We start from the raw sequence: 243,793 nt of genomic DNA on the forward strand, positions 1-243,793 counted from the left end.
AATTCTATAGTCTGAGTTTTTTCTGCTGTTTGCTCATTTTACCAGCCAATTACTCGACTTTTTACCTCTTTGTTAAGGTAGGATTCTGCCTGTCGTGAGAAGGGTGTACTGTCCCAAGCTTCAGGGATTTTGTGCAGCTGTTTTCAGAGATACTTCTTGGGACCTGTAAATTTTTAGTTCTTCCAAGGCAGTATGATCATAGGAGATTTTTTTAATGGTTTAAAATCTTTTATCAAATCTAAAATGAATTACAGAATGAAATAGGAAATGGAGCTCATTATTATGTTCCTTACAAGAAACACATTCAGTGCAAATCAAATTAAACTATATGTACATGTCTCTCTATGTCATGTAGCTAAGTTTTCCCCTTCCATATGAATTTTCTGACGTTGAAAAAGACTTGTATCTTGATCTTAATCTTTCTCATGTGAATAAGATATATATGACATTCATTTAGTTCTATTTTTATAGTAATCAACAGACGCTTTTCACACATTCATAACAATTACAAGGCCTACCTCCAGTACTAAACTTCTGATATAAGTTAAATGAGCTATTCCAGAAGTCTTTCCTTTAGTCACTACATTTATCAGGATTTTCACCAGTATGAGTTCTCTGGTGTACAATCAGTTTTGAGTTCTGATTGAATGCTTTCCCACAATCATTATATTTATAACGTTTCTCAACAGTGTGAATATTCTGATGTACACAGAACTCTGAACTCTGACTGAAAGCTTTCCCACCCTTATCATATTTATAAGGTTTCTCTCCAGTATGAATCCTCTGATGAACAGTAAGTTTTGAACTCTGACTGAAGGCTTTTCCACATTCATCACTCTTAAAAAGTTTCTCTCCAGTGTGAATAATCTAATGTGCAGTAAGACTTGAACTCTGAATTCTTTATCACATTTATATGGTTTCTCACCAGTATGAATACTCTGATGCTGGAGAAGATGTGACAACTGAAGGCTCTCTCACATCCATTACATTTATAAAGATTCTCACCAGTATGGATTCTCTGATGTACAATATGTTTTGAATTCTGACTGAAGGCTTTTGTCACAGTCATCACATTTATAAGGTTTCTCTCCAGTGTGGATAACCTGATGTAAAATAAATCTTGAGCTTTTTAAAAATACCTTATTAATTTATTTTTTTCAGTTTTCTACAGTCACTTACATAAGTCTTAGATTTTCTTCCTCTCCCTCTCCCTCTCCCCTCCCTCACTCAGATGGCATGCAATCTTATATGGGTTCTACACATATATTCTTATTAAATACATTTTCCATTAGTCATGTTGCATAAAATAATTAAAATGAATGGGAGAAACCATGAGAAAAACCCATACAAAACAAAATATAACACAAGAGAAAATATTCTGCTTCACTCTACATTCCAATTCCATAGTTCTTTCTCTGGATGTGGATGGCATTCTGCCTCAAGAGTCCTTTGGGAATATTTTAGGTCCTTGCATTTCTGTGAATGGCTAAGTCTACCAGAAAAATTCCTCACACACTGTGGTTGTTAATGCATACAATGATCTCCTGGTTCTGCTCCTTTCACTCAGCATCAGTTCATATAAGTTCTTCCAGGCCTCTCTGAAGTCTTACCGTTCATCATCTTATGGCAAAATAGTATTCCATTATATTCATATATCACAACTTGTTCAGCCATTTACCAATTGATAGACATGCCCTCAATTCCCAGTTCTTGTCCACCACAAAGAAAGTTGCTATAAATATTGTTGTGTATGTGGAACCCTTTCCCATTTCTATGACCTCTTTGGGATACAATCAGTCCTAGAATTGATATTGCTGGGTCAAAGGGTATGCACATTTTTGTAGACCTTTGGGCACAGTTCTAAATTGCTCTCCAGAATGGTTGGATCAGCTCACAGTTCCACCAACAATGAAGTAGTGTTCCTACTCTCTCACATCTTCTCCAACATTTATCATCTTCTTGTTTTGTCATGTTAGCCAATCTGATAGGTGTGATGCGGTACCTCAGAGTTGTTTTGATTTGCATCTCTCTAATTAATAATGATTTAGAGCATTTTTTCATATGACTATAGATAGCTTTAATTTCTTCCTTTGACCATTTATCAACTGGGGAATGACTTGTATTCTTGTAAATTTTACTCAGTTCTCTATATAGTTTAGAAATGAAGCCTTTATCACAGACATTAGTTGCAAAAATTCTTTCCCAGTTTTCTGCTTCCCTCCTAATCTTGGTTGTATTGTGTTTGTTTGTGCAAAAACTTTTCAATTTAATATAATCAGAATTATCCATTTTGCACTTCATAATGTTCTCTATCTCATGTTTGGTCATAAATTTCTCCATTCTCCATAAATCTGACAAGTACACTATTCTTTGCTCCCCTAATTTCTTTATAGTATCAGTCTTTATACATAGATCATGTATCCATTTGGACTTTATTTATGGTATCAGGCATTGGTCTGTGCCCAGTTTCTGCCATGCTGTCATCCAGTTTTCTCAGAAGCCTTTGTCAAACAGTGAGTTCTTGTCCCAGAAGTTGTGGTCCTTGCATTTATGAAATAGTAGGTCACTATATTCATTGACGACTGTGTCTTGAATACCTAACATATTCTACTGGTCTACCCCTCTATTTCTTAGTCAGTACTAAGTGGTTTTGATGACTGCAATTTGAGATCTGGTAGGGCTAGGCCCCCTTTCCTAGCATTTCTTTTCATTAATCCCCTTGATAGTCTGGATCTTTTGTTCTTCCAGATGAATTTTGATATTCTTTTTATAGATCTAGAAAATATTTTTCTGCTAGTTTGATTGGTATGGTACTGAATAAGTAAATTAATTTAGGTAGAATCATCATTTTTATTATATTAGCTCAGCCTACCCATGAGCAACTGATGTTTTTTCACTTACTTAGATCTGACTTAATTTGCATGAAAAGTGTTTTGTAATTGTGTTCATATAGTCCCTGAGTTTGTTTTGCCAGGTAGACTCCCAGATATTTTAGAGTGTCTACCATAGTTTTAAATGGAATTTCTCCTTCTATCTCTTGCTGTTGGGCTTTGTTAGTAATGTATAGAAGTGCAGATGATTTATGTGAGTTTATTTCATAACGTGCAACTTTGTCAAAGTGGTTTATTATTTCAAGTAGTTTTTACTTGATTCTCTAGGATTCTCTAAATATATCATCATATCATCTGCAAAAAGTGATAACTTAGTTTCTTCTTTGCCTATTCTAATTCCTTCAATTTCTTTTTCTTCTCTTATTGCTAAAGCTAACATTTCTAGTATCATATTGAATAACAGTGGTGATAATGCACATCCTTGTTTCATCCCTGATCGTATTGGAAATTCATCTAGCTTGTCCTCATTGCATATAATGCTTGCTGATGGTTTTAGGTAGATACTGCTTATTATTTTATGGAAAGTTCCATTTTCCTATGCTCTCTAGTGTTTTCAATGGGAATGGCTGTTGTATTTTGTCAAAAGCTTTTTCTGCATCTATTGAGATAATCATATGGTTTCTGGTAGTTTTATTGTTGATATGATCTATAATGCTGATAGTTTTCCTAATATTGAACCAGCCCTGCATTCCTGGTATAAATCCTACCTGATCATAATGTATTATTCTTGTGATAAGCTGCTGTATTCTGTTTGCTAATATCTTATTTAAAATTTTTGCATCTACATTCATTAGAGAAATTGGTCTATAATTTTCTTTCTGTTTTGGCTGTTCCCAGTTTAGGTATCAGAACCATATTTGTATCATAAAAATAATCTGGTAAGACTCCTTCACCAATTTCCCCCAATAGTCTATACATAATTGGAATTAACTATTCTTTAAATGTTTGGTAGAATTCATTTTTAAATCCATTTGACCCTGGAGATTTTTTCCTAGGGAGTTCATTGATGGCTTGTTCAATTTCTTTTTTCTGAGATGGGGTTATTTAAGTATTCAACTTCCTCTTCTGTTAATCTGGGCAATTTATATTTTTTTAAAATATCCATCCATCTCACTTATATTGTCAAATTTATGATCATACAGTTGTGCAAAGTAATTTCTAATTATTGTTTTAATTTCTTCCTCGTTAGAGGCAAATTCACCCTTTTCATTTTTGATATTGGTAATTTGGTTTTCTTCTTTCTTTCTTTTTTTAATCAAATTGACCAGAAGTTTATCAATCTTATTGTTTTTTTTATAAAACCAATTCTTATTTTTATTTATTAGTTCAATAGTTTTCTTAATTTCAATTTTATTAGTCTCTTCTTTGGTTTTCCGTATTTCTAATTTAGTATTTACTTGGGGATTTTCAGTTTGTTCTTTTTCTAGCTTTTTCAACTGCATGCCCAATTCATTGACCTCCTCTTTCTCTATTTTATTCATGTAGGTGTTCAGTGATATAAAACTTCCACTAAGAACGGCTTTGGCAGCATCCCATAAGTTTTGGTAGGTTGTCTCATTATTGTCATTCTCTTGAATGAAGTTATTGATTGTTTGTATGATTTGTTGTTTAGCCCACTCATTCTTTAGGATTAGATTATTTAGTTTCCAATTAATTTTTGGTCTATCTTTCCATTGTTTTTTATTTTTATTGCATTAAGATCTGCCTTTCTGCTCTGGATTGTGATCTTTTTATGCCCTAGTATGTGGTCAGTTTTTGTGTATGTGCCATGTACTGCTGAGATAAAGGTATATTCCTTTCTATCCCCATTCAATTTATTCCACAGATCTATCATATCTACCTTATCCAGAGTTCTATTCACTTCCTTTACTTCTTTCTTGTTAATTTTGAGCTTAGATTTATTAAGTTCAGAGAGGGGGAGGTTGAGGTCCCCCACTAGTATAATTTTGCTGTCAATTTTTTCCTATAACTCCCTTAACTTTTCCTTTTAAAAATTTGGATGCTATACCACTTGGTGCATATATGTTTCGCAATGATATTGCTTCATTGTCTATGGTGCCTTTTAGCAAGATATAGTTTCCTTCCTTATCTATTTTGATCAGATCTATTTCTGCTTTTACTTTGTCTGAGATTAGGATTGCTACCCTTGTTTTTTTTACATCAGTTGAAGTATAATATATTCTCTTCCAACCTTTTACCTTTACCCTGTGTGTATCCTCCTGTTTCAAATGTGTTTCTTGTAAACAACATATTGTTGGATTATGATTTTTAATCCATTCTGCAGTCTGCCTCCATTTTATAAGAGAGTTCATCCCAGTCACAGTTGTGATTACTAGTTGTGTTTTTCCCTCCATCCTATTTCCCCCTGTTTATGCTTTTAGCTCTCTCTTCCCCTCCACAATAGAGTTTTAATTTTTGACTACCACCTCCCTCAGTTTTCCCTCCCTTCTATCAGCCCTCCCTTCCTTTATTTCCCCTTTCTCCTTACTACTTCTTCCCTCCCTTTTCCTTCCCCTTTCCCTTCCTACTGCCTGTAGGGCTAGTTAAGAGTTCTAATACTTAACTGAGTTTGTTGTTCCCTCCTTGAACCAAATCAGATGAGAGTAAATCTCAAACAGTGCTCATCTCCTTCCCCTCTGTCCCTCTACTGTAGCATGTTTTTGTGCCTCTTCCTGTGACGTAATTACCTTTTTCTGCCTTCTCCTTTTCACATCTCCCATTACAATCCCTTCACATTCTTAAATCACATTTTTTATCATCACATCATTTAATTTATGCCCACTCACTCTATGTATATCCTTTTAAAATATCATAATAAATATACAATCTCAGGATTAACAAGTATCATCTTCCCTTACAGGGTTGTAAACAGTTTGGCTATATTGAATAACAAGTTGTTTATTTTTCTCCTGTTTAATTCTTTATGCCTCTCTTAAGACTTGTATTTGAAGATCAAATTTTCTGTTGAGCTCTGGAAATCCTTATTTCGTTGAATGTCCATCATGTTGCCTGAAATATTATGCTCAATTTTGCTGGGTAATTGATCCTTGGTTGTAGTTCAAGCTCCTTTGCCTTATGAAATATCATATTCCTATCCCTCCTATCTTTTAATGTAGAAGTTGCAAAGTCTTGTGTGAGCCTGACTGTAGTTCCTCGATATTTGAATTGCTTCTTTCTGGCTGCTTGCAGTATTTTCTCCTTAACTTGATAGTTTTGGAATTTGGCAACAATATTACTTGATGTTTTCAGTTTGGGATATCTTTCAGTGGATTCTTTGGGTGACTATTTTCCCCTTTAGATCTAGCACCTCAGGGCAGTTTTCCTTAATGATTTCTTGGAAGATATAGTCCAGGCTCTTTTTTTTCATCATGGCTTTCTAGTAAACCAATAATTCTTAGATTTTCTCTCCTGAGTCTATTTTCCAGGTCAGTTGTTTTTCCAATGAGATATTTTGCTTTTCCTTCTACTTTTTCATTCTTTACATTCTCTTTGATTCTTGATGTCTCATAGAATCATTAGCTTCTACTTGCCTAATTCTAATTTTTAATAGATTGCTATCTTCAGTTAATTTTTGCATTTCCTTTTACATTTGTCCAGCTGTTCCAGTTAGGTTTTGTATCTCTTTATCCATTTGTCCAATTTTCTTTTCAAATTCTTCATGAATTTTTTTCATATTTTTAAAATCATTGCCCAATTTTTCTTCTACTTCTCTAATTTGGCTTATAAATCCTTCTTGAGCTCTTCCAAGAATGCTCTTTGGTCTTGAGACCAGTTCATATTCCCTTTTCAGGTTTCACATGGGTACACAGTCTCAGTGCTGATCTCTTCAGTATTTGTGTTTTGGTCTTTGTCCCCATAATAAGATTCTATGGTCTTTTCTTTTCTGGTTTTCTTCCTGCTCATAATGATAGCCTTTTTCCTGGCTTTTAGAGTGGATCTCTGCTTCTTGGGCACAGGGGGCTCTTTCCCATGGTTCTTGTGTTTAGAACTTGAGGCTTTGTGTATTGTGGCCTCTGGTTCTTTTAGCTAGAAGCTGGAATGCTGTGGTTTACCTGGTGCTAGGCTGATTGGTGTGCCAAAGCAGAGGCCAGGTGAAATATTTCTGAGCTTCCCTGGAGTTATCCTGCAGCTTGCTTCAGGAGGTGTGGGGGAGGGGTGGTCTGACTGCAGGAGGTCTTCTCTCCTGAGCTAGAGAACAAGCAGGCTCAGTGGCTGGTGAACCCCGATCTGCACTAGTGTCTGCCCAATTCCTCTGGTTCTGCTAAGGTAGCCTGGGGTCCTGGTGTTGGTGTTTCCAACTCCACCCCCCTAACCTAAATCCCCCCCTCCTCCTCCAGGGCTCAAGATCTCCTCCTGGTTCACAGGGGTGTGGCTATCTGAGACAGCTCTGGTCCTGCACTGGTCCCCTTCAGCCACAGCAAAAGGGACCCCCCCCCTTGTGATTTTCCTAGCCTGTCAGGCTAAGAGACTGTTTACCCCTTTGGCTGATCCCACTATGCCAGGATTTTTCCTGGGGAAATATTATCTGGGTTTTTCAAGGTCAACAAGGGAAGGGAGAGAGCATTTACAGAACACTATGCCATCTTGGCTCTCAGAAGTTCAAATAGGTGACTTACAAACATTTAATCTGCTGGCTGATATTCTCAGGAGAGGGTGCTGCTGTTACCTAGAGTTCTGCACTTCTCTCTCACTCAGTTCCACTGGACTCCCATCCTGGGCTGATATGTTTGAGAATCCACACTGCTGCCTCTACTTCAGACTGCCCTTGGTTCCTGCTCAACTTTGCTATGGTGGGGTCCATGCTGGTACAGCCTGTGTATTCTGTGCTCCTCCAGCCCCCTGAAACAGATCCTTCTCATGGACCTTCCAGGCTGTCCTGGGCCGGAAACCTGCCACACTCTGTCTCCTAGTGGATTCTGCCACTCTAAAATTTGTTCTCTTTTTAGAGGTATCTGAAGGAGTTTGTCTTATCTCCACCATCTTGGCTCTGCCCAAGTCTTGAGCTTTTAATGAAGATTTTCTCATGGTCATTGCACTTATAAGGTCTCTCCTGATTATGAATTTTCTCATTCACAAGAAGAGCTGAATTCTGACTGAAGGCTTTCCCACATTCATCACATTTATAAGGTTTCTCCTCAGTATGAGTCCTCTGATGTACAATATGTGTTGACCTATGACTGAAGACTTTCCTACTTCTTTCCTGGCCTGTGTTCTTGTCTGTGAGTGACCACAAGCACTCTTTTCTGCCTTGGAGCTGTGAGAAGGATTCCCTCTCCCTTACTTCCATATGCTCCACCACACCATCACTCCTCCTAGCTCCAGGACCGCCCCCCAGGACTGTGATCTAGATCCAATCACAGGCAAAGCAAGAGAATCCTGCCTCAGTGCCAGCAAATAGATTCCTGCAATTACCCTCTGATCATCCACTCAATCCTCCCACTGTTTGTGGTCTGAGATCTCCAGAAGTAGCCACTGCCACCACTGCTGCTGCCCATAGCTGACGCTGTGTAACAGTAAGCACTCCAACATACATAAGGGGACTTTCTACAACAGGTTCTTAGATCTGCTCACTTTACTCAGCATCAGTTCGTATAAATCTTTCCAGGTTTTTCTGAAGTCCATTTGCTCATCATTTCTTATAGCACAATATTATTCCATTAAATTTATATGCTACAACTTGTTCAGCCATTCCCCAATGAATAGGCATCCCCTCAATTTCCAATTCTTGGCCACCAAAAAGACAGCTACTATAAATATTTTTGTACATGTAGGTCCTTTTCCCATTTTTATGATTTCTTTGGGATACAGACCTAGAAATGCTATTGCTGGGTCAAAGGATATGCACAGGTTTATAGCCCTTTGGGCAAAGTTCCAAACTGCTCTCCAGGATTGTTGGATCAGTTTACAACTCCACCAACTAGGGTATGTTTTAACATAGCTTTTGATAAAGTATCTCAGACTATTCTTTCAGTGAAGACACAAAGATGTAGACTAAAGGAAAATAGATTTGCATGGACTCAGAGCATGGGTGGCTGCACTGAAAGAGATGTTGTTAATGGGTCAATGCTAACAACAATAACAACTAGCTTTTCTCTAGTGTTTTAAGATTTGTAAAACACTTTCTATGTGTTATCCTCCCAACAACCCTCTGAGGTAGGTACTATTATTATCTTTATTTTCCAAATGAGGAAACTGAAACTTTGAGGGGCTAAGTGATTTGCCCAGAGTCACACAGCTAGTAAGGGTATCGAAAGGGAAGGAAGGATTCAAGCATTTATTAATGTGTCAAGCATTAACACTGAGACAGGATTTGAATCCAGATCTTCTGACTCCAAGTCTCCAAGTCTAGTGCTCTATCCACTGAACCACATGGCAAGGTAGGAAGATCTTGATCTGTGACTTGGATAGTTACAGATGATGTGGCCAACAAATGTGCTGATACTATAAATCTAGGAGAGGTTGTTAATACATTGGAAAACAGTCAGGATGAAAAAAAGGTCTTGAAAGGCTACGGAATTCAACCTAGCCTAATAAGATGAAATTCAGTAGAGATGAATGTAAGTCTTAGATGTGGTTTTAAAAAATCAACTTCTAACAAAGAACTATAGTTCTAACAAGAAACTCCCAATGTCGAGAAACTGCCTGAACGCAAGGGATGTTTTTTGTTAAGAATCTAGGGTTTAAGGCTCTGGTCCTTCATTTGGGTCACCATTAATTTTTTTTTAATTAATTAATTTATTTAACTTTTAACATTCATTTTAACAAAATTTTGGGTTCCAAATTTTCTCCCCTTTTGTCCCCTCCCCCCCAAAATACCAAGCATTCTAATTGCCCCTATGGCCAATCTGCTCTCTCTTCTATCATCCCTTTCTGCCCTTGTCTCCAACTTCTCTTTTGTCCTGTAGGGCCAGATAACTTTCTATACCCCTTTACCTGTATTTCTTATTTCCTAGTGGCAAGAACATTACTCGACAGTTGTTCCTAAAACTTTGAGTTCCAACTTCTTTACCTCCCTCCCTCCCCACCCCTTCCCTTTGGAAGGCCAGCAATTCAATATAGGCCAAATCTGTGTAGTTTTGCAAATGACTTCCATAATAGTTGTGTTGTATAAGACTAACTATATTTCCCTCCATCCTATCCTGTCCCCCATTACTTCTATTCTCTTTTGATCCTGTCCCTCCCCATGAGTGTTGACCTCATGTTGCTCCCTCCTCCCCATGCCCTCCCTTCCATCATCCCCCCCACCCTGCTTATCCCTTTATCCCCCACTTTCCTGTATTGTAAGATAGGTTTTCATACCAAAATGAGCGTGCATTTTATTCCTTCCTTTAGTGGAATGTGATGAGAGTAAACTTCATGTTTTTCTCTCACCTCCCCTCTTTATCCCTCCACTAATAAGTCTTTTGCTTGCCTCTTTTATGAGAGATAATTTGCCCCATTCCATTTCTCCCTTTCTCCTCCCAATATATTTCTCTCTCACCCCTTAGTTTAATTTTTTTAAAGATATGATCCCATCCTCTTCAATTCACTCTGTCCATTCTGTCTCTATGTGTGTGTGTGTGTGTGTGTGTGTGTGCGTGTGCATGTGTGTGTGTGTAATCCCACCCAGTACCCAGATACTGAAAAGTTTCAAGAGTTACAAATATTGTCTTTCCATGTAGGAATGTAAACAGTTCAACTTTAGTAAGTCCCTTATGACTTCTCTTTGCTATTTACCTTTTCATGCTTCTCTTCATTCTTGTGTTTGAAAGTCAAATTTTCTTTTCACCTCTGGTCTTTTCATCAATGAAAGTCCTCTATTTCATTGAAAGACCAGTTTTTCCCCTGAAGTATTATACTCAGTTTTGCTGGGTAGGTGATTCTTGGTTTTAGTCCTAGTTCCTTTGACTTCTGGAATATCCTATTCCAGGCCCTTCAATCCCTTAATGTAGAAGCTGCTAGGTCTTGTGTTATCCTGATTGTATTTCCACAATACTTGAATTGTTTCTTTCTAGCTGCTTGCAATATTTTCTCCTTGACCTGGGAATTCTGGAATTTGGCCACAATGTTCCTAGGAGTTTCTCTTTTTGGATCTCTTTCAGGTGGTGTTTGGTGGATTCCTTGAATATTTATTTTGCCCTCTGGTTCTAGAATATCAGGGCAGTTTTCCTTGATAATTTCATGAAAGATGATGTCTAGGCTCTTTTTTTGATCATGGCTTTCAGGTAGTCCCATAATTTTTAAATTGTCTCTCCTGGATCTATTTTCCAGGTCAGTTGTTTTTCCAATGAGATATTTCACATTATCTTCCATTTTTTCATTCTTTTGGTTTTGTTTTGTGATTTCTTGGTTTCTCATAAAGTCATTAGTCTCCATCTGTTCCATTCTAATTTTGAAAGAACTATTTTCTTCAGTGAGCTTTTGAATCTCCTTTTCCAATTGGCTAATTCTGCTTTTGAAAGCATTCTTCTCCTCATTGGCTTCTTGAGCCTCCTTTGCCAATTGAGTTAGCCTATTTTTCAGGGTGTTATTTTCTTCAGCATTTTTGTGGGTCTCCTTTAGCAGGGTGCTGATCTGCTGTTCATACTTTGCTTGCATGTCTTTGGTTACTCTTTCCAGTTTTTCCTCCCATCCTCTAACATAATTTTCAAAATTTTCTGAGCTCTTTTTGAGCTTTTCCATGGTCTGATCCCATTGAGTGGGCTGGGATACAGAAGCACTGACTTCTGTGTCTTTCCCTGATGGTGAGCACCACTCTTCCTCATCAGAAAGGAGGGGAGGAGAAACCTGTTCACCAAGAAAGTAACCCTCTATAGTCTTGGTTTTTTTCCCTTTTCTGGGCATTTTCCCAGTCAGTGACTTGACCTCTGAATATTCTCCTCACACCCACCTCGCCTCCGGATCCTCCCAGCCAGCGCTTGGGGTCTGAGACTCAAATGCTGCTTCCCAGCCTCAGGGCTTTGGGCGGGGGCAGGGCTGCTATTCAGTGTGATATCAAGTTCAGCTGCCTGGGTGGGGGCAGGGCCGCCTCACAGGCTCAGTTCCCTCAGGGGGTTTATGCAGAGACCTTCCACAATGGATCCGGGCTCCTGCTTGTTTGGGGAGCCTTGGTCTGCTCCCGCCTCTGCTGTTGCCTCCCAAGGGGGCCTGAGTTATGGGGGCACCCCACTCCCCTCTCGACCCACCAAAGAGACCTTCTCACCGACCCCCGTCACCTGTGGGTGGAGGGACCCGCATGGCTGCTGGGGATCCTGTCCCTGAGGCCCGCTCAGATCTGCTCCTCTCGGTGCCATGCCCGTGGCAGGGCTGTGCTCGGCTCCACGTCCACAGCGCGACAGACCTTTTGCGAGAGGTTTGCAGGTCCCTCTGGAACAGAAATTTCCTTCACTCCACTGTTCTGTGGCCTCTGCTGCTCCAGAATTCGCCATGAGTTACTTTATACAGATATTCTATGGGTTGTGGGTTCGGAGCTATGTGTATGTGCGTCTTTCTACTCCGCCATCTTGGCTCCACCCCGGTCACCATTAATTTTGACATTTAAGAAGGATTGAGAAACATAATTTTGGGGCAATGTAATAATTTTATTAATAAGGCCAAAATGATTGTTAATGGAAGGGTAGTCGTTTGGCCATCTCTCTCAGACCAAAGATCCCTATTGGCAGTGGGCTCACAGTTTAAAGAGCAGGTGTTACTGAGGGTGGCAATCAAGTCTGGTTAACAATTAATGAGAAAATGAATATTGCAATGAAAGGGTGGGCCGTATTACAATGAGTGTCTTGGAGTATATGACTTGGATCACCCAGATCTTGGGCAAAGAGACTTATCAATTTCCATATCACCTGTCTGACAAAGGGGAGAATCAACACATCCCCAGATCCATCTGAGCAAACACAATGAACTGGAATGAGTCCATGAGCTCAAACTTAAAATTTCTTTAAATGTCTGATTAAATCTTGGGCTGATTACATCTTTGAGAGCGATTTCCCCCACTGGTTGATTTCTGGATGAGGAAATAGAAAAGGAGAAAAACCTTGGTCCTAATACAATAATTAGTTATTAACACCAGAGAGAAATAATAATTTCACACAGAGTTTATTATTCAATATGTAAATAACAACTGTTTGTAGAGCATGTCCTGTGGTGCAAACATGCTTTATTATAAACAACTTGTTTGATAGACGTTGTTTTGAAATTGGTTCCTTAAGTGTCATCCTCAATCCTTTGCTGTGACTGAAGTTAACTCAGTAACTTTTATGTAAATTCATTTGTGTATTATAGGTCATCTTCTTATAAAAGTGTTCTGTAACCCATGCAAGGATTGCATAGGTTTTAATGCAAGGATTATATCCTTTTCTGTCTATCATGTGGAGGGCATTAAATAACTGGACTGAACTGGAATTAATTTAAATTAAGTGATATTAAAATTTGGAATTCTAAAATAATTAATAGTTAAAAACACAATTGTAAAGCAACCAACTGAGTAAAAATTTTGAGAAAACAACAAATTTAAATCAATATATATGTATTTTGGAAGGGTTTAAGGCTTCTTTACCTCTTATGGTATTTTAAAATACTTAGTTTGTATTTGAATGTGTTACATATATCAATGTAAGAGTTACCCTTTAGCTTGCTGTTTACAATGTTCATGTCAGGTACAGAATTTAGATAAGGATGCAAAACAGCAAGGGTTATTTATCAGCTAAATTTCCTGAAATTTCAGGTGAACTGTGGGCCCTTAACTGTATGTCTCCCTTATAGATCTGTTACTAATAGGATTAGAACGATCATGTTTGAGCTGATTTTCCCAACATGAATTCGAGACGTAAGCTTTGTGACCAGTATTGAAATCTATTTTTTAAAAGCTTTTAGCAGGATCATCTGACAAGTCTTTATTAAATTACTTGGAATCAGTGAAGTAAACCTACTTCAGTGATGGCCTTGAGGACAGGATATTTTCCAGACTATCCCAAGAAAAGATGTTTCCAAGGATGAGTGAAGTGCATGGGACACCTGGGACTCAAATGTGCTCATTAATGGAATATTGGCAGTGGGATACTGGGTTACACTGTTATGTGATCATTATTGTATTACTTTGGTCTTTTGTTTCATGATATTTATTATATGTGTATCTTTCCCTTTCTCTTTCTCCTCTTCCTCCTCTTTGACTCTGTTGTCCTCAGGTGCTTCACTGATTTTGAGTCCTGTTCCATTAGAGCCACTGGACTTTTCATTGTGTCCCTTGCCTCTTTAAGATATCAACCACTATTAAGCCTGAAAAAAAACATAGAAAATTCTTCTTGGTCTTAAGGGGGTCTAGTGCCCCCTTTGACTAACAGGAGGGAATGTGAGCATGGGCTCTGTCCTGTCTGTACTTCCACATTAAATCTGCTAGAGCTTCCCTTTTTCACAGGGGAACCAGAAAATGGAGAGGTACAACTAGCTAATCAGTAGGATTTCTTGTGCCCAGGGTTGCTTGAAATACCAGTGATCCTTTGAAATAAACTTTAGCTGAGTTTGGAGATACCTAGAACTATTGAAACCAATCTTGACCATCAGACTTCTCAATATATTGTGTTTCTCTCTTAATCCTCACTTAGTATATATACATATCTCACCTTTACTCCCTCCCCTCTGAGCAGTAGAGAAATTGTATCTCTGCTCCAACTTGTTTGTATTTTAATTTCCAAGTTGTCTCCCTCCCTCTCTCTCCACCCCTCACTAGAAAAGGCCACCATGTGACACCCTTCCACATGTATGTATCTAGATGTGTATATATGTATACATATGTAAAACCATATTATGCATACTTCTGTTTATCAGTTCTTACTCTGGAAGTGGATAACATCTTCCTTCATACATCCTTTGCATTGATTTGAATATGTATAATATTCAGTGTAACTTAGTTGTTCATAGTTCTTCTTTGAACAATATTGCTGTTACAGTATCCAATGTTCTCTTGGTTCAGTCTTTTTCACTCTTCATTATTTCATGCAAGTCTTTCCAAGTTTTTGTAACATCAACCAGGTCATCACTTCTTAAAGTACAGTAAAATTCCATCATGATCATATACCACAACTTGTTCAGCCATTCCCCAAGTGATGGGCATCACCTCACTTTCCAGTTCTTTGTCACACAAAGAGAGCTATAAATATTTTAATACATGTATGTCCTTTTCCTTTTCCACGGATCACATTGGGAGATAGACCTAAAAGTGATACTTCTGGGTCAAAGGGTATACAAAGTTTTGTAACATTTGATCTCCAAAATGGTTGAATCAGTTCACAGTTCCACCAACAGTGTAGTAGTGTCCCAATTTCCGTATCCCTTCCAACATTTGTCATTTTCCCTTTCTATGATTTTAACTCATTTGTTATGTATAAGATGATATCTGAATGCTATTTGAATTTGTATTTCTCTAATCAATAATGGTTTAGAGCATTTTATTCATATGACCATATATAGCTTTAATTTTTGAGAGAACTGATTATTAATAACTAATGATTTGTAGAGATCCAGAGTTCACCACTTTTTCTCAAGTCCTGATTTCAAAAGTTCAGTCTTCTAAAGGACATTGCTGATAATGATATTGCACTAACTTTCTTGTTCAGACCCCACTCAGGTGGGGAAGTCATTGTGCTCTACTTAGGTTTGGGTGGGGATAAATTCTTTGAATAGATTGCCCAAGGCAGAGAGTAACTTAGAAGTAAATTACATAATCAAATTTCATTTGAATAGGTTGAGCCACTCATTGTAATATTCATTCTCTCATTAGTTGTTAGCCAATCACAACTGACTGCCACTTTTAGGAACACTCTTCTTCCAAAGGTCATATAAACCTGTAAGCCCACTGCTCTGACTGTTTTTGGTCTAAGAGAGAAGTGGCCAAATGACCATCCTTTTATTAAAATGCTGGCATTATTAACAAAATGATTAAGTTTTTCAGAAATTATGTCTCTCAGATCTTTTTAAATGCCACAGATTCTTCATTCCAAAGCTTCCTATTCATATCCTTTGACCACTTATCAGTTGGGGAATTACTCATATTCTTAAAAATCTGACAAAGTTCTCTCTATATATTTGAGATATGATATATATCTGAGAAGCTATAAATCCTCCCACCCCTATTTTCTGCTTTCCTTCTAATCTTGGACAATTTGATTTTATTTGTACAAACCCTTTTAAATTTAATATAATCAAAATTATCCATTTTATATCTCACAATGCTTTCTATCTCTTGTTTATTCATAAATTCTTCTCCTATTCATATGTCTCATAAGCAATATGTTCCATGATCTTCTAATTTTCTTATGATATCTCCCTTTATGTCTGGGTCATTTGTGATCTTATTTTGAGAAATGGTGTTGGATATTGACCTATACCTAGTTTCTTTCAGACTGCTTTCCAGTTTTCCCAACAATTTTTTTTTTTTACCAAATAATGAAATCTTGTCCCGAAAGCTTAAATCTTTACATTTGTCAGACACAAGGTGAAATACTCATTTACTATTTGTGTATTGTATGTAATTCACCTTTCTATTTCTTAGCCAGTACCAGACAGTTTTGATAATTACCAGTTTATAGTTTAAGATCTGGAATTGCTAGAAATCCTTACTTTACATTTTTTTCATTAATTCTTTTGGTATTCTTTTTAAAGTTAGTTTCTTTTGAGTTTTCAATATTTGTTTCCATAAGTTTTAATTTTCCCCTTTCCCTTCCCTCCCCAAAATGGCCTGCAATCTGATATAGGCTTTACATACACATTCCTATTAAACATATTTTCACATCAGTTATGTTTTATAGAAGAATTATAATGAATGGAAGAAACCATGATAAAGAAAAGACAAAGCAAATAAAAAAGAAAACAGTCTGCCTTATTTGCATTCAGACTCCATAATTCTTCCTCTGGCTGTGGATGACATTTTCCATCATGAGTCCTTTGGAATTGTTTTAAGTCCTTGCATTGCTGAGAAGGTCTAAGTCTATCAAAATCAGTCATTGCAGACTGTGGCTGTTACTGTATACAATGTTCTCCTGGTTCTGATCACTTAACTCAGCATCAGCTCGTACAAATCTAGGCTTTTCTGAAGTCCTCTCACTCATCATTTTTTTTAATTAAATTAATTTGTTTTTAGTTTTCAACAATCACTCCCATAAGTCTTACATTTTCTCCCCCTCCCTCTCTCCTCCATCCCTGAGATGGCACACAATCTTTTATGGGTTCTACACATACATTCTTATTAAACACATTTTCACATTAATCATGTTGCATAGAAGAATTAAAATGAATGGGAGAAACCATGAGAAACCAAACCAAAACATTACATGAGAGAAAATTGTCTGCCTCATTCTGCATTCTGATTCCATAGTTCTTTCTCTGGTTATGGATGGTATTTTGCCTTGAGTCCTTTGGGAACGTTTTAGTTCCTTGCATTGCTATGAAAGGCTTAGACTATCAGAAACAGTTCTTACACACTGCAGCTATTACTGTGTATAATGTTCTCCTGGTACTACTTCTTTCACTCAGCATCAGTTCATATAAGTCTTTCCAGGTTTTTCTGAAGTTCGACTGTTCATCACTTTTTATAGCACAATAGTATTCCATTACATTCACATAACACAACTTGTTCAACCATTCCTCAATTGATGGGCATCCACTCAATTTCTAGTTCTTGGCCACCACAAAGAGAGCTGCTATAAATATTTTTTGCATGTGGAGCCTTTTCCCATTTTTATGATCTCTTTAGGATACAGTCCTAGAAGTGATATTGCTGGATCAAAGGTTACGTACATTTTTATAGCCCTTTGGGAAGTTTCAAATTGCTCTCCAGAATGGTTGGATCAGCTCACAGCTCCACCAACAATGAATTAGTGTTCCAACTCTCTCACATCTTCTCCAACACTTATCATTTTCCTGTTTTATCATGTTAACTAATCTGATAGATGTGATATGGTGCCTCAGAGTTGTTTTGATTAGCATCTCTCTAATCAATAAGAATTAAGAGTATCTTTTCATATGACTATAGGGAATTTTAATTTCTTCCTCTGAAAACTGCCTGTTCATATCCTTTGATCATTTATGAATTGGGGAATGACTTTTAATCCTGTAAATTTGACTCAGTTCTCTATATATTTTAGAAATGAGGCCTTTACCAGAGACACTAGTTGTAAAAATTCTTTCCCAGTTTTCTGCTTCCCTCCTAATCTTATTTACATTGGTTTTGTTTGTACAAAAACTTTTCAATTTAACATAATCAAAATTGCCCATTTCATAATGTTCTCTTTCTCTTGTTTGGTAATAAATTCCTCCATTCTCCATAAAGCTGACAAATAAACTATTCCTTCCTTCTCTAATCTGTTTATAGTCAGTCTTTATATCCAAATTGTGTACCCATTTGGACTTTATTTTGGTATACAGTGTCAGATGTTGGTCTATGCCCAGCTTCTGCCATACTATTTTCCAGTTTTCCTAGCAGTTTTTGTTAAACAGTGAGTTTTTATCCCAGAAGCGAGGGTCGTTGAGTTCATCAAACAGTAGACCACTATAATCATTTGACCACTGTGTCTTGTGTACCTAACCTATTCCACTGATCAATCCCTCTAATCTTAGTCAGAACCAAGTGGTTTCAATGATTGCTGCTTTGGAATACAATTTAAGAACTGGTATGACTAAGCCACCTTCCATAGCATTTCTTTTCATTAATTTCCTTAACATTCTGGACGTTTTTTACTTCCAGATGAATTTTGATATTATTTTTTTCTAGCTCTATAAAATTTCTTTTGGTAATTTGATTGGTATGGCACTGAATACATAAATTAATTTAGGTAGATTTGTCATTTTTATTATGTTAACTCAGCCTACCCATGAGCAACTGATGCTTTTCCAATTATTTAGATCTGAATTTATTTGTGTTAAAAGTATTTCTTAATTGTGTTCATATAGTTCCTGGGTTTGTTCTGGCAGGTAGACTCCCAAATATTTTATATTGTCTACGGTAACTTTACATGGAATTTCTCTTTCTATATCTTGCTGTTGGCCTTTGTTAGTAATATATAGAAATGCTGAGAATTTATGTGGGTTTATTTTATATCCTGCAACTTTACTAAAGTTGTTTCTTATTTCAAGCAGTTTTTTACTTGATTCTCTAGGATTCTCTAAGTATATCATCATATCAGCTACAAAGAGTGATAACTTTTCTAATTATAGTTATAGTGATATATAGTGATAACTATTCTAATTCCTTCAATTTTTTTCTCCTCTTATTGCTAAAGCTAACATTTTTAGTACTATAGTGTACTATATCAACTATAGTACTATATCAACAACAATATCACCAACAGTTGTGATAATGGACATCCTTGTTTCACTCCCAAGCTTATTGGAAATGCATGTAGCTTATCCCCATTGCATATGATGCTTGCTGATGGTTTTAGGTAGATGCTACTTATCATTTTAAGGAAGGCCCCATTTATTCCTATGCTCTCTAGTGTTTTTAATAGGAATTGTGTTGTATTTTGTCAAAAGCTTTTTCTGCATCTATTGAGATAATAACATGGTTTCTGTTAGTTTTATTGTTGATATGATCAATTATGCTGATAGAGTTCCTAATGTTGAACCAGCCCCTTATTCCTCATGATAATTTGATGTATTCTTTTTGCTAGTATTTTATTTAAGATTTTTGCATCTATATTCATTAAGGAAATTGGTCTATAATTTTCTTCCTCTGTTTTGGCTCTTCCCCTTTTAGGTATCAGTACCATATTTGTATCATAAAAAGAATTTGGCAAGATTCCTTCTTCATCACTTTTCTCAGATAGTCTATATAGTCTTGGAATTAATTGTTTTTAAAATGTTTGATAGAATTCACTTATAAATCCATGTGGCCCTGGAAATTTTTTTCCTAGGAATTTCTTTGATGACTTCTTCAATTTCTTTTTCTGAGATGGGGTTATTTAAATATTTTACTTCCTCTTCTGAGCAATTTATATTTTTGTACATATTCATCTATTTCACTAAGATTGTCAAATTTACAGGCATACAGTTGGGCAAAATAATTCCTAATTATTGTTTTAATTTCCTCTTCATTGGTGGGTTCATCCTTTCATTTTTTGATACTGGTCATTTGGTTTTCTTCTTTTTTAAAATCAAATTAACCAAAAGTTTGTCAATTTTATTCTTTTTTTCATAAACCAGCTCTTAGTTTTATTTATTAGCTCAATAGGTGTCTTAATTTCAATTTCATTAATCTCCCTTTTGATTTTCAGTATTTCTAATTTGGTATTTAATTAGGGATTTTTCATTTGTTCTTTTTCTAGTTTTTTCAGTTGCATGCCTAGTTTATTGATCTTCTCTTTTTCTTTTATTCATGTAAGCATTCAGAGATATAAAACTTCCCCTAAGAACCACTTTTGCTGCATCCCGTAAGTTTAGTATGTTGATACAGTATTGTCATTCTCTTGAATGAAGTTATTGATTGTTTCTATCATTTGTTGTTTAACTCGCTCATTCTTTAGGATTAAATTATTTAGTTTCCAATTAACTTTTAGTCTTTCTATGACGCTGTATTACATATAATTTTTATTGCATCATGATCTGAAAAGGATGCATTTACTATTTCTGCCTTTCTGCCCTGGATTATTAGCTTTTTATGCCCTAGTACATGGTCAGTTTTTTTTGTGTATGTGCTATGTACCACTGAGAAAAAGGCATATTCCTTTTTATCACCATTCAGTTTTCTCTAGAGATCTGCCATATCTAACTTTTCTAAAATTCTATTCACCTCCTTAACTTATTCATTGTTTATTTTGAGGCTAGATTTATAAAGTTCAGAGAAGGGGAGGTTGAGGTCCCACACTAGTGTAGTTTTGCTGTCTATTTCTTCCTGTAACTCTCTTACCTTCTCCTATAAGAATTTGGATGCTATACCACTTGGCACATATATGTTTAGTAATGATATTACTTCATTTTCTATGGTGCCTTTTAGCAGGATATAGTTTCCTTCCTTATCTCTTTTGATTTGATCTATTTTTGCTTTTGCTTTGTGTGAGATCAGGATTTCAATCCCTGCTTTTTTTACCTCAACTGACGCATAATATATTCTATTCCAGTCTTTTACCTGTACCCTGTGTATGCCTCCCTATTTCAAATGTGTTTCTTGTAAACAACATATAGTAGGATTCTGATTTTTAATGCATTCTGCTATCTGCTTCCATTTTAAGGGAAAGTTTATCCCATTCACATTCACAGTTATGATTACTATCTGTGTCTTTCTTTCTATCCTATTTCTCCCCTCATTTATGCTTTTATTCCTCCCTTCCCCCTTTCTCTCCTCAAAAGAGTTTTGCTTTTGACCACTGCCTCCCTCAATATTCCCTCCCTTCTATCAGTCCACTCCCTTTTCTTTCCCTTTTCCCTTACTACTTCTTTCCTCCCTTCTAACCACCCACTCCCTTTTCTTTCCCCTTTCCCCTTCTACTGCCTATAAGGGAAGTTAGATTTCTATACTTAACTGAGTGTGTTATTCCCTCCTTGAACCAAATCTGATGAGATTAGAGTTCAAACAATGCTCATCTCCCTCCATTCTTTCCTTCTACTATAACATATTTTTGTGCTTCTTCCTGTGATGTAATTTACCCTTTTCTGCCTCTTCCTTTCCTCTCCTCCCATTACAATCACTTTTCACCACTTAATTAGGATTTTTTTTATCATGACATCAGTTAATTTATACCCACAACTGCTATCTATGTATATCCTTTTTAAATGTAATAAATAAACAATTTTCAAGATTTCCAAGTATCGTCCTCCCATATAGGGATATAAACATCTTGCTCTTGTTGAATATCATGTTTTTTCCCCTTTTTTCCTGTTTACCTTTTTATGCCTCTCTTGAATCCTGTATTTGAAGATCTAATTTCCCATTGAGTTCTGACCCTTTTATCAGGAAAGTCTGGAACTCCCCTATTTCATTGAATATCCATCTCCTCCCCTGAAAGACCCTGCTCATTTTTTCTGGGTAGTTAATCCTTGGTAATAATCCAAGCTCCTTTACCTCACAGAATATCATATTCCAAGTCCTCTGATATTTTATATAGAAGCTATAAGGTTCTGCATGATCCTAACTGTGGTTCCAAAATATTTGAGTTGTTTCTTTCTGGCTGCTTGCAGTATTTTCTCCTTAATCTGATAATTCTAGAATTTGGTTACAATATTCCTTGGCATTTGCAGTTTGGGATCTCATTCAAGAAGAAATGGGTGCATTCTTTCGATGTCTATTTTACCTTCTGGTTCTAGGACCTCAGGGCAGTTTTCCTTGATGTTTTCTTAAAAGATGCTGTCCAGGTTCTTTTTTTTCAAAATGGTTCTCAGGTAGGTCAATAATTCTTAAATTTTCTCTCCTGGATCTATTTTTCAGGTCAGTTGTTTTTCCAATGTGGTATTTTATGTTTTCTTCTATTTTTTTCATCCTTTTGATTTTGTTTGACTATTTCTTGATATCTTCTAGAATCAATAGCTTCCAGGTGCCCAATTCTAATTTTTAATGAACTATTTTCTTCAGTTAGCTTTTGTACTTCCTTTTCCATTTGGCCAGTTGTACTTTTTAAAGATATGTTTCCTTCAGGGTGCTTTTCTTTCACATTTTGTCAATTGTATTTTTAAAATTTTTCTTCTACTTCTCTTATTTGCTTTTTAAAATCCTTCTTGAACTCTTCCAAGAATACTTTTTGGGCTTGAGACCAGTTTATGCTCCCCTATGAGGTGCCAGATGTGGGTATATTATCCATGTTCTCCTCCCCTGAATTTATGCTTTTATCTTCCCTGTCACCAAGATATTTCTCTGTGATCACTGATTTTTTTTTATTCTCCTTGCTCATGTTGTTTGCCTTTTTTTTGCTCTTAAATTTGATCTCTGCTTCTGGGGCCCAGGGGGCATTGTCCCAGAATTCTTGTGCTGTGGGGTAGGGACCTGATTACTTGTTTTCTGTGTTGAGACCTCAGGTGCTTGCAGTTGAATGTTGTAGTGGGCTGGTATTTTACCTGGTGCTGAACTGGAGGTAGTGTGTGCCTGGTATTGGTACTTGCCTGCTCCTCTGCCCTGGGGCTCAAGGTCTGCTGAGGTGGCCTGCTGAGATACCTCCCATCCTATACTGGTCCTCTTCAGCTACAGCAAGAGGCAGTTATACCACTTCCCCTAGCCTCCTGAGCTAGAGCTACAGCTAAAATACTGACATATCCGTTTTGCTGCTTGCTCCACTGTTCCAGGATTTTTCATGGGGCAATATTCTCTGGCTTTTTCAATGTCAAGAGAGGGTGAGAGCAACTTTCTGTTTGCTCTGCCATTTTGGCTTCCAGAAGTTTAAATAGGTGATTTTCAAACATTGAGTCTGTAGACTAACAGACCCAGGAGTAGCTGCTGCCCCTGCCACTGCAGGGCCCATGCAGGACTGTGCTTCTCTCTCACCCAGCTTCGACAAACCCTGCTCCTGCACCAAGAAGTCTGGGAGTTGCCACTGCTGCTAGCAATTCAGTCTGTTGAGTTCTGCTCAGGTCTTGCTATAATCAGGTTTGCGCTAGTGCAGCCCATGCCCTGCACTCCACTCCCAGCCTGGTGTCATAGATCCCTCTTGTTAACACTCAAGGTTCTTCTGGGCTGGAAATCTGCCACACTCTTTCTCTTTGTGTATTCCACCATGTAGCACCAGTGCAATACTCACAGTGCATATGGAGGTTATGAACGTGCCAGCACAGTTCTGAATCACAAAATATAACAGACTCTCCACGTGAAAGACAGCACCAAAACATTTACTCAAACACAAGAAAGCAAAATCCCAATACCAGAAAATCAATCCATCATAGCAACAAAGAAATCTATACACAATAACAATGCAGGGGGCACTATCATCCCCAAGTCTTCCCACTGTTAGGCTTCCCACAAAGCAGTTCCCTTAAACAAAGTCACAAACAAGCTCTCTCACACATGTTAGTTGCTGCCTGCTCCCTTTCCCAGCTCTAAGTGCTCTGACTCACTTCCTGCTCCACTCCTTTCTGCCCCAGCCATTCAGCAAACTCCTCCCACCACAACCTCCATGTGACTCAAACTTCCAGGCAGGACACATGGGTCTATTAATGGATGGGAAAGATCTTCCCATTTTAACTACCATTACATGTCTGCACTAAAATTTGTTCAGATTCACTTTTTAGAGGTGTCTGAAGGAGACTGTTGGAGAGCTCAGGCAAATCCCTGCTTTCACTTTGCCATCTTGACTCTGCCACAATTCTTTTGATATTCTTTATCATTTGTTCTTCCAAATGAATTTTGTTAGTATTTTTTTTCTAGCTTGATAAAATACTTTTTGGCCATTTAACTGGGATGGCATTGAATAAGTAGATTAGTTTAGGTAGAAATGTCATTTTTATTATATTGGCTCTACCCACCCATGAAGAACTAATAATTCTCCAATTATTTAAATCTGATTTTATTTGCATAAAAAGTGTCTTATAATTATGTTCAAGTCATTCTTGGGTTTGTATTAGCAAGTATTTTCCCAGGTATTTTATACTATCTATGGTTATTTTAAATGGGGTATCATTTATTATCTCTTCTTGCAGGGTTTTGTTAGTGATATATAGAAATACTGATGTTTTATGTGGGTTTATTTTATATCTTGCTACTTTGTTAACATTATTAATTGCTTCAACTAACTTGTTAGTTGAATCTTGAGGATTTTCCAAGTATATCATTCTATCGTCTGCAAAAAGGGATATTTATATTACCTCATTTACCATTCTGATTCTTTCAAATTTATTTTCTTCTCTTATTGCTATAGCTAATTTTTCTAGTACAATATTGACTATTGGTGATAATGGGCATCCTTTGTTTCACTCTTGATCTTACTGGAAAGGCTTCTAGTTTATGCCCATTATAAATAATGGTCACTTCTGGTTTTAGGTAGATGTTTCTTATCATTTTAAAGAAAAATCTATATACTTATGCTATCAAATTTTTAAAATTAAGAATGATTTTTATATTTCGTGAAAAGCTTTTTCTGCATCTACTGATGTAATCATATACTTTTTATTACTTTTGTCACTGATATAATCACTTATGTTAATAATTTTCCTTATATTAAATCATCCCTGCATTCCTGGTATAAATCCTACTTAGTCATGATTATAATCTTTGTGATATATAGTTGTAGTCTCTACCTAGTATTTTATTTAGGATTTTTTGCATCCATATTCATTAGAAAAATTGGTCTATAATTTTCTTTGGTTTTGCTCTTCCTTGTTTAGGTGTCAGCACCATACTTGCTTCATAAAAGAAGTTTGGTAGAACTCCTTTGCCAATTATTCAAAGTAATTAATTTAGTATTGGAATTGATTGATCCTTAAATGTTTGGTAGAATTCACTTGTGAATACATCTGGTCCTGAATGTTTTTTTCTTAGAAAGTTCATCTATGGCCTCTTTACTTTCTTTTTCTAAAATAGGTTTATTTAGAGATTCTATTTCCTCTTCTATTAATCTAATCAGTTTATGGTTTTATAAGTATTCGTCCATTTCACTTAGATTGTCAGTTTTATTGGCATATAATTTGGCAAAATAACTCATAATCATTGCTTTGATTTCATCTTCATTAATGGTATTGTCACTCTTTCCATTTTGTCTACCATGATTTGGTTTTCTTATGTCTTTTTCAAAAAATAACATTAATTAATGGTTTATCTATTTTCTTGTTTTTTTTTTCATAAAGCCAACTCTTAGTTTAATTAATTCAATAGCTTTCTTACATTCATACTTGGTTGCATCTCAGCTTCAGTGGGTGCATTGAGTGCATAATCATCTGCAAACAGAAAGTCATGCACCAACACAACATTCACTTTGGTCTTGGCTTGTAGCCCTTTCAAGTTGAATTTATCATCAGTGTGGTAACTGACTTTGGTACTGTGTTCATCTTCACTGAAAGCATGTGACAGCATGGCTGAAAACATCATTCTAAGAAGCATGGGAGAAAGCACACAGCCCTGTTTCACTCCATTCGTGACTGGGAAAGCAAGAGGGCATTGTCCATTATCTAGAATCCAGACAAGCATGCACTCATTAAATTGATGTACAATGCTGATGAACTTCTCTGGGCAACCAAATTTTGACATAATTTTCCATAAGCACTCACAAATGATAGTATCAAAGGCCTTGGTCAGATCTACAAACATTGTGTATGGACCTCTGTTCTGTTCCTTGCATTTCTGCTGGAGTTGTCGGGCAGCAAACACCATATCGACTTTTCCTCAGCCCTTTCTGAAGCCACACTGGCTCTCAGGTAGATGACCATCTTCCACGTGAAGGATCAGCCTTTTAAGGAGGACTCTGGCAAGAATCTTGCCAACAAAGTGTGGATCAATTCTCTACTGCTTGTGCTAATTTTGGCCTAATGATTAGCACCAAGAAAACACAGGTGCTCCATCAGTCACCACCACACCACCCATACATGGAACCAATTGTTATAGCAAATGGAGAAGTTTTGAATGCTGTGAATGAGTTCACTTACCTTGGTAGTGTACTTTCCAGGGATGTACACATTGATAATGAGGTTAATGCATGCATTGCCAGGAGTAGTTCAATGTTTGGGAGGCTCCAGAGGAATGTTTGGGAGAGGAAGCATTAGACTGACCAGCAAACTGAAGCTCTACAGAGCCATTGTGCTGGCCTCATTATTGTATGCCTGTGAAACTTGGACAGTCTACTAGCTCTGTGACAGGAAACTGAATCGCTTCCATTTGAATTGTCTTAGGAAGATTCTGAAGATCACTTGGCAGAATAAGGTACACTGATGTCATTACTGGAGCTAAATTGACAAACATTCAAACTCTTATGCAGAGATTGCAACTCCGATGTAATGGCCACATCGTTCAAATGCAAAACATATGCTTGCAAAAAAGACAATTTTATGGAGTACTCACACAAGGCAAGTGTTCACATGGTTGTCAGAAGAAATGAGACAAGAACACTCTCTAGGTCTCTCTTAAGAACTTTGCAATTGATTGTGTGACATGGAGACACTGGCGCAGAACAGCCCAGCATGGCATGCCCATGTCAGAGAAGGGGCTGTACTCTATGAGCAAAGCAGAATTGAAACAACTCAAATGAAATGCAGGATGCACAATCTACCCCAAAGGGTGATGTGGATTATTTGTGCTCAACCTGTGGTAGCACAGGCAATTCAAGGTTGTATTGATCTGATCAGCCACAGTAGAACACAATGAAATTTTATTCTAGCAGAGTGATGTCATTTTTGTCCTCTTCAAGAATGAAGTGCAACCACCACATTCAATTTTATTAATCTCATTTTAATTTTTATGATTTACAATTTGGTATTTAATTGGGAATTTTTAATTTATTCTTTTTCTAGTTTTTTTCCCAATTGCATACCCAATTCATTGATGTGTTCTTTCTCTGTGTTATTGATATAACCCTTAAGAGACCTACATTTTCCTCTGGTTACTGCTTTTGCCGCATCTCATACTTTTTGGTATGTCATTTCATTACCATAATCTTTAAAAAAAATTATTTATTGTTTCTATGACTTGTTCTTTAACCCACTCATTCCTTAAGATTTGGTTATTTAGCACTGTATTAGCAAGCACCCTAGCACATCCAGGATGTCCTGCTATCATGGGTTCTTTAATCTCCTTTTTAAAGAAAGACAGCTCCAAAGGGGTTAACAATCCTTCTTTAACTAAACATATATAAGCCATTCATTAGTTCAGGGGAAAGGTTATCACCCTGAACTTGAAGAAAATACAAGCAGAGAAATTAGCACAAAGATCAACAGACAGGGCTCCAACTGTGTGACAAAGTAATACAACCTACATATACCACGAACAGATGGGGAAACACCAACAATATCTGAGTAGTCAGGGGCTCTTGACAAATGGCCACTTAGAATCTCATCCAGGGAATCAAAACATCCTCCTCCTCATTGAAACCCCCAAAGCAAAATACCAGCCTCTCAGTATATATAACAAAGACTCTGCTTCTCATTGGCTCAGAGCCAGTAGGCATGAAACCTACATGACTCAGCACAGCTGTGAACCTTCAGGGTTCTAAGGAGATCAGTCTTTCAGATGTTTTCAATGAGCTTGGGAAACTGAATTCCAAAAAGAAAGCAACAAAAATGCCACTTTGCTTGCTCTTATAAGCCTCCAATTAATGTTTAATCTCTCGTGCTATGCTGTAGAATATAAAATATTTGGCAGAAACTTGCTTGTTCCATTTCCATTCCTTTATTAAGCATGCTGTAACTTCATAGTCACACAAGCTTTTCAAAAAGGTATGGAGAGTATAAGATTCCATTGTAATTATTGTTTGATGGATATTTTAAAAAATTAATTAGAGGGGTAAAAAGCCACTTCAAAGGATATCATTTATCAAAGTATCTGTTGGATATAGTAAAATTATACAAAATGCTTTGAATTGCACTCATTAAAATTTCATCAATATATGGGGAAACAACCACATGAATTGTTGCTTATTAGTAAAATGTTTTATGAATCACCATTTTGGCCAAGGTGTTCAATTCCTCTGAGTCCTGCTGCAATAAATTTTCCTTGATACCTCATTAGTTTCAAGCGTGTCTCTAACAATTTTGGCATCCAACATGGGGCTCCATTTGCAGACCTCAGATGGAATTAGGTAAGATACCACGGGAAGTGCACACACTCATTGAGTTCAATTGTCCCTGTGGGTTGAACCTACTCTACCTAAACTCATGACATCAGACCATGGACAGGGAGTTCAGAGGAACTGGGGGAGCTACCTTCTAGCTGACCATGTGACAAAGGTAAGGACAGACCAGAAACTTGCACTCTGGATTGGTCTTTTACTGGCAGAGTGAAGTTCAGTGCTGCAATCTCTTTGTTGGTCATATCCCAGTCTGGGAGTCCATTTCAGGTTGGCATTAAGCTGATGAATAGACTTCGACTCCCCAGAGTACCAGAAATCTGTGGACTAGAGAAATGGGAGGGAGGGGTTCTAGGCCTGGGGAGGGGAAAAGTTCCCAGGAGAGCTTTGGATATCCAGGACACTCCCTACTCAGAGAGGCTGTCAGGATTGACTGTGGGCTGAAGACAGGCTGTAGTACGGGAGGGAAAAATTCTAAGGTACATACAAAGGGGAGAAATCTTCTGGGAAGACTGGGAGGACACTCCCCTGACAGAGGGGAAGAATAAGTGAGCAATTTTAAGATAATGGTACCAGGAAGGGGATAAAGAATCCTCTGCATATTCCTTTGGAAATGCCAGCAGATTTGGATAGTGCATCTTCCCCAGAATAAGGATTTTAAATGGTCAAAAGAACTGATTCTTGGATCTGTATTGCTCTGTCTATATATGTTGTGTTGATGTTTCTATGTGAGTGAATGTCTGTGTCTGTGTTTTATCTGACACTTTGTAAGGTTGTAAATTTAGCCAGCCAGCAAGAGCAGAAAGGAGGAGCTGGATTGTCCTTGAAATTCCTGTTACCTCCCTTCTTCAACCCTCCCACATCAGTTTCAGAGGAGTAGAGATTCAGGGAGAGAGAGAAGGGAGAGAAAAATTATTTGACTCTTTAGTTTATATGATTGTCAATAGCAAGTAAAAGAGAGCAGGAGAAGTGTCAGGTCAGAAGTAGAAAGAAATACATTACATACAGTTTTAAAGGGGCTTTAATCAAAGCTCACCAGAGGAAAAGGCGAGAAAGTTTAAGCAGGTAGAAACTTGAGGAGCATGGGTACTGTGTGATCAGAAGGCTTGAAAGAAGGGGGACAAAAGTAGGGAGGGATTCTTTCTTTTTCCCTCAGACCAAAGAAAGGCAGGCTAACCAGCATTTAACCATCTCCTGCCTTACCCAAAGGAGAAGCTTTTGTGTAATGGAATACAACTGAAAGTTAACTGAATTCATTCTGATTGTATTTGGAATTGTGAAAAGGTGAACTGTGTCACTCTTAACTTAATGTTTAAAGATAGGTTAGAATTTGTTAAATTGTGCTGGAAGTAAGTGGAAGATAAGTAAGTGAAAAAAAATTTCTCAAGCAGGTAGTCTATTTAGGTTTAATTAGGTCTTGAAGTTAAAGTTGGTATTTTATGTTCAGATTAAACCAATATATCTTTTACCAAACAATGTGTTTAAAGTGGCAAAATGATAATAACAATAATTTTTTCTGACTTCAAAAAGTGATCACCTTAGGATAAGGAAAAAGGTTGTTTTTTAGTTTTTTGGCAGAGGTGGAGGGGAAGAAATGGTAATTTCTTGGTATGTAAATTGTTAGACATTTAACTCCCTCTAGTTTTTAAGGTCCAGAGAAGTAGGACAAAATTGTTAGGCATTTTATTTTAATTTGGAATATAAAGGAGAAAAAGGTAATCTATGTAAAAGTAGAAAAGAAAAAAGGAATGGTATAAAGAAAAATGGGAGATGGGAGAGCAATGGGTCCATGTGCTTTCAGCCATTCCCTTCCCCATATTATTTCAGAACATTTGGATATGTTGAAAGAGTACAGAGGAAGTGAAAATTTGTAACCTGATTGAAAACCCAACAGACTAAGTTTTAGAAAGTTTTATTAAATTTAAAAATGGATACTGAGTGGGGTAAAGATATAGAATATTGTGATTGGTAATTGTTATGATTCAATTAATTATTAAGTTTCCAAGTTCCCTGCTTGGGGGAGAAGACAAGCCCACCTAGTTAACATTGGTTCAAAATTAATAAGATCTCCATTACCTGAGCTAAAGACAGAATATTAACTTATGCACATTTTGAGTGACCACAATTTTAAACTTTTTAAGGAGAAAGATTATTCAGATTGAACATATATATGATACATATATATGATTAAAATGCACACGCACACACACACATATATATAGTCACTTCACATTTATGATTTTAAGGTGCTCAACATAAAGGACTGTAGTGTAAGGTAACTTTGAAATGGGTTCTAAATGCCAAAAGTAATAAGATAATTTCTGAAAATGCATTTGACATGTGTTTCTCAACTGTATTGTATTTCTATAGAAATCTGATCATTTGAAACTGTTCTAATTTGTTATAAATAAGCAGTGATGATGCTGATTTTTACTGTATAGTGGTAGACTTTTCATTTGAAATCTTGGCTAAAAGGATTTAATTCCTGAAGTTTCTCATCCTTCCAAAGTGAGTATAATTAGTGAAGAATAAACAAGCTTGTGAAACAAAGATATAAATCCATCATACTGTAAGGTTATCCATTAACCTCTTTGCTTGTTTAAACTTGAATGAGGTTCCAGTATGAACAATCATGTTAATAAAAAGTAATAACTTATGAGCTATCTTGTCTCATGGTTAAAATGTAAAGAAAAGCTGGGTAATCTAAGTAATGGGATTAGGAGATTTGGAAAGATGAATAAAAGTTTGGTCAAAAATATGGGAGGCAGATAAGAATGTTTAGATACCTTTGTGTCAGTTTCAGATGGTTTAGGTATGTTGTGTGATGGCGTGAGGAAATATTTTAAGAGGACAGAAAAATTGTGTAACTTGATTTCACAATTAATTGCTCAATCAAATCTGAGGTAGCCCTATCTGAGGGATACCAGCCAATATTTATTTGCTACTTAAGACTTTATGGGACTGCAGTTTACTATTGTTTTAAGCTCTGATTACAAGGATAGTTGTCTAAGTTATCATAAAACCAGTTGACATGGACTGCAGGCTGACACAACCCAGCAAATTTCTGTAATAAAGAAATTTTATTTAATGATTATTAGGTGATAATGTATGTCCATGTGTTGGTGAGGAGATGAATTTCTGTGTAGGGTGATGTAGGGATGCATTCACCTGAATGGATAATGGGTTGCTTCAAGTTTTAAATATATAATTGTAATTTACCTAAATGTTGTTATATTAGGAATTGCATTGTTAAATTACTGATGAATGGGTTAAGAAGCTGTTATGTAAGGGAAAGTTCTTATGAATTCTGTGTAAAAGTTGCTTTGCTGTAAATTTTCTATCAAGAAAATGAGAATCCTTGAAAAAAAGAAGTGTGATTTTTAAGCCTGTTTCATCTAAAGATGTATTTTGTGTATGTTAATCTGGATGTTTATGCTCTAATAGAGTAATTCTACAATAATTTAGGAATTAAAAAGAACTTAAAGTGGCTTTAATGAATTCCAAAGTTTAAAGGTTTATTTTTGTTTCAAGAGAGAAGTTTTAGTCAAAATTGGCTTGCTATCATTTATGAAATTTGTGATATTGTTGGCTGTTATTTGGGTTTTTTAAATTTTTAATCTCTTTATTTAATATTTTGTTTTTATTTATTATTATTTATATAATATTTTTATAATGATATATTTTATATAACACATAATTTAATTTATAATTTTGTATAATTATATAATCTTGTAATATGATTTTATAATAATTTTATTATTTTTATTTAATATTTTAATACTAATCCCTAAAAACTGATTGATTACTGTGAATGGAAAGGAGGGGATTGGGTGAAAACTTTATTTGGATTGGTTCTGCCCATTCAGAACAGTCCTCCTACATGGTTCGGGGTTGGCAGGCAGGGACACTAGCATCAGTCCTCTCCCTGGGGTCCATGTCAGTTCCCTTTATTTTGTAACATTGCCATGGCCCCTGGAAACCATTTGGGTGGGCAAGGTCATCAGCCCCGGGAAAAGTACTGGTTTGGGTTATTTAGTTCCTTAAACAATGAAAGGATTTTTTAACAATTGGCTTTTACACGAAGACAAAAGTAAATTTGTGAAGGAAAGATGTTAAATGATAAGTCCTGGTAAATCTTTATTGCTTATTGCAACTCATTGAGAATGAAATTACTGTATTTGACTCTAAGCTGTGATTGGTCAAATTTGTTGTTTGAGTTCTTGGGACCATAATTAATCTTGTTTGGAGTTTGAATTTAAGTATAGTTGTCTGCATTAAATCAGTATCTGGGGGAATACCATTAACTACTCAGAGAGAGAGAATGTGGGTGTGATTCCTGAGTCTGATTATCTAGTCATGTCCTTGCTTTTCTTTTTTATGGCATGTTTTCTGAAATGAGCACAAGGCAAGCATGTGGAATTTTGCTATTTTCAATACAACAACTGTGTGAATTGGTACTCTTGTATAGTCTTGCAAAGGATAAATTCACTGGAATAAGAATATTCTTTCTGAATGATACAGGAACAATAGGATAAAGGAAAGGAAACAGGTACAAACACAATGTTGAATCATTATCCTGTAGACTAAGACCGATTTAAAAATTTAACAGTAATAAAGATAAGTCCATATGGAATAAAGTTTTTATATGTTACAAAATGATGTAGCAATTGGGTATTAATACAATTGACTGAACTAATTATTGAAACTAAATCAGAGACATCCTCAGTATGGGAAAAAGAATTTCAGTGTAACTTTCTTAGAGGCAGGAAACCTCTGATGATATTTTTCATTGATGGAAAAGTTAAATGTTTCTGTTTTAATTTGAATTCATTTCATGAACACAAGTTGAAGCTAGTGTTTGAACTTATCATGTGTGTAAGTCATTCTTTAGACTGAGCATGGTTAGAAAGGGATAGAGAAGCTTGAGAAACAGATGTAAATCTATCAGAGCAATAACTTATTTATTCAGGAACTAGGACAAGTATAGAAAGGCATGCAAGCTACTTAAGACTTGCTTTAAAGATGTGTCTCAGACAATGTGAAATTATAGTTGTATCTGAGACTGATTATTGAAGTGTGCTGTTTTAAGATTTTATGGGATTATTAGCTGACATTTCTTCTGAATCTAATTCCAGGTGTCGATATAAGTAAAGCTGTCTGAACCACTGAGCAATGATGCCAGTAAACCTGTGAGATGCTGGTATGAACTACAAAAAGCTGATTTCCTGGGATGGTTGGGAGAATGGCTGTTGTGCCTGAACTGAAGTAGGATTCTCCTGACTTAATTTTCCCCTTTACATAGACTTAAGCCTGGCTAAATGCCAGTTGACAGTCTATACAACTTCTACCTGGAATTGATGTGAAGTTAAGGAAATGTTCCCTTGCTCCAGCTACGTCCCTACTCTTAATGGCAATTTGTTGGGATTGGAAGCTCAATTCCGTGTGGACGGTCTCGGGCGGGTAAAAGTGGGACTTCTAAATCTTAGAGTCTTACGAGGCCCTCCACGAACAGCGGGGATTCAAGAAGGTCAGACTGAGCTAGCTCGGCTAGCTCGGGTATTTCCGCCTCTCCCCGGGAGATACGTGATGGGTGGAGTCTCCCTGCCCTCGAGATTGTCCCGGATTGGAGCACACCTAGTTACCTAACAGCATGGTATTGAGATGCAAACTGTGCGGCTGAAGGTTAAGTAGGATTGAGGAAGCCTGAAAGCTCTCTCTTAGCACGTAAGGAGCCAAGAGGACAGTAGGCTCCGCTCCTCTTCTTTCCTCTCTCCCCTCCCCTTCTCTCCCCGCTTGTACTTCTATTTCCAAGCCCTTAAGATCCTAGCCTCCTTAGGAAATCTCCCCCTCTTCCTCCTAAGGAAGACCCCCCTGCACTTGTAACTAGACCCTGTAATAAAGCTCAACCCTTGTTCGACTCTGGAACATCCTTTCTCTCATATGTGCATCCGGCGTGGCCAGCCGAAGACCTCGGAGGTGAGGTAAGAAAGACTCGGGTAGCCCACACAGGCCTCTAGGCCTGGCAGCAATTTCCTATAATCAAAAGACTTGCAAGCATAATACCAGATCTATTAAATAATAAGCTGGTAGAAGAACTTCTGAGACTAAGATGTAAGTCTAAGATTAGGCTATTAGGTTTAGGATTTTAGACCAACAATATTAAGTGAAGGTCCTTTAATTCTTAGTAATAGCATGGAAACAGTTAGATTGAGGGGTTATGAAGTTAGCACGCTTAGTTAATATTATTCTTGTCTCATTTAGTTAATGTTAAAAGAAGAATGGTTTGTAGTCTATCTTGTAAATGTTTTAAAGAAGTATAGTATGACCAGAAGCTGGGAATGTTTTATGATGTGATATGTACTGTGTTAAAAATTGATCACTTATTGTATTTATGTAGGTTTTGGAACCTGTTGTTAATTTCTTAGTGAAGTCTCATCCTCTTGATGGGGGAATGAATAATGGACAAATAGCCAAAGTTCCAATTTTATTTTTGTAAGAGTAATAAGGTGTGTAAGACTTAAGAAAGGTAATTCATAAATTATGTCAGGATCAGTTTTGTAGGAAAAAGGAAAAAGGACCTCTACAAAACATGGCAAGATGGCTTGAATGAACATCCAGGCCAGAAAGCTATATGAAATGAAACTTCTAAATGGACAATATATTGATTCACCTTTTTCTTCTGGGTCTCTGTTTCTGTACTTATGAAGAGGATTACCTTCTTGCAATTTGTCAATGTGTAAATCAGTCTCTCCACGTTCCTACTTAAAGGAGAGATAGATGAAGGGAAGAGTTCATATGAGAGAGTAAGGGAGCATTAAAAATGTGGAAATAAAATTTTAAGGAGGGTAATGTTAAGATTGTAGTGGGAAGAACCATAGGAAACTCTCCATCAGATGAGGAATGTGAACTGATGTTTAAAAAATTTGAAGAAACTATTAGGGAAAAAGTGTGGAAACATAACCCATATTGAAAGAAAAGGAAGGATTGTGAGAGACAGCAAAAAGTTAAGCTTCCACAGAAGTAATTAATTGATGAAGTCATCAAGAATTAGATAATAAGAAAAAACTGACTGTAGGTAGACTCAACCAATCAGGAAACAGACAGTGGCCTTCATAAAGTCACAAAGTTCTTGATAAGCAGGATCAAATCTAAAGCTGACCTGAACCAGTCCGGGAATATGACTGGGAGCAAACGGGAGAAGGCTTTTCTTCTTTGTGCTTGCTTAATAAGCTACTTGCATATTAACTTCTCTGCCTAGAGGTGAGAGATAGCACAAAATTAGGCACAATTCGTATGTTGTGGGGTAAACATATTAAAGAGATATATAATAGACATGTAGAGAAGATGGTGACCTAATGGAGAAGGGACCAATCTGTCTCCTGGTGGGAGGATCTCTCTTGAACTAATGATATATAGCTCATCTCGCTTCTATACTCAGTGCTCTTCCTTCCTAAAAGGCAGGGGAAGGGGGTTGAGTACTCTTTGTCCAAGATGTTCAATTCCTCTGAACTCTGCTGCAATAAATTTTCCTTGATACCTCATTAGTGTCAAGCATGTCTCTAACACAGATCTAGCAATGGTATTGCTGGATAAAACAGTATGCAGAGTTTGATTGCCCTTTGGACATAGCTCCAAACTGTTCTTCAGAATCAGCCCTTTATTTTTACTCTTGTGTCTCATTTTTAAATGTTTCTTGTACACAACATATTGTTGGATTCTAGTTTTTATCCATTCTGCTCTCTGTTTCCAGTTTAGGTGTGAGTTTCTCCCATTCACACTCACATTCAGACCAGGGCTTGACTAGTTGTGTATTTCCCTCCATCCTATTTTTCCTCATTGTTTATCCTTGTCTCCCGCTCTTTTTTCCCTATCCCTCCTAACATGTCTATTTGACTTCTGATTACTGCCTCCCAATACACACACATTCTAAAAGTCCATCCCTGATTCTCTCACCTTGTCGTCCTATTTATTAATTGTAACGGCTAGAAAAGTAGGATCTTTTGTTGTCCTTGTTTTAGTATAATCAAGTGCCTCTGATTGAATCTTGCCTTTATTAACCAAGAGTCTTTGCTTGGAGTAAAGTAGGGAAACGAGTTTCTTTAACTAGAAACAGTATATGTTTTTGTATTGTTAATTATTTTAATGTGATTAGAGATCTTCTCCACCCATTAATGAGCCTGGGAAGATTTGTAGGAAGACCCACACCTTTTGTTAATGAGTCACTGGTTCTCAAGGGTTGTTGTGATGCCCTCCATCTCTAAAAAAGGTATGAATACTCTGAGGGTGAGGTTTTACTTTGGGACTTATTGACTGGAAGTGTTTATTTGGTCAAACTCTGGGAAGCTGCCAAGGAGCTACCCCGCCTCCCCACCCCCTTTGCCTTGAAAACCCAGATGTTGGTGCTTCCCTCTCTGATGACTATGGTCAGACATTTGGATCTATCTGTTGATCTATGCTGTATGTATTGCTTATGTCAGATATTTGGAAGCATGTCTGTTGACCTTTGACTTCTCTGTATTTTCTCTGCAGTTCAGGGTGCTGACTTTTCCCCCTGAACTAAGTGAATGATACATGTGCTTGATTAAACTGACTGTTGACCCCTCAAAAGTTGCCTTTCCTTTTAGAGGTACAGACCTAAGAACCTATGATAGCATGCCCCCCTGTGTACATAGGGGTGTTTACTGATAAATTAATCTACTCACCTTTCTAAGAAACCTTCCTTTATTCTCTCCCTTTGCACTCCTATTTATTAATCTGCACAGCTTTCTAAGAGTCCCTTCCTTATCCTGTCTCCTAATCTTCCCATTTCTTTGTTAGTTAGGAAGACTTTTACTCAAAATGTTAATTTTTTTATTAAAATTTTTAACATCTAAAAATTTCAAAAAAAAACAACCCAAATGTTAAAAAAATTGCTTCAACATGTAATTGGAAAAAAAAGTATATTTTTTTAAAAGAAGACTTTTACCATTCTAGATGTATACTTTATTCCCTTTTAAACTCAGTTCTGAAGAGAATAATGTTCTACTATCACCAGCCTTCTAGCCCCCCTCACCATCCACTCCAACAGCTCTCCCAGCTTGTATGAGATAAATGCTCCATTTTACTCTCCCCATCCAATTTTATTTTTTTAGGATCATCCCATCATAATCAGATCAGCTCAAGTTTTCTCTTTATGTATGGTCTTTTAAACTATTCTATAATGATAGCATTTTTAAGAGTTACAGATGACAGTTTCTCATATAAGAAGTAAAAATTTTGATCCAAACATTCTGGAGAGCAATTTGAAACGATGTACCAAGAGCTATAAAACTGTAACTTTAACCCAGCAATACCACTACTTTTTTGTATTTGATCTGGGAGACAATAGGGAGACACTAAAGTTCATTGAGTAAGGGGAGGAGTGACTTGGTTAGACCTGTGCTTTAGGAAAATCATTTTGATGGCTGAACAGAGGATGCATTGGAATGGGGAGAGACTTGAGACACAAAGACACACATGAATCTATTGCAATCCTCCAGGTGTGAGGGGACCAGTGTCTGTACCAGGATGGGAGCAGTGTCACAGGAAAGAGGGGACCACATGAGAGAGATGTTGGAGAGGTGACATGGCAGACCTTGGCAATAGCTTGGTTGTGAGGGAGAGAATTTAGAGATAATGAGGAATTCAGGATGATTCCTGGGTTGTGAGCCTGAGGGACTGAGAGGATGGTGCTGCCCTCAATTAGTAGGGAAAGGGGAAGGGAGGAGGGGGGAGGGTTTGAGGGCAAGATAATGAGTTCTGTTTTGGATATATTAAGTTTAAGATGTCTACTGAACATCCAGTTTGAGATGCCTGAAAGGCAATTGGAAATGGGAGATTAGAAGTCAGCAGAGATACTGGGGAAAGAAGGTGGATTGGAGAATCATCAGCCTAGAGATGACAATTAAATCGGAGGGAACAGATGAGATCACCAAGTGAAGTAGTATGGAGGGAGAAGAGAAGAGGACCCAAGACAGAATCTTAAGGGACACCTACAGTTAGGGAAAGATCCAGCAAAGAGAGAAGAAATAGCCAAATACGTCGAAAAACAACTGTGTGGGATGGCTCAGATCCCTACTTAAATCAATTACTCAAAGGCCTCTCAAAGTGATGACAGAAAGTTTATTTACTAGATTCTGGAGAATCGGGACAATCCTACACCAGTTCACCTGGAGTAGGAAAGCCGAAGACAAAGAAAAGGCAGTGATTTATATAGACCCTAACGCAAGTCCACCACCCCCCCCCCCCCACTGACCATTATTCTCATTAGCTGAGAATATGATCTTACATTCTAGACACGAAATCTAACCAATCCCTTTTGAAATGAAGACATTGAAGAATTAGGGAAACTTTATCCAGCCATTGAGACCCTAATGTACTACACAGCTTTATATCCTTAGATGGAATTATTCTGTTCTAAAAATATAGTAACCTTGAGCCTCTCAGTCTTACCTCACCCCTGGGAGAAGAATTACAATCTGAGAAGTCTTCACTAAACCTGTCCCACTCACAACTAAGAAAGAAAGGTATCCCCAAAACCCTGTTAGAAGAGATTATTGAGGAGGGAGTGACCAACAGTGTGAAAGGTTGCAGAGAGATCAAAGTGAGGATAAAGAAGTTTATAAATATTACTCATTTGATCCTCACAACAACCCTGCAAGGTAGAGGCTATTATCTCCATTTTACAGTTGAGGAAACTGAGGCATACAGATTAAGTGACTTGCCAAGTTCACACAGCTGGTGAGTGTCTGAGGGTAGATTTGAACTCAGGTCGTCATGACTCAGCTATCAAGCTTGAATAAAAAAGAAAGTGAAATGTAATTAAAAATAAATACTGATGAGGCAAAACGCAATCCCAGTTATAACCATATATGAAGTATAAAGAAAGTTGAATGTGACCATCAAAAGAAAAAAAGGTAATTGTCTGGGACAGAGGCTTAAGCGACCTCCGGCCTCTGAAAGTCCCGAACTTTTCATGGAGATAACAGGGAGGCGGACCTCCCAAGGTCCGGGGGTCACGTGCTGTAGGGTATCAGTGACCAGCCGTTAGCCACTTAACCCTTTGGAAACTGTCAACCAGAAGCGCTCTAGGAGAAGGGAAGGATCCCGACCTTCCGGGTGTGTCTGGTCCCCCTGGTTTGGCGTGGGGGTGGAGTGAAAGGAGGAAGACTGGAGGAATGGAGGGCAGGAAGCAAGAGCCGGGATGGGAGTGGGCGGGGAAGTGGACCAGAGGAAGGTAGAAGCAGGGGTGGGGTCCGAGAAGGGGAAAGAATAGGCCTGGAGGGAGGGGCGGGGATTGGGGAGCTTTGTAAAACCGCGGACTCCTAGGGCCCAGAGAACCCCTCCCCTACCTTCCTCAGGTGGCCTGGAGTAAATAAATCCTTGTCACTGACTCAGTTTCCCCAATCGGTGAAAAGGGGGAGTTAATGACTCCATGGTCATGAAGGCTTCTTCGTTTTCGGAGAATCGCTCGTTCGGGTGCCTGGAGAGGGAGAGGGCTAGGGGAAGGAGTGGGTGTCCCTCCGCTTCCCTGGATTCCTCCCATGACTCCCTGCGTGGGCTCCCCAGCTCTGGACACCCCACCCTGATGGTGGCCCTACTACTACTGCTACTACTACTGCTGCTGCTCCTACCGCCGCCAGTGCAGCCTCAGCTGGAGGATGCCTGCAAGTGGGGAGTGGTGCTCAACAAGTACAGCACCTTGGGAGAGGGCAGGGAAAAGTTTTTCAGTAAAGAACCAATTTACGCTGTAAATGAATTCTTCCACAAACTGGAGGATTCACCCGTCGACCCCAAGGAGGTAGATGTCTTGCCCAGAAGTCCCTCTGGCCTTCCCCCCACCATATTCTGTCATTGATCTCTTTCTGCTTTTCCATCCTTCCAATGTCCTCTGACCCTCCAATCTTCCATGTATTCCACTTGGCTCCTGCCTGGCAACCCTGGCCTCTCCTTGGACAAGCAAGTCCCTTTTACCTGTCTTGGTCTCAGTTTCTTCACTGAGCAAAGCAACAAATTGAATAAGATGGCCTTTAAAGTCCCTTCCAACTCTTAATCTCATCTCTTCTTCCATCTCTTTTTCTATTCCACCCCTTCATCCCTTCTCCTTCCCATCTATCCCTCTGTCTTCCCATCTGTTGGTCACTGTATCCTTTCATTGGTTCCTGCCCCTTCATGTCTTCAGGACAATCAAGAAACCTCCCACTAAAGCCCTGGATATCTCTTCCCAGTGGGGTTTGTGGAAGGAGGTGGGAGAGGGAAAAGGGAATGGTAGAAAAAGAGGAATGGTCATGGTGACTGCCCTGACCTGGATATATCTCTTGTCTTCAGTTATATCCAGGTTTTCCATACTTCTTGAAGATTAACTTGACTTGTCCTATACCGGTGAGGATTCTCCTCTCTGGAGAATGAGGAGGGAGGAATAGAACAAGGTCCAAAAACAGACACACAAAGGTGGAGGGAAATATCCTAACTTGGGGATGGATCGGTGAAGGTTCTTAATGGGTCTGGAGTCATCTTAGGCTGAATCAGAGAGGGTGGCCTCTATCTCACCCAAACCTTCCTTGGAGCCCCACCCATCACACCTTGGCTTCCTGCCCCCAGCATCCTCCCCCTTCCTACCCAACTTCCCCATCCTACCAAAGGAGCTTCTGGATGCTGCCATCCCTGCTCCCCCAATCCAAACTATTTCTATGTTCTAGTCCTCAGGGCTCTCCTACAATGGAGAGACCTTGGAAGATTCCCTGGAGGCTGAGGAAGGGGAATGTTATCTCCCCTGGCAGATGGGAAACTCCATCCCTAAAGGCCAGTTCCTGTGTGGGCTCTTCTAGGAGGCTGGCTGTGCAGGAGTCCTGTTGATAAGGAAGGCATGGGGGACTGGGAGGGGAGGGAATCCCCAGAGGAAAGTTAGATCTTGAAGGGCTCACCTGGCCTTCAAGGATGGTGCTGGTGCCTTTACTGACCCACAGGTCTCTGCTCTTTAGTTTCTCTCCAGCTTCTAGAAAGGAAGCCAGTATTTTTTCCCTGGGTTCTTGCCTGGCAGAGTTCTGTTCTCTGTCCCAGCCTCCTATCCCCTTCATCCAGATAGGCAGGGTCAGAGGTCTTTCTCCAAGGCTAGGGCCCAGGCCTAGGCACATGGTAGGTGGGACAGGGAGGGTCTCCCATACCCATAGACTGGTCAGCGTCACTCCTTCTTTGGCCCCTGTCAGAATTCAGCAGCCTTTGTCCGTTCGAGCCATTTTAAGGGCCTGGTCCCCATTGTGCTGGTCACTTTCTACTCCCTTGTGAATTTCCGGAATTGGAGGGCAGAGAGGCTGCAAATTGAGTTGAAGGGAGCACCATTCCAAACTCGCAGTGAGGGTCATCCCCCAACAATGGTCTGGAAACCAGGGGTTGGGAAGAACAATGTCTTGGAGAAGGGGGCTGCCAGAGGGCTCTTGTCAAGAAGTTGGACGGGATGATGGGTAGACCTCGCCTTAGCTAGTTTAACACATAGGCTGGGAGACATAAGTGGGGATAGAGAGGAAACCTGTATACCAGGCCTTGTGAGGTCCAAATCCTAGTCAAGAGTTCAGCTGCAGGCCACAAGACCTTGGAATCCCACTCTAGCTGGTCACCTTGGGCTTTTACCTTTGCCTTCAGTGACTTTCATGCCAACTTCTTATACGTGGATTCAGTTGTGTTTGAGTAAGGGAGGGTGATCTGTCCCTCAGAAAGCATGGCCTGTTAGACTAAGCTAATGACCCCCAGGGATTCCCATCTTCTTTTGGAGGGGGAGGGGAAAGCATAACCTACCCCAAGGTCTGGTACCCTGTGCCAAGGTAGAGTTCTGGTAAGGAGGGAAGATGAGGTGGTGCTGCCTGGGTGTAGATAGCCCCCAGGCCTTTGCCCATCTCATTTCATTCCCTATCTGCCAGAGATATGTCGTGATGAGGACGTATGTATTCCAAGTTGGTATGCCCCGATGCCCATGAAAAATGGCAGTATAATGATGGAAGTTGAAATCTCCAGCAACAACCAGGGGGAGATCATTAGGAATTCCAGGTGGGTAGAGTACCAGGTATCTTTGTGAGGAGCAGGGGATGGTGGAATGCACAACTGAACTCACTGATAGCATAGCCAGGATTTAGTTTGTAGATGGAGGACTGAACTAAGTAGGTAAGCAAGCAGAGTCTCTTAACCAAAAATGATACAAGAGATTACCTAGAATCTAGGTCCTAGACCTATCTACTACCTCACCCTCATTTTACAGGTGAAGAAACTGAGGCCCAGGGAGGTTAAGTAAAAGATGAGTAGACTATAAGTTCTTTGAGGCCTTAACACATAGTAGGTGAGGAATAAATGTTTGTTGAATTGAATTGGATTAAAAGGGGAGGATCATAGATTATAGATTACTTGACCCAGGAAAGCTCAGAGGCCATGGATTCCAACTCCCTCATTTTACAGACAAGAAGACTGAGACCCAGGGAGGGGCTTAGTCCTGGGAGGCATCTTCATAGAAATGATGGTTGAACTCATGCTGTCCATTGAGGCATCACCAAGTGAAAGAACATAGAGGGGCAGAATTAAGGTTTAAGGTAGCAGTACTCAGCATCACAGAGGTGTCAAAGGCAGGATTTGAACTCTGGTCCTCTGACTTCAAACTCAGTGTTCTTATTACTAAACCAGGTTGCTTCCTGTTCAGGATCAGGGACCTGAGGCTTGAGAGGGGCAGTGTCTGAGCATCAAATTAGGGTGTAGGGTGAGAAGCCTCCACTGGCTCTGGCAAGAGCCTAGGATGCCACTCCCCCTCCCTCTGCAGGTACATGATAAATATGAATGGATATCTGAAAGAAGAGAAAGACACATTGATCTTTACCCTGGGAAGTGTGGTGAGAGAAAGTAGGGGAAGGGGATGGGAGAAAGGCTAAGGGGAGGGGTGGGGGAAAGGTAATCCTCTTAACTGAGCCTCCTGGCTAGGATGAGAGAAACCAGTTTCTCTTCCTTTCTTCTCCCATTGGGTCCCTTGGACCTCTCCCCTTAGGTCAGGGCCATGACCCACAGGGACTTCATCAACGCACCATCCAGACCAATGTGGGCTACAGTGAACCATGCTCCTGTGCTCATCCTTGGGGGTATTCCAGAGGAGAAGATGATTCTCATCTCTGACTCCAGCTTCATAGACTTCTCCCTGGTAGAGGTGAGGGAGGCTCAGTGGCAGCTGACTTTGTGGATGGAGGATGGGCAAAAGTGAACATTCTGTAGAGTTGGGAAAGGAGATACTGATCCCAAGACTGGGTTGTTGCAAGATCTTACCTAAGCCAGTGGGCACATGGCCTCATTCCTCTGGCAAAGTGGTATCATGGTGTGGGGTAGGAGGTATGATGGTGGGGGAAAGGTGTGGAAGGAGCTGGGTTGCACTCTCCATTCTGCCTCCTAGTTGCCAAGCCCCTTGGTCCAGTCTCTTCATTCTCACCTCTTTGAGACCTCAGTGCCTTTATAAAGGAGGGGCTGTGGTGACCTACATGACCTCTAAATCTCCTTTTCTCAATCTTGTGAATTTACATTCCTGCACTGGTTGGCTCAGCTGAACATCGATAGCTGCTGGCTGGGTTCTCTTCAGTGTCCTCAGGACAAGTTCACAGCCTCCATCTTTGACACCATCTCCACTGAAAGCATCCTCTTCATCCGACAGAACCAACTCGTCTACTATTTCACTGGCAACTACTCCCATGTATCTCAAAAAGCAGTCGGTGAGAAGCTGGGGATGGGAAGATCTGTGAGAATAGGGATTGGGCCCTCCCTCCAAGTTCTAGCCTCTCCCCCTCTCCCCCTTGGTCAGACTGGCTTCCCTGAACCTGAGGTCTGATGCTAGCACAAAGGAGAATAATCTTCCAATAGATTGCAGAGCCCTGAATGAGATGCCAAGGAAGAGCCACCTGGGGTGATGGAGGGAAGAATGATTCAGGGAGTTTTAGGATCAGTTGGATGAGTTTACATCAGTGAACCCTCAGAAAGTCTGATGGATGGGCTTCCATAGGGACAGTGGGCATGTCTATGGGCACCTGATAGAGAAGACAGGGGATGGTCAATGGGCATGCCCACTCTCTCTATGAGGAGGAACTCCAAAAGCTTCCTTCTCTCCCTGTAAGCTCTTCCAGTTATTAGGAGAGTTCATCAGACTGATCAGGGAACTCTTCCCCTTTGCCCACAGTTTACATAAGACCAAGTTCTGTCCTTTGTCTTAGAGCCCTCAGCAGGGTCATGACCCAAGCAGAGAAAACTATAATATCCATGGGCATGAGAGAGAAGCAGAGCCAGGTCTGTATGTGGGGTGCAGGTTATTGGTGCAAAAGTAATCTTGGGGAGCTGATGGAGGCTTCCTGAATGAAGTTAAGCCATTCTCAGATGATTCTGAGAAATTTCTGGGACTCAATTTCCCACTGGACGAATGAGGGGTGCCAGACTTGGAGGATGCTAGGGGGAGACTCCCAGCTCTGAGAAAGCCTTTCCCTTTCCCCAGGCAATTGGGTCCAAGTCTTGAAGAAACTGTGTATCAAGAGACTTTGTCCTGTGGAGATACCTAGCAATGGCTCTGAGTACGTTTTGGCTGTGGCTGGGGGCAAAGAGGAGGGCTTCTTCCACCTTGGGACCATCACAGGTAGACTCCCTCAGCTTCCTTTTTCTGAAAAGATTCCCAGCCTCTATACTTGTGGGTAGTGATGTATCATCCCAGTTCCTACACCTCCCTTCACCTCTATTCAAACAAGTATTTATTGAGAAGGATGGGAATTTGAGTACCTCCAAAGACCAAGCTGCCTAAATTGATGTACCAAGTTCTTCTAATGTTTTAACCTGCTTCAAATATACAATGTGTTAGTACTGTTATTTATTACCTATGTGACCTTGAACAAATCTGTCTCCCTGAGTCTCAGTTTCCTCATCTATAAAATGAAAGGATTGTGCTAGATGGCCTCTGAGGTCCCTTCCAGGTGAGATATGTCAGGAACCTAACAATATGTTGTTTACAAGAGACACACTTGAAGTAGAAAGACACACAAAGAGCTTAAATAAGGATTGGAGTAGAATCTGTTATGCTTTAGCTCAAGTAAAACTAAAAGCAGGGGTAGCAATCATGAACTCAGATAAAGCAAAAACAGAAATGCACCTAATTAAAAGATATAATTGAGAAAACTACTCTTTGCTGAAAGGCACCATTCTAACAGATACCATTGCTAATAGGTAAGAACAAATTAATATTAATACTGAACATATATGCCTGACCATAAAGCATGTAAGAACATTTGTAGCAAGGGTATTGACTATGTCAATTGTAAGGACACAAGATCTGTTCAAACAAATGGTCTGCTGTGGTGATGCCAAGTGTATGGTGGTAGACCCTCTGAGAGAATACTGAGATACCAAAGAAAGAAGGTTAATCCATTCCAGCATGAGGAAAATATGTTCAGATTTATTAAGGTTTATTGGTGGAATTTACTCACAGGACTGGTCCTTGATAGCATGAAGACTGAATAGTTCATCCCCGGACCACTCTTTGTCCAAGTCAGGCATCATATAGAAACAGAGCCAAGAATGCAATAGCGCAAGGGATGGTCCAGCATCGTGTGTTTGTTGCCATGAGATAGAGCTTCTGTCACTGTTTGCATTCATTCAAGGTAGTTTATATTAACTGTGAGACTTGAGGTCATCTTCCAAGGCTCTATCTCTCACTGTTCAATTCAATAAAAATTATATTCCATAAAGGCCCTTAGAGCCATGGATTAAAGATAATTTTGAAAGTAAATAATGCAATCCTAAAGAATGAATGGGTCAAAAAAACAAATCACAAAAGCAGTTATTTCATTGAAGATAATGGCAATGATGACACCACATTGCAAAATTTGTAGGATTCATCCAAAACAGTATGAAGGCGATTTTTTCTGTCTTTGAAAGCTTACATTAATAAAAGAGAGAGAGAGAGAGTAGATCAATGGATTGGGCTTGCAACTGAAAAAAAAAACCATTAGAAAAGCAACAAGCTTAAAATTCCTAATTAAATTCCAAAAAGGTAAGCCTGAAAATCAAAGAGATTAATAAAATTAAAAGTAAAACCCCAACAGAGTGAACTAATAAAACTAGGGGCTAGTTTTATGAGAAAAAAATAGATAAACGAATGATTAATTTGATTAAAAAATACCAATTTATCAGTATCAAGAATGAAAAAAAATGGTACATGCACAACTAATGAAAATGAAATGAAAGCAATGACTAGATGCTATTTTGCCCAATTATATGTCAATAAAATTGACTATCTAAATGAAATTGTCAAATATTTTCAAAAATTTTAATTGCCCACATTGACAGAAAAGGAAATAGAATGCTGAAATAGCCGTATATTAGAAAAAGAAATTGAACTAGTCATAAATGAGCTCCCTAAGGGAGACCAGATGGAAGTACAAACGAATTCTACCCAACTTAAAGAACAAATCTAACATCATATATAACCTGTTTCAACAATTAGGCAACAAAGAGTCCTATTGAATTCCTTCTGTGTCGTAAATACATTTCTGATCTCTACACCAAGGAGAGCAGAAACAGAGAAAGAAAACCATAGAGCAATTTCCCTAATGAATATTGATGAAAAAATTTCAAAGAAAATACTAGCAAAGAAATTACAGTAATATATCACAAAGATCATACACTATAAAAAGGTTAGATATATACCAGGAATTCAGGGCTGATTCAATATTAGGAACACTATAAATATAATTTGACAAAATCAGTTATAGGCAGAAGGATATGATTATCTCAGTAAATGCAGAAAAGATGCATGAGATAGTATAGAAGTTAAAAAGAAGAGGACTCTGGACAGATCTGTTAAGTACGCCCACAGTTAGTGGGTGTGATGTGGATGGAAGGTCCATCAAAAGAGAATAAGAAGGGTTGGTCAACCAAGAGAGAGTGATGTCACAATAATTTAAAGAAATGAGAATATTCAGAGAGAGAGTGGCCAGCTATCTGAGAGGCTTCACAGAGATGGTAACCTTGAAGGAAGCAGCTTCAGATGAATTGTAAGGCAAGAAGCCAGGTTGCTGTGGAAAGTAAAGAGATGAAGGCAATACAGATAGATGGCTTTTTCTAAGAGATTGTTATGAAAAGGAAGAGAAATGAAGGGTGATGGTTTCAGGCGATGTCTGAGATGAGTGCAGATTTTTAAGGGATGAACTTTTGGCATGTTTGAGGCAACATGGAAGGAGTTAATAGGTAGAGAGACTAAATATGAGAGAAGTATTTTTCAGTGCTACAGGCTTCTGGAGGAGACCGGATATATAGCACAAGTAGACAGGCTGCTGTGGGCAAAGAGTAAGGCGATGGCTTCCTTTAAGACTGGAGTAAAGGAGCAGGTAGAGAAATAGTGGAGAAAGGCAGGGAAGGGTACTCACAGTAGGATGTCCAATATATTCTCATTAAAGAAGAGTGTCCTCTGCTTAGACCAAAGGTTCTTAACCTTTCTGCATGTCATGGACCCACTTTTGGCAGCCTGGTAAAGCTCATGGACCCCATTAAGAAGGGAGAATCATGTTTTTAAATGCATGAAACAAAGTACATAGATTGACAAAGGAAAACAATTATGTTGAAATACAGTTAGCTGAATATTTTTAAAAAACAAGTTTACAGGTCTCAGGTTCTGAACCATGAAAAGACCAAAAGTGCTGTTACCCTGAATTTCTACTCTATTGATTCTACAATGTAAATGATTTTATGCTGTATTTTGTAATTGAGTCTGCATCTGCCTAAAGCCACCTGGTTATATCCTTGAGTTGAGCTCAGGAATTTTGCTTTCCCTGTCAGTTTAAAGGTATAATTAAGAGAAAAGTTGATATCTCTGACACAGGTATACTTCCAGGGATACTTTTAGGACATATGTCATGTGTCTTTGCCTGTTCTTGTGAAGTTAGGGGAGATTTTAATCTTTTCCGAGAAGGCAGCAAGTCAGATTGTTCTCGTCCTCTAGCAGAGATTACAAGTTGCAGATGGGTGTCATAAAATGTTAATGAACTTTTATGAATTGTCAAAGAGGGGCATGATGAGTTTTATCTGAATGCCAGATGACTTTTCTTAGTATAGATAATTGTAATGTTCCATGACTACCAAGACCCCTTCTTTCTTATATGTCAATAAAGAGCTGGTCCTTTCTCACTGAGGTTGCTGGCTTCACTGAGGTGGTCAATCTGACCTGCTTAGTTAACAATTCTATACATCACTTTTAATAAAGTGATTTTGCTCAGAGCCATGTCCCTCAGTCTGCCTTTATTAAATTTACTGAAGATAACCCCTGACTTAAAGGGAAGAAGGAATTCTGGAGGGGACTTTTGGAGAGAAGTGAGGCTTTGAAATAGCTGCTATAAGAAATTGGGTAGAGAACCAATCAAGGAAGAATAAAATTATTTCCATGCAGCATTGAAGATCCATTTGAGATTAAGAGACAGAAGTAGGTAGAGGACCCAAATTGTACAGCAGTGAGGCTTGTACTCGTGTTGTTCAGTGGTGTTTATAGAGGGTTGAGGTGGATGGGGAACGATAGGGGTGTTGTTGTTAAGTCATTTCAGTGTTGACAGACTCTTGGTGATCCCATTTGGGGTTTTCTTGGCAGAGATACTGGAGAAGTTTGCCATTTCCTTCTCCAACTCATTTTACCCATAAGGAAACTGAGGCAAAGAAGGTGAAGTAATTTACCCAGGGACTCACACTTTGTGACTGAGATCAGATTTGAATTCAGAAAGATAACTGGAGAAAGGAGTTCATTGCCCTGCCCAAAAAACTGAACAAAGTGTGAAGGGAGATTCTGAACCCCAAGGCTGAGAGAGTAGGAGGTGGGAGTAGCTTGCCTTAGGATGGAGAAGAGAGCCTTTAACTGAGGCTTCCTCCTTCCTCCCAGGGTTCTGCAACAAGGGGCAGTTTGTTCAGGGATAGAGTTGAGCCAGCAGGGAAAAGGCTTTGGTTATGGCAGTCCATGGCTCAAGCAAGGCCTTGACAGCCATGTCTGGTTTCTGTGAGCTGGGAAATTCTGGAGAGTGGGTCAGTGTTGCAATTGTTTGCAATTTATACTCCCTAATTATTCTGAGTTCCCTCCATAATAAGGGGGCATCGAGGTGGTGCAGTAGATAGAGATGGGCCTGGAGTCAGGAAGACCTGAGTTTGAATCTTACTTCTGAAACTTGCTAGCTGTGTGACTCTGGGCAAGGCACTTAACCCTGTCTGCCTCAGTTTCCTCATCTGTAAAATGATCTGGAGAAGGAAATATCAAACTACTCTGGTGTCTTTGCCAAGAAAACCCCAAATGCGGACCTGAAGAGTCAGACACCAGTGAAAGGACTGAACAACATACAAATATGTGCTTTTTCCCTCAGTAGAATGTAAGCTCCTTGAGGGTAGGGATTGTTCCAGTCTTTGTCTTTCTATCCCCAGCACCTAGCACAGAGCCTCAGAGGATAGTCAGGGCTTAATAAATGCTTGTAGATTGACTGACTGGTTGCTGTTTTCCTCCCAGGACAGGATAATGTAGGTGATGCCTCACTCAGTCAATCCCCAAGCACCTATTAAGTGCCTGCTGTGGACCAACCACTGCTCTAGGTGGATAAGTGCTGGAGATACAAAGAAACAAAGCAAAACAACCCTGCCCTTGAGGATCTTACCTCCTATCAGTGGATTCTAGAACAAGAAGGCTCCTTCATTCAATCCCCAAGTTTGCTTTTGTTTACTCAAGTAATAATGATGCACAGAGCTTTAACAAAGACAAGACAGTTGGGGTGCTTCTCCAGGGCACACAAAGCAGAGAGGCACCATTATTTTTTTACTTACTTTTTATCCCAAGAATTCTAGGCCATTTTATAATTGTATATATAATTATGTATTATAATTATAATAATAGGAGCTTGATTGTGGTGTTGATGGCTGACACAGGGCTATGAGCTTTCTTCTTCCCCTAGCTCCCATGTACCAGGGTGCTTGACAGTAAAGGCTGGAGGCAGTGCCATGCTGGTCACACCTGGCATCTAAATCCAGTTCTTGAAAAGGACTGGGGTTAGATCTCAATGCATGGGGGCAGTAATGGAGTAGGAGGTGTGTGCAAGGCTGGGGGCCTGGGGTTCAGCAGTGACACTCAAGGAGGAAATGGAAAGCAATAGTGTGAGATCTGGGACCAGGGCTGGCATATGCTTGTGAGGAGTCCCCCTGACCCTCTGTGCCCAACCTCATTCTGGGTAGAGTGTTCTTGTGGATTCCCTCTCTCAGGGATTAGAGGCTGCTCATCCTGGACCACTTTTAAGGCCAGGGAATGAGAGAGAGGTTGCTCTTCCTTAGCCCATAGGGCTTACCCCTTTCCTCATGCCCTTCTTCCTCCTTTTTCAGATGGCACAGTGATTTTTAGGCAGTTACCCGTCTCAAGCTCCATATGTGAATCATTGCGAGGTTTGGTGTTTGCGACAGCCTTTGGGGACATCCCACCCATGTCCCCAAATGGGCTTGTGGGAGGAGGAGTCCCACCCAGGGGTGGTGTTGAAGCCTAGGGCTAGCAATTCAGTGTGCAGTAGTGGAGATTGCTAGATTTGGTCAATTTTGGCTCTGCCCCTGACTAGCTTTGTGACCTTGAGAAAGACACTTACTTCCTTCTTGGGCTTCACTCCCTCATCTGTAAAAGGAGGGTGTTGGACTATGTGACATCTAAGTCCTTTCCAGTTTCTGAACCTCAGAGTGTCTAGGAAAGGCCATCACCCCTGGGAAGGTCCTGAGCTCTCTGGAGTGCTTCCAGCCTAAGGAGTGGCAGTCAGCAGAGGCTACTGTCCACAAGGCAGGCCCTGAAGCCCTGGGGATGCTGTCGGTGCACAGTGGGGTTTCTGGGTCTTTCCCGGGGAGGTGTCAATGGGCTCCAGTGGGACAGCATGAGGCAGACAACCCTGGTCACCTCCCTGCAGACCCGAAGTGCAGGCTCCACTGGGTGGTGTACCAAATAGAGAAAGAAAATTTCTTGCTTCTCGTGGAGTCATACAAAGACAGACAGCAAACATTCAATGTTGTGCAGTATACACTAGTTCCTAAAGACTACCCTGAAGATTCGGTCCACTTGATCTATAAAATTCCCCGTTTTATCCCCAAACGTAAGTGGAGGGACCTGAGAGGTTGAGGGGGATCAAAAGGCTAGGAACCTGGGGAAGTCTGGGCAGGGAGAGGGGTGGGTTGGCCTGGAAGGCCTGGAGGGCTGGGGGTAAGGAATGAAGAGGTGGATCTGAGGTGCTGGGTGAGGGGAGGGAGGTGTGAGCTGGGGGAGTTCACTACAGCAGTGCTGGATTCCTGGGCAGGTGTGTCGGCAAGTTTTGTGATGCTGCTGGGCATGGAGGAATACACTGACTACCCCCTGGTGCCCAGGGGTCTCTTCTACAACCCTTTTTCCCACCTGCTATTCATTTGGGGTAATGCTATTCTGCAGAGGTGAGGGCAAAGGGGAAACTAGGTGGGGGAGGGCATCCAGGCCAGTAGCCATGTGCACAGTTGGGATTCCCTGAGCTTTGGGGGTCCAGAAGCCTCTCCCTTTACCCTCATGCTCCTTTTGGGAATTGGCTATTGCCCTCCTCTCAATGGATGTTCCCTTTAATAAAAAAAAAAAAATCAAACTGGGAGGGGAAAGACCCTCCAGATTTTTCTGGCCAAAAGAGAAACAGTTACTATTTAGTATTTACGTTCACTGAATGGACATTATCTCACTCTAAGTGAGTACCTGAAAAGACCTTATCCTAAAAGAGCCAGGGTCTCCTATTGCCTCCTGGGCCATCTCCAGTCATCCTGATGAATATCTGGCCACTGGCCCCAGATGCCTCAGGAGAAGACAGTGAGATTGGTGACCTTGCACAGCCCTCCCTCACTCAAATCAAAGTCAAGTGCAAGTCATGTCATCATCTCCCTGATGTCACAGTCCTCTTCAAAAATGAAAGACAACAGCCCTCCTCTCACCCACAATGTCCTAAGTCACCTACATGACTAGACATTGAGATGGTGGAAGTGGATGGAGTGGTGGGCCCGCAGTAAGGAAGACCTGGATTCCAATCCAGCCTTAATAATCACTTAATAGCTGTGTGACCCTCAGCAAGTCCTTCAGCCTCAGTTCCCTCACTTGTAAGATTGGAACCATAATAGCACCTGCCTTCTGGGATGGTGGTGAAGATGTAAAATGAAGTGATATTTGTGAACTTGTAAACCTAATACTAAGTCTAGATGCTGGTTCCAAGTGCTCTGGGACTGTGTACTAGGGTAAAAGGAGCCCTGACTTCAAGTTCTGGCCTCTGACTCATTATGTGATTCCACCCCTCTATTTCCCCATCTGTCTAGCTGGGACATTGGACCTTGGATTCCTTGAATCTTTAGCCTGGGAAACTGGGGGTGGAACGGGCAGGGAGGGGGTTGCATGGGGGCAAGCAGAGAGAGAATGAGCTCTTTGGGCTCCTCTCCTTGGATGTACTTGACCAAGCCTGGGTTCCACTCTCCTCCCCCCACAGCTTTGACAATAAGAATTACATTTACTTGTCTGGATTCCCCAAGGAGTCCTCAATAAAGTACATGGCCAGTTCCTACAAAAGCCAAGTGGTCTGTGTCACTGAGAATGAGGAGGTGGGGAACAGGAGGTTGGCCTGACCACCCCAGGCTTCTGCCTCCCTATTCTCTGCCCCTTCCTGAACTCAAGGCCCCTCCCTGGGGGCTCCACATCCCTTGCATGGCCCTGAATGCTCCTTCTCCCTTCACTCTGGGTACTCTCCTTCCCAGTCCCCCAGGGGAATCTAGGCTGAACCCTCAAGGTCCTGTCCTTCCTCACTTTCTTCCTCCTTATCCTTTCTGGGCTCTTGTCCCCCAGATCTGGATCCTTTTTGAAGGCAGCTTCAACGTGTATCGTCTGTACCCATCAGATGGCTGGAACATTGTTTTTTCCTTTGCCCAAATGCAGAGCTCAAATCTATTTTCAACCAATGAAACCTCAGTCAGCCTCTTCTATGACAATATAGGTCTGCAGCAGGTGAGCTTTAAAGACTGTTCAGACTTTCCAAGTTGGCCTGGTCACCCAAGAAGCAATCCATCCACACAGGACTGAAATGACCTTTCCTCTCTCCCTTTTAAACCCCTTCCCCCACAGCTAATCTACTTGATTAATAAGAAAGGGAAAGGAAGGCTGGTGAAAAGGCGTGTACCAGTGAATAAAATTTTGGTGTATGAGATGCTGACTCACACTTCTTATGACATCAGAAAAGAGGGGTGAGTGAGTCTGAACCCAACTGCCGATCAGTAATGCCACAGTGATTGAGGGGTGGGGCTAAAGGAGAGATTGGCAGAGCCCAGGATCCCTGAAGGCCCCTCCCCTGCAAAGTCACCTTGTGGAACCCTTGTAGTCTATCTCAGGTGCCGTCTTCTCTATACAATACCAAGAGACACCCCTAAATGAAAATAATGCATTCCATTCCCATTTCTTCTCATGCTTTGTCTAGACCTTCCTACAATGGTATCTCTGTCTTGTTTTAAAGTTACTTTTTTCACTTGACCTTTCATCCCCCTTGTTCTTTTCTATAAGTTCTTTGGGAACAGGGTCTATGTTATATCACCATTTAAATTTTACCCAGTATTTATGGAATAAATATATGAAGGGATTAATAAATAAATGGTTAAGATGGAACTGGATGGACAAATAGATGGATGGAAAGATAAATTGATGGATATGTCAATACATAGACAATTGATATACAGATATATGGATAGAATGGTTAGATAAATGGATGAACAGATGGATGCATGACAGAGGATATGTGGATGGAAGGCACTGAGGTGGGGAATTGGTTAGGTTGGGGTAGGGGTCCTATGCAATCTCTTTCCCTCCCTGTCCTTCCTAGTACTGTACATACCCTCTCGTACAACAATCTCTGCCCTTTCGAGAAATTGAAGATGACACAACTGCCGAACCCACAAAAATACACACGGGTGGAGCGCTATCGTGCAATGCCCCCTTTGGTGAGCTCTAACTTTGGCTTCCACTCAAAAATCTCTTTGGCCATCTACCAGGGCCTTGTCTACCACCTGCTCTGGCTGCATGCCAAGTATGATAAGGTATGTATGGGTGAATCCAGGAGGGGAAGCCCAAAGTAGAGGGGAGAGCAGTTAGAAAACTCAAGGAGTTTCCTTCCCCAGCATCTGCCTGTACCTTCTCTGTTGCCTTTCTAGCCCTATGCTGACCCTGTCCATGACCCCACCTGGCGTTGGTGGAAGGATAAAAAGCACAACAAGGTAAAAGGGATGGGCAGGAGTATTTCTCCAGCCTCATTTTTCCTACCCTGTTCATTCTTCTGCAGGGGAGTGGGAAGGAAATTATGGGCATGTATAGGTAGGGATTGTGGGATTTGGGCCAGGGGGTTCTCAGAAGTGTGCTGCAGGAGAACTAGTTGTCAAATTTTCAGGGTGAGCACTTATACCTTGGAAATCAGCAAACACTACAGCTGGAGATCCAGTTGTTAAACCATCTACCCGCATGCCATTGGGCCTGGAACTAATGACACTATAGCTCAGAGGGACAACTAACTCACTGGATGACACTATCTAAAAAGCATAATCATTAATGGCTTGATGTTGGTGTGGCATCAGAAGGTCTTTAGGGGAGTGCCCAAGGATACATGCTAGCTAATATTTGTATCAATCATTTGGATCATGACATAGTATGCTGATTAAATCTGAAGGTGACAGAAAGGAGAGATAGCTTACACACTGCATGACAGAGTCTAGAACTAAAAATATCTGGGACAGTGAGAGCACAGGGCTGAATCTAATATCAAATTCAGGAGAGAATAAATGTGAAATCTGAACATTTGGGTTCAAAAGGTCAGTGCCCCAAGGACAAGCTGGGGCAGGTGTGGCTATACATAGAACAAAAGGCCTTAGGGTCTTTGTGGATTGCTAGCTAGCTAGCTCCATATGAATTCACCTTTTCATGTCACAGCCAAGAATGCCAAAGCTACCTTTGCTCCATTAAGAGAGAAGAAGGGAGGTGATAGGGAGTTCACTTGTACTCTGCCCCAGTCAGACTGCACTGGACAGTTGTGTTTGGTTCTGGATGCCACATTTCCATGAGGCCATTGAGAAACTAAGGGAAGGGCATGAAGGTTGATGAGGGCATTGGAGGTCATGCTGTGAGAGAATGTGTTGAAGGAACTGTCCTCACTTAGCCTAGACAAGAGAAAACTTAGATGGAGATGGAACAGCAGGATTTCATGTTGAGACGGTTGCTGTATAAAAGAAGGATTCAACTTATTCTGCTTCTCTCCAGAGAACAAACTGGGAATAGTTGGGACGAAAAGGGAGGGGAGATAGGGAAGATGAAGGGAGGCAGATTTTGGAGAAATAACAATCAGGGTTTTCCAGTAAAAGCACTGAGAAAAGCTGGAAGAAGCTGGGGTGGGGCAGTAGAGAGAGATGGGGTACCCTGCAGGGGGATTCCTCTCTGGGTCTCTGAGTTCCTTCCAGCTCTTGAGATTCTGAGATGCTTAGAGCTATGGGGGCTGATGGGATCTTCAGGAGGTGCCCAGAACCTGACCAATCCCTCCCTGGTCTTGGCAGGATTTCTATTTTTATAAAGCCAGTAACTTTCACACTACGTATGGCGTGCACATTGACATGAAAGACTATGAAAAACTTTATGATTTGAAAGCCAATGATCGCCTGCCAGAAGTCATCTATCTGGACAAAGGGACCATCTATACCTTCTCCGTTTATATCGTGTCTCGGGAAACTTCCTCGAAATGTGGGCGGGCCAACAGGGACCCCAAGGGCTGGTGGAATGGAATTGAGTTGGGGGAAAGATGGTGGGGCAGCCAGGGCAATTGGTTGGGAGGAGGCTCTCTGAGCTGTTGGCCTGCCTTTGTCTCCCTCCTCCCCTCTTTCAGATACCTTCCTGTCCAAAAACAGGCATTTGCGTCTATCTCAGATATTGGCTGATCCCATGTGTGTGTCAGGAAGAGTGAAGGAACATGCTTTAGTTAGCCGAAATGCCATGCTCTTCGAGGTGAGAGGGCCAAGCCATGTGAACATGCATGAGTGTGTATTCCTGCGTGTATGTGTGTGTGTCTTCTAGTTGCAGTCCAATTCACCTGGATTCTTGGCCAAGGAGAAATTTACATCCTAGGCACCAGATGAAGAAACTGTGACTGAGAAAGACCAAAGAAATGGTCTAGGTTCCAGACCAAAGGAGGTGTCAGTTCTAAGCTCCAAGGCTTTTTGGTCAGCAGAGTGCCTCCATTCACCACTCAACACCATAAGCATTGATTAGGTGCCTTTATATACCAGACATTTTTACTAGACCAGGGATAAAGCCCAATAGCATATTTGTTTTTCTTCTCTCGTGGAGATTACAATCTATGAAGGATAGGCACATAAGACATACATAGGCACACAATCACACTCACAGAATGGTTGTTATTGAGTACCATAATCAGGATGGGCCTTGGGACCCTTGGAAAGACTTAGATCTCTTCTCCCTTTCCCTTTTCTGGGATAGGATTGAGGGGATGGTAGGGAGGAGCTCTCCAGAACCCCAGGCTCTCAGCACCTTCCCTTCACCCTATCCAGGTGTCTATCCAGGACAAACGACAATGCTTCAATCAAAGTATCAGTGGACACAACCTGAAGAAATCAGCCTTTACCCTCAAGGTGAGAGACAGGGTGGACCCTTCTGTCTACTGGGTGGGAAGGTGGCTCAGAAAATACAGGAATAGCAGAGAGAATCACTAGTTGACAATGAGGAGCTAAAGGTCCCCTGGGCCTGGGACAGTAGTAAAAGAAATGGGGGTAGGGGTAGGTGACTACCCAGCACTGAGCAGTCCTTTCTATAGGTGATTGGCTCAGCGGGAAAGTGCTTTATTAGAACCCGATATGGATTTCGAATGCAGGTAACCAAGGAGAGACCACGGGAGCCTGACAGACACTTAGGGGAGGGGGACAATCTCCAGGCTGGGCTCTGGTCTTCCCAAGGCTAGGGAGGGTGAAGAGTCATTCTTCTGTTCACTCAAAACTGACCCCCTCTCTTTCCCACCCCAACCCCCTTGTGTGAGAACAACAAAATGGATGCAGTGATCATTGGGTGGTTTTGAGTCCTTTCTCATCCCACAGAGAAAATGTTCTCTAAATTTCATATCCTAGAGAATGAGGAGACAGGGATCTTAGAGGTCTTGGCACATGTCCATTTTCCTCTTTCCCCTTCACTCTGCATAATAGGGGTCAGGGCCCAGCTAGAGTCTGCTCAAACCAGGAGGGTTTGCTCCCATAATCTGTGGGTACCCTAGGAGAAAGAGCAGAACATGTTCCTGCTTCCTAATGGCTTGGCTTAGAAAGGACAGCAGGGGATTGGGAGTAATGGATGAATTTGATGTTTCTCTCTCCCCTCCCCCCACTTCCTCGGGCAGGCCCATACCATGATCCCCTTACTCATCGGCTGTCCCCCAGGCAAGCGGTTGGCCTTTGACATCACCTTGACCCTTCAGCACAACAAGAAGATCAATAAAAGATACTTCGACTGCGTGTATCCAGACCCTGAAATGCCTTGCTTCTTATTCAGTGATCGTGAGAGAGGGACCCCTGCCCAGCCACCTAGCAAATGACCTTCCCACAGCCCAGTACCACCCTCTACCCTACCAAGGCCCCACACTCTTTCCCAGTTCAGCTTTGTCCCTTCCTCCCACAGCTTTCTCCCCTTTCTTCCTGGTTCAAGACATGGTGACTGGTGAGTCAGGAAGCTTCAATGGCAGGTGAGCCCCCTGCCTTCCCTGTTCTGGCTGCCTTTTGGGGAGGCCTGGGGAAAATAAATACAGGGATTTCCTGGGGACTTCAGAACTATTGGAGAGATGCCAATGGTGAGATACAAGCTCTGACCTAAGAAGTGCTCCCACACTAAGCCTTTCCTTAAAATCCCCAAGGACATTTTCTTTCCCTTAGACCTTCCTTCTTGGGATCTACCTCATGTGTGTGTGTGTGTGTGTGTGTGTGTGTGTGTGTGTGTGTGTGTGTGGCGCGTGTGTGTGTTGTGGGGGTAGGATGAGAACAACAGTGCCCCTCCCTTTCTCAGGGTGGGGAAGAGTTGGGAGTTTGAGGTGGGGAACTGTCTACCTGGCTGGACCCTTGTTGTCCAAGACCCTGTGTCTCTGATGCAGCTATGTCCTGAAGGTGATTGGAGGAGGAACTTCCCTGGAAAACATTGTGGACTACTCAGAGGCTGACATCTTCCGCTACAACAGTCCTAAAGACAAGTGACTACTGACCCCAAGCCCATAGGGCTCCATGAGTCCCATATCAACCTTCCCCAGACATTCTCTCCCTAAACTCCTTTTACTTGTAACACTTGTGGGTCCAGACATGGAGACGCATGCATAGATGGATCAACTTTTCTTGTTCAGTCATTTCAGTGGTGTCTGACCCTTCTTGACCCAATTTGGGGCTTTCTTAGCAAAGATACTGTTTGCCATTTCCTTCTCTAGCTCATTTTATGGATGAGGAAAGTGGAGCAAACCGGATTAAGTAGCTTGTCATGGGTCACACAACTAGTGAGTATCTGAGGTCACATTTGAACCTAGGGCTTCCGGATTCCAGGTCTGGCACTCTAGGCACTGTGCCACCCAGCTGTCCTAAGATAAACTTAACACTCCTACATATACTGACATGGTTGCCTCCAGATACTAATTACAGGATCTCTGAGTTGGAAGGGATCAGATCAGCCATCTAATCTGACTCATAGACCTGACCAACAATGCCCCCATGAATTCTCACCAAGAAGTGGTCCTCCAGCCTTTGCTTGAAGACCAAAAGAGGGTGCTCACCATCTCCAGAAGCAGCCTGCTTCCATCTGGAATCCTTTTCCTGGTTAAGAGGTTTTTTTGCCTTTGGGCTAAAATCCAATGCCACTTCTGTTCACCTCTCCTCATGTACAAGATCACAGAAGAACATTCTGAGCTGAAAGGACCCTGAAAGCTCCAACCCCCTCATTTTACAGATGAGGACTCTGAGGACTAGAAAGCTTAAGTAATTTCTTCAAGCTCATATATCTAATGTGTGTCAGAGCTGGGATTCAGACTCAGGTCCTCTGACTATCTAAATCCAGCCCTTGTCCCATGGTACCATCCTTGGCCTCTGGGGTCAAACAGAATCCATCTAATCTCTTCTCTCCACATGGTAGCCCTACAGTTACTTGATGACAGCTCTCGTGGACCCTGTGGGTCACACCTTCTCTAGGTTAAGCATGACTAAAATCCACGATTTAGAACTGAAGATCAGAGGCCACTTACTCTGGGCTTCAACAAGCATTTGTTAATAGCAAGTGTGCCTACCATGAGTTGAGACATGTCCTGAGGCACACCTGTATACAAACATGTGCATGCACACACAAGCATCCCATAGAGGATCTAAGTTCACCAGATGGCTGGCACAGCAGGACCCAGCCAGAACTAGAGCATGGTCTTTTCTCTCTCTAGTACCACCAGCCTCATCTGGATTGTCAGGGAGAACTGGACGGATAGCCAATCCTTTAGCATCCTGAACCGTAACAGCTCTGCCATTGAGTATGCAAATCCCTAGTCCCTGATCCCTTCTGTCTGTCTGTCCAGTATCTGCAACCTGCTGCCAGCCCTTGGGGAAAGGGAAGGAGCTCTCTGCTTCCCTTTATCTGCAGCCTGCTTCCAGCCCTTGAGGAAGGTGATGGAATTTCCTGCCTTCCCAGTATCTGCAGGCTGCTCCTGACCACCTTTCATGATGGAGGGGTCGGGGTGGGAGACTGCCTTAGGCTTTCCCAGTCCCCCATAGCTCCGCAATCCCCATAGGTGGCTGTGCCTGAGGAACTCTCCTTGTTACGACATCATTCCCCAATCTTTCTTTTCTCCTGAATTCTTTTTCAAAATCATGGTGACTAACAGGTAAGGTTCTACGGGAAAGTGAAGGTGAGTTAGGGTGATGGGAGATGAGAGAGCCTCTATCTTGCCCCTTGGGCCCAGTCCCACTGAAGAACAAACCACACTGCCCCTCTATCCTGGCCAGAGGTGTGGACACCAGCACCTACTGCGATTATCAGCTCATCTTCATCCTCCACATCCATGGGCTCCCACTTAGTAATCACCGAGCCCGTTTTTTCCTGCGAGTGAGTCTCTCTTTTCCCTGCCCCTCTCCTCACCAATCCTAACTTCCTTTCCCAGTCTTCCCTAGAGGACCTGAATTTGAATCTTGGCTCTGCCATCTGTATGACCTTGCACAAGTTATTTGACCTCTCCCGGCCTCAGTTTCCTCATCTGTAAAATGAAGTGATTAGATGTCTTATAAGCTTCCTCTCAGCTCTAAATCTATGTTCACATGGACGAGCCTTTCCATACCCATTCCTCACCTCCAGCCCCAGCCCCAAATTACTGATTCCTTCACTTATTCCATTTTATACAGCTACTACCCTACATCATCCTCCCCTCGTCCCCCAAGCTTTAGGGATACTACCTTATGCCCAGTCTTTCATCCCATCTCCTTTGGCGTTCTCAGGGATTCTTTCCTTCATTACCTGCTTTGCCCCACTGTCCTCAGGCTACCCTCTTGCCCCCCACCAGGTAACCCTGTATGCTTGCTTTGGCTCTGTCTTTCTCTTCCTCTTGTCCTCCTTCCTCTGGCCACACTTAAAGAACTGCTGGATGCAGATCAAGATGAAGTTCACTGATCTCATCACTACAGGTGAGGCACGGGTCAGCTAACCAGCATGATGGAGAGTGGTGCACGGGCTGGCTAGGGGTAGGATGCAAGGGCTAGCCAGGGGCAGGGGCAGCACCCTTTGAGCTGCACTGTAAGGCTAACCCACCAGGCCTGATGCTTTGTCTTGCAGAGTCTTTCTATACATACACCACATCCGCCAGTTCTGTCCCTTCCATGATCAGCTCCAGGTTGAGTACAGCAGATAGGATTTCCATCCAAAGAACAAGAACCAAGAAAATCACTTGAGGCTATGATAGCCTCAATCTGTCTCTTCCAGTTTGTCCCTCTCTTCCTTGGCCTCTCCCCTTCCATTCCCACCTCTTCCATCCCTTTCCATCCCTTCGGGTCTATTGTCCTCCCTTCCAGTCTCTTGTCAGTGCTCCCAGAATACCCCATTCCTCTCTAACCCAACTTCTCCTGAGATGGTCATGCCTCTCTCTTCCCTCTCAAGTTCCCCTGTCACCTTCCATCCCTTTTGGCATCTGCCTTCCCTTCCAGCCTCCCTCATCCTCTGGATCAGTCAATAAAAGCCATGCCTAGGGAATGGGTGTAGTTTCTGCACTGTCTGGGCCATGGAGAATCAGAAGAGGCCCTCTCTTTCCAGAACCAGGGACATATTGGGGGGGGGGGGGCAGCAGCAGAGAGGGAGACTAGAGCACAAGGACAAGAGAGAAAAGGAAGGGGATCCAAGCTTGCTGGTCCAAGCTTGGGAAATGCCAGCTAAACTAATGCCCAATATCTTCTAGAAAATCCTGGAAGAGCACATGCCACAGGGTTGTGGGGGATCCTCTCTCCTTCCACCTTGGAGTTTCCATCACACTGATCAAGGATGGGGCTAGGGAAAGAGAGCCAGAAGAGGCCTCTGGGAAAGGACTCAGAAGGATGGAAGGAAGGGATGGAGGGGGGAAAGATAAAAGTGATCCTAGCTCAGTGATGCTGGCAGTGAGGATGAGGGACTGTATATGGTGATAGCCTAAGAGAATGACACATTCCGATCTGGAGAGAGTCTGAAGAGGGATGAGAGTTCAGTCAGTTCAGAGAGCAGGATAAACAGGGACAAGAGCTACAGGCTGGGAGACTGAACCCCTGGATTTAATGCCACTCTGTTTCCCTTCCTCCCTCTAGACCTGTTTCCTCATCTATCCAGTAGGAATGATGATATTCAGGACCTACCTCACCACTCTTGAGAGGAAAGCACTTGCTAAACCTTACTTGGCTTTAGAAATGGAAATGTCCAAATGGGGAAACCAGGGAGGGGGAAAGGACTTGCCCACAGTCACAGAGTCAGTCATGGCCATATGGCTAGGCTCTCTCTTGCTTTTTTTTTTTTTTTGAGCCTTTTTTCTTGGCTGTTGAGTCAGGTTCTACTCCTGAGGCGTAGGGGATAATTATCTCATGCTTCAGGATATTTGTGCTGTTATTTTCTGAGTTCTACCTAGGGAATTTTGACCTCTTGTTTCTTCAAATATTCTATAAACCAAGGCCAGGCGTGGTCACTGCTCCTCCATCTCACGCCTTGGCCAATAGGCCAAGCAACCTCAAGCACTCCTCACCAATCCCTCCAGCAACAGTCATCTCAAACACTCCTACTCCCTGAAGTTTCTCTGGTGGCTGCAAGTGTTGGCTTTCCCCTCTGTCCACAAGGACTCAGCTCTCTCAGGAGTCACTACAGCCAGCAGGGCCCCTGTCCCTCTGCCACAACATTCACCAGTGGGGACTCACTCCTCCTCACCCACAGTCTGGGACCTGATCTGATTAGCACACCTGGTCTCCTAGTCCAGCGCCAGCCAGTGGAGGGTCCTGTGTTCTTCCCCTGATCAGCCACCTGACCCCTACACTGTCAGTGGTGCAAAAGGTCCTGAAGCTCAGGCTGCTGCTCGTACAGCTGTCTTCAGAGCTTGTTTGATGAACTGGAGGTACTTCTGGGAGATATCTGCACTTCCATCATGTGAAACCACCACCCCAGCAGATGAAGCGTTTCCTAATGTCCTCCCAAATTGTCTTGGGCTGGACAGCTGCTTTACCCTAACTTTAACTGTTCCTGCCACTCTAAAGTTCACTTTGAGGTATTATTTTAAATTATTTGTGAGGGAATTTGAGAGGACCAGGTAATTTCCTGCCTCATTCTGCCATCTTCCCAGAATGCTGGTTTCTTTCACTAAGTTAAACAGAGGTATAGGACCACAGAGACCAGACACTATGAAATGTCAAAACCATCAGTTTTGTTGGACCTGCCACAACCCCCTGGAAAGGAAATATATGTGAGACTGATAAAAAGGCCACAGTCTGTCTTTCTCTGCACATGGGCCTGCTACACAGGCAACTCTTTTTCCCATTCCCATTAGGAAAGTGGACAGAGCATTAGTCCTAGAGTCAGAAGGAAGGAATTCACACCCAGCCTCAGACACTTCCGATGTGGCCCAGGCAAATCCCCTAACTTCTGGCTGCCTCAGTTTCCTCAAGTGTAAAATAATAATGAATGGTTGTTGTCCTTCATTCTTGAAGAGGACTAAAATGACATCACTATGTTAACATCAAATTACTGTGTGTCTGATCAGATCAATATAGCTCAGAATGCTCTGCTATAGGCCGGGCACAAATAGTCCATGTGAATAGTTGGAGTGGAGTCTCTAAATCTGTGCATCTACAATTTCTTTTGAGCTACTTCAATTCTGCTTTGCTCATAGAGCACAACACCTTCTGTGATAAGGGTAGGCCATGCTGGGCTGTCCTGTGCCAGTGTCTCCCATGTCACACAATCAACTCCAAAGTTCTTAGGAGAGACCTAGGGAGTATTCTTCTATGGCTTCTTCTGACCATCATGTGGGCACTTGCCCAGTGTGAGTTCTGCATAAAATAGTCTTGTTAGAAGCATACATTTTGCATTTGAACAACAATGGCCAGCCCATTAGAGTTGCACTCACTGCAGAAGAGTCTGAATGATTGGCAGTTTAATTCAAGAAAGGACCTCAGTGTCTGATACCTTATACTGCCAGGTGATCTCCAGAATCTCCCTAAGACAACTCAAATGGAAATGATTCAGTTTCCTGGCACAGAACTGGTAGACTGTCCAGGTTTCATAGACCTCAACAATGAGGTCAGCACAATAGCAGTCAGTCTAAGACCTCTTCTCTTCCATACTTTCCTTTGGAGCCTCCTAAACACTGAGTTGGCGCTGACAATGCATGCGTCAATCTCATTATCAACGTGTACATCTCTGGAAAGTATACTACCAAGGTAAGTGAACTTATCCACAGCGTTCACAACTTCTCCACTTCCTGTAACCACTAGTTCCATGTATGGATGGTGTGGTGCTGGCTGATAGAGCACCTGTATTTTCTTGGGGTTAACTGTTAGGCCAAAATGAGCATGAGCAGTAGAGAATCCATCCTGACATCAGCTTCTGAAGCTACATTGAGAGGGTAATAGTACCCATTTCACAGGTTTATTGTGAGAATCAAATGAGACGATATTCGTAAAGTGCTTAGCACTGTGCCTGGTATAGAGCAGGGGCAGAATACATGCTTATTCCCTTCCCCTACTAGAAGCACTCCAAATAATTCACAGTAACAGTAACAGCAGACTACAAACTCTAGGTCTCTTATTCCCCCATATCATGACTTTAATCACTTGTCACTGCTTTCCCCTCGCTCTGTTATGTAGGGGGTGGAGAGTAGGCAGGAAACTTGTTCCATCTTCCAAGAGGTGCCACTGCCCAGGAAATTACTCTTTTTTGAGAGAAGTGCTTAGCACAATGCCTAGCACATAGTAGGGACTTCAAAAATGTTTAATGTTGCTAGAAGGCTGGGTCCCTAAACTCTCAAATTTGGGTTTACATTTCCATTCTCCTACTAGAGGAACAGACTCCAGGATAACAGCCTGTGGAATCTTCATTCTCTGGCTAGAAGGCTAAGACACTGTTACTCTTCAACTGGAGTCTCTCCACAAATCAACTTTCCATGGTTTCTCATGGTGGATAAAATAAAATACAAAGTCCTTTGTTGGCATTTAAGGCACTAGAATCTAATTTCAATCTACCTCACCTTCATGCACATGACTTAGCCAAATTGGACAACAGGCTACTCCTCAATTTCATCTTAACTCTCTCCTGCATCATGTAGGCCATCCATATTGTCTTCACTTCTGTCTAATGGTGTGTTCCTCTTCCCTGAAAGCCCAGTCCAGGTGCCGACTCCTCCATGAAGTCACTTCTAATGTCCCAGTGAATGTGACCTTTCCCCCATCAAACTTTCTTATAGCACTTTGAATCTTCCCTTTTTCAGATACCAAGGTGAAAAATCTCTCTCAAGCGCTTACAGTATGAGTAGGATAAGACATATGTACAGAGAAATATAAGACAATTACATTAGTAGAACACTTTGTAAACCTTTATGTGTCCTAGAAATGCTAGCTGTTATTATAACCTGTCTCATTCAGGCCTGAAGAGGGATGGATTAGACTTGTTCTGATTTGCCCCAAGAGGCAGAGGGGTATCCTCAGCTGGGCTAGATGTGGTGCTCCACACACATACTCCTCCATCTCTGCATAGAAAGGAAGAAAGATACATCTTCCCATTTCTCCTCAGGGGACACACCTGGTTAGCATAATTACACAGACCCAGTTCTGTGGTTGTAATCCTTGGGAATATCGTGGATCCTCCTGGTGCTCACTCCTGTCTGCCTCGATTCATACCAGTTACCTTAGGGTGGCAACTTAGGGACACAGCAGATAGACAGACTACTGGACTGGGAGCCAGGATAACCTAAGTTTGACTCCTGCTTTGGATTCTTAACTAGCTCTGTGATTCTGGACCAGTCAGTCTGAGTTTCCTTGTCCTTAAAATGGGGACAATGAAGACAACAGTTCAGAGTTGTGAGGATAACAAGCTAGCTTTGCAAATGTGTATAAATGCTAGGCATTAGCATATGTAATATAACAGAATTATTATGTTATCAGGATGGCCATAACTTCTTCGAACACAGCTCCAATCCATTCCTCCATTCCCCCCTCATTTTATAGGAGATGACAGAGAGTACCACAATGTCGTGATATGCCCGAGTCCGTGAGGGGCAGAAGCTGGATTCGAACCTACGCCTGCTGCCCGGCCAGGCCCCGCCCCCCGGACTGCGGTCGCTCTGCGCTGCACCGCCCCCTGCAGCCCGACGTGGGAGACGCCAAGCCAGGAGACTGGACGTTGGCCTCACGTACTCCGAGGCGCGGGCCCGCCTCGGTGTGGGACGGAGGTAGCTGGGCCAGTCCTTCCGCCAGGCCGGGAGTCCCGTGGGCGGGGCGGGCGCCCAGGCGCGTGCGCACTGTCCACGTTTCCGCCGTGCTGCGTCACGGTCGCTAACATGGCGGCGGCAGCGAACGGGGCCGCCGGGGTGAGCGGCGCTGGGGGCCCCGGGGCGGTCCTGCAGGCGGCCGCCGGCATGTACGAGCAGCTCAAGGGCGAGTGGAACCGCAAGAGCCCCAACCTGAGCAAGTGCGGCGAGGAGCTGGGCCGCCTCAAGGTGCTGGGCCGGGTGGAGCCGGGGCCGCGGGAGTTGGGAGTTGGGGGAGGAGTGAAAGCAGAGGGGAGACGGACCGAGAGCGTACCAAAGGAGAGCATGGAGGGGGCCGCCGGAGCGGGGGACGTACCAAGTGCGAGCGTGGGAGGGGGTACGGGGCACTGCTCGGCTCCGTGCTGGCGGACGGGATGGAAGCTGGAGACGTGGGACGTACCAAGTGTGAGCGTGGGAAGGGTGTGTGTACTGGCAGACGGGATGGCAGCCGGAGGCGTGGGACGTACCAAGTGTGAGTATGGGGGGAGTGGGGACGGGGCAAACCAAGGTCTGGGGAGCCGAGTCAGGCTTCAGGAGCTTCCCAGCCCGAACTGTGACGTAAGAGCTCTCCTGGAGCAAACTTGGTTGGCTGTAGGAACCAGGGACGGAGGGGACCAAAGTTAGGGAATTGTCAGGACCCTGGGTCTGGGGAGGGGGTTGGGAATGAAGCACCTCTCCTCCAAGACCTCCTGGCCACCTGCTCATCCTGCCTGTCTTCTGCTCTTGCCCTTGCACCAGTTGGTGTTGCTGGAGCTCAACTTCCTGCCTACCACGGGTACAAAACTGACCAAACAGCAGCTCATCCTGGCCCGTGAGTCTCTCCTGCTCTTTTCTCTTCCCCAAATTCTCCCAGAATCTTCCTTTCCTCAGATTCCCTTTACCCCTTGAAAAAAAAATAAAAACTACTTTACCCCTAAAAATCAGCTCTAGAAGGTAGAAAGGACAGTTTTCATTGGAGACAGGGATGGTCAGAATGATCCTTGACAGCCAAAACTTTAGTTGCTGAGGGGACACAGATGGGGGAGGGAGATAAGGGGTTTGAGGGAATTTTTTGTTCTCTGTTCTGAGCAATGGACCCATCCTATCTTCCTCTCTTGTCTCCACTCCACCTTCCTCAGGTGACATCTTGGAGATTGGTGCCCAATGGAGCATTTTGCGGAAGGACATACCCTCCTTTGAGCGATACATGGCTCAGCTTAAATGCTATTACTTTGACTACAAGTGAGATATGAGGGATGGGGGGGAGGAAGTCCACTGGGTTCGTTTTGGTACTCTGTGGGATGCTTAGCTACTAATATCCATTGTTATTAACCAGGGATAAAAGTACCAGTGGAGTAAAACTACCTTGTCCCTTTCCACCACAGCCCTATCCCAAAAGAAAACTTTAACAAGGGGAGGATTGGGGGCCTTAGCCAGATCTGTTCCATGTCTAGGGTAGGAACTGGTTGTGTTCGTCCTTCGTTGCCACAGAGGACCATCAGAGATATGATGACATGACTTGCACTTGACTTTGTTTTGAGTGAGGGAGGGCTGTGCAGGTCACCATCCTCACTTCTCCCCCAGAGCCATCTGAGTCCAGTGACCAGATATTCATCAGGATTACTTGAGATGACCCAGCATGCACTGGGAGACCCTGGCTCAGGGGCTGGTTAGAGTCACAAAGAAGCATTAGAATCCAGCTTTATATATACTGGGCTCTCCATGCCACACCAATTCAGGACCTTTTAGCTGAAATGAACCTCAGGAGTCCATGAAGCTTAATCATTTCCTTGTGCAGATAGGAAGCCCAGAGAGAAGAAGGGATTTGTCTGAAGTTACGCAGCAAGACCCCAGTAAAGTCAAGATTTGAGCACAGGTCTCTTAACTTCCTTGAACAAAAGGCTTCCTCATAGTTTATAGCAGCACAGTTAAGACCTAATCTTTCTGAAGGCTGTGCTTATGGAGCAAAATGTAGAGTAGCTGCTTTCAAGCAGGAAAGGCTTTAGTATGAACAGGCCCTGTTGTCCCAGGACTGAGCCTAATTAAGTACTGAGAGGCTTATCCCCAGATGCCTGGCCTTTAGGACATGAGATTTTCGCTGCTAGGCCAGAACAGACTCATGAAACAGATACAGAAAGACAGAATGGCTTGCAGTCCTTTTGTATCACCTTTTTTAACAAAAACTAACCATTGCAAGAAGGGAATAAACATTGATATGGCACCTACTGTGTGCCAGCCAGTGTGCTGAGCAGTTCACCAGTATCTCATTTGAACTTCACAACTACCCTGTGAAGTAGGTGCTGTCATGATCCCCATTTTACATTTGAGAAAACCCAGGCCAATAGTTTGAGAGACTTATCCGGGATCACACAGCTAGTATGTGGTGGGATTTGAACTCAAATCTTCCTGATTCCCCAGTTTTCTATCCACTTAGCCACCAGCTGCCTCAGTTATGTAGTTGTGGAAAAGAGGGCAAAGGATTCCAAGAATCACACAGCTCATAGTCTCTGTCCAGTGAGCAGGAAATTAGTAACGCTGCTAGAGGCTTCAGGATCTCTAGGAGGAAACAAATCGAGGCCCTCAGAACTTTGGGTAGACTCCCTTTAGAAGACATGAGCAAGAAATAGGACCCAGCCAGGGGCAGACCCATAACCTTGCTGCCCTCTCCTCCACACTTGTCACTTTTTGGGAAGTATCTGTATAGATTTGAGAGATTGTGGAAGTTATCTAGTCCACCACTCTTGGTGTATTCAGGGCTCTCAGAGGGTCCTGGAATCCAAAATCTAGAACTGTCCTGAACATCAAAGACCATCTGAACAGGCTTACCCACACCTACATAAGTCATTAGGACAGGACTGGAATCCAAGACTGTAGAGTCACTGGGCCTCCCTCAGTGACTTCATCTCTTAATTGGTCATAAGAGTTCTTCACCCTGTATGACCCCTGAACAAGTTTCTTGTTTTCCCTGGGTCTTGGTTTTCCCATATGTCAAAGGGGGAAGCTTCATCAAGGGTCTTGAACCTTTCTGCAGTAGTTTTGTATACAGGAATGTTGTTGAACTCCAGGGACATGCAGGAGGTCTATGTTTTGGAGAGCTCAAAAGTGACTTGCTTTGAAGTGGTTGGGATCTGGGACAGGGTTCCAACCCTAACTGCTGCCCTTGGCCTGCTTTGCAGGGAGCAGCTCCCAGAGTCAGCCTACATGCACCAGCTTCTGGGCCTCAATCTTCTCTTCCTGCTATCCCAGAACCGAGTGGCCGAGTTCCATACCGAGCTGGAGCGGCTCCCTGCTAAGGACATCCAGACCAACGTCTACATCAAGCACCCTGTGTCCTTAGAGCAGGTTAGGGGGACTTGACTGGAGAGGCCCTCCTCAGGCAGGGCTAATACACGAGTCATGGGTGGGCAAGGGGTGGGAACAGACCTAGGATGTCAACGTTGGGGGGCAAGGGGCTCTTGGATCTCTTTAACCCTCCTCTGTCTCTGTCCTGGTGACATTGCTTTCTCTTCTGTTAGATGTTATCTTACCTTGTCCTAGAGGGTCAGTCTGTTGTCAGGGTACACCCAGTAGGCAGTGGGGATAGGGAACTGAACTCTGGAGTCTTATTTGACATACTTTTTTCCATCCCCTAAAGTACCTGATGGAAGGAAGCTACAATAAGGTGTTCCTGGCCAAGGGAAATATCCCTGCTGAGAGCTACACATTCTTCATTGACATTTTGCTAGACACAATAAGGTGGGTGTCATTGTCCTTGAAGGTGTCCAAGGGGAGGCACCCCAGCTTATCCTAGAGTCAAGAGAGTGTACCTCTCACCACTAGAAGGCTGGGCATCACTGCCCATGGCTCCCCTCAGACAGCCTCCCTTTGTATCAGCAGTCAAATAGAACAAGTTGGGGCAGCAGGAAGCCTTTGCTCCCTGCATGGCTCATAGTTCCTTTGTGATCTTGTAATCTACCTTGTAAACCAGGCTCTGCTGCAGTAACATACATATCTGCTCAAGTTTCTCCAGATCTTGTCATGTTGACAAGGCTTACACATTCCAGTATTCACAAACCCCACTTTTTTCAGACATTCTTCAGTGTCTGTCCTCATTTTTCAGATGAGCTAATGAGGCCTAGAGTCCTAATGGTCAGGAGCTGGATTCGATCCTGTGGATCAGGTGTTCTTGGGCTGGCTTTCTGCTGGATCTCTGGGGCAGTGGGCTTGGAGAATAGAGATCTCTTGGAAAATGGAACCCATAACCTGTTTCCATGTGTGTAAAATGTTTAGTCCTACATACCACTCACCTCCCTGGGCAGTGGTGAGCACCAGAAGATGGAATGTACTAGGTCAGAAAGCTAAGTCTAGAGCTACTTTGATTGTTAGCATCAGCATTCTTGTTCCATTGACCTTCTGATGAAAGCTGAGGCCTAGACCCTAATGGTGCCAGAAAAGCCCTTGGACATGAGCTTGTCTTGTACAGAGAAATGAGATTTTTTTCCAAAGACATGGATGGAATCGGGAGTAGAACCCAGGTCTCCTGTAGAACCACAGTTTGTGCTTCCCTTGGCAAAATCTGAGGGTGCTAAGGGCCATTCACAGAAAGCAAGATAAAAAATTATCTGTGCATTCCAGATAGTAGAGAATCTAAACCTATAATTTATAACAGACTAAGCTCTTTGACCCAAGCATGGCCATGGGCCACCTGTTCTGGGGGTGATCGAGGGCATCAGTTTAGACTTGGGTCCTCTCTCGCATACCACAGCTAAGAGCTTCCATGGACTTGGAGATGTAGTCAGGGCCAGATCAGTGTGAAGTAATGTGAAAGGGGTTTATGACTATTAGGCAGTCCAGAGTTTGAATTTTAACATAGGGCTGCTGACTCCCTTATATCTAGTATTCTTGGAGCCGACTCTAAATAACTACCTCTCAGATAGACAGTTGGTAGATCCTGTTCTAGTCTGGAATTCTCAGATGAGATAGGCGACTGGCCAAATGGGGGCCAGAGCTCACACTTTGACCTGAGGAGCTGGTGGTAGGAGACAGGCCTGGGGCCCAAGTCATCTCCAGGTGGCATTGAGTGGAGGTTGCCCTGGTTCAGCCCCTCCCCCAGCAAGTTTGGTCTCCTCATTCTGTTTCTCCTTCCCAGGGATGAGATTGCTGGCTGCATTGAGAAGGCCTATGAAAAGATCCTGTTTGCGGAAGCCACGAGAATTCTTTTCTTCACCACTCCCAAGAAGATGACTGAGTACGCCAAGAAGGTACTCAGGCAGCAAGGGGAAGGGAGAGGTCCTAAGCTTTGGGTGGGGGGGGGGAGGGGGGGGTCCCTGCCTTCATCCCTTTCTCTGAATTCCCTTCTGCTTTTCAGAGAGGATGGGTCCTGGGCCCCAGCAATTACTACAGCTTCAAGTGCCAGCAGCAGAAGCCTGAGGATACCACCATCCCCTCCACGGAGCTGGCAAAACAAGTCATCGAGTATGCAAGGCAGCTGGAGATGATTGTCTGAGGGGGGGGGCGGAGACAGGGTGAGAGACTTATTTAAAGGGGTAATAGTATGGGTCAATAAATGATGGGACATCACCCTTCAGCTGTCTGTCTTTGTGGGGATGGCAGGGAAGTGAGGATACAAATGGGCCCGAGGCAGCTCAAGACCTAGGTAAATCACACCTGAGCTTCTGCCTCAGATGGCACATGGGCCTAGGCTGGGAAGCCTTGCCCCTTCAGAGGTTCAGGGGCTTTCTCTCTGTTGTGGGGATACTAGCAGACCCTCCCCCTACCAGCTAGGGGGAGGAGGGAAGAGAGAAAGCACCAACGGGAGACTAGGCTCTTTTATTGGAGGGATAAGAGATGGTCCAGCAGCCCTCTGGTTTCCCCTCCCTGCCTCCATCCTTAGTCGGTCTCAGCAGCTTGCAGGTCATAGTGGTCCAACCCTGCCACTAAGGAGCCAGCCAGCTTGACCGTAGCCACCCAGGGAGGTTCACTCAGGTGGTTGGTGGGGGTACTCAACCTAGGGGAAGATTGGAGGAGGCAGCTAGGGCCTGGGGCTTAGCCAGCTAAGTTGACCCCCCCCCCCCCCCCCCCCCCCCAGAGTTCTCATTTTAAGCCCCCGGGGCCAAGACCCATGGAAGCAGCCTAACAGAAGAACCACAAAGATCCGTGTTCAAGTCGGGCCTTGGTGACTTCAGTGCTTGATTTCCCACCCTTCCCCCCAGTTCGGCAGCTTGCCTGGGCCGCAGGCCCTGCTCACCAGGCGGAGACGTTTCGGGGCAGCCGGCGGTGCCTGGGCTGGTGTCGACAGTAGCACTTGCAGGGGCAGGAACTGAGCACCTGGAAGGGTGGCCAGTGTCGAGCCGGCGGTGGGCCGCCACTCTCAGCGGCCTGGCCCTGGTCCGGCGTCGTCCGCTCTCGGGGCCCCTCGCCACTCGCGCCCTCCTCCCGCGCAGGGCCTCCCCGTCCGCTCCGCGGCCCCTTGTTCTTCTTGGGCCGCTGCTTGGCAGGGGCGGGGGATGGAGGTCCCGTAGCCCGCGGAGACTGCACGGCCGGGGGCGGAGCGGGTACCGGGGCTGGAGGTGCTTCAGGCAAAGCCGACTCCGGGGGAGCTGGTGGCGGAGGCGGAGGTGGGAGAGGGGGTGGTGGCGGCGGTGGCGACGGCTGGGGGGCTTCTTGCGGCCCTGGGGAAACCTGGACAGCCGGGGTCGGGGAGGGAGACGGGAAGATGAAGACAGGGGGTGCCAGGAGCGCTGGGCCCGCCCTGCGAGGCCCCGGCGCAGGTAGAGGTGGTGGTGGTGGAGGCGGGCGCCCCCCAAGGGGCAGCCGCCCCAGACAGCCCGGATCCCCGGCGCCTAGCTCCCCCAACACCGCTGCAGCTACCACTGCTCGCCCCCGTTGAACTGAAAGTGGCGTTCAGGGCCCTCAGGCGGCGTCACCCAATCGAACTTGGGCTTAGCTCCTGGAAAGGGGGCGTAAGGTGGGGGTGGTGCCCGGGGTGCTGGCGGAGGAGGTGGGGCCGGTGGCACAGCTGATGGGACCCCGGCTGGCCCCTCTCCGTCTCCCTCCCCCACCCTCGATCTCCAAGGTACCCCCGGATAGCCTCTCCTGGGGCCCTAGGGGACCCAGGCCCCGGGGAGCCCTGCTTTAGAGCCTCGGCATATGAGATGGCTCCAGAGGAGAAGAGCAGACCGCCCCCACGAGCCGGGGGCTTGGGAGGCGCGGCGGACCCGCCGGCCAGAAGGGAGCCGGACTGGAAGGTTACTTTGCACAGCAGGCTGAGGCCAGGCTTAACTGGCGGGGGGGGTTCTCCTTCCCCGCCTCCGGCCGCTAGACCCTCCCTCCCAGGGCTGCCAGTCTGGCGCGCCCTGCCTTCGCCCGCGCCGCCTCGGGGAGAGCCCCCGGAAGGGGCACTTCTCCTGCCCGGGGGTGCTTCTCGTTCGGGAGGCGGTTTCTGAGGTTCTGGGGACGGGGGCGGGGGCGGCAGGGCTGGGCCCACGGAAGGCTCTGGCCCGTCCGCTGGAGACCGTGGAGTGGGTAGGGGCGGTGGCGGGGGTGGAGGCAGCAGGCGAAGGCCCGGTGGGTCGCCCTGGCCTCGGTGGCGCGCCTCTAGCAGGCCCCGGATCCGGGGTACAGGCGTCCCTAGCGGCTTTCGCCACTTGGGGGGCGTAGGGAGCAGCGGCCCTGCAGTTCCCGCCGCCGTCGGAGGAGGCTCCTCCGGCAGGGGTCCAGAGGGTGGCTGCAGGTCGAGCTGTGCGGGGACCAGTGGAGCAGGCTGAGGCGGTGAGGGTAGGACCCCAGCGGCACCCTCTGGGGGCACCAAAAGCCCTGGTGGGGTTGGGCCCCCGGGGAACCAGACTCCTGGACCGCGGGCCAAGCGCAGGGTAGGGGGCCCTGGGACTGGGGGCGCTGGCGACGACTCTGCCTCGGCCAGGGGACCGCGGCGGCTGGCGTTGGCGGGGCGGTCCGAGGCCGGCTCCTTCCGTGAGGCACGGGACTTGCCGGGCTCTGAGCCGGGCGGCTCAGACTGCACGTTGCCCATTCCCAGCCCGGGGAATTGGGGGAGGCTGCAGACAACATAACCCACCCGAAGAAGGCAAGGTCTGAGGAGTCAGGGGTCAGCAGAAGCCATCGCCCCGCCCCGTAGATCTATAACTCCGCCCCTCCGTATTGGCCCCGCCCCTCCCATCCAAGTCCGGCCGTCAGATAGATACCCTTGATTCATTCCCCCATGCGCAAGTCTAAAGATCCCCAAGCCCACCATCTCCGGGACCTTGCCTCCAAACCTGCAACTCCTCCCCCTAACTCAAGCCACGCCCCCAACACGTACCTCTTTCCCTAGCTATAGTTCTCCTCACCACCTGTAACCCTCTACCTAGGTCCCGTCCCTCCCGCAAACACTCACTGGCTCCCGGGTGGGACTTGGGCTCCCGACCAGGTGTGGGCTTACACCAAGCCCCGAGGAAAGGAGGGAAGGGGAACGGTCAGAGCGGACAAATAACTGAAAAAGAACTAGGGGAGGCGGGGTGAAAGACCCCGAGACCACGCCCCTCCCCTCCCTTTGCCCCTCCCCCAGACTCGAAATTCTCCCCCCTTCCCCCCCAGCCCACACCTTTCGACCCCTCCCTCTTCGGAATGTCTCAGGACAGTCTTCTCTCTGGGCCCGGGGCCATCCCCTCAGTCCCCTCCTCTCGGGCTTTACTCCTCTAGAGCCCTTTTCCTGTCCCGCCCTTCAGTAATCTCTAGGTTCTGGCCCAGACTCATTTAGAGTCCTCCACCAACAGCCCTGCCTCTTGAGAACCCTCCCCTCCTCAACTCCGCCTAGGCCCCGCCCCTTATGAATCCGGTCCCATCAGGTCCCATCCTACGAGTAAATTTCTCTCACCGCGACCCGCTACGACCGAGTCTCTCCCCCACCACCTTCCTTGGGGTCCTGCCCCTTTCGGGCCCTACCCCATATAGTTCCTCTTTCAAACCCTCACCCTGGGAAAATGCTCTTATTCCAAGGATCCGCCCCTTTGACACTGCCTCCCACCCCTCCCTTCCCCCCGACAGGGCAGAGAGTTGGGGCCGCGGTGGAGAAGAAGGGGTGGGGGAGCGTTCTCATTAGGGACAGCAGAGGGGCGGGGGGTGACTCCAGGCGTACTGGACCACAGGCCGGGAATTAGCGGCGGGCGCTAGGACCTGGCAGACGCGTCTCTTTTTTCTCCGGCTCTTCCCTCCTCCTCCTCCATCACCTCCCCTCTCCATCTATCCATCTCCCAACCCCCCCTCACCTTCCCCCCCCAACTCGGCTCCCCTTTCCGGGCTCCGTCGCCACCACCACAGCGAGGGAGGAAAGGAGGGAGGAGGAGGAAAAGGAGGAGGCAAAGGCAACCGCCGCCGCCACTTGGGAGCCCGCCGGGAGCACAGAGGCAGGTGCTTGGGGAAGGAGGGGGCGCCGAGGCCTGCCCCCTCCCCTGGAGTCAGGTGGGTCTCAGGCTCTGGGCGCTGGAATATGACTGCGCCTCCTCTTTTTTTTCTGGTCTTCATCTTCCTCCTCCGAGAGGATGCCAGATTGGGGTGAGAAGGGGGTGCATGATAGGGAGGCTCCGGGACTGGCAATAAAAAGGAGGGATGGAGGGGGAGGGGAAGGATAAGGGGGCGCCCCCACCCCTCCCACCCGAGCCATGGAGACCCTCCTACGGTCTCCCCCACCCCCATCTCCGTCGGAGGTCCTGAAGCCCAGCTGAGGAACAGATTACCCATCCCTTTATCTTTGGGGAAGAGAGGAAATCAGGGGAGAGGAGAATGTGTATATTTGAGGAGGCCTGGGAGAGAGAGGGGAGGAGGGAAATTGGGTGGAGAGATGTTTGAGGAAGGGGGGTTGGGGAAGGGGAGGTAGGGAGGGACGTTTGAGGGAGAGGTTTGGGGAGAGGGGAAATTTGGGAAAATGGAATGTCTGGTGAAGGGAGACGGGACAGAGAGATAGTTAACGAATGGGGGAAGGGAGGTTTGGGGGAGGAAGGCTTGGAAAGATCAAAGAATTGGAAAGAGGGGAGATATTTGAGGAGAGGGAAAGACGTTTGGGGGTGGTGGGGGATGTTTGGACGTGTTGAAATAGCTGCTTCAATCGTTTAAAAAAAAAGATTTCTGTCTCTTTTTTGGAGCCTGCGGACCCAGGCATCCCTGGCTCCCAGTCCCTGCTTCTCCTTTCAACCCTTAGTGTTCACACGTTGTTGCTGGGGAAGGGTGGAGAAGAGAGGGGAGGAAAGGGGGGAGGGAGGACAAAGGGAGGCCCTGTCACGTGACCGCCCATTCACAAAATTCCCCCGGCCCATTGAGAAAAGGGGGCCCGGGGCTGCTGACAGAGCGGCTTGCCTAGTCGGGCCTGAGCTGAGAAGCACCCGAGCAGAAGACAAGGAAAGACAGGGCAGGGGGAGAGTCTGGAAGGGGATGGCAGGTGGGAGGAGGGCGCCGAGACCTCAGTCCCTAGACTGAGGGGACGTGGAGAGGGGTGTGTGTGGCTGTGTGAGTGTGTGTCAATCTGCGTGTGTCTGCGTGTGTGTCTGGAGGGGACATGGAGAAGGTGTGTGTGTGTGTGTGTGTGTGTGTGTGTGTGTGTGTGTGTGTGTGTGTGTGTGTGTGTGTGTGTGTGTGTGTGTGTAGGGCACCAAGGCCTCAATCCCTAGCCTGGGGGAAAACGGGGGAGGGGGGGTTGTTGTGTGTGTGTGTGCGCGCGCGCGCGCGCGCCAGGAGGGGACAGGGCTCTCTGGTTTTTTTATGAATGGAGATGTCTGTCCTCTCAGTATTGAATCTCTCAACCCCTATTCTTGTCTCTTTTTCTCTCTCATTTTGACTCTTTACCTCCGACTCTGTATTCCTCAACCCATCTCTGCACTTCCTCTCTCTCACTGTACTTTTTACGTTTCCACCCCACCCCACGTCCTGCATCTGTGTATTTTCTACATAGTTCCTCATCTCTGTATATCCCTTAATTCTCTGTTTTCTTACGTCTCGCCATATCTGTCTTGTCTCATCACCAACTCCCTGTAGGTCCCCTCTCTCTGTGTTCTTTTCTCTTCTGGTTCCCCTGCATCTCAGTTGCCTCTAACCCTCTTTCCTTATGATTTGTATTATGTCCCTCATCTGTGGTTCACCTATCCCTCCCCTGTGTTTTTTCCTTATCTCTATGCACTCCTCTTCTTTCCTCTTGTCCGTATCCCCCCTCCATCTATATCTTTCCTTCTCTCTCTCTCAGTCTAGACCTGTGTCCTTCTTCATCCCTGTGTCCTCATCTGTCTCTTATCTCTATGTCTCCTTTCATCTCTCCCTGTATTCTATTGTCTCCCCATTCTCACCACATCTCATTGCCCATCTTACATATGTCCTCCATCTGTGTCACCCTCACTTTTGTCTCCCCATCCATCAACCTTGTCTCTGTCCTCCTGCTTCTGGCCCCAATATAGGCCCTAACCTCTCTGCTTTGTCTCTTTCCTCCATATTTCAAGGCCCCTGCAATCTGATTCCCATCTCTGAGTTTGCCTGCTTCTCTGTCCCTCATCTCTGTCTCTCTCCCCTGTAACCCCCATCTTTGTCCTTCATGTCTTTCTATGTCCCTCTCACATCTCTGTCCTCTCTATTGCCCTATCTCCTTATGTCCTGTCTGGACTCCATCTCGTTATGCCTCTTTCTGAGCTCTGTCTCTGCCACCCTTGTTTCTGCTTCTTACTGTCTGTCTTCCATTTCTCTGCAGACCCTTATTTAGCCGTGTCTGCAGTTCATTTCTGGAACTCCTTTGTTTATCTGTGTTGACCCTCCTCCCAATCAGTCTTCTCTATATATCCTTGTCTATGAATCCCAGTTCTCTCTCTTCCCTTTATCTCTGTCCTCCATCTCCGTATCTGTGCCCTTGTCCCTCTGTCTCCAGTCTCATCTCCCTCTGTCCCCATCTCTCTGCGACCATACCTTTTCTGTTCCCTCTCGTACATCTCAGTATTCTCTTCCCTTAATATTTGAGTCACTTTCTGTCCCCCGATTCTGTGTGTGCCATCTTGCTCTCTGTTCTTCATCTCTTGGTTCATCCCCTTCATTTCCCAGTATGTCTCAAATCTCTCGACATTCTCTTTATCCATGCCCCCATCTCTGTATTCTTTTATCTCTGTATCCCATATCTTCTTTGTCTCTCTATCTCCTCATATTTCTATGCCTCCCTTTCATCACTTCAGACCCACTTTTCTAAGTCCTTCTGTCTTTCTTTGTCCGTTTTATTCTTTAGTATCCCCCTACTCCTGTCTGTGTTCCCTTCATATCTCTGAATTCTTCCTCTTTTCTGTGTCCAACATCTTTCTAAATCACCTTATCTCCTTCTGTTTTCCTATATCTATTAGCCATCTCCCTGCTTCTTCCCCAAGCCCTCCACTTTTCTAGCTCCCCTATTTCTTCGTGTCTTCTCTGTATCCCTGTGTTTCCTCTGTGGCCCCCACATACCTATAACTTCCGTCTCTACCATCTCTGTCTCATCTCTCTCTTTTCCCTTCATGTTGTTTCTGATTCTTCTCTCCCTCCTTTCTCTCTGTGATCTCCATCTCTCTGTGTCCCCCTGTCTATCTCTATATCCCCTTAATTCTTTTTGGGGCCCTCTTGTTTAGGAATACCCCTCATCTCTCACCCCTTTTAATATCCTCTCCTCTGTGTCCTTTGGTCTGTATCCCCAATCTCTTAGTCTCCCTTCTTGGATCTCCTTGGCTTCCCCGTGTTCCCTCTATCTTTCTGCATTCATATCTCCCTGTTCTCTATGTCTCTTTGTCTCCTCTACCTCTTTCCATGTCCCCCCTCAAATCTATTGTCCCCATCTAAATGCCCTTTCTGTTTCTTCCTGCCTTTATGTACCCTTTCTCTCTCTGTCTCTCCATACTTTTCTTAGTTCTCCCTGTGTCCCTTCCTTGCATGTTTCCCCTATCTCTGTGTCCCATTATTTATGTCTGAGGCCCCTCTCTCTGGGTCCCCCAATCTACTTGTCCCTCCTCATTTATCTATCCCCTTCTTCATGTGTCCTCCATCTTGATGCATCCCCAGCCTCTCGATGTGTCTCTATGTCTCCTATCACTCGATAGAGACATCTCATCTCTCTCTACATCTCCCATCTCTATGTGTGTTCCCCATCTCATCTCTTGGTATCCTCCCATCTCTCTAGGACCCCTTTGTTTCTCTATCCTTCTACCACGTATCTTGTCTCTTGGTCTACCTGTTTCTATGTAACCCCCATGTCTCCCCTCTCATCTCTTTATTTCTTATGTCTGTGACCTCTTAGCTCTGGTGTTCCCATCTCTCTTTGTTCCCCTCCCTTTCTCAGTGGCTTCCCATCTCTCTCCATCCTCTTTCTTTTGTCTCTGATATCCTGTCTCTCTGGAACAACTCTTTGTGTTTTCATTTTGGGTCCCCCCTTCTTTCTCTGTTATCTCCTTTGTTTCCATGTCGCCATCTGTCTGAGACCCCTTTATGCATGCCCCCTCTTTCCCCTGGGCATCCTATCTCTATATCTCCCTTACCTATATGACCCTACCCTTCTCTGTATCCTCCTTGTCTCTCTTTGTATCTCCCTTATCTCTCTAGATCACTCTATCCTTATAGCCCCATATCTGTGACACCCTTTTCCTCTCCCCCTTCTGTTTTTGTGCTCCTGTGTCATTTGCCCACTTTTCCCTGTGTATTCCATTCTCCTTGTCTCCCTACCTCTCACTGTTACCCCATTTCTCTCTTCATCCCCATCTCTCTGCATCACTCTTGTTTCACTGAGCCTTGGTTCTCTGGGTCTCCTGTTTGTCTCTCCCTCATCTCTGCAACCCTTTTTATGTCCTTCTCTCCTTCTATGTCCCCAAACTTAGCATGACTACTTGACTTTCTAGTCCTCTCATCTGGGTCCTCCTAGATCATCCTCTGGGTACTTTTGGACTTTTTCCATGTCATCTGTCTCATTTATTGAACCCCTTGTTCCTCTTCCTCTTTCTGTGACTCCACTGTCTCTGTATCTTTGCAATTCTTGATATTTCCCTGTATGTTGCCACTGAGTCTGTGTCCCATTTTGTCCCTTCCTTCATATCTCTGTCACCTATCTGTATGCCCCTATCTCTGTGTCCATATCTTTATGTTTGAGCTCCCTATCTCACTGTGTCCTCTCCCCTTATCTTTCCCCCCATATCGTCCCTATTTCTATAACCCTTACTTCTGTCTCTCTTGTCTCTGTGTTTCTCTCTCTCTGTTCCCTCACTTACCTTTTTCTTTCTTCTTCCTCTGTCTCTTTGCTCTGACCATGGCTGCTTTCCACCCTCTCTTGATTTCTATATTCACCTCTGTTTGCATCTCCATCTCTCTCTGCCTATTTCTTTGTTGCCCTCTTTCCTCTATACCTTCTGTGCCATTCCATTCCCTCTAGAAGTTGTCCTTCCCTTTCTTGATCTCTCTCTCTCTCCCCATCTGTCTCTTTCTTTCCTTCCTTCTCTTTCTATTCCAGTCACCTATCTCTGTGTCTCTGTGCATTCTCTGTCCTTTGTCCTTCCCCCATCTCTCTGCATCAGTCTCTTCTCTTTCCCCATCCCAGGGTTTTCTTGGGTCTCTAAGCTTTTGGCCTCTAGGTTAAGGGTGGGAGAATAATTGGGCTTATCATTCCATCTTATGAACCCACTAGATTCCTTGAGTTTATTCAAAAGTCTGGAAAAGGCAAAGGGAGAGGGCTCTGCATCTGGCTCCTCCTTGGGGCCTGGAAACTGAGGAGGTATGAGAGGAGTCCTCTCTCTCCAAAGGAATCAGCTGTGCCCTTTATTTAATACCTCACCCACAAACACATACTCATGGTGTGAGAGTGATAGGCAGTCTTTCACTGCGTCTGTATATTAACTTCACATGTATGTCTCTGGGACTGAGACTATGTTTCTGTGTTAAATTGTGTGTGTGTGTGTGTGTGTGTATTTCTAGTACAATACCTGGCACATATTACATTCTGAAGAAATGCTTGTTAACCACCTGACTCTTTTGGGGTTACTATGCCTGTGCACAGGATAATGAAGACAGTCCTTGCTCAGATATATTTTTGAGTTAAGCCTCTGCCATTGAATGGCTATGTGACATATGGCCCACCACTCTGGGCCCTGTGGACCACTTTCTCCTCTGTAAAATGAGGATAATAGTATTTGTTGCACCAGCCTCACAAGACTATTGTGAAGGAGGTGCTTTGTAAATCTTAAAAGTGCTATAAGAATCAGAGCTGCTATCATAATTCTTATTAACACTTTTATCACATACATATGCCTCTGTCCCGATTTAGTCTAAATCCAGCAGGCATTTATAAAGAGTTTGCTATGTTTACTATGCCAGGCAATATGCTATGCTCTGGGGTTACAGAGATAAAAGAAAACAGTCCCGGTCCTCCAGGAGCTGATAATTTACTGAAGGGTGATATGTACATAATTAAGGATATAGTACGTAAGGGGGGAACGCAAGCAACTGGAGGCAAGGAATATTAAACACCTACTGTGTGCCATGTACTAAGGGAAGCACTTTATAAATATTGTCTCATTTATCTCAATGATCAGTAATAGGTAATGAATGTGACTATGTGGCACAGTGAATAGAGCTTTGGGCTTGAAGTCAGGAAGACCTCAATTCCAATCCTGTTTCAAGCACTTACAAGTCATATTACCCTGGGCAAGTCACTTAACTTCCTTCAACCTCAGTTTTCACTCTTGCAAAATGGGGAGAATAATAGCACCTTCCTCCCAAAATGGTTGTGAGAAAGAAATGAAATGATAATATATGCAAAATGCTTTGCAAACCTTAATTTACATACACATATGTGTGTGTGTGTATTGCCAACCATCACGTAAAAATTGTGTGTTTGTAATTGTATGTCAGAGGCAGCTAGGTGGTTCAGTGGCTAAAGTACCACACCTGAAATTAGAGGGTCCTGAGTTCAAATTTGGCTTCAGACACTTACTAGCTGTGTGACCCTGGACTTAACCCTCTTTGCCTCAGTTTCCTCTTCTGTAAAATGAGCTAGAGAAGGAAATGGCAAACCACTCCAGCATCTCTGCCAAGAAAACCTCAAATGGAGGTCAGGCAGAGTTGGGCATGAATGAAAAATGACTTTTAAACCTTGTACATCACTGGTACTGTGATTCTGTTTGCCTATTACCTTGTTTGAGGGTGACCCTCATGTGTCTTTGTGCCTATTGCCCTTTGTGTAGGTGATACTTACATGTCTCTTGGTCTTGTTGAGTGTATATTTGACTGTGCCTGTGTGTTCAGGGAAGCTGGGAGAGGAAGGACTTGGGAATGTTACAGAAGTGAAAAAAAAGAAAAAGTAGTCTGAGCAAGGAAAAGGCATATCTAGCATGGACCCCAAGGCTGGGCAGGTGTACCAACTGGAGGACAGGTGGATTGTTTTCTACAGAAGGTTCTGAGCCTTGCATGGGGGACAGGGATTTCCTATGGTACAAAATATGTGCCTTTATTTTTCTTTCCAGTCATTTGATAACCATTCACATGTTAAGAAATAAAGGGCCAAAGTACCTGAAGATTTACAAATAATAACAGCCAGCATTTCTATAGTACTTTAAGGATTACAAAGTGCTTTACAAATACCATCTCATTTGATCCTCACAACAACACTGGGAGGTAGGTAGGTACTATTAGTATCCTCATTTTACAGATGTGGAAACTGAGGCAGATAGTGGTAAAGTGACTTGCTCAGTTGGTAAGTATCTGGGACTGAATTTGAACCCAGGTTTTCCTGAGTACTGGTCCAGAGCTTTATCTGTTGTGTCAACTAGCTGCTTCATTCAAAGTCCTTCTGTAGTGAGCTACACCCCTGGGAAATAGATATTTTAGACATTATTATCCTGATTTCACTGATCTGGGAGCTGCAGGCCAGAGAAGTCAAGTGACTTGCCTAAGGCCACACAGGTAGGAAGTAGCAGAGCCAGATTTGAAAACCAGGTCTTTCTGACTCTAAATTCAGCCACTTCTCCCCACCCCTCCTTGTTACACCTTCCTCCCCACTGCCCGTTATATCCCAGGCTCCTTTCACTCCCCTGAAGTCTTTCTCTAATGGAAGGGAATAGGGAAGGACAACCAGGTGATTGAATTAAAGTCAAATTTGCTAGCAGTGAGAATTGGGAGAAGAGAATGGGTGGATGAGAGTTGAAAGGAGTGGAGAAGGAAGGCTCAGGGCAAGGAGAGGAAAAGGGAGGTGGTGGGTCAGGAGGCTTGGGAAGTCTTTAAAAAGTGGAGAGGGGCTGCATAAGGATTGAAAAGAAGTTAGAAATCAACGGAATAGTGAGGAGGGAAGGAGAATGAAGGACATGGGATGAGATAGGAGAAAGGAAGGGGAGGAACGGGAGATGGGAGATGGAAACTGGTGTAAGGAGGAGAAAGAAGGATGAAAATGGTGACGGAACAGGGAACAGATTATAGCTCTGAGCTCCTATAATATACACAACTGGGGAGAAAAGAGCCAATTTGATTTCCCAAACATTTCTCTACAGCTGTCCACTTGGAATATCCTGTGCTCTTAGAGGAGGATATAGAGATGTAAAATGGCAGTCTCTGCCCTCAAAGGAATTACAATGTAACTGTGGGTTGGGGAATATGACATATGCTCAAATAAGTAGGGGATCCAAGAGATACTGTGAAAGAGGCAGTGGGGAAAGAGCCCTAGACTAGGACCCCCAAAACTTCTGCTTAAGTCTGACACTAGTTACGTGATCTTAGATCACTTTCCCTTTCTGAGTCTCAGTTTCAGTTTCTTCAACTTTAAAATGGAGACAATACTATTTGCACAGCACACCTCTCAGGGTAGCTGACGGAAGGTACTCCATAAATCTTATGGTGTTATATAAAGATGCAGGAGCCATTTTCGTTGAATTTTTCAATTGATTTTTATTCCTGGAGTTATAAGAACCTCCAGTGGCCTCAGTGGTGCAATAGATAGCGTTATGGACCTGGAGTCGGGAAGACCAGAGCTCAAATCCAGCCTCAGATACTTACTGGTTCTGTTACCATAGGCAAGACATTTAACCTCCGTCTGCCTCAGTTTCCCCCTCTGTAAAGATAATAATAGTACCTACTTTACAGGGCTGTTGTGAGGATCAAATAAAATATTTTTAAAGTGCTTTGCAAACTTTAAAGTGCTATTTAAATGCTAATCCAGCCAGACCCTGTCAAAGAAAACTCCTTAAGTTATTTCCCTAAGCAAAGAAATTTTATCATTGGCTTTGGTGAAGGGAATTCTCCATCATGAAGGGCTAAAGGAATGTGGGTTTATCGTTGGAGTCATCAGTGTCCTGAATGATTCAAGGATGCTGCCAGAAACCACATGGGAAGAGGAACGGGTTCTCCACAAATATATGAGATCGCTTTAGGAATTATGGGCAGGATGATGGAAGGGGAGGAGTGGTGGGTAGAGGGAGGAAATGAAGCAGGATGACATAAAGCCAGCAATTTTACATTTGGGTGGGAGGAGGGCAAGAACATTCTGAGCCTCCAGGCACACATCAGGTCAGGGAGACAATAATTCAATCGCCTTTAATTTAGCTCTGACTGGGTGCACGGTCCTTAGAGAGTACCCAGAGGGTAGAGGTAGAACAATTCATTTTTAAGTTATTATTGGCATCTTTCGTTTTTATTCTTAACTCTTTAAAGTTGACACAGTACTTTTCTCTCTACTAGGACAACCCTGTAGAATGGTATTGACAAGCATTGGTGTCTCCTAGCAAGTATTAATATCCTAAGGAGAGGCTGAAGTAGAGACTTGCCCAAGGTCACCTGGTCTAGTGGCTGAGGCTTAAATCCAAGCCTACAGACTCCAAATTCAGCCTGCTTTCCACCACACAATATTAATAAATAAGATATGGCCTCTAAAGAGATAGCATAGCAGGATAAGGTTCTGTATGTGGTGGAGTCAGGAAGTCCTGAGTTCAAATCCAGCCTTGACAGTTAACAGCTGTGTGACCCTGAGGGAGTCATTGGTTCTCTCTGAGATTAGTTTCCTCATCTATAAAAAAAAAAAAATTAAGACTTTGAATTAGATGGTCTCTCAGATCCCTTTCAGCTCCAAATCTCTGATCCTCACTTCCTTTGAAAGCTCTTTGTGTAAAATGATGGAACCACAAGTAAGGAAAGATGAGGATTAAAGGATGAAATAGGGGACAGGAGCAGTGTAATGAGTAGAGAAAATGGCAGTGGAAAGATGAATAAGGGACAGCCAGTCATTAAATATATATTAGGTGCCTACTATGTGACCTGCACTGTAGAGAACCAGGAAATACAAAGAAAAGCAAAAGACCCTCGAGCAGATCCCAGTCTAATGGGAGAGACAGAACAAATAGGAGATAAATCAACAGAGGGAAGGCACTAAAGAAGAATCAAGAAAAACTTCCTGTAGAAGGTAGAATTGTTTTTTCTTGGACTTAAAGAAAACCAGAAAAGCCAAGAGATAGAAAATTCCAAGCATGGGGTTCAGTCAGTGAAAATGTATGGAATGTCTTGTTTAAACATAACAGAAGTCACTGGCTCACAGAGTACTTGGTGTGGAGTAAGGTATAAGAAGACTGGAAAGGGGGGCAAGTTATAAAGAGATTTAAAAGCCAAATGGAGAATTTCATGTTTGATCCCAGAGGTGATTGGAACCTCCTGCAGTTTATTGAATATGGGGTGTGGCATGGTCAGACTTGTTCTTTGGCAGCTGAGTGGAGGATGGGTTAGAGAGAGATAGATGCGTGGCAAGGAGATCAACCAGCAGGCAATTTTGTTCAGGCATGAAGTGTTGAGGGCCTGTAGCAAGCTGGTGGTGCTTTCAGAAGAGAAAAGGAGATATATAGAAAAGATGTTGTGCTGACAACATTGATAGTAGTTAGCAGCTTGGATATGGAGAAAGAGACATGAAAGAACCAAGGGTGACCTCTGGGTTGTGAATCTGATCACCCTCAAAAGTAGTACGGAAATTAGGAAGAAGGAGATGGGGTGGGCTAAAAGATGAGTTGTTTTGGACATGTTGAGTTTAAGAAGCTCTGAAGGGATCATGAGTAGAAAAAGTTTAAGAAGCCCTGCTCTATAGGCCATCCAGTTTGAGATGTTCAGTAGGCACCAGGAAGTTCAAGACTGGAAGTCAGTAGAAAGGTTAGGGCTAGATGGATAGATCTGAGAATGATCAACATGGACATAATTGAATCCATCCAAGCTAATGAGATCACCAACTGGAGGGAGCCCAAGGACTGATCCCTGGGGCAGCACTGATGGTTAGTGGACTTGACCTGGATGAAGAGTCAGCAGAGGAGGCGGAGAAGTGGTCAGATGGTTAGAGAACCAGGAGAGAGTAGTGTCCTGAAAACTCAAGGAGAAGAGAGAAGAGGAGATCTCCCTCAAGAAAAAGAGGGAGATGAACAGGGTCAAGGACTGCAAGGAGGTTAAGAAGGATGAGGGTTGAGAAAAGACAGTTTTGTCATTTGGTATTTAACAGATCATCACTAACTTTGGGGGGTGAGGCAGGGCAGAGTTTTGGTTGGATGATGAAGTTGGAAGCCAGACTGTAGAGAATTAAGAAGGAAGTGAGAATTAAGAAGCATCTTGTAGGCAGCCTTCTTGAGTTTAGCCACAAAGGGGGAGAGACAGGACAGCAGCTAACAGAGACAGACAGGGAGGATGGGGGAAATATATATTCTGACCCCTCTGTCCCTCTTCCCCTCACCACAGGTACTGGTTCTGGTTTGAGCAGTAGTGATGACTCCAGTGGGAGCTGGCTGCCATTGGAGCAGGGGGTCTGAGCCAGGTGGGCATATACCAGGTGCACCACAGCTATTACCTTCTCTGTTGGGAATGCCTCAGACCACAGCATGAGTAACCTCCCTGGCAGAGGGGGCCAGGAAGTTGTCTTTGACAAAGACTGGGCTGGGGACTGATGGTAGGTGACTAAATTGCTTTGTGGAGTCTAGAATGGTAAAATAAATTGAGTGTATCCAGAAGCTGAAATGAAGATGTGGTGTGTTTGGGGTATTTGATTATCTTGAGGCATATTCAAGGTAATGTGGGCCTTTTTAGGGATATCTTTGGGGTGTTACATGGGGATTTAGAGTGTTGGATAGAGTGTAGAAATGTTGGAATAGGTTTTTGATGGTCCATAAGAGTGTATTTGAAATATCTATGACTTGTATGGGTAGACTATATTTAGAAGCAGTATGATCTAATGGGTAGGGAGATGTCCTCAGTCAGGAAGGCCCATCATGGCTGTGTGATTCTGGGCAAGTCATTTTACCCTGGCAATTCCTTAAGACTATACAGTACAACTCAGGTGCTGATCTGTATTGCTAGAAGGGATTTCTCACTGGGAGCCCCTTACACCAATAAAATCACAGGTTTGAGCCCCTAAACTACAAAATGCTAGGTGGAGGTATACTTAGGTTGTTGCATAAGGGTGGGAGACTCTGATCAGAGGAATAAAAGCCCAAGGGTGCCAGAGCACAGGCTCAAGGTGGTGGGGGACCATGACCCCTCCTCCTCCCCTGGGTCCCCACTGCCCCTCCACCTCCTATGGCAGACGACCCTGAAGTGTACATTGAATCCGGGCCTGGTGTACACCAAAGCGAACCGCATCTTCCACCACTGGCAGCTGGATGAGCACAAGTTTGGCCTGACTTTCCAGAACCCAGCAGAGACTGACGCTTTCCAGAGAAGGATGCAGACTGCCCTAACAGAACTGGTCCAAGGTAGATGTTCGGGGTGGGGTAAGAGAGAAGGGTGCTGAAAGAGAAGAGTCAGATGTCTGAGGGGAGGGGCACCAGGGAGAAAGCCCCAGCTAGGGGAGTCCCACGGACAAGGGAACCTGGGCCAATAAAAGGAACTTCCCACACCCAGATGAGGGATCTAGCCATCTGAGTGCTAGCGTGACTGGTTCTGACTATACACCAAATCCCTGTTTTGTCTTTTCCTTTTTAGGGGGGAGGGCTTTCCCCCCAACTGCACAAGTGTGCTGTTGGTCCTAAAGATTCCTTCTCCAACTAAAGTTTACAAACTGGCACTGTTCCCTCCTCCCCACTCTGCTCGTTGTTTATCACCCAGAAGAAACAGTTTTTTACCCTATTGAAGATCCACTTGCAGAGCTCTGAACTGGCCAGTTCCCCTTTCCAAATTTTCCCATTTGTACAAGAAGGTTGGACCTAGCAGTCTCAGACCCCTTCCAGCACCAAATGCTATGACTCTACCATGGAATTGCAGGCAAGGGTTAGAACCCTCCCCCCACCCCCAGTCTCATTGTCTTTTTTCTCCTCCCAGGCTCTCACTCTTCCCCCTCTTCCTCTTCTTCCAACACCTCCCAGGAGCCCCCAGATGTCCTGTACATCCACAAGGTGAGTAACTTGGGAAAATGTTGCCTGAAAAAAAGACTTAGACATTGGGGGAGAGATCAGTCTAGTGTTCAGACATCAAAAAGGTCATCATCATGGCAGTGTTCTGTTGGGGCAGAATTAGGACCAATGGTGGGGCGGGAGGGGTTGGGGTGAGGGAAGTATAGTGGAATGGAGAACAAAGTTCATAATGGAATCACAAGATAACACATTTGAACCTTGCCACCACCAACCTGAGAGCAAACTATGGGATCACAGGCTGCTAGGGGCGCAGTGGATAAAGGGCTGGGCGTGGAGTCAGGGAGACCTGAGTTCAAATGTGTCTTCAGACACTGTGACCTTGGGCAAGTCACTCATCCGGCATCTGCCACAGTTTCCTCTGCTGTAAAATAATTGTAGCGTCTACCTCACAGAGTTGTTGTGAGGATCAAATGCTGGTTATTATTATGGCCGAAAGGGAGTCTGGAGGCCATCAATTCGCACACTCTCCTTTTATAGAAAAGGAAACTACAGTTGAGAGAGATTTGGCCCTTCTTTCTATCCCCCAGTGCTTAGCACTGAATTGCCTAACCAATTCAGGGTGAGGGTGAAGTAACCTGCTCAAGGTCCTTCAGCTACTAAGTGCCCAAGGTGATAGCTGATCCCAGGTACAAGGCCCTAATTGCTATACCCATGCTGTCTCCCAACCCTCCTCCAGCCTAGAATTCATGTGAGCCTCTCATTCCTCCCCTTTGGGTTTTCTGGGTCTATATCTATAGAATGAGAGGAAATGGATGAGAATGATTTTCAGGATTCTTTGAGAGGCAATGGGCTAGACTCAGACCAAGGAGGATCTAGATTTAAATCCTGCTTCAGATGCCAAGAGCCTGGACAAGGCATGTAACTCCTCAAACCTCAGTTGCCCCATCTGGAATATGGGGATAAAAAGAGCCCATCAGTCATAGGATTGTTGTGAGAACTGAATGATTAAATATATGTAAAGTTGTCTAGAAATGCCAGTTCTTATGATTTCTAGTTCTAAAACATCTATTCCACTATGATGGGAATCCCCCTCCTGGTGGTACAAGACTAACAAAATGGGGCACTTCCAGTCTTATATTGGAAGCTAAAAACCAGAGTCATTTAACTCAACCATGGAATGGGGATGCCATGTAATGTGCTTCCCATCACTGGAGGTATCCAAGCAGAGGAGATTTAGAAAGGCAGTGCAAACAGAGTCAGAAACCCTTGCGTCAAAACCCGCTCCTCTGTTTACTACTTGTGATCTGAAGCCAAGGGGTAACTCTCTAGGCCTAAGGCAAAAAGTATCGTCTTTCAATGAGGGGGTGAGAGGCAGCATTATGGTTCACATGGAAGACCTGGAGTCAGAAGTCCTGGGTTCAGATCTCACCTCTGATACTCAGCAGCTCTCTGATCATGCACAAATCACTTAAATTCCATGGGCCTCAGTTTCCTCCTCCAGTAAAACAAAGGAATTGGAATAGATATGGCCTCTAGTGTCCCTGAAGTTCTGTCTGGCTCTGAGAGATTGATTCCAAGGAGGTATGTGATCAGAAGCCCAGCATAGAGGCCTGGGTCATGCCATTCTGAGGTTGGGGGAAGAGCTTAAGAGGAAACTAGAGGACAGAAGGAAATCAGTATACTGGGGCAGATAAGTCAATCAGTACCGAGAGTAGGGATGCGACCAAAATGGGCTCTGGCCTGAATCCCATGGGCTCCAGAGGTTTCTTAAGCAGAGGAGATCAGAAGTAGGCTGTATAAATATCTGGAACTTGGACAAAGGATTGGAACCAGGTGGCACCCAGAGGCCCAGGGAGATGGCAGAAAGATACTATAGAGGCTTGAATGAGGGGAAAGCTGGAACTGGCCAGCACCGAAGACGTCTGCCCCACTCCCTGCCTTATACCTCTCCAGACACACCGGGACAGCCAGTCTTCCTCCAGCTCCATCCGCCAAGAGGCTAAGCCCCCAGATCCAGCTATAGTCACTAGCGAGTCGTCTGGTTTGGGCTCAGCCATGATCTCCCAACACCGGCCTTCCCACACACAGGTGGGACTGCCCCAGCCCTCAATTTGCCCGGGGCATGGGGTGGGAGGGGACAGAGCCTAAGTTCCAGGGAGGCAGGGCCCTGACACAAAGGGAGAAAGGGGGAGGGGGGGGGCGTGGTTGCACTTGGCACCAATGCTGGGTCTCCAAGGAGGGGTGGGGACTTCCTGAGTGTCTAGGGGATGAAATGCTTGGCTTGGCTTGGAGGAGCAGTACATTCTCTTTCTTTTCTTATTTTCTAACCACTTTCTTTCCTTATTTTCTCCTTCCCATGTGCCAGAGTCCCCTGCAACTCCAGCAACTTCAGCCCTTCCCGGTCAGGCCGGAGGCCCCAGGAATTATGCCAGGCTGGGTGGGCCGTGGCTACGAAGATTATCGTAGGGCCGGCCCGCCCCCTGTACCTCTAGCCGTGTCCTGCGTGATGCGCTTCGACAAAGCTGGCAGCACATCGCCCCCGCGTCAGGCCGTGAGCCCCACAGTGCCAAGGACCCCGATATCCCCACCCCCGCCACCCCCAACTCCAGCTCCGGCCCAGCTCCTGGCCAAGGGCTCACCGTCTTGCCGCGGGCCAGCAGGCTTCGTGGAAGAGGTGTCTGCTGCTGCAGATGCGGCGCGCTGCGTGCACTGCCGCGCCCTGTTTCGAAGAGGCTCAGATGGGCGAGGGCGACACTGCCCCGAGGCCCCGGACCCAGGGGGCCGCCTGGTGCGTCGCCTTAGTTGCCTCTGGTGCGCAGAGAGCCTTCTTTACCACTGCTTATCGGACGCCGAGGGCGATTTTTCAGACCCCTGCGCTTGCGAGCCGGGCCACCCGCGCCCAGCTGCTCGCTGGGCAGCTCTGGCTGCGCTCTCCCTTGCAGTGCCCTGCCTTTGCTGCTACCCGCCCTTGCACGCCTGTCACTGGGCCGCGGTACGCTGTGGCTGCCCCGGCTGTGGGGGCCACCACGAGGCAGCCCGGTGAGTGAGGCCTCGGCCGCGATGGGGCGGCCCACAACCCGCGGTGCCTGGCCCTGGGCAGCCAGAGCCCAGACGTGCAGCTGCAGAGGCCAGCCCTGGGAACGCAGAGCTCGAATCCCGCCTGGCCTCCAGCCAAGGCTGGCCACTGGGATACCATTACTGACCCTTCCAGTCGCCCCTAAGCAGCTCGTGCCCACCTTGCTCCCTCCATCCTCTGGGAGGCATCTTGTTCCAACCCGTACTCTGGTCTTCCTTCCCTGAAGGCTCAGTGGACAATGGGGACTGTGGTAACCTGCTGCTGCCCATCCAGCGCCGCCTTCTCCCACCTCTGGGGACCACCCTTCTGACTCTCCTGAAGGCCCTACTCCTCTGAACTGAACTCCATCTGACCCCCAGACTGTAGCCCCTCCACAAACAGCTAAGGAAGAGGAGGGGCGTCTACTGAAACATTAAGACTGAAGTCTCTTCCTCCTCTCTTCCCCCTTACTCTTCTGGGTTCCAGAGCCCCCCCCCCCCATCCCCCAAGGTCCAGGCCCTAAAGGAGTGAGACTGTCCCAGTCAGGGTTGAGAAGACCTGAGAACCCAAGAACCACGGCTCTCCCTCTCTCAGCTCCAGGCCTTATTACTGCAGACATCTGGGTGGAAAGGGGCCTCCTTCCATCCCTCCCAAAGTTTGGGCTCAACCCTTGGCCCCACCCCATCTCAGCACCTAAATTAATGATCTATCCATCCCTGATTGGCCCAGAGTATCTGTGGATCCCACGTGTCTTCGGATCCATCGGGAGGGAGGAGGAGGGAGGGAGAGCCTGGGAAGCAGGGACACCTGAGTCCCACCTCTCCCCACCACTTTTCTCCCTCTCTGTGCCTAGGTCTCCTCTTGCTGTGGAGAGGGGAAAATTTCTAGACTTCACCTACCTCGTTTTTAAGGGGGGGACGGGGAAAGAAGAGGGGGTATGTGCTGTAGGATTTGCTTATGCTCTCTGGGATCTACTTATGAGGATCGGTGGGACCCTCTCTTTGCCCTGGAGCTCCCCAGGCCTCAGTTCCCCGCCTTAACCCACCTGTCACCCATGACCCACCACCTCCAGGCTTAAGCAGACTTGGGACCCTGACAGTAGGTCAAAATCCTCTTCTGTGTCCAAGCCAGGGTCCTTCCCCATTTCTATCTCCCTGCACCAGGAATGGGGGAACCAAGCCTGGACCATTCCTCTCTCATTTGTCATCTTAATAGTGTACCTTTTATGTGGGATGAAACTGTGGAGCAAGAGCAGGGTGTCATTGTGTGGATACCTTCTTCCCTAACCTCAGCCCCCCCCAACCCCCCCCTTCCAGGAATTGAAGAAAACCTGAGGGAGATCCAAGATAATGGCTTTAAAACATGTTTGTGGCTTATTCATTTGTAACCTGGCTTTGCTTTTTCTTATGCTTAGTAGGATAGCCTTACTAAGAGATAGTAAGGTCTTCAGCTGGCTGCAGGAACACCCAGGAATAGCCTAAAAGCAAGGAGGGGGGGGTCCACACCAGGAGCCAGCCTTGGCTCAAGGAGGCCAAAGGACAGTTGAGGGAAATTCCAGTGCTAGGAGAGACAGGGTCACAGATCTAGAGCTGCAAGAGGCTTCAGAGGTCACCTTTTACAGAGGGGGAAATGGAGGACCAGAGGAAAAGTTTCATCTGCCCAAGGTCACACAGGTAGGAGATGAGTAGGCAAGCTATATGTCCCAGTGAATAAGAATGCTTGGCTTGCACTGAGGAAGACCCGAGGTCAACTCCAGCTTCAGATACTAACTAGTTATGTGACCTTGGGCAAGTCCCTTAACCTCTCTCAGCCTGTTTGCCCGTCTGTAAAATGGGTGTTGTAACAATAGCATCTCTCTCAGAATTGTTGGATAAGATATATTGCATTAAAGCGCTATATAACTGCTAGCTATCATTTGTAAGAATATTTTTAAAGCTCGGTGGGAATGTTAGTCATTCTAACCCAGGACCTCGACTCCAAATGCAGTGCTTTTTCCACTGTACTTCTGCACGTCCAAATCCGTAGGAGTGGGAACGGTGTCTGGAGATAGGCTGAGGGGAGGGAGGCAAGCGTACATGTACACACACACACACACACACACACACAAGCAGGGAAGTCACCACAGATACACACACACACACACACACACACACACACACACACACACACACACACACACACACACACACGTCGTGAGGTCACGACGACTGGGGCTGGGCTCTTCTAACTGTCACGAGCACTCCCTCGCCGGTTCCGGCTGCTATGGGAACGCACGCCCCCTCGGCCCTGGACCGGCCGGCTCGCCGGGGCGGGGCGGACCAATAAGGAGGCCCGCCCCGCCAGGACCCGCCCCCTATCTGGGCTGCCTCTAAGCCGCAGCCGCCGGCGGCCCGAGGGCAGGGCCAACCGTTCAAAGGTGGCTTCTCCGGCAGGAGGCCCGGGCAATGGCGGCGTCGCGAGAGAGGCCGCCGGCAGGGAGCCTGGAGGAGGCGGCCTGCTTGGCGCGGGCCGTGCGGGCCCTTGGGTAGGGGCTGGGCAGCGGCGCGCTCGGAGTGGGTACGGGCGGCGGGGGGCACCTATCGGAGCCAGCCCCGCCTCACTGCCGCCTCTTCCCCGGGGCAGGTGCGAGGCTGGCTCCCCGGAGAAGGAGCCCTGGGCTGAGGCGGAGGCGGGCGCGAGGCTGGCCGAGGCCGCGGCCCGCGGAGTGTCATGCGCCCACTTCCGAGCCCTGTGCGCACGTCTGGCTGCGGGGCTCGGCGCGCTGGGGGCCTTGAAGGAAGGGGCGGTCCTGAGCGCCGGAGACGCTGACGGTGAGCGGAGCCCGCGGGGCTGGACGGGCCGGGAGGGGGGGCCGCCCCTGGACGCGGGGGGGCGTGTCCCGATGACCAGCCCCCTCCCCACACTCAGCAGCCCCCTCCCCCGCAGGCCCCGAAATGGAGGACTGCTTCCTTCTGGAGCTCAGCGACCTGCTACGGGAGCTGCACTGCCCGGACCGAACCCTCACGACGGGGAGCCCCACGGCTCGGCTCCGGACCCCCGGCACTCCCCTGCGCCTGCTGCGTGAGGGACTGGCGGCTTCTCTGAGAGTGGGGGAGGGTTCAAACGCAGAGGCGGGGCAGGCGAGGAGAGGCCTCAGACGCTGGGAAGGACTGGGACGTAGAGAGGGGAGGGAGGTGGCTGGGGCTGGGACGTTAGACCCACTAAGCTCGGGCAGGCTGAGAATTCCGGAGAGGGTGGAAAGGGCATGTGGATCGGAGAGCACCGACTTGGAATTGAGGGGTTAGGGCTGTAACTCAAGGACGGGACTAGAGGGAAGTAGGAGACGGTCCCCTTCCCCTCCCACCTCTTCCCTGGCATTCCTACGCCTCGCCAGGCTTCCCTCTGTTCCCTTCTCAGGTTTCCTCTGTTCAGAGCTCCAGGCAGCTCGCCTCCTGAGTCTCCGCAGCCCAACGGGCCCCTCCCGTGCTGAGGCCCAGGAGAAAGCTCAAGGGGAGCTGGCCCTGACTCTCCGGGCCCTGGGGATGCCCCAGCCAGCGCCAGGAACCCCAGCCAGCCAGTTGCTGAGAGATGTCCATGCAAAGGTGAGGGGATCCCTCATCTCGTGGGAACCTGCTGAAAGTTTCCATATTTGAGACGGTTTCAGTGACTAATTCTCCTTTAATCCCACCTCTGCCTCTCCAACCTCCTTTCCTGCCCAGTTCTTCACAGCCCCGCCCCTTCTAGGCAGCCCACCCCTAACATCCATCCATTCTTTGTAAACGATCATTTCCTCTCTACCCACCCCCAACCCTCATTTCCCCACGTGGGACTGAGCAGTGGTAAACTAGATTCTTTCTCTAGCCAACTCCAAATTCTGCAATCTGCATCTGAGGTCCAGCTTTCTTCTTCCTTGTCTTCCTCAGTTACCAGCATTAGAGGAGGCGTAGGGGAAATGTCATGTGAAAGAAAGAGCGTGGCAGAATCCTTCTCCCCTAGTTTTGTCCTTTCCCACTTATAATCCTCCCTTTCCCCCCTCCCCTTCTAGATCTCAGATTTACTTCCCTCACTGCCCCCTGGACACCTGGACCCCCTACTCACTCAACCTTTGGATGCTCCCCGATGGGTATGAGAGATTCCCTGTTCCTCACCTTCTCCCATGCCCTTCCTAGGAGAGGGGGAGGAAAAATATAATGAGGGAACGTTGTGGATCTGGGCTCATGGAGGTTTGGGGAGGTAAGGGGTGACTGGCCACTTCCCTGGCCTAGGAGGCCCTGAGTACCCTCTCCAGCTGTCTACGGGATCAGTATTGCTACCGCCGACGTCTCATGCTGACCAGGCTGGATCTCACAGCATCTGCCTTCCATTGGACAGAGCGGGCCCAGGTGGGTAGAAGTGAAGACAGAAAGAGGTTCACTTGTTCAGCAGTCTGAGGGCTTGTACTGGAACAGTCTTAGAATCTTGGATTCTTAGAGTGGAAGAATTGGAAGGAATCTTAGAGCTCATCTGGCTCTCTCCCTTGCATTTTACATGAGGAAACAGGTCCAGAATGCCATAGAGTGAGGAACTTTGCTGTCAAAGCTTAGGGCCTCTAGAGTTGCTCTCCCAGCCCATCTTATCTTCTCCCCAGACCCAGGGTACTGCCATGACAAACATCTTGAAGCCCCTACGTCAGGGATTGGCCCCAGAGTCTGAAATCTCCCTTGCCCACGTCTTAGCTTCCCGGGCTGACCTCTCCCGACTGGTCCCAGCCTCAGGTCGGGCTGCCCGTCTGGTCACCTGCTGCCCCATCAACAAGGTGCTGATGGGCCCAGTCCCTGACAGAGGGGGCCGGCCCAATGAGCTGGAGGCCCCTATGCCCAGCTGGCAGAGCCGTAGGGAGGCTGGGCACCAGCGCTGGGGACGAAAGAAGAAGAGACGGTGAACAGGATGCTGGCATCCACTCTGGGGGAACTGAAGGACTCCAGCATTTGCATCTAGCTCCCCCTAGTTCCCATTCACACCAAAGCCAAACTCTCTGGAAAAATAGATTTAATTTACAGTGTCTGTATCCCATGTTTTTGCCTGTAGCTGGAGCAGGATGGGGGAGGGGGAGGGCAAGGCTGGGGATTTGGGCACTGGGGTTTAAGGAGTAGGGGTCTCCAAAGTCACTGGCCTCAGTTTTGAGGCAGCATCACCTAGCTCCATATTAGAATTCTCCAGCACTAGCAGTCTGTGATCCTTCAGACGCATGGAAGACCCTGAGGGCAGAGATATTCTGACCAAGGGTGCTAGCATTGATTGAGATCCCAACCCCCTCACCCCCATCTCCCCTGCTTCCTTACCAGCTGTGTCTCCTATAGCACAGAACTAGGGGCCTTGTCTGAGGTAGACCCATCCAGGGGAGACTCGGTTTGGGTCCAAGCATGACAGAGGTGGGTTCTCTTTTGGGACCCAGGAGGTGAAGGGTAAGGGGAGCTCTCTTCAGAACCTGAAAAGGGGAAAAGTGGGGTCTTGACATCCCTCCCTAAAGCCTTCCAGGTCCTGATTCCCTTTCAAGGGTTCAAGGGTCCAGTTCCTGCCATCCCTGAGGTCCTTGCACTGGGAGCCAGGATCTCCTCAAAGGAAGCCTCACCAGTCGAGGGGACTTCCTGTGGTGGAGGGAGCCCAGAAGAGCTGGCTCCCACCTTCTTCCGGCACTCAACCTCCACTCTGTCCTTGCAGTGGCGGTGACAGCAGAGCCCACAGTCTGGGGGAATAGGAAGTAGAGCTGGTCAGCGAGGGTGGGGACCTCAAAGTGTCCCTCTTCCTCCCCACCCCCTCCCCCAATCACTTACCCCGGCAGCGGTATCCCTGCTTGGTGACTCCCCAGAGCTGAGGAGAAAGCAAATAGGGAGGGGGGGTAGGGGAGAGAGAGGGCCAGTAAGGACTGCAGAGATGGCTGAGTCTTGTGTTGTTCACTATCTGGCTTGGAATTATCTGCCTCCTACCCCCCACCTTATGCACTTTTAAGGGATAAGAACCAGTCCTGTGATTTCATTTCTCTATGGAGCTCCCTCTACCAAGGCAGGTTGACATCTGCTGAGTGTCTTATTAGAGTCTTGTTAGAGCTTTGTCTAGAACACTGACAGATTGGTGACATGGCCAAGGTCACTCAGCACATATTAGAAACAGGCTTTTAACTGATCTTTCTGGTTCCAAGGCTAGCCTTCTATGCCTCTATCATTTAAAAATTTTCACCAATAGAAACCATGGGCTTTTTAAGTTTATTTTGGCTGTTTTAAGCAGGGAGAGTGGTAAGCCAGGTCCCCAGTTGTTAAGGGGGCAGTGACAATGGATCCTCAGGTCCTGGACACTGAGATCCTCAGAGGAGATTTGGGGCAGGGTGACTCAAGTCTCAGACCTGAGGCATTCTTAAAGAGCATTTGATCAAGCCCACTCATTTTTCATATGAGGAAACAAGCTTGGAATGAGGGACTGTCAAGTAAGTTAGTAAGCAAGGAGGAGGAGATTGGCAGGGGGGAATGCTTAGTCCCCAGAGGGTGGTAAGTGGAAGGGACTGGGTGTTTTCAGCCTCAAAGAGGGCAGGAGGTAAGGCACAAAGGGGAGAGGTGCTTACAAAACCACTGCAGCTGCCACAGAATGTGGGCTTCTTGAAAGTGACCTCATAGAAAGGGTGTAGGAATGACAGACCCAGCTTGGCGCAGATGGCACTGGCTCGAAGCAGGTAGGCTGTCAGCTCCTCCTGGCTGAAAGGACCATCACTGGGCAAGTGGAAGTAAAAAAGGCTCTGAGTCAAACAACTCAGGGTTTTGGCTCTCCTATCTCTTTTCTCTGGACCTAGATGTCCTGGTGCCCCTCAAGGACATGGAGTGAAGGTCCATTAAATGCAGGGCCCCCAATCCACACCCCCTCACAAGGACCCAGGACTACAGTTGTCCTTCCCTCCCCACCCCCTTTCAGGGACCCGATCTGTGCCCCTCACCCCTGTCGAGGGGGTGGGTGGAGGCCATGGCAGGCAAAGGGAAAACTGCTGGACAGACGTTCGAAGTCTTCTTGAGAGATGCTGCCCCGGCCTTCTGGGTCATAGTTCTTGAAAATAGACTGTAGAAAGAAAGGACCCAGGCTGTCAACCTGAACACGTTGCCTTTGCCATCTCCTTCTTTCCCCCACCACACACACAGGGGCCTCCTCTCACCTCCACCAACTGTTCCACATGCCGGCTCAGGGTGGTCCTGTCAGGCTTGGGGGCAACTCCAGGAGCCCACTCTACTACAAGAGGTGCTTTGAAAGGGGAAGGAGGCTGCGGAGATGGACAAAGGGGGAGACATCAGTCTGGAAGACAAAGCTGGAGAGTTTAAAGTTCAGAGGTTTAGGATGGATGAATGTGTGTGTGCGCGCACACGTGTGTGTGTGTGTGTGTGTGTGTGTGTGTGTGTGTGTGTGTGTGTGTGTGTGTGTGTGTGGTGTGAGGTTCTTACCAGAGTCTTGGGGCATCGGGGCTCCCGGGCATAAGAAAGTTCATAAATCTCATCTTCTGTATAGAAAAGATCCAGGGACAGCTGGAGGAGAGAAGGTGGGGCATCAGACTGTGCCCTTCTGCCCACAACTGAGCCCCTTAGGTCCCCCACCCCTACTTCCTCAGGCCCTTCTCTGCCCACCTTGCTTCCTGTCCATCCCACCCCGCCTCATGTTTCCTTGAGGTTCAATGCTGAAAGAGACTTGACATCCACATAGAGGAAAGAATTTGCCCAAGGTGGTGTGGAGAGCTAGTGTTAACTGCTTGGCCCAGGTTTTTTTGTTTTTGTTTTTTTCCCCCACTGCACTGTACCTCCAGCATTATTCCCCCTCATTTTTTGAAGATACTATTTTCTTGTGCTGGTGCTGATCATACAGACAGGACCATTTCATGGAAGGTGAGGGAGTTGGCCTCCTTCCCTCCTTTTTATTAGCAAGGAAACTGAGATAAGGAAGGGGAAGGGGCCCTCAGTTCTGCCACCCCACCGTTCCTGCACCGTGAGCAGATGCAGCAGGTCCTCGCTGACACTGCCAGGTGCACTCTGGGCCTGGAGAGCCCTGAGCTCTTGCAGCCGAAGGTAGAGGCTATTAAGCTTGGCCATGTGAAGCTGTCCATCCGGCAGGCGGTCAGGCATTGCCTGGTGCAGTGAGACGAGATCCTTCAGGTGGACGCCCAGGATGGGCAGGCGGAAGCCTGAGCAACCAGCCCAGACCCGGCGGTAGAGAGCGTAGTTGTTGTGGGAGCTCAGGAGCTCTGTCAGCTCTAGCAGAGTCTGAAGTGTTGGAGAAGAAAGAAGCAGAGAAGGAAAGTGGACAAGACAAGATGGCAAGGCAAGAATAAAAAAGAGGTTAGAGCTGGAAGAATCCCATCCCCTGGTCCTGAGGAGCCAGGAAGGACCCTCAGAGACCACCTACCTCCTTTTACTAAGGGGGAAACTGAAGCCAGAAGAGGGGAAAGGGAAAGGACTAGGCTGAGGTTGCTCAGTGAATTAGTTGCAATTGGGAAATTAAAAAGGATAGAGAGGGGACTCTCCCACCCAGGCTCTTTTCAGCACAGATGGGAGAGGTCAAGGACTCACAAGGTCAGGCATTTCATTCTCAGGGGGAGGAAAGAGGCAATTGTGGGGGCAGATCTGGCTTGCTCACCTTGGTGCTGTCAGTGCTCACATGTGCATGAGAATCCTTGAGCCGGGAGATGGCGCTGTGGCACAGGCCTCCCGTCACTGCCATGAGTGTGTTAAAATTCTGCAACTGCCGCAGCCTCTGAGGAAACAAGGAAAAGTGTCACATAGATGGGCACTGACTGGGGGCAGGGGAAGGGTCAGGTCCCCATGTTTAGACAGGACAGGGGATCCAGGCAGGTGGGAGTCATATAGGTGTGGGTGTGAGGGGGGTGAGTCGAATCTGTCCCCCCCCCCCCCCAGTATAGTGGGAAGTATGCTAGATTTGGAAAGAAGTGAATCTGGGTTCAAATACAACCTCACACACTAGCTGTGTGACCCTGGGCAAGTCATTTAACTCCTATTTGCCTCAGTTTTCTCATTTGTTAAATGAGCTGAAGAAGAAAATGGCAAACCACTCCGGTATCTTTGCCAAGAAAACCTCATGGATAATGTTCAGGGGATCACATAGAGTTGGGATATGACTGAACAACCCCACAAATAAGTCCAGCTCTGCCTCTGGTCACTTGTGTGACCAAGTGCGACAGTCACCTGTATGACTTTGGGCCAGACTTCCTCTCTCTTGGCCTCAGTTTCCTTATTTGTAAAATGAGGGGATTGGACTAGATGGTTCATCCCTCCCAGCTTTAAATTTGTGATTCTCTGAACATGTCATAGAGTGAGGAAGGGCTGGAAGCAGCAGGAAGTCCAAAGCACCTGGATTCAGGCATGTCTGAGGGATGGCCCCAACACCTGGCACTTGGCCCAAATCCTCAAGGAGATGGAGCTGGGGCCTAGAATGCTGCTACTTTGGAGTTCAGAGAGGCCTCACCTGAGCCACATGGATGAACTTGTCCAGCACCTGCCCTCTCTGAGATGGACTGGGCCGACTCAGGACCATGACCTGTACCCATCTGGACACGCTGTTGGTGAGTCCTACAGAGCCCTCCAGGGCTGGACAGCCTCGTACTGAGCCATGGAGGACATAGCCACGCAGGTCCTGAGGCTAGGGAGAAGGGGAGAGATGCTCAGGAATATCCTGAGCCTAGGTCACATGCACAGAGTTGCCCAGAGGCTCAGAAGTAGGGAGGGGGACACCTTCCATCAACCCCTCTTCATAGTCCTGTCTCAGGATACAAGCATCAGAACTAGTCCTCCTCTCCCCAGCCCTAACCCCCAGGGACCTCCATAGGTAGGTCTCAGGGTACAAGAATCCAAGTCACCAGAGCTGTTTTGGGCCCCAAGCTCTGACCACTGGCACTTCCTGTCTCTCCTCCCAGCTAGGTCTCAGACCCAACCTTTCATCTAGATCTCTGTCTGTGACATCTGGACCAAATTCCTGACCCTCTCACAGCCCTTCATTCCCAGGAGGCAAAGCACCTGACTCCCACATCATCTCCCCTGACAGGTCTAGCTCCTGCCTTCTACCCTAAGTCTCCACCTCCCTCTCAGTGAAGTCTTATATCTCAAGTATCCACATCATTCCTTCACGCAACAAATGTTTGGATACAAAGCTTACCTTCTAGAATTTTGTTAAACCTGCTCCCCTCTGCCTCTTCTCCTAGTTCCTACTTAAGAACCTGAGTCCTAAATGGACTCAGATCTGACCACCGGATTCCTTTGTTTCTTGTTCTCAGCCCTGACCACTAGTTAACTTCCCACCCCACCACAAAGCTCTGTTTCAGGATGAAAGCATCCAGGGCCTCTAACGCTGAGTCCAGGACCCCTCTGTCTCTGCCCTATATTAGGCTTTCTCAAGGTCCATGTGAGTAGGTCAAGGGTCCCTTTCTTCCTCTCTCCCTCCTCCCAACACTCATTCATCCATAGGACCTCACTGTGATAGCCCGGAAAGCCCTGAATTCAAGGTCCGTGAGGTGTTCTGCCAGCTCCCCTGTCTGCAGGTGGTCAAAGATGAGTGATACTTTGCGTTTCTTCCCCAGCCCTGGGCTGTTGGGTGGGGGAAGTGGTCCCTCTGGAGGGCTCAGGCTGAGGAGACAAAAGGGGTGGATGATTCATAAAGAAGGGACATAAGGCAGCGATGACTGAAAAAAAGAGGGCAAAAAGTCTCTGCAGATAGGGGCTGGGGTACCAGGAGAGACTGGACAATGACAAATCCCTCACCTTCCACTGGGGGTCCCTAGGCATCTCTGGGCTGCATTGCCCTCCTGCTCCACCAATTCCCAGAAGCTGCTGATGATTTCCTCCAGGTGGGGTTCCAGGTGCAGGGCCTCAGGGTATTGACCCATCCAATACCTGAGGGAGAGGAGGTCAAATCTGGGAGATCTCTGGGAGGGAGTCAGAGGGCATTTTGGGGAGTTGGCAATGTGGGTTACAAGATTTCCTGCTGCCTGAAAGGCTCATTTAGTCTGTTCACATTTATTTGACAGGTAAGAAAAGTAAGGGCCAGAGGCTTAGAGCTGGAGAATCTTGGGGTAGGGAAGGTGTTTCTGACAGCTGGTTAGTCCCTTAGGCTACCTCTAAGGGATGGGTTAGAGTTGTATCTAATGAGGCAGGCTGTGTGCTAAGGCATGCTGGGGGAGTTATCTGTGATTAGGGTTATATCCGTGGCCAGAGTCTGCCCTGAGTCCTGGGTTACAGGAAAGAAGGAGTCCTCACTTGACCAGGTTACAGATCTGCAGCCTTCTCTGCTCTTGACGGTCTCCTTTAGCCTCCTGGTACGTAGGTCTGTTAAGGGTCTTCCTGTGGCAGCTTCCACCTCCCCCCACCTCAGTCATGGCCACCCCACTCCTCCCTTTACATTGCTCCCACTCTTGCTCCCTGGAGGATATATGCTGAGCAGGCGCCGGGCAAGGTCAGCTGAGGACAGCACCCAGCTGTGCATGGTCAAGGCCATGTTGAGCATGTGGTCCCCTCGGCACAGTCCACCGGCTGTGTCTATGTCAGGGGCAAGAAGGATGGGGTTGGAGAGAGTCAAAGAACACAAGGTAGTTTATTGGGATCATTGCCAAGTCCATCCTTCATTGTCTAAGTGGGGCACTAATGTCCAGAGAGGACCTGGATTTGCCCTTAGCCACATGGTGAGTCAGACTAGAATCTCAGTTTTCTGACTTTGAATCCAAGGGACTATCTATCAACCCACACTTTCTCACTTTCCTCAGAGGACTAGGAGGTGTACAGTTAGTAATTATTACAATCAAGGGTCAGGGGTCAGCAACAGTAATAGAAGCTGATATTTGCATAGTGTTTGCTATGTGCCAGATACTGTGGTAAGCACTTTACAATTATTATCTCATCTGATCCTGACAATAACCCTGGGAAATAGGTGCTATTTTTATCCCCACTTTGTAGATGAGGAGCCTGAGGCACACAAAGGTTAATTGACTTGCCCAGGATCACACACAACTAAAAAGTGTCTGGGATCATACTTGAACAAAGGTCTTCCTGACTCCAGACCCATGCTCTATAATACTATCTAGTCATCCCGTTAGAGGACAAGTGTGGGAGGGAGGGGTATGAGGAGGGGGTGTTTGCAGTACTGCGCTGGGGACTCACCAAAGGAATGGATGCATTTCTCCAGTAATTCATCCAGGCTGCACCCTCTGCTGAAGGGTCCCAGTGTCATGGAGGCCATGACCTTGTTGATCTCCCGGGGGCTGGGGCAAGTCATGTGCCTTCTGCCCTGGCGGGCCCTTCCCCGGCTGGGTACAGTTCCTGAGCATTCCAAATGACCCTTCCTGCAGGGAGAATCCCAGTATTACAGCACCCCCTTCTCTCTCCATCACTCCAGGCTGAGCTCAGGGTGTCTCCAAAGCCCTGACTCCATTTCACAGGTCCATGTTGCTCCAGGCATCACTTTCTTCAGGCAGACTCTCAAGATTGCACTACACCCCCACAAACAACCCAGGATCCCCGTCCCACCCACCCACCCACTATTGTGAATAAAGTCCTCAGATAGGGTGAGACTTGGAGATCTAGATGTTTCATTCTCCAGTTTCCCCTTTGGCAGGATTCCAGGCATCTGGACTGCCAGCTGTAAGGAATGGGGATGAGGGACTCCGGGCTCCTCTGAGCTGGACTGAGTCCCTTGGGCTGAGATAGCTTTAAGGAAAGGTTAAAAATAGACCTTCCAGCATGGAACAGAGGAACCTCCGGGGAATTGGCAGGGTTGGGGGAGACCTAAGGATGAGGGGAGCTTATGAGACCCAGCACAGAGGAGGAGAGAGAAAAGGACAAAGAAGGAAAGACAGAGAAGATCTAAAGAAAGATCAGAAAACAAGAGAAAAAATGTAGAAGGGGGGGTAGAAACACAAGGAAAATAATGAAAAAAGATAGTTATGGAGAGTGATCACAGAATGTTAAAGCTGGGACAAATTGTCTAGATCAAATCTGTCATTTTACAGATGAGGACACTAAGACCCAGAGAGGGGAGGTCTTTGGTCATAAATCCAGGTCTCTTGGGGCAAAAAAAGGAAAGATGGAACCAGAGGAAGAGGAAAGACAAGTTTTCTCTTACACATGAATTCAAATTGGGGAAAGTCTCTGAGGCCTCCAATCAGAGAACAGCTTCTCCTCCCCCCACCCCAAGTCAAAGGGTGGGAAGGCGTCTGGGAGTGGCCCAGAACTTCAGCTCCTTCCCCTTCCTCTGCCTGGCTCCTCCACTTCCTCCAGCAGAATGGGAAGTGCAAAATTCATTTCCTTGCTCTGAAATCCACTTCCACCCCTTTCCCTCCTTCCTGCCCTTTTCTTACCTGCTGCCAGGCAGGTCTTTCCCTGTCCCTGGTCCTGGCCCATCTCCCTCAGAGGAGAGCAGAGGTCTGGTAAAATTAGGGGGCGGGGGACCCAGCCAACCCGAGTGTTGTGTGTCACTTCCTGAGATCTCAAAGGCAACCTGGAGTATCCAGCCCTGGGGGGAGCCTTAGGGACTCAGGTATACTATACTCTTCTCTTGCCCTACACCTTGAGACATAGTGGTTTTCCAGGAGTGGTGAGACTATTTTGGGGGCATCCTTGGGCATGGGGGTAGGGTGAGAGGGAAGCAGGCAGAGACAAACATACCAACATAGACAGATGGATATCAATGACACAGAGTGATAATAATAACTCATTTCTAAGATGACATCAGGGTCATTTTAAACTGCTCCCTCTGCAATCATTCTGGAAGGTGGAAAGCACAAATATCATCCTCTTGTTACAGAAAAGGAAACTGAGGTCCAGAGAAGTTATATGACTTTTTTAAGTTCACATAGCTGGTAGAAGTAGGATTTTAATCAAAGCTGCCTTATGGCTCACCAAATCTAACCTCCTCATTAGAGACAGATAGAGAGACACAGAGATAGAGAGACAGATGGAGAAATAGAGAGAAATCTTTTGTTTCTTTATCTCTTTCATTCCCCTCCTTCCAGAACCTTCCCTTGTAGCAAAGACAAGAAAGAAGAGAAAAAAAGCAGTTCTGCCAAATGAAATCATAAAACAACTATGCCTGGCCATAAAGTAATGCACATCCTCAGGCCTCCACCTCTGCAATGAAACCAGCTAGTATGACAGAGTGGAAAGAGCTGTAGATTTGAAGAAGGAAGATCTATGTTTCAACCCCAGATTCATTACTTCTGCCTCCTGTGTAACACTGAGCTAACCTCTTAACTTCTTGGGACCTCAGTTTCCTCACCTGTAAAATGAGGTGGATGGACCAAATGAGGTTTAAGCCTCCTTCTAGGTGTACAATTTCAAATTTTACAGATAAGGAAACTGAGGCCTCAAGAGATGACCTGATGAGCTCAAGAAAAAAATAAGAGGCTTGAAATCTGGGTTCTTCCCCCATTTTTTTTTTTTTACTAAGTCTAGGGATCTTTACATTACAAGCATACAGTGTGAGCTAAGCATGTATACACACACACACACACACATACACACACACACAGAGTAATACAGAATCAGAGATAGGTGGTATCACAGCCACAATGTTACACTCAGAGAAAGGTTATAAATAAGTGTTACAAGAGATACAGAGTGACACAGGGCTACACATCGGTATACATGGAGGCACCCACAGATTCTTCAGATGTTGCAGAAAGGTACAAACACACAGAGATACATGTTTATGCATATAAATAGGCAGAGGGAGAGAGACAAAGTGACACATGGAGATAGCATTACAAAGTTGCAAAGACAGAGATACAAAGTTCTATACAGAGACAGTTTCAATGTTATATAGACAGATACAGTTACACTAGAGGCACAGAGTTATAATGTTATACACCATTATAGAGATAGAGACAAAAAGTTCCACATGGAAACATAGTTACACATAGAGTTACATTGTTACATGTGGAGAGACGCTCAAACACAAGAATACATAGGTTGCTTGACATTCATCATTTGGTGCATTAGCTGGTACCTTAGTGATCATTTCAGTCATTCCCTTTCTTTTTATGGAGGAGGAAACTGAAGCCCAGTAAAGGAGAACACTGCCTGAGATCACAGTGCACCCCGTCCTGAAGCCTAGAGGAATAGGAGTCTTGAGGGGACTCGAGCCTTTTGTCTCTTCCCTCCCACTCCACTTTGGATTGACTCCCCTCCCACCTCCGGAGTTGGAAAAACCTTAAAATGGAGAATGCCATGGCTGGCCTTAGAATAGAGAATGTCAAAATTGGGAGACAATAGCAGAGCTAGATTTCCTTGGAACATAGAAGTGTAGCGCTAGAAAGGTCCTTAGAAGAGAAAAGGTCAGAACTAGGAATTTAAACCTCTCTTTTTCCTCTCTCCTCATCCTTCCCTTAAGGATACAAGACCCTAAACTTCTAGGAGACCTGTTCTCTACTTATCCTTGGCTAGATTACTTCCCTCCCATCCGTCCTCCCCATAATCCCCCCACCCCCAATAAGAGACAGATATAAAGAGAATGGGAGGGGCCTGGAGAACAGGAGGAAGGGAGTCAGTAAGGAAGGAGGGGCAGGGGCCAGGGGATCCCCTCACCTCTTGCTTTCTTTCCGGTTCATGTTGCCCCCTGGGGAGGGAGGGGAGGAGGTCTAGACTCCTAGGTAGACCAGGCCGGGTTGGATGTCTCTGGGCCCCTCCCCCTCAGGGCCCCCTCACAGCTACTGGAGCCTGGACTTTTTTCCTCCCAGTGAAAGAGGAACTGACCCCCTTCCCCCCACTGCTTGTCAGAAAGAGAGGAAGAGACACAGGGAGAGACCAGCCCTGGGTAGCCTGGGGGAGGGGGATCCTCTGAGGTTCCTACACTGGCCCTCTAGCTCCGCCTGGGTCTCTGTCTCCGTCTCACTGGGTATTTCTGGCCCTCTCTGTTTCTCTTGATATGTATGTTATCTCTCTCACAATCTCTGCCTCTTTTTTTCCACTGTCAACCCCCATCATCTCTGTCTCAGATTCTCTTTTTATCAGCTGTCCCTTTCCCCCTAACACTTTCTCATTCTGGCCAAGATATCAACTTTACACCTGCTTCTTACAGATGTTCTTCCAGCTCTCTCTATAGTGAATCTAGCTGTGCCCGAGGAGAAAGCAGATGTTTCCCTCCCCCTCGAGGATCTGTGCGGCTGTACCTGGTTCCCTATGAGGCTAGAGGGGAGTGGAGCAGCCAAAGCGGGCCTGGACCTCAAGGGAAGTTGGAGACTCCTTGCCCCAGAGAGGAAAGAGTGAAAGGGATAGTTGGTAAAACATGACGACTGTAAGTGCTTGGAGATCCTAGGGGCTCCCCTCTTTCCTCTCCCATGACACAGCTGGAGAAATGGTGCAGATGTGCTGAGTGAGGAAGGAAACTGCTGGTTTCCTGAGTCTTCTGATGGGGGAAGTGGGGAGGGAAGTCAGGCAAGGTGACGTACTGAGGTTTCCTACACCTCCCCACCGCCCCAGTCTATTACCCATAATACCTAGTGAGCATATTTCCCTAAGAATACACACCTGTGCACTCAGTGGTTCAGCCCAGGTCATGTGCCCCGTCTCTAGTGGGTGGGGCACGGGCTCAGTGCCACGTAAATTATATGCAGATGAGGGTGTGTGTGTGTGTGTGTGTGTGTGTGTGTGTGTGTGTGTGTGTGTGTGTGTGTGTGTGTGTGTGTGTGTGTGTGTGTGAGTGACACGCAGATTTATGGAAATATACATGTGTACCTCTAAGGGACTGGGGACTAGCACTGGGAAAGGGTGGGGAGGAGAGAGACTAGATTATATTTAAGGAATTTCTTCCTTCAAGAGACCTCAGGTATGGGGAACTGAGGTGTTTGGGGAATGGGGTAGCTGTCTAGAACCCAGCTGTCTAGAACCATCTCATCTCCCAGCCTCAGCAGAGATCCGGTGCAAGACTGGAAAGAGGAGGGGTGGGGCTATGGGTGAGGGGCGGGGCCAATACAATATCTCCTCCCCTCCAAAACTCAGAACCTATAGGAACCAGAGGGCGGGCTCTAAGAGCCACACACCCCCATTGCCCCCTTCGGAGCTCTTTTCCCAGTGCCATCTCTGTCCTCGCCTTCCCAGCCACCCTCTCCAAGTGTCCAGCCCCTCAGTCCCCACCATCAGCGCCCCAGGCCCAGCTTCCCCAGATTCCCAGGCCCCAGTCCTAGCCTCAGCTCCCTGGGATCATGGGGGATGGAGGGGAGGGCGAGGATGACGTCCAGTTTCTCCGAACTGTGAGTATCTCTGCCTCTGGGGTTTCTGGGTCTCTAAACTTTTTGGGGTCTTTTCTCTATCTCTTCTTTTACTCTGCCACTAAGGATCTCTTTGGGTCTCTGGTTATGAACACCTTGTTTTTCTCAAGATCTGTTTCCTTGCGTCTCTGGCCTATCCCTCAGGTTCATTCTCCGTCTCTGACTGTCCCTGCCTTTTTCTGGATGGTTGTCTCTGTCTCTCTTGGTGTCTGAATGTGTCTGGGTCCCTGTCTCATTGTCTGGGAGTAGGACTTGGAGGAAAATCCCGTTGGCCCGCCTGGATTTGGGGCGGGGTGGTGGTGGTAATGCGAGGAAAGGAGGGTCCCCTCCACCCTGGAATGCAGGTGGTAACGTGGTGACTGCTTTAGACCAGGACCACAGCTCTGTATTAATGCCAATTTCCCTGTCGGCTTAATTTAGCTTCCTCCCCACCGGCCTCATTCTCCAACTCCTTGCTCTGACCCACTTAGAGTCCTGGGGTGAGGGGTGGAGAGGAGTCCTGGCTGGGGGAGCCTGGAGGAGTTCTGACTGTCCTTGCTCCCAAGTTCCCCTCCCCCTCAGTAAAGACCCTCAGGGTCTCTGGTGGAGTTTGTCTCTATCTCTGTATTCCTTGGGGTCTCCTGTGCTGTCTGACTCTGAGTCCCAGGTGCTTCCGTCTCTGAATCTCCATCTCTCTAGGCCTCAGTTCCTTCCTCTGTCAAATAACGGGAATGAGCTGACAAAGACCCCTTCCAGTCCTAACATGCCAAAGAGTCTAGGCTCTTGTCTTCTGAATCCTTGTGTCTCTGGGTTCTCTCCTGTTCTCCGTCCTCCTGTCTCTGGGTCTCTTGTCTCTGGGTCTCTCAATCTCTGCATGACAGAGCCTGGTCAGGCCAGGGCGAGGGTGGAGATGGGAATTTGGGGGAACAGGTGTGCTGCCCAGAATAGCTGGGGCTGCTGGTGGGGACGGGGGCGGGGAGCCAGGGGGGAGGGGGAGGGGGAGGTGCTCCAAGGAGGATGAGTCGAGGTACCCCTGCCTTCTGCACTCCACACCCCCTACTCCCACTCCCTGGAGACTGGCTTGAGTTTATTGGGGGTCAGGGTGTGTCTTCAATACAGCCCTTTATACCTCCACGGTGGAAGCCCTATCCCCACTCCCTCCCCAGGGCTCATGAAAATGCTGACAGGGGCACCTTCTCAGCAGAAACCTAACCTTCCCTAAGCAGGAGAGGACGGGAGAAGGAAGGGTCCAATTTCTAGAAGGGGGAGCAGCTGGGGTGGGGGACTGGGCAGGAGAGGAGTCAGGCGCTGTTTGGGGGGAGGGTGGAAGGCTGTGGGGTGAGAGACAGAGACAGCTGTGCATACTTGCCCCGCCCCCCCATCCCTACAGGGCTTTGACCCTCTCCAGAGTCCGAGCCTATTGGTACCTTTCGCAATCCCCGCTTTCCAGCAGCGGGTTTGGATTGGCTAACCAGCCCCACTCGGAAGCTTCTGATTGGTGTGTTTGCAATCAGTCTTAAAATCCTGTTAAGCAGAATTGGGACTGAACCTTAAAAGGACTATGTGATGTCTATCTGGGAGGGATCTGAGAGACTTGAGAATCTAACCTCCCCAGACAAAGACGAAGGGATTGGAGCGTTCCGGGGCCTGGGTTCTAGATCTAATTCAGAATTGGAGGAGACCTTAGTGGCCATCTAGTCCAATCCTCTCATTTTACAGATGAGGAAACTGAGGGTTAGGTGGATCGACTTGCCCAAGTCACAGTGGATAATAAGTGATAGAAGAAGGATTTGAACCCAGGTCTTCAAACTCCAAAATCGGCGCTTATTCCGTTATACTAAGACTTCCTTTCCATTCTGCAGTACCTCACAAAGTAGCCCTCTTTTGCTCTTTTTGCCCAGTTCCACACCTAGGCCACAGCTCTACTCAGATTCCTGGGCTGGAGAGTAGAGGAGAAGAGGTAGTCCTGGTCTCCCTACTCTGCCTTCTTCCCATTCCATCCAGTTCATGGCTGTCAAATGACTACTTCTAAAGCACTGGTCTGACCCTGCTCAAGAAACCACGATGGCTCCCTTCCTTGCTTGGACATTTAAAGACTTTCACATTATGACTCTAATGTGTCCTACTAGACTTATTTCACATTATTCCTCCTTATGCATTCTGAATTCCAACCACAATGGTCTACGCGGTGTTCCTTATACATGACATCCCATCTACCACCTCTCTGCTGTTGCTTAAGTTGTTCCTCCCCTGCCTGAGATTCCATCTTCTCTCACCTCCACCTGGTAGCTCTTTCTCCTGCAGGAAACCTTTCCCAATCTCCCCCATGGTTAGAGCATTGCCCACCACCAAAATATTTTGTATTTAAAGGATCAAAGGATCAGACAAGAGGAACAGATTCAGGGCTAGAAAGGTCCTTCTTTGCTTTTTAGTCCAGCCTCATTTAATGTCATTCTTTTAAATTCATGAAAATCTATTTTCTCTTCCTCCTGCCCTCTCCCAATGGAAAAAGGGGGAAAAAAAGGAAAAAAACACCCATAATGAATATCCATAGTCAAGCGAGACAAATTCCACAACTTCAACTCTCTCCTTTTCAGATGAAGAAGCTAGGACCCATAGATGTGACCTGCCCAAGGTCACACAGGCAATAAGGGTGGACAGTAGGATTTGGGTCCTCTTTCTATTTAACCATATACAGAGTCTCCTCCACAGAATATAAGCTTCTTGAGGACAGGGACCCTTTTATATCTATATTTGTCCAGTATCTACCACAGTCCCTGACCCACAGCAAGTGCTTGGTACATTTAAAATGTCACTTAATTGAACTTTCATTTACATAGGTGAAAATTTAAGCCCAGAGAGATTAAGGGATTTTCCCAAGGCCATACAGGTCTCATGCTTTTGTCCCTAAACCACCTATACCAGAGGAATGGGCTGTATAGATAAAACCAGGCAGGCAGATGGGCATGTCTCAGAGCTGGGCTGGAGAGAGAAATGTATGGCTTGGAGAGATACTAGAGTCCAGGGGGAGGGAAGGAAACTGGGATGTGGAAGGGATAAGAAGGGCAAAAATGTGGCAAATTTCCCTAATTATTGCTTAGTTATCCTCTTCCCTTTCCCCAGGGGCTCAGAGTAAGAGGTTTGGTAAGTGTGTCTCAGAATGGTGGGTGGGAATTTCTGCTTGAACAGGCAAAGAGAAGACTGAAGACTTGGGATCTCTGAATAGAGAGGCTACTTCTGTGAAATTATTTGAGGTCTTAAGAAGGGGCAGGGAGGGAGTACCAAGGATGAAAGGCTGGGGATCTCAGAGTGGGAAGTTTGGGATTATTTAGGGGTAAGAAGGGGAGTTTCAGGAGTAAGTGGGAGAACTGGGACTAGAAACCCTGAATATGAGGGTCCAGGGCAGCTAGATGGCATGATGAATAGAGTACCAGGCCTAGAGTCAGGATAGACCTGAGTGCAAATCCAGCCTCAGACACTCACTAGCTATGTGACCCTGGGCAAGTCATTTAACCCTGTTTGCCTCAGTTTCCTCATCTGTAAAATGAGCTGAAGAAGAAAGTAGAAAACCTCTCCAGCGTCTCTGTCAAGAGAACCCCAAATGGGGTCATGAAGAATCGGACACAACTGAAAGGACTGAACAACATGAGGGTTTGGGGTCTCAGGGTAAGAGCAGAATGTAGGATTTGGAATTAGGAAGATCTGGGTTCAGATTCTGCCTCAGTCACTTACTAGCTATGAGATGTTGGTTAAGACTTTCTTCGTTGGCTTTCAGTTTTCTCATCTGTAAACTGAGGGACTTAAACTTGCAAACTTCTAAGACCCCCTTCAGATCTAAATCTCTGAGCTTGTATCTCAGAGGATGTATTGGGATGCAGACTGGAGAAGTCGAGGGTTCAGGGGGAGGATTAGGACCTTCAGAGAGGAGTTCTTTAGCTCTCAATAGCTATGTGATGGGGTGAGGTTCCTGCCCAGGAGGATCCAGATGGAAGTAAAGCCCTGGAGAGCAGAGACTGTCCTGGGTTTCATGTTTATCTCTCCTGTGCCTGGAACATTTTAGGCATTTAGTAAATATGTATTGTTCATTGTTGATTGGAGACAGAAATGTTTGGGACTTCACAGTTAAGATATGGAGTCTCAGGGTGAAGAAAGGGGTTTTAATCTCAACCTGTGCCTCCTCCCCTCCCCCCAGGAAGATGAGGTTGTCCTGCAATGCAGTGCTACCACTCTCAAGGAACAGATCAAGCTCTGCCTGGCTGCAGAGGGCTTTGGAAACCGCCTTTGTTTCTTGGAGCCCACTAGCAATGCCCAGGTCAGTGGGTTTATGGGGTGCTATGGGTGGGGAGGAAGGGGATGGAGGGGAGAGTTGGGAAAGGGAGCCCCCTCAGCGACATGCTCTCCTGCCTGCCCTGACATGGGGCTCAGGGGCTTCCTGGGACAGAGCCCTGGGGCAGCCTGACAACCCTTCCCACTCATCTCTCTGCCCCCCAGAATGTGCCCCCTGACTTGGCTGTGTGCTGTTTCATGCTGGAGCAATCTCTGTCCGTGCGAGCCCTGCAGGAGATGCTGGCCAACACTGTGGAGGCTGGCACTGAGGTGAGCCCAAGACCAGGGTCAGTGCCAGGAGGGGATGCTAAGGCCTGATGGGAAAAGATTCCTCTGGGAGTCTGCAGAAGAATCAAGATGAGAAGAGACAGTAATAGGGAGAGCTGGGACATTGGACACAGGAGAGGAGATCCTAGGGGGAGCCAAGTGAGATGAAGATAGGATAGAAATGGGGTGAGGATTTAGAGGAGTAAGGGATCAAGAAGCCCTTTCCAAGGTTCACAGTCATCCAGCCTTTGCTTGAAGACCTTCAAAGATGGTGAGCTCACTGCCTCCCAAAGCAGCTCCATCCCACTTGAAATCAGCTCTTCTCTTTAGGAAGTTCTTCCTGACTCCAAGCCTAGATTAGCCCTTTGCAACTTCTGCCCATGGCTCCCTGTTCTGCTCTCTGGGGCCCATCAGAACAAGTTTAATCTTCATTTCACAAAGCATCCCTTCAAATACTGGAAGATACCTGTCATGTCCCCTCTGAGCTTTCCCCATTTTAAGCATCCCCAGCTCCTTCAACTGATCCTACTGTGACAGGATCTCAGATCCTTTCCCACTCCTGGGTACTCTCCTATGGTCACTCACCAGCTGATCAAGGTCCTTCCTAACTTGGGGTCCCCAGATACGATCTGACCAGGGCAGAGTTCAGCAGAACTTGAAGTTCCCTAGTCCTCAATGCTGTACGTTTCTTGATGCAGCCCAAGACTGCACTTTGTTGTCAAATCACACCGTTGACTTATAGTGAGCTTGTGGTGCACTAAGGACCCTAGGTCTTTTCTTCAGATGAACTGCTCTGCCTCTGCGATTTTAGGAATAGATGTCACAGGGGCAATTGAGAGACAAATATCATAGGAAATAGACCTGAGAAATCATAGGGGGAACTCATCAGGGGGATGATAGGAGATGGGGAGTCAGAAGGTATCTGGGAGGCAGTGGGAAAAGAGGATGGGTATGGAAAAGACATTAGGAAATAACTGGGCAAAAAGGGATCTGGGAGAGGGGAGGAATTATAGGAAAGGCCAAGACACCCAAGGAAGGTCAATGAATGAGGTTGGGAGGTGAGGTGATGGGGGATTGTTAGGATATTATACATCTATACCACCTCTGCCCTTTGTCCAGCTTTCTATAAGTAGAGGAGTATGGAGTGGGAAGAGGGATTTCTGGTTCTAGCACTTCCTGCCCAGTTTTCACCATTTCATCTGCTTCTTTTCTACCCCCACCCACCCTACCCTACAGACCCTCAATTTGGATAAGTGGGTATGTCCCGCCTGTGGGTGTAACCCATCCAGCCCAGTCCCCATTTCCCAATTTTTTGGCCCATACTCTCAGGGGCTCAATGGGGTCAGCACAGCATGCTTCCCTTGACCTGAATCCCCATTGTTCCTCCTGGGAATGGGAAGCTGAGGAGGTAAGGGGGGAGGAGGGGCCACTTCTTGCTCTAGTGGCCTCCTATCCTCTCTGCCCACTTCTTCTCTTCCCTGATCTCCCCCCTTGTCCTACTCCTCCAGAGTCCTCTTTTTGCCTTCCTCAGTGCCATGGGATCCTCCATCCTTCACTGCACAGTTCTTCCTCTATCCTATTCCTGAGTGTGGGCCTGAGGGAGGGGCATGGGGCAGGTGGACAGGGAGTGCCCATCTAGCTGGGGATGCTTAGACTGTCCTGTGTGGGTGATAAGGACAGCACTCCCATGGCCCATGTGATAATACAGGCATCATATATTCCTAGTCCTTATTACATGACCCATGTGATGTGGGATATGACCAGAGCTGCAACTAGGGCAGAGAGATGGGGCTTTGTCCCAGGGTGCCAAATATTCAGGGTCATGACTACAGAGAACATTTGAAGGCCTTATCAGCAAAGAAAATGTAGAATATCGTGGCTATTTAAAGATAATAACCTGTTAAAATAGGAAGTTCTGATCTGGGGAAAGGGCTAGACCCCATCCCATCCCCAGCATTACACTTTCCTCCCTCCTCTCTCTGGTTGGGAATATTTATCCCAGGTGTCAATATCTCCTAGTTATGGCTCTGGGTCTACCCCAGTCACATGACCTGTGTGAAGTCAGTGTGAAATTAATCCTCAGCACTCAAATTGTACACTATGGGACTGTCCTGGGCACCTGGTCTGTGTGATGACAAGGCAGGGGTCTATGTGACTCAATCACATGGCCTCTGGGAAAGGCCAGGCATGACTTGACCACGATGCTATAATGAGGCATGACATTATAACGCATCAACTAGCCCCAATCTGCCCTTCCTCCTCAGCCCTCTGAGAATGAGGCATGATCAAAGCTCTGGGCACAAGAAGAAGGGGTGTGTACATGTGTATGTACACACATTTGTGAATGTTCTGCCCCTCCCCCAATAAACATGGGGCCATACTCTAAAGGGGGATGAGCAGTACAGAAATGAGAGCTTGGCTCCCAACAGGAGGCAGGCTATCAGCCCAGTCATATCAGTGGTGTGAGTCACTGGAGACCCAGGTGGGCAGAAGAGCAGTACAGGACCATGAACTGAATATTTCCATCCCGCAGCGCTGGATCTGAGTCTTTGCTCTCCCCACAGATTTGCTGTGTGACTTCCTCTTCTCTGGGGTGAAGGGGTGATGGTTGGGAGAGCAAAGAGAGGAAGGATTGGGGTTTCTAAGCTGGGTGGGTGGGGGAGCCCTGTGCGCTCACAGAGATTTACCCCACAGTCATCTCAAGGCGGAGGACATCGGACCCTTCTCTATGGCCACGCCATCTTACTCCGGCATACCCACAGCCGAATGGTAAGTTATTAGGGGTAGGAGTAGGGAATTATGGAGAGAAGAGGAGGGAAGAAAGGGGAGGGACTGAGGGAAACTTCCCTAAAAGACTGACTCCCCCTTTACTTCCCTCCTTCCTCCTGCTGCCTGGCTTTCCCTCCTCAGTACCTAAGCTGCCTCACAACATCCAGATCCATGACTGACAAACTCGCCTTCGATGTGGGCCTGCAAGAAGATGCCACAGGTGTGCAAGGGGAGCAGGGGATTCTGGGAGGACACTGAAGAGCAAGGAGAGGGTGGGCAGCCAGATAGGGCTGGGGGGCACGGAAGCACTGGGCAAAGAAGGGCAGGCAGACACTGGAGGAGAGTGGTGGGGCTGGGGGACATCCCCAATGGCATGATCTGACTCCTCCCTGTCTCCAGGGGAGGCCTGCTGGTGGACCATGCATCCAGCCTCAAAGCAGCGATCCGAAGGAGAGAAAGTCCGGGTGGGGGATGACCTCATCCTTGTCAGTGTCTCTTCTGAGCGATACCTGGTAAGAGGCCTGGGGGACTTGGAGGGGCTGTCTCCAGTTCTTCCCATGCCACTGATTGCTGTTATTTCAGAAACCAAATAGAAATGTGTGTGTTTCCCTTTCTGGTCCATTCCTTCCCTGGTACTATCTCTCTCCTCTCTGGTCCCTCTCTCTTGTCCCCATCCCATCCCCTCCTACCTTCCCTGACTGGCTGGTAATTTACCCTGGTTTTCTGACCCCTGGTTATCTAACCTCTTAATATCACCAGTTTCCTTGTCAACCACCTTCTGAATCATTGGGTATCTGGTCCTTGACCCCAGTTTGATGACTTCTGACTTCTGCCTTCCTTCTAGCACCTGTCCACAGCCAGTGGAGAGCTCCAAGCTGATGCCTCCTTCATGCAAACCCTTTGGAACATGAACCCCATCTGTTCTGGGTGTGAAGAAGGTAGGAAAAGCCCTTAGATTCCCCCATACCAGCCATAAATGCCCAAACCCAAGACCTCTTCCCCTTAGCTCCTCTTGTTCGCTGACTAATCCCTTCCCTTCCCACAGGATATGTGACTGGTGGCCATGTTCTCCGCCTGTTCCATGGCCACATGGATGAGTGTCTGACCATCTCTCCAGCTGACAGTGATGACCAGCGCAGGTCTGACCATTATGGGGTGGGAGGCCTGGATACCAGGGAAGTTAGGGGATGGGTCTCACACAGGACTAGAATGAGATACTTGGTGACTCAGGGTGGGAGAGGGCTGAAGGCCCAGACTCCAAGGAATCTAATGGTGGTAGGTAGACTTAGGGTCCCCAGGAGAAGGGGCAGAGACTGTGGGCCCAAATGCCAGAGGGCCCAGGTATGGCCAAGCCTGGGGCCAAGACTGGGTTCTGGTATGGTGATGGGACTGGGAGTCTGATTATTAGGAAATCCAGGTCTGGTGAGTCTTGGGGCCCAGATTTTAGAGGCCCAGAAACGGGGTCTGTAGACTAAAAGTCTTAGAAACAATAAGGGGATGGAGGCCTGGATTTTGGGGCCTTGGACTAGTAGGATCTGAGATCTCTTCTAATCTTCTTCCTCTTCCACTAGGCTGGTTCATTATGAAGGGGGTGCTGTGTGCACCCATGCCCGTTCCCTGTGGAGGCTGGAACCCCTGAGAATAAGGTAGAGGGGACTGAAGGGAAAAGGAAATGGGGTTTGGATGGACAGAGATCTGGGGGACTGTGCAGGTGACAGGGATGCTGGATAGTGTTTTGAGTCTGGAGAGAGAAGATTGATCTAAGCCCATTACTGCTATCCCCTTCACCCCCCAGCTGGAGCGGGAGCCACCTGCGCTGGGGCCAGCCCCTGCGTGTGCGACATGTAACTACAGGGAGGTACTTAGCACTGACCGAGGACCAAGGCCTGGTAGTGGTAGATGCCTCGAAGGCTGCCACCAAGGCAACTGCTTTCTGTTTCCGAATATCCAAGGTACCAATGATTGGGAGTCTCCTTTATCCCCACAAACTACCCACATGAAGATCCCTACTGCAATTCTGGGTCCAACACTTGCAAGGACTGGCCTGCCTGGAAATCCTCTGGCTCCATGTCTAACCTGGAGCAAGGCCCTCTGGGCCTCAGTTTCCTCATCTGTAAAATAAGGGGAGGGGGCATGGCTAGAGAATTTCTAAAGTCCCTGCTAGCTCTGATATCCTGGGACTCTCTGCCCTCTGGTCAGCTACAGTGTTTGCTGGACCTGAAGTCAGGAGCCCTGGGTTCAAATCCTGCCTTAGACACTTGCTAGCTATGTGATTCTGGGTGAGTCCCTTTGTATCCCCAGGTCACAGTTTCTCCACCTGTAAAATGAAGGAGTAAGATGAAATGATCTCAAAGGTCCCTCACAAATCTGATCTGGGATTTGAAAGATCATAGAATAAGAATCTCCAAGTCAAACGCCTCTGAATCCCCCAAACAGGCCCATGTCCTAGGTCCTTCAATATGTATGCTCCCCCTCAGAGAAATTCTGACTCCCCCATCTCCCTTTCCCTACATCTGTTACAACAGGAGAAACTGGACACAGCCCCAAAGAGAGACATAGAAGGGATGGGCCCCCCTGAAATCAAGTATGGGGAGTCTCTATGCTTTGTCCAACACGTGGCTTCTGGCCTGTGGCTCACTTATGCGGCCCCTGACCCCAAAGCCTTGCGCCTGGGCCTGATGAAGAGGAAGGTAAAGCCCTCTGAGAGATTTTGGGGAGAGCTGGCAGCTTTGTGGCAGCTGATTGAGGGGTAGAATGTGGGGGGGAGAGATAGAGAGAATAGCTGCAGAGAAGGTAAGAGAGGGAGGCAGAGGGAAAGAAGGAGGGGGAGAGGGGGAGAAGGAGGGGGGAGACAGAGAGAGAGAGGCAGTAGAGTGCAGTGGGAAGATCTCTGCTGTCAGAGACCTGGGTTTGAATCCTGTCCCTGAGGATTGCTCCCTGTGTGACCATGGGCTTGTCACTTAACCAAGATGAGCCTCACTTTGCTCATCTCTGAAATGGGGTTCATGCCTATAGTACCTGCCTCAAAGGGCTATTGTAAGGTTTGAGGGAAAGAATGCAGTCAAAGTACTTTGTAACCCACCAGCAATAGCTCCTATTATGGTGGTAATAGCCAAGAAACCATATACGTCAGAGGAAAGAGACGGGGAGAATACAGACTGTTACTGAGAGACAAAGAAATGGCTGAAGAGACACCCCAGGGATGATGAGGTCTGGGAGGAACATAGAGTCGGGCTGGAGGCTCTGATCTCACCCCTCCACCCCCTGCCTCCAGGCCATGCTGCATCAGGAAGGCCACATGGATGATGCCCTGTCCCTCACCCGGTGCCAGCTGGAGGAGTCCCAGGCAGCCAGGATGATCTACAGCACAGCTGGGCTGTACAACCAGTTCATCAAGTAAGTAGCCCTGGCCCTAGTCTCCACCCTATTCCACTGCAGGGCCCAGGCTCCTGGCCTCCAGCCCATACTTTGCTTCACCTCCCACTCTTGGCCACTAATCTAAAATCCAAGGCCCCTCATCTTGGTTCTTTGACCTTGACCCCAGACCCGAAATCTCTTAACCTACCCTCAAACTTCTGACCTGAGACCTTTGACCCAGTTAATCCCTCCTGTTAAGGCCCCTGCCACCTACCCAACTCTGTCACTCTACCAGTGCTGACACAGCATGCCTCTTGGCCCTCTGCTCATGAACTCTGGTCTCCTGGATTCCTGTTCTATGAATTCCTGACCTTTGTCATCTTGCTCCACCCCCTCATCCTGGTCCCATGGCTTCAGGGGTCTGGACAGTCTGAGTGGGAAGCCCAAGGGGGCCCCAGCACCAGGTGTGACACTGCCCATTGAAGGGGTCATCCTGAGCTTGCAGGACCTCATCGGCTACTTCGAGCCCCCCTCTGAGGAGCTGCAGCACGAGGAGAAGCAGAGCAAGTTACGGAGCCTCCGGAACCGCCAGAGCCTCTTCCAGGAAGAGGTGTGTACAGATGAGCATCTGTATATGTCTGTATGCACTGCGCATATGCATGTGTGTGTACACATATGTATGTTGTATGCACGCTCAAATATGCATGTGTGCGCTGTGTGCACATGTATGTACTCATGCATGTGTGTGCGCGTGCTTGTGTGTGTTTGTGTGTGTGTGCACCACAAGGGAAAAGGGCTGAGTATGAGGCGCTGCACCATCAGGGGAAACTGTCTCATTCCAATTGGTTACATTTGGTGCAATAATGATAATCATACTGATCTCTTACATTCTGCAGTACCTACTGTGCCCAGTGAGGTCCTAAGCACTTTACAAGCATTATCTTATTTAATCCTCATAATAACTCTGGGGAGTAGGTGCTAGGATTGTCCCCATTTTACAGATGAGGAAATTGAGGCAACAGAGGTTAAGTGACTTGCCCAGGATCCCCATAGCTAGTCAGCTGTTGAGGCCAGATTTGAAGTCAAGGCTTCCTGACTCCAAACTGGGCTCTCTATCCACTGTGTCAGCTAGCAGTCAACTTTAATTAAATCCTTAGGATTTACAGCTGTAGGGGACCTCAGAGATTACCTAGTATCATTTTATAGATAGGGGCCTGAGACCTAGAGAGAAGGAAGGACTTCGTCTAAGTTCCATGGACAAACTCAATCATTCCAGTTTATGACCTTGTAATCTCACCAGATGACTCCTGACTGAGTGACTCTTGGCCTATAGCGGTTATGATCATGACTCCTAACCTTTGCTATAGATGGCACTGGATTTGCAGTGAGGAAGACCAGAGTTCAAATCTGGCCTCAACAGCTGACTAGCTATGGGACCCTGGGCAAGTCACTTAACCTCTGCCTGCCTCAATTTCCTCATCTATAAAATGGACTGGAGAAGGAAATGTCAAAGCATTCCAGTGTCTCTGCCAAGAAAACACCAAATGGGGTTATAAAGAGTCAGAGACAATTGAACAACAACAAAACCATATGCCAAGCACTTTGCTAGGCACTGGAAATGTAAAGACTAACCCCAAACAGAATAGTCTCTGCCCTTCTGAAGGTTGCCTTTGACTGGAGAGATATCACACATACACATCTGGGCAAATATAAGCTAACTTGAGGCAGGAGCGATCACTGACAGGTGAAGCTGGGGGCAGGGAACATGAGAAGGGCTTCCCCTAGGAGATGACACCTGAACTGGGCCTCATATGAAGCCTCTGAGAAGCAGAGGTGAGGAGGGCATTTCTGGAGCCACAGCCCATGCAAAGGCAGGGAGACCAGAGATGGAATGGAATGTAGAGTGTGAGTGATCAAATCTGGAAACATAAGCGGGAGCCAGACAAGAGAGGGTCTAAGTGTACACTAAGCATTTTGTGACCTAGAAGCAATAGGGAGCCACTGTAGATGTTTGAGGGAGGGGATGGCATGATCAGATGTGTTGTTGGATGGAAGATGGACTGGAGGGCAGGAGAGACTTGAGGTAGACAGACCAGTCAAGAGGCTGTTACAGTAAGATAAATGAGAGGTGACAAGTGCCTGGCCTGAGGGGAGAGAAGGAAACAGATGGGAGAAACATGGAGGTAGCTAAAACAAGATTAGCAGCTGACTGGATATGGCCTGTGAGGGAAAATGAGGATGATTCTGAGGCTGTGCTCCTGGGAAAATGTTGGTACATCATCAGGAATAGGGAAGTTTGGAGGAGGGATGCATTTGGGGCAAAAATGATGAGTTTTATTTCAGAGAGGTTGAGATTGAGACAAAAATAGAAAGGATCTTAGAACCTAGTCCCCTCAGAAGAGCCATGGGCAGTCAGGAGACCCGTGTTCTAATCCTACCCAAACTCTTCCCTATTTACTGTGGATTCTCAAACAAGGCTCTTTTCTACTCCAAACCTCAGTTTCCCTTTCTCTAAATGAAGATGGACTTGATTGGACTCCCTTCTGACTGTACATCTTGGGAATGAGTGAGGAGGAGAAGAGGAAGTAGAGATTTGGCAAAATAAAGGGGACTAGGGACCTTCCTGCTAACCTCCATCTGCCTCCCACCTTTACCCCTTCAGGGAATGCTGTCCTTGGTTCTGAACTGTATAGACCGGCTCAATGTCTATTCCACGGCTGCCCACTTTGCTGAGTTTGCAGGAGAGGAGGCAGCCGAATCTTGGAAAGAGATTGTGAACTTACTCTATGAGCTTTTGGGTAAGAAGCCCCCACCTGACGTCACATAGTCCTAGGATCCCTGTTTCTCAGCTCCCTCCTCTATCTCTGACCCTTGCTCCAAGTCCCTATGCTGTACGGCCTGGAACTCCCATGGTCCCATGTAACATCAGAAATGCCTCTGATTTTGAAGCATTCCAATCTCTGACTCTTCCCATCCTCAGCCTCTTTGATTCGGGGGAACCGTACCAATTGTGCCCTCTTCTCCCACAACCTCGACTGGCTTGTCAGCAAGTTGGATCGGCTAGAGGCCTCTTCTGGTATGGGAACCCGAGGGGAAATGGACAAAGGGGAGGGTGAGGTTCAAACAGGAGACCCAAAGTGAATCAGACAGACACTCAAGGAAACTCAGAAAGGAGAGACCCAGAGAGATACAGAATCATAGAGGAAGACTGAGACAAAGGAGTTAAGAACTGGAACGGACATGAGATCATCTCATCGAGTCCCTCCATTTTACAGATGGGGAAACTGAGGTCCAGAGAGGATGGATAACTTGCCCAAGTCCATTGCTAGAAAGCAGAAGCATAAGGGACATGAATAAAAGAAGAGACAGAGGGGGTCCTGAAATGAGACAGAGGCAAAGGGAGAGAGGGTGGGAAAGACAGTGAAGGACAATACTAGAGCCCCTGTCCTGCCTACCATCGCTTCAGGGATCCTGGAGGTCCTTTATTGTGTGCTGATCGAGAGCCCAGAAGTACTTAACATCATTCAGGAGAATCACATCAAATCCATCATTTCCCTGTTGGACAAGCATGGCCGGAACCATAAGGTCTGTGTTCCAACCTCTGAAACTGATCCCTTATCCCAACGCCTCTTCTCCTCTCACCTCTGACCTTTCTTCCCAAACCATGACCTTACCATGATCTCTGAACCTGTTCCTCTCCTTAGTCCCTGATCTTTGACCCTATATTCTGACCTCTAACCCCCAACCTTTCCACCCAGGTTCTGGATGTGTTGTGCTCTCTGTGCGTGTGTAATGGCGTTGCTGTCCGCTCCAACCAGGTCCTTATCACTGAGAACCTCCTTCCAGGGCGTGAACTCCTACTGCAAACAAACCTCATTAACTATGTCACCAGGTCTGAGCCTGACTCTGACCCCCTAACTAAGATCACTCTAATTACGTCACCAGGGTGAAGTCCACCCTGATCTTAGAGACCCCCATCAAACCTAATCCCTGTGTACCCCAAATTCAAACTTGGGGTCCCCAATACTCCTCAAATCACCCTATCCTCCATCCTATCTGCATCTCCTTTTTCTGTCTCTCTCCTCTCTGTTCCTCTCTCATGTCCCTTGATAGTCTGCCTCCCATACAGTCTCTCTTCTCATGTATCTCTTCCATTTATCTCTCTTTCTGTCTCTCCTTCTTGTGCCTCTTTCTCCACATCTTCCCCTATAACTTCCCCAATGCCCCGTATCTTTTCTGTCTCCTTCCCTCCATATCTCTCCTCTGTTTCTTTCCTTTTGCTATTTTCCTGTTAACTTTGCATCTCTGTAATTTCTCTGTCTCCTCATCTCTCTTGTGCTACATCTCTCTCCCTCTTCTATCTCTCACCCAAATCTTCCTCCCTCCCTTTCTTTCCTGTCATCCTCCCTTTAGATCTCTCCTATCTCCATTGTCTCTCTCTGTCTCCCTCTTTATGTCTCCTGCCTCTACTGATCCCTTTCACTCTGTGTCTCACTCTCCATACCTCTCTCCCCAGCATACGCCCCAATATCTTCGTGGGCCGGGCCGAGGGGACCACACAGTATGGGAAGTGGTACTTTGAAGTCATGGTGGACTCAGTGGAACCTTTCCTGACTGCCCAAGCCACACACCTGAGGGTGGGCTGGGCCCTCACTGAGGGATACAGCCCCTACCCTGGGGGTGGGGAAGGCTGGGGCGGCAATGGCGTTGGAGATGACCTCTACTCCTATGGCTTTGATGGACTGCACCTCTGGTCTGGTACTGCACTCTGACTTCCCAGTACACTGACCCCCAGGGAACCCCCAACCTATTTCTTGTGGCCTTAACATCAGAAAAACTTCCTTCCCTGAACCCTAATGCCTTAAAACTACTGATCACTGATCCCAATCTCAAAGGACCTTATAAGAACCCACTGACTCTGGCCCTTGACTTCTAAACCTAATTCACAGACACTTCAGAGGGGATCCCCAGCTTCTGAATCTTATCACCTAGGATTCTCAGCCTTTGACCTCTTATGCCTAGAATCCTGTCTCTGACTCTCACATCTTCTGGGGTCCCTGATCTGATTTCCCCAAATTCAGACTCCTAGAGACTTCCAACCCCAATTGCCTGAAGCTTCTGAGCCCCACATCTCTTGGGGGCCTTCATTGCCTGTGCCACCTCTGTGACGCCCCTGACCCCCAATTGCAGGTCGGGTTGCCCGGCCAGTGGCCTCCCCAGGCCAGCACCTCCTGGCTGCAGAAGATGTGGTTAGCTGTTGCCTGGACCTCAGTGTCCCATCCATCTCATTCCGAATCAATGGCTGCCCTGTGCAAGGCGTCTTTGAGGCCTTCAACCTGGATGGACTCTTCTTCCCTGTGGTTAGCTTTTCTGCTGGTATTCGGTAAGAAGGTCCCTCCCCCTACTCCTGTCCCATCCCCTCCCTCTTTCCCACTGCTGTTCCCTTTCCTCCTCCCCTTCCTCTCTTCCCATAAGCTTTCTGCCCCACCCCCCAAGACCTCCTAAGTGTGTGGGTCTCCAGGGCCCAGAGGGGATAAAGTCACTTAAAGAAGAAATGGAAAAGGATTTGAACTCAGGTACTGGTACTCTGGAACAGCTAGGTGGCGCCATAGTGCACAGAGTGCCTCAGACCTGAAGTCAGGAAAGCTCATCTTCCTGAGTTCAAATGTGACCTCAGATACTTCCTAGCTATGTGACCCTGGGCAAGTCACTTAACCCTGTTTGCCTCAGTGTCCTCATCTATAAAGTGGAACACTGGAGAAGGAAATGGCACTCTACTTCAGTATCTCTGTCAAGAAAACCCCAAATGGGGTCACAGAAAACTGGACATGACTGAAAACAACCACAACACTTGTGCTCTAAGTCCAGCAGTGTTTCTTTCTTAAAAAAATAAATATTTTTTGCTGATTATCTTTGGCTTTTATATCATCTATATTTCCTAATGTATCACTCTCTGCTCCACTTCCCAGAGAGCTGTCCCTTAAAAGGAATAAAAATGGGGGAAGGGGGGAAGCAATTCAAAAAAAATCAATGTATCTGCCAAACCTGCTGGAATGTTTAGCGTTCCGCACCATAGTCCCTGCCCTCTGCAAAACAGCAGGGATAGGGCCCTTTCTCATATCTCTTTGGGGCAAGTGGTGAAATTATAAGGGCACCATTTCTATTCTCTCTCTGTGTCATGCTACAGGGGGCAGAGTCCTAGAACTTGAGTCACTAGACCTGGGTTCATGTTCTAGCTCTGATATCCATTAGCTGTGTGACAGGAAAGTCACTTTTCTGGGCTTTATTTTTCTCCCCCACAAAATGATGTGAAGAATATTCCTACTATCCATGGTTGCTTCGAGGAAAAGACTTAGTAAACCTTCATGCTTGGGAAATGGAGTTATCTCCCAGGATCCCTTTCTATTTCCTCCATCCTTAAATCCCTTTCCCACTCCTCCCACCACTACCACCACTATCCTACTTCAAACACTTCTTTTAAGGTACTCTGTGACTCTAATATTCCCTTCCTCCTTCTTCCTTCTCCTCCCACCTAGGGTACGGTTTCTCCTGGGTGGTCGCCATGGAGATTTCAAATTCCTCCCCCCACCGGGTTATGCCCCATGCCATGAGGCTCTATTGCCTCGAGAACGCCTCCGGCTGGAGCCCATTAAAGAGTATCGTCGGGAAGGAGCCCGTGGGCCTCACCTCGTGGGACCTACCTGCTGCCTGTCCCACACCGACTTTGTGCCTTGCCCTGTGGACACTGTCCAGGTAAGCTGCAGGGAGGTAAGGTTGAGGGGCAGGAGGCAGGATGAGAAAGAGTAGCAAGGGGAGACCCAGTCTATGAACATCATTCAAATAATATCCCAGCAGAGAGGAAGCTTATAAAAGGCACGGATTTGTCTTTGTATCCCAGCATCTAGCACAGTGCCTGGGGGCATAGTAGTCCTCTTAATTAGTGCTTATTAAATTGAATTGAATGGGGGAGAGACATCAGGTCACCTGGTAGATGAGGTAAAAGAGATAAATGAAGACCTCAGAAATTTGGAAGGACAGGGCTAGGAGCTTGCAGGCTGTGAGTGCCAAGTAAAGGCTCAGCCCCACAATCTGCCCAGGCCTTGGGCAAATCACTTCACCTCCATGGGACTCAGTTTTGTCATGTGTGAAATGAAGGCATTGGAATGAATGACCTCCAAGTTCCCTCCCTGATCTAAATCTCTGTTCCTATAGTTTAATATCCAGGGAAAGGCAAAATTGGAGACTCTTAGGAACTCATTCATCTCCTTTGTCCTGCCAAGGAATGGGGTCATAGCAACAGCACCGATTAGAGACCAAAGATCCTATAGTTGGGTCCTTTAGAGACAAGAAGACTTGTGCTCTTTGGTTGATGTCTTGGAGTTTTAATATTCTCTTCTATAAAATAAAGGGGCCAAACTAAGGTTCTCCAAGGTTCATTCCAGGTCTGAGTTTTATAGTCTTTTACTCATACCCTTTTCATTGATATTTCCTTGCTAGAGACAAAGATTCTTAGAAATCCCCACTGATCAGGGGACCTCAATGAATAAGATAAATAAATAAATGAAATTAGTAAGAAAGAAGTTAAGGAGCTAAACAGAATCTTAGAAAAGTTAAATATGATAGACCTCTGGAGAAAACTGAATGGGAATAGAAAGGAGTATACCTTTTTTTCAGCTGTTCATGGCACCTTCACAAAAAATGAGAGTGTAGTAGGGCATAAAAACCTCACAGCTAAATGCAGAAAAGCATAAATATTAAATGCACCCTTTTCAGACCATAATGCAATAAAAATTACATTCAATGAATGGCTATGGAGGAATAGATTAAAATTAATTGAAAACTAAATAACCTAATTGTAAAGAATAAATGGGTCAAAGAACAAATCATAGGGAAAAATCAGTAATTTCATTAAGGAGAATGACAACAATGGGACAACACATTAAAATTTGTGGGATGCAGCCAAAGAAGTACTGAAGGGGGAGATTGTATCTCTAAAGTCAGACATCAATAAAAGAAAGAGCAGATCAATGAGTTGAGCATGCAACTAAAAAAACTAGAAAAAGAAAAAATGAAAAATCCCCAATTATGGAAACAAAACATCGAACACCAAAACACCAAAATGGAAATCCTGAAAAATCAAAGGAGAGATGAATAAAATTTAAAGTAAAAAGATCATTGAACTAATAAATAAGATTAGGAGCTAATTTTATGGGGAAAATGCCATTGATTAATTGGATTTTTAAAAAAAGAAAGTTGATTATCAAATTATACCCATGTCAAAACTGAAAATGATGAATGCACCACCAATGAAGATGAAATTAAAGCAATTATTAGGATTAGCAATCATTAAATTAGCACTAATTTGAATAATTATTTTGCCCAATTATATGCCAGTAAAACTGACAATCTAAGTGAAATGAGTGAATATTTACAAAAATATAAATCTCTCAGATTAACAGAAGAGGAAAGAGAGTGCTTAAAAGAAATCCTCATTAATCTTGGAATGGGTAAGAAGGAGGCAATGAGTAGCTGAGGTGAGAGGTGCTCTGCTCTAGCTGATGGGGGTCCATAACTAGTGTTTAGAGTTGAATGGGAGAGGTGATGTGGTCCCTAAGCCCCAAGAGAGAGGAAAAAAAGAGGGTCCTAGGGAAATGGTCTGGTACCAAGGGGAAGTGGAGGAGGTGTCACACCAGTGGAAGGCCCATGACTTCACATGGCCACTTCTCCCTCAAAGATTGTTTTGCCACCTCACCTGGAACGGATCCGCGAGAAGTTGGCAGAGAACATCCATGAACTCTGGGCTCTAACTCGAATTGAGCAAGGATGGACCTATGGCCCGGTGAGGGGGAACTGGCTGTAGTGGGACCAAGATGCCTATACTGTCCCTGGGAGGAGGGAGGATTTTCTCATCATAGGGGGAAAGATGTCCCCATGGACATGGAAGCATCAGAACTAGGAGATACAACCCTGCCTGGAATCTGGGAAGTGACTTCTGCCTGCCCCAATGACACTTCCTCCCTCAAACCAGGTTCGAGATGATAACAAACGACTTCACCCATGCCTGGTGGACTTTCACAGCCTCCCAGAGCCAGAAAGAAACTACAATCTGCAGATGTCAGGGGAAACACTCAAGTAAGGAGCCCAGATTTGGGAACAGAGACATAGAGGCTGAGAGACAGAGAGAGAGAGAGACAGAGCCAGAGAAAGACAGAGACAGAGAGAAAGAGAAAGATGAGGGGAAGCAAAGACTAAGAAAACAAAGAAGGGAAACAGAGACAAACTGAGATCTAGAGTCTAAGGAAAGACCAAGAATTAGACTATGATGGAAAGAGATAGGGCAAAGACAGAGTGTGAGAAGAAAGGGAAGATGGGAAGATAAGAAAACAGATTGAAACAGAGATAGAGGCAGAGACTGATTCAGAGAGAATTCAAGATATATTGGGAGAGATCTTAGGCAAAGTAGAGTGGGAAAGTGTGTGGATCTGGGGGATGGGCTTAGGGGACTGACCCTGCTCCCTCTCTAGGACCCTGCTGGCTTTGGGGTGCCATGTAGGCATGGCTGATGAGAAGGCTGAGGAGAACCTCAAGAAGACAAAACTCCCTAAGACGTGAGTTTGGAGCATCCTGGGGTGAAGCATGGGGGAGGGGGCCTGGGGAAGAGTTTTGAGGTCAGAGTCAAGGGATCATAGGGCCAGGGAAAAGGGCCTTAGAGGCTCAAGGGTCCACAAATATCTTAACAGGCAAGAATAATCAAATCTAAAAATATAAAAGAGAAATATAAAGTCTTCCATCTGGGTCCCAAAACTTAACTGCACAGGTGTAGATTGGTTGGTAAGGCATGGCTAGCCCTACAGGGAGTTAGTGGACTCCAGATGAAACAATATTGTCAGCCAACTGGTCAGCAATCGTTGACAGCCAAGAACATCATTATAACCTTAAGCCATTGTATTCAAGGAGGCCAAGGGAGGTGATAGCAACCCTGTACTTGGCTCTAGTCAGACCAGATACATCTCGAGGCTGATCTTTTATTGTAGATAGCATATTTTTAAGGTCAATGAAAAACTGGAGGATGTGTCGAACAAGACCAAGATGGTGTGAGAATTAGTGACCATAGGACATGTAAGGATCAGTTGAAGGAACTGAAGATCTTTAGCCTAGAAAAGAGGTTAGGGATGGGGTGACGTGAGAGTCACCTTCAAGTACCTGAAGGTTTGACCCCTGGAAGAAGTGCTGGACTTGTTCCATTTGGCTCCAAGGAGGAAGAACCAGGAACTTTGGAGGAATGGGGAGGCTGGGGCGGGGGGGGGGGGGGGGTTACATTGCTTCAAGGCAGGTGTGGGCCTGATGTCAGAAAATACTTCCTCACAATGTTTATTGACAATTGGAGCTATCCCCAAGTGGAATGGACCACCTGCCCTAGGAAGTGGTGGGTTAAGCTGAGACCACTTGTCAGGAATGTTTTGGAGAGGGTATCTGCTCAGGTCTGGAGCATACTCCCTTAGAGTTATGTCATTTTGAGTAACAGGGTCATCAGAGGCAAGGGGGGACCAGAAGGTGAAGGGTTAGAGGTCAGTGCTTTTTGGCATCCACAGGTACATGATGAGTAATCGGTACAAGCCAGCTCCACTGGACCTGAGCCATGTGCGGTTAACACCAGCACAGACAACACTTGTTGACCGGCTGGCTGAGAATGGGCATAATGTGTGGGCGAGAGACCGTGTGGGTCAAGGCTGGAGCTACAGTTCTGTCCAAGACATCCCTGCCCGGAGGAACCCCCGGCTTGTCCCCTACCGCCTCCTGGATGAGGCCACCAAGCGTAGTAACCGAGACAGCCTCTGCCAAGCTGTGCGCACCCTCTTGGGTTATGGCTACAACATTGAGCCACCTGATCAGGAGTCCAGTGAGTGATCCTTGACCCTGGGGGTCTCTTGCCCCCATCCACCTTTAGGATTCAAGATTCCAGAAAATGACCCCAGTTTTGTTTTAACCAAATGAAAGAGGATTCATCTTTCTTTCCCCTCTTTTTTTCTCCTCCCTATCTGCCTGACTATCTCTTTCTTTCATTCTCCTTCCTTCCCTTCCTCCCTTTTTCTCTTTCTTCTTCTTCTCTCATTTTCTCTCCTTTGGTCTCTGATTCAATTTTTTCTTTCTTTTTATTCCCTCTTTCTTTCCTTGATGTCTTCTCTCACCCTTCCCTCTTCCCATCTCTTTCTCTATCCCTTCATCTCTCTCTTTTTAACTGCCTTTCTCTCTTCTACCCTCCCTTTCTTCCTATCCTCACTTTTCCTCTTCTTGTTTGTTTTTCTCATTCCTATTTCCTCTATATCTCCAATTCAATTCAACAAGTGATTATTTCTCTCCATCCCTCTACCCCATCTCTCTTTTCAGCTCCCTCCCTCTCTGTCTCTGTCACTCTTTCTGCCTCCCTGACCATTTGTCCTCAAGTTAGGAGTGAGACATTGGTCACCTCTCCTCTCTTCATAATGACCCTTTTCACTGTCCCCTCACCAAAATCCTAGGAAACCTCTTTCTCCTTTTCTCAACTCATTTCCATTATATTCCTTTGACTGCTCTGTCCCTTCTGACTCTTCTCCCTCCTTGGTGTTCCCTGCCTCCAGGCCAAGTGGAGAGTCAGTCACGTGGGGATCGAGTGCGAATCTTTCGGGCAGAACGCACCTACGCAGTTCAGAGTGGCCGCTGGTATTTTGAGTTTGAGGCTGTCACCACTGGAGAGATGCGTGTGGGCTGGGCCCGTCCAGAGCTGCGGCCAGATGTGGAACTGGGAGCAGATGATTTGGCTTATGTCTTCAATGGCCACCGAGTGAGTGCCTTCTGCCCACCTTGCCCTTGCCCCATTCTCCTAAACTCAGTTTATACCTAACCTGTACTCTAGCCACCAATGTTTCCTCTAAGGAGAGTCTTCTCCCCAGGCTTGCTGTAGTCCTCTTCTGTGTTTGTGCCATCATCCACCCACCTTTCCCCCAGATGAACCCCTTGTCCATCTGACTTCTTCCAAGGAGAAATCCCTCTTCTCTGTCATCCCCCAAAAGATAGGACCACCCTCATTCTCTAGCCTTCCCTGAAACAGGCAATGTGGACCCTATGAACTATCATTCCTCTCTCCTTCTTCCCCCTCCTCTCAAGGCTGACCATAGACATCTCCTTCCAAAATGAACTTTGATGCAGAACTTAGAGGAAAACAAATCACAAAAAAAACCCAAGGGGCAATTTTTATCTCTCTCTCTAATTATGAATATTCATTCATCTATCCATTCATCTACCCATCCATCTATTGATTTATTCATCTAACCAGTCTTCCAAATTTTCTTTCATTGATTCATTCCTATTTATTCATCTACCTCTCTAATTATTCATTCATTCACCTAAATTTTTATTCATTCACTCATCCTTTCATATATCTATCCTCCAACTCTCTTTAACCCTTTTACTCTATGATATGATCTATTAATTCAGTCATCTACTAATCTACCCATCCATCTATCCAAATTTTTGCTAAACACAAGAATAGACAGACACATAGAGACAATATGTTCCTCTTCCCCTGATTCTAAGGGAAAGAGCAGAGGATGTCTCAAAGTAGAGGTAGAATTTGAGGGAATACTGAGGATCTTCCTCACTCTTCAGTTCCTGGAACCTGCTACCTTTTCTCTGTGTTTTTCTCCAGGTGTCTCCATTTTCCATGTATCTCTGTGACATTCTCTCTTATCTGTGGCTGTCCTTCATTCTGCATGTCTGTAGGGTCAGCGCTGGCACATGGGCAGTGAACCTTTTGGGCGACCCTGGCAGCCAGGAGATGTGGTTGGGTGCATGATCGACCTCACCGAGAACACCATCCTTTTCACACTCAATGGAGAAGTGCTTATGTCCGACTCGGGCTCAGAGACAGCCTTCAGGGATATTGAGATTGGGGATGGTAAGGAAATCCCTCTTCCAGCCTTCGCTTGTCCCCAAAGCTCTTGAGTCTCCCTTGAGGCAGTAGTGGAAAGCGCACTAAACTTGAAGTCAGAAGGACATAAGTTTAAATCCTAGCTCAGACACCCAATTTCCGAGAAAGTCACTTAACTGTTGTCTGCCTCAGTTTCCTCATATGGAAAATAGGGGTAATACTAACTCCTATTTCCCAGGTATCCTATAAAAGGGGATGATGTTTGAAAAAAGGTCTGCAAAGCTTAAAGTGCTTTGTAATACTAGTTATTATCCTTGCTGTGGTTCTCAGAGATGATTGTAAAGAAAGTGTTTTGTAAACTTAAAAGCCTAGGAGTTATTATCATCTACCTTCTGAACCCTTGTGATCTTTATCCCCTGCCCATGCGCCCCTCCCACCCTCCCTCCCACCCAGGATTCCTCCCTGTCTGCAGCCTGGGCCTGGGCCAGGTGGGACGCCTAAATTTAGGCCAGGACGTGGGATCCCTTCGCTACTTCACCATCTGTGGACTCCAGGAGGGCTTTGAGCCTTTCGCCATCAATATGCAGCGGCCTGTCACCATCTGGTTCAGCAAGAGTCTGCCCCAGTTTGAACCTATGCCCCCAGACCATCCCCACTATGAGGTGAGACCTCTCCCTTCCCTCTAGAAGACCAGAGATGCCCCAGTTCCTCTTCTGTCTTTTTCCCTATCAGATGATTCTCTGTGTCATCAATGTGAGATAAATTTATTTGGGATTTAGGAGATCTAAACTTGGGACATGACTCTCATCCCTTGTTGAGAGAGAGCAATATAGGGAAGGAAGTTGGACTGGAGTCAGAACTTGGGCTCCACTTTTGCCTTTGCCACTTACTAGGTGTGGGACCTAACATCTCTGGGCCTCTATTTCCTCTTTGAAATAAGAGTCATGCTAGATAAACTATAACTTCCCTTCCAGCTCCAAAACACTCTAATTCTGGTTTGAGATTTAGAGAAACACGAACACCTAGGTACAGTGTGGTACCTTCCTCACCAATTTTTACTGTTTTCCGTTTTTGGCTAATTATGTGTCAACTAGTGTCAACAATGAATGCCCTGAAGTGCATATTTCAACATGTTGTGGGTTTCAAATTCACATTATTTGGGGTCATAATTATGGGAAAATATGGCCATTATCTTCAGTTTAATGGAAATAGGCAATAGGAATTTGAATAATGTAACCACTTCCAGGGGAATAATTCATTGTTTGCATAACACTGGTTGTATTTAGCCTGGTTTTCTTAAATAGATCTAACTTATCAAGCAATAGACATTTATCAAGTACCTATTATGTGTCAGATACTTTGCTGGGCAATGGGAATACCATTACTGAGAAGGAAACTATCCCCACTCACAGTGAGCTTACATTCTTAAGAAGGCTTCCACCAGAACATGTACAAATGCAAACAAGATGAAGGGCATTAATACAGAAATATACAGATGAATTTAACGGAAGGTGTGAAGGACCAACACTCACAGCTGAGAGGATGGATTGAGAAAGGTTTCAGATAGAAGGGTATCCTGAATCTTTGGACTCTCTAGTTTCCAAGGGCCTGCTGCCCCATCCCCCAACAATTCCACTTCCACAGGTGACCCGAGTGGATGGTACAGTAGACACACCTCCCTGCCTGCGCCTGACACATCGCACGTGGGGCTCTCAGAACAGCCTGGTGGAAATGATGTTTTTACGGCTGAGCCTTCCTGTCCAGTTCTACCAGCACTTTCGTTGCACTCCAGGGGCCACTCCTCTGGCCCCTCCAGGCCCCCAGCCTCCAGGGGATGATGAGGTCCGGGCAGCTGAGCCTGACCCCGACTATGAGCAGCTGCAACGTTCAGCAGGACGCACAGGCGAGGCTGAGGGAAATAAGGAAGGGAATGGGGGGCCCCCCAAAGAAGGGGCAGCAGGGGGACCTTCTCAGACAGGGGCTGAGGCAGCAGGAGGATCCCCAACCCGGGCTGAGAATGAGAAGGACACTGCCACTGAGAAGAGCAAGAAGAGGGGGTGAGTGCAATGGGGCCCAGTCTGGGGCAGAAAATCTCAACCCAAAGACAGGCAACGTGGTATCGGGGGGAAGGGGACTATAAGCATATGGAAGACATGAATTCAAATGCCAAGTTTGCTCATTTCTAGCTCTGTGGCCCTCTCTGAGCCTCACTTACAGAATGAGAGGCTTGAGCTAGGTGGTATCCAAGGCCCCTCTAAATCCTATGATCTTGAGATTATACTCTGGCATGGCATACTAAGAGGAGCCCCCAACATTGGACACCTGACATAGATACCCCAAAGGATCCTAAAGATTGCAAGGGGCTCTCAACATTTGAGGTGGATAGGAGAGCTCTGGAGCCTTTTTTTTTTTGGTGGAACTTTTTTGGGGGGAGGGAAAGGAGGGAGCAGGTACCCTGATGTCAGAAACAAAGAAGTACAGGCTCAGAGGGAAGGGCTCTTATGTCTCTCCCTTCCCACCCCCACCCCCAGGTTCTTGTTCAAGGCCAAGAAGGCTGCCATGATGTCTCAACCACCTGCCACACCCACTTTGCCCCGCCTGCCTCATGATGTGGTACCCGCTGACAACAGGGATGACCCTGAGATTATCCTCAACACCACCACGGTGAGGGTGGATTATGGAATAAGATGGGGCCCTATGATAGAGTCCTCACACACCTCAATAGAGACCCCAGAATTTGGATCCCTAATAGTACTATCCAACTTAGTCTATGGAGATCTCCCAGCATTCCCCAATACTGGTTGAGGGCTGTAGGGTTCAGAGGGTCCTCTCTGTTCTTACTCCCCACCCTGCTCACATCATTCCATGTCTTTCCTTTTTCTTAGTATTACTACTCAGTCCGGGTGTTCGCGGGCCAGGAACCCAGTTCAGTGTGGGTAGGCTGGGTCACCCCTGACTACCACCAGCATGACATGAATTTTGAACTCAGCAAAGTCCGGGCTGTGACGGTGACCATGGGGGATGAGCGAGGCAATGTACACAACAGGTCAGGATCCCAGGGACCTGGATGCTCTGAGGCATGGGAATATACAGGCCAAACAGCATGGGGAAGGAAGGGCAGACACAACTTAGAAACACAGCCTCAGATAGTGGGAAAAGCCACAAGTGACAAGACCAGGCAAGTCATTCCACTGATTTGCTAGATGACCTTAGGCAAGACATTTAACATTTGTGAGCCTCGGTTTACCCACCTGTGAAATGGAGGGAGTGGGGGCTGTAATTCATTGGGAGAGTGTGGAGTCACAGGGGAATGGAGATCAGCCCTCAGCTTTGCCACCTACTACCTGGGTCTCCATTTTCCTTCCTGTAAATAAGGGAGTTGATCTCTCAGATTCCTTCCAGGTCTAAATCTACCAGCATCTGAATTCAGCAAATGTTGGTTAAACACCAACTATGTGCAAAGGACTCAGGACACTTAATAGTCTCATCTCTCAACATCAGTTTTCCTCTCTCTTCAATGAGGGAACGAAGAGGCACCCATTAAGTACCTGCTATATGTCAGAATACAGACACAGAATCTAGAGAATATCCAGTCACTTAAGCAAGAAGCATTTATAAGCATCTAACCCAGGGGTGGAGAACCTGCAGCCTCAAGGCCACATGTGGCCCTCTAAGTGCTCGTGTGTGGCCCTTTGACTGAATCTAAACTTCATAGAACAAATCCCCCCAATAAAAGGATTTGTTCTATAAAACTTGGACTCAGTCAAAAGGCCACACCTGCGGACCTAGAAGGCCACAAAGGCTGCAGGTTCCCCACCCCCTGAATCTGTCCCAGGCACCACCTGTGAAAATTCTAGGAAGTCTTCAGTTCTTAATTCTTTCCCTACATGGTCTCATCCTTGCACCCCTGTCCTTATGAACGAGGAAAATCCTTTCACATGCCCTCTCTGGAGTCTTCTGTCCAAATCAATAAGCATTTATTAAGTACCTACTATGTGCCAGGGATACAGTCCAAAAAAAAGCAACCATCCCTGTCTTCAAGAAGCTTATGTTCTTCTGGAGTCATGAAACATGGACACAGATCAGTGCAGTGGAAAGGCCATCCCCTGTTCTAAGGCCTTCCCAGCTCTGATACTGATACCATGAAAAAGATAGTCTGAGGCCCTGGGTCTAAATCCCAGTTCTGTCACTCACATTCGAACTTTGTGACCATGACCATGTTGGTTCACCTATTTCTCTGCCGGACCTTCACCCCAGTCACAAACAACACTAGCTTGTGAGCGTCCCCCAGGGCTCTGTCCTGGGCACTCTTCTCTCCTCCCTCCACACTCCTTCACTTGGTGATATTATCAGCTCCTGTGGTTTTAATTATCACCTCTAATCAGATGATTCCCAGATTTATATTTCCAGTTCCCGCCTCTCTCCCAAGCTCCAGGCCTGCATCACCAAAGGTCCTTTGGACATCTCAAATATCTGAGAGGCATCTCAAACTCAGCAGGTCAAAGACAGAACTTACAATCACTATTCTCCCAAAGTCTCCTCTCTTACCAACTTGACCAAGCTCCATAACTCCACATCATCCTTAAGGCCTTGTTCCCACTTTCCCCATATTTCCAATCTCGTCATTTCTTTATGGCCTCTTTCTCCACTTTCCCTTCTATAACCAAGGTCCAGGCCCTGGTCATCTCTCCCCTAAACTATTGCTGTAGCCTATGAATAGGTCTGCCTGCCTCAGGTTCCCCCCACTCCAGTCCATCCTCCATTTAGCAGTAAAATGATTTTCCTAAGGCCCAGGTCCAACAATGTCACTCTCTCTTCAATAAACCCCAGGGCTCCCTCTTGCCTCCAGGATCAAATAGAACATCTCCTATTTGGATTTCGAAGCCCTTCACATCTCGGACCCTTCCTACCTTCTCACTCCTCTCTATGCCCCCGTGACGCTGGGCTGTTCCTTAAACACGGCATGCTATCACCTGACTCTGGGCACTGGCATTTACAATGAGAATATGGACATAGTCATTTACTTGTCTCCCCTCTTAGAAAGGAAGCTCATCATGTAGGCAAGGACAATGTTTTTGTATTTCCTTGTATCCCCAGTGCTGAGTACAATGTCTGGCATACAGCAGGCATTTTATAAATGCTGGTTGACAGACTGTGAAACGAAGGGGGTGAACTAGGTTACCTTCAAGGTCCCTTCTAGCCCAAATTCTTTTGATTTCAATGGATCATGTTAGAATCTGGGATCAGACTTTGACTCTCAGATGCTCAGGACTCTGGGTCTCCTAGTTCATGTTTTTGGAGGGGAGGGGCATGTCTCTGGGGTTAAGATGTGACTGAGGATCTCTGGAATGATTTCTGGTTTTGTTTTGGGGTTTGGGGGGAGGCAATCAGGGTTAAGTAACTTTGCCCAGGGTCACAGAGCTAGTAAACATCTGAGGCCAGATTTGAACTCAGGTCCTCCTGACTCCAGAGCTGGTACTCTATTCACTATACCACCTAGCTTCCCTTGGATTGATTTCTGGAGTTAGGATCTGGGTTCAAAGGGCTGCAGAATCTTAGGTATCTAGGTTAGCGGTCTGGTCTCAGATCCTCACTCCTCTGGATTCAAGGTCAGGGTCTGAATCTCAGAGCTCTTGGGGCTAGGGCTCAGTGCAGTGACTCCTCTCTCTCTTCCCTTCTGGTTAGCCTGAAGCGCAGTAACTGCTACATGGTATGGGGTGGGGACTTCGTGAGCCCAGGACAGCAAGGACGCATTAGCCACACCGACCTGGTCATCGGCTGCCTGGTGGACCTGGCCACTGGCCTCATGACCTTCACGGCCAATGGAAAAGAGAGCAACACCTTTTTCCAGGTCAGCCTCACTCTGAGGAGTCTCCCACCTCTCCCTACAACCATTCAGTTAGATACAATTAATGGATTTTCCTTATCAGTTCACCCGTCTCCAAGTTCTCACTGAGCTTCCTCCAGTTTTTATCTCCTATCACACCATGGGGGAGGCTGATCAGGGACAACACAGGCTGGCTCCTGGAGAAAAGTGAGCTTCACATCTGGCTGCAGAGACAGGACTCAACCCCATGATTCCCCATCCGTATCCCCCACAAAATACTCTAGGAGATCCCCAGGTTAGATGTGAACCCAGAAGTTGAGGGTTTGGAATGGCTTAGGAGGGAAGAGGGCTAAGGAGGCAGATCTAGTGGGGACCCATGCCCGGGCCCTGGAGGAAGAAGAAGCCTGGGAGGTGGTGAGAAGTGTGTGTTGGGAGTAGGGAGTGACCTGGTGCAGAGACAGGAATGAGCTTCTGTGTTCAGGGACTGGTGAGAAGAAATAAAGTTGAGGCCAGGTCTCGGGCTCTTGGTTCAAACATGCTGGCTGGCTCTCCCTCCTTTTGACCTTGCCAGAGACAGACGCTGTCCCTCCAACTGTGGTTCTCTTCTCATGTCCTCCCTTTCTCCACCAGGTGGAGCCAAATACGAAGCTATTTCCAGCTGCTTTTGTACTGCCTACCAACCAAAATGTTATCCAATTTGAACTGGGAAAGCTGAAGGTGATGGGGCAGGGGTAGTGGTCTAGGGGGTTGGGAAATTCCTGGAAACAGTGGCACAGATGGGTGAAATTTTGGATGGGCAAATGAAATGAGTGATAGGAGAGTTGGGTGAGTGATGAATGAGTGAGTGAAGGAATGGAGAAAGTGTTCTGTGGATGGAGTGAAGAATGGATAGATTGATGGACAGAGGGAGTAAATGATACATGGGCAAAGTAAGTGACCAATGTATAGGACAAGGGTGGATTGATGGAGTGATAAATAGATGAATTAAGGGGCCAATGGAAAGGTTGAGGGATGGCTAGAGTGAGTGTTGGTTGGTTGAGGTGTGTGATCTATGAATGGAATGAGTGACCAATGGATGGAATGAAGGATAGATGATAGATGGAGTGATGGATGTATGGCTGGAATAAGTGATACATGATTGGTGTGGAAGGCCAGTGGATAAAATGAGGGATTGATGGATGGGTGGAAAGAATGATGGATGGGTAGACGGAGCAACCTAATGGATAGACTAAGGGATGAATGGAGAGAGTGAATGTTGGCTGGATGAGATCAGCAACTCATAGATGGAGTGGCCAAATGAATAGGATGAGGAATATATAGGTAGACAGACAGACATAGATAGATAGATAATTCAAAGAATGGATTAAAGGATGGAATAACTGATACATGGATGGAATGAGTGGTCAGTGAATAGGATGAGGGGACAAATGATGTGACTAAATGATGGAAGGATGAATGGTACAGTCAGTGAGTGATGGATAGATACTGTAAGTGTCCAGTGGATGTTGAGTGACTGGAATGAGTAATCCATGGGTGTGATGAATAATAGAGAGATCTGTTCATTCATTCATCAATTACACAAACTTTTGTTGACTTGGACCAGATTATTAGAGCAGAGACAAAGTTGAGGTAGTATTAAATGCCTGCCATCTGGAAGGTTACAGTGTTAGAGTGTTACCATCATACACTATTCCATGAGTTGTCCAAAGGGCAAAGTACTCTCTGAGAGCTGAGCGAGAAGGCCATTATTGACCCTGGGAGGATCAGGTGAATAGCCAAGAACATTCCAGACATAGGGGAAAGTATGAGCAAAGGCAGGGAGGTGGGGAGAATAAGGGGATGCAAGGAACCACATGGTCCAGTTTGGCTGGTGTATAAAGCAAAAGGATGGTATGACTGACTGAATAAGGTAGGAGGTGGAGTCCTTGACCTTCAGATCTCTCAACTTCCCCTGGCCCCATCCCCTCTCCTCCATCAGAATATCATGCCCCTGTCAGCTGCCATGTTCCTGAGTGAGCGGAAGAACCCAGCTCCACAGTGCCCCCCACGCCTGGAGGTGCAGATGCTCATGCCCGTGTCCTGGAGCAGGATGCCCAACCACTTCTTACAAGTGGAGACACACCGGGCAGGTGACCGACTGGGCTGGGCTGTGCAGTGTGAGGACCCACTCACCATGATGGCCTTGCACATCCCTGAGGAGAACCGGTGAGCACCTTCACCCCACCCTGCCCAAGCCTCAGGAGACCTCTCCAATCACTCTTACCCTGGGGAACCTAGAACTTCTAATTCCCCACCCTCCTCAAGCTTGAGTCTGGTTCTACATAGTTATTTCTACCCCTTGACTTTCACTTTATTGTGCATGTGTCCCTCTGTCTTTGCCTCTCCTTTCCTGCTCTGTCTCTATCTGTTTCTTTCTCTGGATCTCTATTTCTGTCTGTCTGTCTGTCTCTCCCTTTCTCTTTGTCTCTGTCTCTCTCCCTTTCTCTTTCTGTTTCTCTCTGTAATCTCTCACTCTTTCTGTCTACCTCTACCTAAATTTCTCCATTCCCCCCTCCTATTTTCACTCTCTCCATATCTCTCTTTGTCCCTGTCTTCCTCCTTTCCTCCATCTCCCACTCTCTATCTTTCAGTGTCTGTACTTTCTTGTCCCTTCCTAGTCTTTTTTGCCCTTCCCAGTCTTCTCTTCTGCCCCCTTCTGCCTCTCTCTTCACCTTTTTCTGTCTCTGTCTTTCCCCTCTTCTGGCCACAGCTGTATGGACATCCTGGAGCTATCTGAGCGCCTCTCCTTGCAGCGTTTCCACTCCCACACACTGAACCTCTACCGGGCTGTGTGTGCCTTGGGGAACAATCGAGTGGCCCATGCACTCTGCAGCCATGTGGACCAGGCCCAGCTGCTTCACGCCATTGAGGACGCCCACCTCCCTGGCCCACTGAGAGCTGGCTACTATGACCTTCTCATCAGCATTCACCTGGAGAGCGCCTGCCGCTCCCGCCGCTCCATGCTCAATGAGTACATTGTGCCGCTGACGCCTGAGACCAGCACCATCACCCTCTTCCCACCAGGTCCCCCGGCTGAGCCTGGGGAGGAGAGCCCACGGCACCACGGACTGCCTGGCGTGGGGGCCTCCACTTCCTTGCGCCCACCTCTCCACTTTTCTCCACCTTGCTTCGTGGCGGCCCTGGTAGGGGCAGGTTCTGCTGAGGCTCCTGCCCGCTTCAGCCCGTCCATCCCCCTAGAGGTGCTCCGGGATAAGGCATTGAGGATGCTAGGGGAGGCTGTTCGAGATGGAGGCCAGCATGCTCGGGACCCTGTGGGTGGCTCTGTGGAGTTCCAGTTTGTGCCAGTCCTCAAACTGGTGTCCAACCTGCTGGTAATCATCAAGTTATTTACTCCCTCCCTCCATCTGTCACTAATTTTATCCATCAGTCTCCCTCCATATTTCACAGCTTCTAACTCTGAGTATGAATCACTTACTTTATCCATCGATCATTCATGTCACCTGTCAGTCATCCACCCTTGCATAATAACTAGATTCCATCTAGGAGTTATTCACTCCTCCATCAGACACCCCCTTCACTGACAACTCTTTCTCTGACCATTCACTCTCTTGACCTCTCTCCTTCTCATAGTTACTCATAACATCCTCTGATCACTCACCCCATCCATCACATACAGCCTTCCTACCCACCCAACCTTGGCTGGGTGACTATGTGGGGAGAATTTGTGAGACTGACCCAAGGAGGCTCAGTGACCCAGAGGAGCTTAGTGAGGGAGAAGGCCTGCAATCCAAGAGACTTTCCCAGAGGAGGGAAGGCAGCTGGGTCCATGAGGATGGAAAGGGATGGGAGAGGGGAATGGGAAAGAAATACCATGGATTATGTGTGGGACAGGGAAAAGACAGGGCTGGGGAAGCAGATGATACATGGAGAGGAAAATGAGTAACCTAGAACAAGGAAGGAGAGGGACATCGGCCTCCAATAATGGAGGGTGACCATTCTGGAATTGGTCCCGCAGGTGATGGGCGTCTTTGGGGACGAGGATGTTAAGCAAATTCTGAGGATGATTGAACCTGAGGTTTTCAAGGAAGAGGAGGAAGAAGAGGAAGAGGATGAAGAAGAGAAGGAGGAGGATGAAGAAGAAGAAGAAGAAAAAGAAGAAGAAGAAAAAGAGGAGGAGAAGGAGGAGGAGGAAGAGAAGGGAGAAGACGGAGAAGCTGTGGAGGAAGGACTTCTTCAGATGAAGTTGCCAGAGTCAGTCAAGTTACAGGTGGGTCGAGTGGTGGTCCTAGGATGCAGATTTGTGCCAGCTTGCCTCAGGACCTTGGTGGATCAGCTGCTGCCAGATGGGCATTGGGTCTGGCTGCCCATGGCGGGGTTCTGGCTGCCCACAGGGTCTGGCTCCCATGGGGTCTGGATACCCAGGGGTCTGGCTGCCCATGGGCTCACACTTTCTCCGGCCTCCAGATGTGCCATCTGTTGGAGTACTTCTGTGACCAGGAGTTACAGCACCGAGTGGAGGCTCTCATCGCTTTCTCGGAGCGCTATGTCCATCGCCTCCAGGGCAACCAGCGCAGCCGCTATGGCCTGCTTATGCGGGCCTTCACCATGTCGGCAGCAGAGACTGCCCGGCGTACCAGAGAGTTCCGCTCTCCACCCCAGGAGCAGGTGCCTGATGACCTGGCCCCAGCTAGAGGACCCCCGACCCTCCAGCCCCCTGTCCTCTGGCCGCTCTTTCTTTCCACTTCCCTGACCCATGATTCCTCATCCCTGGGTTCCCAGGCCCTTTACTCTCTATTCTCTGAACTCTTAGTCCAGTACCTGGTACATAGTAGGTATTGTATAAATCCTTATTTCCTTCCCTTCTCTTTCCCTTCCCCCTACTCCCAATTTTCTACTCCTTATTCATTGAATCTATTTCTCCCTTCCCTGATCCATGACCTCTGACCCTCATCTCCTGTTACCTAAACACTGTCTAACCTTCTGTCTTCTGACCTCAACCCCTTGCCCCCCATTCACAACCCTCCAAACCTACTCTGAGCCTTTGACCTTCCATCTAATCCCTGCCCTCTGACCCCAACCTCTACTTTCTGTCCTACCCTCAGCTCCTTAAAATGAGCTGCAATCCTCCCTCCCTCCAATGAGCCTCCATGACCCACTCTAGCCTTTGGTCTTCTCTTGCCTGGTTTCTCATCCTTGGTCTTCAAGTCCCATTCCTTGAGCCGTGACCCATCAGACCTGGTTCTCCTGCCCCATTCTGTCCTCTGACCATTCTGACTCTGATTTCCTTTTCAGATCAACATGCTTCTGCATTTCAAAGGTGGGGAAGATGAGGAGGATTGTCCAGTCCCAGATGAAGTACGGCAAGAGCTGTTAGATTTTCACCAGGACCTGCTTCTGCATTGTGGTGAGGAGAGACACCCTTCCCTAGACCTCTCTCAGAGGCCTCTCCTGCTCCCCATCCCATGGAAGAGCCTGGCTCTCTCCTAGGTCTCTTCACCCCAGACCAGGCTGGTTCTCACACTCCCTCCTCTCATAGGCATCCAGTTGGCGGGAGAGGAGGAGGAGGTGGAAGAGGAGACCACACTGGGAGGTCGGTTGATGAACTTTTTGGAAAAGGTGAAGCTGGTGAAGAAGAAGGAGGAGGAGCCAGATGAGACCCCTGCTCCTGAAGAGAAAAAGCCTGGTAAGGAGAAATCCAGGCCAGCCCTACCCTGCCCCACAAGGGGAGGCATGACCAGCCAGGGGAAGTGCCCAGCCCTAGTGGGAAAACATGGTACAACCAAATCACTGGGAGAGATTGCAAAAGAAGGCAGGAAGCTGGAAAGGCAGAAACAGAAGGCAGTGATAAAGTAGTGGATAGGAGGAGGGGAGAGAGAGCAAGAATATGGAAGCCAGGGAGTGTGGATAGAGAGCCAGTCTTGGCTCCAGGAAGACAGAGGTTCAAGTCTCACTCCTGACGCAGCTTGGCCTCTATGCAGGAAAGTAGATGGGGGCTGGTCTGACCCTTCACCCTATCCCCACCCACCCCTGCCTTCTCTACTTCCTCAGAGTCCTTGCAGGAGCTGGTCTCTCACACCATGGTGCGCTGGGCCCAAGAGGACTTCATCCAAAATCCAGAATTGGTCCGGGCTATGTTCAGCCTCCTCCACCGTCAGTATGATGGCCTTGGGGAGCTGCTCCGTGCCATGCCCAGAGCCTACACTATATCCCCATCCTCTGTGGAGGACACCATGAGCCTCCTGGAATGCCTGTGTCAGATCCGCTCCCTGCTCATTGTGCAGATGGGACCACAGGAAGAGCATCTCATGATACAGAGCATTGGGTAACCATCCTCACCTTCACCCTTGCCTTGGGCTAAGAGGTATCCCTCTACCATTCCTCACATCCTGACCTGCTACTGCTGCTGTCTGATCTCTCTATCCTCCTTATCCTTGGGATGGATGACCTGAGGCTAGGGAATGGGGTTGAACTGGCATTGCTTGGCTTAGGGAACTCCCAGGTGAGGACATTCCTCCTACCAATGTAGGTGAGCATTTTATAAATGTTAGCTCATCTGTCCCCCATCATAACCCTTTCTGCACTCTGCAACATAAAAAGTTGTCTAGATCACTGAAATGCTATGTGACTGGCCCAGGGTCAAACAGCCAGCACGTCTCAACAGTGAGACTTGAACCTAGGTCTGCATGGCTGCCTCCCAGATGAGCTCTTCAGGCCTTTCTTGCCTTAAATCTATTATCTTCTGATTCTAGGTGGTCTCTGAGATCCTTTCCAACTCCAAGTTCCCAGATTTTGTGTGACTTCATCCCTCCATGTCACCGTTGTATTTCCATCCCACCTTTCTCTCTCTGATTCCTTCCTTCTGTACTGTGCTAGGAAGGGTCACAGACTTGGAGTCGGAGGACGTGGGCTGGAATCTCATGTAGGACCCTCAGCAAGGGTCTGCCTAACCTTCCTTGGACTCAGAATCCTCCTCCACAAAAAGGGGATAATAAATAAGGAATAAATAAACACTAATCATAGATTTTACAATAATAGATAAAATTAATAATAAATGAATGAATGAATGGCTAAATGAATAAATAAGGTGCCTACCCCATGGGGTAATGGTGACAGTCAGATGAGATATTTGCAAAGTACTTTAGAAATTGCCATATGAATATATGTTAGCTATTATTAATAATCATTATTCCCTGGCTTCTGCTACTGTCTTTGTGAAGGACTTTGAGGTCCCTGGTAACAGATTCTCTGACCTTCCCTGGTCCTCCTTACTTCTCCGAGAAGCTGAGCCTGCTTCTTCCCAGCCCACCCATAACTGATCAGAAAACCATCCCTCCAGAATCCCAGCTCAGGCTTTCTGTTTTCTCCTCTCCACTTCAGTCAATGGATCAGGAACTTGATGACTCCAGTAACCCCATCTCCTCTTTCTTCTGCAGGAACATCATGAACAACAAGGTTTTCTATCAGCACCCGAATCTGATGAGGGCTTTAGGGATGCATGAAACAGTGATGGAAGTCATGGTCAATGTGTTAGGAGGGGGAGAGTCTAAGGTAAGGGACTATTGGGAAGAGAAATCTATCTAAGCCTGATGTAAGAGGGGAAAAGGCTTTCACAGCTCAGGGTTATAGGAAAAATGAGATTTTTCAGAGCCTTCTGGGGACTTCAGGGGAAAGAAGGCTCTCAGGCCCTGAGACTGATACAAAACAAAACCTCTCAGAGGCTGAGGCTTCAGGGGAAAGAAGACTCTCAGGCCCTGAGACTGGTAGGGAGGGAGGAAAGTCAAAGCCTGGGGATATTGGAGGAGAAGCTTCTCTTAAGACAGGCTAGGCAGAAGAAAACTCTCAGAACTTTGGCCAGCTGGGGAAAAGGCCCTTGCTCATGGACCGGAGTTGCCTGTCCCACTTTAGGAAATCCGCTTCCCCAAGATGGTCACCAGCTGCTGTCGATTCCTTTGCTATTTCTGTCGCATCAGTCGCCAAAACCAAAGGTCCATGTTTGACCACCTCAGCTACCTGTTGGAGAACAGCGGGATTGGTCTCGGTGAGTTCTCTGCTGCCCTGAGGCCCGGCCCCATCTCTAGGCCCTCCACGTCCCTCCCCAATCCTGAGTCTTCCTTCTGTCTCCTGTGCAGGCATGCAGGGCTCCACTCCACTTGATGTGGCGGCTGCCTCTGTCATAGACAACAATGAGTTGGCACTGGCCCTTCAGGAACAGGACCTAGACAAGGTGAGGATATCTTCTGAGTGGCCCCTGTTCCCCAACCCTCTCCCTATGGCTTGAGGGATGATAATATGACTATAATATGACTCTCCTCAGGAGTCAGTCCTCCACCCAAAGGGTAGATTGGGCTGCATCCTCTGAAGGTCACTGGCCGAAGGGGAAGGGATAACACAGCTTTGTCCTCAACAGCATCTAGTCTTAGGGAGAAACACAGCCTCTGTATGCAGGGAGGCCACCTGTAAAATATGGAGATGGAATTCACAGCAACTTCTAGGTCTAAATCTGATGATCCCATGAAGGTCCTGACGTGTATGTGCATGTGTGTGTATGTGTGTTCACACACAGCGGCCAGGGGGTGACTTGAATGACCCCATTCTTCTCCCCTTCCCTTTCAGGTAGTCTCATACCTGGCTGGCTGTGGCCTCCAGAGCTGCCGAATGTTGCTGGCCAAGGGCTACCCTGATATTGGCTGGAACCCCTGTGGTGGGGAGCGCTATCTTGACTTCCTCAGATTTGCGGTCTTTGTTAATGGTGAGGATGCGGGAAGTAAAGGGACAGAAATCCAGGCAGGCTCCTTGGAGGAAGGGAGGAAGGCTGGGAAGGGATTGAGTCTGTCTGTGTCAGGCCATGAGGTAAGGAGGCCTAAACTGCAAGAATATCATGGAAATTTTCTACCAGCACCTGAATCTGATGAGGGCTTTAGGGATGCATGAAACCGTGATGGAAGTCATGGTCAATGTGTTAGGAGGGGGAGAGTGTAAGGTAAGTCAAGATGGGGACTATTGGGAAGAGAAGTCCATCTAAACCTGGTGCAACAGAAGGAAAAAGACTTTCACAGCTCAGGGTTACAGGAAAAATGAGATTCTCAGAGGCTGGGGCTTCAAGGGAAAGAAGGCTCTCAGAACCTGACACTAACCTGAATCTACCCAACACTCACAGGAGAGAGTGTGGAAGAGAATGCCAATGTAGTGGTGCGCCTGCTCATCCGGCGCCCTGAGTGCTTTGGGCCAGCCCTGAGGGGAGAGGGAGGCTCAGGGCTGCTGGCTGCTATGGAAGAGGCAATTCGGATCTCAGAGGATCCTGCTCGGGATGGCCCAGGCGTTAGAAAGGATCGGAGGAGGGACCAGTGAGTAACCACAGAATCCCAAAATTAAGAGCAGCCCTCTCCCCAATTCTGGCAATTCAAACGGGTTTTCACCTGTTCTGTGTCCTGAACTCCCTTGAAAGTCTGATGAAACCTTCTCAGAATCATGCCTTTAAATTCATAAAATAAAATATACAGAATCACAAGAAGAAACCAATTCTGTTGAAGTTCAGTTATCAAAATAATTTTTAAAAGAGCAGTATGAGTTCACAGACTCCCAGGTTAAGAATCCCTGGTCTAGTCATCCAATTCTCTTGGGAGGTCCAAAGTCATGAGGGGTTCACTACCTTCCAAAGTGCTTTTGGACACTGCCAATTAATCTTTTACTAGCTAGCTTATTTACAGAGTGCTTAAAGGCTTGCAAAGAACTTTGACTAAGTTATCTCATTTTATTCTCACAACAAACCTGGGTGGAAGGATGGGGAAACTGAGTCAGAGGTTAAGTGACTTGCCCAGAGTCACACAAGTAATAAACATCTGAAACAAGATTTGAACTCAGGTCTTCCTGTCTCCAGATGTATCACTCTGTCTACTGTGTCACTTCTGCGACATCCTTGTTTCTGCCTGCCCCAACTTGGTCTCATTTTCTCTTCAGTCTTCCCTCCCTTCTATTTTCCTACCTTCCCCAGGAGTCTTTTCCTGGGCCACCCCTATTGCTTGCCATTATCTTCCATTTATACCATACATGTACATCTTGTGTGGATCTGATTGTTTGTACGTTGTCCTTCAGGGCAGGGATTCTTCTTTCTTTGTATATGTGGTGGATAGAGCTCTGAGCCTGGAGTAAGGAAAACCTGAGTTCAAATCCAGCCTTAGAAACTTACTAGCTGTGTGACCTTGGGCAAGTCACCTAACCTCTGTCTGCCTCAGTTTCTTCATCTGCACAATGGGATAATAACAACAACACCTACCTCCCAGGGTTGATAATATTTGGAAAACACTTGGCACAGTGCTTGGGTCATAGTAGGTGCTTAATAAATGCTTGTTGACTCTTCTCTTAGCCATGGGGGTGAGGATGCCCCTGAAGAAAACCGTGTGCACCTGGGAAATGCCATCATGTCATTCTATTCAGCCCTGATCGACCTGCTGGGACGCTGTGCTCCCGAGACTCACGTCAGTGTCAGGGGAAGGGGAATGGCTGGGTAGGGGTCACGTTAACAAGGCTAGAGCAGAGGGTCAAGGTCTGTACATCTCTGTTCCTTTCTCTATCACAGCTGATCCAGGCTGGGAAAGGAGAAGCTCTGAGGATCCGGGCCATCCTGCGTTCCCTGGTACCCTTGGATGACCTCGTGGGCATTATCAGCCTGCCCCTTCAGATCCCCACCCTGGGGAAAGGTACAGGGCTGGAGGGGAGGGGGAATCCCTTCAAAGGGAAGTTTAGAAGCAAGACCTCTGGCGATCAGGAACTTGGGGGGGCAGTTGAAGCGGATGGAGTCTAACAATTTCCCTGCTGGGTGCCCCCTGCCAGATGGGGCCCTGGTGCAGCCCCGGATGTCAGCCTCCTTTGTTCCTGACCACAAGGCCCCCATGGTCCTCTTCCTGGACCGCGTCTATGGCATCGATAGCCAGGACTTCCTACTCCATGTGCTTGATGTGGGCTTCCTGCCTGACATGCGGGCAGCTGCCTCCCTGGACACAGTGAGTGATCTGCTCCCCACCCTCAGATCCCCCAAACAACCTTTTAGGGAATGCCTTCCATGTAACACCCCATAATACTCCCAGTATAAAACCCCCCCATAGAATGCCCACATATGCCATTCCTTTATATAATAACACCCCCATATCCCCCCTGCTAAATCCCCCATGTAACACTTACACCGTGACACCACCACCACTGTAACAGCCCCATAGAGCCTTCCCACTGAGCAATCCTGTATAGCACTTTTTTTAATATTTGACATTTTTATATCACTTTCATTTCTCACTATAACCCTCCTTCCTCCCCCTTCCAGAGAGACTCCCTTGTAATAAAGACTAAAAAAGAAATGAAAACAGTCCAGCAAAACATCAACCAGATTAAAGAGTACATGAAGTACTCCCCACCCATAGTCCCCTATACCTTCGCAATAAGTGGAAGGAGGTGCATTCTCCCATTTCTTTGGGGTTAAATTTTAACATTAAAAAAAATTATTGATACCTTCTCCCCACATTACTGTCCCTTGCCCCTCTTTCAAAAGAACTTACCCTTCTAACAAATAAATGCCCAAGTAAAACCAATCAATTACATTGATCACACCTGACCATGCACACCTCATTCGGTACCACCACCTCTCTGCCAAGAGGAGAAAGTCATGTTTCCCCATCAGCCCTTTAGAGTCACCATTGGCCGCTGTGCCAGTCAGAGTTCTGTTGTCTTTCCATGTTATTTTATTTCATGTTGTCGTGGTCATTGTATAAATTATTCTCCTGATTCTGTTTAATTTCCTTGGCATCGGTTCATCTGTATCGCATTTCCACATGATACCCCTGGCTAACTCTCTCCATCCAACACTCCTGTAATAGTCCCAAGTCTTGTTCCATTTAACTCTGCCTATTTGACCCCCCCATATTGATAGCCCCCTTGTAAGACCTCTGTATGATCTCCATATCTCACTTTCTCTTAGACTTTCATATGACCCTCATGCCATAGCTTCTCTTTGACCTCCCATGTTAGCAGCCTCCCATGTATGACCCCTGTATGATCACCATGCCACACTTTCTCTTGAGCCCCTGATATTAACAGTTCTTTCATATCACATGCTTTGACCCCCCCCCACTAGATTAACTGCCTTTTGCATTTCAGTACCTACATGCTCTGTCAAGTACCCCCTCCCCTGTGTAACCCTCTGATAATATTCCCATTTGAATTCTCATGTTAACAGCCCCCAATAGAACTTCCCTGTATAGTAGTCCCCAAAGATCCCCCCCACTCTGCTCTTCCTCCTCCCTACTCAGTAACAACCCTTGGCCAGCAAGGGATTGGGAAGACTCGAGACTACACATAGCTCAGTCCCTTAAATGTTGATGGGAAAAGGGTTGGACATGGGGTTGCAAGATCTGCATCCGAATCCCAAACCTGACATATTTCTGTGCCTCAGTGTTCTTCTCTGTGAAATGTGGGAGCTGGGCTAGGTGACCTCTCCCAGTTATAGATCTGTGACCCTCTGATGTTCTTCAGGCGACATTCAGCACCACGGAGATGGCCTTGGCCTTGAATCGCTACCTGTGTACAGCTGTGCTTCCTCTCATCACCAAGTGCGCTCCGCTTTTCGCGGGCACGGAGCACCGCGCCATCATGGTAGACTCCATGCTCCACACTGTATACCGCCTATCTCGAGGACGCTCCCTCACCAAAGCTCAGCGAGATGTCATTGAAGACTGTCTTATGGCACTCTGCAGGTGTGTGGAGGGGAGAGCATAAGAGCATTCTGCTGAAGGGAACGTGACTATGGATGTGAGAGGAGGGGGAAGAGGAAAGACCAGAGTCTCTGGAGAGGAGGTGAAGGGGACTCAGCCTGGGACCCCAGCACCAGCCAGAGAGACAGTGATGGGGAGTGGTCAGAGAGAGGGCTCAAGTTGGAACCAGGAAGACTTCAATTTAAACTCCACCCCCTGTGACTTTGGGCAAATCACTTAACCTCTCTAGGACTCAGTTTCTCCATCTGTAAAATGGAGTTAATATCTTTAATGTCTACTTCTGAGATGGTAAGGTGTAGGACCCAATCAGTGGAGAGAAGTTTCACACCAGGAGTTCCTCACACTGATGAAATCACAGTGCCTGGTATATCGTAAGCTCTACACAAATGTTACCACCAGCAGTATTATTGCTATTATCCCTGAAAAAAATCCTACCTCATGAGTTAATATGAGACTCAAGTGACAGAGTTTCTGTATTATTATATATTATTGTTATTATACCTGAAGAAAAATTTCCTACTTCACATGGTTAATATGTCTCAGGTGAGAAAGCCTGTACTTCATCATCACCATCATCGTTTCATTGTTACAGTGAATGAACAATGAAGAAGTCTTTCTCCCAAGGCAGATCACTCCCCCCATGTTATTCTTTATTTTTTAAATTACATTTTTAAAATTGATTTTTTAATTACACATAAGAATAATTTTTAACAATTTTTAAAATTTTGGGTTTCAAATTCTTTCCCTCCCTGCTCCTTGGGAAGGTAAGTGACTTGATATAGTCTCTATATGGGCAGTCATGCTTGGGCAGTGCCTTCCCTGGAGTCACACAAGCCATTTGGGTTAGAGGTGGCACCTGAATCTCGGTCTTATCACTTCTCCTCAATGGTTACTACTCTTATTAATACCAACAACCCTTTGTCCCTGGTCGCAGGTACATTCGTCCATCCATGCTCCAGCATCTTCTGCGTCGCCTGGTATTTGATGTGCCCATCCTCAATGAGTTTGCCAAGATGCCCCTCAAGGTACCTGGTCTTAGGGAATGGGGAGAAGGAAGCTGCAGACAGTCTCTAATCAGTATGTATTCCAAATTGGGATAGGGAGCGGACCTGTGGTTTCATTGGTCTACTCTAGGGGAACTCCTAGGTGAGGAAATTCCCTCTGTCAGTGGAGATTGGCATCTTCTCTGCAACCTGTGGTTTTAGAGAACTGCCCAGAGGTACCCAGCCAGATCTTCCTGGCTCCAAAGTCAGCCTTCTATGTACTGTATCATGTTGCATCTTATCAACAGTCCAAACTCTCAAATGAATTTATCATCCATCAAATTCTATCAATCCATACATATGGATGGTACACCTATGGGTTCCAAGTTCTGTACTGAGTGCTAGGGGAGACATGAAGTATGGGTAAGACACTGGCCCTATCCTCATGGTGTCTAAACTCAACCACAGATAGATATGATGCAAGGTTGATGAGAAAGGTCAATGTAGGCCCAGCTTCTCAAAGAAAAGTGGTAGGGAAAGGAGAAGGATTTGAGTTGAGCTTTTTTGGTTTCATTTTAAAATTAAATTTTAAGAGTTTTACTTTAAAATGTTTTTTACATAAAAAAAAAAATTCTTCTTGCTCCATTTCACCTCCCTATCCCTTTTGGAAAAAAGAAAAAGAAAATAGAACCCTTGTAATAGATATGAAGGATAGGGAGGAATTCAGTAGAGAGAGGCAGGATCATCCAGGCAAAAGGTACTATAAGCAAATGCGTGGAGGTGAGCAGATCATGGGGCATTTTCAGTGTGTTAGGAGGCAAAGTCAAATGCATGAAGGAAAGTGTGGTGTAGTGGATAGAGGGCTTAACTTGAAGTCAGGAAGACCCAGATTCAAATTCTGCCTCCAATACTCTCGATGTCCCTGGGCAAGTTGTGTGACCTCTGTGGACCTCAGTGTCCTCATCCATAAAAATCAAGGCAAGGTTGGGCTTGGGCTGCAAATCTATGCTTCTGTGATCCTCTGCATGGAAGGAAGTAATATGAGATGTCTGCAAGCAGGTTGGCACCATAATGTGGCAAGCAAAGAAGTCTGAACTTTACCCAATAAATGACATGAGCAGTTCTTTGTCCACTCCCCTTTCCTCAATGGAAATGCTCATTTTCAGGGGCAGCTAGGTGGTGCAGTAAATAGAGCACCAGCTCTGAAGACAGGAGGATCTGAGTTCAAATTTGTCCTTAGACTCTTGGTAGCTATGTGAACCTGAACAAGCCACTTAACCCCAATTGCCTCCAAAGAGAGGGAAAAGAAGAAAATACTAATTTTTATGACCTTATAAAGGTGATTTTTGCCTCACTTGACTAGGTCCCATGTTCTAAACTGCCAAGGTATTTTGGATACTGACTCTTCTTCCAGTGTAAGCTTTCTCTCCATCCATGACACCATCTATTCCTTTACCTAAGTCACTGATTTTAAAAAAGGGCAGGGACAAACACAGATCCCAGTGTCCCTCCACTGGAGATCACCTTCCATTAATGCCTAATTTGGGGGTCCAGGCATTCAACTAGTTCTAACTTACCTTAATTATAATTGCTTGTCAGTCTTAAATCCATCTACAAGCATTTATTAAGCAGCTATCCTGTGCCAGGCCCCGGGCATCCCAAGACAAAATAAGAAACGGTTCTTGCCCTCAAGAAGCTTACCTTCTCCTCTGTCTGCCTCAGTTTCTTTATCTGTCAAATAAGGATAATAATAGCACTTCACTCCCAGGGTTGTTGTGAGGACCAAATGAGAAAATATTTGTAAAACACTTGGCACATAGTAGGCTCTTATAAATATTTCTTTCCTTCCTTCTTCTTTCTTTCATTCCTTCCTCTCTTTTTTCCTTCCTTCTTTCTTTTCTCCCTCTCTCCCTCCTTCCTTTTTTCCTTCCTCCCTAGCTCCTGACCAATCACTATGAGCGCTGCTGGAAGTATTACTGCCTCCCCACAGGCTGGGCCAACTATGGGGTCACCTCCGAAGAGGAGCTCCATCTGACTCGCAAGCTTTTCTGGGGCATCTTTGAGTCATTGGCCCACAAAGTGAGTCCCAAGATGGGAGGCCAATGGGCTGGGAGCAGGTGGGGATCTGAGCTGCGGGGGTATCTGAGGGCACAGAGAGGCAGCAAGGGGCCCTAAACTATGGGGACTCCTAGAGGAAGCCAGTGGAATGACAGGGACCCCAAGATATGGGGGCATGTGAGGGGGAAGGCAGTTGTCTGGGAGGCCCCTGAACCATGGGGGTGCAGGGAAGAAGAAAGGATAGCTATCAGGTTTGAAGAATTAGGAGCGTTTGAGGGGTCAGCCTCCCTGGATTTGGGGTTCATGGGAGGAGCCAAAAAAGAGGGAGTATTTATTTGACAGTCTTGGAAATTTGAACATTTAGGGAATGGTGTCTTCAGGTCTGTTGGGAGGAATTTGGAGCTGCTGGGCCCAAAGGGCTTGGCATTCCCAAGGTGTTGGGTGTTTGCCTCATGCTTGCTGTTGGGGAAGTAGTGGGGAGGGGGTCTCAGGGAAGAGGCAGTACATCTGTTAGGTTCCAAACTGGAGGATTTAGGGGAAGAGAAGGGTATTGGGAGGATATAGTTCTAGGCTCCTGGGTATGGAAATGGAAGTAGGACTCACTGAGTGGGCTGGGGACTTGGGGATCCTGGATGGAGGGAGGAGGGCATCTCAGGGATATCAGGGCTCAGGCTTTCCCCTCCCAGCACTGGGCAAGTATGGGGTTCCAGCCTCACAGTGACCCCTTGGGCCCCCACAGAAATACGACCAGGAACTCTACCGCATGGCCATGCCATGTCTGTGCGCCATTGCCGGAGCCTTGCCCCCAGACTATGTGGATGCCTCCTACTCTTCCAAGGCTGAGAAAAAGGCCAGTGTGGACGCTGAGGGCAATTTTGACCCCCGGCCCGTGGAGACACTCAAGTGAGGCTCTGTCAGGCATGGATGGAGGAGAGAAGTCCTTGGGCTGGGAGTGTGGGGGTGAAAAAGCAGGGGCTGAGGGCATCCCCAATCCCTCCAAACCCCTCCCACTTACCATTCCCTTCTCACCCTCAGTGTGATCATACCTGAGAAACTTGACTCCTTCATCAACAAATTCGCAGAATACACACACGAGAAATGGGCATTTGACAAGGTGCTGGCAACAGGTTTTCTCCAGACCCCAGAAGCCCCCAGAAGCTTCTCCTCCCTCCCCAAAATTCTTCCTCCATATCCCCTCAGTGCTCCTTGGTAACCCCACTGGCACTCCTCTCAGGGTCTCCTTCAGGTCTTCCCTGGGACTCTTCCCTGTGCCCTACCCAGCTCCTTCTCCTCAGGACCCCAGCACAGGAGAAGGAATCAAGGATCCCCTCCGGAATGTCCAGCCAAACAACCTGCCCCTCCAGCATCTCTCTACTCAGGGCCTGGGGCTCCCAGTGGACAGGAGCTGGGACTGACATTTGTCTTCTTCCTGCAGATTCAGAACAATTGGACATTTGGGGAGAACATCGATGAGGAACTGAAGACCCACCACATGCTTCGGCCCTACAAGACCTTCTCCGAAAAGGTGTCTGACTCCCCACCCCCAAATTAGGCCAGTCTTGGTACCCCAGGTGCCAACCTTGACCCCTGCTCACCTTCTTAATGATGCCATTCCAACTTACATATTCTCCCTCACCCCCAGCCAGTAACACTGAGCATGAGCTCAGACCCCCAATCCTGGCATCTCCTGGGAATGGTCCCCCTGGCTCCTGGGACCAGCTCCTCAAATCTTCCATCTCTCCTGTCCCAGGCCCCCCGGAAACCAGCTTCCTCCCATCTAGCTCCAGACATCTACCATCTCGGACCAAGGTCCCCACAATTCCAGAATTAGCATGTCTCAGATTTTCTATGTTTTCCGGGGTCCTCAATTATTCTCAAGGACAGGGATGCACATGGGAGGGTGAGAATGACAGATTGGGAGGGGGAATCAGAATTTAGAGGTCCTAATCCAGTCCCTCGCCCTTACACAAGGCCTAAGAGAGTGACATTATTTGGCAAGGGCCACATAGATAGTAGAAGGGCTAAATTTAGACCCAGGTCCTCTAGCTCCAGATCCAGTGTTCTTTACATTACCCCCATGATGACTTACAAATAGTGGTTAAGGTACAGACTTTCCAGATGTCTCACACTCAAAACTTCTCCCAGGGGTCTGTTGCAATGGCAAGCAGCTGGGCCTGGTCTCTCTGAGCTCCTCTGTTGGCTCCTGTGCTCACCCATTTCTTCTTTCTAGTTGAGAAACCAACTAATCTTGGTTTCTTACCCTGGGGTCTTGCGCTCATGGATTTCCCTCTCCCCACAAGGCAGTCTCTATCCTAGTCTATTGATCACATGATTTCCTCCTCCTTCATCTCTACTTCACACCAGGACAAGGAGATTTACCGGTGGCCTATCAAGGAGTCACTGAAAGCCATGATCGCCTGGGAGTGGACGGTGGAAAAAGCCCGTGAGGGTGAGGAGGAGAAGGCAGAGAAGAAGACCAAGACCCGCAAGATCTCCCAGAATGCCCCTGTAAGAGGAGTAGAGAGCTGGATGAAACCCAGGACATCACTGACTCACCATTCTCTGGCCCTGAGTATCCCTTGTCTTCCATTTTCAGGCCACCTATGACCCGAGAGAGGGTTATAATCCCCAACCTCCAGACCTCAGCTGTGTCACCCTGTCCCGAGAACTACAGGTGAGACACCTGCACCCTGCAAGTCTGCACCCACTCCAATGAGTTCTAGGTGCATCTCCCTTTACCCATGAGCTCTGGCTCCACCCCCTCCCTTGATCAGTTCTGCCCCCACCCCCTTCCCCTAATGAGTTCTAGCTGTACCTGCCCACCCCCTCCATGATGTCTGGCTGCATCCTCACTCCTGAGTTCTGGCTATACACCTCCCCCCCAGCTCTGGTAGGCTGGGGACATCCTGGACCTTAAGAATAGATGTGGGGTCTGTGTCTAGAGATGGGAGTTTTGTTTTTAGAAGGGCTTTGTCCGGGGGGCGGGAGCAAAGTGATGAACTTGTGCCTACGAAGCCAAGACCTGCCTGGCCAGCTGCTGAGACTGAAACTTCCCCATGCCACCTCCCTCCAGGCCATGGCTGAGCAACTGGCTGAGAATTACCATAACACATGGGGAAGGAAGAAAAAGCAGGAATTAGAGGCAAAGGGTAAGGCCCAGCCCTGGGGCCCCTCCCCCCAACTATCCCTTGAGGAGACCCCTACTCTGAGAACCCCCAAATCCTCCAGCTTCAAGAGTACTCAACCCTAGGGACCCCCCACACTCCTCGAAATGGTTATCATTCTGAGGACTCTCGATTGCCCCTAGATCTCCCATTTCTGTGGAACCCCACACTCCCTTGGATGCACCTCACTCTGAGGACCCCCAGATCACCCCTAGATCTCCCCCTTCTGAGGATCCTCAGTCCTAGTAGGAACACCCATGTATCCTTCTCCCCCCAGCTCTGGTGACCACCAATACTCAGAACTGCCCAAATTCGAGACCCCCTTAGTGTTCTTTGCCCCAGTCCTTTCTGCCCCATCTCTCCCACCTGAGCATCATCACCCCCCCAGGTGGAGGTACCCACCCCCTCCTGGTCCCCTATGACACACTGACTGCCAAGGAGAAGGCTCGAGACCGAGAGAAGGCACAGGAGCTTCTCAAATTCCTACAGATGAATGGCTACGCAGTGACGAGGTATGTGGAGGGAGCGGGGTCGAGTGGACAGTTTGGGGAGAGGGGAGACTGGAGGGGGGGCCTTCAATGATCTTTGCCCTGCTCTGCTCCACTCTCCCAGGGGGCTGAAGGACATGGAGCTGGACACATCCTCCATCGAAAAGAGATTTGCATTTGGCTTCCTCCAGCAGCTTCTCCGGTGGATGGATATTTCACAGGAGTTCATTGCCCACCTGGGTGAGCCCTAACTGGCAATTTCCTTTTTTGCAAGGCATCTACCCCCACCCCAACACACACAGACACACACAGACACACACACACAGACACAGACACACACAGACACACACACACACACACGGCCTCTAGACCTTATTGGCCCCTAAGAAGTCTCCTCACTCACAGATCCCAGATAACGTTGTCCACCCAAAGAGCTCCCCAGAAATTTCCTCCCAGACCTAATTACCCTCTTCTTTCCCACTTCCTACCTCCCCCCACACACATATATAGAGGCTGTGGTGAGCAGCGGACGGGTGGAGAAGTCTCCCCATGAGCAAGAGATCAAGTTCTTTGCCAAGGTAAGTGGTCAGAGTTGGGCCAGGCCCAGGATTAAGGAAAGGGACAGAGTTGGGGCTAGATCTAGGACTATGTCCAGGCTACCTCTCTCTCACTTGTCTCTCCCCACCCCATCCCCACCAGATCCTGCTGCCTCTCATCAACCAGTATTTCCACAATCACTGCCTGTACTTCCTGTCCACACCAGCTAAGGTCCTAGGCAGTGGGGGCCATGCATCTAACAAGGAGAAGGAGATGATCACCAGGTGTGTGCCTGACTCCTAAACCTGGCTACCTCCCAGACTCCTTGCCCCACACTCCTGAAGAATCCTGTCCCCACACCTCATTTCCTGCATTCCAGGATGCCCTGACTTCCTTTCTACCCTCTGGTTTGGGGGATTTCTAAGGGGTAACAAGACCCATCTGGCCCAGGGGACCAACCCCTCAACCTTTGAGGGACCAATTCTACCTATGTCCTGAGTGCCAGGCATTAACTCCTTATCCTCTCATGCCTTCTCACCTCCTTCTCTCCACACCCTGCACCTCCCCTCTGTCCCTCCTTCCCTCCCTTATCCTTCTGTCTTTCCATTTCCTATCCCTCTCTGCCTTTGTCCCCCATCCTGTTCCCCACATCTCTCTTGCCCAATGCCATCTCCTCCTCTTCTTCTTTCACTCCCATCCTTGCACTCTCTTGTCTCCTGTCTCCTCTGCCCTTTTGTCTCCCTGCTCTCTCTTGTCTTCCATACCTCCTTCCTTTCAACATCCCTTGTTCCTTTCATTTCTCTGCTGTACATCTCTGTAATCCCCATGCTTTACCTTCCTATGCCCCTTCTTACACATTCCCCTTTCCTGTCTCTCCCCTTATCCCTTCTCTCTTTTCCTCCTCCTATCTCTCCTCCCTATCTTGTCCCTTACTCTTTGCCTCTGTTCCTTTCTCTTCTTCTAATCCTTCCATCTCAATCTTCCCTCTCTCCTTGACCCTCCATCCCTGTTTCCCTCCTCTTTTCCACTCTTCCTCATCCCCATGTCCTGGCATTCCCTATCCCTCCATTCCTGTCCTATTTCCCTCTGTCCTTCTCTCCAGCCTGTTCTGTAAACTCGCCGCTCTGGTCCGGCACCGAGTCTCTCTCTTTGGTAAGAATTCTTCCTTTTAATGCCTCCCCTTCCCCCATAATCCTTTTCTCCATGCTCCCCCACCAAATTCCTCTCATTCTCTTATCCCCATCCCCAACCGGGACCCATATTCTACTTGAAATGAGGACTGGGGAGGAATATATGGGTGTCAGTGTTGGGGTCAGCAAGAAGGCCATGTCCTCCCCATTTTCTTGCCCCATCCTGTTTTCTCTCCCCTCCAGGGACTGACGCTCCAGCTGTGGTCAACTGTCTACACATCCTTGCCCGGTCACTGGATGCCAGGTGAGACCACATCCACCTGACCTCCCCCACAGAGGGCCCTGTCAGAAAATCACCTTCCACTAAGCCTGGCTGCTTCTCTCCCTCCATCCCTCTGTCCTCCCTTTTGCCCATCATCTATCACTCAACCTGAGGAAGACACCTCAGAGGAAATCTGGTCCGAGCCTGACTAGAGAGCTCCCCTACAAAGTCTCAGAAAAGTGGTCATCCAGCTTCTGCTGAAGATCTCAGACTGGGGAGAGCTCTAAGTTTGCCCCAACATCAGTCCTAAACCTGACTCCTTAGGGCTTCTGTTACTGAGCGTGTTAGTGCTAGAGCCATGCAGGACAAACCTCAGCCTCTTGTATGTATGTGATAGGCCTTCAGATACCTCAGGAAAGTTGTTGTGTTCATACACACACACACACACACACACACACACACACACACACACACACACACACACACACACACACATCCCATCCAAGGTTTTCCTACTTCAGGCTAAACATCCCAAATTCCTCCAACCAATCCTTATATGGTAAGGCTGAGATTCCTTCCAACATCCTGGCTGCTGTCCTCTGAACTCCTTCCAAAGTATGTAAATATCCTTGCTCAAATGCATCAGCCAGAGTGGACTGCATGCCACCCTCCAGATGTGGTCTGGCCAAGGCCAAGGCCCTGGGGGCAGCTGCTTCCTCTCTTCCGGACATGAGTCCTCTCTCAGTGAGGCCTCAGATCACGGTGGCTTCCCTGGTGGCTGTCTCTCCTGTTTATTCCTGCTGAGCCAGCAGTCCATTCAAACCTACAATCTTTCCATGAGAATTGATAGAGTATTCAAAGGAAGAAGGGCAAAAATAGTACAGGGCAGCTAGGGGTCACCACAGGACACAGAGTTCTGGTCTTAGAGTCAGGAAGACTCATCTTCCTGAGTTCAAATCCAGCCTCAGACATTTACTAGCTGTGTGACCCTAGGCAAGTCATTTCACCCTGTTTGCCTCAGTTTTCTCATCTGTAAAATGAGCCAGAGAAGGAAATGGCAAACCACTCCAATATCTCTGCCAAGAAAACCCCAAATGGGAGCACTAGGTTTGGAGTCAGAGGGCTTGGGTTCAAATCCTACTATCTTTATGACCTTAGATGAGTTACTTGTCTACTGTAGGCCTTGGATTCCTCATTTGTCACATGGGGGCTAGGAGTGCAGACCAAATGGCTTCCATGGTCCCCACCAGCTCTACTTCCATGATCTTCTGATCATTCCTAGTCTACCTCGATCCCTGTAGATTGACAGACCCATTAACTAGCCTTCCCAGTTTTATATCATCAGCAAATTCAATGAATGAAATGTTGAACAGAGCCCTGGAGCACTCCACTAGAGACCTCCTTCCAAGAAGCACCATCATAACGACTCTTTGAACATATTCATTCAGTCAGTTCCATATCTGGCTGACCATCCTGCCCTCTAGCCCATATCTCTCCATCTCATTCACAAAAATAACATTGAGACATTTAGTTAAATGCTTTGCTAAGAATCTAGGTAGACTCTATTTGTGGCCTTTCCCTAATCTATTCATCTAGTAACTCCATCAGAAAAGGAAATGAGGTTAATTCAATGTGACTAGTTTGTGGTGAAACCCTTTATAAAGACAGCTAAAATCTGCAGGAAACTGACCTGGACCATAGTTCACATGAGTTTGTCCTAAGTTGCCCTTCAGAAACCTTGGTGCTGGGAGTCCTCTGTTCCACTCATGACCTAAGGACCTCAGAATCCCAAGACCTTAGAGCTGAGGGTCATCTTGTCACTGTACATGGATAGGAATGGCCTCTATGAGGTCCTTGACATGGGATCATATAGCTTGTGCTTAGAGACATCCTAGACATATTTGGAGGGTGCCAAGGGGAGAAGAGATTAGACCTGTTCTGGTTGGCTCCAGAAGGCAGAACCAACTAGGACAGATGACTAGAAGTGTACTGGGTGTGTGGGGTGAGGGAAGAGAAGAGTTCCTTTCAGGTATGGATGATCCTTCTAACTCTCAGATTCTGAGATTCTATAAGGAACAGGGAACTTGGGCTCTCTTGAGGCAGCCTATGTCATCCTTTTTTTCCTCCCTCATTCTTCTTTGGGGACCCCTCAGCCTCCTACTATCTGCCCATCTACTGAAGGTAATAAAATCAGGACCAGAGGTTGTGAAGGTCAGCCTGTCATCCCCACTCCCACCTTTGTTTCCATCCCCAAATCTCACTCATTCTTCCCTGGATACCCACTGTGGTCCTGTCTTGGAACTGAGATAATTGAAGCCATTGTGACCTCGCCAGGCCCATCTTGCCCCCTGGGTCTCCATCATTCTACCAGGTGGTCCCTACCCCCCTCTTCTAACTGCTCCAAGGTAGATGATGGAACTGGACCCCAAGACCAAAGATTTTGAAAGCTAGCCTGACCCCACCAAGTGATCCTCACTCCCTTGAAATTTTCCTTATCCTCTCACAAGAACCCCAACCCCCTGACCCTCCCCCAAAAACAGGGCTAGAAATTGTGAGTCTCTTGTCTACAACAGTGAAAAGAGTGGAGTGCTTGATCTTGAAGTTAGGAGGCTGAGCTGCTACTTCCTATCCTAGTGACCTCGAATGAATCTTTGACCTTCCATAGCCTTTACTTCCCTAATCCCCACAAAGGGAAGGTTAGACCAGAGCAGCAGTTCCCAAACTTTTAGGTCTCAGGACTCTTTCATGCTCATCACAATTATTGAGGACAACCCCACCTCCTTTGTTTATATGGGTTACACCTACTGATATTTATCATATTAGAAACTAAAACAGGTACCTTTTCAAAAGATACTTTTATTTATTTAAAAAAATAATCATAAAAATCCATTACAAGATAACATAAATAACATATTTTTTGAATAAAAAAATGAAAAGTATTTTATGAGAAGAACAGGACTGTTTTATATTGTTTTTGCAAATCTCTTTCATGAGATTTGCCCTTAATAGAAGCTAGCTGGATTCTCATATTTGCTTCTGCGTCAAATCTGTTTCAGTGTTTTACGTTAGTTGAAGTGCATAAGAATCATAATAACATTTATATAACACGTGCAAAGTGCTTTACAAATACTGTTTCCTTTGAAGAAAATTCATCCTCACACAGATATGTAGTCAGCGAAGGAAGGAGTATTTTAAGAGGCAAATAATGTCTTAGTGTTGTTATGAAAATTTTGGACCTTGAGTCTCCCTGGAAGGGTCTGGACCACAGTTTGAGAACTGTTAGACTAGAAAATTGAGGCCATTAGATGTCACACGGATTAGGGTGCTGGACTTGGAGTCAGGGAAACCTAAGTTCAAATCTTAACTTACTTATTAGATGTGATGGGCAAATCATTTAATTGCCACCTGCCTCAGTTTCCCAATCTGTAAAATGAAGGGGTTGGACTCAGTGGCCTCTAAGGTCCCCTCCAGCTCTGGTGCTTAGACCCGTGGGTCTTCCTCCATCTTCCCCAGGACAGTGATGAAGTCTGGCCCTGAGATCGTGAAGGCTGGTCTCCGATCGTTCTTTGAGAGTGCTTCAGAGGACATTGAGAAGATGGTGGAGAACCTGCGTTTGGGCAAGGTGTCCCAGGCCCGGACCCAGGTCAAGGGTGTTGGCCAGAATCTCACCTACACCACGGTGGCTTTGCTTCCTGTCCTCACCACCCTCTTTCAGCACATTGCCCAGCACCAGTTTGGAGACGATGTCATCTGTAAGGGCAGCCCCGGCTGTGTCCTAAGAGAGGAGAGGGCCCTCTGAGCGGGAAGAGACCTAGGCCCCAAGTGTGGGGCTCAGGCTAGAAGTGGGGGTCCCCAGGAGCTGGGAAGACTCCTCAAAGGATGCAGTAGCATTAGAGGAGAGCATTTCAAGGAGGGAGACCTGGGTTCAAATCTTGATTCTACCACTTCTTACCTAGGTTGACCCCAGGCAAGTCACTTAACCTCCATGGGCCTCAGTCATCTCATTTGTAAAATAAGGGGTAGTCCCTTCCAACTTCAGACTTAGGATCCCATGACCTCATGGGTCCCCTCTAACTCTAAATCTATGATCATATGATCCACAAATTGATGTCTGACTTAGGCCTTCTTGCTGGGACTCAGTTTCCCCATTTGTAAATTGAGGGAGGTTGGAGTCAACAATCACAAAATCATAGGCTTTTGAGTGAGAAAGACCCATGAGGCCATGGAGATCAACTCCCTCATTCTATAGTTGAGGATGCTTTGGCCAAGGGAGGAGAAAGGACTGATCCAAGGTCTCACCATCAGTAAGTGAACGATAGTGGGGCATTTTGAACCACACTACCCCCCTCATTTTGGATGAGGAGTAAGGCCTAGGAAGAGTCTTTCAGGATTTGAACCCTAACTCTTTGCTCTGGCCCCTGGGGTCACACTCCCCACTGCCATTTTGTCTCTGAGGTCCATTCCATCTCAGAGGCCCAGCTGTTCTAAAAGAATTCAATGGGAAGGAAAGGAAGCTTCGGTGACCTCTGACTTTTGCCCTTGTGTCTTCCTCCATCCTTCCCACACAGTGGACGATGTCCAGGTCTCCTGTTATCGAACACTTTGCAGTATCTACTCTCTGGGGACTACCAAGAATTCCTATGTGGAGAAGTAAGGAGGGACTGGGAGGGGCAGAGAGGTGGGGCAGGAGGGGTCACTAGAGAAAGAGCTGGAGGGGGATGGGAGCAGATTGGAGGGAGAGGGGACGTTAAGGGGTTCATTGAAGGGGGAGCTAGATAGTGGGGAGTCTTGTGAGTAGAGAGGTCTAGAAGATGAAAGGAATCTGACCATGCCCTCACCATCCAGACTACGTCCAGCCCTCGGAGAATGCCTTGCCCGACTGGCAGCTGCCATGCCAGTTGCCTTCCTTGAACCCCAATTGAATGAATTCAACGTCTGCTCCGTCTACACTACCAAATCTCCCAGAGAACGTGCCAGTGAGTTCTGGGGATCACCTCTGAGTGATGTAAAGGGAAAGTGGCCCTGCAATTTAGAGAACCCCAAGTTGGGGATGAGGTTGCTCTGGGGGGGACCTAAGGGTTCTCTGATTAGGGGGGTACACTACTAACAAGGATTTGATGGGACCAGATTAGAATGTTATGGGGTAGATTTGGGAGACCTCTGCTTTTAGGGGGCTGCGTTGGAGATAAGGAAAATGATGAGCTTCAGAGACAGTGGAGTGAATAGGTTTCTGAAAGTATCAGTCTGGATAGCTAATGGAGTTTAGCAATGCTCTTAACTCAGAATTTGATTGAATTTGTGTTCCATCAAGACCACACCCTTACCACTCCAGATCTTTTTCTTTGATGCGTGAAAAACTTGTGGGGATATTAGTGTACAGCAAGCCTATGTGCCCAGAGGGTGTTGTGGAAACTGGAAAAACTAATGCAGATTTAGGCTTCACTGAGAGAGACTGAGCCTCCAGGACTCTGGAGCTGACGATCCCACCATCCTCTGCCTTGGTCAGACCACAGACCAGGATTATACTGAGTTCAGATCTGGGTTTAAGGATGTCAGTAAGATGGCGAGTGCCTGGAGGAAGGCAGCCGGGATGGTGGTTCCTAACCCATAAAGATAGGGTAAAACAACAGAGGGTGTTTAGCCTAGAGAAAACTGAGGAGGATATGAGAGCTGCATTCAAACATTTGAAAGGTTGTGGAGAAAGGGTTTCACTTGTCCTGGGTGGCCAAGGAAGAAAAAGTTAGGGATGATGGGTTTGAACTGCTAAAAGGTCCAAACATATGGCTAACCATTAGAGATGTCCCACAGTGGAATCCACTTTAGGGGGCAGGGAGCCCCACCCCATCACTGTTGGTCTTCAAGCTAAGGCTGGAGGACCACTGATAAGGTGGATGAAAGTTCCTTTTCAGTATCCCAAGGTCACTTTTAACCCTGAGATTCTGGAATGTTCTGTGACACTAGGTTTGGGGCCCAATGGGATTAGGATCATAGGATTTGGGGGAGCCCTCTGAATAGATCTCATACTTTGCACCAGTCCTGGGCCTTCCCAGCTCTGTGGAAGAGATGTGCCCAGATATCCCGGACCTGAAGCAGCTGATGGCAGAGATTGGGGGATTGGCTGAGTCGGGCGCCCGCTACACAGAGATGCCCCACGTTATCGAGGTCACACTACCAATGCTTTGTAACTACCTGCCCCGATGGTGGGAGCGGGGTCCCGAGGTACCTACCTCACAGACCCCAGGAGGCCCCCCACCCTGCACGGATGTTACCTCAGACCACCTCAACTCCCTCCTGGGAAACATCCTCCGAATCATTGTCAATAACCTGGGCATTGATGAGGCTTCATGGATGAAGCGCCTAGCAGGTGAGTGTGTGGGGATGAAGCACCTGGGGGATATGGGGGGAATAAAGTGCCTGGTAGGTGGGTGGGTGAGGATGAAGCACCTGGCAGATGGCCATGCGGGTAGGTTTGAGTGGGGGAAGGGATGAGAAAGTACAATAGAGACAAGGTCTTGGGAAGCTATGAATGTGTACAGATACGGCATGTTCAAAGGGCAGGATCCCTATAGATTGGACATGAAACCCCTCAAAGACTATTTTCCTCATGGCAATGAGAGGGGATCAGAGTCCCTTGAGAGCCACATTTTGGAATAGGGATTCTCCTATTCCAAATAGGAGGGACGTCTGACAGAAGGGGACGTAGGATTTCTAACGGCCAGGGGGCTCAAGGTTCTCAGGAATAGTAATTTGGAGTCAGAATGTGAAGTTGAGGGATCTGGGGCTGAAGTCTTCCCAAGAGCTGAGACAAAAGGGACAGGAATGTGAGGGTGAGAAATGGAGTCCCCAAAGACCAGTGAAGAGAGTGCAAGGGTCTCCTAGTGATAAGGAACAAGGCTCAGTAGAAAGACCACTGGGTTTTTCTGTGGTTTAGAATCAGAAGGCCTAGTTCTGATCCTTAAATGCCTGTGTGACTTTGGATAAATCACTTTCTCTTTCTGGGCCTTTCTAAAATTAGAGAGTTGGAAGAGAGGGTCTCTGAGATTCCCCTCCAGCTCTGAAATTTCACTCCCCTAGGGCAAGGAGTCCAAGACCCTGGTTATCAGAATTTGGAAGTCTCCTAAAGGCTTAGGCAGAGATTGTGTGTATGTGGGGTCCCTAGTGATGGGTTAGGAAGCCAAGGACCCCGGGATAGAGGTGGAGGTTCTACAGGCCCAGGGGTACTTACCTCTCTTCTTGCCCTAATCCCCAGTATTTGCCCAACCAATCGTGAGCCGGGCCACGCCTGAGATGCTCCGGTCTCATTTCATCCCCACTGTGGGCCGGCTACGGAAGCGAGCTGGGAAGGTCGTAGCCGAAGAGGAGCAGCTGCGGCTGGAGGCCAAGGCAGAAGCTGAAGAGGGAGAAGTCCTGGTGCGGGAAGAGTTTTCCGTGCTCTGCCGGGACCTCTACGCACTCTATCCCCTGCTCATCCGCTATGTGGACAACAACCGGTCAGCCCCTCCCCTGTCCCAACATTCCACCCTAAATGATGCGTAATCAGTTTTAGTCCAGGCACAGATACCTGAGAGGGCAGGACCAGACCTTGGGTTCCACTACCCACACAATTGCTCTCTTGGCTATGTCCTTGGTGACTTCTCCAACCACTAGATAAGTCACTATCCATTTTTGCCCAAGAGAAGACCAGGCTTGGAGTCAGGATGATCTGAGTTCGAATCCCAGTGACTTTGGTCAAGCCCCTTAACCTTTCTGGGCCTCTATGTGCTGTGGGCCTGTTGTTCTCATCCTCAGCCATTGTGGTTCACATTCCTCCATAAATCCTCAGGTGAGCGTCTGTTCGTGGTGGCAGACCCTCAGACTCACTCAGACTGTCCATCCATTCAATGCCACCTAGGCAAGTCTGCAGTGAAGAGCCCCAGGGATCTGTGTTTGATCCTTTTCTGTCTAACATTTCTCATCATGGATGACACGCTTATCTAACCGCAGACGTCACCAAAGCCTTTCACTCTTGCCCTGTGACCAGCCCACCTCCCTTTCCAGACCAACAAACTTTGGATGATAGTCCCAAAATGATTTCTTGTGCATATCATCACTGATAACATCTGATAACTTGCTCATATTTGCCATCCATCTTCCTTGGCCCATTGAAACACCTGGATTTTCTACTGAGTTTGTGGTGTTCTATGATCTGCAGTCCTGGGGCACCATGGGAGAATCATGGTGTTTAAAGGATGGGCTTGGGATCAGGGTACAGCTCAGGATCACTGAAAGCTTTTCTCAAATGTTACTATCTTGTTTCCTATTCAGCTCTGGGCTGTCCTTGCTGTCTACACAAGATATATAAATGTGGATGGACTGATTCTATGGGCTTCTCAAACAACTGTACATCCCAATCTGGGCAACAAGCCTCCTTCATCCACTTTATTTTTCCCGTGTGGATTGCAAGGTTGATGGCAGGCAGGCAAGAAGCATGTATTAAGCACTTACTATATTCCAGGCACTGTGCTAAGCACAAGAATACAAATAGAAAGAGAAAGAGAGACAGTTCCTGCCCTAAAAGAGCTTAAATGCTAAAGGGAGGAAAGAATAAGCATTTAAATAGTACCTACTATGTGCCAATCCCTGTGCTGAGCACTTTACAAATATTATCTCATTTGATCCTCACAACAACCCTGGAGGTAGGTGTTGTTATCCCCATTTTACAGTTGAGGAAACTGAGGCAGACAGGTTAAGTGACTTGCCCAGGGTCACACAATTAATAAGTGTCTGAGGCTGGATTGGAACTCAGGTCTTTCTGACTCCAGGCCCAGCACCATCTAAAAGATGACACATAAAAGAAAGCTAAAAAGTCGGGGGAGAAGGGGGTACAAGCAGGGGGAGTGGTTCCAAGCTGATCACAAATTACTTTTCTTCATATCTGATGCTCCATCGAAACTGGCCTACTCACCATTCTAGTCCTTTCTCATCCCCAATCTCTAACTCCCCTCAAGACTCAGCTCCAAGGCTAGCTTCTTCTGGAAGCCTTTCTTGATTCTCTCAGGTGTTAGCTCTTCTCCTTCCCCATCACCACTGACTTTGCATTTATCTCAAATTGACTCATCTGGAAACATACCCTATCCCCTTGAGGACAGGGACTCTTTCATTTTTTTGCCTTTGTATCTCCCAGGACAGTGAATGGCACACAGTGGGTGCTTAATAAGTGCTGACTGATAGATTGACATCTAATTAAGAGACAGTTGTAATAATCTAGGCAAGGTGTCTGAGATACTATGTAAGTAGAATTGGGAACAGCTTGGTAACTAATGGGATGTGGGGAATGAAGGAGAGGAAAGAGTCAGGGGGCAAAGTAAGGGACTGAAAGAATGGTGGAACCTTCTAAGACCCTCTTCTGGCCACTCCCTGGCTTATCGATAGTAAATAGTCAACAGACTATTAAATGTCTACTGTATTCCGAGAGGCAACTGGGAGGCTCAGTGGACAAAGTGCCAGGCCTGGAGTCAGGATGATCTGAGTTCCAATCCAGCCTCAGACACCCACTAGCTATGTGTTCCCGGGCAAGTTACTTAACCTTGTTTGCCTTTATCCACTGGAGAAGGAAATGGTAAACCACTCTAGTATTTTTCCTCAGAAAACCCCTTATGGGGTCACAAAGATTCTGACCCGACTGAACAGCAGCACTGTGCAGGGATCCAAAGAAAGGCAAAAGACAGTCCCTGGCCTCAGGGAGCTCACAGGGCAAAGTGAGACTTAACAGAAAGCAGGAAAATTGGAGATAATCAACAGGGGAAAGACGAGCATTAAGGGAGACAGGGAAAGAAGATGGGATTTGAGCTGGGACTAGAAGGAAGCCAGGAGGAGGAGATGAGGAGGGGGAACATTCCAGGACAGTCAGGAAACATGCTTGGAGAAGAGATGAAGGGATGGAAGGTCTTATTCATGAAGCAGCCAGGAGGCTGGTGTCACATGGTGGGGAGGAAGGTATGAGAAGGCTGAGAAGGGACAGAGGGGCTAGATTATGAAGGTCCCTGAATACCAAGCAGAGCATTTGGTATTTGATCCTGGAGGCCATAGGGAGCCACTGGAGATTATGGAGGAGGGGAGGTGATAGAGTCAGATCTGCACTTTAGGAGGTTCCTCTGGCATAACCTGCTCTCCACAAAGTCATCCTGACCATTTGTGATTGTTGCTTTTCTGTGGGCTCACTATCCCTTTTTATTAAAACAGTTCAGGTTTTTTTCCAGAAATCAAAGCCAAGTTCCCATTCATCCCACCCTCTTCCCTTTCTTGTCTTCCATTGCTATGGCATTACTCCCATTTTCCACAGCCTTCCTGGCATCACTGACAGTGGCTCAGTAATCATAGCTGGTATTTTTTTTCAGCGCCCTGGAATATAGCTCATGTGAGTCTGGAGATTAGAATTCATCAAGGGTACCCAGATACTCCCTTCCTTCTATAATCCTTGTAGGTACCTTCCTAACTGAAATCCAGCTGTTATCAATCACTGTTTAACTTAACACTGCCTCTTCCTAACCTTTCTCCTCTCCCAAACACCAAACCTCTCCCCCTTACATCACTGAGCCAACACCTATTTGTGGACAGATATGAGTCATAGATCAAGTAGCTGAATTGGGTGGCTGGGCATCTAACCCAGGACATTAAAGTAATGAAAGTAAAAATAACTCCTAACTCATGCTGGACATTTTTTTAAGAATCTAAAGGCTTTCAATTCTTAGCTAGGCAGAAGGCCAGCTCAGCTAAAATTCCAAAGCCTTTAATCACTTACCTATTCTAATTACCCTGGGCACAATTAATTCCAAAGAATTAAAGTTTCAGATCACCCAAAGAGTATTGGAGAGAATCATCGTGGGCATGAGTAGGTCGTACCATGTCCTCAACAAAGAATTGTCCAAGAGAAATTTTGTAAAAGATGTCACGCCTGATATCAACAGTTAGGATAGAAGCCGAATTTATTGATGGGGAAGTCCACTCAATGCCCAGAGGGAGAGGAGAGTTTCCTCTAGGCACCCAGCCTATTGGGCTCCTTCTCTCCATAGGACATGGACAAGTCTCAAGAGGCAAGGCATGGATGGGCCATGACATACAGTCACCAATAAGGGGAGGATCTCCACAGATATCATCCTAGATTCATCTGGGTTCTATGTTTCAAAGGATTGAAGGATGGATGGGTCCTTCCTTATCTGAGAAAAGTCATTTCCTTGCTTCCTGAGGGTGTCTCCCCCTGAACAAAGCCCCTGCCATGTGCTTTGCAGACTAAGTCAGTGTAGAAACTGACTTTGGATGGAATGCTAAGAATTCCTCCTTGAGGAGCTGTTGAATGACTGCAACCTTTCTTATAATGAGGCCAACACTAGGCTTCTTTTCTTTTAAATCATATTTTTGTTCATGTCTTTCTTTAAAAATATCTCATTCATTTCCTGACTACATCTCTCCCCATCCCCCTCCCCAGGCAGTCATCCCTTATAATAAGGATTTTAAGAGAAAGAGAAAAAAGCATTTCAGTAAAACCAGTTCCGACCAGTTCTGCCATAAACAGCAGCCATGGTCCACCCACCCACCCCAAACTCTGTAAAGAAGGGAGGGAGATAACACCTGCTTTCTTAACAGGAGGCCAACCATCTTTTTCCCCCTCCCAACAAATGTCCTAGAATGAGGGTATCCAGCTGACCGCCATCACTCTGGGTCTCAATTTCCCTATCTATAAAATGAATCAGCCCTCCACCCCTGTCCACCTCCCTCCCCCACACTCCCTCCTTTCCTAGTCCCTCTAATTCTCTGACTCATCACCTTCTGCAGAGCCCACTGGCTAACAGAGCCCAACCCTGATGCAGAAGAACTCTTTAGAATGATAGCAGAAATCTTCATCTACTGGTCGAAGTCTCATGTAAGCATCTGTCCCCTGGCCTTCCCCCCTTGATATTGCACTAGAGCTCCACATGGGGAGCAACTGTGGTAGAGTAGAGAGGGCCCTGGACTCAGAGTCAGGGGTCCTGGGTTCAAGAGTCTGCCACTGGCTCAGGGTGACCTTAATGAAGTCTGTTCCCTTCTTGGGTCCTCAGTCTTAAAACAGTTAGCTGACCCCTAAGAACCTTTCCAACCCCAACACTCTTTATTAAGGGTTCTAAGGCTCCTTCTGATTCTGCCTTTCTGAGATTTGAAGACCCTCTATCCTGTCCATTTTCTCCCCCACCCCCAGAACTTCAAGAGAGAGGAACAGAACTTTGTTGTACAGAATGAAATCAATAACATGTCCTTTCTGACGGCAGATAGCAAGAGCAAGATGGCCAAGGTAAGGAAAAGGGGGAGGGGAGGAGGCCCAGTAGCCTCCTCTTCCTGGCCTTCCCTTCTTCCCTCTCCCCACCTCCTCCCCCTCCTATCCATTCACCTCTCCGCAGCTTTGTTCCTTTGACCTTCCCTTGTCCCTTCCCAGTCAGGCATCTATTAAGAACCTACTGTATGCCTGGCTCTGTGCTAAGTGCTGGGAATGCCGCAAAATTAATCCACAGACATTGATTAAGCACCTGCTATGTACCAGGCACTGTGATGAGGAAGACAAAAGCAGGATCCCTGCCCACAAGGAACTCACAGTTAAAATAGTGGAGACCACACACAAACAACTACGTATAAACAAAATATTTGCAGTGTGAAGGCAGGAGCACAGGGGAGGCTAGAGAGGCCCCCTAAGGACGGTAAGGTCTTGAAAAAAAAACCACAGAACCTAAAAGGCAAAGAATGAAGACAGAGTAATCCAGGCATGGAAGTTGGCCAGGGCAAATGCATGGAGTCAGGAGATGGGGACCTTTGGAGCTAGGTCATAGAGTATGTGGAGGGGGAGGGTGGAAGAAGAGGAAGGTACGAAGGAGCCAGATTGGGAAAGGCTTTTCTATTTGATCCTGGAGGCAATAAGGAGCCACTGGGGTTTCTTGAGGGAGGGAGCACGTGATATGGTCAGACTCAAACTTTAGGAAAACCACTTTGGCAGCTGAGTGGAGGATAGAGTGGAGTAGGGAAAGACTTGAGATATCAATTAGGGATATCAATTAGGAGACCTTCATAATAGACTATACAGAGGTGACAAGGGCCTAAATGAAGCTTGTTGTTGCATTAGTGAAGAAAGAGGGGATACATGCAAGGGATGTGAAGTTAGAATTGACAAGATTTGACAGTATATTAGATATATATGAGGGGGATGAGTCAAGGATGTCACCCAGATTTTAAGGATGGTGATGGCCTCAACAGTAACAGAAAAGTTCAGAAGTGGGGAAGATTGAGAAGGCAGAGTAGTGAGTTTTGGAAATGTTGAGTTTGAGATGCCTCTGGGCCATCCAGTTCCAGATGTTAAATAGGTAGTTGGTGAAGCAAGACTATATAGTCCCAGAAGGAGGTGAGGACTGGATAAATCTAAGAATTATCAGTACAGACGAGATAATAGAATCCATCACCTGACCAATAGGGCTTCTGTGTATGGACTTGACCCATCCACATAGTTGGATTGTGTGGATGGCCGTCTAACAGTGGGCTCCTAGGGGAACAAGAGTTAAAAGTCACAAAATGTTGATGGTAGAGATGAGAGAGAACTCAGAGCAAAGAAAGTTAGGGCTGGGAAGGACTCTAGAATGCAGGTAGATCTGAGAGGGACTTAAGGACATAGAATGTCAGAGCTCTTATAAACCACTGAATCCATTCCCCCACCTCATTTTATAGAGTGGGAAAGGGAGAAAAGGGATACTTGACCCTGATGGGCAGAAATGAGCCTAAAACCTAGTCCTCCAGGCTTCCAGCATAGGGGTTTTGTCCCCTCCCAACCCCAGTCTACAATTATAAGGAGGGGGCCTGGGCAGGGGATGGATTGGGAATTCCAGGGGGTAACCATATCTCTGTCTCTGTCTCTGCCCTGATGGAGCAGGCGGGAGATGGACAGGTCAGCACTCCCCCCCACCCTAGGGGTCTCAAAGCATGGCTGGATGGCTGAATCCCCCAGCCCCAACCCCCTCTGTTCCTTTTATCCTTGTCCCCAAGATTCCTACTTTCTCTGATTCTCTAGTTCCCAACACTTTTCATCTCAGCCCTACCCTTTCCTAGGCTTGAAACTGGCCCCTCATCATCCAATCTCCTGACTCCTGTTACCAACACCACTGCCCCCCATCCCATCTCCCTGGCCTCCAATCCCTTTGTCCTACAGCTACTGATCCTCTAGTTCCAACTTTCTCTCCAAATATCCCTCTCCCAGCCTTCTTTGCCTTCCCCCATCAAAGTCCCCCCACCAAGAACCTGTTCCCCATTTTGCATCCTATTCCTCCACTGTCCCCCACAGCTCCCCCATTACCATCACTGCCACAACCACCAAAAGCCCTGTCCCCTATTCCTCCTCCCCAAGTCTCTAGCTTTTTGCAATTTGACCCTTTTTTTTTTACTTTGTAAAAAAAAAAAATTCTCTTTGCTACTCTAGCATCTGGGGTTGGAGAGGAGTGGCTGTTGGGGCCTGTAGAGTAGAGAGGAGGGGGGCATGTGCATGCTGCCCCACAGAAGGGCAGGCATGGGGATCAATGCTGGGGGCCTAAAGGCTCCATACCAGTGCTGGTATCTTCATGTGTGATCTTGAATATGTCCAGAAGTCTCTATCCCCTGCATTAGTTTCCTCTGTATCTTCCATGTTTCTCTGTCTTTCTGTGCCGCCATTCCTCTGTGTCTCTGTTTCTCCATATTCCCATATCCCTTTGGTCCATGTTAGTTTTTTCATGTCCCCCTTAGGTCTGCATGTCTTCCGTATGTGTCACCATTGTCTCTTCCACGTTTCTGCACTTGGGTCATTCATGGGGGCTGTGGTCAGGGAAGCTTCCCCTGGATAGCTTGATCTTTCTTGGGTCTGGGAGGTGAGGGAGTTGTGACCTCTTGGGGAACACTGAACTCAGGGAAACCAAGGGTGTGGGAGGACTGGGGAGATGGGTTAGTCAACTGGATCTTGAGGGGAGACTGAAAATCTCTGGTTTCTGAGTCCTGTATGCCCTGCAGTCAGGAGGCTCTGACCAAGAGAGAACAAAGAAGAAACGTCGGGGAGACCGATATTCTGTCCAGACCTCTCTGATAGTGGCTACCCTCAAGAAGATGCTGCCTATTGGGCTGAACATGTGTGCACCCACTGACCAGGACCTCATCGCGTTGGCCAAGACCCGTTATGCCCTGGTACCCACCCCACCTTCTCTGCACTTTCTCATAATTCATTGACCTTTCTGATCATTTACTCACATAGGTCAGTGTCTGATTTATCTCTAACCCCTCTGATACCTTGTCCACTCCTTGTCACCTCTGGCCAGTGTCTCACCTATCACACACCTCTGTGACCATTTACTTTCCTTCTGACATTTTCATGACTTCTCTGACCATTCAATGACCTCTGGCCAATATCTGATCTATTTCTGGCTCCTCTGATGCTTTGACCATTCCCTGGTCCCTCTAACCATTAACTAACCTATCTAGTTATTCATTGACCTCTTTGATCAGTATCTTACCAATCTCTGACCTCTATGGCCATTCTCTGATGCCTCTCACTCTTTATCCATTCCCTGACCCATTTGTCCAGTATCTGACACATCCTTCACCGCTCTGACCATTCACTGATGTCTCTGGCCAATTCACCCCTATGACCATTCTCTGATCCTTCTAATCATTCAGTGACCTCTCTGATATGTATTTCACTCATTTCCAACCATTCTATGATCTTTCTAGCCAGTACTTGACCCTTCTGGCCATTCACTGATACCCTCTGACCAATATGTGACCATATAGTGGTCTCTCTGTCCAGTATCTGGCCCATCTCTTACTCCTCTGACTACTCTCTGACCCCTCTGAACATTCACTGATCCCTCTGAACATGCTCTATCTCCTGGGCTATTTGCTGACCCCCCCCTCCAAGCCATTTCTGACTCTTTCCAGTCTCCTAAATATAACCCTAGATGCTTGTCCCTATGAGAATAATATAGGGGGAGTCAGGGAGCCAGGAGCCCTTCAACTTGACTCTACCTCCCTCCAACCATGTTTGTCCCCAGAAAGATACAGATGAAGAAGTTCGAGAATTTCTGCAGAATAACCTTCACCTTCAGGGAAAGGTATCAATCAACCCAGTCCTAGAGCTGGAGGTGGAGGGAGGGTTATAAGGGGCTGGCTGAGGGGTGGAGAGAGCATATCGGGCTAGAGCCGACCCTCTCTCCAAGAAACTCTCCACAAAATGACTATCTCTTTTTCCCAGAGTGAGGGTTCCCCATCACTGCGCTGGCAGATGGCCCTGTACCGAGGGCTGCCTGGCCGGGCTGAGGATGCTGATGCCCCTGACAAGATTGTTCGCCGGGTACAGGAAGTATCAGCAGTATTATTCCACCTGGAGCAGGTAGGAGCAAACTCTGAATGGGTAAAGATTTTCTTGGAAAGGGCTTGAGTCTCAAAGGAGGGAGAACTTTAATCCCAAAGGGTCCAAATCTAGATAAAGGAGGGCCTAAAAGGACTGACAGCTCATGGATTTCATAGGATAATAGACTTAGACCTGGAAGGGACCTTAGAATCAACTGATCCAACCTCCTTAATATGTAGATGAGGAAACTGGGACCTAGAGAGTGTTAGATAGTAGGCCCCAAGTCACACAGCTTGTTATGGACTGAGCCAGGTTTGAACCTGGATCCCCTGATTCTTAGTGAATGTTCTTTCCACTGCCCCATGGGTTCAGAGCAGATGGTGAGCAGTTTGGAAGTGTTAGTTCCCTGATCCCCACCTTCTCCTACAGACAGAGCATCCCTACAAATCCAAGAAAGCTGTATGGCACAAGCTCCTTTCAAAACAGCGTCGTCGTGCAGTTGTGGCTTGTTTCCGCATGACACCCTTGTACAACCTACCCCGGTAAGGAAGCCTGGGGGAGAAGGGTGGTGAGGGGAAGTTGGAGGATCCCAAGTAGGGAAGAGGGATTAGGATTTGGGGGGCAGGGCAGAGATAAGAATGGACTGTTTCCTAAACCTAAACAGATCCTAACTTAACTTTGAATTCCTATCAGAGGTAATTGATTCAGAGTCCAGCTGGGCTTTCCCCATTCTGGGGAGCAGGGAGATAAGACCAGGAAATGAGAGTGATAAAGGGACAGGGTAATTCAGGAGATAGAAAGAAAAGCAGAATTCTGAGGTAAAGTAGGGAAAGAGCAGGGGCTATCAAAATGGTGTTCGGTACCTAGGCAGTGGAGATGACTGGGCAGGGACAGCGCTGAGCGAAATTGACATGGCTAGCTATTCAAGAGAAACTGACATGTCTAGAGAGATGCAAGAGAAAATGACATGGCTAGAGTAAGTCAAGAGAAATTGACATGGCTGGAGCAGTGCCAGTGAAATTGACATGGCTGGAGTGATGTAAAAGAATTGACATGTCTAGAGTGAGTCAAGAGAAATTGACATGTCTACAGTGATGTAAGAGAAATTGACAGATTCAAAGACAAAGGCTGGAAAGGGAAAAGTGGGAGATTCTTTTGCAATCTATCCATCCACTTCCACCTTGTCCCATAGGCATCGTGCAAGTAATATGTTCTTGGAGTCCTACAAAGCAGCATGGATCCTGACAGAGGAGCACAGCTTTGAGGACCGCATGATTCATGACCTCTCTGTGAGCAGGCACCCAATGGGCAGAGGGACCTTGTGGCACGGCTAGAGGAAGGGGGAATAAGAAAGACAGGAGCAAGGGACATCAGTGGGGTGAGGATGACCACTTGACATCCCTTCCCCAATGTGTCTCATCCTGCTCTCACCTTAAAGAAAGCTGGGGAGGAAGAAGAAGAGGAAGAAGAACAAGAGGAAAAGAAGCCAGACCCTCTGCATCAACTGGTATTACATTTTAGCCGGACAGCCTTGACAGAAAAGAGGTGAGGCCCTGAAAAAGAGTCATCCCCTTTTGTCCCTTTCCCAGAGCCCAGGAAGAATCAAAGGAAACCCTGGGCAAAGTCCACAAATCCTCAAGAGATACCTGGAGAAGTTCAGCCCTCAAATTCCTCAGAGAGATTTATCCCATACCCCAGGGGACATCTCTAATACTATCAGGATGCTTCTTCTCCCATACTCTAGGACTATCTCAAATACCACCCCAAGCACCAATCTCCTCTTTCCCCTTGCTCCTCTCCATGCTCCAGGTAATCTCTTCCCAAATCTTCTTTCCCAGTTTATTGAGCATTGCTCCCCTTTATTTTATGTTCCAGGTTTTTATGCCCACTTGCCTATTCTCTACATACCATACTCCATCTCCCATCTCCAGACCTTTGCCCAGGCTGTGCCCCATGCTTGGAATGTACTCCCTTTTCATGTCCACCTATTAGAATCCTGTTGTCTGCCTTTAAGACGCCACTAAAATGATGATGCCTACTTACTACATGAGGCCCTTTTCTAATATACCCCCAATTGCCCTTCCCTCCCCCCCCAAATTACTTAGTGTTTTCTTGTATAGATTTTTCCTTCTCTGTGTTCATGCTACCAATCCATCCCAGGTACATTGCCTACAATACCTCTTGTACATCTTGCCCCATACACTGGAGATACCTCTCCTAATTTCCCCTGGAGACACCTCCCCCAATAGCCTAGGGAGATCTACTCCGTTGCCTTAGGGAGATTCCCCATTCCTTTGGAACATCTTCCCCTATGCCCTAGGGAGACACCCTAACTGATTGTTCCCCCAATTCCTTTCCAGCAAACTAGATGAGGACTATTTATACATGGCATATGCAGACATCATGGCCAAGGTAAGTACCCCTCCCTGACTCATCCCTCAGGCCATTTTTCCTCTCCAGGCTAGCACAGGTGGGTTCCCCTCCTACATTCTGCCATTGCTTTGGGAAGAAGAGGGGGACCTTTGCTCCCTGCCAGAACCTGAGGATTCTAATTTGACCCCTTCTCACTAACTGACTCTTGCCTCATCCAGAGCTGCCACTTGAATGAGGGAGAAGAGCCTTCCGAACCTGCTGAGGAGGAGGTTGAAGCCTCATTTGAGGTAAGGAGGAGCATGGATGGAGAAGATTGTCCAGGGAGGAGGACTCCTTGGGGGAGGGGATGCTGACATTTTCCATCTGTCCTCCCCTCCCTCTCCCTCCAGGAGAAGGAGATGGAAAAGCAGAAACTCCTCTACCAGCAGTCCAGGCTACACAACCGAGGGGCTGCTGAGATGGTGCTACAGATGATTAGTGCCTGCAAAGGTCTGCATGGTCCTGCCCTCCTGTACCCACATGTCTTGCCATGCTCCCTCTTTGTACTCTGATCTCCCCTCCATATTCACTGCCCTCTGTCTGGCACTCTGAGCTCTCCAAAACTCATCTCTGCCCTCATCAATCAATTAACCAAGTAATCAACAATCATGTTCTAACCACCCAGGCCACTGGACATCCCAAAACATATAGACAGAGAACTGGCCTGGAATCAATAAGACCTGAATTCAAATCCAGACTCAGATACTGAGTAGCTGTGTGACACTGGAGAAGTCATTTAACCTCTGTCTTCCTCAGTTTCTTCAATCATAAAATGGGGATAATAATAGTACCAACCTCACAGAGTTGTTTTGAAAATTAAATGAACTATCTGTAAACCATTTAGCATGGTACTTAGCATAGAGTAGATGCTTTAAATATGCTTCTTTCCTTCCCTTCTTCCTCTCACATTCAATCCCTCATATCCCCATTGATTCTGGCCCCTCTCCGACTTGTCTCTGCCAGTGTCTTGGACACTGTTCTCACCTGCCTCATGGGGAGTCATGGGTAGAGGACAGACCAAGCCTGGGCACTGAGTGGGTGCTGTCCTCTGGTAGGGGAGCCGGGAGTCATGGTATCATCCACCCTGAAGCTGGGCATCTCCATCCTCAATGGTGGCAACATGGAGGTGCAGCAGGTATGGGGAGGCTGGGCTTGGGCACATGGTGAGTTGCCCTTCTTAGGGGGTCCTCAGGCAAGGGCTGGATGCCTGCTCATCAGGAATCTCGAAGAGGGGACGGGTCAGACCAGATGCTCTCAGAAGTGCCTTCCCATTCTGTGACTCTTCTGTGAGTCTGAGATGGGGCAGATCCTGGCTGCCAGCTTGAACCCCTCCCTCCTGCTTTTCTGCCTCCTGCAGAAGATGCTGGACTATCTAAAGGACAAGAAGGAGGTTGGCTTCTTCCAGAGCATCCAGGCCCTGATGCAGACATGCAGGTCTGACCTGTGGGCACTGGAGGGTGGGAGGGACTGGACTCACAGAGGGATAAAGAAATAGAGAGGGAGAGACAGACAGACAGACAGAGACAGAGAGAGACAGAGACAGACAGACAGAGACAGAGATAGGGAAGAGAGACAGAGAAAAAGACAGAGATGGAGATAGACAGAGAGAGAGGAGAGTCAGAGGAAAAGCAGGAGAGAGAGAGAAGAGAGACAGAGGAGAAAGGAGAAATAGAGAGATCTGCAAGAAGTTAGGGCCCCTGGGGGCTGAGCCAGAACCTCATGAGTACCCTTCTGCCCCGATTCCCTTCTCTACACCTCCTTCCCACTAGTGTTCTTGATCTGAATGCCTTTGAGAGGCAGAACAAGGCAGAGGGGCTTGGAATGGTGACCGAGGAAGGGACTGGTGAGCCCCCTTCCCATCCCTATCCTTGGGGCCCCCTCTCCCTTGAGACTCCCTTTGCTATCCCTAATCCCAGAGTTTGCTGTCCCCTAAGTAACCTCCCTTCCCTTTAAAACCTCTATCCCCATCCTGGACCCCTCTAACTACAAGGACCCTCCCACCTCATCCCAGGGAACCCCCTTCCCTAGGGCTTCATCTCCCCATGGGCCCTCATTCCTTTGGGCACCCCTTCTCCTGAGGCTTTGTTCCCCCTCCTTCACGGATCACCCCTCCCCGACCCTGGGACTCTCCCTCCTCCCTTCCCCCATCTGGGTTGCTTTTTCCCCACTCCCATTAATGCCCCTAATCCAAGTTAATCAAGTCTCTTTGCTGTGTTGTGTGTGATGTGTGGTACTCACTTCTCTCCCTGACCCCTGATCTGACCCTCTCATGGCCTCTTCATCCGCACCAATCCCTCCTCCGGTTCCTGTCTCTCTCCTCATCCCCATCACCCGTCCCCCTGCCCCATACTCCTCTCCTTGTTTCTATTCTGCCCCTCCCATCTCCTGCTGTCCTCTATCCTCTGCACAACTTCCTCAATTCTCATGGGCCTCTCCATGTGTTTCTGTCTGTCTCCATCTCTGTGACTGTCACTCTTTGTGTCTTCCTGTACTTATCCCCTTCCCTTTGAGTCGGCCCCTTTCCATTCCCATCATTCCTCGTCTTTCTCCATGTCGGTCTCTTTCTGTGTCTTTTCTCTCCACATGTCTGCCTTTCCCTCTCTCCCCATTCTTCCCTCCTCCCATCCTGTCCGGCTGCCTCAGTCATCAATCGCCAGAACGGTAATTCCCCTGCCCACAGTCCCGTGTGCCACCCTGCTCTGCTAACCCCCTTTCCTCCTCCTGCCTACCCCGGGCCGGGACCAGGGACAGGATCAGAGACCAGGGCTCAGAGGACAGACATCAGAGACTGGGAAGGGATGGGGCAGGAGGCAGGATGCAGGGCAGAGCTCTAGGGCAGGACCAGGGGCTGAGGGGTCTTTGTTTACTGTAGGGTCTCTGGATCAGCTGGCCCAGGACAGGCAGTGATGCCCTTCCCTAGACCCCCCACTCTCTGATTGGTGCCCCCTTTCAATCCAGGCAACTCACTCCTCCTAAATGGATTGGCTGCCATTGGCCTGTCCCTTCTGATTGGGCTGTGTGGTCCCATTTGCGCCTGCTCTTAGCATCCCATCCATTCCATCCACCATCAGGCTTGCCCTTCCTGTGGCCTGAAGTGGTTGGCAGACTTCTGTTCTGATTAGCCCATGGTTGGCACCTGCCCCCCCAATTGCACCCCCACCCCTGCTCAACCTGATTGGCTACATTCTAGGCCCCAATCTGCCTAGCTATCTCTTCACCCTCACCCCTAAGCTGCGCAGCGCTTCTCCTTCATCCCAGCCTACTCCAGTCCTCCCCTTGTAGAAGCCCTGGGGAGATAGTCCCTGGGTCCCCTCCACCAAACACCTTGGCCCTGTGACATCATCATTCCTGATATCCTGGACCCTGAGGTCATTATGGCTATGTGGGCTCACAACCCTTGAAATCACCCATCCTATGATGTCATAGACCCTGAGGTCACAGCCCTATGAGGTCACAGACTCTGACATCACTGGATCCACGAGGTCACAGCCCCTGAAGTCACAGCTCTGTGATGTCCCACAGAAGTCACAGCAGGACGACCCAGGCATGAGTGGCGGTCAGCCCCTCCTCCGTTCCTCCTCCACTGCCCTGTGTGCTGTGTGCATGGGCCTTCTGCATGCCTGTTCTCCCAGGGACCTTGCCCCACAGCAGGCTGACCCAGCAGGGCCTTCCCTTTTCTGTCCCAGGAGAAAAGGTGATGGCTGATGATGAATTCACCCAGGATCTCTTCCGCTTTCTCCAGCTGCTGTGTGAAGGTCACAACAATGGTGCGTATGTGAGAGGATGAGGAAAGAAAAGAGGAGAAAGAGGAAAAGGGAGGAGGAAGAGGTAGAAAGAGAAGGGAGAGGGAGGAGGAAGGAGCTACCTCCAGGTCTAGGTGGGACCAACAACAAAACTCTACCTGGTGGATGCAGGGGAAGAAGACCATGGGCTTGGGAGTCGGAAAACCTGGATTCAAGTCTCAGTACCACTACCTGCTGGGGTCATTAAGCTGGCAGGCCCCGTGTGACCCTGGACAAGTCATTTTACAAACTCTTTGGGACTCAGGCTTCTCCTGTCTACAAGGAGGACCCTTCCAGTTCTCAATATTCTGCAAGTCTACAACCTGAGAGCCCTAGCTCCAGGACTGACTAGTTATATGACTGTCAGCAAGTCACTTCCCATTTCTGAATCTCAGTTTCCACATCTGTTAAATGAGAGCAATCATACCTACCTTACAAGCCTGTGGTGACAATCAAATGAGAAGATGTTGAATTTGATTCAACAAGCACTAATTAAGCCCCTACTGTGTGCTAGGCACACAGGAACCACAAAGGTTAATCAGTCAATATTCAGTGCCTGCTACTACCACTACTAGCCAACATTCATATAGTGCTTACTATATGCCAAGCACTGTGCTAAGTGCTGGACAAGGCAAAAATTAAATAGAACCTGCTCTCACAAAGTTCACGTTCTACTGCTGGGAAACAGCAGTGTACATGGCTGAGTAAACACAGAGATAGTACAAAGGAGCTGGGGAAGCCCTGGCAAGGCCGGTGAAGGGCTGATTGGAGAGGGGAAGAGGCTAGAGACCAGAAACCCATTAGGAGGCCATTGTCCTATTCTGGAGGATTTGGGGAAGGCCTAAACTGAGGGGCTGCCTCTGCTGGAGGAGAGATGGAAGAGGATTCATTAGAATTGGTGACTAACTGGACTGGGGGGAGGCGTTTTTAAAACCTTAAAAGCAAGTAGAAATTTGAGCCAATGATCTGTTCCTCCTAGACTTTCAGAACTACCTCCGGACACAGACAGGAAACACCACCACCATCAACATCATTATCTGTACCGTGGATTACCTGCTGAGGCTGCAGGTGAGCATACCAGGCTAAAGGGTGAGGGCAGCTCGAGGGGCGGGGCCAGGCTATCTTCACTCACCAGCTGCTGCCCTCAGGAGTCCATCAGTGATTTCTACTGGTACTACTCCGGGAAGGATGTGATCGATGAGCAGGGGAAGAGAAACTTCTCCAAAGCCATGGCTGTGGCCAAGCAGGTCTTCAACAGCCTCACAGAGTATATCCAGGTACCCTACCTCATCCCATTCCTATCCATGAGCCTGCCCTCAGCCCCTCCCAGTCTTCTAGACTCTGGTTAGAAGCTGCCTCCAGGGAGCCCTGGAAAACATGAAATTGGGAGCTGACAGAGACCAGAGGCATCACTGAGTCTAGCCACCTCATTTTACAGAGGGTTAAACTGAGGCACAGAATGAGAAAAGATTTGTCCAAAATTGCACAGTCAACATCTCCAGACTTCTATAAAAATGTTCTTTCCACTAGACCCCAGCGGCTACGCTTCATAGGATCTTATCTAATCAAACATGCATTTGTTAAGCAGGAAGAAAGGAAAAAAGTATTTCTTCAAGACCTACTATGTGCCACTTAGCTAAAAGGAGCCCTAGAAATCATCTGATTTAAGCCCCTCATCTGATAAGCAGTGGGGAGGGGGGCAGGGTTCCCCCAGATAGGCAGGCCTCCTCCAAAGGCAGCATTCTTTCTCTGCCGCATGGTGGGATAGAATCCCTCCATTGAGTCTCCACAAAAGGCTCTGCTTAGGGCCTGGTCTTCTCTTCCTCAGAGCTAGCCCAGTTCAGTTGCCTTATGGGCAGGCACTCTATACCCCCAACACAGGGCCTGGCTTCATAAATGTTTGTGGATTTGTTTGTTGAAAGATGAAAAAAACATTATAATCCCTGCCCTCACGAAATTCCCCACCTAAGAGAGTCAGGACCTAAGGAATAAGAGAGGTGGTCCAGTGAGAGGGCTACACTCCCAAAGATGGGTGCTGAGGGCCCAATGCAGCAAGAGCAACGTCACCCATGGAGAATCAACAGGAGTTTGGGGGAAGGAGAAAGAAAGGAAGGGAGGAATGGAAGATGGCTCAGAGGCATTAGGCCTGTGACAGGATGCAGGTCCTGCTTGTCTCCCTTGACCCAGCCCAGACAATGGACATACCTAAGAAATATTTGCTAAATCATAGTGATTTCCACAGTGTGACAAAAAGAGATTTCCAATCAAAGGACCCTGGTTGAAGCCAGTTACCGTATGACCTTGGTGTAGTCATTTACCTCCTTCTGGGTCTCACTTTCTTCATCAGTCAAATGAGAGGGCTGGACTTGGTGCGGAGTCTCAGTTAGTGATTGATGGGGCAGGGCACTGGGGGCTGGGAGGGGACAGCCAAGTGCTGAACCATCTCTGTGTCCTCCTGCAGGGCCCATGCACAGGAAACCAGCAGAGCTTGGCCCACAGCCGCCTGTGGGATGCTGTGGTAGGCTTCCTCCACGTTTTTGCCCACATGATGATGAAGCTGGCTCAGGTGGGCTTTCCCTGATTAGTCTCTTCCATCTGGCCTGCCCTCCTCTCCCATCCTCATTGACTCCCAGGGCCTTTTTCCTCACTGGTCCATTTCCCATCCAATAGGTTCCATTCTGTCTATGGAATGTAGCTTTCCCCTCATGGGCAGCTAGGTGGTGCAGTGGATAGAGCACCAGTGCAGGAGTCAGGAGGACCTGAGTTCAAATCTCACCTCAGACACTGGACACTCACTAGCTGTGTGACCTTGGGCAATTTACTTAACCCCAATTGCCTTATCCTGGGTCATCTCCAGTCATCCTGATGAATATCTGGTCACTGGATTCAGATAACTCTGGAGGAGAAGTGAGGCTGGTGACCTGCACAGCCCTCCCTCACTCAAAACAAAGTCAAGTGCAAGTCATGTCATTATTTCTCTGATGGCCAGGTCTTCTTTGGCAACGAAGGATGAACACACACCAAGCTTCCCCTAATCAGACCCCTCTCTGGGCCCCCTTTCCCTCCTCTCTGAACATGTTTGCTGATCAGATTCATTCTCAGCTGGCCTCCTCTGGCCAGACTTCTCTCTTCTTTAAACCTCCTTTCTGATCTGCTTCCCACCTGACTGCTCCCCACCACCCTCTACATTGGGTCCCCCACACATCCCTCTACTTGGCTTGTTTCCTGCCCACCCACCCCCAGTTTCCTTTTGCCCTATTATTCTCATCAGGCTGCCTCTGCTCTAGAGGCTCCTTGGGGTCTGATGACCTCTCTGTTTCCCTGGCCTGTGGAGAGGGGAGTGGTGAGGTGGTGGAACTGGATGGTTTTTCCAGTTCTCTATCCTACCTGCAGTGGATGATGTTCCCTACAGGGCACTATAATAGGCATGTAAGGCCCTCCCTTCTGCACACATCCCAAACACATATGTAGAATTCCTATTCAACCACATGCCAGCTTACCTCATCCTAGGACTGGTCTCTGCATTATTCGGCCTCTCTCAGCTTCTTGATAGGTTTCTCTGTCTCCCTCAGAACCTGACATTTTCTTTCTGCCACTCTCTCCATCTTTCTCATTGTCTTTGGTTCTTTCTGTGTTTCTCTGCTTTTCTACATTTCCATCTCTACCTCCCCATATCCCTGTAACTATATTACTGCCCTTTGCCTCTGTCTCTCTGTCTCTGTCTCTCTGTCTGTCTCTGTCTCTCTCTGAGGAGCAGAGGCTAAAGCCTCACAAAGGTCAGGAGGGGCCATGTCTTGTACTGGGGACCAGGTTAGGAGTTTGGGGAGGACTAGCACCCACAGTGCTGAGTTAGCAGAGACGGGAGCTCTGAACCTTGACAGGGCTTGGCCATGTGGGGCCGGGGGGTTCTCCCTAGGACTCCAGTCAGATTGAGCTGCTGAAAGAACTCCTGGATCTGCAGAAGGACATGGTTGTCATGTTGCTGTCACTGCTGGAAGGTGAGCCGGAAGATACCCCCACTCAGAGATACCCCCATCCAAGAAGCCTGTCCAAAACCCAGCCCAGGGCTCCTACCCCAGAGATCCCCCTGGAAATCCCTCACTCTATGGAGAACCTTGCCCCAAACCCCAGTCAAAACCAACCCTGTCATAGAAACCCTCCCCCAGAGACAAAGAGTGAAATCCCTCCAAAAGATCCTTCTCAACCCCCTCTCCCCGCCATGATAATCAGTCAAGCAGCTTAGCATAATACCTGGCATACAGTAGGCACTTAATACATGTTCATTCACTTGATGTGAATAAGCATTTATTAAGCACTTACTGTATGCTGGCTACGACACTTCCCAAAGATATCCCCTTATCGAAAGCCACCACCCTCCCCCTTCCCACAAAGATGCCCCTGTATGAAGACCCCTGAGAGTCCTTCCCAAAACCCTGCTCGAGTCCTTTTCCTCTTGGAAACCTCCCCAAAAAGAGATCCTATTCTAGAATCCCTACTGAGAGCCCCATCCCTCAGAGTGGAAAGGCACTCTCCAAAAGATCCTCCCAGGGAGATTCCTGTACAATGACTCCTCCTAGAGACCCCCTAAAGATGCTTTTCTTGTGACTCTGCTTCTCCCCTGGGACTGTCTTCAGAAACTTTCTTTGAGACCCTTCCAAAAGATACCATTCACAGAGAACTCCTTCCAGAAACCTTCCCCTTCCCCACATGGTCCTTGCCACCAAAAGCACCAAAATTTCCCCAATCGAGACAACCCAGGAGAAATCCCCAGGATAACAGGAAACCTTCTTATCCTGGTTGGGCCTTAAAGAATGTGGGGAACCTTTGCTTGTCCCTTTAGAATGGTGAGGCAGCAGTAAGCAGATAGGACTATCACCTTGATCTCACAGGGAGTGTAGGTGACGGATAGAAAAGGGGACTAGATTTGGAATCTGAGGTCCTGGATTTGAATCCTGACTCTGTCCCTCATTATCTTATTAATTGAATCACTAACCACTTTGGGTGTCAATTTTCCCCTTCTGTAAAATGAGGGTCTTGAATTCAAGGGTCTCTCTAGCCCCAGAGCCACTGTCCTCCCCACCTGGCCCTGACATCCCTACCCCTTCTCCCCCACTCTTTCCAGGGAATGTAGTCAATGGCACAATTGCCAGGCAGATGGTGGACATGCTGGTAGAATCCTCCTCCAATGTGGAGATGATCCTCAAATTCTTTGACATGTTCCTAAAACTGAAGGACATCGTGGGTTCTGAGGCCTTCCAGGACTATGTCACTGATCCCCGTGGGCTCATCTCCAAGAAAGATTTCCAGAAGGTATGGCCCCATGACCACCTTCCCAGGAGCCACAGGAGATGCTAGGCAGGAGCCACATGCCTAGGAAGAAAGCCTTGAATGAGACATGTGGGGGGATGGACAATGGGATACTGATGCTAGGTAAGCCTCTCCAGAAGGGAGACAAAAATGTGGGGTTAGGGAACCTCATGGGGTTAGGCATCTAAGCAGATAAGCCACCAGAAAGTTAGGTTAACTGAATGGATCAGGGGATTATTCTGGGGGACAAAAGGGTGCCAAGGAGAAGGCTAAAAACAAAAGCTCCCATCAGATGGAAACCAAACGTTTGGGTGAGCATACAGGAAGTTTGGAATTGGGAGGAGGTTACCTGCAAACTTCCGGATGAAGAAAGTCCTGGATGATGGGAGTGCAAGGGAGACAGGGAGTGGGTAGAGAAGCTGAGGGATGGTGGGAGGTGAATCCAGATACAGAGAAGGGAGTCCTTAGATGGGACAGAATACCAGGTAGGGAGGCTCTTGGTGACATATCTCTGAGCTAACAGCTTGCAGGAGGAGATTTTTGAATGGCTTGAGGTCTGGGGGACAGTTGGGGTACTATGGAGGAGACCAGGGCCCAGGAAAGGAGTCAGAAATGCAGAGAAGGGAAGATCACTAAGGGAAGGAGAGTTACTGAATGGTGCCACCCCAGGGTGGCCCCAAGGTGCTGAAAGGACAAAGACACAGAAGGTGTGTCCCTAGGCAGGGCCCAGAAACTTGAGATGGTTGTCTGAGGGTGTCCCTTTATGCAGGCTGTCTAGTAAAGGGAACTTCTGAAAAATGGGTATGGTATCTTAGGGGGCAGTGGGATGCCAGTATGGAGAATGGAAAAGGAAGCAGCCCCTGAGTGATGGCCCCTCATTGAGGCCTGGGCTCCAGGGACATGGGACTGCCTCAGGGAAGGGGAATTATCCTGGAAGAATCTCTAGGAGAGCAGCCTTGGGAAGAGGGTTTGGAATGTGGATGCCCCTATGGGGGACACTAAGACACTGGGGAGCAAGCTGGAGACCCAGGAGAAAGCCACTAGAAGGAGCTAGTAGTTTAACAGATAGAACTTCAGACTTGGAGTTAGGAAGATCTGAGTTCAAATGCTGTCTCTGGCACTAACTAGCTGTGCAATTCTGTCACTTCACCTCTGCCTCAGTGTTCTCAATGGTAAAATGGAAATAATGAGAACAGCTTTTTGAGGGTCAAATGAGTTCATATTTGTCAAGTGCTTTGTAATCTTTAAAGTGCGATGGATTTTTTTTTTACCTTAAAAGAGACTCTGGGATTGGAGGAGGGAATTTCCCACAGTGCCTAGGGAAGGGGATTTCTTCATGGCCAAGCTTCCAGAGGAACAGTGGGGTAGATGGGATGGGAGAGTCAGCGAGGGAGCCAGAGGGAGGCTGTGACAACCCCTCCATGGGCACCAGATGGAGAAGAGGTTTCTCCATGGAAAGAAGCCCTGGATGACCTCCTCCCTGGGGCCCCTCCTTCTGCAGGCTATGGACAGCCAGAAGCAGTTCACTGGCCCAGAGATCCAGTTCCTACTGTCCTGCTCGGAGGCAGACGAGAATGAGATGATCAATGTGGAAGAGTTTGCCAGCCGTTTCCAGGAGCCGGCCCGAGAGATTGGTTTTAATGTGGCCGTGCTGCTGACCAACCTGTCAGAGCACGTGCCCCACGATCCTCGGCTGAGGAACTTCCTAGAGCTGGCGGAGAGCATCCTGGAGTACTTCCGGCCCTACCTAGGCCGCATCGAGATCATGGGCTCCTCCCGGCGAATTGAGCGCATCTACTTTGAAATCTCAGAAACCAACAAGACACAGTGGGAGATGCCCCAGGTGAAGTTCTGCCCTGCCATGGGCCTGCTAGGGGCCCAGCCCCTCCTCCGTTCTAGTGCACTTTCAGAGGCAGGCCTGCAAGGGGACAGCCCTCCAACACTCACTCCCCTTCCCTACCCTCAGTCCCTCTCCCACATTCCTTCCTGGCTCAGGTCCTTGTCGCTCCTCCTCCCTGCCTATCTATGTCTTCCTAATAATCTGCCTCAAGACTCTCTCATTTCTACCACACACACCCCCTCCCCCCAGTACTGCCAAAGTGGTATTAGATTTCCAAAGCTTAGGTACAAGTGTATCACACCCCTGCTCCAGAATCTCCAGCGGCTTCCTCTTGTCTCTAGATAAAATACAACCTCCTCTGTTTGGCCTTGGAACCCCCCAGCCTGGCTCCCTCAATACTCCCCCTCAGGTGGTATACTCTCCAGTGTTCGCTAGCTGTCCCCCATCCCTGACATTCATTCCATCAGGAAGCTCTGCAAGACCCCTGATGCCTCTGTCCTCCCCTTTACCCCTTGGCAATTATATTACACCCTTCAGCAGCAGGCCACCTCCTACAAGAGACCCTCCCTGATTGCCCCAACCCTCTCTGAAACACCTCAGGATTGACTTTTCTGTGTATATGTTATTACCCCCATCAACAGGAGCCCCTGCCCAGCCCATAGTAGGCTTTAATTAAATGTTTGTTGAATGAAATGAAATCCTCCATCCTCCCCCTGGAATTCTCACCCAAATCTTAGGCGTGCATGCATGCCTCAAATAGCCTTCTGGGGTCCTTGCATACTCACTGCCTTTCCTTATACAATAATCTCCTCATTCACACACACACACACACACACACATATACACACACACACACATACACACACACACACACACACACACACACACACACACACCACGTTCAGATGTAAATATGTGGCTTGCACATTCAGCCTCTACACATGCCCCTTAGCTACTCTTGTCTACCTCTTGCACACTCAACCTCCTCTCCTTGCACACTCAACACCTACATATGTCCCTAGCATACTCTGAAGTACCTCTCCTCCAAATGCCCCTCAGACACCTTTGCACATACCCATGCCCATTCTCACACACATTCTCCCATGCCTCCCATGCTACTCTTCTGTGTCCCTTGGGTATCTGTACCCTTGTCCCTCCCGATATCCCCTCTTCTCCACTATCCCCTGGCAGTCCCCCATGCTCCTTCCTCACCATGAATGTGCCTCCCCACTTGCAGGTAAAGGAGTCCAAACGCCAGTTCATCTTTGATGTGGTGAATGAAGGGGGAGAGTCGGAGAAAATGGAGATGTTTGTGAGCTTCTGTGAGGACACCATCTTTGAGATGCAGATCGCTGCCCAGATCTCAGAGCCTGAGGGAGAGCCTGAGGAAGATGAGGATGAGTCTGCCCCAGAGTCTGGGCCAGATGCAACCGAGGCAGGACCAGATGGAGAAGGAACCCCCACAGACAGCCCAGCAGGTATCTCCGGACATGTAGTAGGGGCGGTATCTTCCATCCTGCGACGGCTGACCTACCGGAGCCTTCGGCGAAGGGTGCGGCGGCTCCGGCGACTGACTGTGAGGGAGGCTGCAAGTGCTGGGGCTGGATTCATCTGGTCCGGGGTGACATGGACAGGCACAGGAGTGATTGGTGCCACCCGGGGGGCCCTAAGCCTACTCTGGGGCTCTCTGTTTGGTGGAGGGCTTGTGGAAGGAGCTAAGAAGGTGACAGTGACAGGGCTGTTGGCTGGAATGCCAGACCCCACAGGTGATGAGGTCCATGGGGAACAGGCGACTGGTGCAGGGGCTGCTGGGACTGGGGATGGAGCTGTGGAGGGGGATGAGGAGACAGGGGGAGAGCCTGATGATGTAGAAGCTGAGGTCGAAGCTGGAGCTGGGGAGGCTGGACCAGCCGGAGGAGAGGGAGCCGGGGCAGATGGAGGCCATTTTCGGATGGAGGTTCCTGGAGGCCTTGGTGACATGGGGGACACAACACCAGTTGAGCCACCCACCCCAGAGGGTTCCCCAATCTTCCGGAGGAAACTAGGGGTGAGTGGGGAGTTTGGTGTGTGTGTATATAAGTTTGTGTGAGTGTATGTTTGTGTGTGTGTGTGTGTGTGTGTGTGTGTGTGAGAGAGAGAGAGAGAGAGAGAGAGAGAGAGAGAGAGAGAGAGAGAGAGAGAGAGAGAAAGAGAGAGAGAGAAGGGGAGGGTTGAAGGAACAGGAAAAGGGGCTATACATACTGAGGCCCAGAGGCAGAGCAGATGGAAGAGACACAGACAGACAGGGAGGACAGACATGAAAGGAGGCCAGGGGAGGAAAGAGACAAAGAAAAAAGATGAAATGTGGATATGCAGCCAGACAGCAGGGGATACTTACGTAGAATGGTAGGTTGATAGAAAGAGGGAATAAAGAGAGGAGGGTGATAGAGTACCCAAATAACTGCTCAAGAGAAAACTGAGGAAGAAAACAGGGCTGGGATGGAGTCCTAAGGAGGGGGCCAGATCTAGACAGAGAGGAGTGAGGGATGTTCACAGACAACAAAACACAAAGAGAACCCTGGGGCGGAGGGATCCAGAAAGGGGATGCTGCTCCCTGAGCCCATCCTTCCCCTCCTCTGCCCACCTCTAGCTGGAGGGAGGAGAAGAACAAGATTTAGAAACAGAACCAGAGCCAGAGCCGGAACCAGAACCAGAACCAGAACCTGAACCTGAGAAAGCTGAGTGAGTGATCTTGCTTGATCCTTGACCTGGGAAATCAGCTAGCCCTGACCTCTATCCTCAGGGCTCTTTCTAGGCCCCATCCAGCAGCCTACCTCTGACCACTCTGAAACATAGTGGGAAGAAGACTGAATTTAGAGTCAGAAGGCCTGGGTTTGAATCCTGGTCCTACTTCTGATCACTCAGGTGACAATGAGCAGTTCCCTCTCCTCTATGGGCCTGAATGGCCTCCTCTGGGGAAGGAGGAGGACAGAGTGAGTCATCTTGAAGGATCTGTCCAGCTCTCAATCCATAATGCCAATGAGTACTAACCTTGGGGTTCTTGGCTGCATCTGGGAGACCCTGACGATCTCTAAGCTCCCTTCATCTTGCCTTATATTCTCTCTCCTCCTCCCTTCCTCCTCCCACCTTCAAGTGCTGAGAATGGGGAAAAGGAAGGGGCCCAAGAGCCAGCACCTGAGGCTCCCAAGAAGGCAGCTGCCCCATCCCCACCTCGGAAGGAGGAGTCCAAATCTGAGGGCCCAGACTTCTGGGAGGAACTAGAGGTGCAGAGGGTCAAGTTCCTGGTAAGGACCAACCTGGGGTCTAGTGGGAACCTTGTGAGACCAGGGAGGAATGGAGAAGGGGAGGAGTTCAGGGCCCCTGGAGTCCCCTCCCCACGTTCATCTAGACTCCCCTGCAGCCACCAGTTCTCTCCTGGTCTGTCAGACCTGCAGCTGGGCTGAACATAGACCTCAGGCCATCCCTCTTTCCCTCTCTCCTTGGTCCTGCTAGAATTATCTCTCCAGAAACTTCTATACCCTGAGATTCCTTGCTCTCTTCCTGGCCTTTGCCATCAACTTTATCCTGCTCTTCTACAAGGTATCAGGTGGATGGAGGGGTGTGGGGCAGGTTTGGGGGAACACCTGGGTCCCTTGGGAGCCTGTGTGACTTGGTCCTCAGGTCCATCAAGCAGGGAGGGAATTAGCCTTCTGGATATGTGGGCTCCTTCATGCCCTGAAGAAAGCAGGTTGAGGGCCAAGGTACCTTGGTACCCCAGGTATCCATCCATCCCTCTTCCACTAAGTGATAAAGGATAGGAGGCTGGATGTGAAAGTCCTTAAAGTGGGAAAGGGTCTTGTGATCTGGTTCTGGGGTCTGCAAGGCATCATGGTTCAGGAGAAAGAATTCTGACTCCAGTGTCAGAGGACCTGAGTTCAAATATTGCTCCAACTCTGTGTAGCCTTGGGCTAGTCACCTAACCTCTCTAGGCCTTAGTTTCTTCATGTATAGAAAAGGGGGGTGGGTGGGACTAGATCAATAGCTGAAGTCCCTTCTGCTCTCAGCTCCTCTAATCCAGGTGCCAGAGCCTTTGGGGTGGGATGGGGGGAGGGGATTGAAGACTAGGCACTCGGATCCCCAGTCCTTGGTTATCCTAGGGCTACTAGTGATGCCCAGACCCTTCCCTGACCATACCCATGCCTGCCTTACAGGTATCTGACTCTCCTCCAGGTGAAGAAGGCCTGGAAGGCTCAGGGTTTGAAGGCCTGGCAGGCTCAGGGTCCGGGGACTTCCTGGGGTCTGGTATGGGCTCAGGGGCTGGAGATGAGATGGAGGATGAGGAGGAAGAGAACATGGTTTACTACTTCCTGGAAGAAAGTACAGGATACATGGAGCCTGCCCTTCGAGGACTCAGCATCCTGCACACCCTCATTGCCTTCCTCTGCATCATTGGCTACAACTGTCTCAAGGTGGGGTTGAGGGAGGGCTGAGGCTGGGCCCGACTTCTGGCCTATGCACTCTGCAGACCTCCTGATCACCAAGATCTCCCCTCCCCGGTTCCCCCAGGTACCACTGGTTATCTTTAAACGTGAAAAGGAACTGGCCCGGAAACTAGAGTTTGATGGTCTCTACATCACCGAACAGCCTGAGGATGATGATGTAAAGGGACAGTGGGATCGCCTGGTGCTTAACACCCCGTACGGTGCCTGCAGTCCCCCTGGGGAGGCCCTGAAAGACTTGAAATGGGAGGGGGGGAAGCTGGGGAACAAGACTCCAGAGAGAGAATGGGGGATCAGACAGAAGGCAAAGTTATGGGTGAGATACTGGGAGTGAAGGGACCCCAGAGAAGGATTAAGAGGATAGGGGAGAGAGGAGATCCCAGGGAAAAAGGGGGAGACCCTAAAGATCTAGGAAAGAGCCCAGTGTGGCAGATGCTGGGGGACAGTACTAGAGGGTGGGGTCAGAGTGGGAGGAATAGGAGATCCCAAGGAGAGAAACAAGGCAGCAGTTAGGAAGCACCCCCAAAAAGGCAGGCAGAGATATCACGGAAGGAGGGACTGGGGGAGAATTAAGAGATATCCAGGGCTGGGGAGCTAAAGATCTGGGATCCCTCTGTTCTCACCTCCCATAATTTCTTCCTCCAGCTCCTTCCCCAGCAACTACTGGGACAAGTTTGTGAAAAGGAAGGTGAGGAGGCCCAAAGGAAATGGAGACCCTCACCTCATCCCCAATTCTCTTACCATTCACTGGGTCTCCAAGAATGGCTAATCAATCCTTTCCTCCCCCACTTCTCTAGGTGCTGGAAAAACATGGGGACATCTTTGGCCGGGAAAGGATTGCAGAGCTACTGGGCATGGATCTGGCCAGTCTGGAGATCACAGCACAAAATGAGAAGCGACCAGAACCCCCTCCAGGATTGCTCACCTGGTATGAGGCTGAGCCAAGTGGAGGAAGCTGGTAGAGGAAGATGAGGGAACCCAAGAAAGGTCCTAATCTATTCACTGCCTTCCATATCCTTCCCTTAGGATCATGTCCATAGATGTCAAATACCAAATCTGGAAATTCGGCGTCATCTTCACCGACAATGTAAGTAGTGGGCGTTGGAAGGGTGGGGGCCACCGAGGTGGGAAGGAAGAGAGCCCAGAGGGTGCTTTGTCAGAGTGTGCTTTGATATTCTTGGGTTTTCCCATGGGGCCTTCCAAAGTGTCTCCAGCCTCCCTGATAGCCTCACAGTGTGCCTGACTCTGCTCCCTAAAGTGTTCTCTGTCACCCTGAAATCATTAAGGTGTTTTGTTTTGTTTTTCCTGAATCTCATCCCCTGTTCCATTGCTGTCCACCAGTCATTCTTGTATTTGACCTGGTACATGGTCATGTCCCTTCTCGGCCACTATAACAACTTCTTTTTTGCTGCCCACCTGCTGGACATTGCCATGGGAGTCAAGACCCTCCGGACCATCCTGTCCTCTGTCACCCACAATGGGAAGCAGGTGCCTGGGAGAGGAAAGGAGGAAGCCGGGAGAGGGGAGAGGGGTTGAGCGCTGGCTCCCTCACCAATACTTGGGACTGTTTTGCAGCTGGTGATGACAGTAGGCCTGCTGGCGGTCGTAGTTTACCTCTACACAGTCGTGGCCTTCAATTTCTTCCGCAAATTCTACAACAAAAGTGAGGACGAGGATGAGCCGGACATGAAATGTGATGACATGATGACGGTGAGATGGCCTCAGGGACACACTGTGGCCTGCACACAGGGGGTGGTTCAGTCACTTTTTTTTCCCTTGGAGCCTCAGTCTCTCTGTTTGGCTCAGAAGCCAAGACAAAAGCACCAAACTGCTCCATTTCCTACCTTATCCAGTTTGCCCTTCTCTTGGTAGCCTGATGGTATCCCACTCCCCAAGGGCTCACCTATAGGTGCTAGACCTAGTGAGGGTACCTAATGGCATTAGACCACTGTGGCTCAGAACCCCAGAGCTGAGAGGAGGTGCCAGCCTCGGCCTCTCCCAGGAGCAGGAATCCCTGCCATGCAAGCTGGTTCAGGCTCTGCCCTCCTTCTTCCTCCTCAGTGTTACCTATTCCACATGTACGTGGGTGTCCGAGCTGGCGGAGGCATCGGGGATGAGATTGAAGACCCAGCAGGGGATGAATACGAGCTCTACCGGGTGGTCTTCGACATCACCTTTTTCTTCTTTGTCATTGTCATCCTACTGGCCATTATCCAAGGTGGGCAGTGTGAGAGGCTCAGACTTGGGAGAGAGGAGGACCAGAAGTCAGGGCTGAATGACTCAAGAGATCAATGAATCAAAGAGCTAGAAGCCATCTTACAAATGAGAAAACTGAGGCCCAGAGAGGTTGTGTGCTAATATGTGAAGCAGGATCTGAGGCCTGGTATTCATGTCCAGTGCCCTGGTCACTCTCCCACGTTGCTTCACAAAGCATTTTTCTTCACTAGCACTTTTCTCCAGGACTCTAGGCTGGGGGACAAGGGACCCTGGGGGCAGAGGCAATGCCAAAGCTAGGGAGGGGATGTCAGGGTCAAATGAAAGGGTCAGAAAGAAGTGATCATGATCTTTTATTCCCCTCCTCCTTCAGGTCTAATCATTGATGCTTTTGGGGAGCTCCGAGACCAGCAAGAGCAAGTGAAGGAGGACATGGAGGTAATAGCCCTGGGGGTGTCTGGGAAGAGAATTTGGGAGGTCTGGGGGGAGTTTTGTGATATCCCAAGTGCATTCATTCAACAGGCAACATGCCTACTATGTGCACAGCCCTATGCTTGTTGCTGGGACTTCCCAGACTTGGGGGTCACCTGGGTGGGGAGTGGTGGGCAAATTAAGAGGGCACATCTAAATATGGTACAGGGTAGTGCATGATAGGGTCAAGGACTTCACAGTGTAATGGGGATGGACAAGTCCTCAAAGATGTATGATGTAAAAGAACGAGGGCCAGAAGGAATCTGAGGAGGGACCAAGAGAATACTTTTCCCTAATGAGTCAGGGTGAGGAGAGCAAGCACTGAGAGAATATGAGCAGATTTGGGGGTCCTGGGGAGTGACTGGGGAGAGGAAATTGGGAGTCCAAGGGGTGACCATGAGAGGTTTTTGGGAGTTCTTGGTACCTATGTGGGAATTTATAGGACCCCAGGAGTATGGGAAGAGCTTTGAGATCCTGTGTCAGGGGGTTTCTAGAAAGGGCTTGGGGTATCTAGGAGGGTTCTTATAGAGGGTCTCTGGAGAATAGTTGGGAGGTGACAGAGGTTATCAGGGGAGGGTCCAATGGGGATATAGGAAGGCTGAGCAGATCTCGAGCCCTGATGGTCCCCTTCTCCCCCCACCTCACTGTCTGCCTCCCAAGACCAAATGTTTCATCTGTGGCATTGGAAGTGACTATTTTGATACAACGCCCCACGGTTTTGAGACCCACACGCTGGAGGAGCACAACTTGGCCAATTACATGTGAGTGCTGGTTCTGCTGGCCAATCAGGGAAGAGAGGAGACTGGGAGAATGGAGGGACTGGAGGGACATCCAGGGAGATGTGTGTGGTGGGGGGAATCAGGATCCCTTTGGCCTGGCCACCCTCATGTCTTTCCTCTTCCCCATCAGGTTTTTCCTGATGTATCTGATCAATAAGGATGAGACAGAGCACACAGGACAGGTGAGGGGAGATTGTGGGATACCTGCTGGGGAGGATGTCCAAAAACTTGGGACACTTTGGAGGCGAGGACTTTGGAGGGGATGCTGGAACAGTGATACATGAGATAGCCCAGGGAAAAGGGGGTCCAAGAGGTTCAAACTGGGAGTATTGATTCTTCATCCTTCCTTTCCTTGCTTGGGCTGGTTGCCCACCAGGAGTCATATGTCTGGAAGATGTACCAGGAACGTTGCTGGGATTTCTTCCCAGCTGGTGATTGTTTCCGAAAACAATATGAAGACCAGCTGGCCTGAGAAACCGAGGCTCCCCTTTATTTCCTCTCACCTCAAGTGCCTTATGCCACTTTGGGGATCCCCTATCCTGGGGCTCAGCTCCCCTCAGTGCAATATATCCCATGGGAAAAGGGCCCCTCTGGAATAAAGGGTTTCTTCTGCAGTTCCATGAGTTGGGGGTGATTTGGAAGCATTCTTGGACAGGAGATTGGAGATGAGCTGGGGTTATTTAGAAATTCTTCAAATTGTAGATTTTAGAATCATAGAATCTAAAAACCGGGGCCTCAGAAACCCAAAATACAGACTCCAAGACCCCTAGGATCTAATAGCCTTGTGATCACAGAGATGAAGGGGGAAGGACTGGAATCACTGTGATCATTTCTCCCAAGTAGATAAGCAGACACAAGAAGGAAGTAAGGGTGAAGGATCACATTTATTTGAGACAGTCATGTATCTGGAATGATGACAAAGTTCTCAGTTTTGAGTCAGCCAGCTTCAGGCTTCATTCTTGAATGTACAGGTTGCTAGGGGCATTGGGGTCATTGGCAGGTCGAGTCTCCACCACCACAGGCCTAGTCAAGGTAGGGATACATGTACAGGTTGAACATTAGGAATATCCTCCCAGGATTGCCCTCAGCCCAACCTCCCTCCTGTCCACCTTCTCACCTTGGAGACCCCAGCAGGCGAAAGGTAAGAGAAGGGTCTCTTAGTTCCTGAAGAAGCTGTGTAAGGAGAAAATTGGTCAATGCACCTCGCACACATTTCAAATCCTGCACAAGGTCCTTTAGACATCCCCTGGTCCAAACACACACACACACACACAGACATACACGCATATTTCACAGATGGGGAAACTGAGGGTTAAAGAGGGGAAGGCACTTGCCCAAGGTCACAGTGCACCAGAAGCAAAGTCAGAACTAGAACTCAGGCCTTGTGACTCTCTCTGGGGAAGAAGATATTGGACTGGGAATAGATGGGAGTGCTGGCAGCTGAGCAAGGTGGTCAGGAGAGTTGAGAGTATCAAGGCTCTGGAATCTCACCTGATCAGAGCCCAAAGCCCACACCTGCACACCATGTTTCCAGAAGACCTGGATCCGGCCGCCAACCAGGGCTGAAGGGGTAAAGGGGAAAGGGTTTTGGTTAGCACCCACCAATGAGGCACTCACTCCCAGAAAGCTCTAAGCCTCATCTCCATATGCTCCCTCACCTCTACATACCTACAGCCTCCACTGACTCACTGAGGGGGAGCTCTGGGGCCCTCAGCCCTCGAACCGGGGTCCCCTCCCTAGTCACCAGCTTCAGGCTCCCTTCAGGGATAAGAAAGAAAAAAGTCATGAGGTTGGGGTTGAGAAGGAATAGAGAGGAGGACTTTGGGGGAACGTATAAGGGGTTCTAGGAGTGACAATGAGGTTCTGGATAGGCTCAGGGAATAGAGAGGAGTCTGAGGGAAAATGTCAGAGACAATTACAGAACAGTTGAGAGGTCCTGGAGGTTGTTAGATGGTCTAGAGAAAGTAGGGTCAACTGGAGAGATGCCCTGGGGGATCAGTTTTCAAGGGGCTGAAGATGTTTTAGAGGATTATCCAAGGGGTCAAGAGGAAGCCAGATGTTGCTAGAAGGAGGCAGGAAGGGGCTGGGGAGGTCTCGGGTGTACTGGGGGAGTCCTCGGGATCCTGGGTTTCTTAGGGGTTGGAGAGAACAGAAACCGGTCTTGAGAAGTTCCTCGAGGTGCGGGAAGAAAGAAGTCTGGAGTTTAAAGGGGGGAAACACCCGTTTTCAGTGGGTTGTAGGGAAGGAGGTGGAAGGGGTTGGGAATCCCCAGGGGGCCCCATTAACCATTTAGCAGCACCAAGACCAAGTCCTCTGCCAGCTGGGTCACCTGCACCGGACCTTCACTCTGTGCTAGAAGTGGGGATGAAAGAGGGCTCTTAAGCACCAGCCAGGCCCCGCCCCTACTCTGAGGTCCCACTCCTCCCTCAAATCCCACCTCTTCTATAAGACCCCCTCCATTTTCTAAGGCCCACCCTGCCCGGTTCCTTCTCTGAGGACCCGCCCCCACATCAGGCCCCGCCCCTCCTAAGGTACCACCCCTCTTAATCCCGTCCCCTTTCTGAGGCCCCGCCCCTCTCGCCAGTCCCCACCCCTTCTCGGAGGCCCCGCCCCTCTCCAGTCCCCACCCCTTCTCTGAGGTCCCACCCCCTTCCCAGAGGCCACATCTTCTGGGCCGCTCCTTACTGCCTCCTGTGGTCCCAAACCAGCTGGAGAGGGGGCCAAGCCGGACGTTGTGGAAGCTCACGGAGCCCGCAGGCCCAGGGCTCACGCCCACGCACACCGACGGGAGTTCAGGCCCAGGCGCCGCCAGCAACGAAAACACTCGCAGCGGGGACGGCAGCGGGAAAGGTACCTGCTGCATTGAGGGAGGGAGAGGGGCGTGGCTTCCAGCCATCGACCAATGGCAATGCACACCCGAGACGGGGCGGGACTACCGGGAGGCTGGGCGGCCCGAACCCCACCTCGTGGAGAGAGGCTTTGCTGGTCTAACCAGTGAAAGGGACAGGATCTCCACTCCCCGGCCAATAGGGGCGCGGACTTTGGATGGGGCGTGGTTTAGGCAGCAGTGGGCGGAGCTCACAACACTGGCCCCGGACTAGCGGACAGAAGACAGGTGGGGCTCCCACCCCCGGCCCCAGAATCGCCCCTCTAGGGCCCAGATACCCTGATGAGCATGAACTTCTCCATGGGCGGATACCACTGGAGTAGGATCGCGGCAGCCTCCATCGCAGCGCACAAATACGGCCCCCCAGAACTGGGGCTCTCCGCTGCAGAGGGGGGTGCCAGGTCACGCCCAGACCAGACGCTGGGTCACCCGTGACACTAGGGCCCTGAGACATCCTCCGCTAACCCAAGAGAGGCCTCCTCCAGCTGAGACTCCTCTAATAGGATCCCCAGTCACCCCAACACAGACATTCTGCAATCTCCGTGCCCACGATCATTCCCTACTCAGTTCCCTCGGAGAGGCTTCCCTCAGGGATACCTCAGGACACCGACCAGACCCCCAATCATCTCATGCAAATGCAACGTTCAGTCCCTTCCTCAATGAGCACCCTGAGTCTCCTTGTGCCATCCTATAGCTATGGAATCCCTAAGACATTCTACCCCACCCCAAGTGGGTTCCCCAAGGAATTCCAAGCCTCAGTCCCTGAGCCCTCCCCCCCACTGAGGTATAGAGTTACTACCATCATGGTGACTAGAACTCTCAACTATCTCCTCTCAACTAGCATCCTGAGAACCTGTCCTAAGTTTAGGGTTCACTCACCCACACAGCAGGCACGGCAACCCCGAGTGTCCTGGATTTTGGTGGATACCACATTCTTCCTGAGGAAGTAGGGGAGGTAGGGTGAGAGTAGGGAGGGTCTTCTGGGAGAAGGGGGGGGTGTTCAGAGTGATGTTGGGACGATGTGGAGACCTGGGCAGCAGACGGTGGGGAGTGATATGGGCAATGGGTCCCCCTGTTCTTGTCTCCTTTCGATCCAGCAGTCCCAAGAGGCTATGTGAGTATAGGTGAGGGGTCTTTCCTGGGAGAGAAAATGAGAGTAAGGACCTGGAGGATACCGTCTTCCATCAGATCCCTCTAAAGGATTCCCCTCATTCTTCCTTATTGCCTCATTCCCTCTGGCTCTCTCAAGCCCCCATCTCTCTTACATCTCCAAGTCTGCTGCCTATCTCCTCCTTTCAACTGGAATCCCCATCACATTCTCTTTACCCTCCTGTCCCCCCATCCCAATATACCTGACAGGGACATTAGGACATTGTTGATACAGTAAACCCAAGTTGTCCGGCTGGGGAAAAGCTGAGGAAAGAGGAGGGAAAGAAGAGAAAAGTCTTTAATTTGTCCTTATCTCATCCATTGTCCTCTTCACCAGGACCCTCCCATACTCACCATCTCCAACATGGCCTCCTGGTCACTTCGGTTCAAGATGAAGATGCCCTCCTCAGCCCCCAAGAGCAAGTGCTGGTCTGATCAAGCAGGAAAAAAAGAGAGAGACATCCTTGAGATTCTTCATGGCCAGGGCTCAACTCTCTCCCCCTCCCCCATCCCAACCCTACCCTTGCTCTGGCCCTCACTCTCTCTGTGTGGCTTTAAGCAAGTTCCTCTCACTCTAGTAAAGTGTAAAGTAAAAAGTTTGCACTAACAGGTCTTTAAGGGCCCTTCCTGGTGCTGACATCTATGATTCTGACATTGTAGGAATCCAGGATTCTCTTTCCTTGCCCACTGCCAAACCCTCTGCCCACCACCAACCCCACCCTGGTGCCCTCACCCTTGGTTGTGGGGTGTGTCCAGGAAGCAGTACTGCTGGTGTGGAGGGGACAGCCATTGAATACTTTCACCAGGAGAGCACAGTCCTAGGCACAGTGAGGAGCAGACCCAGTCATAAGGACTCTGGGAGGTAAAGAACAGAGAAACCTCCTCCTCCCACCACCCCTAAATGTGTGGTGCAATTGAGGACACAGATTTCCTAAACCCAGTCATTCCAGACAAGGTACTCCTCTGATTCAGTCCCTCCCCATCCCCCAAGTCATAGGTTTCAGGGATCCTCACCTTTTTCCTTTTCTCTTTCTTGGGGGGCAAAATGGGAGGCTGGTTGGACCCTGAGGGGCCTGGGGTCCAGAGGGAGGGATCTGAAAAGATAATAATCCCTGGTATTTAGGTAGCACTTTCAGGGCTGTAAAAAGTTTTACACACATTATTTCATAATAGTAATAGTAAGATTTAAAATAGCACTTTAAAAGTCAGCAAAGTGTTTTATATATGTTATCTCATTTTGCTCAGTCAACAAACATTTATGAAGCACCTACTCCAAAGCAGACACTGGGGATAGGAAGAGAAAAAAAGAAACTGTTCCTACCGTAAGACTTTCTATCATGGGGAAAGGAAGTGCTACAACGGGAAAATAAAAGATAATTTGGCAGGAGAGAGACCAGATTCTGGGGGGGGAATAAGGAAAAGCTTCATGTAGAAAGTAGTGCCTGAGCTGACCTTTAAATGCCACTGGGAAGTCTAAATGAGGAAGTGTGTGTGTGTGTGTGTGTGTGTGTGTGTGTGTGTGTGTGTGTGTGTGTGTGTGTGTGTGTGTGTGCAGGCACACATGCTGGGGGCCAGGAGCTGGGGAGATGGTACTAAGGCATGGATACAAGCGATGATGGAATATGAGCCAGCTTGGCTAGTCTACAAACAGTGTGAAAGTATAATACGCCTGGAAAAACAGGATGGAGCCAGGCAGTGAAGGGCTTTAAAGGTCAAAGGCATCTGTATTTGATTCTAGAAGTAACAGGTGCTCACAAGAGTAATCCTGGGAGGTAAGAACTCCAGCTGTTAGCTGCATTTGGCAGAAGAGAAAACAGATGAAGATAAGGATCAGATAGGTTAAATGATTTGGTCATGATCACATGGCTGGTAGGCGTCCCAGTTTGAGGGTCAAACCCAGGGGTCTCCTGCCTCCTGGGTACAACGTCTGTTGTTTCATCACTGCCAGGTATCCACATTCCCAGATGGGAAGCTCCTTCCCCTAATTTAATATTCCACCCCACCCCAGTTACCTGATCGAGCAGAAAGGTGAGGACTTCGGGGTGCCAGAGGGGGCCCTGGGCGGGGTATACGGGGAGGAGGTCCACTAGAGCATCGAACCAAGACCCCAGGGCTCAGCCTCCCATCATCTCCAGAACCTTCATCTGATGGGGTCCGCATTTTGGACTGCAAGGAGAGGCAGGAGGGCAGACCAGTAAGATATTGCTAGAATTCTCTTCCTTTTCAGTTTCCCTCTGGGAACTGAATCAAGTGGAGGGATCCCAGTATCCACTAGGAAACCCCATCATCCTGGGTCCCAATCCCTTGAGGACCCCCTCATTCCAGTCACTAGTCCTTAGGGGGATTTTGATAAATGGCACCTAGGCCCCGGAATCCCAGCTCCCATGTGTCCCCATGGTCTCACCTTGGGGGGTAGCGGGGGAGGAACATCCACTGCAGGGGTTGGGCTGAAATAGGAATTTAACATGAGGGTAATTTAGTATCAGTTTGTCTTTGGGGGCTCAGGGAATTGGGGACTAAGAGATCGGGAGTGTTGGAGTCTGGGATAATAGGGAAGGTGCCTAGCAGGGCTAAGGTTGGCTCACATGTCCACATCATCATAATCATTTTCTGAGTCATCAGACTGTTCTCTGAAAAAGAAAAGAGCAAAAGCTGAACCTCCCAGAAATTCTCCTTCCCTCCAGCTGTTTCTCTGTTCTTGTCTATCTCCTCAGTCCCAGCCTCTCTTTAACTTGTCCAGTCCCTCCCAGTCTCTCTCTTATCCCATCCCTCTCTCTGACCTTCCCAGTCTCTCTGTCTTCTCAATCCATCTCCCCCAGGGTCTTGTTATACCCTAGTCCCTTCTCTGTCCCTTTTTTTTTCTTCAAGTCTCTTTGTCATCTCCCCCCAACCCTCCATCTCTCCTGGCTCCTCTAAGTCTCCCTCCATTCCTCCTTCCACACCCTCCCCAAAGTCTGCCTACCTGGTGCTCCTGGGGATGCTGTCCCAGCTCCTACGGTCAGGGGTCTGGCCAGAAGCCTGGGAGAGGAAGAATGATGGGTTTTCCCCTGTTAGACACTTAAGTTCTTTGAGGACAGGCAATAATGGTTTCCCTTTTACTTTCATATCCCCAGCACCTAGCATGATGCCCAGGCCATAATAAGCACTTCACTGCTTTTTGAATGACTGATTAATTGGGGGAAAGGGAGATTAGTAGGTAAAGAGGATGGAGAGTTTCCCAAGAGAAAGGAGAGGACAGGAAAGAAATCTTGCAGAAAGGACTCTGGGAAAGGTAAAAGCCTAGGGGTAGAGAAGGCAGCCAGAGAAGGAGAAAGTGGCTGGAGTACTGGGGGAGGGGGAGGGGCATCCTCACATTGTCAGTTTGAGATCCAAGCTTCTTTGAACACAGTGGTCTGAATTTCATGTGCTGTCCTGATAAAGGGGTGACATTTATGAGGGAGTGAGTAGACCCAGGACTCTCAGGAAGTTGGGATGAAATGGGGGATGGGGTTGGGCATGGGATTCTGACTGCCCATTTGTAGGATCTTAGGTTTCTGGCTGGGTGGTGGAGTTTGTGGCAGGACATGACATAGGGCTGTGGTTTCTAGGCTTCAGGTAAAAAGGATAAGAATTTAGGGGATGAATAAAAAATAATTTAGGGGATTAGACTCTGGTGTCTGGAGTTACTGGGAGTCAGAATTTGAGCATTTCAAGGTTTAAATGGTCCAGGTTGGGGAGGTTGGGCCTCAAGAGTTCTCTATACTCACGACCAGAGTCCAGGCTGGAGATGCCCAATGAGCCAGTTCGGTGAGTGGAATGGATCCTCCGAGGAACTGCAGGAGGCTGCTGTGGAGAGGAAGACAAGGTGGAGGGACAGGAGCCAATGCCACCCCGCTCAAGCCAATCAAGCAGCCCCAGGGTGGCCACTGAGGTGGAGGTCATGGCCATGGGACTACTGAAGCAGGCAGTCCTCACCTTCATGGATGTTTGTCCTTTATGGATATATCCAGGAAAGAAGACAACTAGAGGAGGGGAAGGCAAAAATCTGGAGCAGGGGACAGATAGGACACAAATGCTCTTATCATGAAAGAACAATGAATTGGAAATAAGATCATAAGAAGAAAGAGTCAGGTGAGAGGGCTCAGACCTGGAAGGACCCTTGGAGATTGTCTAATCCCACGCCTTCTTTTTACAGAAAGGAAAACTGAATCTCTGAGAAAAGCTGCTGGCTGAGAAAAGTGAGTGGCAAAGCTGAGGCTTGAACTGTTCCTGATTGAATTTGATTCCCAGATACATTATTCACTATACCCCACTGGATCTGAGTTCAAGTGCTCTATGTCACATTTATTATCTGTGTGGACCTCCCCCTTTCTGAACTTTCTACTTGAAAAATGGAGATAATCTGTCATGATTGTGGAAAGAGTTAACTGGTCATTCTTAATCATTCTTAGCCATAGCTTTTGAGAAAATTAAAGACAAAATAAATTAATCTGATGATATAAAAATAAGAAGCTTTTGCCAAATGAAAAGCAATGAATACAAAATAAGGAAAGAGACAAACTGGGCAAATTTTTTTCATTGTTGTTAAACATTTATGAAAAAGTCTGATATAAATGTGTCAGTTTCTTCTAGATTTTGGATAAGAGTAAATGCCATTCTCCCACAGATAAGTAATCAAAAAATATGAAAAGGAAGTTCCCAAAATAAGAAACACAAATTATCAACAATCATGTGAAAAAATATTTGCAATCTCTAATAATTAAAGAAGTACAAATTAAAATAATTCTTTTATTCCATCTGACCCCCATACAATTGGCAAAGATAATAAAAGATGATATGACTTGATGATTGTGGGGATACAGTTAAATAGGTATTATTGTGTATTACTAGTATAGCCCTGAATCAATTCAAACTTTTTCAGAAGGCAATGTGGAATTGTACAGTAAGTTTTAAAAACATGAATAGTCTTTGGCTCTGGTCAACAAAGAGCTTAAGAGAGAGGTGGAGCCAAGATGGCAGAGTAAAGGCAGGCACTTGCCTGAGTTCTCTTAAATTCCCCTCCAAACAGTGTTAAAATAATGCCTCAAAACAAATTCTAGAGCAACAGAACCCACAAAGTGATAGGGTGAAATAATTTTCCAGTCCAAGACAACTTAGAAGGTCAACAAGAAAGGTTTGTTTCACTAAGGTGAGAGTTCTGAGTACAGTCTATACCAGCATGGGCTGCACCCCTGCAAGCCAGCAGTAGGACTTATGGGCAACTGAACCAGAGGCAGTGGCTTTAGAAGCTCTCAGTCCACAGAAAGTAAGGGAGTCAGACAATTGGTCAGAAGGAGATTACAGGGGACCTTGTACAAGTAAAAATTGGGAAAAGAAATGAGAGTGATGCAAGAAAATCATGGGGAAAAGTGATAACAGCTTAGTAAAGGAGACATCCAAAAAATACTGAAGAAAATAATACCTTGAAAAAAAGAATAGGCCAAATGAGGCACAAAAATCCACTGAAAAGCAAAATTGACCAAATAAAAAAAGATACACAGAAAGATGTACAAACATTTACTGAAGAAGAGAATTCATTAAAAAGCAAAATTGACCAAATGAAAAATGAGAGGTACAGAAATTCACTGAGGAAAAGACTCCTTAAGAAGTTGAATTGGCCAAATGAAAAAGTAGGCACAAAAGCTCACTGAAGAAAATAACTTCTTAAAAATTAGAATTGGGCAAGTGAAAGCTAATGGCTCCATGAGACATCAAGAAACAATAAAACAAAGAAATTTTTTTTTTAAATAGAAGAAAATATGAAATACCTCACTGGAAAAAAAACTGACCTGGAAAATAGATCAAAGAGAGATAATTTAAGAATTATTGGACTACCTGAAAGCCAGGATAAAAAAAAAAAAAAAACAACCTAGACTTATATAAGACTGCATGCCATCCTAGGGAGGAAGGGGGAGAAAATTTGGAACTTACGGAAGTGACTGTTGAAAACTGAAAACAAATAAATTAATAAATTTGAGGGAAAATTTTTTAATTTTTTAAAAGAGCCTAGACATCATAGTTCAAGAAATTATCAAAGAAAACTACCCCAATATCCTAGAGCCAGAGGGTAAAATAGAAATTGAAAGAGTCCACCCATTACTTCCTGAAAGAGATCCCAAAACAAAAACTCCTAGTAATGTTATAGCCAAATCCCAGAGCTCCCAGGTCAAAGAGAAAAAATATTGCAAAGAGCCAGACAGAAACAATTCAAATATCGTGGAGCCACAGTCATAAGATTTAGCAACTTCTATATCAAAGGATCAGAAGGCTTATTATATGATATTCCAGAAGGCAAAAGAGCTAAGATTATAACCAAGAACCACCTACCCAGAAAAACTGAGTATAATCCTCCAGGGGGTAAAAAAAGGATTTTCAAACATTCTTGATGAAAAGACCAGAGCTGAATAGAAAATCTGACTTTCAAATGCAAGACTCAAGAGAAGAACAAAACAGGAAAGCATAAGACATTCGATAAGATTAAACTGTTTACATTCCTACATGGAATATGATACTTTGAGCTCCTCAGAACTTTATCATTATTAGGGCAGTTAAAAGGAGGGCACAGGTGTAAGTTGACTATCCAAAAAATAAAATTAAGGTGTGAGAAAAAGGGATGCACTAGAAGAAGGAAGAAGGGAGAGGTAGAATGGGGTAAATTTTCTCACATAAAAGAGACACAAAAGAACTTTAACAGTTGAAGGGAGCATCAGGAAAGGGGGGTAGCAAGTAAGCCTTGAACTTTATTCTCATTGGAATTGGTTCAAAGAGGAGGGAATGACATCCATACTCATTTGGGAATAGAAATCTATCTTTCCCCACAGAGAAGTAGGAGAGGAGGGTAGGACTAAGAGAATGGAGGGCAGATTGAGGAAGGCAGTAGTAAGAAGCAAAACATTTTTGAAGAGGGAAAGGGTAAAAGGAGAGAGAGAAAAATAAACAAGGAGGGAAAGTAGGACAGAGGGAAATACATTTAATAATCTTAACTGTGAATGGGATGAACTCACAAATTAAACAGAAGCAGTTTACATGTACATTACATGATTTGGACATAAACAAGTTGGGGAGCATGGAATAGTTTACCTGTCAGATCTATGAATAAGGGGAAAATTTATAACCAAAGAAGAGATAGAGAGTATTATGGGATGTAAAATGGATAATTCTGATTACATTAAATTAAAAAGGTCTTGCACAAACAAAACCAATGCAGCCAGGGTTAGAAAGAAAGCCAAAAACTGCTGGGGGAGGAGATAAAGGGGGATTTACAGCAAGCTTCTCTGACAATGACCTCATTTCTTAAATATATAGAGAATTGAGTCAAATTTATAAGAATACAAATCATTCTCTAAATGATAAATGATCAAAGGATATGAACAGGAGGTTTTCAGCTAAAAAAATCAAAGCTACCTATAGTCATATGAAAAAATGTTCTAAATTACTATTGATTAGAGAAATGCAAATTAAAACAATTCTGAGGTACTACCTTACACCTTTCAGATTAGCTAATATGACAGAAAAGGAAAATGACAAATGTTGAATGGGATGTGGAAAAATTAGAACATTAATGCACTGTTGGTGGAGTTTTGTACCAATCCAACCATTATGGATGGCAATTTGGAACTACACCCAAAGAGCTATAAAACTGTGCATATACTTTAACCAAGAAATACCACTAATAGGTTTCTATTCCAAAAAAAATTTTTTTTAAAAAGGAAAAGAACCTATATGTACAAAAATATGTATAGCAACTCTTCTTGTGGTGGCAAAGAATTTGAAATTGAGTGGCTACCCATAAATTGGGAAATGGCTGAACAAGTTGTGATATATGATGGTGACAGAATACTATTATGCTATAAGAAATGACCTGGAAAAATTTACATGAACTGATGCAAATCAAAGTGAGCACAACCAAGAGAACATTATACACAGTAACACCAACATCATAATAATGATGAATTGTGAAAGCTTTAGCCATTCTCCCCAATATAATGATATAAGACAATTCCAAAGGCCTTATGGTGAAAAGTGCTACCTACCTCCAGAGAAAGAACTGATGGACTCTGAATGCAGATTGAAGCAGACTTTTTTTAAAATTTTATTTTTCTTGGGATTTTTTTTCAGTCTGTGTTTTCTTTTACAATATGACTAATATGAAAATATGTTTGCATGACTGCACATGTATAACCTATATTAAATTACTTGCCTTCTCAATGAGGGAGAAGGGAAGGAAGGGAGGGAGAGAATTTGGAACTCAATATTTTTTTAAAAAGCACATATGTAAAAATTGTTTTTACATGTAATTGGAAAAAAATAAAACATTAAAAACAACAACAATAAAGAGATAGGGTGGAGGAAAACCTAAACACACAAATATGCCTAGCAGCAGTCCGCAAATATTCGTATTTCCAGTCCCATATCTCTAAGTATCTGGAGAGTGTTCTGCTGACACCTCATACACATGCAAAATGGAATTCATCAGCTTCCTGGCCCCAGCCCTACTCCTCAAACAGACCAGGACCTCCAAACTTCCTTACTTCCTTCTTCTGAGTGAACCTAGCCCCTAAGGCTCATCTTTGAGGTGTCTTTGATCTTTCCCTCTCTTTCTCCCTCACCCCAACCTCCAACTCCGGTTATCCCAGAATCTCAAAGCTGGAGGAGATCTCAGTGGTCCAATCTACCTCTCCAACAAGTGGGCATACATTCATTGCATGGAAATGTCAACTAAGGAAGCTGGGGTGGCTTCTTTATCGTGCAGACCAAATTGGGAAAGAATCCAGGGCCAGAGAGAGAGGCTCACCATGGAAAGATGGAGAAGCTCAGAAAAGCTGGGTAAGAGGGGGAGAGCTCTGGAGGTTGGGCTGAACCCAGAGACCTTTTTGAAGGATAGAAGGACAATCCAAAATGGACACTGATTGATAGAATGGAAAGCCTTAAACAAGGAAAGAAACATGAGGGGAACTGGTGTAGGAAGATGATTAGCAGGGCTTAAACTGGAGGGAGAAGTATGAGAAAACCTGGAGCTTTGGATGCTGAGGCTGTGGAGGTAGGGTGAGGTTAGACAAATGTCAAACTAATTCTATGTATAAAGTTTATATACACACACACGCACATACACACATACACACGTGTGTGTCTACACATATATAACATTTATATATAAAGTTTTTGAAAAGTATGCTTCAATCTGCATTCAGAGTCTTTCTCTGGAGGTGGATAGCATTTTTCACCATAAGTCCTATGAAACTGTCTGAGATCGTCGTATTGGTGAGGAAAAACTAAGTCTTACAATATTACTGTTACTGTGTACAATGTTCTCCTGGTTCTGCTCAGTTTGATTTCATTAGTTTATGTAAATCATTCCAGAGTTTTCTGAAATGTCAGACTTGAATCCCAAACATTCTATTCCCACTTAAGGCAATACTGTGGTCTCCATGGGAGGAGCAAACATTTGAAGCAGGCGTTACAGTAGCATCTCCCTGAATAAAGTAGTTGATACTTCCCATTCACCCATGCCTATGCCTGGTACCCTTCTCACCTCAGGTTCTTCTTCCTCACTCTCAGCCCCCAGAGGGGTCTTCCCAGGGTTTCTCAGTTTCTCCAACAATTCCAGAGTCAGGCTCCGTGACAATCCTGGTTGGGACACCAACTGGTGCTAGGGGCAGAGGGGAAGGGTCAAGGTTAGAATGTGAAAAGGGGGTTGAGAATGCTGGGACTGGGGTTCTGCATGTAGAAGTCTGTGTAAGGAAAGTCTTCCTCCACAAAGGTCAGGGCATCATCTCTCACTGGGTATCAGAAATGACTTAGGGAAGGGTAACTGACAGGGAATAGTTGGGGAACCTGGAAGAAGCCCATGGTGGGGAGTTAGGAGACCCAGAGGGCAAGAGTTCTGGGCAGGGAGGATTCCCTGGGAAGGCCATGTGGAGGGATTCTGGCTACAGACTTCCCTGGGTCTTGAGAGGGAGCAGTGATGTCATCCTGGACTCCTTAATCTCATTTGCCCCACACATCTAATCCACTGCCAAACCTAGCCATGTCTACCTTCACATCTCTCCAATATATCCAATATATCTTCTCTCTGATCACACAATCAAGAACCCTAATGCAAACATCACCTCACACCTGGACTATTTGTAATAGCCTTCTAACCCATCTCCATGCCCCAATTCTCTTCCCACTCCAACCTCCTCCACTCAGGTAACGAGGTGAGTTTTTCTAAAGTACAAGTCTATGTCATGCTCCTACTCAGCAAATTCCAGTGGCTCACCATTACCTCCAGAGAAAATAGTCCTCATGACCTGACTACATTTCCAGTCTTCTCTCACCTTACTCTAATTTTCTGAAGGTCCTTGAGAAGAAACAAGAAACTTAGGATTTCTTTTATTTCTTGTCTCTATCTTCCAAAGAAATTTTGTCAGAAGATTTTCTGAGTATAGCCATCATCTCCCTTTCACAGTCTCCCTGTCTGCTTAATAATGAGTGTGTAAAAATCAAGACTTTTCTTATATATAATTTTCACGTATATAATTGTTAGTCTCTCTCCTTCTATAGGATTCTAGCACCAAAAGGACCATCAAAGGCATTTCTCCTAAAGTATCTCCAACAAATGGTCATCCAGCCTACTTTGAAGACCTCCAGTGAGATAAGCCATCCCACCTTTGGTCATTTCTGTTACGCAGCCAAAATTTTACGTACTGCCCTGTCTTTGGGCACTAACAATCTCTTCATTGCTAAATTCCAGTGGCCTTTTTCAGTCCTCATTTCTCCTGACCTCTGCAATACTTGGGCACTCATAGGCCGTGCCTTGACTTCCATTATAACATTCTATCTTCGTCCTTCTTGTGCTTCTCTGACTATTCAGCCTCAGTTTCCTCTTTTGGAGCAGCCCTCTCCTACTCACAAAGCAAGGCTCTGTCCTAGATTCTCTTCTCTGCTTTCTCTATACTATTCCTCTTGGCTGTCTCATCTACTCACATGTGTTCAATCATCCCCTTTAAACAGAGAATGGATCCCAGATCTAGATAGTTAGCATTAATTTGACTCCTAAACTCCAGCCCTGTATATGTATTGCAGCTCTCCTGTAGGATAGCAGCTGCGGGTGGGCAGGGATAAATTGTCATCCTCAGCTATGCTAAACTAAATTGAATTGAAAATATCTGTCCACTTCTTCTGGTGTTGCCTAGTTGTTTTGAGGCAGGGATTTAGGGGACTAGACTGTGGGTATTGAAGGGCACACATCTCACATTGAGCATCTTGGCAGCACTGGGCCGTTTCTTAGGATTCTTGGTGAGAGTGACTTTGACAAAGTTGTGGAAGGCAGCTGACCTGCAAGGGTAAAGGACAAGGGCTGTCTGTCAAAGATGCTCTAGGGAGCAGAGAAACACCCTAGTTCCCAGGTCCCAGCTTGAAGTTCCCCCTACCCACCCCAAACCACCAATGCCCTCCCCAGGCCCAGGATCTCCCCCTCACCATCGTCCTTTCTCCTTCAGTCTGGGGGGCTGGTATCCACTTTTGGTCATAAGGAAAAGCACTCTAGGACAGATGAAAAGATAAGAGGGGGTTCAGGACCCCACTACTGGGTATCTCCTTCCTCTTTAACTTCCTCTCCTAAAGCCACTGGTGGGGGGGGGGGGGCCAGTCCAAGGGTTAGAATAGGGAGGGGGTTCCTAGAGGATTGGGACTAGGGTATTCTGAGTTCAAATGGGGGTCCCTAGAGCTGAAGATGGGAGGTCTCAGGTCTAAGCATGGGGCCTCTGAGAAACTTAGTGTAAGGGCTCCCAGAGATAACATGAAGGCTCCTAAGTTCTGAGGCCAAGGGTGGGTATATCTCAAGGTCTGAGCACAGAAAGGCTCCTAGGGGCTGGTCAGGGGTCAGGAGATAGCTCATAGGCTGAGCATGGGCATGTCTCAGGGGCAGAGGCATACCTGAGAGGGTGAACATCAAACATCGGAGGCTGTAGCTCAGCCATTTCAATTGCTGTGATCCCCACAGACCAGATATCACAAAGCTCTGTGTACCCTCCCTTGAACTCCACAGCAGCCACTTCAGGGGCCATCCTGGGGTGGGGGGGAATGGGGGGGGCAAGGACACAGAGACTGTCAGAGACAGAGGGAAGACTCAGAGATACAGAGATAGCTTCAAAAACACAAGGTGCCTTTTAAAGACAGGATGACACAAAGTGAAAAGGCAGAGACAAGCAGAATTAGGTGGGACAGGCCTACAACACAAGAGACCTGGGTAGACTCAAAGCCAGATGCCTGCAGAATTCCCAGAGCCATCAGCCCTCACCACCCCCCTGCCCCGATCTTGTCCTAAACTCCTCACCAGTAAGGTGTCCCAATGAAAGAGAGACGTCGAGCCAGGGTGGCCCCTATTTGGGCTGAGATGCCAAAGTCAGCTGGAGAGAAGGGAAAAATGTTAAGTTGCTTCAGGTCCTCTGCCTCCCCAGATCCTTTCCCACTGCATTCCATTGAGCTCTCCCAGCCCTACTCACCAAGTTTAACTTCTCCATTGTCATTGATGAGAATATTTGCTCCCTGGATTGGGGAAGGGGCACAGGAGAGAAAAATCAAACATTTATTAAATGCCAGCTTTGTGCCACTAAACTCAACCGAGACTCTCTTCCTCCCTTCCCACAGGCCTCCCAAAGCCCTCTCCCTGGCACCCCCAAAGCACCTTGATGTCTCTGTGAATCTTGCCCTGGTTGTGCAGGTAGGCCAGACCCTAGGGAAAACAAGGGGAATAGGAGAGAGAGAAGAACTGGGGTCAACCGGAATTTCTTCCCCTGCACCTCCTTTTGGGAGGTCAGGGAAGTTTGCTGAGATAGGAGGTATTAGGAGATTTGGGATTAGAGGAAAAAGGAGGTTGGATCAGGGGATCAGGAGGCTGCAGTTTTGGGAATTGGGGGCATTCACATGTCTGATAGCATATTGCCTGCCTTCTCAATAGGTGGAAGAGGGGCCAGGAGGAAAAGAATTTGGAACTCAAAAAAATTTGTAAAATGAATGCTAAAAATAAATTTTTTTAAATTTCCTAGAGCATGGAGAGGTTAAGGCTCTTGCCAATGGGTGCCAGAGGCAGAACTTGAGCCCCCAATACAACAAACTGTATACAAAATAAAAACAAAGAGAAGGGAAGGGGAAAGGAGAGGGAGAAGAGGGAGAGGGGATCAAAAAAGTGTCATCCTCACCTGGAGTACTTCTCTGCAGATGTAGCCAATCTGAAGCTCAGAGAGAGGGCCAGTCACTGCAACAGATCCCCCCCACCCCCACCCCAGGGGTCAGGGGGCTGAGTCACCACTCAGGCAAAGATAGAATGAAAGAGGAGAAAGGGATGGGAAGGGGAAGGGAGCAGAGTTAATCAATCAATCAGTAAACATATATTAATCGCCTATTACAAGAGAGGCACTGTGTTAAGTACTGAGGATACAAAAAGAGATAAGTATCTGTTCTCAAAGAGCTTCCAATCTGGACTGAATAGTACTGAAATAGCACAAGAATGAAGGGGGGATGGGGTGGGGAAGGCTTCCTGTAGATTGTGGAAGGTGAGATTTTAGTTGGGATTAAAGGAAGCCAGGAAGGTCAGTAGTAGGCTGCTTCTCCACCTGGGGAGGGTACCCCCCCCCCCTTCTGCCTCCTTACTGTGGTATATATCTTGGAGTGAGCCAGCGCCACAGAATTCCATGCAGATCCATAACTTCTGAAGCCTGGGGGGGAGGGAGTGAAGGGAAAGGGAGAGGAGGGCAGGGATGGGGTGGGAGTGGGGGGGAGAGGAAGGAATAAAATCAGCCAGAGTAGGTTCAGTCTCAGGGAGGCTAAGAGTTTAGGGGCTTTATCCAGAGAAATGCCTTGGCCATCCATAGTTCTGAGTCTCTTTAGCTTTAGCGAAACCAGGAACTAGATAGAGGGAACATCCGGCCAGTTGGGAGCCTAATTGGGGTGGGGGAGCAGAGGAATCAGGAAAGTTGGTCTGAAGGGTAATAGGGCCACTTTCAGGAGCCAAGGATATGGTGTGAGGGTTAGAGATTCTTTCTGGGAATCCAAAGGGATGTTGCAGAAGGTGAGGATTAAAGAACTGATTGTAGGTTTAGAGAGTTGGTCTGAGTTAGGAAATTGGGGGGGGGGGAGGCATTGAATAATCAGTCTAGGGGTAAGAAAGTCGATCTAGGGGGCTGGGCAGCCAGTCTGAGGGGTCAGGAAGCTGTCGGGGTGGCCCTGACCAGAAGTAGCTGCCATGGTAGGCCACAATGTTGGGGTGTCGACAGGTCCGAACAATGAGGATTTCCCGATGGAGGGTGGTTAGGTCATCATCTGAAGGGAGAGAAAGGGTCAGAATGTGTGTGTGGACACTAGACATCCCAAGGTCAAGGGTTGGGAGGGATGTCAAATCTCAGTCTCACCTGGTTCTATCTTCACCATTTTCAGAGCTGCTAGTTCCCCTGTCACCTTGTCCCGAGCCTGGGGAAGGGAGGGGGTAATGGGGGAGAAGCAGGGAGCAGGAGATACATAAACCCGGAACAAATGAGCAGAATGGTGTACAAATGTCCCCTCTTCCTGGTAACTCAGAGTTCCTCTAAAAGCCCCCAAACCCAAGAGAAGGTCCTGGGATAGAAGGAAGGACAGGAGAGCTGACCTCCGTGACCATCTACCCCAAGCCCTCCTGGAAACACAAATCTCTCCCCACCATCCCCATCCTCAGCCAGTGGTCATCCAGCCTCCAAAGTCAGTGAAAGGGAACTCCCTACCCCAACCCACAGCTCATTTCCATTTTTTAAAAATGCTAATGGTTAGGGTAGCTCTTCCTCAAATTGAACGATAATCCATCTTTCTCACTCTCACTTCCACCTTTAAAGCTAGTTCTTTCCTCCAGAGCTAGGCAGAGTAAATCTAATTTTCTTCCAGCCAGCAGCCATTGGCAATTTTAAACTAAGTCCTTGGGAGCTGGGAGGAAACCTCTGGGGTGATGCTTCCTTCCCTCCACCTCCACAACCAAAGGATTCCAAAGGCCTCCATCATCTTCCTTAGCCTCCTCCCTGTTGCTTCACCTCAGAAGCAAAGTTCAGAATTCTACTCCAAATACTGGACTGGTCCCCCAGACAGGTGGATTGAAGGTCCTAGGGAAGGGGGGAGGAATAGAAGGATGGGGGATGGAAGCTGAGAGGAAGAAGAAGATGAGGCACTTAGGGTGGGGTAGAGACCTTGATTAGGGGGCTATGGAGGGAGGGAGATGAAAGTTCCTGAGTATGAAGGCTAGGAGTAAGGAAAAAATGAAGGGTTTTCGGGAGCTCGTAAGCAAGAGAAATGGAGTTCCTGGGTGGGGGTGGGGGAAGCGAGGGAGGTAGAAGTTCCTGGGTAGGAAAACTGGCAGGGAAAAAAAGATGAAGGACTTGGGGGGAGAAAAGGTGGCCCTGGGAAAAGGCCTTGGGGAGAGGGATATGAGAACCCTAGAGGAGAGGGGGCAAAGGACATGGGCCCCGAGGGGAGGGCCCCTCACCTTGAATACCTCCCCGTAGGTGCCACCCCCCACCCTCTGCAGCAGCTCATAGTGGTCCTGAGGGTCCTTGGTGGCGATGTCCAGGTCTTCGCTGTCCATGCTGGGGATAGGGTGGGGGGAGGCCTTCGGGGAGGGGGAGGGCTGCCTCCTCCTGGGAGCCCTCTGTGAGCGAAGATGCTTGACTCAGCCTGCAGCAGCAGCAGCAGCAGCCGTGGGAGGAGGGCAGGCGGTATGTTCTCCCCTGCCCGCCAGCCGCGAGGGCCCCCACTCTCGCTTCCTGCCCAGGCCTCACTAGGGGGGCCCCTCCCTCTTCACTCCCCCCCCAGCGGGAGAGCCAGGCCCAAGCTGACTTTGTGGCCCCAGGGGACCACAGCACAACTCTGGGGTAAAAGGAGGGGGTTCCTTTTTGCGTTTAGACAGAAAAATCTCTCTAATGTAAATGAGATGCAAATAAGGCCTTATTGGTTTATCGATTCGGTGGGGGACCTTTCCCCTTTCTCCACGCAGGACAGTGAACATAATGGATCCCCAACAGACTAAAGAGAAGCTGGGATGGAAGAAGACAGGGTGGGGAGAGGCACAAGGATGGCGGAGAGGAGAACTCGGAGACCCTGGTCCAGTGAACCAGGCTTTATGGAGAGCCTTGTCTGTCTGGGTTGGAGGTGGGAGCTGACGCGGACAGCCTGGACAGCACCTTGGAGAGCCCCCAGCTCAACCTCTGCCACCGGGTTTGCAGACTGGGCTCCAGAGCAGCAGCGAGCCCGAGAGGCCCCCGGCCCACTGGGCGTGGTTAGGTGCCGGCCCTGAGCTCGGGGCCTGGCCCTTCACGGGTGTTTAAAATGCTGTTGACCCGCTGACCCCGTGCCTTGGCCAGTCACCGGGCAGGGAAGGAGAGACTCTCTTTATGGGAATATGCGTGGGAGAGACGATCGATTAAGCATCTATTAGGCGCCTAAGGCAAACCAGAGTGAGGGAGAGGGAGAGTCGCCGCACCCGTTCTTATTATTCCGGGGACCGGATGGAGGGGAATCGAGTCACTCATTTAGTGACTGCCACCCTTCCCCCGTCTTCCGTCTCCCTGGGGAGAGAATGGTCTGCACTGGGAGACAGTCCACGGGAGGAGGGGCCTTCCTGGAGGAGGGCGCCATGTGTCCGAGGGGACACCAAGGACAGGGGGAAGGCACCAAGGGGTGGGGGACAGGCAAGAGATCGTGTTGGATGTGGAGTCGTGGAAGTCTCATGTGTGCACAAAGTACACGTGCATCCAGGCGCCCCCCTCCCCGGGACACTCGTGGGGTCTCCAGCGCAGCTGCCTCCTGTCACGTGACGAAGCCGGCGAGGAGGGGCAACAATGCAGCAGCTTTGGTCCCGCCCACTCGAGGGGGAGGGGGAGTGAGCGACGCTAGGGGGAGGGGGAGAGGGCGAGAGAGACCCTGGGACGCCTGCGCACTGGCTCCCGAGGGTTTTTTTCCCCACCTCCCTCACCGTGGGTGAGCTCTGTCTGGCCCGCTCTCCGTCGGTGCGAGTGCGCATGCTCCAGAATGGACCGATCCCGGAAGAGGAAGTCACGTGCTACCCGGAAGCAGCCCCCTCCGCCGCCGCCTTTACCTCCGCCTCCCGTTGCGGAAGAAGTTGACGACCATGCGGCCGAAAGTGTCATCGGGGAAGGAGAACTTCCGCCCTCCCCGCCCCTTCCGGTTCCTGTTGCTTCTCCGGACCCGGTCTCGGCGTCTGCGTCTGCTTGTGAAAAGGAGGAGGCCATGGCGCTGTTCGAGCAGATGCGCGCCAACGTGGGGAAGCTGCTCAAGGGCATCGACAGGTGCGGGCAGGCAGGCCTCGGAGGGCTCCGGGGCCGCAGGGGCTGGGCCCGAGGACGGACGGGGAGGGAATTCCCGGGCCGTGCGGTTACGGCTGTGTGGTGTCCAGCAGCCCATCCGCAAGCGCTTACCAAAAAATAGTGTGACCGCCCCTGGCCTCCAGGAGCTCACGGGCCAACCCGGGATAGTAGGTGCCAAATAGATGCCAGCCAATACAAAGTAAAGGGGGGTGTAGGGGAAGAATTCAGGAACTGAGCTTTGAAAGAAACGAGGGATCCCACAAAGTGGGCCCCAGGAGGGAGAGCATGCCAGGGGTGGAGGATAGCCTGGACAAAGGCACGGAGGTGGGAAATGGAGCTCGAGGAACCGCTCAGAATTGTAGAGTGAGGTGGGAGGGGGATGAATGGTATAATGAAGCCGGAAAGGTAAGTTGGGGCCAAGATATGGGGGGGGCTTTAAAAGCCAAAGGGAGGAGTTGGTATTTGGAATTGGCAATCCCCAGCCCCTCTTGTGTAAAATGAAGGGATTGGATCAAATGCCTTCTAAATCTGTGATCCAAGAGACAGAAAGCAGCTTTTTCAGTTGATTGAGTGGATAAGTGACAGGCCTGAAGTTTGGGAAAGTCAGGGAGGCAGCTGTGTGGAGGATGGATCTGACAGGGAGAACCCCGAGGCTGGGAGCTGATTGGGAGGCTGCTGCTTTCCTCCCTGCCTTCTGAGAGCCCACAGTCTAAAGAGGGAGACAGCATGCAAACAACTCTGTAGGAAAAGGATGAGGTGGAGATAATCATAGCCTGGGGGACAGGAAAAGTCTCCTGCCAAGGAGTTAGAGAAAAAACACTTATTAAGCACCTGTGTTCCAAGCCCTATGCTAAGCCCTTTGCAAAAGCATCTCATTTGACCCTCACAGCTGTTTGCTTACTGTTTGTTCTTTGTTCTCAAAGAAGAAGGTGATGATGCTGCGACATACAAGTGAACCAGATTTAAATGAGGCAGGGCTGTGCAAAGTCCACAGCCTTACTTTCTCCTCTGGAGCCATCTGAGTCCAGTGGCCAGATACAGATCAGGACAACTGGAGGTGGCCCAGGATGCAGTGGGGGACCTTGGCCTTTTCAAGCTAAGGTCTTTATCTTGTCCCGGTTTGAGCGAGGCAATGCCTATTCACTAATTAAGGCTTAATAAGAAATGAGGCAAAGAATGACCTCTAAAAAAATAGATCTGGGAGAGGAAGAACCTCAAAGGTTTCTGGCCAAAACAGAAATAATTGCTACCTACATTTATTCTGAGCTTATCAGGGCCCAAACAGTGACCAAGTAGGACTTGGATTAGGACCTATTATTGGCCAATCAGTGAGCACCAGAGTGATTTTGGGGGATAAGGCTGGTCTTTTAATAAGAGAAGAGGAAGAAAAAGTTTCAGAGATTAAAAATTTACCTTCCTTTCAGACAGAGCACCCAAAGATAAGGGTGTGATACCTTATGTGGACTGAGGGAAAGAAGATAAAGACTAGTTGCCCAATTAACTGACCAGTTCCAATTTAGTCTCCAGTGAACAGCTCCTTTTCTCCTCATGGAGTTCTTGAAGAGGACCATGACATCAGGGAGGGGATGCCATTACATGCAAATAAATTGGATTACAGTGAGGGAAGGCTGTGCACAGTCACCAGCCTCACTTCTCCTGAGCCAGCTAGGTCCAGTGACCCAGATACAGATCAGGAAGACTGGAGATAGCCCAGCATTCTCACAGCAGTCCTAAGAAGTAGATACTATTATTGTTCTCGTTTCACAGTTGAGTAAATTGAGGCAGACAACATAGCTAGTGTCTGAGGCAAGGTTTGAATCGATGTCTTACTGACTTGAGGCAGAAACCAGAAGGAAGCCTGGAGGCAAAGATGACAAAGAGAGCCTTCTAGACTTTCAGAGTTTAGAGATGAGAGCAACAGCTAGGAGGCCAAAGAATGGTATAAGATGAAAGGAAAGGCTTTAAAAGCTCAACAGGAGTCTCTCTTTGATCTTGGGGGTGATAGAAGCCCCTAGAGTTTGAATATGGGCCAGATGACTGGTCAGGCCAGTGCTTTAGCAGTTGGGGGGTGGCTGCATGGGAGTAGGAAGAAGCTTGTGGCAGGCAGAAGACACTATGTTGGGTTCGAGGGGTACAAGTAGAAAGAAAGGAGGCTCCTACTCTTCAGGAACTGGAAGGAGGCATCATGTAAGTCTGTCAACATGTGTACCGTCAGTGTTAGTGTAAGGTAGGGCACTGCAGTGGTGGGAGTCAGGGAAAGTTTCATTGTCAGGGCGGTTTGAGCTTGGGGGAGGACGGGTCATGAGGCGGGTGGGGAGCAGAGGCTGGGAGAAGTTGGGACCAGGTAGCAAAGGGCTTTCTGAGTCTCCTTGGCTGGATCTTCATCCAGCTCAGGACTGCTAATAGAAGGGTGACCCCACCAAGGCTGCCTGGGTCTCTGCCTGTCTTCATCTATATTTCACTTGGTGATTCGCTGCCATGGATTAAGTGATCATCTATATTCTGTCAACTCTCCAGTCTACTTATCCAGCCTGCTGACCTCTCTACTCACCTCTCCAGCTGCTTATTGGACCTCTTGACCAGGATGATCCATTTGTTTTTGGTCAGTTGGATCTGACCCGGTGGACCACAGCCCACCAATACTGTCCCGGGGATTTTCTTGGCAAAAACGCTGGCTAGGTTTGCCATTTCTTTCTCCAACAGGTTAAGCAAATAGGGTTAGGCAACTTGCCCAGGGTCACACAACTAGTGAGTGTCTGAAGCCACATTTGAACTCAGGTCTTCCTGACTCTGGCCCAGTGCTTTATCCCCTAAGCTTCCCAGCTGCCTGAATGATCCATAGTGATCTTAAGCCTGCTGAGCTCATTCTCTTTCCTCTATTCCTAATTTCCCTCTTGCTGTTGAGGATACCACCATCCTCCCAGTTAACCAAACCTAGGTGTCACCTAGATCTCCGTCTTCACCACCACCACCACCCCTTCTTTCTGCCTTTGTAGCCTCTGTAACCTTGTTCTCCTCCCACACTGCCCCTGCCTTGATGCAGCCTCTCAGTCACACCTGGACTGAGGGAGCTGCCTGCTGGAGGCCCTGCCTAACATCTCTCCCACTCCAATTCAGCCCCCACTCAGCTCTCAAATGGATCTTCCTAAAGCATAGATCTGACTATGTTGGCCCCTCCCCCATTCAGTAAACTCCAGTGACTCCCTTTTACCTCCAGCATCAAATATAAAATACTCTAGCTTTTAGAGCCCTTCCTAATCTGGCCCTTTGCCATCCTTTGGCACCCTCTTCCTCTCTACATATTAAATGATTCAGTGACACTGGCCTCCTCACTCCTCACAGCAGACACTCCCACCACCCAGACTCCAGGCATTTTCTCTGGCTGTGCCCCAAGTCCAGGATGCCTTCCTTCTTCATCTCACCTCCTGGCTAAAATCCCACCTGTGATGTCTTTTGCGGTCCCCCTCAGTACCATTGCCTTCCCCTTGAAAGAATCTCCTTTGTTGTGTATATATCTTGTTAGTATGCTGCTTTTACATTATCTCCCCCACCAAACTGAGCTTTTGGAAAACAGAGATCTTTTGCGTTTCCCTGTACCCATCAGCACAGTGGCTGATCCCTAGCAGGCACATGCTTGTTGATAATACTTCGTTTTAGAGAGTGTAGGAAGCCAGTAGAGTTTATTGAGTATGGAGTGACCTGACAGATCTGCACTTTAGTTGCTGTGTGAAGGATGTGGTGGAGTTGGGAGGCAGAGAGATGGAGGATTAGGAAGCTGGTGAAAAAATCTCCCAGGCAGGAGAGGGGACCTGAGGAAAGACTTGGTGATTACAGTTTCATTTGCCAAATCCTGAAGGGCTGTGGAGTGAGAGTGGTAGATCACTTTTTCTAAAAGTTGAGAATGGAGGGAGAAATAAGAAGGTTGTATGAGAGGACGGGAGAGTCTAGTGTAAGTTTTTTAAGGATGGGAGAGACTTGGGCCTCTTTGAAAGAAGAGAAAGAACCAGTAGTGAAAGGATGAAGCCTGGAGAGGGAGGGGATTTTGCTGGAGAAGACAGGTAGGGAGGGACCTACAGGGGCATCTTGGCAAAGGCCATTATTTTGTACCATACAGTCTACACAGTAAATACAGGGTGTGGGGAGGGGAGCACCAGTTGCTGGAGGGACCAGGAAAAGTCTGCAGTACAAAGTGGTCTCTGAACTGAGCTTTTAATGAAGCCAGGGTTAAGGAGAAAAAGGGCATCTCAGGCCCGGAGAACAAGACAGCAGCACGTACAGAGAATGGCAGGTTAGGTCTGTTTGGCTAGAATGTAGAGTTTATGAGGCAGGCCGATGCTTAATAAGCCCGGAGAGAGGTGGGAACTCAGTTTATGAAGAATTTTGACCAGTCAGCTAGCGTTTACTGAATATTACCATGTGCCAGAACTGAGATACAAAGAAAGGGCAAAGAACAGCCCCTGCCCTCAAGGAGTGCCCTCTAATGGGGGAGATGGACATGGGAATGACTCGGGGGCCAACCAGACATAGGATAAGTTGGGGCTTCTTGGAGAACGTAGGGGAACGTGCCAGACCTTGGGGACAATCAGAGGAAATGTCCAGAGCCCAAAGACGGAGGGTCTTGTTCATGGAACAACCAGGAGACCTGGGCCACTGGGTGAAAGAGGAAGGAGGGAGTGTAAGGTGTGAGAAGACTGGAAAGGTAGGAGGGGGCAAGGTTATGTGAGGGTTTGAACCCCAAATGGCATTTTACATTTCTTCCTAGCAGTAGCAGTAAGGAATTGCTAGAGTTTATTGAAGAGGAGAATACTGTAGTCAGTCTTGTGTTTGGGAACATTATTTTGGCTGCTGGAGGAGGGACTAGAATGCGGAGAGACTTGTAACAGGCAGACCCCCACCCCAACAGTCTCCTGAAATAGTCCAGGCATGAGGTGACTAGTGTGGGGACCAAGTCAGAGGAGAGAAGGTGTTTTCAAGAGGTTATGAAGGTAGAAGTGATCACTAATTGGCTGTGGGGATGGGGAAAAATGAGAGCAAGATGGTGATGTCCTCAGCAGGTAGAGGAAGGAGCTTGAGGGAGCAGTGATGAGTTCTGTTTCAGACATGTTCATTTTAAGATGTCTTTGGGCCATCCAATGCAGGATGTCCAGATGCCAAATGAGAGGTCAGCACAGAAGTAGGTTAGGCTGGATAAGTCCATTTGGAGTCATCAACACAAAGATGATTGCATCCATGGAAGCTGATGGGGTAGATCCCCAGGTGAAGATGTGGAGGGAAAAGAGGAAGGTCCAAACAGAGCCTTTGGGGGTGCCCACAGTTATTGTCAAGACATGGAGGAAGATCTAGCAAAGAAGACAGAAGGAACAGTCAGAGAGATGTTCTAGATGAAATACATTAAATTCCAAATTTAAAAAAAAGTGTTTTTAATTTTATCTTAGAAGCCTTAGGAAGCTGCTAGAGAGTTTGCTCAGGGGCAGTGTTGTGACATGTGTGCCTCAGGAATATTGCTGTAACAGAGGATGGACTGGGGATCGGACAGCTAGATTGGATGGCAGGGCCATGGGTGGTACAGCAGTGTGTGAAGCGAGGAAGGCGTTAGCTGGGATCCTGCCTCGGCTCTGGCATGTTTAACTTACCTGTGTAAGTGGGGGTGATAATAATACCTGCCAGTGAAGTAAATGACACAACTCTTTTGTAAACCTTACAATGTTCACTGTCATGATTGTTCTCTAACCCTCTCATTTTACAGATGAGGAAACTGAGGCTCAGATAGCATTACTCAGGGTCACACAGGGAGAAAGTGAAAAAGGTCCTCTAAGATCACACCCACCACACTGAGCTGTTCCCTATGGCCCCAGGAGCAAGGCTGCATTCTTGCGGTCATGTGTCCTTCCCCTCAGTGCCATCTTCCTGCCTCATTGGATTTTCCTCCAAGTACTATCTTAGACCTCACAGGCCAGAACAGGAGGAGAGGTCTAAGAGGTTGTCTAGTTTAACCCCTTTATTTAATAAGTGTTTGTTTGACATTGGATTGACTCAGAGGGGAAGAGTGTCCTAGCTCTTGTCCATACTGTGTCTTCCCCCTTCCAGGTACAATCCTGAGAACCTGGCCACCCTGGAGCGCTACGTGGAGACCCAGGCCAAGGAGAATGCCTATGACCTGGAAGCCAACTTGGCTGTGCTCAAACTGTGAGTAGCTTAGAGGATGAGTGGGGCACTGTGGCTGTGCCCTTCCTTCCCAGTGGGGGCAGTGTCTGCCCCATGGGCCACCAGGGCCTGATGCCTGGTTCCTGAAGGACACAGAGACAACGTGCACACATTCTTACAAGGTTTTTCATGCAGGGTTTCTGTCAGAGCTGCAGGGGGTCTCCTGGTTTGTCTAGTCCAGCTCCAACCCAGCCAAGAGTCCTTTCTGCAGCATAACCAAAGGAGGAGTCGGCCACCCAGCCTCTGCTAAAAGCCAGACAGCCAAGGACAAGGAAATCCCCTCCCTCCCAAGCAGCATTCCCTGAAGGCCAGCTCCTTTGACCTCTACATGGTCCCCCCCTGCTCTTGGCTCTGCCCTTTCACCTGCAAGGCCATGCTTATCTCTTCTATACAGGATGCCCTTCAGAGAGTTGGCGACAAAGCTCCCTGAGTCCAGAGGAGAAGGTCCCAGGTTCAGATCCTGCCTCCAATAATGGCCATGTCTGGCTTCATACTAGGCCTTTCAGGAACTTTTTTGGCATCTGTTGTCTCCTCTTTCCAATGAGGACAGTCACAGGAGCCTGTGGGAAGTCTCTGTGAGAGAGGCTTCAATGAGAGAATGTATGTAAATTGCTTTGTCCTCTGAAGGCCCATAGAAATGCCGGGTTTCTTCCTTGTCTCTGGTCCCCCAGCCTCCAGTTTTCCTCAGACTAGCCTTCCCTTCAGCCGATCTCACAAAGCAGGATATAGATGTGCTAGATACTCCAGTCCCATCAGCCCCTGTCCCAGAGGAGACCCAGAGAAGCTGACTTGATGCCCCCTGAGTCCCCAGTGAGGGGAGGGGCTGAGCCCAGACACAGTCCCAAAGCATTGACACCATAACCAAGGCTCTTCCACCACATCCTTCACTTCTGCTTCCTTTGATGATGTCTCTCCTCACTGTCCCCAGGGCCCTCTGCTCTCTGCATGCAAAAGGGGCATTTCAGTCCAACAAACATTTAGTAAAGCACTTACTATGTGCGGGGCCTCATGAAAACTGAGGCCAAATGGAAAATAGCTCCTGCCTTCAGTGAGCTCATTTCTCTCCTGCATGTTTCAAGGGGCGATAGAGGTGGGTCTGAGGGCAGGGGACAGAGAGCCCTTGACTGTGCCCAGAACACTGGTGCTTCAGCTCCACTTCCTTTCCCTAGTGGATGTTGAATTCACTGTTTTTATTTAAAACATAAGTAGCCGTCAGCTACATTTTGCTGAGATTGTGGCAGAACTACAGCTTAGCTTTGCTCTCCACCACTACCACTGAAGAATTCCCCCATTTTCTTGGCTCACAGTCACCACCCTTCAGGGCTCTCCCTAACACCTTTCTCTCATTCCTTTCCCACAGTGCCCAGACACACAGACATCACTCTTCATTTCTCTTCAGAGGAAAACCTGGCTTCTCTTGAGAGTCCACTTGGGAGAGTTTGGAGACAGAACTAGGGTCGTCTTGGCTTTCTCCTTCCTTGGAGAACTTCACTGGGTGGGGGTGCTGATGTGAGGCAGATGGCAGCTGATTAGGGCCCTCTCAGACACCCCAGCGTCCAGCATGCACCTACTTTGTGCAAGGCCCAGGGCATTGGGATCAGGAGCTGCCACTGGCCAGGGTCAGGGCAGATCTAACAGACCCTGTCCACAGGAAGCTTCTCTTCTGCGACAGAGATGGACAGTTGTTCAGGGATTGGGAGGAGTCAGCCCTTTAGTAGCACCCACCTCTGAGGTCTTCCTCTCCCCTGTTTCCTTAGATACCAGTTCAACCCGGCCTTCTTCCAGACCACAGTGACAGCCCAGATCCTGCTGAAGGCACTTACCAATCTCCCCCATACGGACTTCACCCTGTGCAAGTGCATGATTGACCAAGCTCGTGTATCCTTCCATCCTTGAGTGGGTGGGAGCAGGCAGGGAGCCCTCCATGGTCAAGGGAAGGCTTTGGCAGCTTCCTTCTAGTCCTCCCAGCTCAGGAAGTTGGACTGAGAGCTAGTCCTTCCAGCCCAACTCCTGGTCTCAGCCTCCTGGGCCTTAATTGGATTCTTGGGTTTACAGTTGCCTCTGTTGTTCTCAGGTCTCACTGGTTCTCCTCTGGGTTCTCTGGTGATTGGTCCATTTTCCCAAGGGCAGGCCCACTCCCTTGGAGACTAGTTGTTGCTTTGGGAAGGGAGAAGAGGGGTTCCTGAGGTCATCCAGGGATGTATTTCACATCACACACACAGACACACACACACACAGACACACACACACACACAGACACACACACACACACACACACACACACACACACACAGACACACACACACACACACACACACACACACACACACACACACACACACACACACACCAGTGCCTGTGAGGTAATTTTCCTTAATGCATCCCCATCTTAGCAAGAAGAGCAACCCATCAGGCAGATCTTGTACTTGGGAGACTTGCTGGAGACCTGTCATTTTCAAGCTTTCTGGGTGAGCTGTCTGTTTCCTCTCCATTGTCCCAACTCCCAAAACTGGATTCAGATCCCTCTTCCCCTCTAGCCTCGATACACACAGTCAGCAGGTGGTCAGAAGAGGCTCCTAGGTCTTTACTGGCTGTGTTCAGGTTTGAGGACAGAGCCTGGGGCTGGGCAGAGCAGAGGCTGAACCCCTCCCACCCTGATCCCAAGAGCCCCTGCCAGCTGATCCCAGGGTTTGGGGAGTCTGACTTTTAGCCCCAATTCTTCCATCTGCCATGCTGGGTGACTTTGAGCAGTGCCCTTTCTAGGCCTCACATCCCTTTTCTGTAAAGTGGAGTCTGCTGCTAAGCTGATCTCTGAGGTCCCTCCAAAATCCATTTCATTATCCCTGGGGTGAGGGAGAAGGTTTGTCTGTCCAGCGGTATTGGCTGCCCAGCACATATATATAGCCACTTTGTCTCTGGCTCAGAAAGGGTCATTTGTCCTTCCTTCTCAAAGAAGACCCACTCAGAAAGGAGCAGTTGGCAGGGTAGTAGACAGTCAGCAACAAACACTTACTAAATGCTTGTTGGGTGCCAGGCTGTGCTGAGGGCTAGGGATTTAAAATTTAAAAAAAGAAAGGCAAATGCCCGTTCAATCCCTCCAGGGTCTGGGTGGCTCCTGTATAACCAGCATGCACACAGGCGAAATCTTTAGAGGGCAGGCAGGACAAGAGCTGCAGATCTGAAGGAAGCCAGGAATAGAGGGAGAGAGACACAGGAGCCAGACAAGGAGCTGTGGTGGGAATAGAAGGAGCCTAGTGTCTCTGGAGGGGAGTGGGACTAAGGGCAGAAAATGGCTGAAGGGAAGGCTTTTCAAAGACATCCGGAGTTTCTGGTTTAGCATAGGCATTAGGAGCCTCTGGGGTTGAATGATTGATTAGCAGAATGGCCTCGACGAGAGTGGGGAGACACTGGAGACAAGGCAACTAACTGGCAGAGCATTATAATGATCCAGATGGTGACATGTCAGAGGAGAGAAGAGAAAACAGTCTTGACTGATTGGGCTTTTTGTGGGGAGGGTAGGAGGTCGGAAAGCATCCAGGACAGTTCTCAGGTTGTGAATTCTAGGGACTGGAAGGAGGGTGTGGAAGGAGGAAAGAGAATGAGTTGCTTTGGACATAGTGAGTTTACTGAAGTCCAATTTAACCATGTCCAGCTGTCAGTTGGAGATGTGAGACTGGATGTTAAGAGAAAGGTTAGGGCCAGACAAATAAACCTGAGAATCATGGGAATTGATGAGATCTGCCAAGAGAATGGCATGTAGCATTATGAGGAGTGACCCGGATGTAGATCCAGCAGGAGGCTGAACGGGGCAGTCTCAGGAAGAGAACTGGGAAAGAGCCATGGGCCAGAAACTCGGAGCAGATAAGAGTCTCTGGCAGAAGATGGAAAATGTCACCAGCTGCAGGAGATCCAAGAGGATGAGCTTTGAGGAGATCAAGGGGGACTTTAGAGAGAGGGTTTCAGCTGAATGATGAGATCAGAAGCCAAATCATGGAGAATTAAGAGAGTGAGAGGAAAGGAAATGAAGGAGGCAGCCTTCTCAAGGAGGTGTGTGGGTGTGTGTTCATATTTCTTCCTCCCTGTCCTTCCCTGTCACTGGAGAACGCCTCACTGTTCTCCCATTCCCTCAGCCTGTACTCCTCACTAGTTCTCCCCCACCCCACTTCCCCACTCCATGTATGATCACTCAGGTACTGTTATTTTTACCTTCAGCGGTTCTTGCATAAACTCCCTTCTCAAGGGAGGGATTTTTGAGATTGGGGGAGATACAAACACGTTTGTAGGCAGTGGGGAAGCAGTCAGTAGACAGGGCTTAAAGTGAAAGTAGGGGTGATAGAGGAGGTAGTCTGCTAGAGAAGACAAGATGCAATGGGATCCTTGTGCATGTAGAAGGGTTTGCCTTTCCAAGGAGCAGAGCTGCCTCTTGGAATGAGTGAAAGGGGCAGTAGTGGCAGAAGGCACCTAACAATAGGAGATGAGGAGGAAGGGAGCCCTTTGTAAATGGCTTTAAAGTTTTTCAGTGAAATATGAGGCAGGGTTCTCCCTGAGGATAAAGCAAAGGGGAGCCATGGGAGGTCTAAGATTTGGATGAGCTTCTCTGGTAAGCGGAATGGTGAGTTAATTAAGGAAACGTAAAAGAATTGCCTTGCCGCTGTGAGGACCCAAATGAGATTATTGTAACAAATTTGTAGTGGACCCAGTGGGCGGAGTTATCCTTATTTTCTCCAGCTTAGTTCAGCAAGATGTCTGACTCATGCCTCTTTTACAGCATGCCCTAGATGAGAACATGGATCTCCTTCTCCTTAATGGCATCACGGGCTTTGAAGACTCCGTCCGAAAATGTAAGAAAACTTCCCTCTCATTCCCCTCCAGTTGAAGTGAGCAGGCTTGACTAGGGAGGAAGCCCAAGGAGGGGCTGATTGGGATAGGACATAGATAAGTCCTAGGGAGGGAGTTTGCCTTCTGATCCTCTTTCCCTTTCCAATCCCCACAGTTATCTGCCACGTTGTGGGCATCACGTATCAACATATTGATCGCTGGCTGCTGGCTGAGATGTTGGGAGATCTGTCAGGTGAGGCCTGCCTTGAGCAGAAGGCATGGGATTTGTGTCCTTATGCACCATGCCTTGACTGGACCCATTATGTTTCTGAAAGCATGTTCAGAGTCCACAAGAGCAGCTACATGTGCTACTCAGGGCCCCAGCAAGAAGTCCTTCTTGAACACTTCCTATTCATTAATTCATTTATCAAACATTTGTTAAATAAACAACAATAGAGAACTAGGAAAAATAGAGTTTAGGTGAAACCCAGCCCCTGACACCATGTACTTCCTGGTTTCAGAGTGCCAAAACTCACAGGTAACTGTAATGCCCTCCTTTGTATGTTAAGTACTTGCAGAGTGGGCTCAGAATGAGACAGTACTGTCAACATGAAATGTCTACTATATGCCAAGCACTGTGCTGAGCCCTGGAAATGCAAATGAGCAAAAGAAAAGATGGTCTCTACCCAGAGGAGCTTACAGTCCACAGAAGGAAAAGAGCACACAAAAGGAAGCCCAAAAGCTTGGAGGGAGGGGCAGAGGGATATGAGGTGGTAGAGGAATCAAAACCAAGCGGTGCCTGCTGGGAAGTGAAGAGTTGGTGAAAGGGGAAGCTCTAGGAGGAGAGGCAGCAGCTGAGGATTCTGGTGAGGTGGGAAGACTAAAGCCAAGCTCAGCCTTCTGGGAGCTCTGATGTTAGCCTCATGCAGTGTATATCAGGGAAGAATCCATGGCCTCATCCTCGTAGATGGCACATGTACTACCAGTCCTCAAGGATCATAACCATCTTCTTTGAGACAAGGCATACATGAGACAAATATGATTAATTACCAAACTGGGGGGGGGGGGGGTGAGTGAAGACCTAAAGGAAGGAAGACGGATTGGGCAAGAGAGGACATCCCCCAGCTTCAGTTGTCCCCGCATAACGTCCCTTGCCTTTCCCAGGATTCATTCCCCTGTAGGGTATCCCTGCTACTGATCCAGTTCATGGGTGGGGTGGCACAGAGTCTTTCTGACCTCCCTTCCTATGCCATTCCAGACAACCAGCTGAAAGTATGGATGAGCAAATATGGCTGGAGCTCCAATGAGGCAGGACAGGTCTTCATTTGCAGCCAAGAAGAGAGTATCAAGCCCAAGAACATCGTGGAAAAGATCGACTTTGAGAGTGAGCATCGCCTTGCAGTGGTGGGGCTGGGGCCCAGGCCTTCGGATAGGGGCACACGTAACAGAAAATTCTAACTTTCCCGTTCCTAGAGGAGCCGCATTTTCTTTGAGGAAATCCCAGTGGCTTGCCCTCCAAAAAAATTCCTTTCTGGCTGGAGAATGGAGGGTGGGAGATTGGAACGAGGGGCTCCGCCCAGGGAGGATTCTGCCCAAGGAGGGCTCTGGGTGTGTGGCCTCCTCCTATACTGAGTCTGGTTTTCCATTTCTGCTTCTAGGTGTTTCCAGCATCATGGCCTCCTCCCAGTAACTCCTCCTGCCCAGTGTCTCCTATTCTCTGCCTTCTGTTTCCTCTTACATACAGCCAGCTTCTTAAATAAAAGCCCTTTACTTCCTGGCACTGACTCTTGCCCAAGCTTCCTCCCATATTCTATCCCTGGGCCCCTTGGGTAGGGGCGGAGATCTAACCTTTCCTCTGCAGTCCAAAGTGTACCAAGCCTTCTACCCTTGTGTTTCCCTGGCGGCCCACTAGAGGGAGTGCTGGAGTGGCCAGCCAGGCTGGTTCTCCCACTGAGGGGTGGGTGATGTGGGGAGGGGGGCAGCTAAAGAATGTTGACTCCCTTAGGTCTGTCTCTTGCCCTAAGGCAGGAAGCCAAGTTGCCACTCCCTCTCTGGTTACTGGTCCAAGGACCTTGAGTCTTGGAGTCACCCTACTGACTCCTTTCTGGGTGAGGCTGCCCTCAAGCCCCTGGGTGGGGCCACAGCAGGTGGGGTTGTGGGAGGTTCTGGAGACACTTCGAGAAGGGGCAAGGCTTGAGGCTCCTGTCCTCCCAACCCCTTCCAAGTTGCAGGACCTCTGTTTACACCTCTAGCCCACCTTCCCTTGCTGACCCTGACTCCAGCCCTTGTTGACCTAAAAAAGGAGCTGGATGTGTTGGGGCTTCAGAGGGAGTGTTAAGGAATGTGGGAGGTAGGAGGGAGATGGGAGTAGTAGGTGAAGCCTATGAATGACATGAGTCAGCCCCAAGCACTGATCTTAACCTCTGCAAAGAATACTCCCACCCCGAAATTAAGACCAGAGTAAAGTCACCTGTGGGGTGGAGGAGGAAGGATGGACTATGCTCAGAAATCACTCCAGCCCAGGAATTCTGTGGGCAAGATTGTGAAGAAGGGGGGAGGGCCCCATCTTGACCATTGATTTCTGGCTGCACAAAGATTAGAAGTAGGAAGCGGGAGGAGTGGCCATAGTGAGGATGACCAGTGTGAATGAACCAGGGGTCTTCAGTTTTCTCCTCAGTTAGACCTTGTACTGAACGGGGCTTACCTGTGTCAGTCCCCCACCCACTGGGACTACGGTAGAAGACCCAGGTAGCAGGCAGGTATGATCTTAGGCAATCTCCTTCCCTTTCAGGCCTCCATTTTTTTCTCTGTAAAATGAAGGATCTTGTGATCTCTAAAGTCCTTCCAGATACAAAATCTGAGTTGGCCTGGTGGTGGCTGGATGAACCACTTCCCTGCCCCAAAGAATACACAGGCCCAGAAGGGAGTTGATTCCCGGAGGTTGGGTGGGTCCCTTCTCACCTCTGCCCAGGAAAGACCAAAGGAAAATCACTGTACGTACTAACTCTTGATCCTTAGCCAGGCCTGAGGAAGCTTCCTGTAAGGAGAATTTAGGGCGCTTCCACCCCAACTTAGTCTCTTGGCTGTCCTCCATGTAGAGATAAGAAAGCAAACATAAAGGGGCTGACCTGCTAGTTTCACATTTGTGTGTGGCACCCAAATCAGCATTGTAGTTGAAAGGGCCCTGAGAGCATGCCACATGAGGGGACCTAGAAAAGATTCAAGGTAGGATAGGAGAACTGTCTTCACTTATTTCCAGGGTTGTTGTGAGGGACAAAATTTGGCCAGCAGCCATGGCTGAGATGAAGCAGAATGACCAGAAATTCCTCACATAGCAGATGGAGACTTGATCAAGAAAAGGAGTCCCAAGAGACTAGTCCAATGTTCAGTGGGCTGCCATGAGATCTAGGAAATGCTGCATGGCCATCAACTCCACTGGGTTCTAGGTAGCTGCTAAGTTCCCTGACTTCTCAGGCCAAAAGTGCCTTAACCACTTGTTTCTTGATCCCATTACTGGCTGACACAAGAACTTGGAGGTAATGTTTCTAACCTGGGCCAATTTGCCCCTCCCTCGGCATCCTGGGGGTTCCCCACACTAGGCTGAGGATGCCCAATGGGCATAGTCCACTGCAGCTCCAGGCTCCTGAGCTCAGGCAGTGCACCAGCCTCAGCCTTCAGTCAGGCGGATTAGGGGCCTGCTCTACCATGCCCAGCCAGCTCTGATGTTCTTTGATCTAGTTCAACCCTTTCATTAAAGAGATGAGCCTCAACTCCAAGAGAGGAGGAGACTTGGCCACAGTCCTTTAAAGACTAAGTGAGGCAGCTGGAAATTGAATGCAGCGAGGCCCTCAGATTCAAATCAAACCCTCATTCCTCTACACCAGGAAGGAAGGTGACTGTTCTTGCAACTTGTGGGGAAATGGTGCTTCTGAGAAGAAAAAAAAAGGGGAGGGGGAGTCAGGACAGTGGCAGAGATGCAATCTTCATTCTTTGCTCCTTGTGGAGTTGGGAACTGTCTGGTTCTTGCCTTTCACAGGCAGAAACAAAAGTAGTATAAGATCAAGCGTAGGACAGAACTCATGGGTGAAACCCAAGGAGATGTAGAGAGAACTGAATTTGGACTCAAGGATTCAAATCCACCTCTGACCATGTATTGACTGGATCACCTTGGGCAAGTCATATTCTCCCAGAACTTCAATTTCCCTATTTGTATTAAGAACAAAAGTGATTATATCCATAAATGCTTTTTGAAAAATCTTTTAACAAACACAAAACCTGTTTCTGTTTAAAAAAACTAGAATGGTGTTTGTATTAGGAATAAATAGGCTTTTCTTTAAGATGGTAAATACTATATCTCTAAAATAAAAATAGCTGGAACTTATATGACTTATTAGTATGTGCTAGGTACTGTGCTAAACACTACAAACATCTCATTTGAGCCTCATGACAATCCTGGAAGCTAGTAGGTACTGTTATCATCCTCATTTCACAGTTGAAGAAACCGAAGCAAACAAGTGACTTGGCTGGAGTGACACAGCTAGCGAGTGCCTGAGGTCAGATCTGAATTCTGGTCTTCCCAACTCCAGGCCCACTCACCATATCACCTTGCTGCCAAATGCCAGCGTTATATGTAGTGGAAATAAACTAAAACCTCTTCCAATAAGGTCAGGGGTGAAGCAAGGGTGTCCGTTGTCACCATTTCTATTTTGAAGTAGTGCTAGAAATGCTAGCTTTAACATCAAGAAAATAACAGACAAGAAACAAAATCACTTTTTGAAGATAATAAATATAATTGTATAGAGGACCCTAGAGAATCAACTCAAAATTAACTGAAACAATAACCAGCAAATTTGCAGGATGTAAAATAAATCTACACACATCAATATTTCTACATAACACCAATAAAACACAGCAAGAAGTGCAAAATTCCATAAAATTACAAAATATAATATATAAAATATTTTGAAGTTTCCTTATCAAGATACATAAAAGAACTTTATAAATGCAACTACAAAACCCTGTTTATGGAAATAAAAATAGATCTGAAAAATTGGAGGGTAGGCTTAGCTGATACAATAAAAATTACAATACTACCTAAATCAATTGTTCAGTGCTGTTACCAAAGGCTTCTTTTGTAGAACTAGAAGAAAAAATAATAAAAATTCATCTGGAGGAACAAAAGGTCAAGAATGATAAGAAAATTAGTAAGAAAAAAAATAAGAAGAAAAGAGACCTATGCCAGATCTCAAACCATATTATGATGCAATGTCATGAAAACAATTTGTTAATGGCTAAAAAATAAGATCAGTGGAACAGATTGCATGCCTACATACAGGTACAAAACATTCAAAAGCAAAATAACCTGGTAGCCTAGTGTTTGATAAACTTAAAGACCCCAGCTGCTGGAGTAAAGAGTTGCTATTACTATATGACAAAAAACGTGGGAAAATTGAAAACCAGTCTGGCATAGATAATGTTTAGACCAATACTTCACACCACATCCCAAGATAAGTTCCAAATGGATACCACATGACCTAGATATAAAAGTTCACAAATTAGAGAAGCATTGAAGAAAGGATAGAGGATAAAGGAAGAATTCATGACCAGACAAGGGATAATCACACAGGATCAAGAGAGGATCTTAGAAAATAAAATGGATAATTTTGATTATATAAAACTTAAAAAAGGTTTTTCACAAACAAATACAATACAGCTAAGATCAGAAGGGAAACACTTAACTTGGAAATCTTTGCAACAAGCTTCTTTGATAGAGGTCTCATTTCCAAGATACATAAGGAAGTGATTCAAATTGATAAGAGCCCAACTGACAAATGGTCCAGGAATATGAATGTGTAATTCTCAGGGAACAAAGTCTAACTGATGAATGCCACATTTAAAAATGCTCCAAATCACTGATAATTAGAGAAACACAAAATAAAGCAACTTTGAGGTTCTACCTCATACCCATCAGATTGACAAAGCTGACAAAAAAAAAATGGTAAATGCTGGTGGGACTGTGGAAAACAGGCACACTGATGCACTAGCGTCAGAGTAATGAACTGGTCTAGCCTTTCTGAAAAGCAGTTTGGAACAATGGCCACAAAGTTATTAACCTGTACCTGTCCTTTGACCCAGAGGTACCAATACTAGGGCTATAGCACAAAGACATCAAAGAAAGAGGAAAAGGTCCCCTATGTACAAAAAATGTTTATAATAGCTCTTTTTGGTGGCAAAGAACTGGAAACTAAGGAGTGCCTCTGAATTGGGGAATGACTAAAAAGTATCATATATGACTGTAATGAAAAGCTACTGTGTTTTTAAAAAAAGAGTTTTTAGAGACGAATCTGGGAAGACTTGTATGAACTTCTACACAGTGATGTGAGTAGACTCAAGAATAAGTTTTTACCCCAATACCAACATTGTAAAAACAATTATGAAATACTCTGTCTTAGGATTTAAGTTTGATTAATGCAATAATCAACTGATTTCATTCTCAACTGTTAATGAAGAATGCTGCCCACTTCCTGCTAGAAGGATGATAAACTAATACGCTAAATGAGACATATTTTTGGACATGACCAGTTACAAAAATCTTGTTTTTCTCTTCTCCCTTCTTCCCTTCTTCCTTCTTTCCTTCCTTTTTACCTTCCTTTCTTTCTCTCTTTTTTCTTTTTTTCTCTTTTTGGGGGGGAAGGTCAGAGAGAGATAGGGGATAAAATGTGTGATCATTAAGAAAAGAATTCAATAAGAAAAAATAAATGGGGTTGAATTTTATGAACCTAATGTTATTTCTAGCTCTCAATCCTAAGGTGGATTTGTCCAAAACATTCAAAAGCAAATTAACCTAGCAGCCTAGTGTTTGATAAACCCAAAGACCCCAGCTGTTGGAGTAAGGATTCATTGTCACTATATGACAAAAACATTAGGGAAAACTGGATAGCAGTCTGGCACAAATAATACTTAGATCAATACCTCATGACCTAAATAGAAAAGTTCACATAAATTAGAGGAAGAAGAAAGAAACTACCTTTTCAGATCTAGTGATGAATATAAAAGTTTTAGAAAGTCATTGCAAAAAGAAGAATAGGACCTATTGAACCTTGCGTAGTTTGGGAAATGAACAATTGAAGAAGGTATTTGAGAACGGGATTTGAATTTCTAGAGCCTTGTTTAAAATACTGAAATGACAGTCTCCTGGCCAAGATGGAAGTCACCTGACAAAGAAAGTCAGAATCTATTTACCTGGAGCCTTGCAAATCTAATCCAAACTAAACAGAATGGGGCAGGAAGGAAACTGTCTTAACCAATCCACCATGGCAAGGAGCTATGATAGTAAATGAAAGATGCTAAGAGATACAGCCAGAAATTCACAGAAAAATCCCTTAAAGGAGACTGGGATAAAATCAATGGCCTTGACTGTCAATGAACAAAGCTGGCAAGACAAGCAAGATGAACTGGTAATCCCAATGGAAGCAGGCAAATTTTACCTCATACCTGTTACTGGACTCCATTCTATCATCTACTCAGCTATCAGTGGTCTGCCTCAAGGCTGTCACCTCCCTCTACAATAAACTCCATTAGCTTCCTATTACCTCCAGAATTACATATAAAATTGTCTCTGGTCTTCAAAGTCTTTCATAACCTAGGCTTCCTCATGCTACCTTTCCAGACTTCTTATACTTTATTCCCCTTCCCTTGCCACAACATATTCTTTGATCCAGTGATCCCAGTCTCCTTGCTAATCCTTGCCTGAGACATATATCGGGGTGGGGAACAAGTGTACACTTGAGGACCTAGAGGGCTACATGTGGCCTCCAGGCCATAGGTTCCCCACCCTGTCCTAACTCCTGACTCCAGGCATTTTCATGGCTGGCTGTCATATGAGTCTTGACCTCTCACTCTCCACATCTCCATCTCTTGACTTCCCTGGCTTCCCTCCAATCCCAGCCAAATTCTTACCTCCTGCAGGAAGTCTTTCCCATTCACCCTTAATTCTGGAATTTATTGAGTAGAAGTAACATGGTCATAACAGGAGGATCACTTTGGCAAACTGGTCTGGAGTAGGCAGAAACCTAAAGCAGGTACACCAACCAACAGGCTCTTGAGATAGTCCAGGTGTGAGATGATAAGGGATTGTACCAGTGTGGTGGCAATGTCAGAGGACAGGAGGCATACGTGAGAAATGTTAGGAAGTTAGAAATGACAAGATTGGGCAACTGATTAGTAGGTGGGGTATCTGATATGATTTATATATATATGTATATATAATATGTATATGTGTATATATATGAGACAGAGAGAGAAAGAGAGAGAGAGAGAGAGAGAGAGAGAGAGAGAGAGAGAGAGAGAGAGAGACGAAACGAGAGAGAGAGAGCGAGCTATATTATAGAGAATGAGGAGTTGAGGATGATGCCTAGGTTGTAAACTTGGGTGTCTGGGAGTGGGAGGATGGTGGTACCCTCTAGAGCAGAAGTGGAGAACCAGAAGTCTCGAGGCCCTCTAGGTGTGGCCTTTTGAGTGAATCCAAGTTTTACAGAATATATCCTTTTATTAAGGTGATTTGTTCTGTGAAGTTTGGATGCAGTCAAAGGGCCACACTTGAGGACCTAGAGGACTATATGTGGCCTTTAGGATACAGGTTCCCCACCCCTGCTCCAGAGTACTAAATAGGAAACTTTGAAAGAAGAGAGGGTTTTGAGATGGGTTCATTTTTTTAACATAATAAGTTTAAGATTCTACAAGATGTCCAAAGTGCAGCTAGGTGACAACAGCTAGAGAGAATAGCTAAATGGAACACCAGCCCTAGAATCAAGAGGACCTGAGATCAAATCCTACCTCAGACACTTACCAACTGTGTGATCCTGGGCAAGTCACTTAACCCCAACTGCTTCCTCCCTCCCCGCTAAAAAAAAAGACGTCCAGTTTGAATGGTCCAGTAGACAACTAGAGATACAAGACTGGAGGTCTTGAATGAGGTTAGGATGGACTATATAGATGTGAAAATCATTTGTAGAGAGATGATAATTGAATTTATGGAACCTAATGGCCTTGTCAATTAAAATGGGAAAGAGGAAGAAAAAAGAACCCTTGAAAAGAGCCTTGGGGTCACTCATTCTTAATGTGCATGATCTGGATGAAGATGCAGCAAAAGAGACCAAAAAGGAGAAGCAAGACTGATGGGAGAATTAGGAGAAAGCAGCATTCTGGGAAAACCTAAAAGGAAGAGAGTGGTATGAAGCAGAAGGCAATCGAGTCTAAGGCCACAAGAAGGATGAAGACTGAGAAAAGACCTTTCACTTTGGCAATTTAGAGATCAGTGGTAATTTTGGAGAGAGCTATCTCAGATAAATGATGAGGTTAGAAGCCAGACTGCCAAGAAAGGAAGTAGAGGCATTGATTGCACATGGCCTTTTCAGGAAGTTTAGCCATAAAAGGGAGGAGAGCTACAGGACAAGGGCTATCAGGGATGGATGGATCAAGTGAAGGGTTTTTTGAGGACAAGGGAGAGAACATCTTTGTAGGTAGTAGGGAAGCAACCAGTAGACAAGGAAAGATTGAAAACTGGTTGAAGAGTGGGGATGTTAGAGGGCATATCCTACTAGAGAAGACAATGGAATGGAATCAGATGTGTGTGTATGAGGATTTGCCTTAGCCACCTCCTCATGGAAGATGAAGATAAAGGAGGAGATAGTAGCAGATAGAAGAAGGCGGGCGAAGAGGGGAGCTCCAGGATAATTACACGTTACTACTCTTCATGTACGTTATGTTCCATGTTTAGATTCTATGCCTTTGCCCCAGCTATCCCCAATAGCTTGAATATACTCCTTCCTCAGTTCCACCTCTTAAAATATATGGCTCAGCTGCAATGTCACCTTCTATATGAAAAATTGCCTAGTTTCTTCATCTAGTAGTATCTCCTTTCTTTGCCCCAAAGTAGTGATATTGTGATTAATTTGTACATTCCTACATAAGTACAGGTTATCTCTTTTGGTTAGATTGGTAGTTACTTGAGACTTTTTCTTCTGACTTTACATACCTAGTCCCTATACCAAGGTCTGGTACATTGTAGGTGCTTAATAAATGCTTGGTGATAGAGTGGGATAGTACAGAGTATTAAGATTTAGAAAGACATTAGGCCAGCCTTCACCCAAGAGGGCTGATGGTCAAACAGACTAGGGTCACTGAAGTTTATCAGATAGGGATGTGTCATGGTCAGTCTCATTTTAGGAAGATCAGCTGAGTGGAATGAGGGGAGATCTGAGGCATGGAAAGGAACCAGCAGGTTTTAGCAATAGTCCAAATGTGAGTGATGAGGTCCTACACCAGGGTGGCAGCTGTGCCAGAGGAGAGAAGGGGACACAAAGAATAGCTGTGTAGGCCATCAACAAGTACTTGGATGCGGGGATGCAAGGAATTAATGAAAGTAAAAAGTTGAGGATGGAAATGATGGGAACTTTGGGGGTGAGGAGGAGTCATCACTCTAGGATTTTGAGATAGAAAACCTGAGACTAGTCTGCTATATACCCTAGATTGGGGTACAGTAGATTTCTAAGGATTTGGAGAATGAATAGAGAAGAGCCTGTGGACTCAAATTATTTTTTAATTTTAAAAAATTATTATTTATTTTAAACATTCTTTTCTTTTTAAATTTTGAGTTCCAGATTCTCTTCCTCCTTTCCACCCCTCCCCCACCCACTGAGAATCAATTATGCATGTGAAATCATGCAGAGCATATTTGCACATTAGTCATATTGCAAAAAAATGCAAAAAACACCATCTTCTAGGGAAGGAGGAAGGGAAAGAGGGGAAGAGAATTTAAAACTCAATATCTTATAAAAGTAAACGTTGAAAAGTAAAGCTAAATAAATAAATATATTTTTAAATGTAAAAAAAAAACCAAAGAAAGTGAGAAAATTATACTTCGATTTGCATTCAAAGTTCAGCAGTTCTCTCTCTAGAGGTGATAGCATTTTGTCATCATGAATCCTTTGGATTTGTCTTGGATCATCGTATTGATCAGAGTAGCCAAGTCTTTCACAATCAATCATTATTGCAACACTGTGGTTACTATGCACAATGATCTCCTAGTTCTACTTACTTCACTTTGCATCAGTTCATATAGGTCTTGCCATGTTTTTATGAAATATCTCCCTCATCATTTCTTATAGCACAATAGTATTCTATGCCAGTCATATTCCAGAACTTGTTCAACCATTCCCCGAACTTCCAATTCTTTGCTACCACAAAAAGAGTTGCTACAAATATTTTTGTACATATAAGCCCTTTTCTTTTGATATCTGTGATACAGACTGAGTAGTGATATCACTGGATCAAAGGGTATGCACAGTTTTATAGCCCTTTGGGCATTGCTTCAGATTGTTTTTCAGAATCGTTGGACTTGAATTCTTTATTTTTTTGAGGGAGTGGAACAATCAGGGTGCTTAAGTGACTTGCTCAGGATCCCACAACGCTGTGTCTACAGTTAGATTTGAATTTAGATCCTCCTGATTCGAGAGCCAGTGCTCTATGCACTACACCACTTAACTGCCCCAACTAGACTTGAATTCTAAAGGGGACCTCAACCCAAGACAGTTAAGATTTTCAAAGACAAGTCTAAAAGATGGAAGCAAGGGCAGGTAACAGAAGATGAACATGAAAGAGTACCATTGCTCTGTAAGAATTTGTTAGGAGTATAAGTTCCAGATAGATAAGCTGAGTTTGCCTAGGAAAACCTACCCAACAGCACCCCCACTTTTTTTTATATAAAGAGAGGGGACATTATATTGAAGAAAAGAGGATGAAAGTAATGAAATGATGAATGCTTGAGTTGGGTGGGATTATGATCAAATTGCTTAACTCGTTTTTCTACTTATTTTTCTTTCAAGAAGAAGAAAGATCTTTGAACTAGAAAGATCAGAACAAAAATGTTCAATAGAGAGGTAATTGCCAAGATAAGCAGTGAGATAGGGAGTGTCTAGGTGCCTTCAGATGAGTTCCCATCACCTGACCTGAAGCTCACAGACTGGTAGAACAGGCAGCTACAATTGCTGAACCGCAGTTAGCGATCTTGGAAAGTCTGGGGAGAACTGGAGACAGAATTCATGATTAGAGAAGGGTGATACTCTGATGGGCCTCATTACTGGCCTGGAGTCTTGACTTCCATTCGTGACAAAATTCTAGAATTTGCACTATTATTCAAGAGAAAGGGAACATCTTGAAAAGAAAGCAGTGATCACCAAGGGCCATGCTGCAGCTTCTCCAAGTACTGGGAAAACAATGATGAGGGATCCTGTCTTCAGGATGTTTTTGTTTTAAGCTCATTTCTTTCCTTCCTTCTTAATCTCTCTCTTTCTTCCTTCTTTCCTTATTTCTTTCCCTTTCTTTTCCTTCCTTCTTTCCTTTTTCTTTCTTTTCCTTCCTTCCTTTCTTGTCTTCCTTCTTTCCTTCCCTTATTTATTTCCTTCTTTCTTTCCTTTTGTCTTTCTTTTCTTTCCTTTCTTCTTTTCTTTTTTCTTCATTTCTTCTATCTTCCTTCCTTCCTTCTTTTCATTCCTTCTTTTTTTGCTTCCTTCCTTTCCTTCCTTCTTTCCTGTTCTCATTTCTTTCCCTTTCTTTTCCTTCCTTTTCCTTTCCTTCTTTCTTTCTTTCCTTTTTCTTTTTCTTTCTTCTTTTTTCTTTCCTTTTTTCTTTTCCTTTCTTCTTTTCTTTCCTTCTTTTTTCCCTTCCTTCTTTCTTTCCTTTCTTCCTTTTTTCTTCCTCCCTTTCCTTCTTTCTTTCCTTCTTTCTTTTCCTTCCTTCTTTCCTTCCTTCCTTCCTTCCTTCCTTCCTTCCTTCCTTCCTTCCTTTCTTCCTTCTAAACTAATACCCTGGTAGATTTGGGAAACATAGATAGAGTTCACCTAGATCAAAACTTTTTTTATGCTGTTCTTATAGATAAGATGGAGCAGTGTGGGCTAGACCAGAAGTGGTAAAGAGGTGGTTGAATGGTCAGACCCAAGGAATGGATATTCATGGTTTAATGTCAAATAGGAAAGAGTGACGAGATTAGAATTAAGTGGGGTTGGAAAGGCTTTCTGTAGAACATGAGATTTTAAGTAGGGCTTGAAGGAAGCCAGGAGGCAGAGAAGAAAAGTGAGAGCACTTTAGGAAAGTGGACAAGCCAGTGAAAATGTCCAAAACTGAGAGATCTCAGCTGAAGACCTACAAGGAGGATAGTGACACTGTATCATCAAGTTCATAGGGGCAGAGGTACAAAGTGTAAGAAGACTAAAAAGGTGTGTGTCTACTGGAATCCAGTTTGACATGTCTAATAGGTACTTGGGGTACATCTAGGTGGCACAGTGGATAAAGTACCTCTCCTGCAGTCATGAAGACCTGAATTCAAATCCAGCCTCAGACACTTACTAGCTGTGTGACCCTGAATAAGTCACGTCACTTTGTTTGCCTCAGTTTCCTTATCTGTAAATGAACTGGAAAAGGAAATGGCAAACCACTCTAGTAACTTTGCCAAGAAAACCCCAAATAGAGTCACAGAGAGTCAGATACAATTGAAATGACTGAACAGTTTGGAGAGGGGAGACTAGAGGTCAACTGAGAGGTGAAGATGGATAAGTAGATTTGAGAATCTATAGGAGCAAATAAGATCAAGGAATAGATTGCATGCTTGTCCAGTCTTCTGATGGCGCAAGCCTGGAGAGCGATAGCCACCACCTG

General features: G+C 47.0%; 9 protein-coding genes across 27 annotated transcripts; 6 read left to right on the top strand and 3 right to left on the bottom strand.

Moving 5' to 3' along the window:
- The first annotated feature begins 39,571 nt into the window (after positions 1 to 39,571).
- Positions 39,572 to 66,487, top strand: LOC140503933 (cation channel sperm-associated auxiliary subunit gamma-like). 10 transcript variants are annotated; one of them, XM_072608354.1, is made up of 29 exons: positions 39,572 to 39,679; positions 40,130 to 40,361; positions 40,889 to 40,942; positions 41,767 to 41,911; positions 42,475 to 42,601; positions 43,359 to 43,428; positions 43,581 to 43,736; positions 44,124 to 44,289; positions 45,060 to 45,197; positions 50,948 to 51,007; positions 51,511 to 51,693; positions 51,895 to 52,024; positions 53,086 to 53,197; positions 53,439 to 53,597; positions 53,715 to 53,833; positions 54,463 to 54,676; positions 54,791 to 54,853; positions 56,177 to 56,360; positions 56,503 to 56,621; positions 57,185 to 57,265; positions 57,448 to 57,504; positions 58,018 to 58,174; positions 58,296 to 58,359; positions 58,762 to 58,857; positions 60,076 to 60,162; positions 60,421 to 60,513; positions 60,635 to 60,734; positions 61,186 to 61,306; positions 61,455 to 61,866. In XM_072608354.1, exons 2-29 carry the CDS (start codon positions 40,149 to 40,151, stop codon positions 61,568 to 61,570), a joined length of 3,384 nt encoding a protein of 1,127 aa, XP_072464455.1. In that variant the 5' UTR covers positions 39,572 to 39,679; positions 40,130 to 40,148; the 3' UTR covers positions 61,571 to 61,866. The 10 variants fall into 10 exon arrangements, with proteins under 10 accessions (XP_072464455.1, XP_072464453.1, XP_072464454.1 ...); XM_072608352.1 differs by lacking the exon at positions 39,572 to 39,679 and having other exon boundaries at positions 39,700 to 40,361; positions 53,529 to 53,597; XM_072608350.1 differs by lacking the exon at positions 39,572 to 39,679 and having other exon boundaries at positions 39,701 to 40,361.
- A 174-nt stretch (positions 66,488 to 66,661) lies between these two features.
- On the top strand, positions 66,662 to 72,183 carry PSMD8 (proteasome 26S subunit, non-ATPase 8). The gene is made up of 7 exons (XM_072608373.1): positions 66,662 to 66,834; positions 67,384 to 67,456; positions 67,764 to 67,866; positions 69,801 to 69,966; positions 70,259 to 70,359; positions 71,753 to 71,864; positions 71,972 to 72,183. Exons 1-7 carry the CDS (start codon positions 66,676 to 66,678, stop codon positions 72,107 to 72,109), a joined length of 852 nt encoding a protein of 283 aa, XP_072464474.1. The 5' UTR covers positions 66,662 to 66,675; the 3' UTR covers positions 72,110 to 72,183.
- A 230-nt stretch (positions 72,184 to 72,413) lies between these two features.
- GGN (gametogenetin) lies at positions 72,414 to 75,106 on the bottom strand. Its single transcript, XM_072608364.1, is given in 6 exon segments — positions 72,414 to 72,610; positions 72,851 to 73,398; positions 73,400 to 73,474; positions 73,476 to 73,661; positions 73,664 to 74,657; positions 74,996 to 75,106. Coding segments are annotated over 5 exon segments (1,896 nt in total). The 5' UTR covers positions 74,633 to 74,657; positions 74,996 to 75,106; the 3' UTR covers positions 72,414 to 72,492.
- A 680-nt stretch (positions 75,107 to 75,786) lies between these two features.
- On the top strand, positions 75,787 to 93,884 carry SPRED3 (sprouty related EVH1 domain containing 3). Of its 2 annotated transcripts, none has more exons than XM_072608371.1 (5): positions 75,787 to 76,059; positions 88,157 to 88,325; positions 88,891 to 88,964; positions 90,876 to 91,010; positions 91,288 to 93,884. In XM_072608371.1, exons 2-5 carry the CDS (start codon positions 88,295 to 88,297, stop codon positions 91,963 to 91,965), a joined length of 918 nt encoding a protein of 305 aa, XP_072464472.1. In that variant the 5' UTR covers positions 75,787 to 76,059; positions 88,157 to 88,294; the 3' UTR covers positions 91,966 to 93,884. The 2 variants fall into 2 exon arrangements, with proteins under 2 accessions (XP_072464472.1, XP_072464471.1); XM_072608370.1 differs by having other exon boundaries at positions 75,978 to 76,059; positions 88,229 to 88,325.
- Positions 93,885 to 94,324: 440 nt separating this feature from the next.
- On the top strand, positions 94,325 to 96,997 carry FAM98C (family with sequence similarity 98 member C). 2 transcript variants are annotated; one of them, XM_072608369.1, is made up of 7 exons: positions 94,325 to 94,501; positions 94,600 to 94,787; positions 94,903 to 95,037; positions 95,374 to 95,558; positions 96,002 to 96,079; positions 96,222 to 96,338; positions 96,672 to 96,997. In XM_072608369.1, the coding sequence occupies exons 1-7, from the start codon at positions 94,422 to 94,424 to the stop codon at positions 96,756 to 96,758; spliced, it is 870 nt and encodes a 289-aa protein (XP_072464470.1). In that variant the 5' UTR covers positions 94,325 to 94,421; the 3' UTR covers positions 96,759 to 96,997. The 2 variants fall into 2 exon arrangements, with proteins under 2 accessions (XP_072464470.1, XP_072464469.1); XM_072608368.1 differs by having other exon boundaries at positions 94,329 to 94,501; positions 96,584 to 96,997.
- Positions 96,970 to 108,380, bottom strand: RASGRP4 (RAS guanyl releasing protein 4). Of its 2 annotated transcripts, XM_072608367.1 has the most exons (17): positions 107,544 to 108,105; positions 104,124 to 104,305; positions 103,400 to 103,505; positions 103,227 to 103,289; positions 102,732 to 102,863; positions 102,446 to 102,596; positions 101,443 to 101,616; positions 100,597 to 100,713; positions 99,948 to 100,223; positions 99,414 to 99,494; positions 99,131 to 99,235; positions 98,918 to 99,036; positions 98,552 to 98,696; positions 97,770 to 97,806; positions 97,568 to 97,681; positions 97,278 to 97,423; positions 96,970 to 97,193 (listed from the first exon to the last, which is right to left on the bottom strand). In XM_072608367.1, the coding sequence occupies exons 1-16, from the start codon at positions 107,564 to 107,566 to the stop codon at positions 97,290 to 97,292; spliced, it is 1,959 nt and encodes a 652-aa protein (XP_072464468.1). In that variant the 5' UTR covers positions 107,567 to 108,105; the 3' UTR covers positions 96,970 to 97,193; positions 97,278 to 97,289. The 2 variants fall into 2 exon arrangements, with proteins under 2 accessions (XP_072464468.1, XP_072464466.1); XM_072608365.1 differs by lacking the exons at positions 103,227 to 103,289; positions 103,400 to 103,505; positions 107,544 to 108,105 and adding an exon at positions 108,128 to 108,380.
- Positions 108,381 to 108,978: 598 nt separating this feature from the next.
- On the top strand, positions 108,979 to 202,323 carry RYR1 (ryanodine receptor 1). 4 transcript variants are annotated; one of them, XM_072608347.1, is made up of 106 exons: positions 108,979 to 109,207; positions 113,397 to 113,516; positions 113,696 to 113,800; positions 116,492 to 116,566; positions 116,708 to 116,786; positions 116,966 to 117,078; positions 117,411 to 117,504; positions 117,612 to 117,705; positions 118,138 to 118,212; positions 118,362 to 118,518; positions 119,092 to 119,256; positions 119,841 to 119,962; positions 120,341 to 120,533; positions 122,586 to 122,721; positions 122,904 to 122,999; positions 123,390 to 123,508; positions 123,682 to 123,815; positions 124,440 to 124,681; positions 125,114 to 125,306; positions 126,460 to 126,676; positions 128,658 to 128,762; positions 128,952 to 129,055; positions 129,448 to 129,531; positions 130,516 to 130,823; positions 131,542 to 131,744; positions 132,683 to 132,857; positions 133,284 to 133,492; positions 134,475 to 134,887; positions 135,362 to 135,494; positions 135,716 to 135,876; positions 138,516 to 138,681; positions 139,288 to 139,374; positions 140,636 to 140,862; positions 141,407 to 142,028; positions 142,673 to 142,924; positions 143,122 to 143,322; positions 143,950 to 144,061; positions 144,194 to 144,340; positions 144,706 to 144,979; positions 146,091 to 146,205; positions 146,563 to 146,695; positions 146,787 to 146,881; positions 147,271 to 147,406; positions 147,815 to 148,001; positions 149,021 to 149,132; positions 149,234 to 149,354; positions 149,488 to 149,657; positions 151,177 to 151,397; positions 152,350 to 152,440; positions 154,337 to 154,477; positions 155,196 to 155,359; positions 155,492 to 155,570; positions 155,892 to 155,981; positions 156,821 to 156,964; positions 157,053 to 157,130; positions 157,530 to 157,605; positions 158,009 to 158,132; positions 158,233 to 158,348; positions 158,619 to 158,686; positions 158,808 to 158,929; positions 159,748 to 159,797; positions 160,019 to 160,079; positions 163,551 to 163,789; positions 164,606 to 164,687; positions 164,883 to 165,013; positions 166,072 to 166,401; positions 167,287 to 167,527; positions 171,849 to 171,936; positions 172,249 to 172,341; positions 175,065 to 175,235; positions 176,099 to 176,158; positions 176,299 to 176,436; positions 176,827 to 176,939; positions 177,590 to 177,686; positions 177,836 to 177,942; positions 178,758 to 178,809; positions 178,989 to 179,057; positions 179,160 to 179,259; positions 179,865 to 179,944; positions 180,167 to 180,243; positions 180,579 to 180,652; positions 181,453 to 181,470; positions 182,496 to 182,576; positions 183,571 to 183,659; positions 183,740 to 183,868; positions 185,053 to 185,157; positions 186,508 to 186,589; positions 187,714 to 187,901; positions 189,400 to 189,741; positions 190,976 to 191,785; positions 192,368 to 192,459; positions 192,872 to 193,022; positions 193,231 to 193,317; positions 193,929 to 194,186; positions 194,284 to 194,414; positions 194,862 to 194,904; positions 195,014 to 195,144; positions 195,243 to 195,303; positions 195,558 to 195,704; positions 195,792 to 195,926; positions 196,278 to 196,434; positions 196,804 to 196,868; positions 197,562 to 197,662; positions 197,811 to 197,862; positions 198,057 to 201,522; positions 202,054 to 202,323. In XM_072608347.1, the coding sequence occupies exons 1-105, from the start codon at positions 109,160 to 109,162 to the stop codon at positions 198,150 to 198,152; spliced, it is 15,147 nt and encodes a 5,048-aa protein (XP_072464448.1). In that variant the 5' UTR covers positions 108,979 to 109,159; the 3' UTR covers positions 198,153 to 201,522; positions 202,054 to 202,323. The 4 variants fall into 4 exon arrangements, with proteins under 4 accessions (XP_072464448.1, XP_072464446.1, XP_072464449.1 ...); XM_072608345.1 differs by having other exon boundaries at positions 198,057 to 200,530; XM_072608348.1 differs by lacking the exon at positions 181,453 to 181,470 and having other exon boundaries at positions 198,057 to 200,530.
- On the bottom strand, positions 198,546 to 218,792 carry MAP4K1 (mitogen-activated protein kinase kinase kinase kinase 1). 4 transcript variants are annotated; one of them, XR_011966913.1, is made up of 31 exons: positions 217,222 to 218,530; positions 216,128 to 216,185; positions 215,948 to 216,038; positions 215,370 to 215,434; positions 214,919 to 214,974; positions 214,405 to 214,452; positions 214,223 to 214,265; positions 214,054 to 214,126; positions 213,654 to 213,785; positions 213,198 to 213,260; positions 212,972 to 213,053; positions 211,267 to 211,383; positions 205,463 to 205,541; positions 205,069 to 205,127; positions 204,679 to 204,734; positions 204,302 to 204,346; positions 204,121 to 204,163; positions 203,729 to 203,882; positions 202,731 to 202,810; positions 202,450 to 202,534; positions 202,071 to 202,147; positions 201,920 to 201,980; positions 201,597 to 201,705; positions 201,447 to 201,505; positions 200,846 to 200,949; positions 200,366 to 200,537; positions 199,967 to 200,032; positions 199,339 to 199,438; positions 199,172 to 199,242; positions 198,798 to 198,853; positions 198,546 to 198,703 (listed from the first exon to the last, which is right to left on the bottom strand). XR_011966913.1 is itself a non-coding variant. In XM_072608363.1 (31 exons), exons 1-31 carry the CDS (start codon positions 218,752 to 218,754, stop codon positions 198,634 to 198,636), a joined length of 2,412 nt encoding a protein of 803 aa, XP_072464464.1. In that variant the 5' UTR covers positions 218,755 to 218,792; the 3' UTR covers positions 198,546 to 198,633. The 4 variants fall into 4 exon arrangements, 3 of the variants coding, with proteins under 3 accessions (XP_072464464.1, XP_072464463.1, XP_072464462.1); XM_072608363.1 differs by lacking the exon at positions 217,222 to 218,530 and adding an exon at positions 218,707 to 218,792 and having other exon boundaries at positions 199,349 to 199,438; XM_072608362.1 differs by having other exon boundaries at positions 199,349 to 199,438; positions 205,463 to 205,538.
- Positions 218,763 to 231,857, top strand: EIF3K (eukaryotic translation initiation factor 3 subunit K). The gene is made up of 8 exons (XM_072608372.1): positions 218,763 to 219,040; positions 225,146 to 225,244; positions 227,020 to 227,140; positions 227,656 to 227,730; positions 230,031 to 230,103; positions 230,256 to 230,333; positions 231,339 to 231,464; positions 231,739 to 231,857. The coding sequence occupies exons 1-8, from the start codon at positions 218,763 to 218,765 to the stop codon at positions 231,768 to 231,770; spliced, it is 882 nt and encodes a 293-aa protein (XP_072464473.1). The 3' UTR covers positions 231,771 to 231,857.
- The last annotated feature ends 11,936 nt before the right edge of the window (positions 231,858 to 243,793 follow it).

The sequence above is a fragment of the Notamacropus eugenii genome, chromosome 5 (assembly GCF_028372415.1).
Source record: "Notamacropus eugenii isolate mMacEug1 chromosome 5, mMacEug1.pri_v2, whole genome shotgun sequence".
In the NCBI taxonomy this organism is placed as follows: Eukaryota; Metazoa; Chordata; class Mammalia; order Diprotodontia; family Macropodidae; genus Notamacropus; species Notamacropus eugenii.

Coding starts and splice junctions, on each gene's coding strand:
- LOC140503933 (XM_072608350.1), top strand. CDS start 39,996: ATGGTCATGAAGGCTTCTTCGTTTTCGGAGAATCGCTCGTTCGGGTGC. Junction 60,163..60,420: donor CGTAACAGCTCTGCCATTGA/GTATGCAAATCC, acceptor CAATCCCCATAG/GTGGCTGTGCCTGAGGAACT. Junction 60,514..60,634: donor AAAATCATGGTGACTAACAG/GTAAGGTTCTAC, acceptor TATCCTGGCCAG/AGGTGTGGACACCAGCACCT.
- PSMD8 (XM_072608373.1), top strand. CDS start 66,676: ATGGCGGCGGCAGCGAACGGGGCCGCCGGGGTGAGCGGCGCTGGGGGC. Junction 67,457..67,763: donor ACAGCAGCTCATCCTGGCCC/GTGAGTCTCTCC, acceptor CACCTTCCTCAG/GTGACATCTTGGAGATTGGT. Junction 71,865..71,971: donor TGACTGAGTACGCCAAGAAG/GTACTCAGGCAG, acceptor TCTGCTTTTCAG/AGAGGATGGGTCCTGGGCCC.
- SPRED3 (XM_072608371.1), top strand. CDS start 88,295: ATGCAGACTGCCCTAACAGAACTGGTCCAAG. Junction 88,326..88,890: donor CCTAACAGAACTGGTCCAAG/GTAGATGTTCGG, acceptor TTCTCCTCCCAG/GCTCTCACTCTTCCCCCTCT. Junction 91,011..91,287: donor ACCGGCCTTCCCACACACAG/GTGGGACTGCCC, acceptor CCCATGTGCCAG/AGTCCCCTGCAACTCCAGCA.
- FAM98C (XM_072608368.1), top strand. CDS start 94,422: ATGGCGGCGTCGCGAGAGAGGCCGCCGGCAGGGAGCCTGGAGGAGGCG. Junction 95,559..96,001: donor TGAGAGATGTCCATGCAAAG/GTGAGGGGATCC, acceptor CTCCCCTTCTAG/ATCTCAGATTTACTTCCCTC. Junction 96,080..96,221: donor CTTTGGATGCTCCCCGATGG/GTATGAGAGATT, acceptor TCCCTGGCCTAG/GAGGCCCTGAGTACCCTCTC.
- RASGRP4 (XM_072608367.1), bottom strand. CDS start 107,566: ATGAACCGGAAAGAAAGCAAGAG. Junction 102,597..102,731: donor CTAGGGACCCCCAGTGGAAG/GTGAGGGATTTG, acceptor TTGTCTCCTCAG/CCTGAGCCCTCCAGAGGGAC. Junction 100,714..101,442: donor AGTTCATCCATGTGGCTCAG/GTGAGGCCTCTC, acceptor TTGTTTCCTCAG/AGGCTGCGGCAGTTGCAGAA.
- RYR1 (XM_072608347.1), top strand. CDS start 109,160: ATGGGGGATGGAGGGGAGGGCGAGGATGACGTCCAGTTTCTCCGAACT. Junction 166,402..167,286: donor ATGGATGAAGCGCCTAGCAG/GTGAGTGTGTGG, acceptor CCTAATCCCCAG/TATTTGCCCAACCAATCGTG. Junction 172,342..175,064: donor GCAAGAGCAAGATGGCCAAG/GTAAGGAAAAGG, acceptor TATGCCCTGCAG/TCAGGAGGCTCTGACCAAGA.
- MAP4K1 (XM_072608361.1), bottom strand. CDS start 217,320: ATGGACAGCGAAGACCTGGACATCGCCACCAAGGACCCTCAGGACCAC. Junction 216,186..217,221: donor CCTACGGGGAGGTATTCAAG/GTGAGGGGCCCT, acceptor TCCCTTCCCCAG/GCTCGGGACAAGGTGACAGG. Junction 199,243..199,348: donor TGAGTCAGTGGAGGCTGTAG/GTATGTAGAGGT, acceptor TTACCCCTTCAG/CCCTGGTTGGCGGCCGGATC.
- EIF3K (XM_072608372.1), top strand. CDS start 218,763: ATGGACCGATCCCGGAAGAGGAAGTCACGTGCTACCCGGAAGCAGCCC. Junction 227,141..227,655: donor GCATGATTGACCAAGCTCGT/GTATCCTTCCAT, acceptor TCCCCATCTTAG/CAAGAAGAGCAACCCATCAG. Junction 231,465..231,738: donor GGAAAAGATCGACTTTGAGA/GTGAGCATCGCC, acceptor TTCTGCTTCTAG/GTGTTTCCAGCATCATGGCC.